A 273700-nucleotide genomic window follows, 5' to 3' on the forward strand; every position below is an offset into this window, starting at 1 on the left:
TACAAAGAACATGATGATTACTTCATAGTCCATAACCACAATATGTAATGTTCAAATATTGGAATGTAATATCTTAAATCATACCAATTTTTTACAAGGATTACATAGGTAAAGGTAATAAGTTAATAACAGATAGTAGTATTATATTAATTACTACCTATAATCAGTGGCGCCATTTGAGGGGGGGGGGCAACTTGGGCATTTACCCTAGTCTATCATTTACATCAACCTCTTAAGTCGGCACATTTTAAAATTATAAGAAGTCTTATTTTTAACTTAAGGCCATTGTCATAAATCATAATATTAAATATTGATATTATATAAATAAAAATTTATTGTTAATTTTTTTGTTGTATTCTTTAAAGAAGTATATTATATTATTAATCAAGATGTTTAATGTTTACATTATGTGACTGTACATATTGCTAACTACTTGTAAATCAATATTAAAAGGTACCTATTACCTATTTATTATTTATTTATTTATTACTCAATTATTCTATTTTACTTTTTAATTCTAATAAATATTTGAAAAAATTATTTATATTTAATACTTCTAAATCCTGTGTGTGAAGTTTATATACCTGAAAATTTACCCCCCCACCAACCTACTATGGCATTATCATATGTGAATCTGCCGTTGAAAAAATGTTGAGTTGTCAAATCAGTGAGTAGTTGCTCTAATCAAACATAAACTGAAATGACACCACTGCCTATAATAAGCCTATAATATTATCGATACCATTTTATTTTTGGATAAAATTGATTTAATCAATTGTTTGATACTAATAGAAAAATTAATGACTAATATATCTATTATATAAAATAATATATATAATGAAATATTCTTAGAAATAAAAGCTGTTTCTACTCAGAATCATTTTTTGTAATGCTTATAAATTTAATGATCTATTATTAAATTCAAATTTAACACATTTATTACCATGGTCCATGACCTATTTATTAAAATATTAATCAAAGACGTCTGACGTGGTATAATAGTATATTTTACTCATACATACTTTACAGCAGAGATTTCCTGATAATTATTATTTTCTAATATCAAAATTTAAACTATCAACGATGATTAATAATATAATCGTAAATATATTTAAGAATGAAAATTATTATATACATGCATGAACTTCTCTTAGAATAATATATATTTAATTATATATGTGTATAACATACATAGGTACCGTCGACTACCGTGTATTATTTACTCCCTATCTAAAGTAGGTAAATGCAATTTTTTCTAATGTAGGCAAAATTTCGGTTTTTCGTCTAGAAAATAAATTAAAAATTAATAGGCCGTATTAATTCATAATTGCATATATTTATTTTCATTTTAAGGTCAAATAAAACTCAGATGGTCGAATTTTAACGAATTACGGATAGGTATCTAACTCGCATAAATAACTTCTTGGATGTTGGGAACTGCAGCACCTTTCCTCCTGTTTTTTTTTCAAAACTCCAGATCTTCCAAAAAAAAAAAAAATAGTAGATAGTGGCATAATTTGAGTGGTTCAAATTTTTATTTTTGTATCACCAGAAAATCCTTATATGTATACTTTTAATTTTAATTTTCAAAAATCAACATTTGTTTATTACTGTATAATGGACAATGGTCCATAAAAATCAAATAGAGTAATTGGACATCCTAAATTAAAAAGAAAAAAAATGTAATCCTCAAAAGCTGTAAGGTGGCAAAACATCCATATATTATCCAAGTTAAGGTCAATTACCGTATTACTATCTATTTTAAAATTTTAGATGTCATCATAATACAGGAAATACTTTGCACCAGAATTGTTTATTCGAGTTTTGGGTTTTAGGTCTTAAAAGAAAATTTAAGTTATTAAATTCGGCTGTTTCAGCTTAATGAACTTTTCTGATTACGGTTAAATATAAATTTATATGGATTAATTACGGTTAATTTGGGTAATAAAAAAACCTGTTTTATATCAATTATAACATAAGATTTTTTTATATGAATTTGATATATTAATTTTTAAAGCAAACATAAAAAAACATATATTTACCATTAATCAGTCATTTTTCTACTGATATGCGCTTCATTTTTTATATTTATTAATAATTCAAGTTTCAGTTTAACCCAATTATTAATTCTAGTTTCTGGGTAATTTGGGTGTTTATTTTTTCAATTGGGTGTTGTATATTACGGGTTTGGGTTTTGCAATTCATTCGGGTTTCGGGTTACGTTTGGGTGCAACTTGCACCTCGCTGCCAATGATATTTAACAACTACATAAATATAACTTAAAAACATTATTTTTCTTCTATTTTACACAGACTTAGGACTGTCAATAGCAAATTATGACTGTCTTTGTTATGCAATTACAAGTAAGTAAAATGACAATGTATAGGTTTAAATTATACGAGTATAATATAATAATTAAAAAAAAAATTATAAAACTGATAATAATTTGAATGGAAAACGTAACCTTTTTGTATTCTTGACTCAAAACAACCGTTTAAGTTATCCTCCTACAACTTTAACTTAAAATCTAAGTGAAACCTGCATGCTTTCATAAGAACTAATGGCCATACGATTAATAATGATGAATAAATTGTTTTTTTCGAAATCGGCAAATATTATTTTAAGTGAAAAATTGATATTATTTTTTAGAAATTAGGATTAGAGGTATGTTAATGCTGTAGTATCAAGCCAAGGATTGTAAAAAATTGTGTTAAAAAATTTGTTGGGCAACTTTTAAAAGTTCCATCCACAAATATTGAATCAACTTCACTAAAACCTTTTAAAGCAGGACAAAATTCATGTACCGACTATCCACTTATCAATTTTTTTATTTAGGGATGCAATTCACATGTAACCAAAGTCCTGTGTAAGATAAAAAATTGATTTAAAGAAAATCAAATAGATATTATAAATGCATTAAGTGAAATAATTATATCTGAAGAACCATCTATAGATCTAATACAAATAGTTAGTAACACGTAAAACTCTAACTTAAATTATTTAACGACAGAGTTAGGAATTTTTAGTACAATGTTCAAACAAAAATATTGCAGCATTACTATACAGTATTTTCAAATTCAGTGGATCAACCAGAGGAGGCAATCCGAGGCCTAGTACAATAACCTATGTACTTATCTTATGTATATATATTGTAATAACGTAACCCCTCTCGAAATTTTATTCTAGTTGCGCCACTGATCAAATTAGAAGTAAATATTCAAAAAGGTTTTGCATGAATAACAGTCATTTCAAATTTCCAACCAGCACAACAAGTTGTGAAAAATTATTTTCCTGTTTAAAGAGATTGAAGACGTACCTAAGAATGGTGCAAGAAGCCAAGAACGGCTAAGTAGCTTAACTATTTTCCAACTTTAATATAAATTTTGATCAAGTCATTGATAAATTAAGAAGACGTTAAATTATTTTAAATAAAATTTTTGTAGGGAAGAAAATTGTTTATAAAGCAGCAATACACAGGAAGTTTGAGTATTTGTCGGTTAAATATTAAAACACTTTTCTGTACCACCAGAATTTAGGACAATTTGTCTATATACAATATATATGAATGTAAAAACTGAAATCTTTGTCACGCATGTTCTCTAAAATAAAAAAAAAAAACAATGAAAAAGTTTTATACTGTTATACTATAGGTACATCCTACATACTACATGGTACATCAACTTTCACAAAATAATTTCTAATAATAACAGTAAAACTGATAAAGAAAATATCTTATAATGTGCGTACTTGCCGATTATTTAAAAAATTAAATACTCGATTTTTCATTAACTTATAGAATCACAAATAGACTTAACACCTACTCTTTCATTAAAAGAAAAAAATCACGATAATCAACTAAATAGTTTCAGAGAACATGCTTAAGGGGTCGCTACAACAACATTTGTTTTCTCTGTTTATCTCCCACACAATGTAGGAACAAAGATACTCCGAATTTTCACGATTACGACTCTATGATTTAGTTTAGGGCAAAAGCACCTATTACATATTTTATAAAGAAGAGTATTTCCTGTACAGTAACCGGATAGATTATAAATATTAATACTATTAATAATTTATTCAAAATTGTAAATATTAAAAATCTACCCAGTCAATGCATAGGAAATACTCTTCTTAATAAAATATATAATCGGTGCTTTTTCCCTAAACTGAACCAGAGAGTTTTTATTATTTATAAAAGTATTGATTTGCAAGTGTACCTATGTCATGTGTATTATATTATTGTGTACTATAGTCTATAGTCTATAATATAGTACTATATAACTGTATACACTATAATAGATACTATAAAATATAATATTTACAAACAATATATTGTATTGTTTATTTGCGGTTTCAAACCATTGGTTGTTACTTTGTTAGTTTATACATTTAAAAATTAGATTAGACTAGTCAATTTTTTTAATATCCAAAACTATTTAAGCCAAAAATGTACTAAAGAATATAGTCATGCAATCTATCACGATAATATATTTTAAATTTAAAAGTTGAATAAAATGATGTAAAAATATTTCAATAGAAAAATATAAAAAAATAAAAATGTAAGGTTATAAGCATTTATATAGAGTGATTCACCAAGTATGATCATCAGTGATCACCGTAATTATTTTCTAAAATGTCCTTAATTTTCTACAATGAATTTATTCAAATTTTAAATTTTGGAATTGTTAAGTGTTTAAGCAGATTTGTCTTGCATGTGAATAAAAAGGTACCAAATCATTTTCTTCAAATAAATGTACAATTTAAATTGTTAAGTCTAAAAAAAATATCATAACATATTTTTTTTGAATTATTAAGATATATAAAAATTTAATGTAGTATATTTATTATACTATTTAAACTACGCAGAGATTTTTATAAATTTAAGATAATTATATAAGGTGTATTGAAATAGTTAATAAAAGAATTATCCATTAATTATATCCTCAATATTATCATTCAAATTTATTAGGTATTAATGAACAAAGTTAAATAACTCAAAAAGTAAAAATCTATTTATTTGAAATCTGGTTTGAATATCTACATTAAAATGCTTAGATATAGTATAATCTCATTGATAATTTTACAGAAAAAAAGGTGATTCACATTTGAAAAAAAATAAGTTAATATCGTACAACCACCATCATTTAACACTTCTTAAAAATTTAAATGATATAATCTGTGTAATTGTAAATATTGTTCTTAATTTAACTTATAAATTCCAAAATTCATAATTTGAATGAATTCAATTTTACAAAATAATAGGGTGAGCATTGTAGCATGTTTGGTGAATTATCCTGTATGTGTGTGTATGCTGTATAATTATTGAATTGGACGAAATACCCTTAAAAAAAAAAATAATTATTTAATTTAACATTAACTGAATGTATAGTTTGAATGATTGAGCAAACTTTTAAAATTTTCATAATTTTTATTTTTAATTTTTTTCTAGTTGACGTTTTATTAAAACTATTAAAATAAAATATATTTTATTTTGCCATATCCGTTGTAGATTTTCTTTTAACAATTGTCAAGCCTTACTAAGACTAAGTCTTAGTATATGAATAATGAGTATATGATAATATACAGAGTGTAACAGTACTACTTAACAAATAGAGTAACATTTGCAATGGAAGTTTGTCAAATAGTTTTTTACACCTTATATAGGTACCTTGGTACCTAACTAATTGTATTGCATACTTAAATTTATATATATTATATGTATTATGAAATATTTAATGTAAAATATAAATGAGTATCTCAACATCTTGCTGGCATATGTGTAATTTCGCAAAATTTCTAGAGATGCAAAACTAATCAGTTAAGTTATATACTCTACATAATTACAGCTTGTTTTGCTTTCAAATTTATTTACCACTTTAAATTCAATTCCAGTTCCACGGTCAACATTTCAAACATAATTCAGTATCATCATTAATATGAACTATGTAAATTTTATATTTTTATAAATAAAAAATCAACACTATAATTTATTACATTGATATATAATAATATATTTATTTGGGCCATTTAAGGAGTGCAAAATGATAGTATTGCACCTTTACAAAAATTCCAGGAGATGCAAGTGCACCCTTTTTCATTCCCGTTATTACGCTCATGCTTGCTGGGATTCTTTTAAAATTAAGGTTGTGGTTGTCGAGATATTCAGTAATGATGACAATTTCTCACTGAGAAAAAGAATACTTAAAAGTCTCAAATAAGACTGACTCCTTATTCAGTTCACCTAACCATCTACGTCCCAACACTATCAAATGACACAAACTATAATATAAAATTACTAATATTTATCTGACTGCTCTGCGCTCCAGGACGAGGATGACCTTAACAACATGATTGCGTGGTTTAACAATATTGGTTTGCAGTTTAATGTAAGTAAATGTCATTCAATGTCATTTTTAAATCACCGCTCCTCTATTAGTTATACGTATTCATATAACATATTATAATATTGAAAATAATTGTTACTACTTGTATTATATTTTATCTATCTTACATATAACATATTATTATTGAATTATTAACATGTTTAAACTTCTATACATGTTATCTACATTTTAAATTGTTCTGTGTTTAAATTGTTGTATAAGGCTTCGCCCGTTAATATATATAAATAAATAAATATAATCAAAAGTCAAAACTATCGAGAACCGAAGTATAATATAGTTTATGCGAATTGCGGACGAAAAGTCCGGAGACAAAAAGTCCGTTTTAAAAAAAGTTGGACAAAAAGTCCAGATTCAGTTTTTATAGTCGAACAAAAGGTCCGACCACATTTTTGGGGTCGGACAAAAAGTCCAAAAATTAATATTCATTTTAAATATTTAAAAATTTAAAAATATTTATACACATATTATATTATTATATTTTTGTATAACCAACAAAAATATAACGGAAATTCACTATAGTTAGGTATCTATAGTATTGACGAATTTATATTTAATTTTTATAATTAAAATTAAAATTGATAATAAATTATATAATTATACATGAAAATAAGAAAATTGAAAAAAAAATATATATAATATGTCTACAAACATTTTAAAATTTTTAAACAAATATAACATTATGTAAAATATTTTGTATTTTCGGACTTTTTGTCCGACTATAAAAACTGAATCCGGACTTTAGTCAAACTTAAACGGACTTTTTGTCCATGGTCTTTTTATCTCCGGACTTTTTGACCTATTACCAGTTTATGCACCTATTAATTATTACCTATAACACTAAAATAGGCTAAAGACAAATAATTGTCCGTTATTATCACAGGTATAATGTAAATCGCGTGTCATTAGTGCGTTTAGTGTTTACACGACGTTCGTGGAGAAGGAGGAAGAGGTGCTTCCCGCAACATTACGAGTTGCGAAAGTTTATTTAAAAAAAAAAAAAAATAATAATAATAATAGTATTAGTATACCGTCCTTGGAGTCCCCACGACGTTTCGTGCACCGCATAGAGTAATATTACTCTATGGACCTATGTTGCACCGCGGCTGGTGACGAGCACGCGCGAGTCGTCGGCGATAATCAAATAATCAATATCCGCAATAGTCCCGCATTCGGATTCGCGGTGGAACGGCGTTAGCGACGTGTACACGTCACCGGACGCATGCCGCCGTCACCGCCCAAGGGAAGTACACCGCCCGACAGCCCTCCCGCATCGCCGACAGCAGGCCGTAGAGCAAGTCGGTGCGCGTGCGCGTGTATGCCGTCCTTGAAGCGCGCAGCCCGATCGAACAGCTGACGTGACTCAGCCGCCCGCCCGTCCGCTGGACAAGTTGTATTTATTATTACGGCGCAGTTGTTGGTTTTTTTTTTATATCGTTTTCTTTCTCCCGTAGTCCGTACCACTTTGACTCGTCGCGCACCAACCGAACGTAATATCAGTATATTAATTTTTTTTCTCTTACTGCCGAGCCCCGTCAAATTTGTTTTTCTCGTTTTTGGGTTTTCTTTTGCTGTTGTGCGCGAGTATCGCATAGTACAATACTAGTGGTGCTCGTAAATAGTCATACAGAGTAGACGATATTATTCTGGCACATAACCTTTGGGTCTGCTCAAACGCAATTTCTTTGCATCCGCGCCGTTTTCCGGAAAATAGTCGGGCCATGTCCGACGGTGAAGGTTCGACGCAGACGGCCGCGGTGGAGACTGGTGGTCAACCGGACAACATAACGGCGGCCATGGATGAACAGCAGCAGAACGTGTCCATCACTAAAGACGACGGAGAACCTAACCCGAAAAAGGCCAAGCTTTCAGGTAGCGGCGGTGATGTGTTTGGCCGGAGTGGCGGTGGCGGTGACAAGCAGCACGCCGCTTCGGAAAAGCTGGAGCATAGGCTGGGAGGCATACTATGCTGCGCCGTGTGCTTGGACTTGCCCAGGTCGTCCATCTATCAGGTGAGAATCAACGATTTCGAACGCTTTGTGCGCAGTTCTGACTCCAAACCACTCATCTGTTCTGTGTTCTATTTTTAAAAATCGTATCTTCTACTCATCTCGTTGTTGTTATTATTATTATTATTATTATTATAACTATTATTATTATTATTATTATTATTATTATTGTTGTTGTTGTTGCTGTCGTCGTTCGTACCAGCTGACCGACATGCCGCCGCCGCGGCTGTAGTCCCTGGGTCAACGACATTAAATTATGCGCGCGCGAATTTCGTTTATCACCTTTCCCCGATCGTTGTTGTAATAAAATAAATTATAATATAATATTTTTCGACATTTCGATTACGTCCGTGCGTTTCCGTATTGTTGCGCGTCACGATGACATTAGGCTTAGTACTGTAGATACTAGTTACCAACCTTTTTGGCATTTCCCAATCTAAACGACCTTAGCCTCTTCTCGCTACGGTGTGTTCATCAATAATTTTGCATACATTCCCGAGATAAATCACGGTCCATCGTCCGTGGTGCAAAGTCCAACAGCATAGAATCGGTACTAATCGTATGAAATAATAATAAAAATACATTTCTGGTGCGGCTGGGTCTTTCCGTTATCTTTTTCATGCCATGTGCTCAGTTAGACAGCAGACACTATTATGTGTGTTCGAAATTGACAATACATATTTATTCGAACAAAATACAATTGTATGTTATGGTATTCGGTAAAAAAAAACAATTTTTAAAACTTTGAATATTTTAAAAAAGAATAAATATGTTAATTGATTATGAAGATTAAAAATGATTATTTAAGCACATTTACTCGAAAAATGTATATCAAATTATTTAACTATAATTAATGATAATATATTATAGTAAAAATGTATGAGTATAGAACAGTCATAAAACGTCAACGCCCACTAAAAACAATTTTGAGACGTGTTCACCCTCACATATTATGATGTGAGCTGTAATGGTAATCGGTAAAAAATCTCGATGAAAAAAATCCCAAATAAAGTCTCTTAAAAACGTACTGTTAATAATTAATTTTATATATTGAAATATAATATTTAGGAACTAGTATTATAGTGTATAATTATATATTCAACTCGAAATATTATTTATTAGTAAAATGATTTATTATGATTTATTTTTTTATTTTTTATTTAGCATAGGTATAATATTAAAGTGGTCGCATTAAATTAATTATTAATAACGAAATTAATGGTCATTTATTCGGTATAATGATGTGACAGATGTCGCACACTAATTTGTTTTTAATGACAGAATTGTCATTTGTTAATATTTATCATCTATTATATTATTTATATTATACGATCTTATAACATTTTTGTTTTTCAAACGTTATTTTTAATGTGTATATTTTTCAATAATACCACAGAATAAATGAAATCTAATTTCATTATTATGTGATAATACTAAGCCCTAATAATTATTGTGCCCTTGAACTAGGATTTCGAGTAATGCGTTCAACTGCTAATTCTGCATTTTATTTAAGAAGGTATTTAAACCTACTATATGTTTGTAGAACTAAACATGCGTCGTAAAATATGTGAAACTTAAATAATATTTATCTTTTAACATATTATTAGAATAGATTAAACAATATTTTTTACTAATTATACATTTTGATTTATTAATATCGATTACTAAAATGTTCAACTCGACATAAACCCATATCTTTCAAATTAATTATTATGGACCTATTATCCTTTGATACTAAATCCATATAATACACCAGTGTCATAATTGAAAATGTTTCATGGGGGGGGGAATATAAAAATAAATTTTTCAATATAACTTGTGGGGGCTTTGCGCCCCACCCCCAAATATATAATATTAAATATATACATAATTTTATAATGTATATTTATCTCTTGACAAAATATCTCCAATGAGAGATCTCTTTATTGTAAAAAAAAAAATTGCATATTATAAAAATGAACAAAAAGTGTATTAAATTAGTTATCAATATTTTTATTTTTATAATATTATATCTAGATTCCTTAGCTTCTTGGCACGCTCATCACCTCTTCGCTTAAAAATTTAACATCATCATTGATCGCCAGCATTAAATAGACAATTAAATCTTTTCTACAAACAAAATTAAAATATTTGATTTATTAGTTATTATGAAAATGTATTTTATTAAGCACAGCTTATACAATATCAACATATTATGATATGTTTCGAAAATACGTTTTGATTCTTTTAAAGGCTGAAAACATCCTTTCTGGCGTACTTGTATTTTTGGAATTGTGGTTTTACCCATTATTAGAGTATTTTATTATCTTATATCTTTGTGTATGTAACATGAAGTCATGTAGATACTGTAATATTACTAATTAGGTACAATGTGTCGTAGGGCACTCCGTGTTCATATAAATCAATAAGTATTATCAATGAAAGTGAAATAACCATTTATTTTAAAAATTATGCTGATTGCTTACCGAGTAATAAACTTACGAATTTAGGAATCGAAATTTGACCTAAAACATTAAAAAATGCAAATATGTCATAAAAATGTCTTTAAAAAATACCTAAAAAATTTTTTAAATAGTATTATAGTAAAAACTCTCATGAATTTGGAAATATGATCTAAGAATATTTAAAAATTTAAAATAATAGATTTTGAATAACTATATTATTGAAGAAAAAATTGGTGAGCATTTTTGGTGAATCATATTGTTTACTAATCTATGGCGTATGTATATGTAATAACTTTATATACTGTATATTTGTTTACAGTGTACAAATGGGCATTTAATGTGCGCTGGATGCTTTGCTCATTTATTGGCTGATGCACGTTTACGAGATGAAATGGCCACATGTCCTAATTGTCGTGTGGACATTGCGAAAAATACAGCTACACGTAACTTGGCTGTTGAGAAAGCAGTTAGTGAACTTCCATCAGAGTGTCAGTTTTGCGCTAAAGAATTTCCACGTAACACATTACAACATCATGAACAACAGCTTTGTGCGGAACGGTAAGCTTAATTTAACTTTTTTTATATTTAGGTATTCATGGAAAGTAGTTTATGTATATGAAAACATTTATATTTTGTTTACATTCATTTTTAGACCAGTAAAATGTGGATACAGTAAAATAGGCTGTCCTTGGCGTGGACCCAGTCATGAAGCGTCTGAACACGAAAAAGTGTGCCCTCACCCATCAACTACGGGAAAAGATGTTATGTCCGCACTTGATGCTATGGACCAAAAGTTTCAGGAAGAGAAGCTTTTGTATGACACTATATTTGACTTGATGAGTTTTGAAAAGATAACATTTAATGGTAAGTCATCAATATAGTATAATATTTTGAAGTATGGCAACATTGGCAACTAATGTTTAAATTAAATCGATATTTAATTTGATGTTTAGATTTGCAATTAAAACCATACAGAACAGAAGAGTTTGTACACAAATTGTACTATGAGACTGCCCGATTTTCGGCGTTCAATTTTCAGTGGGTTGTCAAAACCCGCATCAATAACATGCAAAGAGACCCAGCATTGAGTGTTGATCGTCACATGTCATACCAGGTAATTTATGTGCAACATTTGTAGGAAAAAAATGTATTAATTTTTAAATTTTTGTATTGTATTCACTATAATATTTTTAAAATAATATAATTTGAAAAACATTGTTTCATAGAAAAAAAACAGGTAAGTTCTATTTAATATAAGAAAAAACAATAATTAACCCATAATATACACAAATGCGTAAAACACAACCACGAGTATCCATGTACGTGTTATCAGTCCTTTCAGTGTTAGGTTACACCACAAATTTGGATGTCATTCATCACTGTAACGTTTAAGGTCGACGTGTATTCAACTAAAATCAATGTGACATGGATAATCTATTTACAATTGTGAAACAGGAGACAAGATATTTTTTGTTATATTAATAAACGTTCACAGTTTTCAAGAACATCGCACAACTACTACTACTTCTAGTACTAGTACTACTACTACTACGACTGCATCATCCTCATGGTATGGAATCTCAAATCAATCTATCGCTGAATCGGCACATGCACGACAAAATTCATATTGCCATCTATAAAATGTGTTTCTTTTTTTGTTTTTGCCCGTTTCTCTACGTCCGCCACGTCTAGACACATTATACCTAAACACCATCGAAGAGATAACAACGGCTGAAACATCAATTAAAGACGCCCATATGGATCAGATCGCAGGATTTTTTTGTATAAACAGTTTTTGTTTTTTACGACGTTTTCAAAGTAAACTTTACGGATTCTTGTTAATTATTCTTGCTAGGTTATTATAAACATATTTATTAAAAACTTGTAATTGTATTTTTTTCTTAAATTCATTTTTATTTGTATAAAGGGTAAGCTTTGGTAAGTCATTAGTCAGAAATATACTAAAATGCTTTTATTTTTTTTTCTTGTCCTGGTAAGTTATGCTAACATTTGGAAGCACTGTGTATAATAATTTGGGTTGAGTTTTGTTTTTCAGGTGCATTCGGAACTAATATACTTTTAAAAGAATTTACTTAATTAATCATATTTTACCACTAATATTTCAGGATTATTTTTTGCAGGTTATTCGTTGTAGTATCTGAAAATACTAATTGATTTTTTTTTTTTTTTTTATTCATTCCTCTGTTTCCTTTACGCTCTCAATTATGTCGTCGTCATGCTGATCATCTGTAAATAGCTGATTCTGAAAACCAAAATCCCCACACCCATGTCTGTCCATTATCTAGTAGTTAAAGGACCATTTGGTGATATGAAGGTGAATCCGAAAATTTATAAGTTTGAATTCAACGAGAATGAAACAGAAACACAATTTGTAACATTGCCATTACCAGACTCAGCCGAATGTAATCGGCTGTTAGCTGCCAAAACTATCAACTTGAGGTAAAAAACAAATAAAATTAAACTTTTAATAGATTTGATTGAGTCTTAATATTATATTATTTTGTTATTTATAATTTTAAAGTTAATTTAACCTTGAATATTACTTATACATTTAAATATATTAAATATGTGAATTGAAGCATAATTAATAATTATAATGAATTTGATATTAAATTTATAAATCACAGTAAATTGTGTTATAGTCTATATAAATAATAAATGTCTAAAAATTATGTTTATGTTTGATGTTACTTATCATATAATATTGGTATGTATTTATAGGATAATAATTTTAAAATTTGTTTATTGTTCTCAGGTTGATCATGTTTTTGGTTTCAAAATAATCACAAAATCAATACTTATATATATTTAAATATATATAAATATAAATAAAATAAAATTTAATCATCAAAAAGCTGTTTCCACTTATATTATTAAAATGTTTATTTTTTTCTTTATTATTTACCTAAGCGTATATAGATATAATTGTTTTTTTTTCTAATTAACAAAGCGTATTAAGATAATTTTTAAAAGTTTTATAGTTTATTTTTATCTTATTATTTTATTTTATGTTATTGTTGACGTCATTTCCCCATGGTTTCACCTTGCCCTACAGCACACGTTTATCTTTCCTCATTTTATTGTATTTTAATATTTTATTGGACATAAATAAAGTAACATTTCAGTTATTATATAAATTGACTTTTTATTTGTATAATATGTTCTTCATTTAATAGAATATTACAAATAAAAAATATTTCATATTTAATTTGAAATGGTTGTATTTTAAAACATACAAATTTAAAGAAATGTGTAAAGGATGTATAATTTGATCAGTTTAATAGCTAAATATTAAATAAATAACAAATACAATCATGTTTATTTATTAAAAATATTGCTCGGTAAAAAAAAAAAAAGAAATAAAAACAATAATAAATAACTAATTACACATAAAAGATCATTTAAACATAAATCAATAAAATAAATAAAAAATGTTCAACACTACATATATTTAAATTATGATCCAAGGCAAATTCCCCACCCTTTAACACCATAAACCTTACCTTAAATTTTATTTCTTGAATTCCAAAAACATATAAATTACTTTTATAACTTGGATTCAGTATTTAATGCTTTTAATTTTTGAGCTAACATGATGTTCCCTTTGATTTTCAATTTACCTTTCATAAATGCCATTTGAGGATTTAGCTTTCCAAGAGCCTGAATAAAGGTTTTTCATATATATTATGGATGCATAATAACAGTATAATATTTGTGATACTTACCAAATCAATCATATCTGAATCATCAATAGTCAATGTTGTATCTGCTTTAATGCCTTTTTCAGGTTCTCCTCGATAAATTTTACCAGTCTTCAAGTCTGCAGCTAATTATTAATTTTAGATAATTTAATATTAATACAACTCTACAAGTTTCTTCATTATAGATATATTTTCAATAAAATAACACTTACTCCATGTACTAGTAACTTTACCACTTTTTGTGATATGGTACACAAAGACTCCATTAATAGATTTTAATAAACTTGGATTAGATTCTATACGTTCTTTCATACCATGGAATACTGCATCACTTGGCAGTTCTTCAACTTTTCCAGAGCACAATACCACATGTGGCTTGGCAGGCATTCTAATTTCGTGTAATTCCATGTAAGCGCCTAAAAAATAACACTTATGATTTAAAATTAAAAATAAACATTTTCAAATTATCATTTATTTATTTTATTGTTTTTTAAAAATTGACCTTGGAAAATAATGCTTTTATACAAAATTGCAGATTTAATCTAAAACAGGAAACTCACCTAGTGAAAACAAAATCTACAAATAATATAATAGCAAATACAGTGAAAAATAATAAAAATATAACAACAGAGAATATAAGATAAGCTTGTTGAAACATAATTTTTGTTTAATTATTTTATTCCGAAGAATTTGCTGATAAGTCTTAAAAACTAAACTGTCATTTTGTTTATAGCTGTATGAGAATATTAATTGTACAGGTCAATATGTTAAATAATTGTATAGGTCAATAAGTATGTTAAGTAATTGAATTGGTGGCATAATTAAAGGTTTTAAATTATTAAATGAAACAATCAAGGTCACATGAATATCATCTATATGACTAGATATAGAGTATATGTTTATATAAAAATAAATAATAATAAATATTAAAAATATGAAGACCGATAATTATATTACCTTAAAGAAAAAATTTACCTGATAGAACTGTGTCGTTTGTTTCTGATACAGTAGTTTTGAAGTGAATGCGGCTCCCTTCTCTCCACATTGATGTGCACAATGTTTGGCCTGGTATAACTGGTTTACTGAATCTCACCTAGAGGTCAATGTAGCTTGTAAATTAATGAGCTGTTTGTTCATACTCCCTATACATGCATTTCATTTTTCTGTACATTTATTTTATACTAATCATACTACATAATACAGTTTAACAATATTTGGTTTTTACTTTTTTTCTTCAAATAACTTATAATTTAATAAAAAAAAATACTGATTTTTAATTACGCATTTATTAACATACAGTAATAATGCAATATTTCAAATATCTAATATTTAACCTTAATTAATCAAAATTTAGATTAAAATGAATGTCCTACATTCTGTTAAATTAATAAATGAATGTTTTATCAAGTACACACGTAACAAAAGATAAAGTTAAAACTATATTAAGATTAATTTCAGTGATTTAACGTATAACAATTGTAGTTCAAGTAAATGTTATTATTAACATCGACAAATTAAAAAAAAAATTATTATGCAAATACCTTAAGTGATTTGAATAATTTTGAATCATTATCAGCAAATTGTTTGAGAACATGTCTTACTGACATACCCAGAGTTGCTAAACCATGAAGTATTGGTTGTTGATAACCTGCAGCAAGTGCAAATGATGGATCTATGTGTAAAGGATTCAGATCACCAGATAATCTATAAACAGCTGCCTAATAACAATGTATGATATGTGTGAATGTAATATAATTCAAAATAATTGTATTATATATTTGTATTCAAAATAAAAAGAAATGAATATGACTAAGCATTCCTAATACATAAATAAAAATCATTACTTGATTCACAGAAGTTTTCTCTTTAACAGTTGAATCTGGAGACCGATTAGGTTCATCAAGTAATGGAATCATAACACTGGACACTCGTTTCCCTCCAAATCCTCCAGCCGACAAAACAAAAGTACATATTTGTGATGTGGCGATCAAATCACCAGATTCATCATACGTTTTAGCTAAAATAATTAATAAAGAAATTATTTAGCGCTTAAATTAAACATAAAAAGTAATGAATATGTAGAAAAATATATTTTTTATGGTTAAGAAACAATTTATGTAAAATCATCAAAATTAAAAAAATAAAACTCATACCATCAACAACAATAACAGCATTTTTTCCTTTATCCAACACATCAGAAATACAAATTTTAGTTGTAAGTTTAGCTTCAGTTTGTAATGGCTTATGTAGTTCTAAATATTGTTCACCATGTAAAACCTATAAAATATAATCTTTAATTTTTAAAATAAATAACAGCGTTAGAATAGAAATCATACTAAAAAAATACTGAGAAAATATTTTATAAATACTAATTAACATGTAAAAGAAAACATGTCGTTTAATATCTCTGTTTGATAAGTGGTAATAGTTACATAAATTACTTAAAGTGGTATACAAGTGATATGGTTCCACATCAGTACCATATTTAGTTATTGTATGATTGAAAATTAAATGATGTTTAGTCTTCAAAACCATTTAAGCAAAAATCTAACCTAATCTTAACAGTAAGAAAAAACCGATTTCATTTTTATTTGTCTGATGATACCAAGTATACAAACAAAAATGTATTTTTTTTTTTTTTATTTTATGTTATATAGTTATAAACTTAAATATTTTTAACATTTATATTCTACGAAAAAAAATGAAAACGACATTGTTGAATGAGTTTTCTTTTTTATGTGAACATTTGAATTAACTAGGATTATTGATTGAAACACAAACAATTTATGTACTTTTAATATGGATTAATTAAAATATATTATGTAGTAATATAGTTATTTAGGTAAGATAGTTTTTTTTTTATATATATAAAACATTATTGACTACCTAAGATTAATTTTCTCTTGCCTACATTCAAACTTGACAACAATTAAAGCATCAGTAGTGTACTAAATATTCCACAAACAAGTTTTATAATAAACCACAAAGATAAGCATACATATGACTTATACCTGAGATAAATCAAACTCTTTGCCGGGTATTGCTTCAGTTATCAAATTACTACTCATAGTAGCCATCAGACTGGGTAAAATTGCATAAGTAGGAATTGTAGAGAAATTTTCATGAGATTCATATAAGTATTGTAAATCACTTTCTTCTTTTACATTTGCTCCAACTATGAATAAAAAAAATATATATTTTTAATTAAATAGTAAGAATTAATTAATATTTTAAATTTACCTCCAATAGCATAAATTATGGAATCTCGGTAATTGTAACTAAACACACCACTAGCTTCATTTAAGGTTTCCTCAGGACCGGATTTGATTTCATCTAAAATTCCTAATAAAGTTGAAGATGCTTCCTACAATCAACAGTTTTACTTGTTAATTGTATAAATAAATAAAGTAATATTAGTATTTATATATTATCTTTACTACTGCCCAATGCTGTAACTACCACCAGTCACTTATTCATTATTCAAAGTTACACAAAATCGAACAAAACACTACTTAAAAAAAAAAAATGATTTACTTCAAAGACACCGTGAATGCAAAAACAGCTATGATAAAAAAAACTGTGAATACCAAAGAAGAGAAGGTTCCTAAAACTGAAATATTTTGGAAATAAAACATAAATACATGTTCACAGAAAAGTAATATGCATACTGACAATTGGTTAGTCGAGATAATTGAATTGGTAGTTAGACTGATAGTTGTAACATCAGGCAGTAGTCAAAATAATGGAATGGGAATGGTTTATAGTACATTAAATGGATAAGTACTAAGATATCAATTTAATTACCTCAATAGAATTCAGTCTAGTTGCTTGTGACATATCAGTCAACTGATTCCAAACATCTCGGACATTTTCTGGATTAACTGTGTCTGTAATCTTGTGTCTAAGTATAGCACCAGTTCCTCTCACCAAATGACCTATAATTTTATTTTATTTAAATAGTAAAGCATACTTTTTATAAAATTTAGTTTTTTAAAATTCTTACATTTTGTAGCCCATCCAGCAGCTGATTCAATGATAGAACCATTTTCATCACAGTTCTCATGACAAAGCCATACAACTACAGGAGCAATTAGTTCAGGTTTTAATTCGGCAAAGAAATCTAAGGAACATTATATTATTATTACACAATCATTAGAATATATTTATGTTACCAGAACTTAAAACTGAGATTTTTTTTAATTAAAAAAAATGTTTTAAATACCTGGTGGTAGAATGTCTTCAGTGAGCCGAGATGCTGCTGTTGGTACAATCACATTACAGTTAATATTGTTTTTCCTACCTTCAATTGCCATTGTGTTACAAAGACCCACTAAACCCAATTTGGCAGCCCTTGAAAAAAAAAAATATTTTATCACTTTGGTAAAACTAAAATCTATTTTATTTAATTACGAGTAGTTAGCTTGTCCAAAGTTTCCATATAAACCAGAATTAGAACTTGTGACAATAACTCTACCATAATTTTGTTTACGAAAATGTGGCCATGCCGCTTGTGTAACCTTAAAAGCACCTTTCAAATGAACATCGTGTACCAAATCTATACGGGAAAACAATAATCAGTAAAATTGAAATAAAATTAATTGGACTATTTACTTACTCCAATCTGATTCACTGATTCGTGCAAACGATTTATCTCTTAGTATTCCAGCGTTATTCACTACTATGTCAATACGGCCAAAGTTTTCAAGTGCAGTCTGTACTAATTTATCACCATCAACGACAGAGTCATAATTAGGAACAGCTTTTCCACCTAATAATAAATTAAATTAATAAATATAATCATAGAAGATAAATTATTATAGAAATTAACTTACCTTTAGAGCGGATTTCTGATACAACAGTATCTGCAGCTTTGCTACTACTACCATCTCCAGATCGACTACCACCAAGATCATTGACAACGACAGAAGCTCCACGCTCGGCAAATAATAACGCATAAGCTCTACCCAAACCTTAAAATCAAAACACAACTTTTTTAAATTTTAGTTAGTAACAACAAAATTTTAAATAGTATGTTAATAATTTAACTGTAAAAATGTTACAACTGAAAAATTTGGTTTCTAGAATAAAAAATAACACAAATATAATTTATTAATTCATAAATTAGAAACTAAAAATCCTCGGATCCAAACCAAAATAGGTGTAGACTGTAAAGAATCAGGAAATGTTGATTATAAAAACTTGAAGAAATGAAAATTATAGATTAACAACCCATTGATATTTAAAAAAAAAATTAGACTAAATTTTATTTAACTAATGTATGGTTATTATATAAATAATTTTCAATAAACCTGCACCAGCTCCGGTAACAATTGCTACTCGTCCATCAAAACGTAAATTGTCCATGTTTTGTTTTGATATTTCTAGAATAAAAATAATACATTCATTATATCTAAAACTATTATATTATTAACATTTTATTATGCGTGTACAAGTAAATCAAGGGTTTGTATGATTTTTACAAACATAAAAATTTTAATTAAATATTCAAAAACCAAACTTCATACTATATATTTTATAATAGTAAGAACTGTAGTACAAATATATTCATTCTACAAATTTATGAAGGTGATATTTACAACATTAATAATTGCTCTTGATATTCAATTTTCAACCTCGAAAATTGCGGGCTTTAAATGTTTGGTCAGCTATAGAATTGGTAATGTACACAATCAACGACTATCGACGTTTAATACAAAAAATTTGCATGAGTTGCATAATAAAACAAATTATTCAAAAAATCGTCTCCGTAAGTACGAGAGAAATTGTCAGTGAACTATTTTCAAGGACACATCTACAAATAACAACTAAAGAAGAGAGATTAACGAATAATTACCGACAATGGATCTTTTTTTTAAGTGATTACTTACTGACTAGTGAATATAGATTATTATAGTGAACTATAAATATTTTAATTTATATTATTGAAGGTTGTAATTTTATAACCAGTAACTTAAAAATAGTATCCACTGTCCACTGATCACTATTCAAGTTATCATTAATCGACTACTGAGTACTGACTGACTAGTGTCATCGTAATTCGTAATGTTCGTAACACATTCATGAACAGTTGAACAGACCGTCTTGCTGGCCAATCGGCAAGACGTGTACCCGTTCTACCGGTGCATGCACAGGCACAGAATAAATTTATTCTGTCGTACAGGTGTCAGCAATTTGATAGCAGTTATCACAATGGAGAAATGATAAGAAATGATGAACCATATCACAGTCTTAAAAGATCTAAAGTGATATTTTCTAAGACCGTGATCCATATCATGACAAATTAGATTTAAAAAAATTATAATTTGTCATGATCCATATAAGCCATATTTTCAGTTAAGCGCAAGAAGCACAAATAATATTTATTTATAACCGTGCTATAAATACTAAAATAGTTAATATCTTTAAACATTGTACGGTTCACAATATTAATTTTATAATACTCTGGAGCGCATAAATAAAATTATAAAATATAGATAGAATTATATGTCTATGGTTTGGAGCGTTTATAAATTATTTTTCTTAAGTGTTTCATAAATCACTTAAATCATGATCTTATATTAGTTATATTCATAAACGTCATGATATAATGTATTATAGTCAATAATTATATTATATTATTTTTTAATGACTAGCACAAGCCAAAATATGTATTTATTTTGATTCTATGTAGCATTTAACTAGTACAATTTATCACAGGTTATTATTAAAGTTATATAGTTAAACATAAGACGTTAAAAACAATAAAATGATTAAAGATGTTTGAAAATAGTAGCTGAAAAACAAAAATAATATATTATATTGATTACCGGTAGATGATTCTGGCGAGTGGTGATAATTAACATATGAGATGGGGTAAGATGGAACATAAAAAGGTGAGTAATTTCTTATTGGATAGGAAAGGACTACACAAAGAGTGAGATTGATGAGAGTTTATCCAGAGCATCAACTGCACCACTGCATTAGAAAAGATAAAATGAAAGAAATATCTGGATCAATATAACAAGAGGCAAGAGTTGCAATGCTTAGAAAGAACCGAATAATAGAGTAATATCATAAGAGGGGTGTAGTATAATAATAAAAACAAAAGCAGCGTAAAATAAAAAACGAGTTTAAACCCATTTGATATATAGTTAGTAAAAAGTTTATTACATTATAAATTTAGTCAAATTTTAAAATGAAATCAAGCTTTCTATTCGTATTTGTTAAATCATAAATCCCTGGAGGGGAAAACCCCCAAGGCCCCAGAATCTAGATCCCCCTTCCCCGTGAATACACCATTGCTTAGATAGTTAAGAATAGGTAAGTCCAATACACAAAGCTCAAACGCCTCAAACATAAAAGAAGTTAAAACTAGTCTGTTAATGAATACAGTTGTTCATGGGTATCACTAGAGTCCAAATTCTGGGGTAAAAAAAAAAATTTACATCGCATTTATTTCTAAAAAGTGAAAAATTATTTTTTTTTTCGATGTAAACTAATAACAAGTATGACATATACACTAATCGTACGAATCGGACTTATCATAAAATATAAATATTTTGGACACTGGACACAACCACAATTGTCTATGCTTGTACACACTTGAATAATAAATGTTGAAAATATTTTTAAAATCTAAGTCTTTTTTTGGGGTAGCAAAACGATACCCTTACCACCCCTTAGTAACGCCTATGCTGCAGTTGTTAATAGTTAGTGGCGATTCAACATTTTTCATTCATGGGACAAAAACAATTTTAGGGACCACCCACCTCCTACATTTTTAAGTATTAAAAATAAAAAGATTGGCAAGTGGGTATTGCTCTGCTGTATAGTAAAGATAGAGAGTAGGTAATAGAATAGAGATGTGTTAAATTTTAATGCAATGACAGGTATCATTGTATATGAAAAACGATTCTGAACGGAGATGATTTGTCAGTCTAGGATAATATTATTAGGATATATTATATTATTACTTGTATTTAAATTGTAATATATCGTTATTCTACTCGATTTAGTAAAAAAATAAATTTCATAAAATTGTTTCTATATTGACGCGGAAGTTTTTTTTTACGTTTATTTTAAGAAAAAGTTATGCAGAACCTTGTGTTAAGTTTTTTAACCTTAGATATAAATCATAATTTTTTAACAAAAAACACCTTGCAAATTTTCGCGATTTTGACATATTTTGTAAACATTTTAAGTTTTAATGCTTATAAACAAAAATTGTGATGAATGATTTTTGATTTTTTTTTTACTATAATAAGAAAAACTTATAATAAACCTTGTATTAAATTTTAAAGATTTTTTGGAAAACCAAATTTTTTTTATCGGAATTTAAAAAAAAAAAAAAATTAGAAAAATCGAAAATATTTTGAAAATTTAATTGTAAATAGTTAATACTAATATAAACATTTGGTGAAAATTTTAAGTATTCACAATGATTCGTTTTTGAGTTACAGCAAAATCAAAATATCTATTTTGTCGAAAAGTAGTTATGCGTAAAATTCCCATTTTTCCGTTACTTTTTCAGGGTTTTTCCTGACGCTTTTGAAAACTATTGGAAATTTTTTACTTTTGACCCTCCAAAGTACCAACTAGATTCAATTTCCTTTTCAAAGAGGAGCTGAAGTCAAAATCAAAAGTCAAAGCATTGTTTCAAATAATTCTATTCTAAATCGTGATGAGGCACGAAAAAAAAAACATATATCATTGTAAAATCAATACATTCCTCACTTTGTTCAGAATCAATAAAACTATTTTATAAATCTGTGCCCTAAATAATAACTATGTACCTATCAACCTATCTTAATTTGTGAGAAAACCATAGGAGACTTATGAGTTATGAGTATAATACCATTATTGTTATAAAACATAAATACAAATAAATACTTATGAACTTATACATATAATTACGATTTACGAATATCTAGACTCTAGATTCCAGAATATTCGTGCTTATAAGTTATAATACACAAGTATAATATCACGACGAATTAAATCTATTACGTCATGGAGTATATTAAGGTCTAATGGTTTATACAGATAATAACCTAACCATATACCTATAGCCAATATACCTTAGATCATGTAATATACAATATTATTGTCAATTATTTGTTGTGATTTAAATTTTATAATACAGTATAGTATAACATAAGGTTTATGGTTTAAGGATAATATATAGCTAAGTCCGTGTCAAAATAAAAAAAGACTAACCCATATTTTAAAATCATTCTTATCAAAATATCAAAGAATACGAAATGAAAATTTGAGTAATATAAAGTTTTGGAAAATTGGCAGATACGTGTCAAGACAGTCGACCAATCAGAAGCCGCCAAATCGGCGATTTTGTTGATTTTTTTTTTTACTTACTTTATATATAATCATTATGTGTTTGGTTACGATTATGTTACATCTTAACGTTTTGATATATTTAATTTAACTTAACATACGTATTCAAGAAACCGTATGCTTGACTTAAACGTTGGACTTTAGGAACTTCAATCAAATTGTCCGTAATAAACGTAATTGATTTTTTCTGTACTTATTAGTTGGATTTAAAAAAAATATTACAAAAACTACATTGATAATATTATCAATATCAGATATGATACTTACCACAGTACCCGGTGGATTTTTCCTATTTTCGTTGTAAATCAAATACTATAATTCCTAAATAGGTATAGTTAAAGGGTAACTAGTATACTTTTTAGTTAGGTAAGTAAACTTTATATTCTTATATTCTTTGAACATACTTTGTTGAGATAAGTTATATGACTAATTTCAATTTTATTCAGGTAAGATTTTACATTCTTCAAAATGGGTATCCCATTCTGGAAATGTGTCACAGCACTGACCATGTTCTTGGTTTCGAGTTTTCATATTGCCAATGTACACGGTTTAGCTGTAATGAGTGTTGATATTGGCTCAGAATGGATGAAAGTAGCAATAGTTTCAGTAAGTATTTTATGATAAATATATGATGTGCAAATATATTTAAACATGTTTTAATTTTGTATAGCCCGGTGTGCCAATGGAAATTGCTCTTAATAAAGAATCTAAAAGGAAAACACCGACTGCTATAGCATTCCGCAATGGTGAACGTACATTTGGTGAAGATGCATTAACTGTTGGCGTACGATTCCCATCCAACTGTTACATTTATTTTCTTGACTTATTAGGAAAGAAAATAGACAATCCAATTGTAGATCTCTATAAAAAACGTTTTCCTTACTATAATATTATTCCTGATCCAAAAAGAAATACTGTACTTTTCAAGCATAATGAATCGTATGTTTAAATTATATAATTACCTAATTGTCTTAGTTACATTATTATAATAATTTATATACTTGTAGAAATGATCAATTTTCACCCGAAGAACTGGTGGCAATGATGTTGGAAAAAGCACGAGAATTTGCACAGGATAGTGCTGGACAAGCTATAAATGAGGCAGTAATTTCTGTTCCTGGTTATTTCGGTCAAGCTGAACGAACTGCAATGCTAAAGGCTGCAGAAATTGCCGGAATTAAAGTATTACAACTTATTAACAGTTATACAGCAGGTAAAGAATTATAGACATAATACCAAATTATCTTATATTTTTCATGAATCGATAATATACTTATATTTCTAAGATATTTAATAAAATTAATATAAAATATAGAGCTATTTGAATATTTAATTATATGTTTTATTAATTGGAATTATTTCTATATAAAATTAAAATTGATGATCAGAATATTTAAATTATTTTCTTTCAGAAATGTTTTAACAAAAAAAAACAAAATTAATTTCTCTATTACATATAAAATTTAATTCTGTACTTAATCTGAGTTTCATTTTTATTATAAATAATAATAAATTTACCCCTCTTCCACCTGTATACGGGCCTGTTTTCTAATCATTTTTTTTATTAGTAATGTATTAATGTATTATATTATTTATTATAATAAAATAATATACAATAAGTAAATATGATAACACTATACATAATAACTGAAATAATATGAAGAAAGAGGCCAACCAATGATGTAACCCAATGTGATATATAACTTTAGTTTAATTAATCTCTGCATTATTTTCTTTTTAGTGGATCAGTAGGATTTAAGGGGTTGTGTATTGAATAAAATTTATAATATTAATGGGTTAGTATGGGAATGTAGTTTGGAGTAAAACGAGCTGTAATGTTTGTTGGCTAGTTGGTCAATTGATTCTATTTTGAGGTCAGAATGTAATGTGGAGTTACATGCAAACCAAGATGCAGAAGTTATCATATAGAGAGTAATCGATTAGAGCACTAAAGAGATTTGTAAATAATTAATTTGGTGCGAATTGGGAATTTTGATTTTAGCCTGCAAGTTAGTATTTTGTCAAGAGTAATTCTAAGATATTTGACATCAAAAGATGATACCTTGAATGTAAACAGGTGGATGGTGAGCTCTTTATCGTAAATGGTACATTCACAGATTTGTCAGGATTTATTTTCAGTGGCAGCTATCATGAATCTAAAAAGGTGTTCAACCACCCTTTTTATAACTGGGGTGGGTGGGTTGTAGCCATTTGGGTCTCGGCATATTTTAAATATTTATAATTATTAAAATGATTAAGTTAATATAAAAAAATTTATACATATTTATATTTTATATTTTTTTGATATAATTATTATTTTTTAGCTGCTTTGAATTATGGTATATTTCGTACCAAAAGTTTTAATGAAACATCTCCAATGTATATGATGTTTTACGATATGGGCGCATATGGTACTCAAGTATCAGTTGTATCATATCAGTTAATAAAATCTAAGGATAGAATAGCTCCTGAACTTCAACCTCATCTTGCTGTACTAGGAGTAGGGTTCGTATTTTCATTTCAATCTTTGGTCTATTGTATGAATAAAAAATTATTTTAATAATAATATTTAATACATTTTTATATTTTATCAGCTATGAACGTAATTTGGGTGGCTTGGAAATACAACTACGACTAAGAGATTACTTAGCAGCCAAATTTAATGATCTAAAATTAACACCTAATGATGTTACTAAAAATTCTCGATCAATGGCAAAACTATTCAAAGAAGCTGGACGATTGAAGAATGTATTAAGTGCTAATACTGAACATTTTGCCCAAGTAATATAATATTATTTTAATTATTAAATTATGAATTTATTAATAAACACTTGGGGTCTTGTTTCTGCTCTATTTTAGTTTTTGTGTGTACCTCTTCATTGAGTAGTTGATATATGCAAAATATAAATTCATTAATAAATTGAAATATATATGTATATACAGGGTGTAAAAAATTATGATACTTAAATGTATGAAAAAAATTGTTAATTTTATATTATGAATAAATAATTTAAGTAATATACTCATGTCAGAAAATTCTAAAAAATAAACTACTTGACTTAGATAAATCTTTTTACATTAAAATTGTTCTTATAATCAGATTATAAAATAGCTATTTTAAATTTTATTTTTTTTATTTTCAGTATAAAAAATAAACATAAAAAAAAATTAAATTTTACATGTAGAGCGTTGGATCTCTTAATGATATATTGAATAAATTGTATTGTTTTTATTGTTTTTCCCCAATGATTAACAAAAATACCAATACATTTTCTATAAAAAAAAAAGCACTTCCAATGATGGTGGATACTGAATCAAATTTGATGATCCTTAAAAACATGATGATCAATAAACATTGTAAAACTAATACATTTTCATTATGTACTAAAATAAATATTTAATTTCAGATAGAAGGTTTAATTGATGAAAAAGATATGCGCATCAAAGTTACCAGGGAAGAATTAGAAGAATTGTGTAAAGATTTATTTGATAAAGTTGTGCATCCAGCTCAAAGAGCTTTAGAAGCATCTGGACTGACTATTGAACTGATTGAACAAGTATATTTATTATTTTCAAAGAGATAATTATTCTATTAAATAATTTAATAATATTTTAGGTTATGTTATCTGGTGCTGGTACTAGAGTTCCTAAAGTTCAAGACCGTTTAGTTAAAGATTTAAAAACTAATCAACCTCTTGGCAGGTCCTTGAATACTGATGAAGCTGCTGCTTTAGGGGCTGCATATAAAGCAGCAGATCTTAGTAATGGATTTAAAGTAAAAGCATTTATTACTAAGGATGCTACATTATTCCCTATACAAGTTTGTTATATTATTTACAATTTATATTGTTTTGTAACTAAGTACTTATTGAACTAAATCATTTTTAGGTTACATTTGATAAAGAGGTAATAGATGAGAATAAACCAGCAAAACAAGTAAAGCGCATTTTATTTGGCCACATGAATCCATATCCACAACGCAAAATAATAACATTTAATAAACATCAACAAGATTTTGATTTTACTGTGGGTTATGCAGAACTTAGTCATTTACATGAAAATGAAGTTAAATGTTTAGGTTCTTTGCAACTAAGTAATATTAAATTAAATGGTGTTCGAGATGCCTATACTAAATATCAAGGTCAAGAAGGAATAGATACCAAAGGAATTAAAGCACACTTTGCAATGGACGATAATGGATTATTAATTTTACAAAATGTAGAGTTACTAATTGAAAAAACTGTTACTGCTGATACAGAAGAAGAATCTACTTTATCAAAGATAGGAAATACTATTAGCAATTTATTTAAAGGTATTAAGTAGTAATAACTAACAAAATACTGGAAATAGTAAATAATCATTAAATTAATAAATATTTTTATTTGAAAGGTCCTGAAGAAGTACTGAAAGACGAAAAACCAGTACACGAAGCTCAAGAAGAAGGTCCTATTCCCCAAGCGTCTAATAATACATCAAATAATACAGATACCAATGACCAAACAAACAGTACTGAACAATTGAAATTAAATGATACAGTTCCAATTTCTGATTCCAAAAAGAATTTAAAAGTTGTAACAGTTAAAGAAACTATTGATGTTAACCATGAATACTTGTTTGTTCTTCCTGCTCAAGATGATGACTTGCAAAATTCAATTAATAAGTATGTTACTTATAGATATATGAATTATATTTTCTTCATTTGAGATGTTTTTATTATTTTTTAGAATAACGGAACTTAAAGAAATAGATTTAGCAAAATCACGTAAAGAAACCTCTTTAAATAATTTAGAAACTGCTATTATTGAAACACGTGAAAAATTAGAACAACCTGATTATGCTAGTTCTGCTACTGATATTGAAACTCAATCAATTTTGGATAAATGTTCTGAAGTAATTTTTATTAGATTTGTTTAAAGTTTTAAATAGTAAAATTATGTTATGTTTATAAAACTAGTTAACAATTTTTTATAATATAAATCAATTTTAAAATGTATTTTTTTAAGATTTCAAATTGGTTGGAAGATGATGGTTTTGGCGCTGAAGCTGATATTTTAGACTCTAAATTTGACGATTTAAAAAAAATTGTATTACCTGTTTGGGAAAGAACTTTTGAACATGCAGAAAGACCAGCAAGATTAGATGCATTAAATAGTGCATTAAACAGTAGTAATTCATTTTTGGAAAAAATAAAAAATACCACATTGGAGGATACTCCTTTTACACAAGTAGAGATAGATACTCTGGAGAAATTGATTTCTGAAATTACAGTAAGAATATTGATGTTTACAAATTAGAATAATTAAAAAAACCAAATAATTTTTTCCCTATTTGTAGATATGGAAAGATAAGCAAGTAGAAGAACAGGGAAAACTTCCAAAATCTGTAGATCCTGTGTTAACAGTTCAAACAATTGCCATAAAACATTCATCAATAGAACGCGAGGTATGTAATAATAATACATAATACAGTGAAACCCTGTATATAACGGACAGTCACGGGACCAAAATAATTGTCCGTTATATACAGTTTTCACTGTATTACAATTATACATTTTTGGATTAATAATTCATATACATAATTTTCTTAGATGAGATATTTAATGACTAAATTTACTTCATGGAAACCAAAAAAGAAAGAGGACGTTAAAGTTAAAGGTAAGTGTTGTACCTCTCAGCCAATTTATTTTTTATTTAACAGCTTTTATTAAATTAGAGTGAGTTTTTTTTTGTGTTTTACTTATCCAACTAATATATCTTAAATCAATAATTTTTGTTCGTGAAGTACCAACATCACAGACTGAAAATGAAAAAGATAAAATACAAGAAGAACAAGATAATGATACTACTAAGAATAATTCACAAGATGATGAAGTAGAAAAGCCTACTGTGGATGAACCAAGTAGCACTGTGAATGATAATGCTGAATCTGAAAGTCCATTAAAAACAGATAAACCCAAACCAATAGTTGAACCTACAAAAACTGGTGAGAATTTCAAGATGTTTATCAACGGTGATGGAGCACGGCAGTTATTAGCTTATTTATTATAGTTGCTTATTGCACAATGCTTGCTCAGCTCTGCAATGTATATTTTTACAGAAAAAAAATTCCAAATCATCACATGACTTAAAAGAGGATATTTCATCATGGATTTCATCAGCATTGGTTATTTGTATTATACAAATTGCATTTCGTTTATTTTAGTTAGTGAAAAAAGTGTTTCAAAGAGAACCTTATTAAGCATGTATGTTTTGTGACTTGCTGGGCTGGGTGATGTTCTATAATTTTTCTTTACCTAATGAAAAATAGTATAATTATTAAAAGATTATTATCATAAGAATTTCAAAATAATTGCTATAGTTTTATTATGTTGGCTTTCAAAATAGATTATAGTTATACATTTTTAATTGTCAATTGTGATGATGAGGAAGTATTGTAGCCAGCGCCGGATAGGCAAGGTATCAACTCACCGAGTTTTAGGATTTTAACCGGCCCATTTTTCAATAAGACAGATATTAATTCAGACTCAACTTTTAAGCGGCCCACCGAGTTCAACTTGGTAACTCTTCTGGCCTGATTGTAGTGGACAATTTGTGAGAAAATATGACTAAAGTACTTAAATATAACAAAATTGGTTATTAACTGTTATAATATAGTGTACACTTGAAAAATTTAAAATTAATTTTTACCAAGCTTTTACTTAAAAAACATATTAGATATTTGTGTTGAAACTTCAATTTCCTGGCTTATATTCTACCACTAACTCCCCGCTTATTCTTTTTTTTTTATAGATTTCAATTAAATAAATTATTATTAATAATTATATTTCTATTTCTTAATTGGTTAAATATCACTCAGAAAATTAATTTTGACTGAAATATAAGTCATATTAAATATAAATTACAGTTACAACTATGTATAACGTATACCTAGATTTTAGTAAACGTTCAGTCTGAATTTTAACTGATTATTCTTGGTAAATTATAGAATATATAAAATATTTAAGTATTAGTATATTGCTTCAATATTCCTTATTTTATTAGTTTTGATCATTTTGATAAGTCTAATGCATTGTTTTAATTATGATTTCCTTAAACTTCAAAGTACTATTTATGTTGAAGAGTAAATAATTTTTATTAATTTAAAAGTGATTTTGGACCAAAACAACATCATTGTTGTATACAATTACATTCATTGCTTTTATCTCATAATCAAAAATAATTATTGTTTAAAATATTAAAAATTCATTAATAATAAAATATACTTGAATTAAGAATTAAATATAAATTAGATATGTCTTATGGTATGAATTTTGATAATTAATATTTTTATTATTAGTATTTATACTCATATAAGACTTATCTTACTTAGTAGTTCTTAAAAAAAATTTGTGCTTGGCTAGTTTTAACAAATTATTTCAAATCTATCAACACTTGTTTACTAAGACTTTTCATGTTATTTATCAAAGTTATGTTTGTTGCAGAGGAGAAGGATGATACACACTCAGAGTTATAATCAAAGAAACTTTGTGTCAAAATTGTGCATGCGAACACAGACTATTGTGCATTCCAGGATCCAGTTATAAAGACTAATGTTTATTCTGTACATTTTTTTATTTATTTATTCTGGATAATTGCATTTTGTTGTATTAAAATTACATCGTTGGAAATAAAATAGGATACATTAATATGTAAAATTATTTTTTGAAAATACTTTTCAAATGGTTTCTGAGCGCACATTTATCTTACCAAAGTATAAGTCAATGATAAACAAGAAACTATATACATTTTTGAATACTTGAAGTAATAATAACCATTATTATTTAAAGTAGAAAATAAACTGTACATACATTTTGAGAATTGTTTTGTTTAAAATTAAGATGACATTAAGATCTTAATTATATACTAATACTTTGTCACATTTTGGATAGCTGTATTTCTCTTTTAAAGTATTAAAAAATCATTTTATAAGAAACTATTGCTTCAATGATATCTACTAGCTAATCCAAAATTGTATTGCGATTAATATTTATCTTAATACATAATAAGACATTTTGGATCAATAGTATATACAATTGTCATAATTAATATACTACTATTATTATATTTCATTGTAACAGAGTATAATAATACACATGACACGGTATAGTCCTTTCTATAATTTAATTAATCAGTGAAATAGTGTTCTGTATATACATCAAAATTTAAAATATAAGTTTCAATATATTATCTTAAATTTAATTGTAATATATTTTTATGTCACCGAATGATCACAATCATTAACTATAACTCACCTACATAATCCACTGTTAATGTCTTATATGCAAAATATAAATAAAAATAAAAATGTATTACTAGTAAAAAATAATTATATATTACTGTTTCAAATATTATTAAATGGATAAATTATGTATCAAATATTAAAAATGTCTTTACAACTGTATCATAAGAACATTATAAAAGTCTTTACAAAGAAAACAAATTAAACATATAATTATCTTTTATTTTAACTAGAAAATAATCATAATTTGATGTCATGTTAAGAAACTTTAAAGTTATATTATAAACCCTATTTTTAACTTTAAAAACAAATAACAATTTAAACATTGAACAGTGAGAATATAAAAATATATATTAAATTTCTTTCATCAAATTAATCAACTTTTATCAATAACATTAATTATAAAAAGAAAAATTATTTCCAAGAAAGAGGCACTAATGCGTTAATTGAAGTAAAAGCACAACCGCGAATTCATGAACAATATTAAAAAAAAAAAAATACATACTAATTATTAATAAAAATAAATAAATAGTTGATTTACCTATTAGAATGTTTAAAAGTCTTATAGAAGATGGTAACACCCAAAAAAAAATCGTTAGTTTTTTTTTATTAAAAAAAGAAAAAATTAACAATAATAATTACCTATTCATAAACCCTGACTATTAAAAATTAAACATTTTTTTCATTGGCATATTAAAGTCAAACCTTAGCCACAACACTTGTGTAATGCTGGATAACAATACTATAATTAAATTAAGTTATTTTATTAATACAAAAAAATATGTGTATTTAAATTAATAACATAAAGGACCAAATTAGAAAAGTGCAAAATATGACATGGTGTATAGTAATGAAATTAAATACTTGAAAAATGTTAGACATTAGTTTTAGGATCTAATTAGAATAATAAATAAAGCAAAAGGCACTTATTTAATAACATAAAAATTGTTAATCCTAAAACAATTTGATTGGGCAGTCAGTTGGTAGTAAATAACAATATTGCAACCAACAATATTAGTGAATTTTACTTTTAAGTCACATTAAAACAATATAGAAATTTCCTTAATAAGTGCCTAAACGCCATAAGGAATTTCTCATTTATGTATGACTATAAAAATTAACAGGTACATAATTTATCTTTTTCAATCTAGTTTAGTCATAATGTGTTTTTGTTTTTAACCAATTTCACTTGGCTGCCAGTACCAACTGATGATGCATCTTCTAATGAATCTAGGTCTAAAGCTGACTCGATCATTGTCGTGTCCTGAAGTAGTTGTAGCCGACTAGCACTCAATGGAGGAGCACCAGATATAGTTTTTGACCCATCATCTAAATCTAGTTCTGGATCTAATCGACCTGGTTCAATGGTCTCGTATATGCCAGTATCATTGAATGTGTTAGACAATGAAGTTACACTTTTGTTGAATTTCACACCTACATAGTTATATAAACACTATTAATTAAAAATGAATTGACAAATATATTTATTTAAATTAAACCTCATGCTTAAGTTCACTTACCAGTAAATGTTAATCCTAATCAACTTACATGGTAGTGAAAGGCATTTAAAAAGAAACAAAATATTTATTAACAATTAAATTATTTTCTTTATAGTTCCCAAAAAGATGAGCATTAATTTAACTAGTTATTTATATTTGATAAGTGCATCCTAGTTGATGTGGTACCCCCACCATGCTCATTGCAGTGACTATAGTAAAGTTTTTGATTGTTCCTACAACGATAACTAGGTACACGAGAAACAGCTGAATAATACATTGCTGCACGGTCCCTGCGCAAAGGTAAACTAGCATAAAAATAATTTGGGTTCGTAGGAACTAAAAAATAGTCAGTTGGGTAATGATGATGTGATGCTATAAGGATTGAAGAATGAGAGGTTGGTGGCTTTTGATACAAACCATTTATAATATGACTTTGATGCATATGATTATTTTGCGAATGATGAATACTTGGCATTGATGTTGTAAATGTATGTTGATTGCGGTCTAAACTATCTGGTTGTAACATACTAGATGAACCATATTGATGCAATTGTATTTCATCAGTATTTGTTTTGCCATTCTATAAAGTATAATTAAGTTAAGTACATAAAATATTGATACAATATTATTAAACATTACTTGGTTAACAGGTGCATCAGAAACTTCAAACCCTTTATTAGATATAACTGTATCTCTACTCTGACTTTTGTTCAATGATTTAGATTCGGTTAATGATAGAACTACACCACGTCTATCTGAAATATTTAGAGTAAATTTAAATTATTTAGAACAATAAACTAATATTTATGAATACCTAAAAGACTTGGAGGACGAGGAGAACACAATACATAACAATAATTGGCACAGATGTTACCTCGACTATATGGATTGGAATTTGGCCGTCCTGTCCGACTGGCAAAAGATCCTTTAATCTATTACATATATTATAGATTTATTTATCAGAAAATATTTTAATTTACAGGGATGGAAGAAGTAAACAATGATAACTATATACTAATAACTCAATCAATAGTTAATAATAAATAACCATTTAAAATTAATATAATTAAACATAAACAAAGCATTTCAAAAATTAACATTATTTTACTTTAATAAATATTAATTTCAATTTTTTCCATTATGGAATAAAGAAAAGAAAAAGAAAAATTATTCTAAATGCATATAAATAACCACATATAAAGAATTATTGTATAATCTAATTAAATAAAAGCGATTATCTTCCATTCCTGCAAATTTTTAGTATTTATATTTATTATAAAAGTAATGTATCTTTACAATGCATTTTACAATACACACAACAGTAAATACTAACATCTTCATTAGTCGTTTGGTTGGATGCAGCAAGAAATGTATGAAATCCAGCCAGTCCAATTACACTCCAACAACTAAAGAATGTAATAATTACTACTATTACACTCGTAGGTGATTCAGAAATAGCATCTACCATTAATCTATTTTCAGATACTATAAATATAAAAAAAACAAAAGTATAAAATAAATATATGTTTAAAAAATGAATTTGATTAGAATTTGAAATCCACTTACAATAAAATAAATGTAGTACTGCTCCAATGAACACGATGATGATAAGTAAAGATAAACAAACAATAAACATATAGAAAAACCTGTAGTTCCGACGACCAACACAATTTCCTACCCATGGACAGTGATGATCGAAATTTTCTAAATTTTAACAATATATCATGAGATGTGAGTAAAAGAATATTTATAAATACATCAGAGATCAGTATCATAAAAATATTATTTAAGGGTGTTGAAGATGGTTATTTTTTAAGGAGCATTTTTTTTTTTCTAGATATGAAGTGTAATAAGAAAAAAATAAAATTAAACCATTTGATTGTTAAAATCTCAATTTCAGAATAATTAGATTTTGATCATTTTTATTTTATTTATAATCAGAAATTTTTTTTCCGGTCACATAGGACTCAACTTTAAATAACACCAGGAAAATAAATTTTAAAATATTTAAGTTGTTATTATTTAAATTTTTATTACAACCTCAGAAATTAGTTTTTTAAATTAGAGTTCAATACAACCAATATAAAGTTTTTATCTTTAAAATAAAATAAAAAATATAAAAATATGACTATTAAACAAAATGTTTGTTTTTCCTGTGAGGCAAGTTTATATACTTAATTACTTAAATAAAAGACTAAGACACCCTTAACTAACAACTAATATAATGTTATATAATTAAATATTAAAAATCCAAATAAAACTTACCAACACAATTGTTGCATAAACTACAATGGGAAGCTCTTGGCGGTCTAAATATCTTGCACGTTACACAATATTTTAACTTGATTGAATTGCCTTTGATGACCACCTCTTTGGTCCTAGGAGGTGGTCGTATAGTGGGGGTTCCTCCATTGTTTGGTATACTTATGTCTGAATTGTAATGCATTAATAAATTATATTGCATTTTAATATTTTATTCAATAAATATACTTATAATACATGAAATAATATAAAAATAAATTATATTAAACTTACAAACTTGTTTCTCAATGTAAGCAGCTTCGTCATCAGTCGCCCTGGGAATAATACCTGGGTCCGTGAAACTAGTCTTGAACAACGAGCCAATGACAAAGAGAAATAACACTCCTGAAATAACTGGAATCACAGGAGTCACACGACGGCTAAGGTATGGACAGCTAGAATAAAAATACATAATTAATTTATCATATCATAGACTACTAGTAAAGCAGAATATAATATAATGTAAACTTGACTCACTCGAATACAAAGAAGAGGACGCTCGTACCAATGATGAGGATCACATTGATGTAGAACACTGCCGCATGCGGTGCCATCATGAGCCGGCCGTCACAGCAGAATCGGTTTCGACCAGGGAACATTTCCCATTTCCTGGTGACTTTGGCCATACCCGATGGGTCATTTGAATCTGAATGATATTCCGCATAAATGTCATAAATTGTTCAGAGTGCAGCAATACATTACTACCTTTGGATAAAACAGTAAATAGTTGTTATGGAACGAATAAAAATAAAAAGCAATATAATTTCACCCAAATTTTAATTTTTATTATACCTATCACATAATATGTATTTTGTGTTGTGTCGTCGAATAAGAATTTTATCAAAAATTTATAGGTAAACAAAAAATATCAAAATTACTCATAACCTGCAATCTATATTGATTATAGATTACATAATATGATTTTGAGAACCATTGTGGTTCGTGGAAGAGCGGGAACATTCAAGTATTATCATTTATCGATAACTAAAAATTTTTTTTTCATACACTAGTGCAAGATGAGTTTAACTATAATTTTACGTGTAGTATGACGTACTGGTTAGGATGTATTTAACTACTGTATCTCAAATACTCAATGACTATGACAAAATAGTAAAACACAAAAACTGTCAACTAAGTCTGTTAATGTCGTGATGGTGGTTTCGTGTATACAGTACATTGTGTATTTTTGAACATTGTTTGAAAAAAAGTTCAAATTATTTCACATAGATAGTGCCATTAAAGCTAGGAAATGAAAAAAACATCACGATTGCAGAACACTGTATTGGCATTTTTAAGTTAAAAACTTTTAAGTACACATTAACCCAACTACCCAAAATTAGTTACCAATATTTTATTTTAGATAACTAATTTATATATATTTGTATTGATTATGAACTGGTGTTATACGGACTGAAATTTTATTAAATATATTAAAGAGATATTCAATTTTATTGATTAATCCAATTGGATACAGATTTAGGTATTATACATAGTTTTTATAAAATCCATCTTTACTCAATCAATAAAAATCACCTTTGAGTTTTAACCTTCTGATGATCGATTATTAAATTTTCGGTGATTCTCGTATCGAAATTGATTACCGACGTTTCTCGCACTTAACTGAATATCTATTATCTAGAATTACAATTGAATCTGACTTCAAGTTTTTGAATTCATGCATTAAAAAAAAAATGACATTCAAATACAATTGAATTGTAAATACCAATTCATAGTTTACAATCTACTGGAGTAGGATAAGGGCCTGATTTAATAAAATTAGGGGCAAGTGCACAATTTTTTTGGGGGCCCTCAAGTCAAAAAAAATGTTCTAGAAAAAATCTACATACAGAGGGGAAATGTTGATAATAAAAAAAAATATTTATATTTTAAAAGTTAGAGTATACTCTATGGTTAAAAGTGTTAAATGCCAAAATACCTATCTCAAAACTCATAAAATATTTGTACGTTATTTCATGTATTATAAATACAATTTAGTTACTTGGTCTGGTAAATTAAGGAAAACGAAAAGACAATACTAATTAAATAACATAACAAAATTAAACTATATTAAAATATTAAAAATACTTAAGGATTTTATTATATAAATTTAAATTAAAATTAATTTTCAGTCATCCATAAAATTATAAAAAAACTTATTAATTTAATAATATATTTTATATAATTAAAATGAAATAAAAAATGACCAATTTCTATAATTTCATTTATCATAAAAACTTTAAATTAGTTATTAGGTATCAAATATTTCCGATGTTCAAACAATTTTCTTTTATTATTATTTTAATATTTTGTGATGGTAACTGGTTAGCACTGGGGTGTGGAATGACAAAAATAACCAAAATTTAACTGATAATTTAATAAGAATATACTAAACTTTGAACATTGACAGTTGGTATTACATTTTGGTGGAATTAATAAAAATAAAAACAATTTTCTACTACTTACATAGCCTAGGGGTCCTCTGAAATTAGGGGCCAAGTGCAAGTACTCCATCTGCACTTTCATAAATCAGGGCCTGAGTAGGATAGGTAGTAGTGTGATATAACACAAAATCACGTAAGTCCCATAGAAATTATCTCGAGAATGCATAATAATACACAATGCAATATATACCATGATTTTGTTTGCACCGCCCCATAAGAATCTCGCTATACAATAGGTGGATAATTACTAATTAGGTAAAATATTCAAACATAGAACACGCATTACTAACTAACGTGTAATTTTTTTTATTAAGGTTCCTTAAAGAATACCTAAATATTTATTAAATTTTAACTTAATTTATGTACTTTTAACAAAAATTGAAACACCGACAATGGTGCTTATCTTAGTAGGACAAACAGAAAGCTCTAATGAAGAAATAATTTCTAGTTTAGGTATTTATAGGTACAATTTTAATACTGCAACAGTTAAGAAGTGTAAGTGAAATAAAGCTACTTTCTCAATCAGTATATGCAAATTTATACACTTAACTACTTACAAAATATACTTTCATGTAGCACATACATTTTATTATGAATAATACAGGACCTGATTATTTTTTAAATTATCTAAAGAGGAATTTGGTAGACTATTATAATTTATGAAATGCATTATATTGTTACTTCCATCTTGGCGATCATTTATATAGGAATTTTAAATTTATAGTACATAAACTAAAAAAAAGAAAGTAATGGGAATATATTCCAAGGACCACTAACTTTTAGCTTACTTAGATAATTAAATGGATACATGAATTTATAACTTTTGGGTACTGAAACAGAATATATGTACTAACAAAGTTAAAAGATTTAAATTTAATTCAGTCATCATGTTTACCTTAATAAAATAATTAGTAAATTAGAAATGAGGCTAATTCACAACAAAATAACAGTTTAATATAATTTATCAGGTTAGTTGTAAGACATGAGACCAAACCTGGGAGTAGTATCTAGTACATAGACTAATTACTCTATGATCTAGTATGGTTTCTACATCAGTGATTCTCAAACTGGGGGCCAAGCTTTATGACTAGCGGGCTGTGAAATATATATGTATATATGTCTGTGTATATACTCAACCTAATCCTAGTGGCCGTCAAATAATTTATGATTTAGATTAAGGGAGCCTTGAATAGTTTCACATTAAAGGCCTATGACAAATAGTTTGAGAAGATGTATAAAGATGGTATAAATTTTTAGAAAGAAAATCAATAACAATTAATTTATGGTACCACTTATATTTTTTAAAAAAAATATAATTTTTAACATACATTAAATTTTTTAAATGAGGTAATTAATAATAATTAAAATTATTATATCTTAATTCAAAAATGAATACATAACTTTTAATTACAGTCACTTAAAAATTACTTATATACAAACCTTACTTTAAAACTTAAAATACACGCGAATATAGTTTATTTATTAATATAAGGTGAAATTAAGAAAATGCAATTACAAACTTTTGTTTATATTTAGTTAAAAATAAAATTTTAATAATGATAGGAATTGTTTCAAAAACAATAATAATTGTTGAAATAATAAAAATATGTAAACGATTATGTAATTAATCGTCAAATTTAATGGAATTTACACCTACATCAATTTGTCCACCACGATAAGAGCCACGTTTTTTTTTTGTTTTTTCATGTCTAAATGATTTTCCTTTTGTGTATTGTAAGTCTAGAGCAGCTTTCTTACCCCAATTTTCATATTGACCTTTCTGAAAATACAATAAAAAAAGGTTATCATGCAAACAACACTTAACACAATTTACATAACTAAGTTTACATTTAAATTTAAAGATACAAATTATACACTCAAGTATAAAAATGTAAATACTTACTCAATCATCAAATTTAATTTTTTTGTTTTGTGGTGTTGAACTATTAGAGTCAAAACTTTTATTGAAATATCTGTCTTTACCAAAACCACCCCTGCCACGATCTCCACCACCACGTCCACCAAAGCCTCTTCCACCACCACCACGACTACCAAATCCTCCTCGACCTCTATCACCACCACCACGTCCTCCAAAACCTCCTCGTTCACCACCACCAAACCTATTACCGCCAAATCCTCTTTTGTCTCCAAAACTGCGGCGTTCTCCACCATTTTCATCTCCACTCCCAAAACTCTTTCTGAAACCACCGCCTTCACCTTCTCCATCACCAGAGTCATCAAATTTACGTTTGAAACCACCTCCACGACCACCACCACCTCTACCAAAACTGTTTCTTCCACCTCCATTTTGATCATCATCATCACGATTGAAACCCCCACGGCCTCCACGACCACCTCGGAATCCAAATCCTCCTCTTGTTCCTCTATTGCCTCTACCACCTCTGAAACCTCCCTGTCGGTCTTCACCCCATTTGTTGCTGGTTCCATTTTCATTTTCATCCTATGAGAGTAATATTAATTAGTGAACTAATCCAAACCGAGCATGAAAAATAATAATTACAAAAAACAGCATATATGTCACTATTTTGGAAGAATTTAAATAAAATAATCACTATTCATTCTAAGAATTATTAATATAAATTTATTTTCATGCGCCAGTTTGGTTAGCCACAAAAATCAAGGCTAACCTTACCTTTGCTTTTAGTGAATTATCCAAAAGACGCCCATCAACACTGACGTTATCATCACGGACACGTCTATAAGGATCTGATCGCCTATTTTGTTGTTTTTTCTTTTTATCAGAGTCAAAAGAGTTGTTACCACCAATATCATATTGATCCATGTTTCCCATTAATATTTTATTCTAAAATAATTATTTGATGTCTTATTTTATGATAAAATATATTATAACTACTAATGCATTAAATTTGTATGATATATACAGTATTATAAGAATGTACCAAGCCCAACCCTATTCCTCAGACAAAAAGTTCTTCCAAAATAGTTTGTATAAAGGTAAAATTAAGATTTACTTACATCTCCATTTGTTGCTTTGACAAATGGCTGATTTTTGATCTAAATAAAACAAATTATTTTAAATTGCAATTATAAATACTTTTAATTAAAATAGATATATCAAAGTTTATAAATACAGTAAAGTAAGTTGTTAAATATGTTTTTAGATAATTATAAACTTTGATATTAAGTTTCTTAAAACTAACATATAGTTTACACAGTAGTCCAATTTAGTAAAAACTGATTTCATGCCTTACAACCAAGCAAAACTTTACCTGACTATTTGGAGTCTTTTTGACTTCTTCCTCCTCGTCATCATCGTCAGATTCTTCTTCACTTTCTTCTTTAGCAACAACTGGTTTAGTTACAGCTGAAGTACATATATGAGCAATTAATTAGATTCATTGTGAAATAAAATTGAGTAATTACTTTTTTTTGATGGTTTAGTAGTAGCTGGGGTTTCATCTTCTGAACTTTCCTCTTCAGAGCTAGATTCTTCTTTTTGAACTTTCTTTGCAGAAACAGGAGCTACCAAAATAACACAAATATGAAGTTAATTTTATACTATGATATATTTTTTATACAAACCTTTAGCTGGAGTTTTAACTACAGTTTCCTCATCAGAACTTTCTTCTTCAGAACTGGATTCTTCAGTTTTTTTAGCAGTTAGGTGGACAGCTGTTTTCTTTGCTGGAGGGGTATCTTCTTCATCAGAACTTTCTTCTTCGGAACTAGATTCTTTCTTTCCATTTTTAGCTGCAACTACTGAAAAATATAAATAATCATATTTATATTTTAATGAAGCATGGTATGTTGAAAATTTAACTTATAATAAAAACATTATGATTATTAAAATCAATCATTTTTTTAAAAAAAAAACTGGATAAAATGTTGGAAGTTTATGGTAACAGATTAAATTTAAAAATTAGAGTACACATACTAAATAAAATTTAATATTTTAAAATGATACCTTTAGCTGGAACTTTCACTACAGTTTCCTCTTCAGAACTTTCCTCTTCTGAACTTTCTTCTGGCTCTGCTTTTTTAACAGGTACTACCTTTTTTACAGGTACCTGAGGGGCTTTCTTTACTGCAGGCTTTTCTTCTTCAGAACTTTCTTCTTCAGAGCTATCTTCTTCAGATGATTCTTCTGCAGTAGCTTTCTTATTTACAGGAGGCATAACAACTGGTTTAGTAACAGGTTTTTTTGGAGCAGGAGTTTCTTCTTCTGAGCTCTCTTCTTCTGAACTAGATTCTTTTTTTGTAACAGGCTTCTTAACAGGAGCAATGCATGCTATAAATCATTAATTTATATACTACTGTTATTATTTAGGGTTAATCAACATCATCGAATTATTGCATTTACATTTAATACTTAAGGACTGTAAATTAATTATCTACAATAAAGATATAGATACCTTTTTTTACAGGTGGTTCATCATCATCTGAACTTTCTTCTTCAGAACTTTCTTCTTCTTTTTCTACCTTCTTTGTTTTTGTAGCATTAACTTTTGATTTAGGTGCTACTTCATCAGCAGAACTGTCTTCTTCAGATTCTTCGTCGGCAACTGCAGCTGCTTTACCGTTACTTAATTTAATTATTTGATCTACAGCTAGATAAATAAATTAAAAATTAAGTCAATGTAATGATCGTCAGATTTAATATAATTTATTCACTTAGAAGTGCAAAACTTAATTTGAACTTTAGTAATAAAATAGTTTTTATTAATATCGGTATTAAAATCTACTGTCATTTGAGTTATAATTGTAATAAGGACTGATGAACTAGGGTTAATTTAATAGTATTGGTTGTTATATTTTATTATATTCTACAGCAGATTTAAAAGAATCAAATTCATTAAAAGTAGCTCATATCAAAAGTTTTACATAAAGGTGGTTGAATAATACTATAGTCGGGAGAATGAAAAGTGGCCGCTGATGCGAACACTTCCGGTGGCAAATTTCTGTAATTGGTTTCCAAACTAATGTGAAAAAAAGGCGCGTATTTTGAATTATTAAATGCAATGTATTTACATATTTTTATAAAAATATAATGATTATGTCATTTAATAAAAATTCATTACAATGTATGTACATCATTTAAACAATTTAAACTAACATTCTTCATCAATTATGTCGTCGTCAATTTCTTCATCGCCCCAATCGCTGTCGTCCTCTTCTAATGTGATGATAATTGGCTCCAATGTGATATCCCTCAATATTTCCTTTTTGTTGTCTTCATTCTGAATTTTTTCTGCGTGTTCAACACACTTTTTCCAGTCATTTTGTGTCACTGCATCAAAAGCCGCGTGCGCCAATTTTTTGACATCTGCCAATTTGAATGTGTTATTTTTGGCTACCTCCGCTTTAACCTGTGCCGCCCAAATCAACTCAATAGGGTTGTACTGACAATGGTAGGGAGGTAACCTTATGACTTCGTGACCCATTTGAAGTGCTATCTCGTCCAGCTCGTACTGTTTATACTTTGGAATTAGTTTTTTTATGCTCACATAATTCGGACAGCCGTTCTTGTGGTGAAAAATCAACATTTTTATTTTTCAGCCACTCTTCAACAACGGCTTTCCAGCTATTGCTTTTGGGAAAATTGTCCATCAGCATTGAGTGGTACGACGCATTGTCCATGACGATGACTGACGGCTCTTCGAGGTGGTTCAACATTGAAATAAACCAATTTTTAAATAAATTAGCATTCATAGAAGTATGGTAGTCGCTTTCAAAGTTGCTAATATTAGCTCGAAAAATTAATTTTGAATCGTTAACAAAACCATACTTCGCAGATCCAGCGTGGCAAATAATGAGACGCCCTCCTTTGCCCGTAGGAATTTTTAGTCCAGCGGTCTCTTCAGCATTTTGCCATATGCGTGATCTGCTGTGGTTTTGGTTAATTCATGTTTCATCTAAATACACGATAGGACGGGTGTCTTTTTGTTCACGTAGTGTGCATATTTTTCTTAAAAAAGTACAACGTAGTGCAACTATGTCGTTTCTTTCCATAAGGAATTTCCGACCATCGTTGCACTTTTTAAAAGAAAATTTCAAATTTTTTAATAGCGAACGCATCGACCACACAGATCCTTCTCAAGCGCACTTTTTCCTCACTTCTGTTAAAATTGTGAAAGCTGTCGGGTAAGGTACTCACCCCTGTCATAAAATTCATGAACTGTTCTTCGTACAATGTCAGCATTAAAATCGTCCAACTCGGTTAATGGTTTTGAACGTCTATATGTTTTCCGCGGAGACTTGAACGTTGGGCCTTGTACTTGTACTACATCTTCGAATGTTAAACTATCTTTGTCTTCCTTGCATATGCGTCTCACAGTTCTCTCAGATAAACCACAAGCTTCAGCAGTGAGTTTAAGAGACTGTGCAAACATCGACGGAAGAATTATATCTTGTTTAGATAGGTCTTTTATAAATTTATAAACATTAAAAACCATTTTTTTTGTTTGACTCCGGATATCACTACCACTTTTACTAGCCAATATATTTAAAAAATATTTAACTGAAAACAGAAATAACTAATAAACAAAATTATGTAATTTAGTTTCTGAAGGCCAATATAACACGACACAACACTTAACACGTGGAATAATCGTTGCCGAATGACAAATATCAGAACAGAGAAGCAAATGTTGTGTATACAATACACATTCTTTTTTTTTTATATAATAATATATATAATACATAATATTATATGGTATGTGGTGTGTAGGGAGGAGACCCAACCATATAATAAAACTACAATAACCGTGGGTAAATAGGGAAAATAAGGTCTATAAAACCAAAACCGCCCGTACAGCTGGTTCACGGCAAACAGGTCTGACGATATATACCGATCGCGCTCCTCGATTTTCATTATGAGAACCCCTGTTTTTAGCAAAAAAAATCGTTGCTATCATATTAGCCAGCGGCCACTTTTCATTCTCCCGACTATAGTAGATTATTTTATTATAAATTATATATTAAATAAACAATTAACATTATTTAATAAAGCCTTAAGAATAAAAATCTGAAGTGAGTATAGCATTGTAACAAATATAAATTAAGCAGCTCAAATATTTACATTTTATAACTAAATAAAAATTTCAAGAGCCAACAAATTCTTTTAACTCACTCAACCATAATTTTCATATCAATCAACAGAAGAATTAAATATTCAAAAATAAATATTTGTTAAATTTAAAAAATATATATATCAATTGATTGGTTGAGATGAATAAGAATAACCTGTACATTTACCTACTGAAAATGAATTTGAATTTAAGAGGACGTAGTACCTCCATTTGTCTCCATTTTACACACAAGACATAACAAGTTTTTGTTCACCAGTTTCAATATTGTGCTGTTAGTTTTGATATTAGAGTTTTTAAAGTTATGATCATTTTAAAATGTAGTTTCAGAAAGATAATAACTTACTTAAAAATAATATCAATAAAAATCTAAATGGGGCTCTGGAAAATAATCCTTAAATATAAATAATATAATACACTCTTACATCAAAACTAACAGCACAGAAACTCGTGAACAAAAACAAAAATTTGCTATGTCCCACGTGTGTAAGTTGGAGACAACAATATGGGGGGGGGGATACACGTCATCTAAAGACATTAATTCAATTGCACTACCAATAATGATTATTAAAGATTAATATCAATATTTAAAATTAATATGATTATATCAAATATAAATGTAATAATAGAATTTTTTTTTTTATCATAACAATAAATTAAAATGAAAGTAAATTAAATAACATTTGTTTATATACTTATATATATATACAAATTAAGGTTTATTAAAAAATATATGATTTTACTACGTGCTGAATATTAGGAATCTCTGTTTGGTTTGTATATTAATAGACACATTTACATGTAAGTCACCTTAAATAATAAAATACATGAATAATTGTGTATTAAGCATGTATTAAAAATTGATATACCTGTGTAATTAATATTGGTGTCTTATTTTGATATGTGCATGTCACTAATATGGTGTCTACTAATATGTATTGCATTGTTGTCTCTTATGTCATTCATTAATGACTAGTAAACCCAGTACAGAGAGCCCCTTGTATAGGAAACAGGACAAAATCTTTGCGATTATTTTGTAATTAACAATTAAAGAAAATCAAACTAAAACATTAGTAATTTGTATTATATATGAATCTAATTAAAATAATTGATTTAGTTTTGTAGTATTGATCAATAGTTTTATGTAAATTACTCATAAAATACATAAAATCTATAAATCAGATATTTAAAATAGAGATGTTCCGGGTAGATAATTTGTAATAAACCGGGTACCAAATATTGGCTGAGTAAAATTTTTAATACTAACCTAGTACCAAGTAAAAAATGTAAGTACAAAATGTGTAACTGAGATTATTGGTTGAAAAATAATATTAATTATAAGTTAAGCAATTATAATATACTACTTAGACAATCACAGAAACACTATTGAGTATTAACATAAAAAATAAAATTATAATAGGTATTAAAACATTAGGAACCTTGTCAGTAATTAATATTATTACTATACAATAAAAAATATTTAAAATAGTTGTACTGTCGTGTGAGCAAATCCCTCTAACGAATAAGAGCCGGGTAAAAAATGTAGATATTACGACGGGTACCTATCCTAAGGGTCCAGTTTTAAATATGATATAGAGTAATTGCTGGGTACTCGGAACATCTCTTATCTAAATACACATTAGTTTTTTCTATATAAAAATGTTTCAGGTATAAAAATGTAACTATAGGATAAAGTATTCGTTTTTATAAACAATAATGGGTAGAGACCCAATTCTTTTATCAGCCACTTATCATGGTGTATGAACTTATGATTAAAACTATGCTGTGGGGGGCATAAAGGGGGCACCAAAAAAATTGAAATGCTTAATGATAAATAAAATAGGGGACGAATATTTAAAATTTTACCCTAGACGACAAATCTGAACGTCAATGGCTTTGCTTTTGATACATCTGTATTTTAATTACATTCTTTTTAGGATAGTTTTCATTAAAACACATAACAACATGTTCATTTGCATATGGAATAGAGACCTCCTACGAAAAACATTGTTCCTGTTTGTTTTTGTTATATTTATAAGCCAATTTTACTTTATATACAGTTATTTTGAATTATTATTAATGCATATAACAAAAGTTTATAACTTACAAGGTCCTTTTTTCTGCAACTTAATTGTTTTTTTAGAAGTCCTGAAAATATGTTAAAAATTACAAATAACATAATTAATAAATTATTGTCAACAAATTTGCATTATATTTACTATACATACTTTAAATGGTCATCAATTAACTGAGTTAATTTAGTTTGTCCTCTCTGCAATTTTGACTAAAATTAAAAAAAAAAAAACACAATTGTAGTATAAGGAATTAAAAATCAAAGAAAACACTACGATAAAGGAAAAAAATACATAATTAAAAATAAGGTTTTAGTAAATAGCCGTAGTAACAACTAGTCAAGACCAGACCAATTAGATAAAATACATCTAAAAACCACGAATTCAGTGAAGTTCAAGGTCAAAATTAATTCATAATATAAATCATATTTACGAAATATATATGAAGGATCTTAAATACTGGAATGAAATCAAACGCTTGAAAATGTTATCGATGAACCACGTGTAAAAAAGTTAAAATTTGAAAAAATTCTTCAATAAAAACACCTCATTTTTATTCTATATAGCCAGATACAAAAAAAAAGTAAACCAGTACGTCAACTCGGCTGTTGGGTGTACATTCAAGATAAATAAAAATATCAGTACACAAATGATTATCGACGTACAAAGATAGTTGTAAGCACAAGCACCAGCACGCACGTGGTTTCCATAATATCGTAATATACTCACGGCTTTAGTCTTGGTCTGGAACATGTTAGCAAGGTTCTGATCCAACGAGTTCAAGTAGTCGAACACCAACGCATTTACGGTTTCAGTACTCATTTTGATATCGTGTGTAATATTAAATCGAATTTTAAAAAAAAATTATCAGCGGTCAACGCGAGTCGGAACAACAGTACTGAATGGCCGGTGCGCAAATAAAACTCGTGGTTCAATGTGTTGTTGCACTCCGTAGTGGTGGTGTGTAAAAGAATTTGGATTTGTTTATTTCATGAGAGGCGGCCTAACATCCACGAGGGAGACGATTCGTAGTGGGTGGGAACGTTTACAGTGTAGCCAATGGCTAAATAAAAGGAAAATTGTAGCGAGCGTTTATATCTCGATAGACCGGACATATCCATGTAATAAACAAAATATGCCCATTATGCTCTACTCATGATACGAATATAATCTATAAAAAAAATATTGCATATTTTACACATATTTTTTTATCTAAGTTTTTAAATTCAGAATGACAATGACATTAATTTCCATCCTTTACTAAATGCTTACCGATTCTGTCCAGTTTGGTACCGCTGACATTTATTATTTAATAAAAAAAAAAAAATAGTTGTTCTATGATATGTTTATGAATCGACAATCGATCATTGAATTATCTAGTCAGAATAATATCAGAAGATATAATTTCATCTATTCTGTGATAATATTAACTAATAAGTAATAACTATAGTTCTAGAAAACATTTGTTCCAAATCAGTTGTAGTACAAATGACCATTAAAGCAAAAATTTTGTTGATCAAATGAATAATTGAAAGAAATATTTTTTTTGAACAAATCACGATGAAATAATTCATTTTGGTAATTTTAATAGATTTTGTTTACATTTGAATTTTAAACACTTATAATTATTTATACAAACTCAAGGATTTAAATGATATGTATACGAAAAATATATGATGATTTGTATTGTAAATTCTAATTTCAAATATTCATAAATAATTACCTAATAAAATTGACGTATAATTTCAGAATTTAACAAAAAAAAATTTTTTAACAACATTCATAGAAAAAAATACCAAGTTTTTATCAAATATAGTCCCAAAAAGAACCAAATGTTTTGAAAAATTTACAATGTACCAATAGAAAAAAAGAAGAACCTAAAAATATTACATTGGTGCTAATAACTTTAGTTGGTACGTGGGTGAGTGGGTTGTTTTGAAACTTGTTTCTTGAGTTTTGAAGCCATTGTAATAAATATATAAGTTAGCGAGTTTGAAATCTTACAAATTTCATGAATCAAATTTGTATCTTCGTTGGTAATCATAACCTCTAATAAAAATATATTATTTTAAATAAATGATGTTAAATTTAGAAATTTATAATTAAATGATTTATTCATAACTATGCAAATCAGTCATTATGCATATTTTTCTTTTCAAACAGTCGTGTAAGGTGTAATTATTGTTTTCTTTTATGTCATATCTTTACATTTTGTCGGATATCATATTCGTTTCACTGCATCATAATATATGTATAATGACTATAATGTATATATAATATGATATACAAGTCATGTATTATATCAAAATGTTTATATATTTTCAAGCTTTTCGACCGTGTGAAAACTTATTTATCCATATTTATTTACTAAATAAATACAAGAATATCAAATGTCTATAATTAACTTTAAAAGAATTATAATTTTCATGATTTGTTGTGCAAGATACTTTATAAACGTATAGGTTTTAGTATCAAAGGTACCAACAAATTTATTTTATTTTATTTAAAAAATCACTAGGAATTGATGGTAAGTTCAAAGTTGTCATAATGGAAAAAGAAAGAAATATTTATGCCCCACCTTCAATGAACCCCACGAACCGCCACTGCTCCCGAGATTACCTGGACTAATAATTTCGATAAATAGTAAAAACAGCTTTTGAAAATAAGTTCATAGACAATTGATATGACAAAATAATTTATTTTGTCATGTTCATTGGTACAAATGCAGTTTGGAATAATGAGTTTTATTGGAACAAAAATATCTTAGCTACAGTGGTATATGTAAATAGGTTATGGAACAATTGGTGGTTCGAATAAATGTACATTTTTGATAATAATTCAATTTAAAAAAAAATGACTAAAACAAAACACCACATCCGTATTACGTGTTATTAGTCTATTGTTTATACTCTATACTTCTATATTCTATAAAATAATAATATTTCAAAAGATCTATTGTAGACACGATTAAAGATATATCTTTAATCGTGATTGTAGAGTAGGTAAAAATAAATGATATCAAGTTGCTTTTTTTAAAATCTTTATCACATTTCGAGACACATATATAGCACGAATTAAGATATAATATCTTAATTTGTGGTATATAGTTAAATATAAAATTAATATAATAAACACTAAACTAAACATTTAAATACTAAATTTATGTTGGAGAAACAGACAATGTCACAATGGTGTATTAATTTTGCCTTATTTATTAATAACTCAGTGTAAATTATACCTACCACTATTGTTGTGGAGTTTAAAATATTCTATTTCCAATATTTCAGTTGCTAAACAACATTGAGTCGCCGTTTAAATTTTCTTTTAAAAATGGAGATTTCAATGGCTTCAACCGACAGCGTTAAAGTGTTGGTTGTTGGAGATTCGGGTAAATGTTTAATGACTATAAAAATAAATTAATAGTATAACCAATGTTGATGTTTCCGTATGTTGTAATCAGTCTGTTGAAAAATACATTTTGAAATTAATTATTATTAATATTTTTTACTGTGTTGTAACATAAATGAAGAAACTTGAAATCAAGTAGTAGATGTTAGTTCACTTAAAAAATAATATATACATACTTATTTATTTATAAGTATGTGATTAATGAAAACTAAATTTTACTTAACTTTTGATATATTAAACAGTTAATCATTTTTTATACTATGTTAATATGTATTATATATATGTCTTATAAATAAAAAAATTATTTAGGTGTTGGCAAAACTTGTTTAGTGAATCTTATGTGTAAAAATAAAGTTGTAAAAAATCCTAAATGGACTGTTGGAGTAACAGTTGAAATAAAATTGTATAAATATATGGAAGGAACACCTAGACAACGCAATTGTTTTATAGAAATGTGGGATATTGGAGGAAGTTCAAATCATAAAAATACAAGATATATATTTTATAATGGTATTCATGGTAAGATACTAATATACTATGAGAGTTTTCAAACATTATTTATGTTTTTTTTTTTTAACAGGTATTATTTTAGTGTATGATTTAACTAACCTTAAATCTAGTGAAAATTTACATAAATGGTTGGCAGAAATTTTGAATAAAGATAATAACTCAAAATATAAATGTACAGATGGATTTGACATGGAACAACTAGTTGGCTCAAACAGAGTAATATATATACTTAATTAATAACAAAAAGTTGGTTTTCAGTTCATAATATCAAATATTAATATTAAGTTATAGAAATTAATTAATTAATTTTAGGTATGACTGTACAAGACATAATTGCAAACTGAATGTTTACAGTCAATGTAAAAAGATTATTAAATTAGATTAAAATTATTTTGAATACATAAATAATAAGTCAGTAAAAGTAATTAATTGTTGAGCTGTAATAATTTAGATATTGGAAGCTTTTAAAAAAAAGTGAATACTTTAAAAGGATGTCAATGCATTGTATGAACCTCTCTCTGGCCCACATTCTTAGATTTAGACAAAATTAATTCATATAAAATCATTTATTTTTTATATTTTAGTCTTACAAAAATTATAGAATAATATAATTTATAAATATTTTTTTTAAATATTGTCTCAAAACAACTTGATATTCATTTAAATGTACAGCAATTTTTTTTTTTTTTTTTTAAGTTGAATAATATATTACTGATATTTTAAACCATCTATAATAATAGTTATAACAGGTGATTTTCTTTTAAGATTAATCTTAAATCATAGAAACAATGATTTATAATGGTTTTATTTATATCGCACCTGGGTGAGAGAAAAAATAAATAATAATGCACTTATATACCTAACCTTCTAAATTCAAGTATGCTTTATTTAAATTGATATGAATATTAATATTTTATAAAAATATATTAATTAGGTACTCTTCCAATATGCTATCTACCACATGTTTGATGGTTTAGTATGCTATCTGCCTATCTACCATAAATATTATATTATATATATATTTTATATTGTTTTTGTGTATGGAGTGAAATGTTTGGCACACTTTTTTTGTACAACGATTATACATTGTTTTCAAAATATTACCTTCTTAATCACATTTTCGACTATTTTTTAGAACTTCTTTCAACTCACCACCACAAATTGTTTGATTTTTAATTTTAGTATATGTCTGGTCAGTTAGTAATAAACCACGTATTTTTAATAAATTTGTGCACATCTCTTAATTTTGAATTATGTGTCAATATAAATAACTCATAGTTGACGGACTCATAATAATAATTAATAAATAAAAAAATTACAGTAAAACCATATATTTTAATCATCACGGCTCACAAACACACACTAATTTTTTTTTTTTTGTATGAAGCCTCTGATAAATTATAAAGAGGCATAAATATAATACAATTTTGGACTTTATTAAACTATCATAAGATTACGGTAAATAGCATATTGGATGGGTACCATTAATTAAAATATATCTTAATATTCTTAATAATTAAAATTATGTGTATTAGGTACCTATTTTAGTCTGTGGTACCAAATTGGATATGGCTCCAGAACGTGGTAAGAAGTCGCCTTCTACTGTCGCTGCAGAATGCGGTGCTGATGAAATATTAATTGTAAATATTGCATTGTTGTATATATTCTCTTATCAAATATTTAATATGTATTACTGTATGTTGCTTAGAATTGTCATGATTCAAAATCATTGGAACCAAGTACAGTTGCAACATCAAAGTTTAATAATTTTCTAGATAGAGTGATACAAACAAAATATCCAATCAGTAACTCTAGTCCATTTAGTCAAGGCCTCTACTCAAGACAGCATCAATACCAATCATCCAAAACTCCACAGTACCCAGTTACTAGACAAATAATTTATGATGGTTCGCCTACAATTAGTAAAAATACATTTTTCAATAATAAAACAATACATAAAGACTGAATCTTTTATATAATATACATTTAATACAATTATATGCAACACTTATTTATAATTTGAATTACAAGAAAAAAATTTAATATTCTATTACATAATATATGTTAAATTTAAATGGTCAAATTTGGTAAAATTAATTTCTAGTACATAGATCACTCAATTCAATTAAAATTGAAAACAATTAATTTATTATAAAACACTAACAAATTATTAAATAATTAAATTTATATGTGAGTTAAAATGGTAATATAATGATTTTTTTATTAATTTATATAGAAACCCCTTTTTAAATCATTCAAAAATGTATTTTGTAAGGTCCAGAAAAATAAAAATGTTTTTTACAATTAAAAATTTGCCATAAATAGAGATACCAATAACATATTGAATGATTTTAATTTAAGGTTTCAAGTGTAATATAAGGGATCAACATATAAAGGGTTTACTCAATATATTTGAATAATAGTTAAATTTTGATGAAGTCCCAACTTAAAATACAAACAAAGAAACTTACTGAAATACTTTATTGCAGTATTCATATGGTTTATATCGTTGCACTGCATTTTCTTTTCGTTTTGATGATGATAACAATTTTTTGATTGTGGTCCAATCTTCAAGTATTTCATGTTCTCTAAGGTTGTACACTATACATGGTCCAGATACAATAACAGGTTTCCGCTTGGGTTGTACATGCCCATATGGACGTCTTCCACGTCCTCGTCCACTACGAGTTAAACTACGACCTAACCAAAGAGAGGCATCTATATCTACTTCATTACGTGCTTCTTCTAATCGCTGAATTTTTTCTTCTAAATCAGCTTTTATAGTATCATATAAAATTTCTTTATTATTCTGAAATAATAATAAGTAGCTCAAATCTAATAGATATATGTAATTAAATATAAATTATTTTTTTTCTACGCATGATTAGATAATTTTGGATTTTATAAAAAGGGAATAATAAAAACTTGTAATTTCATCAAATTTTCATAAAAAAATAAAAATAATATTATATATTACCTCAAAATTTTGTCTTATTGCTTGTTCTTCTGCTTCATATTTATGTTTTAAATTTGTTAATTTAAATTGTCTTAGTACAGATGCTACTTCAAGTCGAGATTTCATTTGATCTTGTAATTCTTGTAAAGGTATACGGTATTCTTTAGCTGTACCTAATCTCACTTCAACTAACTTCTCTTCAACTTCTCTTATTCTTTCACTATACAACCTACATAATAAATAAAGTATAGAGAATTAGAACATATAATTTATCAAATGTATAAAAAAAGTTAAAAGAAAATAGACAAAAACTGATTTTAAATTATAGTGGTTAAAAAAGTTCAATTGTATGATTGAAAGATTAGAAATAATTTACTTCTAATGTTGGTGCTTATTTTTTTTTTAAAAAATGCCAATTTTATTTGAAAATTGTACTAATTTTGATAAATTTACATATGTGTATATAAATTATTAATTTAACCTAACACATATTATGAGTAATGATTTTAGTTTAATTAAGTGACTAAAATACAATCTAAATACAATAGATAATGCATAAAGGATTTTTATTTTTTTTTTTGAGGTGATTAAATAATAGTTTTCCTAAAATTATGTACAATTCACTTTATAGTAGAGGGTCATTTTTTGGAAATACATTTATTTATTAGAAAGCCATTTCTAGACAGGTGATCGTTCTCCTTAACTCCCACCTCCCCATATGTGCATCACTAAATGTAATTCAACTATAACAAAAGAAAAACTAAATACAAATTCCAAAATTATAAAAAATAATTAATTTATATAAAAATGTACATTTAACAAAACATCTTAAATGTTATTACAGGAATATAAATTTTTTAAATTTTTATTAGAAAATTTAAATATTTGTACATTATTTATTACATTAAGCCGTATTTATCTGTACATTTATTACAATATTTATATGAAAATTAATGTTTAAGAATTCACAATGTTATTAACATGTGTGTCTTGTTGAATTTACTAGGAAGTGTACATAGAGATAAATTGGCAATAAGAGTTTGAGTGGTTAGGAAAATATTTATGGAATCATGTGTAATTTATTTTGGAAACTGGTTTCATTGGTATTCTTAAAAGTAAAGTTGGAAAGGTTTAGAGGAATAATTGTAATTAGTTGGTATAATAAGATTTTAGAGTATTAGACCTTCCCCAAGGGTTGCAAATTAACTAGATATACTGATACAGTATATTTTGTTTTTCACAGTAAACAAGAGACTGCAAGTATGAATTTAGTGAATTGTTATAGAATAGTTTACTTAAAATCTGTTTTAATTATTAGGAATAAGATTATTATCATAAAGGGTATACATGTTTAATATTAATGTTTCAGTTTGGTGAAAAAAAGGGATAAATGTGTCTAAAGGATATGGACTTATTTAAGAAGTTTATTTTAAGTAAGAAATAGGATTGTTGACAACTTATACAAGGAATTTTTTTTAGTGGAATACTGTAAAGTTTTAACTTAATTTATGTTATTGAGCTTAGCTACCACTTTATTTTTGTAAAGGAGAAGCGGCTGATTCATGTATTATGGTAGTACGAGTAGTTTTCCAAAGAAAACTATCTTTTTTAGAAAAGGATAAAATGATGTGTTACACAAGTTGTTTTGTTAAGTAATGTGCACAAATTATTAAAAGTTCTTTTGTTAAAGAGATATATGATTATTTGCAAGATTCTTATGATCTACCTAACCTTTAAATATATTTTTTATACAATGTGTATTTGGGTATTGAGTAATTTTTTTTAGATTTTGTGCGAGTTTAGTTGAGCAAGAATTCATGATAGTTTTTTTGATTTATTTATCACTGTTTCACCACTATTGATAAAATATTCTGTATTTAAGTAAGATTTTAAAATTATTGAGCAATGAGTTTGTGGGATTTTGAGATGGTTCTGCATTCAGAATTAAGAGTATAGCCTGAAAAAGGATTTGAGAAGTTATCTTTTATCATACTAAATCTGTTTAATCCTATATTTGTCAATATTTTTAATCATATTTAAATTAAATATTTTTTAATACTTAGTATATTATGTTATGGAGTATAAACTAAAAACTGAAATAACAACATTTTCAATTATTATCAGTATCTAATTATAATTAAGTTATATTTAATTGGTTTTGTCTTTTTTTCCATACTTCATTATTAGTGTCTTTTTTTCTGGTTACCAAGAGAAATATATGCATAAGTTACTAACATTTCTTTTAAGAAATAAAAATGTGTTTCAATATTTTGTACTTGTTCGTCACACTTGTCCTGTAATTTTTCGTTCACGTCGCTGTTCAAATCTATGGTAAATTGGAAAAAAAATTGTTTTATTAAATTCAAATTCAAATGGTTTGTTTTTAAACACAATTACCTGAACTATTGTCAGTATCAGAATCTGAAATATTTGACTCTGAAGAACTACTTAACGATGATATGGATATTTCAGAATATTTTTTCTTATTGTAAGGAATGTCTATAATTTTTTCAGTACACACAATTTTACGCACTAAAACGTTGTTTCCACTTTCTTCAGCTATTTTTTGAATTTTACTAATGATGTCTGAATTATCACTGCTGAAATAAAGATAACAATATGTATTTATTAATAATTAATAGTTTGATACTCAAATTTGTTTATTTTACATAAAAGTTAAATATATTTTGATAAAATTATATCAAATTAGAGAAACTAGTATATATTTATAATTAATGGTAAAGTATTTTAATTTAATTTATTGTTGAAAATACTAAAAACTATTAAAATTGTTAGAAGAAATACAAACAATTAAATTTGTATTATTCAAATATCCAAGCACTAAAAAAAATTTTACAGCGGTAAACCAAATATAATAATTAATAGCTAATTAATGTTAGTATTTCAAGTAAATATACTAATAATAATACAATTGTACCTTGTAGCTGTAGACATCGTTAGAAATCCAGAATTATTACTTAATTGATGCGTAATACATTGGTCTAGAATGTCCAATCAACGCGCATTTTTAAACTTTATTTCATTAAAATTGTACATATGAAAAGTAGAAAGTTACGTTTGTTAATTTAGTCAATTAAATTCACAGCACTTAAAGTTTATTTAAGTAAATTAAACATTTAAAAAAAAAATACCAATTAAAACTCACTATTATTTCAAAAAAGTAATAACGATATTACGAAAAGTAAAACGTAAGCGAAGTGAGCAGTCCAAACGAAAAATCTAATGAGAGCAATAATTTTGTTTACTAACTACCTACTAAACTAAGCAGTGTTACAACTGAAATATCTGAAATAAAATATTTCTGATAACGGATAACAGTGATCGTGAGTTTTGTGTAATATGAAATATAGGTATAGTATGGGCCAACGACACTGTGCCATTCGATTGAATCTGGTAGTTGTAGCCTTGAATACCGCGTTCAGTAAGCGTTTCCGAAACTCACTTCGGTACGCGGGTTCGTTTCCATGTTTCTCAGAGGTTTTACTTGGTAAACAAAATCCGAGCAGCTGTTTGAGTGCCATGATTTTAATATTGTGATATCACCATCTGTCACCAGCGTACATGGTGGTTTAATTTTAAACTATTGAATAGATAACAATATGATCATTGGTGCCATGCACAAATTAAGATATAATGTTTATTTTATATTTTGTCTTGATTGATGCCATATTTAAAAAAAGCCACTTCAAATTAAAGTTAAAAAGTATTCTATTAAAGGATGTGAAAGTACAAAATGGAAATAAAAAATTTCGTTTTTTGTCGCGACAAAAGCATTTATATTCTGAATGGAAATAAGCTATATGCAATGTAAATTGTAATAGAACATTAGTAAAATTTGTATAAGATGAAAATTTTTTATCTGAAGGTGTAATCATTAATTATTTAGGTTTATGCATCTAATTATTCTAATATAAATGCTTTTAATTTACAGGTCCTGTAATACCAGACATTTGCGAGGTCTACTCTGAGGATTATCTACTCAGTATTGCACCTGTAATGTTTAATTTTTCCCACTACCATTATGTTAAGCTGTTATTTTCTTATTAATAATATATCAAATCACGAAAATATCATAATTATGGTAAATAATAAATAAGTATGAATACTTGCAATTTGTATACCAATGTATTAAGCGTTAAAAACAACTCATTAAAAAAAAAAAATCGATTGGTTGCTAAACTAGAATTATGCCAAATACTGAAATACGACACCTAAGTAAAAAAAAACTATTGATTTAATTAAAATTGAAATATTTTTATAGTATTTCAACAAATATTCTACTATAGTAACTAATAAGTTATAAGTTATATTTTTTTTGATACCAGTAATATTTTTTCGAGTAGGATTTAGGACGGGTTAAATATGGCAATAAGGTAAAAAAATCGAATATTTCAAATGCCTATAACTAGCATAAAAATTAGTGAAATATTTTGAAAAGAAAATATCAATTTCAAGTTTCAACTACTGGTGAAAGTTTCAAGTATTTACGACTTATACTTTTTGAATAACAACAATTATCTTATAAATCGTTTTTTTTATATCGTTATTTTACGCGATTTCGTATTTAAATTTCATAGGCTCATAACACTTTTTTTTTTTTATTGAGAATGGAGTTTTCTTTTTTTTACAGTTATTTGAACTTGAAGGAAAACTATTAGAGAACGTTGTATTGGTTTTTTTAATCTTAGGTATAAGTCAATTTTTTGAATTTTCAACTTCGAAATTTATAAGAAATGTTCGCGACATGTTTTGTAAACATTTGAGCAAAACAAAAAGTGTTTGAACACTTATAAACAAAAATTGCGACTAACGATTTTTTATTTTTTTTTTTACTACGATAAGTCAATAAGTACAGCTTATAATAAACTTTGTATTAAATTTTATAGATTTTTTGGGAAGTCAAAAAGATAACGCTAATATAAACATTTGGTGAAAATTTCAAGTATTTACTATGATTCGTTTTTGGATTACAGCGAAATAAAAAAATCGATTTCGTTGAAAACTTGTTATGCGTAAGAATGCCAGTTTTTCCGTTAATTTTTTAGGAAATTTCCTGACGGTTTTGAAAACTATACTAGAAATTTTTTGTTTTGACCCCTAAATTATCAACTAGATTCACTTTATGTATTATTATATATTTCCTATTTAGGTAAAGAAAGACGTGAAGACTGCATATTGAAGCATAAAATATATCGAGTACAAAATCGTGCGATCTGCGCATATCAACAAATAATATACCTAAATCGAAAAAGATGCGTATAATAAATAAATTTTGTCAAAAAATGGTTTATGCATAAAAATTTCCGTTTTTTGTTCAATTTTTTGAAGAATACTAAAAATTTTAATTTTTGGCTTCTCGAAAATGTACACTAAATTTAAATTTCTATCCATAAACATTCTCACTTAAAGAGAAAAAAGTTAAAATCGAAGCATTTTATCTGGATACTATTTATTGCGTATATATAAAAAACATATACAAAAAATTATAAATTCAATTCTTTTACAAGTCGGGGAATGATCATTTTAAAGGTTACAATAATTATTGGATCCAGAATAAATTTACGGGGGAAGTGCAATACCATATGCGCATCATATTTTATCAGATGCCAAAAACAGATATCCTAAAATTTACCTGTGTGACAGAGTCTACGAAGGGTGGCATGCCCCCCCTATTGGATCCGCGCTTGAAGGGGTTACGGTCATCGTGTAACGAGTCTACTATAAGGAAGAGCGGCCGAGATCCCAAGACAAGCGCCCTTGGGGGAAAATAACGTAGAATTTGGGACCCTGAAAAGGGCAATTTTATCACTTCCCTATGAGAAAACACTGGGTCAGGAATAACCGCCTGGCAGAGAAGAGAGTTGTCGTTGATCAACGCGCATTCAGTCGTGTGGCGTGATGCCCCGAACGTCTGCAGCGTATACTTAATCCCTACGCGACGGCACTTCGAGAACGTTCGTCGGGCGTCAAAGGTATGACGATCCCGATAATCGATTAGCTCTGAGCGGTGCACATCGATATAATCGTCGTCGGTCGTACAGTATAGAACACCACCGACAACACGTCTAAAATATTAAAGTTCGATGGCTGCCGTCTTATTAGTTCGCCTGCAGTTCGCAACGTTTGGTTGACAGTTATATCGTTAGTATCTTCTGGTCTGTTGATCGTCTGAGCGTACTGCTAAGGTTCGGCGTAGTCGATGGTACCTGATAACCGCAAGCTTCATCTAGTCGCCGTTCTCTTCTCTCACTAGGTATACGCGACGGCACTTCGAGAACAATCGTCGGGCGTCATAAGTGAGACGATCCCGATAATCGTCTGCCGGTGATGGCCGGATAGAAGCCGAGACGACACCACATTACTCCACCCCCAGCCACAACGTGCTGTAGACGGACATTACCAAACCGGCAGTGGCTGGTTTACTCGGATCGTCGTCGCGCGTCTGGACGGGCGAAGATTGGAGGGAGGAGCTTCGCGTATATTCCCCGTCGATGCCATAACGTATTGGCACAAGCGGTGTGTCTTGAGCTATTCGAAAGTGCTAGAACCAAAGGGCAGCGACGGAATGCGTCGTGGTCACCGACTTGGCGGGGCGCACAAAAAGATTTGACCGGCCGACGTCCGTGAGGACATAGGTCTGTATAGACCATGTATGCCAGTGGTCGCAGCTGGATAGAACCCGTCGGAGCTGTGCGCCGCTGAGTTGACACTACCCGTCTACCACAGTATCTTCCGATCTGAGCGTATTGCTACGATTCGGCATAGTCGATGGTGTTTGTCCAGTGATCGGTATTTGCTAATCGCGAGTTTCGTCCAGTCGCTTTTCCCTTCTCTTACTGGGTTCGCCGCCGATCGTCTGGGTCTTGTTTCTTCTTTTTCTTTTCTTAGTTCTTGCTAGTATGAAGGTTGAGAGTAGACTGAAAGTATTCCGTAAACGTATTCGTATTTATACCCGTTGGCGTCAGTTATTTGAACGTTAATATTAATCTAGCGTTGTTGCTATGACGATGAATTTTTGCATTATATAATTACATAATACATAGTTGAAATGATGCTTTTTTTCCTTATCATATTCTCATTCTCTTTGGTGTAAAATTGTATGTTTTTTTATTAGCTCTTCTACAACTATATATGTATACAATAATTATTACAATTAATAATATAATAATATGTACACATAAATTTTTTTCAAAATCTGAAAAACTCAAAATTACTTAAATTTTCCAGACATGAAGATTCCAGGTAAATTTGTTAATTAAATATCAATTTAGAACAAAAATTAATAATACGCAAGTTAATAAGTAAGTTATATATTTTTCTTAAAACTTATATAGTTGTGACACAGATATATAAAGTTTTATATATCCGTGACCCGTGAGTTGTGACTTGTGTCTTATCTCTCATAGTTATATTAAATGTTAGAATTAAAATATAAATTAAATCGCTAGCGCAGAGAACGACTTTGTATTATATAGTTCGCCTAACCTGGGTTCGCTACTGTATTCCATACATATGTATCTGTTGTAATTAACTGCTCAGTGCTCTTATTTTTAGGTTAATATAATACTTTTTGAAATCTCCAAAATATCTATTCACATGGATTATAGGATGAAGTGATCCAGGAAGCCAGGCAATAGCGCAACCAGGTTTTTTTCAAGGGGGTGTCCGCCAGTAGCGTTACAGATAGACTACTACAGTAGTTCCCCAATAAATTTCAAAATTTTTTAGTAAATACTATATTATGGAGTATGGACAATAAAGTTACAGTTCAAGGGGGGTGTTCAGACACCCAAAACACCCTCTTGATTGCACCACTGAAGCCAGGTGCAAAACATCGAACGATACCTTATGAATACCTCTGTATCATAGCCCATAAATGTGTTCAGAATTTGATGACCGAGGGGCACAACACATTTTTAAACCGTAAGACCTATTTTTTTTTAGACATGAAGAAAAATTAATATTATATGTTACAAAATATAAAAATATTTAAGTCCTCAAGGTACGCTCAGCACGACTTTTTTTTTTATCCGAGCATGATTTTGTTGTAAACACAGTCCGCTGGGGGGTGGGCCAGTGCCCACCCCACCACTCCCATAAACACGCCTATGCTCTATCTATAATTATATAGAGAGTATTGTCATTTGTCATATAAATATACTAAATATATATTATTGTTTTATAAATTTATAACAACCTAACAGTCCTCACTATGAATTAAGAAGATTCATTTACTTAGTTTATGATCTTCACATAATGACTGAAAAAAATTACGCACGTAGCAGTATGCAGAAGGTGCATTTTTGAGACGCTCCTTTACACATTAGTAGTTATATAGTACATTACCCCCTCTCCCACCATAATGAATAGTATATATTAAAGTTGATGATGTGATAAAATATTGAAATAATAATAGGTGATAACGTTCACGTGTTTTACTCTTTTACTGTAGTTGCCTGTAGCCACTAGCCTGTTGGTAGTTACTAGTTTAGTACTCGGAATTTGGAATTCTAATTTCTAAATATTATCATTACAGGATCAGATAAAATACATTTTTACATTTTTTTGAATTTAAGTGAGTATTAATAATATAACTTAATTTATATTAAATATTTTTTTATTTAATGCTGTTCATTTTTTCAGTTAACACACATCAATCAAATTATGACGAATGTCTCTAGCGATTTATCAGAGGCAACCACAAACGAAAGTCTCAAGATGTCTAATCCTGCATGGGCTGATGCTATGAGCAAAATCTTAAAGACAAAAAAAAGGAAAGGAAAACCATTGGTATTGTCAAAGGCAAAGATAATTTCAGAAACTGACCTTAATAAAATAAAACAGGAAAAAGAGGATGTAGATGACACATTTGAAGTTGTAGATAAAGGTGGTCAGAAAGTTAAAGCGACAGTTATTATTGAAGAAATTAAAGATGAAAAACCAGACTTGGAACATTTAGAACCGAAAATACCGAATCGAATTCGAGTAAGAGTTATTTTTTAAAATATTATTTGTGTTTAAGTTCAACTATAAGCAAACTGCAAATATGTTCATTAAATTTATCTAATAATATGATACAAATTAGATAATTCAACATCTGCATAATTTATTTATTACATTTTTCTAGTAATTTATATTAGTAGCAATATTTTAGCTTATGACCATATATTCCTCAATTCGTGTAGCTAAATTTGAAGATATTGGTTTTGAAAAAAATAACATTTAGAAGTAACAAAAATGGAATTTAGAAAATATTTAACAATTTTGATATTTATTTATTTTTAAAACTTAAATGTAGTTATGATATTATTATCATATTCTATTAATTGAGAGAATAGTACCTACTATTTTGTGCAATATACTTATGTCATGTCTCTCAGAAATACATTAAATTTTTCAATATTAAAGATATAAATTGAGCAGTAGAGCGCATATGATAAGCGTCCCGTAATTGCAAGTAGACTGTAATCTGTGGTAGAGCGCATACGACTAGATAGCCAATTATACTATAAGTGATTTTGAAATCAATAATATCAAACATAGCGAATAATCATTGTTAAACTAATATATTCATCGCTCAGCTTAAAATATAAAAGGCTCTGTATCAAATGTATCACATTAGTCAACTATTGAATATTGAATATGCTACTGTATGTAATCAATAATTCATATTATAAATGTGTACTCATTATAAATTATAAAGAATTTAATGACTTATTTTAATTTTTATAGATAAGAGAACAAGTATTAATGGGAAGACAAAAACCTTCAGTTAGTGATAGAGTTAAAGAAAAAAATTTATCAAAAATTGCTACAAAGTAAGTAATTTTAAATTTAATTGAACATATTTTTTACTATACATTATGAGCAGTGAATGTATTTATTTTTATTGTTATGTCTGTTGTCATTTTTTGGTACTGTAAAATTACTTTGATTTTTAACTTAAGAGTGGTCTCTGGTAGCAAATTTGATCTAATTGATACTTTAGGGGTCAAAAGTAAAATATTCCCAAAACTTTTCAAAGTAACCGGAAAAAAAATCAAAGACAATAAGAATTTATATGCAAAATTAATATTCGATAAAATCAATTTGGTTTTTTTAGTATAACGCAAATAATCATATATATTTGAATTATTATAATATTCTACTAAATTGTTATGTATTTACATACAAAATGTTCTAAACAATACTTTAAGCTAATTATAGACATTTTGAATTTCTTTTTTTCAATAATTATATAATTATTGATAAAATAAATTTTTCCACTGGGTTAGCTTAAAACATGTCTATATAATTTTCTACCTTTGATAAAATACAAATTTACCGGGAAAAGTTATTATCATTTTTAAATTTTTACAAATTGGTATGTATTGATTTATCATTGTATTCAAATTTGACACAATTAACATTACATTAACTTCTCCATTGCTGTAATACACTCTACAGTTATATGGTATGATCAACACCTACTGTGCAGTAAAAAGGTTACCTACTTTTTACATTTTAAAAATAAGTATAATATTATATTACATTGTCATTTTTTAGGGGTGTTGTACAATTATTTAATTTAGTTAAGCAACAACAAAGAACTGTTGAGAAGAAATTGAAAAATGTAGGACCATCAATTTTAAAACAAGATAAAGTATTGGAATCTCTAGATAAAAAATCATTTATTGATTCTATCGATCATAGAAAAGTAAGTAAATTCATATTTTCATTAAATAATTTTTAATTACTAAAACATGTTGTTCTAAACTTTTCTTGATTTTTTACATCACTTAATTCAGAAAATTTATTTTAGGTAAATGATGAAAGTGGTTGGGATGTTCTTCGAGATGATTTTATGGGCGGAACTAAAATTAAAGATTGGGATAAACAGATTGAAAATGATAGTGAAGATGATGGAATTAATGTTTAAATTAAAGTTATAATTAATTGTTGTTTTAAGTACTATATACAATTAATATTAATATTACCTATTTGATGAATGTTTGTAAATATATTTTTAATCATTTAATTGTTTAAATAAAACAAAACAGATCAGATAAAGACTAATATTAACAGAAATTATTTGGTAGTTACAAGGAATGAATTTTTATGATAATTTTCATTATAAATAAATTTATTTTTGTATTTTGGTAACTTTAAGTTACTTTTAAAAAATAATTGTTTTTGTGATAATTATTACATAAGATGAATATACATTTCAAAGAACTCAAAATGATTTAGAAGCACTTAAAATTGCTTATATAAACAGTTAATATGACAAAAATAATATAATTTTGTTTCTATGGAAAAAATTTCATATTATTTTTATGTGTCATGAGTTGGAATAAATCCATTTCTTTTACAATTTAAGTAATTAAAAAACATTTAATTTTTAGTTATAAATATTAATGAAAAATGATTTCATTGAATATCTTAACTAATGAATCAATTGTTTTTCAATTTCCAACAATTTTTGAATACAGCTATACTCAAATGCATTCTAAACGCCTGAAGCAACGTGGACAATCATTTTCAAAGAATAAGGTATTTATCAATAATGGTGATACATTTAATGGAAAATATATTATAGAATATTTAAAAAAAACTACCAACATTAATGAAACAATTGATATAAATAATAATTCTGTTAATATTCCCAATACTACACTAATAAGTAAGGAAAAAAATAACTTTTATAATACTGAATTACACAAAATAATAAATGGAACACAAGATTTATTATTATTAACTGAAAATATCAATATTATGAGTAGTATTGGACTTCTCACAAAAAAACAGTATCAAGAATTTATAGATCAACCTTCAAATACTATGAAAATAAGTTATTTAAAGAGTGAATTCCATAAACTTGGTATGTTTTTCAAACCTCATTTAATGCCTTTACAAAAACCAACAACAAAAATTAAAAAAATAATACAAGATGATGCAAATTTAAAAATAATTACAAGTTTATTAAATGATCAAAGTAGTACAAGTCTTAAACATTTAAAAAATTGTGAAGTAATAAAAACAAATACAGTTTTAACCAAGTTAATGCAGTGCAGTGTTACTTTATTTGATATTACAAATGATTCAGCGATAGAATTAGATCAAGCTAGAATATCTTTTAATTATATATACAATGAATTAATTAATTATAGTGACGAGGAGATAATTAGATCCAAAGAAAAGGGAATTATAAGAAAATTCATATTAATATCAACTTCAATGACTTGGGTTAAAGAAACTTGTAATAATCAAATGTATAGTGAGAATGAAGAGGTAAATATTAGTTTTACACAAAAAGGTATTTTGGAACGATTACCAATAGCTAAATATCAAAACATTTTTGAATTTGAGAAATTACTTTTAAAATCTAATTCATCAAAAATCAAAGATATTTTCAAGACATATATAATTGGTACTGGCATTATTTATGGTCATGAAGAAAATGCTTTTCGTTATGTATTCACTAATGCTTGGTATGATCCTAAAGAAATGTATATTGCCATGTTGAATCGAATAGTGCCTATGTTTCATATAGATGAATTAGCCAAATTAGTTTTTATTATTTCAAAATATGATTGTGTTAAGAATAACTATATACTAGCAGTAGAACAAGAATCATATGGTTTTAATAATATTATAAAATCCATACGTGATGAACTTTGTAGTGCAAATTTGGTTTTAAAGGAAGACCATTTAATCATAAACCAATATAAATTTAACAGCTTTACATGGGATTTAATATGTAGTGACTTAAATATAGATACTATGTTGGATATTATTGTACCTGATTATCAAATATTACAAACATCCATAATATCAAATATAAAAGAATTAACACTTGAATTTATTGAAGCAAACAATTTATACTCATTAAAAATTATAATAAGTGGGCAATCATCACACGTATCATCCAACATTGCGAAGCGTCTAGCTAAGTATTATAAAGTACAACTGATTGAAATTCCTAATTTAATAAATAATTATTTCACCTTAATGAAAAATGATCTATTAGAATTAGAGTTAAAAATGAATGATTTATACATTAAACGAACTAATATAAAACATGTATTAGCAAAATTAACTGCTCAATTTGATGAATGGTTAGAACAGATTGATGAACAATTGAATATAGATAATTATTCTTTAAACGAACAAAATAACAATGAAATATTAGATGATACTAATAAAAACCATGAAATTGAAAACAATAAAACATACATATCAAAAAATGAAATTTTCACAGACCAATCTGAAAATAGTTTAGATAGCAATGATTTAAGGTATCATATTTATTTTAAAGAGCATGATAATTATAAATTATTTACAAAAAATAAAATAGACCTACTTGAAAATGAAACAAAAATTAACAATATTAAATTTATGGTAGAAAATTTGAATGCAAAATATGAGGAATATAAAAATAATTTTAATGAAAATAAGGACCAGTTAGACAATTATTACTTGTTACCAATAATTAAAGAGTCACTATCTTCATTCTCTTGTCGTAATCAAGGATATGTACTCAACATTTTTCCTTTATATGTGGAGCAAATTGAATTTATATTTAATAAAGATATTAGCAATATTACTTACCCAAATACTATAATTTTATTATCATATAATGATGTAATAACAAATATTCAAAAATACCATGAGGACATTTGTTCAACTATGATAAATGAGAGCAGTAAAATGTGTTTAAATTGTAATAATTTATATCAAAACATTGAACTTATTTCTAATAGTTTTAATTCTCAAAATTCAGATATTTATCATGAACAAGAAGTCAATCTTAATAATTCCATAACTAAGAAATACATATACGATACAAATGTAACAAAAGTTAATAATGAGAATAACAAGCAAAACTATGAATTAACATTAATAAATTATCTAGAAGATTATTGTGCAAATAAAGGTATTATTGTACATAGATTAAATGTACCAATAGAATTGGCTGATGAAACAATATCTTCTAATTTACATTACAAGTTTTATACTGACACTATAATATCGCTGATTGGTCATAATTCATTTAAAGATATTCAATACAAGAGTATAACAAATGAGACTGATGAAAGTCAAATAACACTAACAAAAATATCAAGTACAACAAGAAAGATAAATAAAAAGTTACAGTTACAAATATCATCAAACAAGTTAAATATAATGAAAGAACAGTGGAAAAAAGATATTAACAAAAGTCTAAAATGGGAGAAGAAACAAGAATATAGAAATTCAGTTAAGATTCACAATTTTTTAAGCACTAATATTTTACCAAAACTTTTGAAAGAAGTTTCACCAAATGATAATAAAGGCTTACAGTTCCCAGAAAAAATATTAAATAAAACCAAATTATGCAATACACAAATGGATGAAACTTTAATATGTATAAATAACTCATAAAATTTTGATCACTTAATCAACTTAAATAATATAATGGATATGATTAATCATGTAAAAATTAATTCATGGAAGTCACAATGATACAATTTATGATCAAGTTAAAAATATAGAAATGTGCATTCGGCTAATTAGTAATATATGCACTATGAACTTATAATATACCATATATTAGTTGTATACTATCATTGATAAAATAGATTGAATTAATTAACTATTAAAATATATTCTAATTTTTACATTTATGAGATCAAAGGACACTATATAAATCTCACTTAAACATCAATGTAAAAATGTTATATACACTATTAAAATATTAGATAGATTGAGTCGGACCACATTCCTAAATAAATTGATTTTTGTCATTGGCAGATAAGCTTTTGTTTCAAATGTCTGATTGCAGCTAAAATGTTGCTTTCAAAAACATGACACTCAATCTGGCTATACTCCACATAACTTAGAAGCTAGCCACTCGGTGTTACTCTTAAATGAAATACAGTATAATTGTTAGTTACTTAATATTTTAATTTTTTTAAATTGTAGATAAAAAAACGTACCTTTTATTTAAAATATAGTCTCAAAATCAAATTAAGATATATAAAATTAAATAAATAAAAAAATCTTTGAAACATATTATTAGTTAAAAATTATATTTTTCAGAAATATTCACAGGAAAATTGGAAATAATTTTCATTATTTAGAATTTGATATATCTCACATTGTACCGTTAGTGAGACTAATCAAAGTTGTATTACTTCTTTACTTTATAACTCATAATATAAGCAAATGCAATATTTAAATAATTATATAAAAAAAAAATAAATAATGATAATAAATATATTAAAATAACTAACACATTTTTTTTTTTGATATTTACATTAACACACAAATTATTTTAGATTATTTAAATAGTAATTTAAAACAAACAACATAATATTCATAATAGTGACTAGAAAAACAATTTGTGTTGAATGTACTATAAATTATAAGCTAAATTTTAAAATGAGATAATATTCAAATTTTTAATTATACTTGGGAATAATTAGTGTTTAAAAGATTAATGTCTTACTTTAAAACTGGTTTAAAAGCGAGCTAATAATATACTACAATAAAAGATATATTAAATGTGTCACAATATAATGCTTTTATACAATTATATATTATATAAGATTATCATTATGTCTATACTTCATCCGGTTTAGATATTTTTTTCACCATTTCATTGATCATATCATTGTCAATAAGCCCAATAAATTTGTCAATGACGTGACCATCGCGAATGGCTAAGACAGCTGGAACTGCTTTTACCTCAAATGTATGAACCAAATCAGCATTCTTTTCCACATCCACTATTGCTAAATGTACAGATGGTGAGTCTCCAACCATCTTTTTTAACAAAGGTGTTAATGTTAAACAAGGTTCACACCACTCTGCATGGAAGTTGACAATTACAGGAATATCACTTTTTAATACATTCTGTATAAAGTCTTCACTGCCACATACTGTAAATGATTTACGATATACACGACCAACAGACATTGATCGTTTAGTCGTTTGATGGACTTTTTCCAAACAACGAAAGCGGTTGAAAGACATTGTTATAACAATGTACTATGTAATAATTTAAAGTACCCAAGATTTAAGTTGTGGGACAGTTTTGCGACTCATAACATGTGAAGAAAACAATGCTGCTAATCCTATTGCTGTACTTATAGATAGTACACTCAAAATTGATAAACGCCAAACAAACAGTGGATCTACAATCTAAAGGTAGAAAATTTATAAAAATAATTAAAATTTCAATTAAACAAAAAAGATAAAAGTACAAAAAATAAACTAATTATAAACTGTATAATTAATACCTTAATATCTGGTTTAGGTGTTTCTAATGAACTTCGAGGTATGGACAGTATTATAACTGTTAAAAGGATCGTAGATACCAAAACAATTGGTCCAATAATATGACGTGTTCGGAGAGACAGAAGACACAATATAAAAGAAGATGACCAGAGTCCAATTAAAATAATAGCACCTATACCAATTGTTGCAGAAGACATCTTACCTTTAACATATATATATATTCATGATAATGCAATAAACCTATAATAATCAATTATTATGTTAATTATTTCAAATAATTTTAAAAAAGGTAGTAATAGTTCAATTAGTTATTTGACCTAAAATAGACATACACATATTAAGCATTTTTTAAAAAAATTTTCTAATTAGTATACATTTATTTTAATAGATCATATATTTTTAGAGTAATTTTAATGAAATCTAATATACGGGGTTAGACATTAACTGGAATAAGAATAAACTTAGACTTATAATCATTTAAAGCTAACTATATAATTTATTATTAGCTCTAGTTCGATTAAGGTATTATTAGAAGTTTGTAAATCTGTGGCTGCAACTGTAAGTATTCTTGGCTGGTAGGAATGATAGGATAGATTAGTAAAGCACTTATTTTTGTGGATTGTATGAACACGAACCTGGCCAAGCCATGTAAATACCAAAGGGTCAGCTGCTATAAATCTCTTCAGTTTTTTTTTCAAGGAGTTATGTGCTTGAGTATTTTAGCTTTTAAATAGCATATAAATATATAATAATAATAAACCTCTTTGTAATACAATAGATTTATTTATTTATTATAAATAATGTTAATTGTAGATAACAATGACTAGGCATGAGTAATACCTATTACCTAATCATTATCACACAAATTCATACATAAACTCAAATGTATTTTTTATATATAGTTTTATAAAAATTATTTAAACAATACAACATATAAACATAATATGTTAGATCTTAAATACACGGTCTGGCAGTGAAAAAGGATAATTTAAATCTTTAATTAATTTTTTAAAAAATGAATTTATTTTAATATTAATAAGTTTAAATATAAAGCACAAGAGTTACTATTTGGTGATAAATCAAAATAAAAAAATTATTTTGTATAAGCCATGTCCAGCGATTTACAGAAAAAGCTTTTTTAAAAAAAAAAAAACAAAAAACAATAAATGAGAACTTTATAACACTTCATATTTATATTTGATAATAAAATAAAACTGAAATCATTATTATAAGTTAAATTTCATATTAAATAAAGTTACAACACCCCAAAGAGGTAGTGAGTACAGTTATTATGTTTACAAAAGAGTTGATATACATAGATATAAATAATACATGTTTAAAAAACGTAAAATGTATAAATAAACATATAAACACAAAAAAAAAGTATGTAAATTAATTAATATTCATTATTATATTTTTTAATTTAAGATCTGAATTAAAAAAAAATTAAAATTTGGTATATTATTACAATATTACAAGCTTTTAAAAGGAGGTACACCGAACTATTTTTGATTAAATTTGTCGAGCATTGTTGGTACTAGGAAAGGATGATAATTTCTTGAATTCAAGGGTGGAATTTTAAAATTTATTTTGTTTAGCAATTCTGGCCAGGATAATTCACTGTTTGTTAATTTATAGGCAAATTATATTAATTTAATTAAATATTAAAATTTTTGGATTTTACTGCCGAACCCTGTAATAATATATATTGCTGTTTTATGATTTTTTTTGTTTAACTTTTCTTACCTGATATTTTGTAATCATTTTAATTATATTTAATAATTATAAACCATATATGTTCCTGTAAAAATAAATAATACATTGATGTTAACCAATTTGGACTATAGAAAAAAATTATGTACGTTTGATTGTATATTCAGTATTCACAAAGACAAGAAATTAAAGAAATTAAACAATTAAGACAATATTAAATTGTTTGATTAGTTGATTGTAAAATGATCAGTTATAACATTTCCAATTTCTTCAATAATGAATTAAATACCTTAATTTTTAAAATCTTACCTAGCAAATGGAAAATAGTAAATTCCAATAAACAATATTAAGTAACAACACCAAAATAGTGAACAAATTGGCGAATCAACTACTAACAACAAACAAGTAATATTTAGTGATTAAATATAATCATTAATAGTCACAGGTTATCAAGTTTTTTATCAGCTGTTTTTTACTAAATTTATAGTTAAGACGACCGTAGATTCAAAAACTGTGACCGTGATCATAACATAGACATATAATAAACCAATGTCAAATAACAATATAACAGTAGCACTCATTCATTTTACTAAGATTTATTAAAATACATAATAAATAATAGTTTAATAATAATAAACATTATAAATAATTTGTTTCCGTTTTTATAATATCATAACAAATGGGGATACACATTACCAACTTCTAGTCAGATTACGGATACGGTTTTAACTTTTAGAGTCCAATACTTCATACCGTAGGGATACAGTAAACCGATCAGCTGGTTGAGTGTCTTCAAATATCGTTCTGTGATAATATACCTTTTACTCTGTTATATGATAAGCGAGCACATGTTAGTTATATATCTATGATGAATGGTGATGACTAGTGTAGACTGATGAAGTTTATAGTGATAAATGAATTTTGCTTCGAGTCTGAAATGTTGACGGAGTATATTTAAAGACAGTTGGTAAGTCGATACTTAATAACTTTAATGATTACTGACAAACATTACTGCCATATATTTTTATTCTATGATGACTGTATGAACGAAGACCATACATTGTGCAACATGAATACGCAATAGCGTAGTTAAATAGTAAACTTTTAAAAATTAAATATTACATTGAAATTTATGCTTGGTTTATAAACTTCACATAACGAAGTGAGAACAAATTTATATTGAATAAAAATGTGTTAGGTTAATTTATGCACAAATTTCAATCAGTTGAACCCAAAAATATTGAGAAAACCAGATATGGTTAATTGTAAAAAAAATCATCAAACTTATACAATATTTGTTTTCAATATATCGTTATAAATACCATATATCATTAAAGTAAACAATAGCAATAGCCAACTAATGAGTAGCATTGGTTATTGAGATCACAAGTCAAAGGCCCAGGATTTACGTAGACGTTTGTATAGTTATATGCCTACAGGCTATAGCATCTGTTAATTACTATTAAAAAAAAAAAAAGAAATGTATATATCAAATATTTTTATTATTATGCATTTTTACTCTGTACTTACTATTTCTCTAAAATATAAAATATAATTTTTTTATTTTTAGATGTTATGAAAACTAATTAAAATGGATAACCAATGTACTCCATTCCAACACAGGTAATTATCTTAAATAAATTAATTTTTTATATTTTGTCTAGAATTTTTACAGTATTTTGATTTTTATAAAAAAAATATATATTTTTATAATAGCTATTTTTTATGTGACTTCAGTGACGTGCCCAGCAGGTGGGCCGGCTTACCCTGATTTTGAATCCTTTAATAATTTGATTTAATATTGTTTTTTTTTTCTATAAAAGTCTAATTCTTATAAAAAAAAGTCTTGGTGAATTATTAATATTGTAAAGCAATGTGAGTTAACAAAATTAAATTTCAAAAAAATTATGAAATTTACTGTAGAACAACAAATGTTTATAAACTGTATTAACGTATAAATGAGTTACATCATATTTTGTATAATTTTATTTAGAATAAATAATTTTAATCATTGATGACATATTGACACACTGTCAACTAAGTAATATGACAGTATACTGAATTAAATAAACTAAACGTTTGACAGCAATTCTGAATTTTCAACTGCAATATCAGTATTTAATCTAACATCAAACAATATTTTTAATGATAATTTTTTTTTAAAATTTACAAATTATTATGAATATTTATATAATAAAGTATCTAATTAAAGCCAATTAGCTAAAAATATGGGTTTTTACAAATAAATAAATTTTTTAGGAAAATAATTTGTGGAAAATATATTAGTTATTGAATATGTGTTGGTTATATCAAAACATTTTTTGTTGCTGATAAAAATCAATACATACTTACAGGCAGTGGTGGCTATCCTATAGTAGAGATGTAGCTCCTGCTACACCTTTAATTAAAGGTGGTTGAGGTGGATTGTCGTATGCGAATAATACAGAATAATACTTTGGAATATTTAATAGTATAAAAGTAACTCATATTTTTAAACATGTTGAATAAACTATTCAATAGATGGGATGTTTTATAGATGAATATTATTGAAGGTAGGTGGTTACTTCTTATGTTTCGCTACACCTATATTTTTAAGGATAGCTGCCACTGCATACAGGCATCTAAGACTACTATAAGTTTTCATTATTTAATGTCAATATCAATCAAAAAGAAGTTCTGTTCAAAGTTATTGAAAAATGCTACAAAATGTATTGACGAGTTTGATAAAGTTATAAATTAAATAGTTTAATATTATAAATAGTTTTTAGTTATTATTTATAGTGTATACAGTATACACTATGTATTATGGTTGAGTACAAAGTACCTATATTAAAAAAAAACTTTTTAAAATGTATTGTATAAATTTCTGTGTGATTTGCTACTTGTTAACTATATTTCGTTTAAGTATAGTTTAATATGTTTTAACTTTTTTTTAGTGCAAAGAATAAACTTTTCAATACTAAAAAGAGGCCTCTACAATATGAAGAATGTTACAAGCACAGTAAAATCAAAACTAATTTAATACTTGAACGTTTTATTTTGTGTTTTAAGTAATTTAATGTATATTTTAATGCATTTCAGAAAAATTTAAATCACAAGAAATTAACTATAAACCAGACGTTGATATTGTTACATTATTCAAATTAGAGTTGGAAAGAATTTTAATAAATTCTAATGTATTAAACACAACTATAACAGACATCCTACCTTATGGATCAAGAATTTCAGGTCTTAATATTACTGACAGCGATGTTGACTTTAATGTAAGCTATGGTTAGTATTACAATTTATTTTAATTTATGAATGTATATAGTAATAGTTATTTTATAAAGTATTAACCACAATAGATTCTACCATGGTGTTAACTAACATAATGATAACATCTGTAATTTTTATTTTTTAACAGTTACTATAAAAATAAGTTTAACTACAAATAATTAGGATATTCATATTAATAGCTAGGGATCGGAAATTGATGACCTTAAAACAATTAAACATACAAAAATAACAAAAAAATAAAAACAACAGTTGAAAATTAAGAAAAAGAAATTTAATTTATAAAAGATTAAAAATTACTTAAAGGTATGCATTATACTATTAGAGCATACTTGATATTGTCAAAATTAAATAAATGACAATTATCGGATAGTAATTATTTATATTTAGAAAAACTTCTCTCCACGTTTACTGAAAACTAAATTGATTGGAGAAAATTTGAAATGAACCAAATCTTCAACACTGGAGTCGTCTGGAAACCACTCAAAGCTTTTTCACCATTTAGAATTTTTGAAATTTTAACTGCTGCTGATTCAATTTTAATATCAATATCTTTTATACTTTGTATTAAATCATTAAGACTGAGTTCTGCAGTTGCTAACTTAGTGCTTGTTTATTTATTTTGTATAACCTAGATAAATATTACATTCAATTCACAGTTTAACATAAGTAACATAGTATAAAATAGGTATAAATATAAAGTAAAGAAAGATAAAAGTATAAATAAATATATAAAAGTTGACTAAATGATAACAAATTAGATATGTAATATGTTGACTAGTAATGGATGTGTGATATGCATAGGTCTTTTATTAGATTTGTATGTCCAGAGAGTTTAGCCATTGCACTGTGTCTGTTGTGGCTCTGTGTAGCTCTTGCATTCCTCCTTGTAGTCATTGAGTATTACAGTCATCACTGATGACTCATCAGTAATGTGTATAGCAGTTTGCTTTTCATAGCCGCAGTCACATCCTGATGTTGGCCTGAGTCCCCATTTATGGAGCATGTGTCCTGTTTTTCCATGGCCCGTTCGGAATCTATTTAATGCTATCCATTCCCTTCTCGGGAGGTCAGTACCTGGAACTCCTACCGTTGGGTTATTAATTAGGTTGATTTTGTCAGGATTGCTGTTTTTCCACTCATTATTCCATTCTGTGTTTATATTGAATTTTTCTGATATGAATTTTTGGGCAAGCCTCCATATAGGTTTCCTAGATTTTAGTCTTATGTTAGGACCAGTGTTTATATCATTATGTATAGGGAGTAAAGTATTTGAGAAGCATTTAGTCCACTCTTCATATTAGTAAGTTGTATCGATGTAGATGAGGTGGGCTTAAGTTACTCAGTACAGGCAGCCAAGCTATAGGGGTAGATTTAACCGTCCCAGTGATAATTCTCATAGCAGAGTTCAGTTGGGTGTCTACTTTATTTGTGTGGGCACTTTGTAGCCAAATTGGTGAGCAATAGTCAGCAACCGAAAGTATAAGTGCTATTGTTGATATTCTGAGGGTATTAGTGTCCATTCCCCATTCGGAGTTTGCAAGTTTTTGAATGATATTGTTCCTTGTTTTTAGTTTTGCTGCAGCATTTGTCAGGTGTTCCTTGTAAGAATACCGAGATATTTGAGGTGTCGGATATTTTCAATCACCTATCCATTAAAATTTATATTGATTTCGCAATTTGCCATTTTATTATTAAGGTGAAATAAGGTTACCTGTGTTTTTACTGGATTTGGCTTTAATCTCCAGCGTTTAAAGTAGTGGTTTAGGGATTCTAGGTCTTTGTTGAGAGTTGTCTCATATAGGTCAAATGTTTTTACTTGAGCTACCAAGGCTATATCATCAGCGTGTATATATTAACCGCAGTCTGTAGGTGGTATGTCATAAGTGTATAAGTTAAATAATAGAGGAGCCAGGACTAAGCCTTATGGAAGTCCATTGTTCAATGTTTTTTGTTTGCTTTTGGTATTGCCAATGATCACCTTGAATAATCTGTTGTGCTTAGCATATTGTTTAATAAATTACCTAGAGTTTGGCATGGTATAATTCGTAAAAATTTAGTAATCAATCCTTCTTGCCATACAGTGTCATAAGCAGCCATCAGGTCGATGAATGCTGTCGCGGTTTTAAGCTATTTTTCGAATACATTTTCAATTCGGGTAGTTAATGCAAGGACCTGATCACAGCAGTTCCTTGCTATTCTGAAACCCGCCTGTTCTTAAGAATGATTGAGTTTATTGGGTCTGAGATGCAATTTTAGACAAGACGTTCAAGGAGTTTATATCCGATGCTGAGTAAAGCAATTGGCCGGTAGCTTTGTACTTCATTGCTAGGTTTGCCTGGCTTAAAAATAGCTAGAATTTTAGTTTTCTTGAAATACCTTGGGAATTTGTTGTTGTCTATGATGTCTGAGTAGGATTTCGACAGCCATAGTCTGACTTTAGATCCACTATGTTTTATGAATTCTGGATAGATTTCGTCAAAGACAGCTGCTTTTCCAAATTTCTAACATTTGATTGCATTTGTTTTTTCGTAGTTCAGCTGTTCTATATTTACTATCAATTTTTGCTCTGGAGAATTCGATTATTCGGTTAGCAAATGTTTTTGACTTAATTTTGATATAATATCTTTTCCGTTTGCAACTGGTATCGATTTTCCTGAGCAAGTTCCACGCTTTTCTGCTAGAATTTTTAAAATCAATTTCTTCTACTGTTTTAATCCATCGGCTTTATCGTACTGTCCTAGACCTCACGATGACACATAACTTAGTATTAGAAACCATAGTTCAAAAGTTAGCGTTTATGTAAATTAAATTATATTTTGCATTATCATTCATCACTCATAAGATCTTGTGCTTTTTCTATTGATGTAGAATTTTCTTTGTAATATTTTTAAAATAGTAAATTAAAGAGGTGCAATAACAAGGTAGGTACATATCATTCGACAAATTATATGATTTAATAGTGGGTTTGCAATAAACTCATTTTTTTTCTTTAAGCTAGTTGAAAAATGAGTTAAAATGACTAAAAATGTAGGGAAATAACCCCTTACCTTTAAAAGTCAAAAAAAAAAATAATAATAAACAGTTTATTGGATATGCATGAGTCACACATTTTTAGGTAAGGAAGTATCGTCTAAGAAGTTCAATAAAAAAAAAAAAAACAACTTCCAAACCCTATTCATAACTTTTATTATTTATTAGATTTCAGCCTTAAATATGTATTATACAAAAAGTTGTTTTTTTTTTTAACTATAACTATTGTGTGCTCTTTTTTCTTTCATATTATTTATTATTATTTTTTAAATTGTATGTTTATTTTTTAATCTCCCCTGTTATTTAAATATTTTTCAGTTTCAAAAACACCAGCTAAAAAAGTGATAAAATCATTTGCTAATAAACTTCGTCAAAGTCAAGTATTTATTAAGGTTTTTCCTCTAATCTATGCTAAAATACCTATTATAAAATGCACTCATAAAAAAACAAGTATTGATTGTGATATATCGTTTAATAATATCAGTGCAGTTCATAACTCTCATCTTCTCAATCACGTTTTAAGTATAGACTATCGTATTAAACCAGTTTTAATGAAGTTAAAGATATGGGCTAAAAATATTGGACTTATTAATACAAATGGATTTTCTAGTTACTCATTCTATTGGCTTGGATTATTCATCATGCAAGTCTTAGGATTATTGCCAGCTATTTGTGATCTACAAAAATCTGTTCCAGAAATTATTTTTGATCAATGGAATTGTGCATTTTCCAAAAAAATACAAGAATATATTATTAACAAACAAGAAACTCTAAGTGAAAGTGACATATTAAATTTTTTCTATAAATATTATTCGAATTTTGATTTTAATAAATTTGTGATAAGTCCATACACTGGTTATCCATTACTTAAAAAGGATTTTGAAAATGTAGAACAACTTCCAGATGAACTATGGAGGTATAAACAATTTCATAAAGAAAATAAGGAATACCAGAAATTATTATTTTTGGGTTCTTGTCAATTTAAAATGTACACCCAAGATCCATTTCAACATAATGTAAATATTACAGCAAGAGTGACTCCTAAAATATTTGAAAAATTTATCAATGCTTGTGTAGAATTAAAAACTTTACAGAAAACAAAAAACCACACAAGTTAAAATTCAACTTTAACTTAATTCACAGAGATAAAATAACTATACTACATTTAGATTATTGTATTATAAGCATTTGTTAATGCTTAAAATAATTTGTGTTATTTTAAACAAATATTTTTTAATAAATTGATGACTTTTATTATATAATTTTTCAATGTAAATATCTATAAAACCATAAGTTGAAAATTTTTTTTTTATTTTAGTATATTACACATTTTAATTTTATAAATATTAAATAAATTAAAATTGAATCGCTATTATTTGTATTCAATTATAACTGTAATTCAACTAAGATCTATTTTAATCCTATGTATTTAATTTGTAGTTCTGAGATTCCTCACCTAAGTTAATTGTTTTTAAATACAAAAATTTTTTCAAGTATTTAAATTTCCACAATTATTTGTAATGAGTACAATGATTATAAGTATTAATTTAAAAGTTAATGTTTTATTATACAAAAGAAAATTATGTAGTCAAATTATAAATGTAATTCAAATTTGTAAGCATACCATGGATAATTAAATTGTGAAGCTTGGTATGTAAGTTTTTTTTTCGTGTACCATTCAAAATAATTTGTTATTTGTTAAGCCTATAGTAGTTTAGTGTGTAGTAATCTTTACTATTGTTTATTTGTTTATACATTTATTCTAACGCATAATTTTGATTATCATCAAGTAATTATCTATTAGATATTGTATGGTTCACCTGTATAACATAAAGATGAATAAATAACAATTCTTCATTAAATAAACAATGATTAAATATTTAAATTCTTATAAATAAAAAGTATAACTCAAAAAGAATTAAGAAAAAATATACATATTAAAAGTTGTATTTCTTATAAAAATGTATTAACCAGCTAGTAGGTATTATTAGTTATAGAATTTTTGAATATTATTTTGCACAAAATTGAAAATATTCAACATTAAAATATGCTTTATTATGTGCTAAAAAATTGTGTCAATTCAATAATTCATAGATGAAAAGGAGTTTTTAAACTGACACATATAATAAACATATATAGAAGTATACTTCAACAAAAGAAAATTGAATTTTCTAATGATGTTATTATCAGAAAAGATATTTTTGAACCTATTGACTTTGATACTTTGATTAAAAAATTAACATCCCTAAAAGCAAGAAAAAAATGTTTTTTTGATATTTAAATATACAATTTAATGTAATAGGTAATATATAAAATAAATGAAAACTGATTAATTAAAGGAACATAGTTTTATTTTTATTAAGTTTTTATTTTGGTTGTAATAAAAAAAAATTGTTTCAGAAAAAATAATATATTGGTTTTAATGGTTTTATAAAAAAACTTTTCTAGAGAGCCACAAATAGGTATAATCCGGGGCTACTAATAAGTATTATTTTATGTTCTTCAGAAATGCATTTAACACAGATTTACTACACTACTATTTTTTGTTTAAATAAGCTAATTCAAATACATAAAATCTTATGTTATCTATATATCATTATTTTTCAAACATTCCTGATCAATTATTTTAATGTGTTCCAACAACTTTTTTTCTGTATATTTTTTCAAAAAATACTCTACTGCATAGCCAATTTCATGAGGTTGTGTTCCAAAAAAATCTGTTATGCCGTCAATTTCATACTTAGTCCTAAATAATAAATATATATATTGCATGAATAAGTAATTAGTATATAGTAAAATTAATAAATAATATTAAGTAAAAATCAATTAATATTAATAATTATATTAACCAACTATAAAATAGATTACTGGTGAAGGAATTATTTCATGTTTGTCTGTTTAGAAATAACAACTATGATTATAGGCCTTATTAACCTGTGGTATGCAGAAAGCTCATACGCGAAGAAAATTTCCCTTTATAAAAAAAAAATTGGAATGAATCATTATTAACATTAATTATTATTTGGTATTTGGTGTGGAGGTTGTTTCTAATCGAAATAATAATTATTATTGTACATATTTAATTTAATTTCTTTTTGTGCATTAAATACTTAATTCCCATCATTTTGTAATTCCTAATAAAATAAAATTCTATACATATATCATAGGTAAACATAAATACATTATTAATAAGCAAAAAAAATGATCAGGTGGTACATAAAAATTTTCAAACTATGTAGGTGGTATGCGAATATAAAAAGGTTGAGAATCGTTGCGCGCAAGGTAGAGAGTGGTCGGGTGCTTGCCGTACTTGGGCATCTCAAGTTACTCCAAACCTGGTATAAAGATTGGGGGATTAAGATTAGCGAGTCTAAACCCACTCATTACATGTTCACTCTTAGACCAAGGAATTGTACTACAATAACCCTCAATAACCTACCTATACAACCCACACAAAACGTCTAGTACTACCTAAGCCTTTACATGTATCGTCGGCTGTCCTAGACCCACCACATCCTTATTAAGCGAATGGCGCTGAATAACCGATCCCGTCAACTACATCACTTTCTAACCTCCAAACACGTCAATCTAAACAACAAAACACTCATACATAAACTTTTAATAAAACCTATATGGTTATATGGTATACAACTTTAGCCACTTAGAATTTCGGCAAAACTATCAAACATAAAGCCATTCCAAACATTCCAATCTAAATGCCCCTGATAAATAACCAATAAGGCTCCCTTATAAGTTTCAAACGATATACCTTCCAAATGACCTCTCCATTCCAATAGTACAAGACGTACCCAAACTCTATGAAGAATTGAAGTTCCATCGCTGGATGAGTTCTTCAATCAATATTTCAAAAAAATATTTTTAATTTTCATAATCAATATTAATATAATTAAAAATTGTTCTTTTTTTCCATATATTTGTTTTCTGTTACTCTTTTTTTCGGGATTCTAATAATGTATAATATAAATCAATATCACATAATTATTTGGAATCATTATCAGATGGCCAGGCGTCTGGCGTTAAACAGGGAAAAGGGCGAACCTAAATAAAGGAAACTCAAAAATACTTTAGTCACCACCAGTCTGAAATCCAGGTTAGCTAGGTAAATATGCCTTGCCTTGCATTAAAGTTAGTATACCTACAGGAGTACCTACAGACTAAACAAATAAAGACTAAGTATTCTTGTCGTATGCGGTCTACCGCACACTTGTCTACCACACATGTTATACGTCATATTAGTGGCATAACTAAAAAAAATGTAGGCTCTCCCGCAAAAATAAAAAATAGGCTCCAAAAATATTGTTATACCAAATATAACTCTATAACCAAAGGCCCCAAATTACTATGGGGTCATATGCGGTCTATAACATACTTTTTATACGTAATTAAATTATGGTAGAATTATATTATATTTAATTTAATACACAATATGTATTAAAAAAATTTCAATAAAACAATACATGTCACGATCTTATCCTAAATTAGGTTAAGTTAGGTACAAAAAAAATAGGTATAGAATCATAATTATAAAAACAAATAAAATAATATAATATGTCAATGTATCAAAAAATACTATACTATGTCTATATAATTTTTATTTCTATTATTTAAATTAGGCACAATATAACTTTAGGTCTCTTCAAAAACATTCAAATATATGATCATTGCTGTTTCTTAGACGCCACCATTGTTCCACTAAATACGAGGGTAGCAATGATGGTGATGTAACATGCATTTTTTTACGATTCGAAGTTTTAAACCTTCCCATAAACTTTCTATACGCTATGTGAGTGCACATAGGATCGATAAAAAATTGGGAATAGTTTACGGTTTTTTGTATGAACACTTTAGTTTCTAATGTCTTATATGTAAGGCATTCATGAGTGTATTTCTGTACCAATTTCAATTTCATTTTGAATTATTTCAAGAAGTGTCTGTCTGTTTCTTTTTTCTACAACAAAATATCTTGCCTCGATACACCATTTTCGTCTTTTTGGCACATTCTAAACACCCATGGACCAGTAAGTTTTTTGCCATAATTTCTGGTAGACTTTGGTGTGGTAGACCGCATATGACATATAGAAACATGTGTGGGTAGATGACAAGTGTGCGGTAGACCGCATACGACAAGAATACCTAAAGACTATTACAATTCCTATTAAATATATTCAATATTTCAGTCTAATAATAATATAGCAGAGATAGCATTGGTAGCAGTGGTAGCATTGGTGGATGAAAAATTAATTTTGTCCCCACACAAGGAAAAATTTCTTTACGCTACTCACTAGTAAGATCAGTAGATTACTACCCCTTCTCCGACGCCACTGTAGATTGTAATATGTAAAATATAATTTATAGAACTTGTATAAATTTACCATGTTGGATTTGGTGTAATCGATAATGTTATAATATTAGATAACGTAGCTATTTCTGACCAACTCAAATTTCTCGTTCTTGCCCAAAATTTTTGACCTTTTTCGTCATACCAACATTCTTCTTCAATAATTATTTCTGGAATATGTAGTATTTGATCGCGCCTTAATACTTGAGGAATAATATTATGACATACCAGCCTATGTTTAGTATATTCAAATCCATGTTCATCTAAAAAAAATTCAATGTAAACTTTATATGCTGTAGGTTATATTATAATATTATACAGCATACAAATTAAATGGAATATCAATAGCTGTAATTCATCAAATAATGCAGATATTTTAATTTCTAGTGCAGTTTTTTTTCAATTTAATTATTATGACTAATAGCCAACTTTTTACAATAGTCTAAAATAAAAAGAAGCCAACGATTTTTTTTGAAAAATCAAAAACAGCCATTTTGTAGAGTTATTTATTTTTAATATAAAGAAAAACAAATTTTGAAATTGTTTTAACTTTGAAATAACAAAATTTATTTATATTTCAAAAATACAACATAATATTATAGTAAAATTGTATGGTTTTCAGATTTCACACTTTGATTACTAATTTGCAAATTCAATAGATTATAAAGAACACACAACTCATAGATATTTTATTATGTAATTATTTTTTAAAAGACATTATATTTAAACGTCTTTTTAGATAAGACCATATTTGATTTAGACCACAGTGGAGTTAAAATTAACTTGGATTAGTGGTGTATAGTGATAGTGAACATATTGAACAATATATAAAAACAGATGACCTAGTATTATAATTACTACAACTATACAATTTTAGTAATTTTACCATCGTCCATAATATTATGCTGTATTTTTTGAAATAGAAGTTTCTTTCGTTCATTCAAAATTTAACTGATTTCCAAATTGTTTTTTTCCATTAAAATGGTTAGGTATTTTAGTATTTTCAAAAAATTATAAAAAATTTAAGTTATTTTGACTTTTTTTTTATTTTAGACCATTGTAAAAGGTATTAGGCAATTAGTCATATATTACATTAAAAAAACTGTACTACAATATCTGAATTAAATTTAGAATTACATTTGAATGTCCAATTAATTTATATACTTACTGTATGTCTGTATAAAAGTGTTTAAAAAAAAAAATTATATTGAATTGATCATGAATAAATATTATTATTCTTGTAATTAGTTTAATATAGGTACCTATTATTAATGTTATTATACTAGGACAGAGAAGTTGTAAGAATCAAAAAAATAAATATTTACAAGTTACAAGAAAAAAATATGCATAACTCAGCTAGGAGGGGTGCAAAGACGTAGGTAAAATATTTTAACAAACATAATAGTACCTATAATGTAGGTCAGGGGTCACCAATTAATATTTTTAAAGGGCCACATTAGGAATCTGAAAATGTTTAGTGGGCCATAAAAATTCTAAGTACATATTTACATTATTTAAAAACCCATAATATTTAAAAATAATAATAATTTACATTCATAACACATAATTTTGTTGTAATATGTGTTATTTATTCTTTGTCTGCGGGCCTGATAAAATGTGTTTACGGGCCGCCATTTGGTGACCCATGATGTAGATAGTATGTTTAACAGTAAAATAAATAAGGAAACATGAAAATGTTTTGAACAGATGACTATAATTTTAAATTTTGATTTTTTCACTTAATATGATTCATAATGCCTTGGGTACAATGAAAAATTTAAATTTAAATTTAAATAAAAATAAACCTAATTAAAAAAAAAAAACTCAAAATCAAATAATAAAATAACGGAAACAAAAATTATTTCATACATTATAGTCACACGGTCAATTTCGTTTAATTACTAAGTTATGAAACATTTGTAGTTTTTAATAAAATTATGAAATATTTCGCCAAATTAGGCAACATTACTGCTATTTATTGCTTTTAAAATACATCGTCTTTTTAAAAAAAATTGAGTCTATCTTTGATTAAATTGTATGAAAAAAGATGATACCTTTTAATAGTTTAATACCTAATTCTATTTAATTCTATTAATATATTTATGACCTAGAATAATGTTTTTGATTTATATAGGTAATTAAAATTAAGTTCCGAAAAAATCTTTGATACATAAAGATTATAACACAATTATTCATTGTATAATTAATAACAGAATTTAAAAAAAATGTACATAATTAATTTTTATTGATAAATGAGTTGTTTGTAAATGAGAGCGTTTGATGTTTTTTTCTTAGATTCCACCTAGCATGCTTAAAAGTTCTAAAAATCAGAATTTTAATAAATTATAAAAGAAAAAACTGGAGTGAGTGTTGATTAATCGTCCTGTATACATATTATATCCCGATAACCGTGTTGAATAAAAACAAAAATAAAACTACAATGGCCAATTGTGCAATGCAGTCACTGATTAGGTCATGATGAATACTATTTATTAGATATTTATTTTGTCATACTATAACTATAGTTACCTATGTTAATCAACATTAAAACTTTTATATAAAAATACTTATGAATTAATTATGAATTTAAAAACAATTATACTTTTTAGTTTTTAATGTTTGACCACCTTCAAGTATCAGACGATGCATTTAAAAAAAAATACTCAACAATGTAAAAAAATATTCTCAAAATAACAAAATATAGTCGTTTGTTGGAATATTATTAAAATGGTGTGTAAAAGTAAACAAAAAAAAAATTTTCAAAGCTAAATACTTATATTAATTATATATATTAATTCCTGTAGTAATTTTGTGTTTCAATTTGCTATAAAAAACATACTAATACTATAATTTTTCTACCTTACTATTATTATTTATTACCAATGTGCGCATCAATTAATTCTGAAATTTTAACAACATCATCTTTTTGTCTGATTTGACTGTAGAATGTTTTAATTGTTTGAAATGGTTGCTGGAATATGTGCACTAACGAAACTGTTAAAACCATTATTATATTTTGCATACATAAAAAAAGAAATATAATATTATATTATTTTATACAACTCACAGTGAAACGTTCAACAACTATAATAAAAATATTATTTGAATCATTTAAAAGTTAAAACTGTTCTATTGTTAATAAGTAATAAACATTAATCAATATTAATGAACATAAATATTGAAAAACTTCCGACTATTACACATTTAAATTGGACTTGGAACTTTAATAGTAATGAAGGTCAATATATCATTGTACAAATATGAACTGTTTTTAAATCGTTTTTAATACGGTATGGGAAATTAATTCCAAAGACTATTATCGTAAACGTTTCTTGCATATATCTATTATATATTATGCATTAGATTTTTAAAATTCAGGAAAAATATATTGTTATAAAAACATCATCTTAAAACTTTTATGTGTATTATGAATTTTATTCTATAGTCTATATGCAATATGACATTTTCAAAATATGTGGGTATATAGCTTAATTTTAAGCTATTACTTATTTAAAAAAATGTATTTATGTAATGTTTAGCCATGTAGGTAGGTACAATACGTATACAAATACCATGAACTTATTCATAGATTTTACAGTAAGGTGGTATTGACTCAAAATTTTATAATAATAATATATTATATAATACTGTATCAGGGGCGGCTCCTGGGAGAGGGCCCTAGAGGCCGCACCCCAGGCCTATATTTCTAAAAAAATTGTATATTGTTGAAAAAAATTATAAGCTAAAACATATTATCCCATCGACTATCATAGACACGTACAAGTATGCAGGTATGACAGTATGTACGTGCTATCTATATAATGTATATATTATGAAAAACCTATAATCATAAGAAAAATTAAAACTAAGGCTCCCCTAACCAAGTCTCTGGAGCCGCCCCTGTACTATATAAATATATACTATTATAATAATTTATTTTATTTCATTATTATTAAAAAGTCAATAGTACCTATACAACTATAATAGCAAGCTAAACTTATAAAAAATAATTAAATATTAATATTCATAATATAAATATAAATAATGTAATAAATGCAATGTTTTTGACAAAATTAAATCAAACTAATATAATACTAAACTAATGGTAAAATAGATAACTTTATTAGTAATATCAAAATATAATAAGTGAATGAAATATATCTAGGTATTTACTATTACAACTACTATAGATATACTTATATGTTATACCATTGATTTAAAATCAATGATTATACCAATAGTGAAATAATCTAACTACGGACCGTTACCGCTCAAAATCGTTTTTCGTATATCTTATTATAAAATATAGGTATCTATAATAATGCATTAATACCTAAATAGTCATATCATCGAATTCAAACATAGCACAACCATTAAAATTCTACATCTAATAAACAGCAGTGGTTTCCAATGACCCATCTTTTTTAAAAAAAAAATAATTATTATAAAAACCATAATTTAAATAGGTATAATTTTAAAATTGAACCATGTTTGTATCAAACTAGAGTTTGACTATACTAATTTCTTATAAATGTGTACTCTAAACTCTAAAGTCTGTACCTACTCCATAGACTTTGAACCTTGTACCTATACTAGCTACTTATTTATTTAAGTGAAGTAAAAATTATAGATAAAAATTGTAAATCTTCACTCTTCAATTAGTCATAGAAGTATCTATAATTATTAATTGTATACTGTATATACGAATATCGGAAATAAAATTTACATATACTTTCAAAGTCTGTGTATGAACAACGATTAAAGATACTATCTTTAGTTAATCTTTATTAAAGGTAGTATCTTTAATCGTGGTATGAACTATGAAGTGATAATTTATTAAGAACATTGAGAAATATTTTCTACAATGATTAATATTCATGATCCTAGAGGCTAAAGAATGGATCACTGACTTTTGTTCCACATTATCTTTGTTCCTAATTTTTAAATGTTGTCTTTTTTCCAAGTGACGTTTGTTCTAACAATAATGAAGTATGATAACGGACGACGGTTTTTTTTAAATGATTTTGTTTTTATCTATACTCTACAGGTATAATACTATAATCATTAATCAGTTTACAGAGTACACATAAAAGAGTACATAACATAAATTATAATTATAAATTAATTCAATAATAACTTTCAGACAAGTAAGCAAAAATTAAAATTAGTTTCCCAAAATTCTTTTTATTTTTACTATATTTAAATAATAATTTACTCATTGTTACTAAAAGTATATTATATCAAATTCTTATTTCTCAATCATTCAATTTATAGTATCTATAAGTAAGTATACTATTTTATGTTTTTTTAAATAAGTTTAATAAAATTATAAGACATATTATTTGTGCTTATTTTATGAATTATCAAAAAGAATAAAAATCTGATATTTATACACTATACACATAAATTACACACTTTTTATCTATTAAATTTATTAAACAAAATTAAAAATTATGTGTGTATATAATATTATATTAAAATTTAATAATGCTTATAGTTTGTATAAAATTTAAATACTATAAAAATGAGAAAACATAAATAATGAATGTTATTACCTTTAAGTTTGATAAAACGACTAACTAACCTAACCTAACCGACCTAACTAATAGATAAATTCACTCTAATACTTAAGCTAACAACACAAAACTGGAACTGCAGAAGCTAAATATGTGTTAGTAAGCCATGTATATCAGTGGCTTAGTTAAAATAACAAAACTTACTAAGCTAGCATATAATATAATATTAATGAATTCCTTAAAAATAACCATACATTTCACCCTTACATTACTAGAATTGTATATTTGTATCTGTTTTTATAGAAAATAAACAATGAAACATAGTTAAGTTACTACTATTGATTAATACAAGGGCGGCTCCAGACTTGATTAGGGGGGGGGGGGGTTTCTTAGTTTTAATTTTTCTTATGATTATAGGTTTTTCATAGTATACATAATATAGATAGCATATACATACCGTCATATCTACATACTTGTACGTGTCTATGATAATCGATGGTATAATATGTTTTTAGCTTATAATTTTTTTTTCAACAAAATACAATTTTTTTAGAAATATAAGCCTGAGAGAGCCGTGGCCTCTATAACCCCCTCTCTGGAGCTGCCCCTGAATTAATTACATATTTTTTCAGGATCAACAAATATTTATTATGGAATCAAAGTCATGTCGACAGAAAAATGCTATGATATCTTTATCAAAACCAAAATATAAAAAGTCTTTACCAGAAAAACAGAATACCTGGGGTAATCTATTAAATAAAAAATCAGTCGGAACCAATACAGCAATAAGTACCAAAAATAAAACTAAAAAATATTCCTCTATTCCTGAGATGAATACTAAATGTATGAACGTTAATACATTAATATTTTTATTAAAATAATATTTAATTAGTTTTTATTTCTAGCAATGACCAAGAGTGTACAATGTAATGATTCACCTATTGATAAAGAATGTAAAAGTTTTACTTCACTTTCTGTATTCAATCCTATCAGAACATTACAATTTTTACTAAAGGAAATTAAGGAATTCCCAAGTATTCAAAGTTAGTAAACATTTCTTTTTTCTTTTTAATATATTTGTATTAGTTTGATGATTATTAAATAGTTAACTAATTGAATGTTTGTTAGATGGAGACATTGCAAAAATTGTTAATGAAATGCAAGTAGTTGTGGGTAGAATTGTTGATGAATGTGCTGAAAATTCTCCTAGTTCTAAATTAAATAATAACCTAGCTATTAACTATAATTCTATGATTCCGACCAGAGATAATGATTATTGTAAAAATTTAAAATATGATAATAGTTCTCAGGAAAATGTAAGTTAATATTTATTTATTATTTTTTAATAACAAATCATTAATAAATAATATTTATACCTTAATTTATATTTTAGAAATATTTGTCTGTACTGTTAGCAAAAATATCAGAACTTGAAAATCATTATAGTCAACAGATAAAAGATAACACTAAGTCTAAAGAAAAATTACAGAGTGTGACATCTGAAAGGGATAGATTACTTGAGTAAATAAATTAAACACCTTTTTTTAACTATTTTATTTTATTTAATTATAATATTTAAATAGGAAATTTAAAGAATCGTGCGATTCGTTAGAAAAGTTAAATAATCGTGAACGTGAATATTTAGATACAATCACAGCACTTAAGTCCAAACTTGTAATTTCAGAAAAATTAATTAGAGATCAAGATATCATCATTACGGATTTAAATAAAAGATTGAATAATTTACCAAATAAAAATAAAGTTTGTGTGAATTGAATTTTTTTCTTTTAAGTTAAATTTGTTAATACTTTATATTGTTATATAGACACAGGAGTATGAGAATGAAAATATTCCAACTGAACAACATAATACTTACAAAACAGTATTAAAAGAAAATAACGAATTCAACAAAATCACAAAATCACATTTGGATAAATTAGCTATTACCAGTACTTTTAAAGATAATGAAGTCTCCAAACTCAGATCAGATATAAAGTAATGATTATTGGTTAAATAGTTTTAGATTATATTATGTTATTGCATTCATTATAAATATTTTTAATTAAAAATTTGGTTGTTTTTTGATAACTTTATATACTTAAATATAAAGAACAGAACAACCATACCATACTACCACAGTGTTCTGTTTCCAACTTGTAAATAAATTATAGACAGCATGTTATTAAATTTCTTGATTTATCCATTGTTTCATTGTGTTTTCTTTGATATTGTTTGTGATTGCATGTTTTATTTTATTTCTAGAACTTGCTAATTGTTTTTTGCATTTTTATCTATTTAATAATAAATTATACAGTATCTATTTATTTCACTAAATCATTTTTAGCATACACATAAAATGATTAATGAATTGCAAACACATATATTGATAAATTAAAATAAATTGTGTTTTATCTTTCCTTTTATATATAATTTTTAGTATTTGGATTTATTTGAATTATTATTAACTTATGCTTATTTATAAAATAATATTAATACAAAATAATTGGTTTAATCTTAAATTTTTTTTTAATATACTTATTACATAAATATCCTGATTTTGTAAATATTAATATCTCATACTTTTTTTTCAGGCAAATGAAGCAAATTGTTTTAACTGGATTAGAAAATAATAATATTAAATCTGTGTCAATGACATCATTGAAATCAGAAGACAACCTAATCAAGGATTTTCTTAAGCATAATGAAGATAATAAAAAATATGAAGACAATGATATTGATACACAATATACTGAATACAACAGAGAAGCATCGGCTATAAAACTAGCTAAAACAGAACTTCATCAGTTATTTGAAACAATTAAAACACAAGCTTATCATTCAAAAAAACTTTTCAATTCCACTTTTGTAGATAATGAAAGAGTTTTAAGTGACATTTCTGATGAAGAAGAAAGCTCAAATGTATCAAACTTTATGAGTGTGGTGACACATTCAAGTTGTTAATGATTTTATACACTTGAAAAAGATTTTTTAGATGTAAATATATATATATATATATATATATGGAATATAATTTTTATTTCATTATATATTTATTTCATTATTATTATTAATCTTAAAAACTTTAAGCAATATTAACATTTTTTAATGTTTTGCTTAGAATTTTTCCAGCATTTGTCATCAAGTTGTTAGATTGCCATTGAGCCTCACATGAATTTGAAACTTTTAAGTCAACCTTAAATAAATATATATTAAATTTTATAAATTAAAAAAATAAATAAATTTATGTGTAACATTTTACCTGAAGCTGTTCCCAAATTTTCTTTTTAGGATTCAATATTTTGTCTGGTTCACCTTGTTCATAACTCTCAACAAAAACTTTATCACCTGGCTTACTTCCTTCAGCTGGTTCTAAAGGCTCAACAGACTTAATGCCATTGTTTTCACTATTAAATAGTATAAACAATAATATCAATAAAATAGAAACTAAAAATAAATATTTTGTCATACATTGAAGCACAAAGAACCATTCCACTCGATTCAATACCTCTCATTTTGGCAGGTTTTAAATTACATAACACAACCACTAATCTATCTTGCATTTCGTTAATTGGTACATAATTTACAAGACCACTAACTATTGTTCTAGGCTGCGCTTCGCCTGTAAAAAACATTAATAAATATATAGAATGTTTTTTTTTTAAGTTTTTTAATATTAATTAATAAGTAATGAAAAATAATTCTATTAAATTAAAAATGTCACAAGTTTTTTATGATATTAATTTATATCCTTTTCTTCTCAAGGTTAATATACAGTAATTTCCATATTGACATATAAATTAATGAAACTAATTAGTAATAGATATGTTGATCTCTTTTTTGCTTTAAATTAATACTAATATAGCAATATACATACCAAGATCGATCTTTTCAACATACAATGCATCCGCTTCAGGGTGTTTTGATACTTCTACTATTTTCCCAACACGAATATCCAAACGATTCGGAGAAATTTCTTCAGGTTGATTGGTGTTATTTTTTTCTATTGTATAATAATTAAAAAAAATATATCAAGAATATTGACTTAGTAAATACTAAAATAATGTATTAATGTATTTAAACAATTAATATTTATACATAAAAAAAATATATATATAAATAATTACCAACTATCTAAAATCAGTAAATATATATATTTTGAAGAAAATTTGAAATTTCTCCTAATAAAAAAAAATATGGGGAAATTACTAAGCTATATAGTCGGGTTTGAGTGTACCTCTTTTGATTAATTCACTAAAATGGATAATGGATGTATTAAAATTGAATTCAATGATTAATAGTATGCCAATCTCTATTTCTAAGGATATTTTATAATTTATTTGTAAATACTCCATGACAAATATGAATCATTTAGAAAAAGTCAATATGTTATTAATTTATTAAGACTGTTAAGAAAATTCAAGTTACCCAGCACAAATTTAAGCTCAACGTTACCTAGGTATGCTTAACAATTTAATTTATACTTAAATAATTTTTGAAGTTAGTTTTGTTATTTTTAATTATTACTTCAGATAGAAAACATCTTGCCCACAGTTGTATTCATAATTTAGAAAGGAATCTTAAAACATATTAGTCATTTTCTAAAAGGGTAAATAATCCACAATAAAGATGAGGTAATGCTTTAGGTGATGAGGTTGAGGAACTATCAGTCTATGCTAAACAACATACTTATTTCAATTTTTTCTGCAATAAGTTATAATCTGTTTTTAATTACATATCAAAATTATTTACAACTTGATGCAGTCTTACCAGTTTTTTTTGGTTTAACGGGGGCTGGATATGCATTAGCAACTAATTTCTGTAGTTCAGGTTTATCAAATATTTGTCTTATTGGATCTAATAATCTATTGATATAAAATTCAATAGATGCTTTTAAATCAGCTGGATGCAACTTTTGTTCAGAAAAACAAATTTCAAGATCTTCATAGGAGCTGAAATTTAAATCTCCTCCATTGGCTTCATTTCTAGATATTTTAAATTCTTGAAGTAAAAGTAATTACATTTTTGTCTATATGTATTATTAAAAACATACAAAAAAATCATACTTTCATTAGGTTCAAATAAACCAAAGATGACATGTTTAGCAAATGCTAGTAATCCATTTTCAACAATATTTCCAGGTTCACAGAATGCTTTTTTTAATTTCTTCTTTACTGTAGCAGGGGAATCTAAAAGATCAATCTTGCTATCTACTTCAGAAGAAGACATTTTACCTCCAGCTAGCCCAGGAACTAAACATAGGACAATATATAAGCAATTAAATTATATTTAGACATCAAACTAATGTTTACACATAAATTAACAAAACTAACCCATCGGATTCATTAAATGTATTCTTTTGGCATAACCCAACTGAGGAAGATATTTTTCAGACATTGTAAATATCTTACGCTGGTCTACTCCACCAAACTGAGCATCAACTTTGAGATACTCTTCATCCAATGCTTGTAATCCTAAAAAGAAAATTATTTAAAAACAAAGTATTATTAAAGGTTGTAAATCAATCCAATATACACATTATCAAAGAAAAAGTAGCAAAAATACAAAATAATATTCTACCAACATGATGCTATACCTCGTGTTTTTAAAAAAAAAAAATAGATATAATTAATAGCTTAGATTAATTCAAAACTACTTTAAATCATTCTTTTGATTTTACACATAATTAAACAAATGAAAACCTTTAACAGAATATTGTGATAACACAATAAGACTTAATTACCACTAAATCATATTGCTTTTTAACTTCTAACTTGTAATTCCATTACAAATAATTTAAATTATATAAAAATTAGAGATAAACCCAAGAAATTTATTTTTTATTTATTTGTGAATACCTAACTTAGCTACAGATCTTTATAACAAACCAGGATATAGCAACCCAGATAATAATGGATTATCAACTTGTTTTACAACTTCAGCTCCAGCTTTCTTAGCATCATGTTCAGTAATTGAAGAACTTAATCGGTACACATCCATTGTATATTCTCTAAAAAAAACAACAAGTTTTCAGTAAAATATTAATTATATAAAAAGTTCTAATTACCTTGAAAGTTGATATTCTGTTCCTCTAACAAATTTTAATTTATCAAGAGGTACACCAATTGAAGTTAGCATAGCTTTAATTGAGTGCTCATAATACTGTACTCTGAGTTCTAGTAGCTCCCAAGGCGCTTTCATATTATCCAAATATGCATGTAAATCAGCAAATAATATTGTAACCTATATTAATACATTAAAATTAGAACCATCGTCCAACACTGCATAATTCAGAGGTGGCATTCCTAAAAATAATATGTGTTACTAAAAATATTTCTAAGAATCCACCTATCATCAAAGATTGTATATATTTAGTTGAAAATATCAAGAATTGTATAATCATCCTCATGTAATCTACAATACCACATAATACATCAATATAATTTATTTACAGAGAAAAAACTCTATTTTAAAAATATTATGTATAAATATAACAGTTGCAGCTGTTATAGGTAAAAAATGAATTATACATATGTGTCTATAGTATAATTATAATGAACATAATAATACATAGTTAATATCACTAATATCAATCAGAGGGTCACACATATATTAGTAATATATTAGGTGATGTCAAATCGTAATTTAAAAAAATGTTTGAATAACTATTTCAAGTTAGTTACTTGCAGCAAATTAAATCTATAATTTTTTGGTATCTAAACGTCAAAAGTAAATTTTTTCGGTACTTTTCTAAAAAAATGGAATTTTTATGTAAATTCAATTTTCAGTAAGATCAAATTTTATAGGATGAATTTCTTTGTGAATATCAATATCAATAATATCATTACTATTTAATATTGTAATTAAAAACAAAATGTAATTTAATTCAATTAGCTCAAAAATTCATCTGAAAGTTAAATACTTTACTAATTATTAGTTTTACTATCCATTTGCAGTTGTTATCATAAAATTTGGAACCTTCATTAAATAAAAGAAGTCAAATGTCCAATTCAATACCTATAGTAAAATTATTACTTGTTTAAAAGTTACCAACCAATAATTGAGATAATTAAAGATAGAATCAAGTTAATTTGCGAGATAATTATACTTGTAATTATACATAATATCTACTATCAATTTGTTAACTTTTTGGAAAGATGCACAACATCGCAACATTTAAATTAAATGAATACCTACATTTATAAATCCATAATTCAATTCAATTAAATCTTTATATTTATTGTTTATTCACTAATCATTTTAACTGATAGTTCATTAAAATGTAATAGGGTGTAGAAATATAATTATAAAAATCTATTACAATAACATAGTTGCTCCTTATTTAATTTATTGCAAACTTCTAATGAATTCCAGTGAATTATAATAAATATTCATGAACTACTTTGTAGCTATCTTATAAGGTTAATTTTTATTTGTATTAAACTGTTATTCTCTATTGGCTGTGGGCCTGTGGCCTTTACCATAATAAACAAAAATAAAACATCTATTAAACATTACTATAATTGTTGTATTTTTCTTATACATGCCTCACAGCCAGCTTTTAAGTAGTCTGCTATTTTGGATATTGGAACAAAATATGCAATGTGTGGTCGTCCAGTAGTGGCTGTACCCCAATAAATTTTTAAATCTCTTTCTTTTAGTATGACATCAAGTTTATCTTCACCAAGAACCTCTTGAAGATTTCGTAGAATTAAATTTTTCTTTTCGGTAAATGACGACATGATGATTTTAACATATAAAGCCACGTGTACAAGTGAAAAAGTGAACGCGAAATAGAAAACGAATCAAACGTCTGACCTCCTCGGCTCTGCGACCACAATTTGTTTTTTTAATCTTAAATCTTTTATCTACGGTATCAGGTTTGGGTAATGAGCGATCGATGATAACAAAATAACAAATACAAATGCTTAATTACACCGTAGTCAAATAGGATAACTTTCACTAGAAAACAGATAGGTAATTATTATTATTATCTTAAATCGTGGTGCGCACTCGGTTATCAACATATATAAGATATTATTATCAACATCGTTGCTTATATATGTTTTTGTTTGGAACCATCAAATACAGTATTGTTATCTATCTCGATGTTTGAAACATTAAAGATATATCTAGAGTTCTAGATATACTATCTTAAATGGTGTATATATTTAATTTTATAATTTTTTCTTATTTTTTAATTTTAATTTTTTTTTTTGATTTGGAACTACGGTTTTACGTTCCAAAATCAATTTGTTCAAATATTTGTTAAATATTTTAAATATTTATTCTAATGCTTATTTGTCCCAATGACTAATTTTTCGATAACCAATTTATGCGATCAGCTAATAGTTCCAATTTTATTTTGTTCATAGGCTCATTGTTAGAAATTACATTTACTCCAATGTTTGTTAACTACAAATTTAATTTATATCACGCAATATTTTTTCAAAGTTTTTATTTATACTGGAACAATTGTTATTTGAAATAAACATTGGTTAGAATGATTATTTATAGGAATAACAAGTTACTAAGATCATTATTTTAAAGCCTAGTGTTTATTTTTAAATTTCAAAAATATTTGTGTACAATTTGTTTTTTATTCCGTTAAAAACTCAAACAATATTTTTAAATCAAATTAGTTAAAATGTTAAAATAAATTTCAATGCCTAATACATAAGCATAATTTATATTATAATATAATAATTAAACAGTGCATTATATTATATGAAAAATAAACTTCAGATCTACGTAGAGCTCTCGTGCATGGCTAGCGCTAAAAATTATTGATGGGTGATAGGGTGAGGGGGTATAAATATATGAATTTTCCGACTTCATTTTAAAATCCAAAACAAGATCTGCATGTGCTGTCTCTGTAATTGTCTCACAGACAATAAGTAACTTGAACTTGACATTTTGCCTTCAGAATAATTTCTTAATCAGAATAATCCATTTAATTATGTTATTTTAAAACTAGATTACATTAAATTTATATATTGTAGAAATTAAAGAGAAATTTATTATCTAGGCATATTGTAAAGTTTTATTAATAGTTTAATTTAGAAGAAAGTTAGAATCTTAAAATTATAATCTTTTTGTAGATTTTAAAATTAACATATAGGTACATAGACGTGCGCAGACTTGAATTTCGGGGAGTGGCTACAATTTTTTCGGGCCCTCTCTTAACAAGACATGTACATATTTTAATAAATTATAATGCATGAATAAACATTACTTACATTATATCACATCAGTAGTATTACTACTATTACTAGTTCCAAGTTATATAATATTTTATTAGACAGTTGGATCTAAAATTTATTTCAAGATAATTGCAATATATTTTATTTATTATTTTTACTTTTGTAGTCAATAAAATCTAGCTGTTATAATCATAATAAGTTTTACCATACAAATTCAAAATATTTTAAGTTGTATTGTTTTTTTTTTATCCCAAAACATACCTAACTTTTTACAACATATTTTAGAAAAAATATAATTTTTATTCTAGTAACATTAGTTAAAATACGGACCCATATATATGATATAGGAACTAAATTTTAGGGCCCCAATTACATGTCGGGGGTGCCTGGGCACACCCGGAACCCCCCGTGCGCACGCCTATGTATAGGTACCTAGTTATAGGTACCTATAACTTGTTTCATAGGTACTTAAAATATCAATAAAACATTCCGAAATGCCCTAGAGGCCTAGACAATAATTTTAACTTTAAGTTGTACACTAATGACTAATTATATGTAGATTATTATCTACCTATTGATCAATTTACTCTAATTTGAAAAAATAATAGAGTAAAATATATTCTGAACGCAAAATTTGATGTTACGACTTACACATGTGTAAAACAAAGTCAACATGCCGTTGTAACGAGTGTAACGCCTTCTTAAGAAGATATCAGCACAATATTTGTTTTCTCACTCAGTCACTCAGACCCACCCGTAACAGAGATAAACACTTTCAGCTAAAATTATTATGATTTGAGTAGTCTTAGGCAGGGGCGTCATTTGAGGTATGCAGGGTATGCATACCTAAAATTTACCAAGATCCAATTTGACCGTACTGTATTTTTCTGTGCCGTGCAAAAATTACTTTTTTCTTTTTATTTATATAATTGGTTTCAACTCTCAAGTATCGACATATTTGGTCATAAGTTGTAGTAAGTTTTTGACATATTTAATGTATTTGACCAGGCACCGGCAACCCGCGCCCCTCGGAACTTTTTGTTGCGGTCCACCAAATATATTTCATGGTGTTTAAAATTTCAATTTTATATCTTAAATTGATATAAATAAAATTTAATCATGACTGTTATATAACTAATCTCATGAGATAAGCTATGAGCGAGAACGTAATATAATGGTATATAATATATATATTATATAAAACACATTATATTTTTTAATATTTTAGTTTTGTATACGGCCCACAGTAAAAACTGAAAAAAATTATAGCCCGTGTAGATAAAAAGGTTGCCAACCCTTGTATTTGACTATATGAATGCTGACTTTCTTCATGTAGAATATGTTACTGTTAATAAGTTCTTTGACCACTACGGAAGTTTTCAAATTAATTCTTTAAGTTTGCCATTAGAATTGTCTTCAATTAAGGCAAAATTAGAACTAGAAAACAAGCCCCAATTTAAATTTAAATTAATATTAAATATTGTTTTAAATTTACCATTAGCATTTCTTGAAATAATAAAAATATTATCTATAATGTTAACATTACCAGTAACAACTGCATCAAATGAGCGCCTTTTTTCACTGAAAAGAGTAAAAATGTTTGTTTTATTTTCTATACTGTCTATAAAATATAAATAAGTAAATTTAAAATAAAATAATGTAGAAAGGTATTAACCTAGGATTATTAGATGCATATAAAATAATATTATATTAAATCATTATATTTATGAAGAACTACATTAATTATGAGCTTAACGAGAAAATTTTTTTTTGTAATAACTAGTATAATATAACATATTGACCTGCTGGAAATATTTTTGGCCTGTTTTGTTGTTAACATACCTTTCAAAAAGTTAAAATGACGCTCATGGTCTTAGGGTTAAATCACTTATTAAAAAAATTATAGAGGATAATATTTTTAAGGGAATGAAATATCGGTTTTATACTTTTATATTTTATTGTTATTTGATATTGATTTTATATACCATGACTCAAAAAAAAAATGTAAATTTTCAATAATGTTTAAATTGTTTGAGACAATATTTAGACAAATCGATATGTCATACCCTTAAAAATATTATTTTATATAATTTTCGTAGAGTGAAGATTAGGTAGGTACTAAAAAAAAAAAAAATAATTTTGCAATTCTGTCCACATGCGTTTTGTTACCTATAGACATATATATGTTGCGCATGGGCCAGAGAGAGAAAACAAACATTGCACTATGCCACTATATTCTTTACTCTAAACAGTGCACTGACATCCACTTGACAATTCATTTGATATTAACAAAGTAAAACAATAAAATTAAAATGAGAGATTAGGTATACTCTATATTTCTATTAATTTAATTATATTTACTTTCCTTTAATAGGTTTCGACGAATTGAAACTTTCTGTAGTTCGCGGTTGTACCTATTTGTAGATCATCAGCAGTATGGAAAAAATATTATATAATATACGTGGTACCATTGATTATAGTTATAATAGTATTTATAATCAATGGTAGTACCTACACACAAAAGGAGTTGATGATGGTGTTATAAAGGTTTAGTTGTAAGTAGGTACCTATGTTGCTGACCAGCAGATAGTTATTTATTAAACAAGTATTAACCATCAAGTATCAAATCAAATATTTATTATTTTTGATAAAAATACTTTAGATTATCTATTTTGCTATATTCTAAGTTATTATTATCTATTATATAAAATATTACAAAAAATAATATTTATAAATATTTATATATGTATAATCATGAAACATGATAACATCATTATTGCCGACTTGCCGACTAAAATGAACTAGGTATCTTAAGCGAGGGTGTAACACCCCTTCCCCACGACCCCCACTAAATCCTCCCCCGGGTACAGGAAATCTAAAAAGAATTACAAATTGAAAATAAATCATATTAAATCTAATTTTCTTGAATTTTTGCAAACTTATCAATTATATGTTCATTTTTACCTATTTGTTCTCTTTCTATGTATAAAGACGAACGATTAATAAATCGAAAATGACCTTTCACTTGTCGCTGATGAGATTATGAGTGTATTTTATGCTTATTTATTATAATTTTGTAATATTTACTGAACCTATTTAGTATTTACTATTGTGAAATTGATAATTGGAAAATGTGTTATGGGCCATACGTTTTGTGGAATAAAGTTTTAAATTTTTTTCATAGTAGGTAATTTATTGTTATTACCTACTTATTTACTGTTATCTACATACAGTTACTTTTTTTAGCAAAACACAAGACTAAATAGTGAATAGATATGTTTGTTCAATATTTTGTTTCAACGCTATACTTTCGATGAAACATCTTCCAATTATTGCTTGTTCTAAAAAATATTTCTTCCAGTAAACATTTGTTCCAAAATAATTCGGACAAACGTTTATTGAAATAAATATCCTATGGAATTACAACTAATGTCCCGTTTGGAACCTTAGAACCATATAGAGTATTACCATAGTTCATAATATAATCAATGATATTATGTATTCGTAAATTGTATTAGTATTTATAGTGTACCTCCCTATTTAAACTGGCTATGTACTATAACTACATATTTACGTATATATAATATATTAATATTATATAATTATTAATTATAATATATGTGTTAATTTAGTTATCTGGAACATGACACAATACATTTTACCATGCTTTTAATTTTGAAACCTAAAAATCCCTTGTCCCATAATCTGGTGTGGAAGTAACACAAATAAATAGACTACAGATTCTTATGCACTAAAAAGAATCAGTGTTATATCCACTACCTATCGTTTATTGAAAATAAAAATCATCAGTATTCCTAGGCAAAAGGCATTAAAATTGGTGTTTGTCACAATAAGGATAGAAAGAATGAGCTCCGAGTGCTCACCCCTAAATAAATATTATATAATTATGATGGTTTTTCATTCTTTTTTTTTTTAGTTTTTCGAGCTTTGCGCGCTGACTTAAGTCTACCGTCCTCGTTTCTTAACAGTCGACATATTATTATTAATGATATTATATTATTATGTCTGTTAGTATCTTTATTATTTATGTCTACTTATAACTTAAATTATAAACGATATAACCATATAAGTACCTAATATGATATAGGCATATATAGCATAAGTACCTAATTTGCTTAAATTCTAAGCATAGATGGGTCCAAGATCAACATTTAAGACAGCCCCAGCTCCCGGTTATAACGTTATAAGTAGGTATAATTTAGTTAACTAACCGTTACACATTAATTAATGGGTAGTTCGTAGTTGGTATGTTCTAACCTGTCTTAAATATTAAATTCTATTATTTTCTGGTGATTATTTTTAATACCTATGTTGAAAGTAAACGCAAACGCCTAAATAGTAAATACATAAATATATTTTGATATAGGTAAATTAGTGAATAGTGGTTATAAGTTATAATATATAAACATTTTTCTAAAATGTAATTATAAAAAATAACTACATAAGTAATAATAATAATAATATTCAAGCCATTATATTTATTATTATAAAAATAATAGAATTAGGTGTATTCTAGGGCACGTTACTAAGCCCTAAGCCCTAAAGTAATAGCCTAATAACTTACAACTCTAAAATAAGTAGTAATAGAAGATATAAGTAGCGACTAGCGATGATCTTTGTATTATCTACAATTTCAAATTTAGGTTTCAGCGATAACGATTAATTTTTTAAAAACAAAGTACCTATTATAATATTTATAATAAAAATGATTAATCGATTTATTTTTGATTCGAAATATGCAGTTACTAATAAATAAATTATTAATTATCCAATAGTTTTAATTTGTGAGATCAATTATTCATATTCCAGTATTTTAATTTTTATTATTTGTTTTGTTTGTCTTTCTTAACACTTGTCATTTGGGGTCAAGGATGTTGCCAAATTTGGTAAAAATTGTTGTTGTCAATGTTTGGTTGATATGGAACGAATTTACACCAATCAGATAAGGCTCTTGGTATTTGTCCTTGCTTGAAACCATGATAAGCGAGATTGTAAGAATACGTCATAAAATAAGTAAAACTTTAAGTTGTTAGTTTTGTTTCTTAGAGTATCAATTTATTATTTGTTTCTTGTGAATTGTTGTTATTTAATTTATTTATGGTCATAATTACTCAATGATCATCAGATATCAATTATATACTGTCAATTACTTTAGTAAGTAATATGCATTAATTGCTCATCTATTTCATTTTAAAGAAGAACATTTTACATGTCATGTTTCTTTACATTTAAGATTTCAACCAAAATTATTGTAATTAATATTGGTTTTATTGCATTTAGAAATATAGACTATAATCAATGAACTAATTTAAAATTGTAAATAATGGCTTATGTGAATGTTGCTGATTGGAAATCTGACCAAGTAGCTGATTGGCTTAAAGGTAAATTAAAACTTTAACTAATTACTTAAATAAATAATCAAAACAAATTTACAAATGTTAAATATGTTACTTAATAGGTTTAGATAGTGTTATTATACCATATATCAAGTACTTCATTGATACAGATGTAAATGGACAAAAGTTATTAGATATGCAACCTAATGATTTGGATAAAATTGGTGTGCAAAAAATTGGACATCAAGAGTTAATACTAGAAGCAGTAGATCTTCTAAGAAATTTTGTAAGTTTTAGCAGATATACTAAAGCTAATTGCAACATTCAATCTAAATTGCTAATCACATTATTTGTACTGTTTTTATAATCCCTACCCATTTTTATTGTCACTTATTTAAGTTGATACCAACAATTAATAACTTAAAATCTTTAAGTGTATCATTTTAGTTTAACTTAAAATGATGATTTTGATCTAATATATTATATCAAAATAAAATTAGGTAAAGAAATTATATATGAATATATATATTTATTTTTATTATACTTCAATAACACAATTCTTTACAGGGGGACATCCAGACATCCTTAGTTTTATTTAAGGTGATGAGAGGTTAGTAATAATAATAAATATGTGTAAAATATTGAAAATATTTGAGAAATAAAATAAGAGAACAAACAAAGTTATACATATACAGGTGTTTCCAAAATTAAATAGTAGGTATAATAAAAATATATAGGGCACCATTAAAATATATTTGCTTATGATTGTGATTTGTATTGATCTAAAATTTTGATAGTTAACTACCAATTAGAAGTAATGGTAGTAACCTGACTATATATTACTTAAAATGATCTATAGTTTGTGGGAAAATGTTGATAAATTTTTCTAGGTCAGAAAATTGGTAATGGATATAATATAATATTTATGTATTATATTCATGGTAAACTAAAATTAAAGTGACAATAACATAATAGTTTTATAAATACAATATTATTAAAATTCAGAAAAGCATTATTGTATAGAAACATATTGCAAACATTACATTGTAGTACTACCTTCAGATTTCTTAGCCATTCCTATTCTTTGTAAATATACCCAGATTCTTTACAACTTGGATCTTTAATTTATCTTTTGTTTTAATGATTTTTAGCATTATGAACTGGATAAAGAAAATGTACAATTACTAGCATTAAGATTGTCTTGCAGCGCTCATAGCTTATACAAAGACATAAAACAAAATTATTTAAATTCTACTCAAGTTCCAACTAAAATTCTTACAGATGTTGCTAACACAGTAGCTGCTCTAAAACCATTAGTTAATTGGTTAAACAGGTTTGATTTAATATATTATTATTACTGTGATGAAAATAGTTAACACATTATTTTAATTTTTAGACCTCCATTTTGTGGCCAACCACATTATATAAGTATGAAAAATAACTTACTTAAGTTGGCTCTTGAAATAGTAACTAGTGGTCAGCGTGATCGTTTTGCTGAGAATCCTGTTGAAAATATTTTTGAGATTGCCAAACAATTAGCTCAACATGCTGATCATGTTATTCAAGAAAGTCAAGATTCTCTAATTTTACAACCGGCTTCTTTGGATGTTGCTACACTTAAAAAAAGATCTGGAGAATCTCTGGTAATATATATAAAAACTTTATTATTATTAATTTTTAGGGTTTTAGCCAGTCTTTTTCTCTCTAAATGAAAATAATAAATTATAACTTAAAATAATAATAGCACTTATGTCAAAATAAGGTAACATTACTGCTTATTTAATTTTTAATTATTTTATTTGATCAATAATTGTACATATCAACCGGTAAATGGAAAAATGAACTTGGTGAAATAGTGTAAAATAGTATATACATAGGTATATATCAAGAGAAAACAACAGCCAAACTATATGATCATTTATTAATGAGATATTTCATTTTTAGTTTATGTTTATATGTATTAACAAAAATGTTATAAAGTAGTGGCCAAGTAGCTTTTTTTTAATGTATTAAATGAAAATATTTAATAATCTTTTCTTAAAGTTTAAATAAAAACAAAAGACCTAAAGCTAAGAATATAAAGAATATATGGAAATTTTAAAAGTAGTAAATCTGTTTCTTAGACCCTTTTACCTTGACCAGTTGATATTATCTTTCAAAATATCAAATATACCTTATGTATAAATTGAAGTTTTATGCTACTAATGTTTATTGTCCTTATTTATTTATTATTTCTTGTAAAATTTCTATATTACTTAATATTTAATAATTTTTATTCATATTTTATCATATTGTGCTAAATATTATTAAAGTAAAATATTTTCAGGGATTTTATATTGTACCATCATTTCACGGAGTTCATCAAGTTGGAGAAGTGAAATGTAATAGTGTGGCACATCAATGTGGTAAAATTGAGGCTGGTGATGAAATAGTACAAGTAAATTATCAAACTGTGGTAAGAAATGATTAAAAATACAATAATATTAAAAATTTGTTGAATTTTTGTTTAAAAATTTTGCTAATACCTCTTAAGGAAAACGTGAGCACCCCCATGTGTTGTCTTCATCTTACATGCATACAACAGCAAATTTTCATTCAGTAGAATATAATATTATGTGTTGTTACATTTAATATTAGAAAGAACTTATCTATCATCAACATTTAAGATTAGAACATTTATTAGTGTATAGCATTAATATTTTTTGATATTTTAATTTTCAAACAAGACATGAGTATTCAAAATATTACAAATTGAAAATGCTTATATCTAGCTAAAAAATTAAAATATTGAAAAATTCAACACTACAACACTGATAATTTTCAAACCTTTAATTTTATTGTGACACCTTTTATATTAATTCTTAAAAAGCTATTAATACATAATGTTTTATACTGAATGCAAATTTGCTGTGGTGTATGTATGTAAGACGTGACAAAATATGTGGGTGTAGCATCCTCTTAATAATAAATTATTATGATGTAGGTAAAAAAATATTAATATCTTAATAGGTAATTTTTTTATTAAATTTAAAATTCAGCAATTCTTTTTCAATCATATTTATAATATTGATTTAATTCTATTTAAAATCAATAACTTGTTCTAATTGACTATTATATGATATAAGGTTATGTAATTTATGTATTATTAAGTATAAGATAATGATTTTTATCAGATTAAATTAAAAATCAATATTATTTACTATGTTAAAATAATACATAAATTATATTATCATAACAGGGCATAATCTATCATTTCTCAATATTTAAATACTAATTAATAACAAATTTGGTAGAAAAATAGTATAAAAAAGATGTCAAAATCTTTTTATTTTAAACATTTTTTTCTTATTATGTGATGCATTTGATAATAGATACAATTCCATCACATAATATGTTTGTTATACAATTTTTAACTCATTTTATGTTATTATTTATTTTACTATTTACTATATTACTACTTCTTATATAAACTATTTAAAATTAAATGTTTTAAGCATTTAACATTTCAATGTATACAACTGTTTCTAAATTTCAGGTTGGTTGGCAAGCTAGACAAGTAATGGCTCTGTTAGAAGAAGCTTCAACTGATATCTTTTTGACACTTAAAAAACGGCCACGTCATAGTAAAGTATTTGGACAAATTTATATGAAACCATATCGTCTACCCAGTAAAAAACTATTTAATTATCCACAAAGATACTTTGATCAACTTACTCCACCAAGGCCAAGTGACCTATTGACAATTCCTAATTTCAGTTTTCCTGTAAACAAGTAAGTTCATCATATTTATCAACTCAGTTAAATTTTAAAATAGTTATCAGTACGAATTAAATCTTAAATTATAATTTTTAAAATACCATTGTGTTCAACAAATTCTTTAAATATATTAGAAAAATATTATTTTTATATTACATTTATTGAATGATATGTCTCATTTATTTACTATATTAATGGCTGTTAATATTTTTAATTAATATGTATTAGTGTATTTCCTAACTGGACCCATTCAATATTTCTGTATAATACCATTCAATTGCGATACCATTATTTTGTACTGTTCTTATTCTAATTTATGTTTTCCTATAATTTTTATTATAAAACAATATTCGTGATGTCTAGTACAAATTTTATTTTGTTAGCAAACTGTTTCTTGTTTTTGTTTCATATTTGTAATACAATAAAATAAAATAATACAAAGTATTTAGGTAACATCAGTTATTAAATCAAAAGTTGAAAAAAATTGTTCTAATGAAAATTTAAATTTAACACATACAATTAATTATTTGTAATTAATTGAAAATTTTTAAATGTGTATATTTTAAAATATATTTCTTTTTGGTAGATTTTGTTTAATAATTAAAATATTTTTAGACAAGACAAGAAGAAGGTACCAAAGATTCAAGAAAGTCAACTCTTAAGTGATCATTTGTTGAGTCCTCCACCAGTTATACATTTAGGTGGGCGTTCAATTTCTCCTGAAATTTTTTCACACAGTAATAGCAGTAGTGGTGATGAAAGTGAACTTGAAAGTGCCAACTGCTCCTCACCTACTTCTGTTAGATTATATCTTCCAAAGCCACATATCCCTGTTCAAAGAAGGGCAACAATAAGTGGAGCCAGTCCTATTGGAAAACATGCACCATTCAATTTTGATCAGGTATTTGTTGAAGAATATAATTTTCAGTATTAAAAAAAAACAAAACAAAAAATAATTATATAATAGCTACAACAATAATAAAAAATACCTAATAAATAATCATATTTGACTATTATAAAATTTCAAACAATTTTAAAAATGACTTTTCCTCAACGCGACTGATGTGCGTATTAAATGCACTTTATAGTTTGTTATTTTTTTGAACAGGTAACACTAGACGTGCCTAAATAAACCTCTATGAAAGGTTAGTCAATTTGTCATGCCAGCTCAATTCATTCTAACATTCTTATTCTAATATTTATATAAAAATAACAATTTTATTTGTTAAAATTTCAAAATACATTTTTTAATAGAAACAAAAAAATATTATATATACTTATTAAGTTATTTATTTCTTACATTAATGTCAAAGTTTTTCTCCAAAGTTCAATGTGAGTTAATTATTCTGGTGAACATTCAAAAAGGCCTAATACATTAATCTAAAGTATTGGATTATTAATGTACATTTAAGAACGAGTAACAAGTGATATATGAATAAGTAAATACTTACAGGTAACAACAGCCTTCTACATCTTTCTATATTGGTTATTACTTGTATGTTTTTATTTTATAAAAGTTTCTTATTGATTTATTATATTGAAAAATATGTTTAATTTTTTTTTTTTTGTGTAAGTTGCATCAATATGACTAAGAATCAGTTTATTAAATTATTTATAATATTTAAAATATTTTAAGTTTTTGGCAGAGTGTGATGAAATGTATTTTAATGGTTCCTATATATTCTTATGAAACTTTATCTAATATGCAATGTCGGTTAAATATATTTTAGTTGATCCAAAAGAAATACTAGGTCTATTAAAATATTACATTATAATTTATTATTTATCAGTAGTAAATAATTGTGAATGGTTAAAATTAACCTTTTTTAAAAATTAATTTAATAAACTAGGTTTATTATAAAATATAATTATTAATTATTTTGTGTTTATAGAATATATATATAATTATGTAGATTATCTTACATTTTTGTTTGAAACCTAAATTCTTTATTATTTTCTTCTCATTAAACACTTGCTCTGCCAAAATAAAAAGTAATTTATATGAAGCCTTAATAACATAATACATTAATGTACTTAAATATATAAAATATATTTAAACTTAAATCTTCAAGGATTTGTATGGTAAAATAATTAAATAAATTATATTATTAATTTAATAAATTGAGCTTAGTTAATATTATTTTAAACACTTTGGGTTAACATTTGTTTTTCTATTTTATAATTTAATATTCTGTCTTTTAATTTTCTATAATTTATGTATTATTGTTATTAAATCTAAATTATAAACACTATTTGACTATTTGTAGGATAATATTCTTCTTAGTGTGAGTTGTGTCTGTGTGTGTATATGTGTGAGAGAGTTCAGTAGAATGTTTTTAAGGGTCTTCCATAAACTATTAAATCAACTAAAATTATGTATTTATTTTGTGCATTTAAATTTTATTATAAATTTAAGAAATAGGTTAATGTTAAATTGTTTATAGTTAATTTTTTAAAAAGTCATTACTAACTAATTTTTAAATTATCTCTTATAAAATTAATAATTACCCTGCTAAATAATTTTGTATCCAGGTTTAATATTAAAGACATGGTTCAAGTGTTTGTGAACAATTTCATTTATTTATAAATGTTTATACAGATACTATGTTTGTAAGTTGTTATTTGTCGAAAATTATTTTTATTGAATGTTCAAATCTTATAAATTTATACATATTTATGTTAATTAATTAATATTTTATTCACTAATATAGTATTGGTTAATTATATAAAAGTTATGTGTAACTAATATCTATGCAATCAATGGTTACAATTTTAAAGCTAGGAAGACCCTTAACAAAATACTTTCAACTTTTAATCAAATGGAAATACTATAAATATTATTGTTATGGTGTATACATACGATTGAGTGAATTTCATGATTTTATTTAATTTAGATCAAAACAAAAAGTAAACAATTTTAATCATTTTCTACTATTTTGATAAATGTTATTGATGTAATTGATGTCCAGTGATTGATGGACTGATGAATATTATTTTGTGTTTCTAATTACAATTGATAGTTGTAAATGACTACAAAATTTATAATTAAGCAGTTTAATTGTTAAATTGTATTTATTAAATTTAATTTAAATTTTAGATTTATATGGAACATATAATTATTAATGAATAAATTGTATTAACAAGTCTCAATCGTATTCCACCTTTTTATTTGCATGGATTGAATTTTTCCCTATTTAAAATAATTTTTTATACTTATATAAAAGTACTTACTTTAAATATTAATATCTTTGAAATATTATTTTCAGTTTTGGAACGAATTGAAACAAGTTAATGAAGCACATAATAATAATAAAAATAATAGTGAAAAATCTAATAGTGAGATGCAACTTAGCAAACGTTCTAAACCAACAAAAGTTCATTGGACATCATTACCACCAAATGAAGAGAAAATTGAAAGTCAAAAGTTTTCTGATAAGAAACTCCTTGATACATCTATTAAAGATGATGGTTTAACTAGCTGTAATTTAATTTCTGTCAAAGAGCGAATTAATCAATTGAAAATTAATAATAGCCCAGAACATATTATTAACAAAAAACCTAAAATAATGCCAAAACCCTTTGTTTCTAAAGTTGCTAAACCAATTGATAATCCAGTATTTACTAAAGTTCGTGGTAAACTAGACAAAAGTTATAGTACTCCATCTTATGACTTTTCTACAGAATGTAATCTGCCTAACGATTTTGAATATTTTGATTCTGATTTGAGAATGTCAATTGAAGATGTAAAAAATTATGAGACTCATGAAGTCACTAATAATAGTATTTATAATGAAGAAAAATTCAAAAGACCTGATAAACCTATTTTAGTTTTCCCTAAACCACCCCCTCCTCGAACTGATGACAATGTTTCTCTAGCAACTATGACAGAATCAGTTGAAAATAGTTGTATAAACAAATCAGTAAAACCAATTTTATATTTTCCAAAACCACCACCACCTAGAATTGAAGATGCAAATTTTTCAAAATTAAAAGAAACTGATATAACTGATAATAAAGGATTTGAACTTGAAAATAGTAAAAGTATAGAACAATTTAGTAATAGAGTATCAGAATCTGGCTGTGGATTTTTATTTGATTCAAAACAAGAAGAACACTTAGAAAGTATAACAAACAGTTATTTAGAAAATCAAAATGAAAATTTCTTAGATTATGATAACATAACAACACATTCATCTCAAGATAGAGTTCCAGAATCAATGGATTGTTCCAAATATTCTATGAATCATTGTAAAAATAAATCTTTCTTAAACAGTAAACATCAAGATCAATCAGATTATGAAAAAAACTCATTTTCTGATTTATCTGATGCTTGCCCACCACTGTCATTAACTGATCTTAGCGGTAGTGATGATAATATATTTCGGGTGGATACCAAAGATAATATATCTTTACCATCTGAACGAACAGCCATCATACTTCATCAAGCTGTATTAAATACTCCAGCTACATTTCCCAGACAAAAAACTGAAATAAAAAAATCTCAGCCACCAGTACCACCTCCTAGACCATCCAAGCCTGCTGAACTGCCTAAAAGAACCAGCTATAGAGCTATGCTTGGTGCTAAAACTATTGGCAAAAAAGAAAATAAAGGACAAAAACAATTATTTCAACGAAATCCGTTAATAGCTAGTAATTTTAATTTTCTATACATTCAAATTATAGAAATAATTTATTACATTATAAATACATTGTTTGCTTTTCTTTTTTTAGAACGTCGAAATATAAGTGCTAAAGAATTAGGTACGTGTGAATATCAAGGATGGCTCTATCAAAGATCTAAAAAAATATCTCCTAGAATGCAATGGATTAAAGGATGGTTCATTATTAAAGGAACTACTTTTTATGGGTTTAATAATAAAGAAGTATAACAAATTTATTATTATACTATTTATTTAAATTAATTATGATATACTTTTTAGTCATCTAAATCCCGACTCATGATCATATTATCTGGTTTTACGGTATCTGTTGCTGATGAAGTTAAGTCAAGAACTAATGCCTTTAAAGTATACCATATGGGAACCATGTTCTATTTTGCAGCTGAAACACCAGATGATTTATCCATGTGGTTGGATTGGTTTTCAACTGCTACTATCGCTGATGGACATAATTCAAGTAAATCCAATTAAATTCTTTTAAATGGTATTATTAATCTTAAACAATTAGCTAAAAGTATAGGTTCTTACTTAAAATGAAACATTTTCTTTTTTAGTAATACACTAATGACACCTTTTACTTCCCATAAATCTATTTAAAACTGCGCAGGCTGATTAATGGATATGTGGATGCTCCCTCTCTTTTTCTCTGATACACTTTAAAGTTTTTTCTCACTCAAATAGGTCTAATCCTTCCTTTGTTGTTTCATTTGACAACACCAATTATGGTGGAAATAAATTGTTTATTTGATCCAATTTATTATTTGCTTACTTTAATGTTGTATTGTTCTATTGGGCTCTAAGGTTGTTAATAAAGAAATAAAGAAATAAAATATAGTTGGAAAATTTATAATTATATAGATTATTATATCTGGGTATCAACAAGTTTTGTTTTAATAATTTGATTTTTATAAAATATTGCTGTGTTAACAGCTGTTTATTTAAATAATTTATGTACTTAAAATAAAAATAAATAAGTATAGTTATTTTTATATTGTTCTGTTTAAATTTAAAAATTTGATATAGTTAGTTATTAATATTGAAGTAGTACAATTCCTAAAAGGAGTTAGTCATATTAGTGTTTTCCACCAATTATTAAGACAAAAATTATTATTAGGCAATGTTTTATAATACCTTCAATTATATAATATTATTTATGATAATATTTTTAAACTTTTTTAAGACATTTTTTAATTTGTTTCATATATGTTTGTTATATGTAATTTCTAAAGTATTTTTAAATATAATTAGTATTTATCAATTAAATTTAATTAACAAATTTAAAATAATTATTACTTGATTACTGAAAAAAAATTAAAAGATAGAAATAACAATTCTATATTCTGATAAATTTAAGAACTGTATTCGGCAGCTGACAACAGCCGTACAGATGGGGGTGACAAACTAGTATTGCCTGACTACTGCTTGAAAAAGATTCATTGTTACCAAGTATAGTTCTTAACTTGAATATAGTAAAGAAAAAAATATTCTATTTCAATTTTTGCCACTATATATAATTTTATAGCAAGAGTTACTAATTAATTACTGTACTATTTAAATACAGGCTCAGTTTGTTATATTATAGGAGAGAATCGCTTTAATATTTCTAATACAATTTTCATAAAAATGTAATTTTTAGTAAATGTTTAGCAAAATGTATGTCTTTTATGCTTTTTTTTTGGAAGAATATGTGGAAAATATGGCTGAAATTGTAATTTAACATTGCTCATAATCCTAAAAAATAATAACATATTTAACATTTAATTGTCCATAATTTTTAGATATTGTGGCTGTTAGCGAGACTGATGGTGAAGAAGATGATAACTTAAATGAAAACCATGAATTGGTAGATACATTTTCATCAAAACCAGGAACATCACATGATTCTTCTTTTACAAGTTCAGCTTTTAAGAATATTTCTACATTTCTTTCAAGTCACATGGGGTCACATTCGAATCATAATACAAGTTCTAATAAAAACAAAACGTAAGAATTACTATTACATATTTTATTATTTCTTTAATCTTAAATGTTGCTTATATGTATTCAAATTAACAGTTTATTTCAACATTATGTATAATTATAATTTATTTAATTTCTAATTATTTATTTTTTGTCTTAATTTAACATTATATTCCAGATTGTAATGTTTAAGCTGTTTAAACTTAATTATTATTAATTAGAAACTTCATTAATTATATTTATTATTACGCTTTCTATTATTTTAAGCTAACATTTTAGTTTTTTTAACTCTTTTGTAAAACTGAAACATTGGGTTAAAAATATAGAAATATTTACTGCTAGCTGTAACTAAAAAATAAAATTTAAAACTCATCTAATATAAATATTTAATTTTAAGCATAGTATAATTTTTTTTTTTTTAGCATTATAGACCATTTAGGCCCTTTGCTACCAATACAAAATTCTTCCACTCTTCTCTATTATATGCATGCACATTAGATTTCTATGCCACTCTGGTCTTAACTCCTGAATATCTCTTTTGACTACATCCAACCAACGCTGCTTCGGTCTGCCGCGAGGTCTTTCTCTGTTCAAGTTGTTTACAAGTACTGTCTTTTTAATACTGTTGTCCGCTCTCCAAACGTGACCAGCCCATTCCAGTCTTGTGCCTTTTACAAATTGTACTATATTTCCTTTTCCATATAATTGTTGTACCTGTTTGTTTGACCTTCTCTCCCACACTTAGGTATCATGGTTATATACGGGACCATAGATTTTCCTTAACACCTTTCTTTCAAAAATATTAAGTTTAGTATAAGCATAGTATACTAAAATATTAATAATTAATATATTTTTCTTTAGCGATAAAAGCTTTCATTCATTAAAAAAACAACAAAAAAAGAATTTGACAAAAGAAGATCAAGCTAAAGGTAGCAGTTTGGACAGAAAGCATTGGAAATTTTTAGGAATGGGTATGATTGGGCGAGACTCAAATGAACCAGTTCCAACATCTCAATATCGTAGTTATCGAAGAGTACCTCCGACAGTTCCTAAGTGTACAACAGATACATCTGTACTCCCTAGTTCTTATCACCAAAAGTAAATTTATTATTAAAAATAAAACAATATTTATCTTTTTCTTCAAAATAATATAATAATATGTTCTAATGTTTTCTTTAGCTGATATAATACCTATTATTTATCAATAGCCAATAAGTAAAATAATTTAAGGTATAATTACTAAACACGATAGCATATATTTTAACTCCATAAATAATAATTTTAATTTCTCAAGTATAAAACAACATAAAAAGTTTAAAATAATTATAATGGTTTATCAAATTATAAGAATTCTATGATCAAAGAGAAAGTATTTTTTTTTATTATTATTATTTTACAATTAATTATCGTTTTCTAAATAATTTTATTTATTGAAAAATTGTTTTTATTGTTTTGAAAAAATAAAACAAACGGATGTATAATTGTTTTTTTGTATAAATACATTAAAAAAAATATTTTATTTTAGCTCTGATATATATCCTATATCTCAAATTAACCATAATCGTCCAGCAGATATGGTTGATTATCGATTAGCTTCGATAACAAAACCTGATACTAACCAAAGGTACCATAGTTAAATTATTTTTAAAAAAAAATTGTAACTTAATAAATCCAAATTTCAAAATCTTTAGAAGAGCAGATCCTACAAACAGTTCTGAAATAACATTAGAATCATTTATACAGTCTCGGCAAGATGAAAGGCGTATACAACACTTACATATGGGAATGCGTGTACCTCAGTACATAGCTCCACCACCACCACCGCCACCAGGTTACAATAATAATATTATTATTATAAATATTGAACAAATTTTAACTAATTATTTGACAGGAACCAGAGATGATCAAAGTCAACAACTTTTGGATCAAGCCAGTTTCCGGTATGTCTCTTATAAATTAGATATACATTTAGATAAAGATTATTTTTATATTCTCTTTTTCTTTATTATACGGTAATCATTATTAACTTATTTTTCTTCTTTTTTTTTCTAGCAATTAATAAAAAAATATAATTTATTAGTATTTACCTATAGATTATAGTACTGCATTTATACTTGCTTTTTAGAATTGCTGCTGAAAGTGAACCTCGATCAAGGCAACCAATCACTGCATTGACTAATGTTGAACACAATTACAATTTAAGTGTATTACCACCTTGTAAGTTAATTGTTTACCATGATAATATTTTGTTTATTTAAAATTTACCTTTAACCACTGTTAATATATTTGAATTTATGACAAAATAATATTATTACTAAATTATTTTAGATTCTTAGTAGAGCAATTAATGTATTGATTTTACTATGTGATTCTTTATTTTTGTGTGTGTAGATGATAATTACTCAATTAAATGCATCAATTTTCAATGTTAATGGTAATTTTGAGTAGCAAATTGGATTTAAATGAACATTTTGGGAAATAAAAAGTGAAAAATTCCCAGTACTTTTATATTAATTAGAAAAAAAAATACTCATATCCAATTTTTGGCAAAATTAATTTTGTCATTTGATGTATCTTGAAAATAAATAACCGTAGATACTTGAAATTATTTTCATTAAATAATTTCATTATAATTTTCTATTCAGTAAAAAAAATTTGAGCTATTTGAAGGTGTGATAAAATTTTCATTTTTTTTCAATAAATATCTATAATATTATTCAACTATTTTAAATAGATAATTTAAGTTAAATTTTGATGAAATTACTTACTTATTTAATCAATAAATAACAATATTAATTATTATTTTTTTTAAATTTAAAAACAAAATTATTTTTAAAAACTTTTAAGTATATTATGCATTTTGCTATATGCAATGATATTTTTCTATTTGTTTTAAGATATTATTATCTATTTATAATATGAACTATTTTTACTGTTTTACCATATTTATTGAGCATACGCGCAATTTCTATGAAAAAAAATTCAGGTTGCTTCATTTTATAGACATTTATTGCTGAATATGAAATTATAAAAAAATATTTGAGGGTACTAGTTTTTAAAATTGAGCGTGCTTATACACCCTAAGCGCCTCCTATGCGCCTACGAGTTATTTAAATATTGATATTATATAGTAAAAATATATATTTATATAATAATTATAAACTAATAATATAATATATGTAATATTTATGTAAAGAATATTACGTATTTAATAAAATTATAATTTTTATTTAAAGTTTTAATACAAGTGTGTCATTGTGTTACGTCTTATGTCTATATTGTAGTATTAAATTGCAAATTGTTGTATTAATAGCTGTGTAGATCTACTAAATATGTAACTATAGTTATTTTAATTCACCATTTGATCAATTCTTAAAGTCTGTAATTATTCCCTGTGCTGAGGGTAATTAGATCAAAAATGAAAAAAAGTAAATACCAACTTAATTAAATTTATGATCTATAATTAATACCACTTTAAAACAATAGAGTGATTCTTTTATCCACAGGCTTTCGTAAAAACGATATAAAATAAATTAAAGACCATTGTGAAACTAAAACTTTTTTGTTTTCCTCATTATCTAGAGTAAAAACATACACTTTAAATGTATATAATAATTATAATATACTATAATAACACATATTTATTGTATATAATATAGTTATTAGGATAGAAGTTTTTAAAATAAGTTATCAATATTTAAGTGTAGACGTATTAATAAATTAATAAATAATATTGTATTATATTTCCAGGGTTAACTGAGAGTTCAACTCAATCTAGTGATTTTAATGGAAATAGAAATTCTAAAACATTTCCACATCCTCGTGATGGTCCATATATGCCTCAATTATCTGAATCACATGAACATCAATTATATTCCAATCGATATGTTAGTATTTTATTTAAATTTTATAATTTTTATTAAAAATAATAATATTCTTGTTTTTATTTAATTATAAATGTATAATAAACTTTAATTATTGATAATAAATTAATGCAGTGTCATTGTTATATATTTCAAATATCTACTTACAACTTACAAGTTATAACACCTTGATGAAATAAAAATTTTAAAAAAATTCAATGAACAATCATAATCTTGAAGTAGTAAATTAATTGGCTTAGCAAAAACTAAGCCTGAATTATTTAAAAAAATTCTAATTTTTAGACAACAAATAAATATCAGTTAAATAATATATATATTTATATTTATAAGTAATTCATTTTTGAAATATTTATTTCTGAATTGGCTTAATACAGAGTGATTCTTTTATCATAAAACACTCATTATTAATGTTTTTGAAAACATTTTTTTCCATAGTTTCAAGTTGATAAAAAAACAAAATTTTTATATATTTTTTTTAAGTTTTTTACTGTTTTGAATGACAACATAGTTTTAATATCATATTCCAAAGCAGAACAATTTTTTCAGTATTTTGGTACATAAAAATAGAATTTAGGGCGAGTAGTTTATGAGTTATACGTATTCAAAATTTAGATGTGCGGAGTGGAGTGGTACGGAGTTACCCTGCAAAATGTTTGTCCACTGCCCTGCTTGTCTAAACTTTAAATACGTATAATTCCTAAACTACTCGCCCTAAATTCGATTTTTATGTACCAAAATACTGAGAAAATTATTCTGCTTTGGAATATGATATTAAAACTATATGTTGTCATTCGAAAAAGTAAAAAACTTAAAAAAAAATATTTAAAAATATAATTGTTTAATAAAAATGTATTTTTAACAACTTGAAACTATGTAAAAAATATTTTCAAAAACATGAATACTTTTTGAAATAAGGAGTGGTTCATAATAAGAATCACCCTGTATATATTTGAAAAATACACCTAATATATAGCATTGTCACTGTACGTACATTTAATTAAACTAAATAGTAATATCTTCTGTAAAAAATGTATAGCCTTTGGATCAAATCAGTGACACCGAATCATTAGAATATCCGCCTGTTTTTGAACCAGAAACTTATTCATTAACTGATGTTCATTCAAGAAGACGAGATCGTTCGAATAATAATATTGAAAATGAACCTGGAAACAGCAATAGTTACAGGTGATAAATGTATAGATTAATAAATACTATTATTTTGTATTTTATTCATTAGGTTAATTTATTAATTTGTGTCCTTAAATTTATACCTAGAAAAATTGTTTAAAGTCAAATGTGTATATCATACATAATATGTGTAACAGAATTTGTTTAATTTATATAACGAAAATTACTCTTAATATGATATTTTTTCATACATCACACAAAAATCCTAACTAAATATAATAACTTGAAAAATGTGTGTTTTTATTAAAGTATTATATTAGTTTAATAATTGTTGTGATCTATTTATTTTTGTGAACTTTTATTTACTGTTGAAATATAATATTTTATAGTGGTTCTGACTGTTGATTTTCATTAAATATTTTATTGTTTATGATATGTTTTTATTCATTAGATAATATATATATTATAATTATTATATATTTTTATATTAATGGTATACTTGAAAATTAAAATAGGACTAATAATATGAATAATCTTACTAACTTTATAATGTTAATTATTTAAATGTAATTGAATGTATTTATTTTTAGTCATAATCATAGGTGTGTGCAGACTTAAATTACTGGTTGAGAGGAACAATTTATGCCCTAATGCTTAGAGAGTGCCCCTAAATTGTTTTTAATACTTTTCCTTATTGTACATAAAAAACTGAATATTTATAAATACATAGTACATAGAATCAAGTTTAATGTACATACAATAATAATGTGTTGTTTATGTTGGTATGAACATGTTTTATTGAATTTATAAACTAGAATTTAAAATATTTTTAAATCATATAAAATAAGTATAAATCATGTATAAAAATAAGAATACATTACATAACATTTAAAAAAAGAAGTTTGGTTTAATATTAAAAATTAAATATGCATATTGTAATACATAATATGTGTACATATTATACCTATTATTGTCATATTATATAATATTTATAATAAAAGAAAGATTATAAATTAATTCTATTTTTCATCGCTTTGAATTCATCAACTCAAATTGTTTTTTACATACATTGGTTTGTCATTTCTTATTAGTTTACTGGTTCATTACATTCAATTAAAAATAATATAAAGTTGACTGGGTGAGAATTGTATTTGTGAATTTCAATAAGCTTTTCTCTCTCTTTATCTTAAGCATACTTAATATGATCTGTGCTCCAGGGGCCAGAATTAAAAACCCCTTTTATAACTAAAAAGTATAATCTGTTTTGTGAATAGTTTTTTATAGAATGTATTATGTTAATTTTATAGTACATTTAATTTTGTATTAAATGCATCAATTATTTTCTTAACTTTATTGTTATTTGAACAATTTGATTTATTATTTTTAGATTGGATATCACATTATCATAAGATAACTATTGACTATTAAATAATGTGAAAATATATTTTTTCCTAATTTCTCAATCATAAAACTATTATTAATTTGATATTTTTTTCCAAAATTTGTATAAAGCATATTGTATTAGTTTAAAACTATTTGAATATATAATTATTAATTATACAATAGGTACCTTAGAATACATTTATATATTCTACGACAATATACTATTAAATTTGATGATAAAAATTTTCAAAGTTCAATATTAAATGATACAGTGATTGAAAAAAAAAATCCAATATTTGACTTAATCGTAAATTTGAAGTTAATCACGGAAAGAAAATAGTCTGTTGTTAACCATTAAATGTAGAAACTGGAAAGTCACCCCAGTTTAGAATCTTATCTTCGTAACTGCTCGCACTGTTTACCTTTTTTTTTTTTTATTAATTTGAAATGAAGGGCTGCTTGAATTACAACAAACATTCATTAGTGATTAATAATTATAATATTTCATTTTAATAATATCTATAATAACATATTAGCGGTTATACCTATCAACGTAATACCTATGTTTGAAGGAGAAAAAAACGAATTAAGCAACTTGTTTTCTTCAAAAATTATATTTTTCATATCAATTCTCAATAGTACAAACTACAAAGTGACAAAGTGTTATCGTACGTTTAACCTTAATCGTAATTCATATGATATAGACGTAGTGTGTATAATATTATTAATATAATATATTAATATATTATTATAATTTTATATAATACACAAGGTGATTTATTCTATCGACAATCGTAAATCAGTTTATCAGTTCTATCAATATTGTAAATTTAACCTAAATCTCGCTGGAAACATTCTTACCTGATTTTCATTTTTTTTTTTTTTTTTTCAATTGATTAAGCTGTACACTATTTCATAATCCTCTGGACTAAACTATTTTAATTATTTTTGATTTTTATTAACTGTACTTTCAAGTTTCGATAAATGTCTTCATATAATTATATTTTCTTGCTTTACTGCCTAGTGCCTATATTTAATAACTACTGAAATTTGTGAACAGTTTTTGAATACCTATTGCATTTTCGCAGTAAGCAGTCTTTATGTACTTAAATCTTGACCGTTTTTTTCTTAGTTAGAACGTATCTACTATCTATGATAAAAAAATTTATAGATCTAATGCATTCGATGGCTTTTACAAGGAGAGTTTAGAGACCAACATGTCATATTCTCTGATAAATATCGTACTTCATGAAAATAAATTTTAACAAAATATCCATTTTAATGGTACTTTATAGTCTATACTCTATACTTTTATAATATAATTAATAGCATGTAAATTCTGGAAAATTATTATTCAAGCAATAACCTCCGAAAAAATTCTATGTGCATTGAATTACTAAAATAACCACCTATATCCACCTATGTAAAAGATAGAATCACTAGTATCAGTATCCTTATTGTAACAAAGGGTATATGTATATTCAAATCGGTTATTAGATTTTTCTTCATATTGCATACAGACCATTAGTCATAATCTAGGTTTAACTCCTAAGCTTCCTGAAACCCCTCTCCAATATTTCTTAACATAATATATTATGTTACTGCAATATTATTCACGACTTTACATGTTAATTGATATTTCTAGCCTCCTCTCCTAGAATATGATACAGATAAAGTAATGTCTACATTTATTATTATATTAAGTATGGTTAAAAAAAATTTTTTTTTTTTAGTTATATATTTTCAAAGATTCGTGCCGTTTACATTTTATATTTTTTTTATTAAAATAAAATATGTTATATAATTTAAGAAATCGTAAGCTATAGTTTCTTTGCAACACACATTTTGGTGCACTGAAAATAACTGCTTTAAATTCACAATTTTAGCACATTACCCATTATGAATAAGTCAATCTTTCGTATTATATTTATATTTTTTTAAATAATTATACTATTACATTTGGTAATACTTATATTATTAGGTACCTAGCTTAAACATTTATAAATAAATGAGAACTAATTGATCATCTTTATTTTCACTTTAGTTGTCTTAATTAAACTCCGCCATTTAGGCTTCTCGTCATTCGTGTGGCATTATGTGTTTTCACTTTAAAATAAGTACTTAATTTTTGTTTGTTTTATCGCAATTGTCGTAAAATAACATTTTGCGGTGATGTGATTATAATGTTTTTATTGATTACCTAACTATAATTATTATTTTTGTTTTTTGGTTTTTGAAGAGGTTTTTCAAAATAAATAATAACCAAGAGGCTGGTGTATAAATAAATAAGTACCTATATCTACCTACTTTTAAATGGAAGTTGGAATCATTATAACTCATGTTAAACAATGTGTCAATATATCTAAATGACACATAATAATATAATTCCTTGTAACTTACAATTAAGTTATACTAATACTCGTACATTTAAATCAATTTTATTCACAAATAATGTATAATCAATAAACACTCTATGTTTATAACTGAATATAGGTAATATTAATAAAGAAAAAACATTAGGTACCTACTGTTGTTCAGTTATTTATTAAATTTTAATTTATATTGGCATTTACTTTGCTTTATAATTATGATCGTAAATAATAACAATAAAAATAATTACTAAACACTAGTATAGTATACTAATAATATGTCCATTGAAGCCTATAGATTACATTGATTTAGGATAAGTACCTTATGTAGTTATGTAATCGTTTCATAGCTCATAATAGAGTATAAGCAGCGTAATGAATATCTAGTTCTAGTGTATATAGTTTGTATGATACTGGAGACTAATGGAATAAAACCTGACCTATGTAATACAAAAAAAATTGTCTCAAAATATTTATAAATGCTTTAAAAAGGGTCAGTACTTAAAGACTATGAAAAAATAATTTTAAATATAATTTTTAACAATATACATGTGTATATTAAAATTAAGTAGGTTATAACTAAAATTTTTTATGAACAACATTATAATTTTAAAGTTTTTCTAAATAGGATTATTTGAATACGTTTCATAAAAAAATGTGTTATTTATATCTGACCACAACATCTCTCCTTTGTATATTTTATATACTATGGGTGTTAAATGGGGTATAAACATAGATAATATATACATATTTGCAGCGACGGTACGCATTAAAAACACGTAAAAATTTTATATTACTATTTTATAATTATACCAAAAAATACATAATAAATTGCATTGTAAAAATGCCAAAGTCGTATAAAAAAAAATTGAAACTCTTAACTATAGTTAAATTAATTTAAAAAAAATAATTGATGAATGTATTACTTTTTTGAATTAAAATTGATAGTTAAATATATTTCCAAATTATGTTCATTAAATCTAAATCTTTTATCACTTAAAATATATTTGTACAAAAAAAAAAATTCGTTCTACTTCTACTTCTAGTTATTGGTGCATGTTTAAAAAATGTAATAAATTAGGCGTTATAACTAAATTAACATCTACTTTACCTTACATAACTTCATAGTAAGATTTAATAGTTTTATATCCTTTATTTTTTTCAATTATATACTCATATATAAATTTATTTTTAGTTCTTTTTCCATTTGGAACAGGAATATTTGTTAAAATATCTTCAATTCTTCTAAACATATTCATACTTTTAAGTAACTCACTATTCGATTCTTCCAAGTTTGTAAGATTAATGTATAACTCAGATAAGTCTAATTTTATGAATGTTATAAACCACATTTTACTGTATTATTTTATACAAGCCCTTTCAGCATTTTCACACTGACAACATCGTTTTTTAAACTTTTAATCACAATTACATTTTTTTTAAAATTATTTGCATAGAAAAGTGCAGCATTTAACTATGCTCCTCACCTTTGATTAGAGAGGTAAAGGTATGTCCAGCTTTCTTTCACTGTATTTATTTAGTTTCAATGGTACTTATAGTTATTTATGTAATAATAAATTTAATTTAGTTAAGTATTTTGTTCATTAAAACACACAGAATTTAAAAAAAATCCAAATCGCCGAAATTGCAAAAAATTGCACTATGAAATTAAATAGGCATATAATGAGAGAACATAAAATATATATACATCCATAGACTATATTATATTTGATCAGATTTGATTTATCTTAACTGCAAAAATAGTTGCAATATCAATTAAATCCTGCAGTCTTTAATTATAAGTAATATTAGTAATAATACATTTAAATGAACTTATTGGCGGTGATCTAAAGACACAAATAAGGGGCTTTATGGCTTATGGGCAACAGTTTATAATCAATAACTTATTAGTTATTAGTTATTACTGATAATCAAAAGTTATGACTTTATACATTTGGGCCCTCTCTTAGCAATACATGTACATATTAATCAGTGGTAAATAAGTAAGTACTAAAACCAAGTGGTATAAAATATATTCCCTTGAATTGAATCGTTGGATTTAATATTTATTTCTAAGATAATTGAATTTTTTATTTATTATTTAAACTTTTGTAGTTAATAACATTTATACCTGTTATAATCATAATAAGTTATTCCATGCAAATTCAAAATAATTTACGTTTTATTATTTTTATATATACATTTTAGCAAAAAAAAAATATTATATTTTAGTAAAATCAGTTGAAATGCAAGCCTTCTATGCACTGGAACTTATACATTTTAGGACCCCAATTACAAAATATCGGTGGGGTGCCCAGACACACCCGGCAGTCCCTGTGCGCACGTTTATGGAACAAATTGAATGACTAGCCGGGACACCCGAACATGCCTTTAAAGCAGCGTTCTCAAACTTTTTTTTGCGTACCACTTAAGTATATTATCAAACAGTCGCGCACCACTAATGATAAAAATAGAACGATCCACATTTTATTTAGTTATATACATTTATTTTAAATTACAATGTTGTAAAATACTATAATATAAATTTTATTTATTTTTTAATTTAGACTTATTAGTTTTTTAAACTAAGATTTTTGTGAGTATAATGTATGTAGTAAACAATTGTAAATACTGTTAGGTGATTCGTTTAATTTTTAAAACACATTATTTTATAAATTTTAATTATTTGAAAACAATTCTTATTATAATTCGATATCATTGCAAAAAAAAGTTATTTTTGTAAATTTTTAAAGTTTTTAGTTTTTAGTTTTTTGAACGACAATTTTTTATTAATATTATTTCGTTATTATAAATGGAAAAGCTCAATTTGAAAAAAACAATAAAATAAAAAATGTGAAGTATATATTATATTTCACATTCCGCAGCAAAATACTCTTTGAAGTACTTCGATACATTAAAATTGAATTTCGACCAGTATACAATACTTATCTATAAGTATTTGAAGAGTCTATGAGCTGAGTGAAGTGGGTTATAAACTATAACTAGTTAATTACTCGTTCTTAAATTCGATTTGTATGTAAACTACTTACTACTAAAAGTATTCTGCTTTGAAATGTGAAATATATGCTATTTTTAAAGTAATACTTATATAATTCACATTTTGAATTTTCTTGTTTTATAAATGTATTGATGACATCATTGACATCAATATAAATTATGTAACTATAAAATAGGTGGTCAAGCTACTCTACTGTGTGATAGAAAGTGTCGAGTGTGTTACTGTTTGGGTCGATTTAATTTTTACCAAAAACATTAGAATTGAAAATTACACTGTGTATACATTATAATACATTATTTTTATATATTAATTATAAAATATAATTATACGCGTAAGAGTTCTTTATTCCTACAAATTATATTTTTGAGTTATTAAAATATTTTAAAATTCCGTTATTCATAGTTTAAATATTAAATGTCGTCTAAATTTACCTTAAAATGTCTATTAATTAAAAAATGTATGTATATATTATACCAATATACCTAAATGTTTTTACCATCTAAATTTTTTTAAATTAAATTTACAAATTAGCTACTTTAGCCTGAAAATTTTTAAGTTTTTTATTTTCGGCATTAAAAATAAAAAATGTATACTAAAAATGTAGCACAAGTGCCTATGAATTATATTTAAAAGACATTTTATAAAAATATTGATTAGAACAAAAGTGATTTCATTATTATTTCATTCGATAAATCTCCGTGGGACACCTGTATAGGCGTCCCGAAGTTTATTTTCGGGACACCGGTACACTGAGTCAAAAATCAAAAACCAGTGACAGTCTAGGAAAACTGGGACGTATGACAACCCTAAACGTAGGACATGACAACATGAGTATTGAGTGTTGTATAGAACGTACGAATATTCCGAACGTGGAAAGATATACAATTCAAAATAGGATAAGATATGTCAGATATTTTACAATGGGTTGAAAGAGAATAGACCTTTAAATTACTTTGTAGGGGCTTCATTAAAAATTCATCTAGTGAATTGGTTAATCTTTATATCTTATAAACCGTATTTTTTCTTAATACTCTTTCAAGTTTTTCTTTATGCGATATCGTAATAGAGGTTCCATATAATTGATCCATATCCCACTATAATAGGTCGTGCTAAGGCACAAAAAATAACTCCGAGACAATTAATGTCGTCGAAAGATTTGGTAACTAATTAAAAAACCAAGAGTTTTGATAACTTTTATCAAGACACATTTTATCGAATGGGTAGAAAATTGGAGATTGGATTGAAGTTTTACACCAAGGTCCCGTATATGATCATACTCAGGTAGATTGTTTTCACTGATCAGATAATGAAATACGATGAAACATAATAGTAAAATCAGTTGAGAAAAATAGTCCGATACCGATGGTTGGGAGATACATGCCCCTACTAGTCCCCCCTCTGCATTATAAGATACCATTGCTCACATAACACCCAAAGTATCTTCGTAGTAAATTATTATGTTATTATCTATTTAAATTAGCTACATTTTCCAACAGAACACTATAGATAAATTGTAATTTAAAAGTACATACCTAAACTTTTAAAAAAGTGTTATTTTTTAATGAATAAAGCGATTATGTATTTATATTTACCATATACATTTAGAGTGATACGATAGTTTTGGGACATATCTTATAAGTTACAATATAGTATTGTTGAATATCATAGTTGTGCTCTAGACGTATCCGTACTGACTACTGAGGAAGATGAAAGTTCAAAAAAGTTTTTTGAGAAAACAATCTGTTAGATAGCAGCACAGTTCAAAAGTCTGCCGATTTTAATGGTTAATATTGTACAACCACAGAATAACATAACACCTTGGGTACTGTTTATATTGTTCAATGTACGGTGGGGGTTTGTGATGTCATTGTCATAATGGACTATATAATATTTAACATCGGTTATCAGCGACTATATAGTAAACATGTAGTGGAATAGAATATTACAATTATTAAACGAACGTTATCGTTTTATATTAGCACATATACATATAAGTTTTGTAGAAGGTTCACTAGGCATTAGTTTCGGTCAGTGGACGGACGTCTTTCATACTGGTTCACACCTAATAGGAAGAGCTCTATCGATATTTTATGTAAGTACCTACACATTTAGCTTCGATATGATCAAGATAGTAGATACTAAAAAATATCAATAACTTTCGTTAGGAATATCATACGAGTCGTATTAAATAAAATAATAATAATAATAATAATAATAATAATGTAATCGTATTATTGACGTGATATTATCACGAGCGTACACTGCGCAGGATCACCATTGGGCACATTCGCACAGCTGCAAGGTTGTGCAAGGTGAACGAGTTTTGAGGTTATATAGGTCACAGACGACCGACAAGCGCGGCAATTTAATTTTTCTTATTAGTTTGTTATCCGGTACGTTATCCTTCGAACGGTCAACAGGTGTCAGGTGTGCATTTTGTTTTTATTTATTTTTTGAATTATTGAATAATTTTAATATTATTTATAATTTTTAATTTTTAATACTTTAAAATGTATTAAAAATTGTTGAACGTTCATTTACGTATTTAAATTGAAATATATTTATCACCTACGAGTATGTTATGTTATATAAATTACATTTTTCATAGTTTGTTTTTTTGCTATGATTTGTAAAATCTTTTTATTTTATATTTATTTTCGGTTAATAACAGGGTATTGACCTATAAACAGTATAAACAAGTAGTCATAATATTTGGTTGTATATTTTAACTTATTTGAATATAATATTATGTAGCTATATGGTTTAGTTTAGTTTAGTTTACATTACCTAACTTATTATTATAATTTTTACTATTGATATATATATTATAGTCTATAGAAAGCAATAAAGCATATATGATTGTTACGGAAAAATTATTTATTTACCCAGTTTAAATCATTTATAAATTAATACGTACAATATTCTTAAAAAACATTACATTTCTAATTGTTATAGGTAATTTTATTATAAATATAAATTGGTTACTTAATTATTTTTTTAAAATAATAATTGTAATAGGTTAATATTTTGATATTTTTCAATAGTTTGAATTAAACGTATACCTATTAAAGAAGTATTTAAATATAAAAATTAATTAAAGTAAAAGGCACGGACAATTTTTGAGTAACCTATGTGCATTTTTGTTTTATTCAACTTGTTATTCGTTACTAAAGATTATATAAAGATTTTTTTTTAATTAAAATGTTTTATTAAGTAATATTTATGTTGAAACTAATTAAAAACAGCTTTTCAAGGTCCTTTTTATACATTTTCCGTTGAAAGGACAATTTATTTTAATAAAGTAGTTTTCTTTGATTTAAATTTTACATACATACCTAGTTATATAAATATATATATATATATATGTATTAACGTTAATTTATTTATGAAATTATATAAGGTCATATTAACAAAATAATGTTGAACGAGAACGAAAACTGCTCTTGCTTGCCCTTTTCTAGAAATGCCCTTGAAAATCTACTACGATTATTACTACGGTTATTAATAAATTATATAAATATATAGATAACAATATCTTTAAAATTATATTTGTTACTATCAATACAGAGGCCTTATTAAAACTTAATTATGCTTAGGTAAATAGAATAATTTAAAAACCATTTATAATTTTACATTTTTATTCAGCAATTTGTTAATAATTCTTTAATGAACTTCCTCTGTACCTTGTGTGGTTCGTATAACTTTAATTGCCGTGAAGTTGTTGAGGTATAATACATTAAAATCTGTTTGTTCATCACCATAGACACTAACTATTAGCTATTTACCTACCATTCATCTTTTGAACATAACTAACTTTTAAACATCAATGGATATAGATAATATTGATCATCACGAGTCGCCAGTTAGTAGAATAATATGATGTATTAAAAATAAACTTTTGATTTTTAGCTTTAATAAATATATTTTTAATTATATATTATTTAATAATATTATATCATATAATAATACAAATAGTAATATAGTATTTAGTTATTACTAATTTATAGTAAAATACAATTTTTTGCAATTTTCTTCAATAATTTAAATTGAAAAAATTGAGTCATTATTATAACAAAGTAATAAAAGTAAAAAGTAACTATAGATATGTTCTGCTTCTAAAAAATTGAAATTATTTTGAGAAAAATAAAATGAATTCATAATTTACATACGTACCTATGAATTTTTTTTACACAAATATACTAATAATACCAAAAGTTTGTCCATTTTTAATTCGTGGTATTTTGTGCATGTATTGTTAAGTGCAATGTGTAATGAGTGCTTACTCCCTAGTCCCTAATCGATTTCTGATAGCTGGTCTAAAATCTTAAAAATACCAAATGCCTAAAATCTGAATCATTTTATATTCTTGTAATTTCATTCGTATTTGAAATTTATTTACCTACTTAATACATTTTTTGATTTATGTAATATATGTAATGTATTAATAATTATTGGTCGTGATTGTTTTAGTGTATAGTATATAATTGTATATAGTGTATATATATTTTATATTTTTAAGGATCCAAAATGATCCTGCGCTATCATCTCCAGTTTTCTACTTATTCTAAAACCTCCAATCGAATTTATGTTAAAATTATTTTTTTATTAGTGTATACATACAATCATTTTTTAGTTTTACCTAAAAAGAAAGGTATCATAATATTGTTTGGTAAAAATAAGGAAAGGTGTGATGTGTTTTGTTAAATTTGTCTTTCAAATTTTTATGCAGGTATTAGCTTGTACACAGATAAACTTCTGCGCAATAGCGACATGCTGTATTGATGTTTCCCAATTGTGATTTAGTGACTTAATATGCCCAGACGGCCAGACCTTGTCTTTACCGCCCACGTGATTCATAATTAGCGAGAGTAATTTTATAGGGATAATCGATAATCCAAATAATATAGGTTTTATATGTTCTTGATTAGCATATATTTATAAACCCCATAAAATTCTAAATTAAAATGAATATACCTATTATAAGTCCATATTCTATATAATATTTGTTTGGAAAATTGCACTTACAAATTGAGTATTTCACATAAATAAATACCATAAATATTAAATATTATAAACAGTTTATTCTTTATAGATATTTACAAAATGGGTAATTAATAAGTAATATTATACATGATTCAGGCTCAAAAATGTACTGGAACATACATGCTAAATGACCGTTATTATTATACAATAATTATACCTATTATAATTCGTATTGGTTTACATCATAGATTATCTAAACAACCCCTGACCTATCTCTAATAAATACGAAGTTAAAAAGTACAAATTTACTGATAAGAGACTTAAAGATTTGAGTGGTCGTGTATTTAAAAATAAATTGTATATGTGTATTTATATATAATGTAGTACTTGCTTTAGATATGTATAATATATGTATATTATACATTATTATATACACTTAAATACTTTATGGGTATACCTGATACGAAATTTATGTTATAGAAACGATGGGGATTTTAGGAGAATATTGAGATTTGCTTCATTTTTTGAACATGAATATCTTATTGATACAGTATACACTGATATATATATAATTATTAGTTATTACCTACTCAATAAAGTTTGAATAAAGTAGGCATATATTTGTTGTATTTTATTCTTAACCATAGGTTAATGTATTGAAATTATATATATTTACGTAAAATATTTTAGAATTACTATTCAGTTATACAAAACATATAAGTACTATTCAGCGTCAATAATTATATACCTAGAGAAAAAAAGTTAGAAGTGTTAAAACAAATAATATTTTAGCAATTAATATAATATTGTTAAGATGGGCAACCCAATATTATTTAATTGTTAGTTGTATAGCAATTCACTTATACTATTTTTCCTATATTTTAAGTTTTGAGATAACTAATATTAATGGTTATAATTTATAACCTTATACGTACTCAACTTATATCATTACTAAAGCCAGGAATTTAATGAATTAAAAAACATTAATAAATACACGAAATAAATGCATAAAATGTTAAAAATAGCTTAAAAAAATTACTTTAAAAATGTATATAAAATGTTAAAAATACAAAAAATTAAATTACAATTTACAGGCAAATAAATATTATATTATGGAAAAGTTTTTTGATAATTAAATATGTTATATTGGACAATTAAAATATGCATAATAATTTTACTTATAGAGATAGTATAAGTTATTATCTAATTATATAAATTTACAATACCCGGATGGCCATCATCAGAATCATGATAATAAATTTTTAAATTATGCTTAATATTTCAATTCTTTTAAAGATTTTTATATTTTATTATTAGTAAAAAGTTACCCAATATCAATTTTTCAATACTAGAAATTAAAAAACTTTATATACAAATTAATATTATGTAAAATTTATATTTATTTATTTACTAAATTTAATTTATCACGTGATAGTGTGATTTGAGTCAACGATGTTTTACAATGTGACCTTGAACATATTTTTGAGTAGGCACAATACTAAGGCCGCAAACTATTCATGTATAATAATTTAACAAGCATACAATTTTTCGTATAATTTTTTTTTTTAAATCAACATAATTATATTAAATAATGTGATATTAATTATCGTATTTTTACCATTATAATATAATACAGGTACTTAAATTCTTTGCTAATGAATTTTAGCAAAAATTTCAAATTAAAACGATTATTTAATTATTATTAACATACCTAATTAAATTATTTTTTAATATCAAGATGTAATATTTTTAAGTGGTAGTTTTACGAATACCTAATAAATAAATCAATATATATTATGTATATTATCCAATTTATATCTGTCGTTGTATCGCGTCATAACTTATACTTTGTTTTTTATACTTGAAATTTAAAATTAATAAAGCATAGAAAATTTATACTTTCAAACCGCTATTTTTTTTCAAAAATAAATTATCATAACTTCCAAATTTTCCCGTATAAATACCTATTTCTTTTTAGTTTCAGCCGTTTTAGAGCTACTGTTCATACCTAAAATCTTCTCCACAATGTGCTTTAGAAGATTAAAAAAAAATCAAAATCGGTGCAACCGTTTAAGCGTAAATGCATATTGCATAACCCATATTGTCACATACATACATACATACATACATACAATATTATATAATAATAGAACGTCATGTAAAAATTATCAAGTGCATAGATACCGTTAGTTTTTATTATATTTAGTCGCATTGGATACAGATTTGTATATTATGGTATATATTACTCATATTTAGTTATATGCTAATGAGTTCCGATGTACTTAACATATTATATTATATTTATTGAATTATAAATTTATAACTGCTATTATTGATTCTATACTGACGTTTCAAATTCAATGCAAGTTTCATCATCAAAGTATTTATGTTGGTTGTTTCGATGTCATAAACTATTTTTTTTATAACTTACAAGTACTGACTACTGAGTAACGGTACTCACTATAATAACTATTTATTTATGATATATATATATATATATACATATATTTATGTACTCTTACTTAGGTATTTGTAAAGCATGAATACCTTTTATATTATTTTGTGTACAATTTTCCAAATAATATAACTATTATCGAACTTATTATTTTTTGATTATATTATAAATAATACTTTTTCAAACCATTATTTTGGTTAATTTTTTTACAAAAGAACATAATATTAGGGTTTTTTTTTATTTGACTATTAAAAAAATAATACAATAAAATTAAGAATATTTACTATCAAAACTAAAACATAATCGTTAATATGTTGATAAACTTTTTTGTAAATAATATTTATTGTTATTGGTTTGTTTAGGTTTTTAAATATTTTTATTTAAATTTAAATTCTTGAATTTGCTTTTATTTTGAAAATATCTAGTAAAGAAATTAATACTTAATTATTTTTTAATATCTACTGTTTTGAAAATGTTTTTAATTGAACTGTACTTTAAAATGGCATCAATACAAATATTATTGTGGTATATTTGTTATGGCTTCGTTTTCAAATAAAAATAACTTTTTACAACCAATTGAATTTCATTATATTTTTCGCATATATAAAAACTACAGTATAATTTATAAAATATATATTACAGAAGTTACTTAGTAGGTTTCAGGAAATAAAGAGTTATTACTAAATTACATAATTTTAATTATTCTAGGAGTAATTAAAATATTTAAATGTAGGTTATATTTAAAATTATAAGTTTATAAGAATCAACATTTTTAAATTGAAATATCTGTAAATTCTATTTATTCTATTTATTTTAATAATATATCTCGGCAATTAAAATATACAAATTATTATATAGCTCAACAATTACAAATTATTGTTAAACATTATACAAAAAATAGAAAGATAAGCTAATTACAATGTTACATAAAGTGATTATTATTGTCTATTGAATAATTTGAGTATTATATAAAGCACTTTAGAGAATAGAGTTAATAATAGATGTTTGGTGGAAAAAGAACTTTAATAATGCTTATTCAATGTGTGAAGTTTATTTACCAACGCTATTAGAATTAAAACTTAAGTATAAGTAACAGAATCATATAACAGATTGGCCCATTTGGCCCAATAAGGTGTATTATAGGGAGGCTACACACGAGTTGCGTCCCGAAATAAAAAAATTGATAAATGGGTACTTGAATTGCGTCCAGCTTTATTTAAAGTTTAGATTCTAAACGATTACATGAATTGTGTCCGGCTTTATCTAAACGACTGCATGAATTTCGTCCGGCTTTTAAGTGAAGTCTATTCAATATTTGTGGATGGAACTTTTAAAAGTTGCCCAATATTTTTTACACAATTTTGTACAATCCAGGGCTTGAAAAATAATAATTATTTACCACTGGAATTTTTTTTACTTCCTAGTAAAAATATAGATACTTATACTAAAACGTATAAACATCTCAAATCTGAATCTAAAAAATATTATCAATTGTTTAATTAAAATAATATTTGCCGAATTTGAAAAAGCAATATACTCATGATTATTAATCGTGTGTCTATCAGTTCAAATGAAAGGATTTAATGCAGGTTTTATTTAGGTCAAATTTGGTGGAGGAAATTCAAACGGTTGGTTTGAGTCAAGAACACAAAAAAAAAGGTTAAGTTTTCCATTCAAGTTTTTACTAGTTTTTTAATTTTATACTTATAACTTTTTTATTATTTTTTATTTGAATTATTATAATACACTCCTATAATTTAAACCTACACATTTTAATTTTGCTTACTTCTAATTGCATAAAAACGACAAAAATCATTATTTCTTAACCTACCGGTAGTCATAATTTTCTATTGACAGTCCTAAGTCTGTGTAAAATGGAAGGAAAATAATGATTTTACATTGAGACGCAATTCGTGTAGTCATTAAACATCACCGGCACGTAATTCACGTGGAAAAGGGATTTCGGGACACGATTAGTGTGCAGCAATTATAGGGAAGTGGTTCGGAAATGTTTTCTTCAAATACGGGTATTGACGTATTGTTGAAATATTTGTAATAATTGCCTGGTGCTACAGGCTATTCTATATTGAAGAATGGAAATCCCTTAAAATTGGCAGATCTGTTGCTGTTTCATTCCCATCCCTAACTATAGTTGCGATAATTGGTATAAATGCCCTTGGTGATCGTAATCTTCACTGTATTTTACGCATAGATGAGTAGATTGCTATGATTGTGTGTGTCCATACAATTGATAGATATGTAAGAATAGGATTACAATGAGTTGTGGCTGTTTAAAGATTAATTTTTAAATAAGTTTTTTCTAATTGAGTATACATTTTGTTGGAATTGTAGGCTACCACTGGTTATATATTCGAATTTCTGATTCTTTTAAGACCAATCTATTTTGATCCAAGTTTACTATCTTCAACCTATGTTCATAATCGTACGAATGTCATATATTATTATTATTTTACTAGGAAAACGGTTATTTACAATATGTATAATATATTGTATACCAAAATTAAATATAATAAGTAATATATATTAATAGATACACGGACATGATTAAAGGAGTGGACAGTGGTCAATAGACATTGATACTATTTCAAATAATAATACCTTCATTATTCACGCACAAAACAAAATTTTAAATTCATGTCTATAGTCATAACACTTATAACAAAAAATAGGATACAGATTGCGGGGTATTCCAACAAATATAATATATAAATTGAAGTTTAAATATCCATGAGTAGAAATGAGAAACATATACTGCAGGTAAAATATGTCACTAGTCTAGGAGGAACGATATAATTCATTAAAAAACCACAAAAATGTACACATTATTATCTTGTTGTTAAAATTAAAAAGATACATGAGATATTAAAATCTAATATTATGCTCCTTATAAGTTTCTCATAAGGTACATATAAACATAAAAAATCTCTTACAATACATATGCTCAATTTTGTTTTTTTTTTAGATATTTTAGTTCAAATTTAACAGTCGAATATTAATTAGGCAAAAAATAACAATTTTAATTTGAAAAACAGCAAATTTTTGTTATTTTTGGGTATTTCATTAAATTTATAGGTGGAAAGTATTTTAATTTTAATACAAGGTTTTGAAATAAGTTATTACTATATAACATTTATAAGATATACAATAAACGTTGACAATCTTAACTAATTAATTCGTTTTATAATCAACATTTTTAATACTTCTAAATTCTAATAAACAATATTTTATTGATTATAAATCAATTTTGTAGTACATTATACATGATTATAATTATATACAGAGTGATTCTTTTATCATGAACCACTCATTATTTCAAAAAGTATTTAAAGTTTAGATGTGCAGAGTGTAGTGATACGGAGTTACCCCGCAAAATGTTTGTCCGCTACCCCATTTGTCTAAACTTAAAATACATATAACTCATAAACTACTCGCCCTAAATTCGATTTTTAATGTACCGAAATACTGAGAAAATTATTCTGCTTTGGAATATGATATTAGAACTATATATTGTCAAAAAAGTAAAAAACTTAAAAAAATATTTAAAAATATAATTGTTTAATAAAAATGTATTTTTAACAACTTGAAATTATGTAAAAAATATTTTCAAAAACATGAATATTTTTTAAAATAATGAGTGGTTCATGATAAGAATTACACTATATATATATATATATATATTTATATATAGTGTTTTATTTAAATAGTAAATTAAGTACCGTATTATTTCATTAAAAGAAAGTTGGATCATAAAGTTCTAGTTTTGATATGTTCTATACGTAGATACTTGGATTGAGATTATTTGTTTAAATTATAATAAGGCAATCAAACAATCTTAACCTAAAGTTTAGGGTTGTACAATAAAATGATTAGGTATTAACCTGGTTACGTGATTACTTAATATTTATTATTCATAATATTGGAGCTTTGATTGCTTTGATGAGCTGTATAGATATCTATAAAGTTTATTGAACTTTGAAAAATTGAACTCTGTCGGGATTATTTTTATACAATGTTTGGTTTTTCATATATCTGTATTGTGTTGGAGTGGGAAGTAGCATTATTTTTAATTGATTAATTCATATTTGTATATTATCACTTAATATAAGGCATTCAAATCTGGCCCCTACAATAATAACCAATTAATTTTAATAAATCAATATATTTAAATAATTTAAACATGAACATTTCTCAATTTTGATTCTATGCTATAGACTATACAGTTAAGTGTTTACAGTATAAGCTCATAAACTAATTTAAATCAATGATTTAAATTTTATGCGCACAAATGTTTTTTAAATTAGTTTTACAACGACATCGTCCTTGCGTCGTATATGAATATTATCGTTGTAACATAAATAGGTATATGTATTAGTATTAAGTTTTTAAAATTCTTAAACTAAGTTTTACCAACTATAGTTATCAAAATACACATTATGCCTATCTTAGTGGCTTATATTTTTTTTTTATTTTAATTAAGTACGCAGTTCTGTAGTTCTGTTTTGAAAATAAATTTACGATATCAAAGTTTAGAAATATATTTCTCTCGATATATGCAGCTAGCTAATCTGATGAAGATAAATAAATCTGGTGCTCTATTCTAGGTCGACCTCAATTTAATTTTTAACCATCTATTGGTACCAAACGAATGATTGCATGTTGTTTATAGTTGAATTGATGTGTATACTGTATAGTCATTGCACGCTGTAAATATCTGAAAAGATTAAACTATATCTGTTATTAGAATTATAACTTCAATCAAACCTGCAGATATTATCCAAATTTTTAATGTTTTTGAGTAAACACGATTAAAAGTTTAACCTAGGTCACTTAAGGAATATCATCTTTGAATTTTTAAAAACAACAATTCTGTTATATCATGACATTATGACAATATACTTATCGTCCGTGTTTATTATATCACCTATAAGAAATATTGTAGAAACCACAAAAATAGCATCTTAAATAATTTTTTATACCTATATTGAATTTTATTTAAAAAATTGTAGAAAATAAATTATATTTACTTTACACTTACTTGAAGATAGCTTAATTTGGCAGAATTGTGAGAGACTAAGTTCCTCTAGGCTCCAATATAAATAATTGTACGTTTAGAACACGGGTTTTAAATCGTTAATTCAATACTCAACTAATTTACCAAACTTAATTTATTTATAATTAGAGCATCGAATGTTAACAAATATACTAAAAAATATAAAATTATTAATTAATTTAATTAACTTGATTTTTATTTAAATGTTTATATTCTTTATTGTAGATTATAGCAAAATTCTAATTGTACGGTCATAATGATAATTTCAAATGTAAGTGGTTCTGTTCGGAATCATGTTCGAAACCAGTTCATCGCTCTTTCCATATCACGAGCGAGATATTCATCAAAAGTTGAATACAAACCAATAAGAAGTGTTCTTGTAGCTAATCGAGGTGAGTATTAAAAAAAAAATTAGTCATTATTAAATTAGTATAAATATATGTTATATATGGACTTGGTTATCTTATAAACATAGGTGAAATTGCAATACGTGTATTCAGAGCATGTAATGAATTGGGTATCAAGTCTGTTGCTATATATTCAGAACAAGATAAAATGCATATGCATAGATTAAAGGCTGATGAATCATATCTAGTTGGAAAAGGAAAAGCTCCAGTAGAAGCATATCTTGACATACCTGAAATTATTAGAATAGCAAAAGTAATTAAACATACAAGTAACAAGCTAACAATATACATATTTTTAAAAATCCATAAACAAATTATTATTTAAAATTTGTGTATATGAGTTTCAAAATTAAGAAATTACTATTTTAACTGTTTATTATAATAATATATTTAAAAGGAAAACGATGTTGATGCTATTCATCCTGGTTATGGTTTTCTGTCTGAGCGATCTGATTTTGCGCAAGCAGTCATTGATGCTGGAATCCGATTCATTGGACCATCACCTCATGTTGTACAACAAATGGGTGATAAAGTTGCTGCCAGACAGGCAGCTATTGATGCTGGTGTTCCAATTGTGGCTGGTACTCCTGGTCCAATTAGAACATCTGATGAAGCTATTGAATTTTGTCTGAAACATGATTTACCAGTTATTTTCAAAGCTGCTTTTGGAGGTGGTGGCCGAGGTATGAGGGTGGTTCGGAAAATGGAAGTAAGTTATTAGATAAATATATATTTGATTCAATTAATAAAGTTCACAATTTTAGGAAGTAAAAGAAAGTTTTGAACGTGCTAGCTCAGAAGCTAAAGCAGCTTTTGGAGATGGTGCCATGTTCATCGAGAAATTTGTTGAAAGACCACGACATATTGAAGTTCAACTTTTGGGTGATCAAGCTGGAAATATTGTTCATTTATATGAAAGAGATTGTTCTGTACAACGTCGTCATCAAAAAGTTGTTGAGTTAGCACCAGCTCCTCATTTGGATCCAAAGGTAAAACTATTTTACTTAATTGTATTAATAAATAAATATATATATCTAATAACATTTAATTTAACAGGTTAGAGATTTAATGACTGAACGTGCAGTAAAATTAGCTAAGCATGTAGGTTATTCAAATGCTGGTACTGTAGAATTTTTAACAGATGGTAAAGGCAATTTCTATTTTATTGAAGTTAATGCTAGACTTCAAGTGGAACATACTGTTACTGAAGAAATCACTGGGTAAAATGGAAATAAACTAGATGTCTTAATATTTTTAAATTTTTTTTAGATAATATTTTATACTTTGTTATTATAGTATTGATTTAGTACAATCTCAAATTCGGATTGCGGAAGGTGTTACATTGCCTGAACTTGGATTAACACAAGACTCGATTAAGCCTCAAGGTTTTGCTATTCAATGTCGTGTTACCACTGAAGATCCAGCTAAAAATTTCCAACCTGATACTGGCCGTATTGAAGTAAATATTAACGTTTTAATAAAATACTACAGTTTTTTTAAATACTTCTAGTAATACTTATCAAATTAATTAAGGTATTTAGGAGTGGTGAAGGCATGGGTATCCGATTAGATGGCGCTTCTGCATTTGCTGGAGCAATAATCAGTCCATACTATGATTCATTACTTGTTAAAGTTATTGCTCATGCTGCTGATTTACAAGCATGTTGTGCTAAAATGGATCGTGCCTTACGTGAATTCAGAGTTCGAGGAGTAAAAGTAAATTGAACTTCTCATAATTGTTTCTTCTTAGACTAAATTTAACAAATATATAAGTTAAATGTGTTTTATTTATAATTTAGACCAATATTCCTTTCCTGTTAAATGTGTTAACCAATGAAAAGTTTGTAAATGGATCAGTTGATACATATTTTATCGATGAAAACCCACAACTTTTCACACTGGAACCATCTCAAAATAGAGCTCAAAAACTACTTAACTATTTGGGAGAAGTTTTAGTAAATGGTCCTCAGACTCCATTAGCAACCAGCTTAAAGCCCGCAAATGTACACCCTAATGTACCTGAATTCCCTGCAGGTATATTATATGTTTTTAAATATTTTATTTTAATAAATTGATTAGCTATAAGTATCTTTACTACCCCTAGTACCTACTTCACTGTTATTATGCTCTAATTAATATAATATAAACTATATTTATGGTGTTGCATGTATATATTGTGTGTTTATAGTTTGCGAGTGGATATTTTTTTAAATTTTAAGTGTCTGATAGATGATATAATTAATATCAAATATAATACCAATCATGTTTGCTTAGATTTCTTTAAAAATAATTTATAATTATAAATTGTTACACTAATTTTTTCTTATACTTAATGAAAAATCAAAAAAAGTTCAAATTACTAACTAAGTACATATAACGCAACAAAGAACTGATAAAGAGTAAGAACGCTGCTGAGGATAATATTAATAAAAGTGCTTTGGCTGGTGCAACTATTTTCTTAATTTAAAATTATTCATTCTTTCTATTATTATATTTGTGTATGGTTTTATGTTCTCATATTTATTATTATCATCATATGTTATGATACATATATTTTTCAACTATTATAAAATTATTCTATTTTAGTACAGTCTTATAAATGAGCTTTCTCAGTGCTATATAGATTAAATTGAATTAATTTTCTAGACTGTATTTTTGATTTATTATTCTTCATTCTTATTTATTGATATTTGATATGTTTATATGTCTTTTAATTCAATGTTTTTCTACCACAAAAAACCCTAAAGGCTACTGAATTATACTATATTTACACTTAAATTAAGATTAAACTTTTGTGAATGGCCAATAATTATCCAAAAAATTTTATACTCTATTTACAATTAATATATAATGCTAATATATTGATATTTTTTAAAAAATATAAAGAAAGTATATGATTAATTTTGCAGCTTTTTGTGAATGTATATATTTTTTGTAAAATAATAACTGTTATTATTGTGATAACATTTGAAAATTTTTACAATTGTCTTCTAAGAATAACCTAACCTTGTTTACCGTTTAAACATCATCCAAAAGTTTTTCATTAAGCTGTTATTATTCAATAATACATCGTTTAATTTTTTGCTTATTTTATCTTGAATTCTTAATATTATACTTATATTAGTAAAATCATTGGTTTTTTTTTCAAATAAAATTAATTATAGAAATAATATGTTTTATAAAGTAATACATAAATGTCTGAACTAATTATACATTTTATAAAAAATCCAATTGTTGTAAAGGTAGAATAAGACGTTTCCTATACTCAAGGGGGCTAAATAAATTTCCTCATTGTTACAATATAATAGGTTTCGTTTATTTAAGTATATAATTTAAACTAATTTATAAATATATAAATAGGTTTTTCATTTATTACTTATATAACTTAAAATAATTAACCATTTTATGTGTGAACTATTTTTTTAACAAGTGTATTTGTATTATAATTGTATGCACCTGTTTTACTCATTGTTTTCATATCATTTTGCATATTATGCTTGTCTAGATTACATTGCACATATATTAGGCAAAAATGATCCAGAAAATAATTCAGGTAATTCATGATTTTATATAATTAACTACTTAACTAATACCTAGTTAATATTTTAATTTAACATTATTGTGTAGCCATAATTCTTAGCATATTTAACATTTACTCATAGCCCATATATATTAACAAGAACTTTCAATTAATAGGTATTACATTTTTATTTTATTTTAGTTTATATTTTTATGCGACATATTTATCAAATGTTTGTAGTTAATATAAATTTTAAAATTTTAGAAATATGGTATAAAAACCAAATTATAATTGCTTTAAAATATATTTTAGGTTTAAGTCCACCTCAAGGATTCAAACAAGTTCTCACAAAAGATGGACCACAAGCTTTTGCGAAGGCAGTTCGAGATCATAAGGGACTTTTGTTAATGGACACTACAATGAGAGATGCACATCAATCTCTTTTGGCCACTAGAGTTAGGTTAGCCAGATTTTACTTTTATCTCATTAATATTTTTAATATTAATAAATGTACATTTTAGATCTCATGATATTCTACGTATTGCTCCATGGGTGTCACAAAGTTTCCCTGGATTATATTCATTGGAAAATTGGGGTGGAGCTACATTTGATGTTGCGCTTAGATTTTTACATGAATGTCCATGGGAAAGATTAGCAGATATGAGATCAGCTATACCTAATATACCATTCCAGATGTTATTGCGTGGAGCAAATGCTGTTGGTTACACAAACTACCCTGATAATGTTGTTTTTAAGTATGATTTTTTTTATTATTATATATAGTGCTTGATTTAACTAAAATATTTTTATTTTTAGGTTCTGTGATTTAGCTGTTCAAGCTGGTATGGATGTGTTCCGTGTATTTGACTCTCTTAATTACTTACCAAATATCATTCTTGGTATGGAAGCAGCCGCTAAAGCTGGAGGAGTTGTTGAAGCAGCTATTGCATATTCTGGAGATGTATCTGACCCTACTAAAACAAAATACACTTTGGATTATTATATAAATTTTGCTGATGAGTTAGTTAAAGCTGGTACTCATGTATTGTGTATTAAGGTAAGTTAATAATTATTAGAGATTAGTCAAACTTAAGTTAAAAAAAAAATTATAAAATAAATCAATTTTAATTATAATACTTATATTATTCATATTCAAACTTAACTTTTTTTAAATTTCATAAAGTTCAATAGGTTGAAGAGTTGAAAAACTCTCAACCCTCTGTTAGGTATTAAATAAATTGTAATTATAAATAATATTTTTATATTGTATTAACCAGGATATGGCGGGACTTTTGAAACCTCGTGCTGCTACTATGCTCATTGGTGCTATTCGTTCTAAATATCCCAATTTACCTATCCATGTCCATACTCACGATACCAGTGGTGCTGGAGTTGCTTCTATGTTAGCTGCAGCAGAAGCTGGTGCTGATGTAGTTGATGTTGCTGTGGACTCAATGTCTGGTATGACTTCACAACCAAGTATGGGTGCTATTATTGCTTCATTGCAGGATACCGAATTAGATACAGGTAATAATAAATAAAGAATATATGTTAATTTAATAAATTAATACTTCAAAAATATTTCTTGATTCAGGTTTGAACCTAAAAGAGGTTTCTGAATATAGTGCTTACTGGGAGCAAGCAAGAACTCTGTATGCGCCATTTGAATGTACAACAACAATGAAATCAGGAAATGCTGATGTATATTTAAATGAAATTCCTGGAGGTCAATATACCAATCTCCAATTCCAGGCTTATTCACTAGGATTAGGAGACTTTTTTGAAGATGTGAAAAAAGCTTACAGAGAAGCTAATATTTTACTAGGTGATATTATTAAGGTAAAGTATAAGTTATAACACTTTATTATCTTTTGAAAAATATTCAAGTTTTAATTTTTAAAATAATAAATGTTTAGGTAACACCATCTTCCAAAGTTGTTGGAGATTTTGCTCAATTCATGGTACAAAACAAATTAACTGCTAAAGATGTATTAGAAAAGGCAGAAGAACTGAGTTTCCCCAAATCTGTCATTGAATTCTTACAAGGTGGTATTGGAGAACCATACCAAGGTTTCCCTGAACCACTGAGATCAAAAGTAAATTATAAAATTATTATAATAGATATTATTATATTTTTACTATAGAAGTGAAAAAAGCCATCCCTAGCATTTATAATAGTAAAATAACCTTCTTGAGAAAAAAATATTTCACCATAATGTTTTAATTTTAATTATTGTAGGTAATCTAAAACCTAAGACCAGTACTACTGCCCATAATATGACCTAATTAAATATTATCGAAACACTCTTGTTTAATAAATTAACAATTTAAATAATCCTCATCACTCATTACTGAATATTATAAATACAGTTATTATGCCTGTTTATATCTTTAAAAACATTGAATTTCATTTCTTCTAGTATTACTATAAATTCAAAATGTCTCATCTAAAATTGTATTGATTTTTGATCATTACATATACCCTTATCAATTTCACTTGTTTCATGCTTTCTTTACCTAGAAAAAGTTACTTTTCCATTTCTTTAATAGAATAAATTTATCTGTTCTTAAAAATCTGTTATTGGTTATTTCTCACTTCTCAATTTCTGTTCTATTCTTTATAATTCCCATCATTATAGCTGCTGGATTTTTCATGAAAATTAAGTAATAACTTACTTTTTTATCTTTGAAATCTAATTTAAACCTTTTACTTTTATTTCCCTAAATAAAATATTTTTATAAATTAAAAACTTGAAAAATTATTGTATTATTATAGGTTTTGAAAGATATGCCACGGGTTGTAGGACGGCCTGGATGCACCTTACCTCCTCTAGATTTTAACAAAGTTAAATCTGATTTACAAGAAAGATATCAAAAAGTTAGTGATTATGATGTTATGAGTTCAGCCCTTTATCCTACAGTCACTGATGAATTCCTGACATTCAAGGAAAAATATGGACCAGTAGATAAGCTTGATACTAGAATATTTTTGACCGGACCTAAAGTTGGAGAAAACTTTGAAGTTAGTATTTTCAATAGTTACTTAATTAATTAAATGTATGAGTAAGTATTATTTTGATAATTTTAATGTTACGAGTTACAATTTTTCTAGGTAACAATTGAAAAAGGTAAAACTTTAGCCTTCAAAACACTTGCAATTTCTGAAGAGCTAACTGCCAATGGTGAGATTGAAGTATTCTTTGAAATGAATGGTCAATTACGGTCTGTGTTCATACGAGACAATGAAGCTTCTAAAGTATTTAATTTAATGAAATTAATTATCTGAAATATTATTATCACAATGTTTATTTGTTTTTTTTTTTTTGTAGGAGATGCATATACATCCAAAAGCATCAAAATCGAATAAGGGACAGGTTGGAGCACCAATGCCTGGATCAGTAATGGATGTACGTGTGAAAGTAGGTGATAAAGTTGAAAAAGGTGCACCATTAGTTGTTCTATCTGCAATGAAAATGGAAATGGTGGTGCAATCGCCTATTGCCGGAACAGTTAAACAAATTGATATAAGTGTTGGAATGAAATTAGAAGGAGATGATTTATTGTTATCCATTGAACCATAATTTTGTTAAAAAAATGAATTTATTAGGATTCTGTACCTTTGTTTTTGACCCCCCCACTCAAAAAAAAAAAAAACAGATATAGTTTTAAGATTAATAAACTAGTCAGCGATTGTTAAAAATATATATTAAAACAAATTGGTGGTGATAATCCATTTGAACAAAAAATGTATATTAATGTAGACATTTGTTTCATGATTTTTTTTGTTTTTAAATGTTTTAATGTTGTGATTGTCAAAATATTGTTGTTAATATTAATTTTTAGATATTATTTTACAAACTATTTATGAAAAAAAAAAACTATTTTTAAGTGTTATAATTTTTAAAATCTTATTTTTTTACGATCAAAATTTTTTCATAGTATAAATTCAACTTATTAAAATTTAAAAAGAATCTTTTTAAAAATCACCATTAAAAAAAGTTTAAAAATTTGAATTATTTGAAATATTGATTTCATTATTTTATTATTATAAACTAAAAAACAATTTATGACTAAAATCTAAATTAAAATAACTATTATAAATATTAAATAAGTTTATTTATACATATATTAAATAAAAAATAGTTTTATAAAAAAGTTAGTAAATTTTGGTGTATATTAGTTTAAAAAATGTCCATTGATGTAATAATTATTAATTTCAGAGATGCCAAAGTAAATAATAGCATAAGTATTATATGATATTATGATACAATTAATACTGAAGATTATTGTTTAAGTTAAGTAAAACCAACAAATTACTAGAAGTAGCTTAACTGAGTAAAAAACTGTATGGAGGGGTGGAATAATAATTGACTAACCTAATCAAAACTATAAAGGGGAGTGGCAATATATTTTTCTTCTATGTAGGCACATCTAATTTTCCTATTATTAAGTACCACTTTAACTTAAAAAACAAATTGTAGGCAACTGGTACCAATATTGTTAAATAATATGCAAAGATGCGTAAGGTAATAAAAAAAATTATATTTGAGTTAATTAAATTTATGTTTAGACTGCTTAGCTGCAAGTTAACAAAGTTAACAAACAATATTTTTAACTATATAATTGTAATGTTAATAAAAAAAAATCAATCAAGTAAATTATTTGTTTTTTAAATTACCATTTAAGCCACATACTCGAACATAAAATAGTTATGGACAACTTTCAATTTTTTAAATTACCAAATTATTAAGTATTTTGTTAAAAATTCATTTCATACTATTACTTCTTTGTTTTCTAGCATACTAATTAAATTACAATGTTAAAGGAGAAATTATAAAAAATAATAATGAATTTGTTTTAATTACAGTAAGTTGTAAATACTAATATATAAACATTGTTTATTGAATCTTAATGTATAATATTTTAAATGAAATGAAAAACCCAAGTTATTACTATCATTTATTTAACTAGTTAAGTTAATTAAATAATTAACTAACTTACTGAGTTAAAAAGTTAAAAATATTCAATTTTTTTACTTAGCTTTAACTTTTTAGCTAGTTAAATCCCACCATTAATATTAAGTATTCAGTAAAAATAAAAAAGTGCTCTAACTTTTTTGAAAAACATAACTAGTACCTATAATATATCTTCAACATATAATAAAATATGTGAATGTATTTTTTTTGTGAAATAATTTAAGCAAAAAACTATTTTCATTTTAAACAAATTATGTGTTTTTATGAATTGCATTTATTCTTTATTTTAAAGATTTGTGTTGTAGAAATATCTAGGGAGGCAAAATACCTTTACCCTCCCATAAAAAAAAAAAAATTACGCAACTGCCTCATAGATTGTATAGTACTAATTACTGTATGCATAGGCACCAAGTTTTAAAAAACTTAATGGGTGCCTTGGTAGTTGATATCATAAGCATAAATGTACTATTTGAGGGATGGGGCTTAGCCCCTGGTCAATATTATGTCCTCGTAAAATCCAATATTCTAATGGGTACCCAATACCCTATAATAATTTCAATGGGTGTCTGAGCCCTCGGGCACCCATGTACATGGCCCCTATGACTGTATGTATTGTATACTTGTATTTTAAATTGTATACTAGTGTACTTCATGGATTAAACACCATAAAAATAAATATGAAAAAAGGTAAATTTTTTTGTAGAAATCTATTGTACATAAAAAATTAATTACAATTTAAAAGAAGAATAAAAATAATATTTATTATATTTTATAATATAAAAATTTAGTAAGTGAAAATTAATCAAAATTTTGGGGACAAATATAGATGGATAATATTTATTTTTTCTTAATTTAACTGTTTTAAAATATAAAATGTTTTAAAGCACCAACCAATTATTTGAATAAGGTCAGAAAATTCAAATATTTCTTGATATATATTTTAACTATGAATTTAGAACTGAACACATTACTTCTTGAAGCAATGAATATAAACACTGGATAGTCAGTTTGCTGAAAAATTGTGTATCTTGTACCTTTTTCTTTGAGTATATCACTGTATTCAACATATAAATATGTTAAATTTGAATTTAATAATAAGTTATTGCATGTAATTATAAGAATAATTTTTCAGAACAAAGACGTGTAATCCTCTATTTCTAAAGGTTTCTTAAAATGTATTTATATATTTGTAACTTAACTTTCTAGTAGTGTGTTAGATTCTTAGATTTAAACCATTAAACTTGTTTTTGTCAAATAAACACCCTATATTATAGTTATTAACTTAAAAATCAATACAATAACTAAAACAAAAAGAAACTTTTAAATATTTATAAATAATACAAATATGAAAAATTGTTCATTTATAAAATACTATTAAAAGTATTTGTTAAACCAAGTTTCTATAGTTATTCATTATCAAAAGAGAACAAAAAAAAAAAATTAATTTCATCAAAAATATATTTATACACAGTTATTTAATAAATACATGTAACTAGGATTTTTTATCAACACAGTAAAAATTGATCAAGACATTTAATTTAAATTAAACACATTAATTTATAACAATACATTTCACTCTTTTATTGTTTATTCAATAAGTATTAAACTACATTATTCTTAAATCATTTAATAACACTTTAACCAATTTATGCTACAGGATTTTCTTGAGTGTTTTTATCTAGTATTTTATCTAATTCACCTGACCTATGCAATTCCAACATAATATCACAACCACCAATGAATTCTCCATCTATAAAAACTTGAGGAATTGTAGGCCAGTTGGAGTATTCTTTTATTCCTATAAAATATACATACAAATTAATGATAATTACATAAGTACAAACACACAAAGAAAGAATTGTATGAAGAATGATCAAATTATGAGGACAGAATAATTGAATCTACCAAGTTAATAAGTATATGTTAATAAAAAACAAATATTATAAATATTTACCATTTCTAAGATTTTCATCAATCAGTACATCATGAGCTTCAAATTTAGCTTTGTGAATATTTAAAATATCGACAACTGCATTACTAAAGCCACATCTAGGAGCTTGTGGAACACCTTTCATGAAGACAACAATTTTGTTACCCTTCACTAACTTTCCTATATGCGATTGGATTGGATCATCAGATTTAGTAGTTAGAAATTGTTTATAAGTAATAAGTGAGTTAATTCTTGTCGTTTTATTGATGTTTATAATTTGACGCAATATCGACGTCATGATTTAAGAGTAAAAAAAGTGAAATATTTGATGTTCCGGTTGACTTAGAGTGCTAAAAGAAAATAGTTAATAACTATTAAGTAACGGTAATTTATGTTTTTAGTTTTAAAAATTTAATATTTACCAAATTAAAAGGCTGGAGTCTGAAAACACTCGTATAGTTGGTCACTTAAATTAATGAATAAGATATAATATATATCCAGAATTCTGAATGGCAGATGCTGGATCTTTTCGAAGTCTCGGATCTCGATTCCCAAAAAGTAATAAGATAAGCGTAATAAGTTATATGTTTGATATCATGTTTTCGTTCATACCTTAGAATATATTTACATACCATGAACTTATCGAGTGGTACATGGTTATATTGATTGTTTATCACTGCTTATCAAACAAATTCAAAGACATAGATTACAATTACAAACATAACCTAGAAAAATGTCTAAGAAAAACTTTAACCTCGAATTACACATACCAGGGTTAATATAATTAAATGAAAAAAATACAAAAAATATTATTTTATGGGATGTGCAATTTTTTTATGAGTATAAATTATAAATTATACCTATAAATTATAACACAATTTAAATTTAATTTTAAAATTAACAAAAAAGAAAAAAATTATTTGTGTTTATGGTGGGGAGAGAAAGTGTTCGCCATTTTTCCCTTCCATCCGACCCGTCGACCCCACACCGACACATTATTTAAGATTAATTTACATGTTAGCGGGACGTGTAGAGGCGGCATACGACCCCCTGAATCTCAATTGATAGACCAAAACCAAACCATTATCCATTCAGACGCTAAACAAATTGGGATATTTTGTCAACAAATCGTGTTAAATTCGAAATCCATACAAGGTTTTTCCGTCCACAATGGCAGACGGTGAACCATTAAGTATAGACAGCATAATCGCACGACTCTTAGAAGGTAAGATTAGCAAACAATTCACTATAATTGATATTATTGTTACAATACAACCTGGTAGGTTAATAACTTTCATCAAATGTATCAGCACATATTAGTTAGCATCGGTTCAGTCAATATTTATTATTTGTCCCCTTCCGTGAAAGTTTAGGAATAGATATAATTTGAACATCAAAAATATATGAGTTAACACTTGATTATAATTTAATCTGGTACCCACATTAAAACTATGCAAATTAACTATTATATTAGTGTAGGTACTCTTATCTCACTGTATTTGATTCATGTTTTTGAAATTGATCGACGTTACTTACAAAATCAAAATTGTCTACAATAATAACTCACAATTTTTGCTACTACAAAATCTAGAAATCCTAGGGCCTCATATTTTAGATAATATTTTAGTATCCTTTATGAGGTGTGTGTTTTTTTCAAAACTGTTTTTATCTTGGTAATTTAACTACATACACATTATACCTAACCTAATATTAAATAGCACTGTGGAAGATCATTTAGCATAAAGGCAATTGATATAAAGCCACCTAAAAAAATATTCCACTAATTATTTACAATCCTCAATTGTTGTTAAACATTGTGTCAATATGATTATGTGGGTTTTGCTGTGTGTCTTTTTTATGCTTTGGTATTTTTAGCTTCCTATCAATTAATCCATTAAGTATTGTGGCATATCTTGATAACAATTTCACTTAAATTTTTTTACGTGATTTAAACTACACTTTAACTGGCGTTGATGACTAAATCCCAATACGAATACCTTCTTTTTAGTTCTTTCTTTTTAATTAATAATTAATTTAGTAAAAATGTGTACAGATAAAAAGTTCTTAAATAAGTTATGCTCCAAATTTTCATTTCTAAAAATGAATAATAAATTCAACTTATATACCTGATACTCTAACAATTATTAAATAAATATTGTATTAAATTAAAATGTATACATACCAGACATAAATTCCATTTGTTGTATTTATGACAAGAAATGTAGGTGTTAATCAGAAAACTAGTAACTACCTAAAAAATATTAAATCCTAAAGATATTTATTAATATAATAATCAAATTAATTAACTTCATAATAATTCATGAATATATACTTATGAATAATAATACTCATACTATTCACATTAAAACTTTTGGTAAGAAATCTCAAACCAGTTGAGCAAGCTTTTGATAACTGCATGTATTTTCTAGAAAAGAGCTACACAATTATCCACTAAAATAAGAATATTTAAATTCAGTTTCTAATTGATATGTGACTATGCTTGCCGATCAAATTAAATTGATTGCATTCCATAGATTTGCGGTAGTTAAAAACGTTTTATTTTATTATCTAAAATCAAGCTTTGTATCTACATTTTTTATACGTTCTAAATAAGTAGTTATAGTCCTTAAATTTCAACCTAATTTGAATTTCCGCTTAAAATCACATTTGAATGTATTCCGCCTTTATAATTTGTCTAAAATATTATAAGACAAAATATCAGATATGCCAATTAGTAAATTAATAAACATTTATTGTATTATACTTAAAATTTTGTATTACATAAAAGTACTTTATTTATAGTAAGAGGATGTCGACCTGGTAAAACAGTACAAATGTCTGAAGCAGAAGTCCGAGGATTATGTTTGAAATCTAGAGAAATATTTTTACAACAACCAATTTTATTAGATTTAGAAGCACCTTTAAAAATATGTGGTAAATAATAATTTTATGTATATTTTGCAAGCACTTTATTTTTTATTTATATTTTTATATTTTTATATTTTGTTAATTAGGAGATATACATGGTCAGTATACTGACTTGTTACGTTTATTTGAATATGGAGGCTTTCCTCCTGAAGCAAACTATTTATTTTTGGGAGATTATGTGGATCGTGGAAAACAGTCCTTGGAAACTATATGTCTTTTATTAGCATACAAAATAAAATATCCAGAAAACTTTTTTCTTTTACGAGGCAATCATGAATGTGCAAGCATAAACAGGATCTATGGATTTTATGATGAATGTAAAGTTATTTAAATCGTAGTTAATTATTTTTATTGTAAAATAAATAATTTATTATATATAGGTAAAAGACGTTACAATATAAAATTGTGGAAAACATTTACTGATTGTTTTAATTGTTTACCTATCGCGGCTATCATTGATGAGAAAATATTTTGTTGTCATGGTGGACTTAGTCCTGATTTACAAGGAATGGAACAAATTAGACGTATTATGCGCCCAACTGATGTCCCAGATACTGGTAAATTTTCTATTATTTAGTTTAGAGACGGTGTGGAGTACTAAATAAGGCACCTTACCAAAATACACTCAGTTTAATATGATACATACTATGTATATAATTATTTCATTAATATAAAGTATAGAACTAAATTCTGTTCAACTAAAGAACAACCTTGTCTATCAATTCTGTGTTACATTTTGGTTTTGTGTCAAAGTTCCTAATTGAAACATATAGGATCAGATAGAGAAACTATAGTTCGGCCAACTACTAGAATGCAATTTTCAGTTTTATAAAAAAATTATTTTACAATTAGTTTGTCTATAGGTAATACGGCATCAAATAATACATTTGAAAATTGTGAGAACTAATTTGTATAGGTAATGTATATTTATTTATCATATTAAACTTAGTGTATTTCCTCGTAAGTATATTAGGCAAGAAATGTTAAAAATTTAATAATTCATAGTAGAGATTAACTAGAAACTAGAGTCCTGAATAATTTTGTAATAACAAAGACAAAAAAAATACTTGTAAATAATATGGAATGTTAAAATGTAAATAAATTAAATTTTTATGTTAATAAAAATTATACTATTATTCTTTTGTTTTAGGTTTATTATGTGATTTATTATGGTCTGATCCTGACAAAGATGTAACTGGTTGGGGAGAAAATGATAGAGGTGTTTCTTTCACGTTTGGTACAGATGTGGTAGCAAAATTTTTAAATAGACATGACTTAGATCTCATATGTAGAGCACATCAGGTAAATACAATTATATATTTTTAATGATGAATGTTAATTGAAATGTTTTAATTTTTTCAAAATCAAATATTAATTTCATTATAGGTTGTAGAAGATGGTTATGAATTTTTTGCCAAAAGGCAATTGGTGACATTGTTTTCTGCACCAAATTATTGTGGGGAATTTGATAATGCCGGTGGAATGATGTCTGTTGATGCAACTCTAATGTGTTCATTCCAAGTAAATTTTTAACTATATAAATATATTAATATTTATTTGTAATCCACACCAAAATAGTTACCTTATAAAAGTAATATAATTTATCAATATTTTTATAAATAGTAAAAACAGAATACTATTTTATCATTCTTAAGATGATGTAATACCCTCATTTGTTGTCTCCGTCCTACAAATGTAAAACATAGCAAATTTGCATTAAACAGAATCAATTTTATGTTTTTAGCGTTAATATAAGTTAATTTATCTACTATCAAAATTAAAGGTAATAATATCTAGGGCAGGGGTGGCCAAACTCTTTTTGGTCACGATCATCTAAAAATATACTTCACCTTTGAGAATCAACTTCTATAGAAAATTTATATAATATTTAAAAATTATACAGGTTAAACTTATTGACAATTTGTTCACTACAATCTCAATTAATTTTTGTGTGCATGGACTTTGAAATTGTCCGCGATCAACTGTTTGGTTGCCCCTGATCTAGGGCATCTCATAGGCTTTTATTTTAATGTGTTTTATAGTTGTATAAAATATTAAAACTTTAAAATGCTTGTAACAATGTAAAAGTTTGTGACTAACTTTAATGATATACTATTTATTATTAACTAATATTATCAGACCAACAGTTCTCAAACATTTTTTTTGCTTGCCACAATACTGCTGGATCAGATTACATTAAGTTAAATATAAGATTCTAGATTTTATACTGGTGGACTGGTTTATTATGAATTAAATTTATTAAGAGGACATCATACCCACCCACATGTGTTGTCTACGTCTTACAAGTATGTAGTCTAGCAAATTTACGTTCAGCAGATCATATTTAGCTGCGTTAGTTTAAAAATAAAAGTGAATCGACCTAATATGAAACTTGACGGTAAAAACATTATTTGTGTTTGTATGTTGATTTTTAACGATTGTTCAATTTTTTAGCAAGTTATGGGTATATAAAATGCTCATAACTAACTTAAAAACTGAATAATCGTAAAAAAGCTATGTAACAGAGATAATGTTCTTACCCTCAAGTTTCATAATAGGTCCTTTCACTCAAATTTTTAACCTAATGGAGCTAAACGTGATCTGCTGAGCGTAAATTTGTTGTTACATACTTGTGAGATAGAGACAACACAAATGGAGGTGGGTATTCCTTAATGTTTTTTTATGAAGTTTTAAAAATATCTAGTTTATTTGTGACATTTAGTATAACATTTATATTAGCAATTTTGAAGAATATTTATAAACTTAAATGAAAGTGTTTAAGTATGACAATATTCTAGCATAATTTTCAAAACTGATGGTAAAATACTTAATTATATTTTTGCATATTTTACCATTTTATATAACATTTAAATCCTAGTATTGGTTATAATTATATCTTCTTTTTATAGAATGTGGTTTTTCTAATAAAATAAAAGATCAAAATATTCATATGATTATTAAGTTAATCCCACTTAATATATTTTTATAAATATCAATGATTTTCATTAAAATTGATATTGTTTTTTTAGCCATATGCATTATGCTTTATAATTTCTTTGCAATTTAGCAACAATAAACAAAAAAAAAAAAAATCTTTAAATATTCCATAGATAATCTCATTCATTCAATGTAATCTTTCCTTAAAAATTAATCAAATATGATGTGTATCTAGTGCATGCAAAAGCTGAACATTTTAATGTATATTTGAAATAATATGTCATGTTTTTATTATTTTAATTTATTTATTGATATTGATATTTTTATTAATGTGTTAAGTATTTTAGATGTGTGCACAAATTCTCCAACTACTAATATGTTTTTATTGATTCCTTTTGAGAGGATTTATCACCAGCAGGTGTTATTTCTATAAGCAAATTTACATTTAAGAATTCTCAATTAGTTTTAGAACAATAATAACATTTTGTCTATTATTAGACTTAAAGGTAAACTCATTTTCTATGTTATTAAGTTTTTTTTTTTTTCAATTTTGAAGCAAATTATTAGCATTTTTATAAACATTAAATTTCACTAAAAATATATAAAACGCCCTACAAAACACAGAGTATGTTAACTTTTAAAAATAGTTAAATTCACTCTATATTATACCTAAAAATACCAAGTGAGAATTTCTGACTATATACAATTGTTTATGTTATATATTTGTATAACAGAGACAACATAAACAGATGAGATATTTTCTTATACCATAATTATTTTAATGTTACAACTGTAGTTTTACTAACTGATATTGGAATATTCAAAACTCTGTAAGATTTTATTATAATGTTTTTTATATAACTAATGAATTATAATTCTATACTTTAAGATTTTGAAACCATCTGAAAAGAAAGCGAAGTATCAATATTCAGGATTAAACTCTGGAAGACCGGCTAGTAATACAACTGCTGTGAAAAAGAAATAGTGTATTTAAATTAATATTAATTATAAACAACAATGTTGTTCATAATCTAATAACTCTGTGCTTGAATAATTTTATTTTAAAAATATGGACTTTCTATATAATAACAAATAATGTTATACATATATCTATGTGTGTGCGAGTGTATGTGTGTGTGTATAAAAAAATTATCTTTAACAATCATTAAATAATGGTTACTTGTGACCTAAGTTATATAAAGTCCTAAGTATTGATTAATATTTTGATTTAAATTTTATGTACTTTGTATAATGTATATAGATAATAACCATTTTATTTAGTTAACAAATTTAATATATGTGTAGACATAGATTATAATTAAGGTTTGTAGCCTCGTTTGTGTTATTAAATATATATACATATATATATATTAACATTATTGTTATTAATTATTCTTATTAAATATTGTCAATACTAATTTAAATGTAGAAAAAATTACCAATACTATAGTATTTAAATAAATAAACTATCTGTTTTTTTTTTTTATAAATTTGTGGTAAAATATTAACAATTGATTCATTTTTTTTCTTTTTATTATTATTTCAAATTTTATTTTCAAATATTACAGATCTCTTATTTTAACCATTCTTCAAATTGTACGTATTAGTACATCTCAGAAAATAATAGCCTATAGTAAATTACTCAATTTGATACTATATAAAATATTGAAGAAAATGAGTTAATTTTTTACAATACTATTGACTAAATCACCTCAAAATGGTCATGTTTGTATATTGATTTAATACTCACTTTTTATATTAACATAATAGCTTTATAACTTAAGAATTCAGATTTGGGGATATTAAATTAAAAATTATACAATACCATAACAGTATATTCAGTATAATAATTCTAGAACTTAATTTGTAATAATTAAATTAAAATAATTTTAAAAAACTAAGGTTTCTGAGTCACATTTTCTTATAGATCTGTTATGTTTAAAAATGATAAGAATAGAATGTTATGGTTAATATATATTTTTTCAGTGAATAGAATAACTATCATATTATAAGAGTAACTTTGCTATATTTTTTAAAATTTATGTTATGTATAAATAAATAAATTTATTGCTCTACAATATTTGAATGAATATTTTATAAAACATTTACTACTAAAAAAATTGTATTTTTTACTTGTTTAATTTGCATTCATTATATACTTAAAAATAATAAATGTGAAAGATTTCATTTTGATATATATAATAAAATAATTTATCTCTTATACAGAATTAGTCATAATAGTTATCTAAGGACTACCATATTAATTTTAAATTAAAAGTATATACTAAATATTGTATAATATTAGTTTGTGCATTAGTCGTGACTAATATTAATCATTATTAAAATACTAAATATTAAAATATGATTCATATAAATTGTATAACTGTATAATTATTATATTTTATTATGAAGAAACATGGTGATTTTGTGAATCAGTCAATATCTCTTAACATCTAATTATTTATATGTTCATATTAAACATTTCATTTTAATTAATTATTCGTACAATTTTGTGTTTCATAATATGCATGAATAATCTTTTTAAAATTTAAAGTTCATGCGATCCAAGCATATTAATGAAAATTGGACATTTTTAAAATTTTTAAAAAAATTGGCTTATAATTTTATTAAATATATATATTATTTAATTAAATTATCTCAGTTTTAAGTAATGATATTGGCTGATTCAAATTTTAAGAATCATTTTATAATTAGAATAGAAGTACATTAAAAATTGTCATTCAATAATTAATTGTATTCTAGACTATAAATGTTTTGTTTATTTTGCACTTAAGCATTGTGTTTTACTCGCACAGAATCCCAATTTTTAAAACAAATTCTCACATCAAAATGGTCTTACATTTTGATATATTTATTTTTTTTTTTTGTAAATATTTTCACAATATTAATATAAATCACTTTTATTTTTATTTAAATAGTTGTAATCATGTTTAACTTTGTTAGTGGTTTTAAAAAGTATGACCAATAATAGTTTATATTTATATAAAATGTATGTTTCATTGAACTACAAGACTTATAAGCTATTGGTATTATAAAATAATATAATATATTAGTTATGAATACTTAAACCTATGTAAACTCGAAACGCAATCTGGAAAATGTATTCGAAAAGTATTTTTACAAATGACTACATACCTATTTCATGTATTATCTACCTATTTTCGACAGTTTTAAGATATCAGGAAAATTTTTATTTCTTTTTTTAGACCTACGTACAACATAGATAAAATGTAGGTATTCGCTTAAAATCACTTTTCAATGATTTCCAAGTAAAATAATTACCAGTATAATAGAAGATGAAGTTTTTGAAAGCTTGAAATATCTGTTTTATATTTTATTATTTGATTTCGAAAAAAAATTGTTAATTTGAATACATATTAAATTATTTTTGACAAAAGACAATTATATTTATATAAATCGATATGTATCGAACAGTTAAAAATAGGTATACTGTTCTCTGTAATTTTTGTAATGGGTGATTTTACTCTAAGATTAATCAAAAACAAAAAAATGATTTGGCGTGAATATATTTTTTGTCAATGTTGTGAAGTAGGCCAGTGAAAAAACAAACATTGCGCTGATATTGACTTATCATCTTATAATAATCACGTATGTACAGAAAATTATATATGAACAGTAAAAAGAAATAGCCAATAGACTACTTTGCACAAATATATTTTTATTTTCCATTTAGGACCGTACAATTGATAAATTGCTTTTTTATTTATATTAATCTCAATTCTCAAGTGATATGGTTTAATTAAAAATTAAGGTAAAGTAAAATAAAACATCATAAATTAAATTATCTTGATGTGAAGATTTTGTGATATTGACAGGTCAGTGGGAAGGAAGTGTATAAATATAATTATATAAGGAAATTTAAAATGGATAATAAACTGTAATAATACTATCTCCTTTAATTTTTGAGTCCTAGTTATAATAATATAATAATTTGATGTTATTGGTAATGACATATTTAGAAAGCTTTACGCTTTACCTTTACCTTTATATTCCTATAATATAGTTACCTATACATAGTAAGGTTATCATAGATAATAGATACCTACTCACTTAACCTATTTATTAATATATTTATCTCAATAAGCTGTAAGATTGTAGCATTGTACAAATATCAAATAAGTTGACATATTTAATTAATTAAATAAAACATACCTCCCTTCAATATGTGTATGAGGTTCAATGTTAATATAAGTTGTCGGTTTTTAAAAACGCTCTATATATATATAATATGAGGTACTAGGTAGATTCCCAGGCAATTCATTAATGATTAACTCATTTTTATAAAAACAGTTAACGTTTTTAACAATATTTCTTTGACATAATTTGTAAGTACTAACTACTAAGTAATAAAAAATATTTTCTATAAAATTAAATTTTTAGTTTCTTACACGATAAAATACATTTTTTATTTCATATTCTTAAGCAAAAAATTATTCAGAGTATTTCAAAATGTATAATGTATAAATAAAATTTTAATAATTAGCGTATGACTAGTTTATGATAAATTTATGATTTATATAGTTACCTATTTAAACTTTAGATGAGTGTTCAAGTGGAGGGGTAAAAATGTACACCACTAAATTTTAGTCCACTCCTCTGTCTATTTTAACTTTAAAATGTAAGTGCCTTTAACTCATTGACTATTCGTCCCAAAATTTGAATTATATACATATCGAAATACTCTGAATAATTTGCTACTTAGGAATATAGAATAAAGATAAATGTTATCCTATAAAAAGTAAAAAACTTACAAAAACATGACGATAAAAATAGTGAATTTTTTTAATGACTTAAAACATTTTCAAAAATATAAATTAAGAACGGATTCATGATAAAAAAAAATCACACTGTATATTATATATGTATATTCATATGTCTCGACTTTTTTGAGTCTAAAATTGATGAACTACAATTTTTTTTTTTTTAAAAACTAATTTTATTATTTTTTTTTTATTGGGTTTCCAACTTGGTATCTTGTTCTGACATAAATCTAAAGCAAATACTACGTATCCTCTTCTATCTTAAGATTTCAACGCAATATTTGTTTCTTAGACTCACGCACAACTTAGAAAAAATGTTTTAACCTAAAATCATTTTTTTTATGATTTTTGAGTAATCTTAAAGTAAAATTACTTAGGTATTACAAAAACTATAGAGGATAATATTTTTGAGGGATTAATATGTCGGTTTTATATTTTATTATTATTTGATTTTGTATTCGACTTAAAAAAAAAAATGAAAATGTAAATGATGTTTAAATTGTTTTGAGACAATATTTAAACAAATCAATATGTCATACCCTCAGGCCTCAAAAATATTATTCTCCATCTTTTTATAATGGGTAATTTTTACTCGAAAAAAAATGATTCTGCGTAAATGCGTATTGTCTATATTGCATATGAGTCAGTATTCATAACTTATAAAAATGTTTGCAGGTATAATAAATACTAAATCTTATTTACATTTCAAATATTTTTAAAAATCATTTTTAAGGACTATATTACCCTTGGTAAAAAATACTTTAATAAATGAAAAACTACTCGTTTGAATTTTTTAGTTAGTTACTCATAATTCTTTAAAAAATATCTCTTAAATAATTTATAGTAAAAAGGGATTCTCATTATCTCATTTTAAAAACAGAAATTTGTATTGTAACACTCTTTTAAATAAAACAAAAAATCTCAAGAATTTAAAAATATGGTATTTAAGTATATTAACAATTCAAAAAATTGAATTTGAATAAATTATTATTAAATTTAAAAATAGGGGTAATTATGATTGATGAATCACTCTGTATACTCTCTATATACTATTATTTTTGTACACGGTAGCGACCAGTATTCGTCCGGCGGCAGTCGGACAATATCTGTCTGTCAGCCCCACTTACGTTTATATTTTGAAGGCTGCTTGCTGATAGTAATTGCCCGAATTGGCGCCCATGCGCACAACTCGGCTGTCGAGTATGGTTCTTGACTTGTAAGTCATAACTATCATGATAAGAGAAATATTTAACCCCTACAATTTTCTAACCTAAAGTTATAGTTGGATAATTATAGTTACACACATATTTTAATATTATAAATTATAAAATATGTATATAATTAAACAATAATATGTTGATAATTCATGACGTTAACAAAGTCGATAATATTAAATAGGTGCGCATGTACGCATGTCCATTTTCTCACTAATACCGCCTACCGGGTGTTTTCTTTTTTCTTGTTCTGTTCTTCGTTAATTTAAAGTATTCACTATTCAGTATTTACTAGTCAGTAGCGACTGGAACTATATAACTGTCTATATTGTTGACAGATAATTATATCGTGTACTGATTTTTGCTATTTCGATTCGTGTAATTTATTTATTTTAATATAGGTGTTTTTTTTGTTCTAAACCATTTTTGCCGTACTAATTGATTATTGATGTAAATTATTATTTATTTATTAGGCATCCGTTACGCAATTATCGCTTAAACATTGACATTTGAAGTAAAGCAGCTCATATAATCACAAGAAAATAATCATCCGCTTTCTACGTACTGTGTATATGTTTTAAAGGTTGTAATTTATCATCTTCTCTAGATTTTACCACGTAAGTAAAATAAAATAAAATTTAATGTTGTTGATAAGTTTCTCTCTCTCTCTCTCTCTATATATATATATATATATAATATATGACTTGTACCTAATACAGTTCTAGTATGATGAACGATAATTATAAACTTATAAATACTATTATAAAAACTGTAGTATGTATATTGTATATTTGTAGGAACAAAAAACCAGGGATAAAAAACAAACAACTTTTTTATCTTTAAAAAATAATTATATTAAGTCATTATAAGCACGAACTAAGTATACACTACTAAGTATAAACGTATATCTACACTGATTACACTACACCAACGCAAAATATTGAAATTTTAATTTTAAGTTTCCAACTTTTTTATTAATTAATAATTATTATGATAGGTATTGTATTATTGTGATATGTGATTTACTTTCATGTATGTACTATTTAGCACAAAATAATAAATTACAATGATAATGATAAATAATAATTTTTATGATATCACAGTATCGCCAGACTATAATCTAAAATATTGTAAACTGTAACTAAAATTTAAATTTAAAAAAAATTTTCTCTTTTTTTACAATCTGCTAAAACAATTATGTTTCTACGATAATAAATTAAGTAAATATATTTAATATTAAAATGATTAATACAATTAAAACTAACTTCATATGAACAAGCGAAAACAAAATGCATAGATAATGATTAATAAAGTATGTCTGTCCATTCTGTGTTAATTCAGTAGAATCCAATTAAAGATCGCATATTATTTATTTTGAAATAATTATAGGCTAGTGTGAAGTTAATATATTGATAATAGACAATTTATTGAAATCATATTGGAAACTGAAAGATATAAGTACCTTTACTAATTCTTCAAAATTTTAATCTGAAGAGATGAGTTGTTTCTAAAAGACAACTATATTTAATAAAGTTGCGTAGGACTATTTAGTAAAACAGTAAGATGTATTAATAACTTTTTGTTAAATTTTGTATAGATTTTCAAATTTAGGAAAATAACTTTTGGTATGAGAAGCATTAAACTTAATTTGATTTTATATTTTTATCTATACCTAGTACCTACTATTACAAAAAATACTTAACTAAAACTATTTTCAATACAGTTTAATTTCAATAAAAATATGGTTGTAAATTGTAATTTTAATTAATAAACTAATAACTTTTTAATTAAACAGTTTCATAAGTGTTTTCAAGTACGTATATTGTACAATTTATTAAATTAAAATAAATCTATTTTTCGTTCCAATCGCTGGTTGTTAGTTGTTTTTTTTCTGTTTTTCCCGTATATAAAATTTACTTTTAAGAATTTTTATTATTGACTCCTCTAATAAGAGTGACACTCGAATTGCCTCCCAAATTTAGGTAGGTAATTTTTTTCATTCGAATTGTCTCCAAGTGTTTTTAAAAATATTTAGGTTTAATTTTTTTTAAAGACATCTTAAGTTCAGATTTGGATGGAATTGCATGTTTGTATTATGCGACTACCTAACGATGTTCATTATTTTGTAACCTACTATATTACGAAAAGGTATTTACAAAAATAAGTTATACTTCCATAGCAATATCAAAATATGCAATGTCAAATATTACATGAAAGTATATAAGTACCTTTATAACTTATTTAGGTATAATCTTAGTTCATAGTCTATAAACACTGCAGTATTATGGATAGGAACTGCTCTGCTGTAGGTACATTAGGTAACGAATAGATAATTGTTATCAAGTAATGAGTTTATGACGTAGTTATGAATGTATTAAATTGTATTTCTATGATATATCATTGTATATATAACAGACGATTTTGAGCGAAAACGATCTGTCAGCTTATTTTGATCACTATAACTATAAGCAGTATATTTCATAATATGCTTTTTTAATATAGTGATTAAAGTAATTTATTTTGCTCTATAGGTATATAACGGTACATTGATATATTTTTTTTCGAAAATATTGCATTTATTTATATCATTAGTAAACAGTTGGTATTCAATTATTATTATAATAATATATATTTATATCATAATATCATAATATTATATTATTATATCAACTCTTGTAGTCTTGTCTCTTATAACTCAAAATATAATAACTAAATACCGTAAAACAGTAAAAATAGGTCCATGTATATATATAAAAAAATAAATAAATAATATTTTAAAATGAATTAAAAATGTCATTGCGTATAATAAAATGTTATATTTGATATACATAACATTTTATAATAAAATAATCAAAGTCATATAGATATGACGTATGGGGTTGAAAAAATCAAAAGAATACGAGTTATATTTAGTTTGAGGAAAGAAGCTACCCAGTAATGACACTCAATTTGATTTAGGTCTTGATGGTCTTGTATTTTTTTATTTTACCTTAATTTTTTTCTGGTTTTATGTAATAAATCTTTGTACCATTTACGTTTAAGTTCAATTGAAGAGATACATGGAATTGTGAAGGATGATAGATTCTTGATGAGTGAGTTTGTGTGGGATATAAAGACGAAATTGTCTGGTAATCGGTCAAAAAGTCTGTTTTAAAAAAAAGTTGGACAAAAAGTCCAAAAATACAAAATATTTTATATAATTAAAATTTATTTTAAAAATTTAAAAATATTTGTAGACATTATATATAATATTATTATATTTATTTCTATTTTCTTATTTCCTTATTTGATATAGTTTATATTATAACATATTAGAACAACAATATCAACATTTATTTGTAACTAAATACATTTTAACAAACAATGAATTTTATTTTATTTATAAAGACATATATCAATCTAAACTAATAGTAGGTATATCATAATTATAATAAAATAATATAAATTTGTGAATTTGTCATTATTATAGGTACCTACCTAGTACCTAACTATACTACTATAGTGGACTTCCGTTATATTTTTGTTAGTTATACGAAAATATAATAATATGTGTGTACAGCATTTTTAAATTCTTAAATAAATATTAATTAGGCATATAAAATATTTAGTATTTTCGGACTTTTTGTCCGATTATATAAAAACTGAAACCGGACTTTTTGTGCAATTTTTTTAAAACAGACTTTTTGTTCCCGGACTTTTCGTCCGCGATTCGAAATTGTCTATAGAAACATTTAGCTTCGTCGTGATTTGTTTTTAAGTTACAATCCATATGTAGAGGAGAATTTACCTATGAATTTCTATCTACAAAATAATTTATACATTTTTGAGATTATGACGAATTTTATTAACATTTTAGTTTTAAATGTTTATAAAAACATATTGTGAATATTTAATATTAATTAATTTTTGATAATTTTTAATCAAGAAATTAACGACTTATTACGAAGAACTTTGTAATACATTTTTAAGCATTACTACCCAGCGAACATTTCTAGGAAAAAAGAATGCTCATGCTTATTATCAGCTCATAAAGACTCGAAATATTTTGAATATTTAATCTAATTTAAATATTTGGTGAAATATCAAGTATTTACGGTTATTAGTTTTCAAACTACCTACACTTTTTGTTTTTCCTTAATTTTTTTTTGTTTTTCCTGATTATTTAAAAAAACTCAAAATTTTTAATTTTTACCTGGTTCATATTATACCAACTAGATCCAATTTTTTATCCAAAATCATCCTTAAAAGTTGAAAATCAAAGCAATACATTATACATTTATCATTTAAAAAAAAGTTAAGTAGTTAAGTTTTAATGACCATCAGAAAGTATTCTCCACCGCCTCTTAGATTTATAGTGAACGCAAACCACTTTTTTCTCTTAGTAATGAGTGAGTGCAATTTGGTGATATCCGATAGGTATATGTACATGAGACTAACTATAACGATTAATGTTTTGTCGTATGTGTAGAACCACAGAGACAGAGTTATCTCATCGATCGGGAAATTAGTTATTATAGTTATTTGATATTTCTTATTTATAATTTGTGAGTGTATCTATTGCAGTTTGGTCCTAATACGGCTAGTACAAGTTAGATTATATCAGATTACTATAATTCTATAATAGTATAATACTACAATAGTATTTAACAAATTAGCTATTGTAATAAATCGACAGTAAATCACAAATTTAATTAAATTACTTTATACCTAAAGGGTTATAAGGATATAACTAGTATAAGCGGTACTCTTAGACAAATTGAAGAGAATATGTGATGAAGTTCTAAATAGGGCAACAACATAACCTATTACCTAACCAAACCTAACGAAACGGGACTAAGAAAAACTTCCTTAAATAATATTTAGGCATTTAGCATAGTTTATTCTATGGCGAAAATATTGATTTTAAACTTGATGATGTGGTATTGTAAAAAGTCTACATATTATTATAAGCTAATACAATTGATGCCCGGGATTTGTTAAATCCCATGTCGTTACATTTCTTGTCATTATTTTAAATATTACTTTATTTAGGTATAACTAAAAGTTTTTGTGAAAATTAGAACCATTGTTTCTCTATTCTCTATCCATCATGTAGTACCTATTAAGACTTAATATGTTTAATGAAAATTGGAATACCGTATTGTCCGTATTCATAACAGATATGTTTAATATCTGCAATGGCTGAGTTTAATTATAAAAACGGACAGAATACGTTTAATGCTATAGACATTACTAAAAAGTAAAAGACATAGATATAGTTATTAGAATTTTAGTCATTTGGCTATTTTTTTTATAATCCATTGTTATTATTAATTTACAAATTTATAATTTTTAATAATATTATATATTATATATCAGATTATTAGCTAAGAATTTATTAGTGATCTCGTAAAAAAAATAAAAATAAAAGAAGGAAATACAAGGCATTGACAACTACGTTATAACTAAATTTAAGTGGCAGGGTAATAAACTTTCTAGCCTTCTAGGTGGTCGTCAATTTATTAAACAAGTACCAAATATAATTATATTAGTAGATAATTCATTAAACCCATTTAAAATAATCAGTTTAGCTGATATTTTGAGTAATATTTACTTAGTGTGATTATTTTTTTCCTTGACTAAAATTACTGTACGAAGTCTGCATACATTTAATTGTTATATAATATATATTAAATTACTTACATACTATGTTCACTAGACACTTAATAAAATGTTTATTTCTTGAATTAAATGTACCTATGTTATTTAGACGATTATTTTTGAAGTATTATGGAATCTAATAAAAGAGTGCTTTCCATTCAGAGTCATGTTGTTAGTGGATACGTGGGTAATAAATGCGCTGTGTTTCCATTACAGGTAATAACTATTTTTTTCAATTTACATTTAGAGCATTAAAAATATTCATCGTATTTTCATCACAGATAATGGGATTTGAAGTGGATGCTATAAATTCTGTACAGTTGTCAAACCATACTGGATATAAGACTTATTATGGCCAAATATTAAATGAAAGTAATTTATGTAAGTTGTTTATTTATAATAGATACTATAAATGTTTGGATTTATTTATATTCATAAATTATATTTTATCATTTTTTAGCGGAATTAATAAATGGTCTTGTTGAAAATGAATTACATAATTATTCACATCTATTAACTGGTTACATTAGATGTCCAATGTTCTTAAAGAAAGTTGCAGAAGTTTATAAAATATTGAAAGAGAAAAATCCAGATTTGATATATGGTATGTATTTTGTTTATAAATATATTATTTTTATTGAAATTGAATGTATTCGTGTAAAAATAATGATGCTATGCAGTGGTATAATTTAAAAAACATCTTTTCAATAGCATCACTTATCCAGGCATAATATTGGATTTTCTTTGCATTCATCTTATTACAATTATTTTATACATTTTTATAATCTCTGTCATAAATATTGATCTTTCATTTTCTTTTTAATTATTCTAATAATATTTCATGATATTTTTGTAAGTTGAAAATATCTTATTAAGTACCTTTTATTAATTATTATCTTTTTTCTTTAATTAAAGAAATTGTCAACTGTAAAGTGTAAATACAAATTTAAGAACAATTTATCAACTATATAGTATAATTATTAAGATATTTATATTTTAAAGTATGTGATCCTGTAATGGGTGACAATAAAAAAATGTATGTTCCAAAAGAAATATTAGATATCTATAAGAATGAAATAATACATTTAACAGATATCCTTACACCGAATGAATATGAATTAGAGTAAGTAAAATTATATTTATTAATAAATATTTTTTTATTGAACTTAATATATATTGTGTGTTTTTTATCTATTAGGTTATTAACTGGTATAAGTATAACAACTTCTAATGACATTAATAAGGCCTTAAATATATTGTATGCTCACGGTTGTAAGACAGTTGTGGTGTCATCTTCCAACATATCTTCAAATTCTATTATGAAGTGTATTGGAAGAAACTTTTCTTGTAAGTTATTAAATATACAAAAGTTATTAGTATAAGATATTTAAAAAAATCTTTTTACATTCTTATCTGAACTAAGCAAATAATATTTGCATAATGTTATTTTAAAAGTATTTTAATAAATACAGGCATATTTTGGAGGGAAAACATTTAATTTGATTCAAGTAATCCAAAAGTTGCACAATGTCCCTCTGTAAATTTGAAATTTTACAAGAATGAAAGTTGTGCTTATACATTTGTTTTAGTAAATGTATATGACTTGTATAGATTAGTAAATAAGTCTTGTAAGTTATTGGTAGGTTTTTTATAAAGTAAAATTCACAATTCACTATTATAATTTATATTATTTAGTTTAATATTAATAGGGTTGTTTTAAATTTTAACAGAATTTTAGTTTATGATATTAAGTATATAAAAATGTTAAACATAACATAACATACTTTTTATATTTTTTATAACTAATTTCAAATTTTTAATTATGAACATTATTAATTTTACAAAATACACCATTATTAATAATAATTTTTATTTTGAATAAAGATTATGTATAAATAATTTATATTTGCTATTCTATAGGTACTCCATTTGCTAAGAGACTGTAATTGCGTATAAACCAAAATACTTTATTAACCCCATTGAAATCACCCAAATCACACTCCTCGGCACTAGTTTTATGCGCAAAAAAACCTCATTCTTTTGGTGAACAGAGTATAGGAACTTTGTACAATATTCTATATCTATATATATTATATATTATGGTGCAAAATTTCTAATATTATTGTATATTTTTATTATATTAGATAAGGAATATGTAGAAATAGATATTCCTATCATTGACCAATCCTTTATTGGCACTGGAGATTTTTTTACTGCTTTGTTATTGATTTGGATGAACTTAACTAATAATGACTTGAAAAATTCCATGGAAAGAACAATTGCAACTATTCAAGCAGTATTAAAACGTACAATAAAATGTAATTATAAAATTAAAAAATAGTTTAAGGGGCGTTCTTACAAATTACAATGTCCGGTTAAGTGTCGTTTAAGACTAACCTTTTTAATTCTATCAGTTAACACATGAAATTCTACTGGTTAGCGTTATTAGACACTAATCGGACATTGCAAGAATGGCCCTAAGCTTAATAATCTTATTAAAATGTAAATAATTGTTTTATTTAATAATAGATACAAATGAAAATAGTTCAAAGAATCCAATAAGCAGTAAAGAATTAAAATTAATTCAAAGCTTGAGTGATATTCAAAACCCTGAAGTAACAATATTTGGTACTATAAAGAAAGTTGAATAATTGTATTGTATATGTTTGTTTATAAATCAAAATAATTTATAAAAATAGTTAATATTATTAATATTATAATATAATTTAAATGACAATAAACTACATAGCCCTAGTTATGTTTGAATTAATAATTTATATTCTAAAACTCCATGTAGTTGATATTATATAGTTTATGATACTATAATATATAAAATAAATTCATGAGCTTAAAATAAAATATACCTATAATTAATATTAACTGCCTATTGTGAAAATTACCAAATAGTATTTACTATTTTATTGTCATATAAATATATTGAAAATATGTCTTCCATATACTGTGAATTGTGCAAGCTTCCATTAATTATAAATTGTATTTACTATTTTTTAACAAGTTAAATAATTGTTTTTAAAATTACTTGACAAAGAATATCACTGTCTTATTAATTAAAAGAATCATATTATACATGTATTAATATTTTTTATTTTAGTAATACAAATTAAATTTTTTTTTAAATACTGATACATAAATATTATTTATTTTATATAGTTAAATTGTACTTATATTAATTATATTAACAATAAGTAATATTATTTCTACATATACAAAATATAAATTTTAAATATCACATGTAATTTTTGACTTTTGTGGGCTTGTAGCATAGCCTTATAAACTAAGTTAGATTATGTTTTGTTATTTTTACGAGACTGTAGTAATTGTAAATTAAATCTTACGAGTTTTATGCATATACATTCATGTGTAATTAATAATTATATATTCAAATAAATATACTTATAATATGTATACAATAATAATACAATTATTATACGTATTTACATGGGCCTAGAACTAGGAGTATAGAATATAAAAAATGAATGAGCCATGAAAGATTCTATATCTATGTCATCTGCCCATGAAAATATGCCATTGACTCGGACTGATTATACTATTGTTTTTTAATTAAATACTAACATGCTGTTTCAATGTATCATATACTCATACAGTAAGTTTAGATATTTTTGTATTTTCATGAGTTTTATGATGAATAGAATGTTATCTATAATGAAAAATGATACACACATATTATTTTATTACATCTGATTATATGAATTTATATGAAACACCTGTTGTTATAACAACATTTTATTATGTTGTCATAATACCTATATTATAAGAGCGTTAAGTAATACATAATAACTGATATAAGGTTAAGACAACTAATGAACTAAACAATTAATTTTTCTTACAAAATACTTAGACAAGCCTAGTCTTTGATATACAAAACATGTTGACTCTTTTTAAGCTATTTTAGACATTTGAAATTTTTTCTATAAATGCTAATAAAAAAAATGTGCTCTGTAAAAAAACTTAATATATGATTCCTCATGTTTTTCTACTTATATAAAAGTTTGTTGGGAAATGACATTACATTTTTAAGAATCTTTGAATTTCAAATTTTATGACATTATATAGATATTTATCTATTTATCTGTAAAATAACTATAGTTCTCCTCAAACCACTTGATATTTTATTGTAATTTAAAAATGAATAATGATTAATTATAAATATTGAACTTTTCACAACATTTTTGTATGATCAAATTCTATACATGTATAAATATTTTAACTCTTTTTGAGTTATTTATAGACATAAAATTATTTTTTTAGTTTTATTTAAGTAAATATTAATCAAATTTTTTCTTTAGGTTAGCGCTTAAAAATAAATAAATAAAAATTTCCTTTAAGTTTTTACTATAGCTATTAAAAAATATTAAACATATACTTGCATAATTTTTTTTTCAATACACATTTAAAGTATATAATTTTACAAACTTTGTTAACTTTTCTGTGCTAAAAAATATTTAAAATATTCAATTGTTATAGGTTAGGTTCGAACAAATATTATACAAGGTCTTCAATAAAAAAAAAAATTAAAAAATATAATTGTATTTTTTTTTTATAGATATTCTAAGTTCAATTTTGGACAAAATTAGATATTTAGATGAAAAATAACGGTTTTAATAATTTATTAGGATATTATAAACATTATTTGTAGATTTATTAACAAATATTAATATATTTTATACATTATACATAATAGTAATTACTAATTACTGACATTTTCAAATGCAATTTTCAGCAAAAATCTATTAAACTAATTGTATTACTGATAGTGATTTTTTTTTTTTTTTATTCAACATTATGTACATTCTTAGTATACTTAGCAAACAAGATAATTAGTTTAATCCACAGGTAGGTGACATGAGTGAATAGATTATGCTGCGACCACACTTCAGGTAAAGTTTCTAGTAAAAATAAATTACTTTAATAGCAGTATACTTAAAATTCAATTTTCTATCAAATCCACTTTCAAAGTCGGAAATGAAATTAGTTCTTCAACTAAATTTTATATATATTAATATATTATGTACACAAAATGTGTATTATAGTAAAACAATAAATTCATTCAGAATTTATACAAAAATATAGGCGACTGGCGAGTAGTGAGAATATATATATATATATATACAATGTAAAAAACGCAGTGGCCATTAGGTATAGTAGGTTTTTAATAGGTTACTGAAACAGATTTGAATTCAATGATACATCATTTGTATCAAAAAACGATTTTGAATGGGGACAGTCTGCGGCGTAGGATAATTATATTTTATATTGCTATTCAGTGGCGTGCCCAGGGGGGGAAGTTAGAGGTTATATCCCCCCCCCCCATTGACTTTTTTTTATGACTTTCGTAAAACAAATTATTAGATATTAGAGTTGTTACTTGTTATAAAGTCATTGCTTTTGATTATAAGAAATAAGTTATTGCTTATAAATTATAATATATACATTTTATTATAATTATATACTTTATGTTCTCTCATTCTCTGCCTATTTTATTTTATAATGCAAATTTTTGCAATTTTTCACGGTTTTGGATTTTTATTTTAAATATGGTATTTTAATGAACAAAATACTTAACTAAACTAAATTCATTATTACATAAATAGATAATTTAATAATGGTAATTAATTTAATATATAAAATCTAAATACATATGTAACTTATTTCGTTTATTTTAGGAAAAAAAGCTTTCTTAAAAGTAATACCATCGAAAATAAATAAATAAATAAATACAGAAAAGAAATGCCGGGTATACCTATATACCTTTACCTCCCGATTCCCGAACCTATTATTACAAGGTCGGAAACATGATTATTGCTGCAATTTTCTATGCAAATTAATTTTGAAATTTTTTTAATTGTGATTAAAAGTTTAAAAAACGATGTTAATCCCCATCAGTGTGAAAAAGCTGAAACAACTTATACAATATAATGCAGTCAAATGTGGTTTATAGTATTCATACAATTACGCTTATCTAAGTTATCCATTAATCTTACAAACTTGGAAGAATTGAATTGTGAGCTACTTAATAGTACGAATAGGTTTAGAAAACCTGAAGATATTTTAACAAATATTCTTGGTCCAAACAGGACGAAAAATTATAGATAAATGTATGTATATGTACATATACATAATTGAAAAAAAAATAAAGGATATAACTACTAAATAGAATATAAATCTATTAAATCTTACTATAAAGTCGTGTCGGGTAAAGCAGATGTTTATTTAGATATAACGCCTAAATTATTGAGTTTTTTTAATATGCACTAATAACTAGAGTAGTAGAAGTAGAACGTATTTTTTCTGTGTACAAACATATTTAAAGTAATAAAAGATTTAATTTTAATAAATATAATTTGAAAATATATTTAATTATTAATTTTAATTCAAAAAAGTAATACATTCATCAATTTTTTTTAAAATTAATTTAATTATAATTAAGAATTTAAAGTTTTTTATATGACTAGTATTTTTATTGTGCAATTTATTATGTAATTTCTATGTATTTGTTGGTATAATTATACAGTTTTTGTGTGTTTTTAATGGAAATAAATCCTGTCTTTTCTTATAACATATATCCCCCCCCCCATCGAAAATTCCTGGGCACGCCACTATTGCTATTAGACTATTAGAGAATAACTACTACGTAGTAGTATATATCTATGATTAATAGTAATAATTTAACAAGTACCAACTAGGTATTTACTATCTATATTCAATGACAAATTAAATAGGTAGGTATGTCCACAACTCAGATAAATATAATACCACATTTAAAGATATATCTTTAATCGTGCATAATTGCATAATACGCATACAGTAGCAGCAATGATAGTACGAGTAATGTGTGTGACTGTCGCATAGACTATAGTCACTAATCTTACTCTATGGACTGACGTAAGTATCTATTTCTCCAAATCTTTAATAAAGATCAAACCATATCAAACGTTGTATTATTCTGTGTTATAATCGTATAAAAACAAATGTAAAATTGAAGCAATGAGAAACGCCAAATGTTGACGTTACAGACTACAATACTTGGCTACGAGGGGCTGAATGTTTCAAACCAGTATTTAATAAGTCATGGCTGTATCGTCTGTATCCGAATCCTATTGGATTCAGATCACGGTTTAAGTTTAAAAGGACGTCACACAAAAACGAGAACGTAACCAATGGTCCAGAGATGGTGTTTTCAAAGCTGAATATTTCACTTTAAGAATGTTCGTGTTTTTTACATTTTGTGTTTAGACCATGGGTGCCCGGAGAGGGGACAATATGGGGCAGTTGCCCCTCCCCCCCTTGGAATTCAAATAGAATGTTGAACATTTTAACTTTTATTTTGATTTATAAACATTTTATCGATATTTTTACTTTAGTGTGTGGGGTTGATACTTGATTTCATATAATTCTAACACATTTTGTAGTTTACAAGGAATAAAAATTTTTTAATGTATTTTTTGAAGTTTAATGTTATTATGCCTCTCCCTGATAAATTTTCTGCGAACGCTCACGGTTTAGATAATCAATTAAAATATTAATATCAATATAAAATTGATTCCTATACTGCCCTAGAAAAACTTGCTCTCTATAAGTTTTAATTAAGGTTTTTTTTTCTCTAAAACGAGTCAATAAGCCATATTTTTGGAACGCATGAAAACGTTTTAGTGGCTTAGTGCCTGGTTATTTTGTCGGTGTGGCCACTGGCCTTAATCTATATTTGGTGTAAGTCCGTTTTATGGGCACGAATTAAGATACGTCGTCTTACCGTGAATTGAATCCATTGTCAATGCTGTGTTATCATAATAAATTTGATAACTTGATAACAATGACCAGTACATATGATCAACGATTAAAGATATCTTTAATCGTGATATGATCAGATCATGACCACTGATTGCTGAGCATTGAACAGAACCTAGGTTGATTGTTCCATGTTCCACTTCCAATCGTAGCTCGACTGACTGTTCAATCATAGTCACTAATGAGTAATGAGTAAACTACAAAAACAAAATACAAATATATAAAATTTGTACATTTAGTATTTACAGTAATAGTAATTCATTCGTTATAAATTAATAAAATATCGAACTTCACATTATGATTAAAATAATAATTGTTATTGAACATTCATCGAATGATGATTGATCAACACTCACTACTTTAACAATTCAATCAACATATATCGTAAGTATTATACATTTATCACAATTATGATTTTTATACTCGATAAATTAGTGCAGTACTGTAGTTACACAAATTATCGTTCGTCATGATACGGTTTACTTTTAAGTTATATGAATCGATTTTCATTGTCATAATATTTAAGTTACAAATAATTGTAGACCTGAGTGCTACTATTTTAAGAAGTTGATACATTTTAAGGCTCACAACGATTTCTATTGAAGTTAAATTTCCAATTGTTTAGGTAATATTGTACACCAATAGTTTTCATTTCAGTATTAATTAATATTGCTTGTATGCTTAATGTATATAACATATTAGTCACTATTAGGCTAAAATACATTATACTAATCAGCAACAAGTTAAATATTGTTTATATTGGCAGGTATAAACAACAATTCCTTATCTTTATGTTAAATAATGTGTATGTTTAAATATTGTGAACTATACAATGATTAGTTTGGGTAAACAAGTTTTTGTATACAGATAATATTATTATAGTTAAACCTATTTTAACAAACTTGTGGTTCTTTGAAAATAATTCATTAAAAATAAATAATATTTTTACTAAAAAAATCAATTTTTATTATACAAAATGTATGCAAATATGTTTGTATAATAAGTATTAATGAATTAACTAAAATAAAAAAAAAAAAAATGAAATAATCTAAGGTTATAAAATGTAATGAGTTATGATAGCATATGATCTATACTCTTGATGAGAGTATATTTAATAAACAATAATATTTTTTATATTTGTTGAAGAAAAGTAATACAAAATTAATACATTAAATAAAAATGTTTATTGAATGAAAATTTCAGATTTATAAAATATTTTGTCATGTAGAGAGTCGTCAAATATAGGTTTGTCTGTGTATTAAAAACAAATAATATATTGGTGATATTTTTGTTAATATTTAATTGGTATTGGATATTTTGTATATATTTACTATTAACTTAAATAACTTACTAAGTTCATAGTTACATTTTATTTTATATTGTGTCCCTATTGTATTTTGATTGGTTGTTGTAATTAAACTAACCAAGATCGGCAGTATCTATCATGAGTTGGGCTGGGTTCTATTATTGGACACGAAATGACAAACGATAAAGGTATGAACTAAACTTTAGGATTAGATGTAAAGTAAATCTCAACTTTGTATTTTCACAGGTTTCATAAGGCATAAGGTTTAAATGTCATCTGTGATAATGATTGATTTGTATATATGTAATTTATTGTTAAGACTCATGTTAGTATAAGCTAAATTAGATGGAAATGAAGGTTGAATTGTTTTTGTTTAGTGTTATTTAATCATGTTAACTTTTTATTCAAAGTGATATCAAGGTATTTTGTTAATTGGTATAGTGAAATTTGTTTGAGTGGAAACCTTTTCTTTCTTTTTGAGAAAATGTATCTGATCAGATTTTTTATCATTAATTTTAATTTTCCAGTTTTTAGCCCGAGACTCAATTTTTTGTTGGTAATTAAAAAATTTAATTTCACCATAAAAAAAATAATATTATAAATACCTATTATGAATATATTATAGCTGCGTGTATAGGTATATTTTAATTTTAACTCATTAACTCTATTCTGTTTTTAATGTATTAAATATTTAAATAATATAAATTGATTTACACCATACTGTCATTTTAACTCTTCTTGAAATACACATATTCATTAATAAAATACATTTTATCTGTTTTGATATATGTATACTTTGTACTAAGCTGTTTTGATTTTGTTATTTTCATAATGCGGTATTGATGTGTAAAAATAATTTTTTTGTTATTAATTATAACTTATAAGTTAGTATGACAAATATATATCTATAATTAACAATATACTTTTATTGGAATGTTCTATACTAAAGTTTATATTTGTAAATTATTATTTATTATTTTTTTAGTTGAAACAATTTATAACAAATGGAACAGGAGAATGAAGCCAATCATCTTAGCAATGACACAGAAAAAAAGAATATATTAGTTTCAAATAACTATAATCACAAACAGGTAACTTTAATATCAATTGATGATCAGGAAATGCAATTAAATATGACCAACAGTGATTTGAAAATTGATCCTTCTACATCTTCTTATGAACATGTTAATTCAAGATCAAACAATACATCTAACTCTGATATTGATAATATTAACCAGTTAAGAGAAGATTTTATGGTTGAATCGAGTCCATCAAATGTTATAAAATGTGGTAATTCATCAGAAATTAATTTTGGTATAGAATCTGAAAAAAAATCTATTACAAACAAGATAACCAATTTAGAGAATAATAATGAGCTCAAAAATAAAAGTCCAATTCAATTTACAAAATTTAAGCGTACTAACTTTGACATTCTAAAATCAACTGAACATACTATTAAATATAAAAAGCCAATTGAAACAAATTTTCATTGTCTTATTTGTGATACTAAAATAAAATCATTAAAAGATTGGGAGTCACATGTTATAAGTACACTTCATATAGAAGAATGTTTGAACAAAAATAATTATGTTTCATACGATTGTGGTGGTTGTAAAATATTTTTTTTTGGAAGTAAGGAATGGATTTTAAAACATTGTAAAGATATTCATAATGATATATCTGGACTACCATGTGTTTTTAGATGTATGAAAGAAGTATTTTATCATTGTATATTTGTAAGTCCAACCAATTGGAAATCTTGGTCGTTTTGTGGTCCTTGTAAAAGTTATTCATTTTTAAAACTCAAATGTTATTCTAGTAACCACATTTATAAAAAAACCATTCATTTTAAATGCAATTCATGTTTAATAGATTTTGTATGTAGTCAAGAAGTTTATAATAAACATTTAATGTCATGTGAACACATTATGTTGGAATATTTACAATCCAAAAAAGTTGGCAAAAATCTGGAAACTCAAACTATATGTTATTTAAAACTGCCTCCAATAATTTTAAATAAATTTTCTATTGATAGTATAAAATCTACTTGTAATGATTGTAAGTTTCAAATGCAGTCAAATGAAGAAGCAATAACCTTTCATCTAACTGAATGTATCGACAAATCTGATATAGGTGAAAAAAATACATTAAACATCAAAACTTATTTTTGTGAAGTCTGCAATATAACTATGTCTGATTTTATTCAATGGAAGTTTCATTTAATATTATCAAGCCATTTAATTAAGTGTTATGATATTAAAGATTTAGTTTCTTACACATGTGAACTTTGTTCACTACATTGTTATGGAGGTGTACATCATGTAACAGATCATCAAAATATTCATCCAAACAATTCTGAAAAAAATCTTTCCAGATTTCTGGCTTTTAACTTCCAGCGTATTAACAAAGATTTAAAAACAAAAGATTTTTATTATTGTGAAGAATGTGAAACATATGCTGAAGTCAATTCTTATTCAGATCATTGGAATAAAAGTCATAAAACTAAATTGAAACGTATAGTCTGTCAACCTTGCCGTATAGAATTCTTTTGTGTTGAAGATAATGTGTTATTCAATAAACATATTTTATCAAGTGAACACATTATTTTAAAATCTGTGGCCTTTAAAAAGCTATTGCCAGAACTAAAAACACAATCATTACTCAATCAAAATCAAAAACCTTATGTTTCAAAAAATACATTAGATAAAAATAAAGTTTTATTCAATGTTAAACCATATTTACAATTTTTTCAAAATGTAAAAAATGAAAATAATACTATGTGTAAATCATGTGATAATCTAATCAATTTAAATCACAATGATCTCCTTAGTCACTTGTTAGTTTGTAATCATGGATTAGTAGAAAGTATCCCTCGATCAAATTTTAATTATTTTCAGTGTTTAGAGTGTGCATTTTGTTCCAACAACAAAGATACTTGGATAAAACATGCAACTACTACACATGCAACATTAGATACTAACATTTGTTATTCTTATATTTGTAAAAGTTGTAACTCTTTAGTGTATGGCAAAATTAATGATATTGAATTACATTTAATTACTGAACATAAAACAACTTTTATAAACATGCCATTAGAATCAGTGTTAATGGCAAAACAATTGATGAAGAAAAATAATAATGCTAGTAAATCGTCTGATATAATGTGCTTTTGTGAGCCATGTAATATGATAATTAAGTTAAGTGAGAGTCCTTATCATTTTATAGCAGATAGTCATGCATCAGCAGCATCATCAGACGTAGAATTATTTTACTGTAAAGATTGTAAAGTTGAATTCTACTCTTCAATTACAGTTTATGAATGTCACAAATTAACCGTAGAACATATAATTATGAGCTCAGACTATAGAAAAACTGAAGTTAAGGTTCTTCTTAACCCTTCAAAACTTGATACTCATCTATTTACTTTTGTTACGGATCAACATTTGTACCATTCAACTTTAAACATTGGGTTTTTCTGTTTTCTTTGTGATTATTTGTGTTTAAAATTAGATGTATGGAAAATTCATATTAATAGTAAAAAGCATCTCAAAATTTCCAAAGATCTTTGCATAGACCACCGTTGTAAGATTTGTAAAACACTTATGTTTGGAACACGGCATCACATGTTTGAACATTATAGGAATCGTTTTCATTCGATGTTGAGACAATTTAAATTAATAACGTCTACTGAGGTTTTAAAACAAAAATATGAAACAAAACAGACAAGCAATATGGGAACAACTTTTGAGAAAAATCCAACTGCAGTAGTTAATGAGAAACCAGGAGAATGTAGTACCACAGTTAATTTATTAACAGAAATAATGACTAAATTATCTTATCAATCAAATATTCATGAAGAAAGTACTTTATCAGAAGAGTCCACTACAAATAATATACATCCAATGACAGTAAATGAATTACCTCTCAAATTAAATTTTCATCAAGGTAGTAGTGTACTAGATGAGCCTATTACAAAAATTAATGAAACTCAATTAATGAGAAAAACCATGGATGAATTTCCTACCGAATCAAATACTCAAAATTATAGTACTTTTTATAGATTGAAAATTAATATGTTAAATGAATATCTTAAACAAAATAAAGAGGTGACATCACAAATGTGTTATTATTGTGTCTCTTGTGATTTTATAACTACAGTACCAAAAAATTGGGATGAACATAATTTAACCGATCATTCAGATGAAGCTGAATTGCGCCATAAGGTGTATTGTGATGTTTGCAATTTATATCAATTTGGGTTGTCTCATCATTTAGATGAACATTTTAATACTATTGAACATAAAAATATGTTAGACTTTATAAAATTATACAATTCAAATAATTCGAAAAAAAATAATAATAAAATTAAAAAAAAGAATGACCAAAATAGTAATTTGACTTCTGGCAATCCTTCTGATGTTACTCAAATTTCAAAAATAGACAAGCAACCAACAAATGGTAGTAAAACTGATCAAAAAGAAGGAAATAATCGTCAAATTATGATTGAAGTTAAAGGTAGTATAGTAGATTGTATAGTTTATAAATTATATTAACACATTTAAATGTTTTAGGTATAAAACCACAGTATAGAAAAAATAGCTGTGTTGAAATTAAGAAAATATTTTCTCATTATGGGCTTTTTGGAATTATTACTAAACATAGCTCTGTTATAATCATATTTCGTAAATTGTAAGTATACATTTTATCAAATAGGTAATATAATTGTTATATATAGTTAATAATAATATTTCTATAGATTTTAAATTGTATTTTTAATTCACTGTAATTTTTAATCAACATAAGTACTAAGTAGTTTATGCCAAAACTGCTTGCCAAAATGTTCTGCATCTTTATTCACACATTACCTAATATATTTAGTATAACTTAAAAACATTTTAAAAAATTTAGTACCTATCATTTTTTAGTATACAGTTTTAATGTTCTAAATCATAAAAAAGCTTTAAAAAACAGCAGAGTTTTAGTAAAATATATTTTTCATAAATACCATAAGTTATTATCTTAGATTTTTAGTGATGGAATCAACATTTTTAGAAACATAATAAGTTTTTTTTTATTATTTATAATTATAGCACAAATTTCAATGCAGGTGCATATTTTTTTCCTTTTCATATTTTTGGATTTTTGTCAGTTATCTTTACAAATCATAATAGTTTGAAGTTACTGGCTAAATTTGTTTAGCCCCAACCACTTTGGTTGACGTCGAATGATCATTTTCATCTGTATACTATTTAAAATATATTAACAGAAAACGTAACAGTTGCACTGAAGAAAATTTAGAAATGCATATGTTTATTTATTTTAATAATAAATAAAATATAAAAATATATATATTAATTTTTAAATTTATAGTACCTTTTTTACAATATTTAAACATAAGTACCAGTATTAATATTTCTATTAATATTGTAAACATTTTTCATATAAATAATTAAAATTTTCTTGCATATTTGTTGCATATTTTTACGATTTTGATTGCATATTTTGATACATGCATAAATGTATTGATTCGCATAAAAATCTGTACTCTATTTTTAATCAATGATTACATGAAATAAATAATTATTTGATTTTATATCTGTCACATAATTAAACCAAGCTATAAGTGAGAACCATTCAAAATGAACTGAGATTAATTGTTAATAAAAGATTATTATTTTAGTATTATAAGATAAATTTGTCTAATATGTCTCAATGTTCGTCATATGAAGAAATTATACTTCATAGTACTAAAAATATAAAACCATGACAACAAGATAAACCGATTTCAATTTTTACAAAAATGTTTCTAACTAAAATTAAAATACCATCAGTAGTTTTTTACACTATTTTTAAATTAATATTTTGTGATATTTACAGAGCTGCTATGAACAAGATGTTAAATGATAAAGAAATATTAGAAAGAAAATATGAATTTACTATTAATATTTTAGTTGAAGGTAAGTCTTTATTGTAAAAAATTAATTTTCTTCTTGGAAAATACTGTATATTATATATTTATTTAAAAATTTATTATGCTTTTAAACTTGTAGTAATATCAAACATTTAAGAAAAAATGTAAATTTTCCAATATTCTAATTATTAATTTTTTTTATTAAACACAAATAAAAAGCCAAAAATTTTATTTAGAAATTGTACATGACAACAATTTTAATGGATTTTTTTAAATGTATTGTTATGATTTACTTTGAGTTTTAATTTACCATGCTTTTATTTATAAAATTTATTCAAATAGACTTATTGATTGTATATTTTATTTATTCATTATTTAAACGGGCATAAGATACTTAATACAATTACTAAAATTGTCTACTTAATATTGTTAATATTATAAATTATTTCTAATGAATATATTATGCAGTCATATATGTAAGGTATCTTATTCTATTTTTAATTAATTATAGATGACAAATTACCCGAGTTACATAAATCAACAATATCTGAGTTTGGAAATAAGACAATGCTGCTAAAAACTATTAACACACAACTTGCGGCAATTAATCAAGAAATTTCCAATCCTGATATAATTGGTAGATTATTCTTGTTAGTTAACTCAATACATAGTTGTGCTGGCCAACATTTCAAAAGAAGTAAAACATATGCTTTTGGATCACGTATGTCAGGTCTTGCACTTAAAGATAGTGATGTGGATTTATACTTTGATATCGGTAATATTTTAATGTTATTTATTTAAAACAATATATATATGAATAATTAAAATATTAAATTATTAACTAGCAATAATAATAGTATTATTCTATAATTTATTTTAGAAAAATAATAATTAAACTGTTAATTTATTATATATTAACAATAATCTATAGGTTTTACAGTGTATATTAATTTTCAATAGGCTTTTGATTAAGTAAATCATTCATTATAATACCTTAAGTTAAAACATTTTGGATCTTGTGAAAATGCTTAAATTTGTTGTTTTCATATTTTACAAATCGAAATCAAATGATTAAAATATTTTTTCAATCTTTTGATAAATATTTAGTTCTTTTTGGCTTTTAACTTCCATGTAATTCTTATTATGACTATTTCCGTTTTTATTGAATAAATTATTTACTTATTAAAAAGGTTTGAAAATTGAATACAAGGTTGAAATTATGTTTTAAAACTGAATAACAACATTCAAAATTTTGTTATACAGTGAAACTTCCATATAACAAAGTCGAATAAGCAACAAAAAAACTTCATAATATGGAAAAATTTGTTAAACAGAAAATTTCGTAAAATGGAAGTTTGTTATATGAAAGTTTCACTGTATATCAAAAATATTATTTGTGAATATTTAAAGGTTTTACGTTAATTCAGCTTACTATTTGTCTGTATATTATAAATGTATAATAAAATAAACAAATTTAATAGCAATATCATAAAACATAAAATTCAATATACTTATTTATGTAAACTGATCAGTGTCAGCCTGGCATATAAAAGGCCTCATCCTCAATTTTCCTCTGGGACCTCAATTTTTTTTATTCATTTACAAGGTTGTTCATAGGGTAGTAAAATAGTGTATACCCTCTTTCTCTCATCCCTCCAGCTAAAATGTTAAAAATAAAAAAATACGACTATTATTGTATGATTGAAGTGAATATTTTATAGGCGACAGCAAACTGCTTAAAGCAGATCATTAAACGCCAAGCTTATCTAAATCTAGTACGGAAATAGAATATTTTTAGTTAGGACTTGGACTGTGGCTCCTGTGGGTTAGGTTAGTTTAGGTCTGTGGGCCCTAGTGATTAACGCTCTCCCTCTCCAATTTTTGTACCCCTGTTCATCATACAATTAACTGTATTGTGAATTTGTCATTTTGTTGACTATGCTTTATAGGGGTGAAGTTCTTGGTCACTAATAATAAATTAAAAAAAAAAATTTAGGCCTCGCAAGGCTATGACCCTGGCCAAGCTGACGATACTGAAGCTGATAGACTAGACTAACACCATTCAGAATTCATTTACAGTGATATATCAATGAATTAAACTTATTTCATTATCACAGTGATTCATCACAAAACATACTGTATAGCAGAATGGTACTTACTTCTCTGCTTTTTGATTTTTAAATTTCATAATTTTTTTGTTTTATGTTATTGTTTAATACTATTTCTATATTATTTTCAAAATATCCTGACCAAAATTATTTTTATTTTGTAAATATAAATAAATACTGTTATCAGTTAATTTAATACTAAATTACATTTGTTATAGATTTTAAAGTTAAACAGTCTAATTTTTATTTTTTAATTCAATTTTATAGCTGACACTTTTGGTGGAGAATTAAGTAATGATCTGTATGCTCAAGAGGATTTAGTACGTTATTTTGGAAAAGTATTTCGATCTCAAAATAATGAATTTAAACATATACAACCAATAACCGGAGCACGTGTTCCTATAGTCAAATTTTTCCATGTTCCTTCTGGCCTATTTTGTGATTTATCTTTTAAAAGTGGCCTCAGTACACATAACACTAAACTCGTCAGGTAAATTATTTATAATTAACTATTAAATTAATTGATAAAATAACTCTATCAAATTGTATTCAACACTTCAGGTTGTACTTAGCGTTGGATGAACGTGTTCACTGGATTGTCTGTGCAGTTGTTAAACGTTGGGCATTACAAAATGATATGAAAAATCAAAGTATGTTTACTAGTTATGCTTTAGCATGGTTGGTTCTTTTTTACTTGATGACTATTGAAGTAGTACCTCCATTAAAGTTACTCAGAGAACATGCAGATTATTCAAAAGATACATCTAAATCAGATGTTATGTTTATAGAAGGTAATCATTTTTTTTTCTAATTAGTATAAAATGATATACATTTGTATTAAAATTGCAACTAAATATTATGTAGTTAACTTTAATTACTGGTGTTTATGTATTATGAATATATTACTAATAAGTTGACATTTTTTTTTCTTAGATTGGGACTGTACCTTCTGCTCTCTAGAAAAAGCAAAACTAATATGGAAAGTACCAGAAATTCCTTGTTGGGACTTATTATTAGGATTTTTTAAATTTTATTCAGACTCTAACAGACTTAAACAATTTGTTCTTTGTCCAGCTATTGGACAGGCTATACCTAAAGATAAATTTTATGATATTCCAATGATATTACCAGATATTTTAGGTTTTAACAAAAAAAAACATGGTAGACCTATTGACTGGTGTATAAAATTAAGAGATAACTTTCATGGTGAAGGTCTTGCAGTACAAGATCCTTTTGATCTTTTCCACAATATAACAAAAGTTATAATACCTAGAAAGTTACAAACCTTCTCTTATTTATGTAATAAAACAATGGAAGTTATGAATAATGGAGTTCAACCTTATTATGCATAAATATGTAAGACAATTTTTTTATCTGAATCTAAACAAATGTTTTAAAATGAGATTTAATTGAAGAATTAAAACAAATACATTTAATTAATTAAATAAATATACATATTTAATAAAAATGACAACAATAAAATTAAAAAAAGTAACATTAAAATGTTAAAGAAATTGTCAATTACTAATTTATATTTTTTTCTATGTACTTTGTGTTTTAGTACATTTATTATTTCAGTAATTTTAACTTCAGTTATAAAATTAAGTGATTTATTATTTAATTATACCTCTTATATTTTTTACAGACAATTTTAATAAATTATTTATAACTTCAGTCTTAAACATTATTAAGTTATAATTTTTAGTGAAAAAAATTATAAATATTTAAAAAAATAAATTAGTAATTTACTTTTATTATATAATTATCCTTATATATGCCATTTTATTTTGTTTTTATACAAGTGAATTTTTAATATTTTTATTTTTCTGTTTTGAATTATATTTATTACAAATTCATTATCTTAAGATATCTAATTATAATGACATTCAATTTGGTCGTAATAATAGTTAGTTATATTATTAAAAATATATTATATTTTATTATTGTTGGTCAATTTAAATGTACTATAAAGTTGCGTTTAACTTTTTGGGAATAATTTTCTGATTAAAAATAAATAATACAATTTGAACCCAATTTAGGGGAATGTAACATATTTGTTATACTAATCTAAAAATATCTAAGACTTTGTAAAAATAATTGTTGATGGGGGGGCGACAGCCAAGCTAAATTTGATAAGAAGAACGCAATTTTTAGTTGATGAAGAGTCTTAACATTGTAGACTTCTTTAAAAGACCTATATTATTACACATATATATTCTTATTGTATTTTAGAATAATTGTATAATATTATGTGTATTAATTAATTTAAATATTAATTATAATATAATAATTTTATTTGGTGAGAATGTGAATTAACTTTATTTCTTATTAGTTAAAATAAATCTACCTAATGTTAACTGTGGTGAATCAATATATTATGAAAAATGCTGAACAAAATATACGGAACAGAATTTTTATTACATAAATAATTTTAGAAATTATATTAGTGTTACTTTCATTTCAGTATGAAACATAAAGAACATTCAATACATATATATATATATTAAACAATGAAGTTCAAAAGTATAAAATTTATTTGAAAATGTCTACAGTTCCTATTTGAATTATTGCGAAAATAAAAATTTAATTTTTTTTTAATAAAATGGTATTGCTTGAATACTTTTACTTAGCTACTTACAGGTTTATTCATTTTTCTCAATTTTTTAGTTTTACAACCTATTTTTCTATGAGACACAAATCTCAAAGTTAAAAACTAGAAATTTTTCTGCAATGTATTGGATTTTAATTTTATATTTAATTGTACATTGTCATCAAGTAAGTTATGAGCTTTTTTTTTATCTACCTTTAAACTACTATTTTAAACATTTCATTAGCTATTCATAGAAAATGATAATTTAAGTTGTATCGCAGAATAATAATATAGATATTAAGGTTATATTGGTGTATAATATAGTAGTACAGAAATAGAGCGTATATTTTTGCACTTGACATTTTATTGAAAATATATTTAAAAAATTATTCTTAGCACTTAATATGAAATTTGAGATTATTTTAAATATATATATATAAATAATTGAACCTTGATAATCAAGACCCCTGATAATGTGATTAATTCAGTAATTTAAACAAACAGTATTTTGTAATTTTTGGTAATTTTTTTGAAATTCCCAATTATAGTTTATTTCATTCTTTTAGGGACAATCTACTTTTTTGCTATTAAATAAATATTTAAATTCTGCACATGATATATATTTTTTAATTTGTTTAATTTTTTAGTCATTCGTTGGTACCTACTCTTTGAAATCCTCCAATAATCCAGACTATACTTGGTCTGACTTCGTTAGGATTATCGAGACTACTATATTATCTACTTTTAACAATAAATATTTTACTTTATCATATTATGAGTATACATACATTTTATTCTTATTTAAAATTATATAAAATGTTTAAATCCATGCACATTATATATTTTTTTATCATTGTTTGATTATTTGAAACTCATTCAATCCCCATATATTATTGATAATTGATACTATTTTTTTATGTTTCTATAATCAACATTTAAAAATTACAGTAAAATAACAAAAATTGTTATTTAGGATTTAAATTTCATTTTTTTAAAGTTTGAACTCCAAATGTTGTTCAAACTTAAATATGGATGAAAGGTTTGGGTACATTGGAAACTATATTATATTATATATTTTTTTAATTTCATTCACGAGCAGCCTTGAAATATATTTTCAAACCTTTTTGCTATAATTTGCAATTTTTATTTCAAAAATCATATTCAATATTGAAGCATTTTTTTCTAAAAAATATAACCATACACATAAAAATAAAATATCGCTTTGGTCAATATTAAAAAGAAATTTAATAAATATGATAAGTAATAATTAATATCTATATTTATTCATTATCCTCTTCATTAAAAGTAACGTGTTGAGCTAATCTTTTTTCTGCTTTTTTAATAAGCTTTTCACGACCTCGTGGTTTTTTAGTTTCTTTTTGTTTTGCACATTTAGTTTCTCTATCACGTAAAATTTTATCCCAATAAAGTTTTTCTTCTTCACCTATCACAAAAAACATATTAGTATTTATAATTAAAATAGTAAGTAAATATTAACCTTTTAATAATCTGGTTTGCGGCCATCGATTTTCCTCTGCAATTTTTATAGCAGTTTCTTGACAGTCGCATCGTACATAAGCTTCAGAATTGTTTACAACATCAACAAACTTGACTCTAGAATCAATTTTTGCTTCAGCCTTAAAATAAATAAAAATTTTATATGATCAAGAAAATTTAATGTGTTTAGCATTGGAAACTTCAAATCCTTAAAAAATAATAGGAGTTATTGGGAAATCACTAAGCATAGAAATGATCAATTATAATAAATATCTAAGCAAACACCAATGAATTATTTGTACTCTTTCAAAAAAAATAAAAGAAAAATATAGGTATGAGAAGTATAAATTCGTACTAGTACATCTGAAAATAAATATTGCAACATAATAATATGTTTTAATATCTCAGTACTAATTTCAATATTATATTGAGTAATAGCAAAATAACTAATGTGATAAAACATCACATAGACTCAATTCACATTACAATTAAATACTTGTATCATCAAAAGACAATGTTAACTTATACATAAACATACAAGGTTAAATATATTTTCTATAATATATCATTCATTCAGCATTAAAAAATAACAACGCTTCATTAACATTTACAATAACCAGGGGCTTCATTTCAATTTTTTTTTTTGGTATGCATAAATATTGAGCAAGGCACTATTTATTTTATTTCAACATATATGAAATTATTTTTATGTGGCCGAGTGGGCCATGTGGATGTGCCTTGCGGGCCAAAATTTACAATTTAGATTTTTAGATACGCAAATGTATATCCCCTGCATACCGCAAATGACGTTCCTGACAATAACATTAAGTATAATGCATGAAACGGTCTGGACTTTACATTATATGGAAAATAAATTACAATTTTTCAAAATATAAGGGTGTTATATACTATAATTCAGTAATTGAATATGTTTTAGGTCCCTAATGAAATAAATAATTTTTAAAATTAGTAATTACCAATAGATATGCTATAATATAACTATTTCATTTTAAATTCAACATAGGATTAGGCAGATATTGTAAAATGTCCTACATGGTGATCATAGGGAAACAACTTTTTTTAAGTTTTGAACAATACATATTATTAATTTCATATTCTGAAATGGGATATTTTTTGGAGTATTATAATACATAAAAATTGAAATATGGAAAAGTAATTTATGAGATAAGTATTTTAAGTTTAGATGAGCGGAGTGAAGAATTGAGGGGATATTATGCAAAATGTTTGTCTACTATTCTGCTTACTGCTTACCTAAACTTTATAACTCAATAACTACTAGCCCAAATTTTGAATTTTATGTATCATAATATTCCAGAAAATATTTTGTTTCAGAATAAAAAAAATTAAAAATTTAAAAATTTATCATTTCAAAAATATTGAAATAATGAGTGTTGTTTGATAAAAGAATCATCTAGTATAATATAATATGAAAAATAAATAAATAAAAAATATCATACTTTAAATATTTTATCAGATTCAATTGGATTTGCAAATGCAATTTTCAATATTACACCAGGTTCGTACTTAACACGTATATCATTATTTTTTGGTAATTCTACATCTACATTTTCAACATCTGTCTTTCCATCATTACTTTTTTCAGAATTTTCATGATAATGCATATTAAAATGTTCATTATATTTAGGATTAGGACGACGTAACTGAGCTTTTAATAAAGACATTTTTTGTCGCTGCATATTTAAAAATTGATTTCTAAGTTTTCTCCACTCTGTTCTAAAAAACAACAACAATAAATATTGTTTATATAAATATAAAATATGTTTAAAAATAAAAATAATACTATACTTTGACATTATTCTAAGTACAGGTGAAGTTAAATTGGTATCTAATTTCACTTTTTTTCCTTTATTGCGTTTTCTTTTTTTTTTTATGATTGAATCAGTATTGTTTGGGTCAATACTTATTTCTCTTTTATCATCATCACTTGTGATTGTTTCTGCTGGCTTTGAAATATTGGTATCAAGATTTTCAATTAAAGCTATTTGGTTATTTTCATTGTCGCTAATTTCAAAAGAAGAATTTTTTTGTTCGTCTTCCAAATCATTCTTTTTATTTTTGTCTTTCTTCTTCTTCTTTTTATTATTTTTAATTCCAGAACAGCTTACTTGTGATGTTTCTTTCTTCATTTTCTTTTCAACACCTTCAATACTTATAGAATGTTTTCTTTTTTTCAATAAATTAACATGGTCAGTACTTTCATCTGTGTCCTTTTTATCTTCATCTTCTTTGAAAGTAATTATACTTTGCAGTTCTTCTGGAAGGATTTTGGATACTTCATGTAATTTTTTGTATTCCTAACAAAATATATTTTTATATAGTTAATAACATTTTTTAAATTCATATATTCATTTGGATAAGAGCAAGGCAATTACAATAAATATACATTTCTATAAGGTTCTTACCACTTGTTTTAAGAATGTAGAATTTCTTATTTTTATGATATGTTAGCATTTCTAATAAAATGGAACCTAACCTCCTAACCTAAGATAGTTTACTACAGTGGTTTTAATATTTTGAGGTCATTGGAGTAAGAATATGTTAAATATTTGTCTACCAGAAGAAGTCTCTTTTGGCCTTTTGTATGCATATATTATCTAGAGACCAATTTCTGTATTTTTCCTGGTATTAACCGGGAACAGGCTACAGTGATTTATTTATCATATAACACACATTATTTCAAAAAATTTGAAAATATTTTTTTTAAATAATCATACTTTTGATTGTTATAATTATTTTAAGTTTTATTACTTTTTTGAATGACATACATTTTTAATTTCATATTCTAAAGTAGAATATTTTTCAAAAGACTTCAATACATAAAAATAATCTGCTTAAGACTATGAAATTAAAAATGTATAGTCATTCAAAAAAGTTAAAAACTTAAAAATATTGTTTTATTTTTACTGGGAATCATGAAAAAAATATTTTTAATAACTAAGTCGTTAATACATTTTAAAACAAAAGTGTTATTTGATAAAATAATCATCTTGTATATATATTTCAAACAAGAATAGATCAATTTGCATATCATCCATACCCCAATTTTTTCTCAATGATAAAAGGTATGTATAATTACTTAGTATTATTTTTTAGAATGGACTATAGATCAATAATTTAGGTAATTGAACACTTGTAGATTTCTGCCTATGCCTGGTTGATGGATGGTGACTTTTTTTCCTAGACAGCTGCCAGTTTACAGAAAAATATCGTCAGTGGGTAGTTTTGAAATGATTTGTTCACTAATCAGTCACTTCATCCCCAAAAAAGGTAGTAAATTTATTCTACCATTTTAAAATATATATTTAATTTAAGACCATATTTAAAGAATATTTTGGATTAAATTTTACCTCTAAAACTTTAATAGCAGATTCTTCATTGTCAAATTCAATAAATGCAAATCTTTTAATTATTCCACTTTTAAATTTAGGCAATGAAATATAAGCTACACTTCCATATTTTTCAAACATTGATTTAATCCAATCGTGATCTGCTTTAGGCGGTAATTGTTCCTATAACATACAATAAAAAATATTTTTGTTAAAAAAATACAAAATATAATATTATTTTTTTTTTTTTATATACCTTTATAGTACAATTTGTATATCAATAATAACTAAATAAAGAATATTTTGCAACATAGTCATTACTTTGATATGATATAGCCTTACTATCAGAATAAATATCAAATATTAATGTCAAAGTATTTTTATTTTATAGAATGTATATAATTATTTAAATAATAATATGTAACATTACAAAGATATATTTATGAATAAAACTAACCACATATACTGTACAGCGTTCAATATCCTCTGGATTTTTATCTTCGATAGGCTTAATTCTATAAATTTTGGTTTTACAGTCGCTAACAGATAAAACATTAGAGCTTTCTAAAGCTTTAATTATATCTTCTGGATTTTGTGTTAAACTCTTTATTTTATTACAGTTCAAAAATGTGTTAATACTAATACCTATAAAAATAAAATTATTAATTTCAGTAATTATTTATATTAAATATAGAGGCATCAGCCTAACTATAATTTGAAAAATATTTTTTAATTATTCTATAAAACATCAACCTAATTAAATACTGAGTATCAAAATATTATGCTATATTCAGCAAAAGAGCACTAACATTCTATGCATCATCACACAAAACCTTGCCATTCTGTTTGATCATGGAAGGGATTTGTACGGAGATGCGCAAAAGAAATGTCTTCTGTAAGTTCATAGCGTGTTTTCTTGCAAAACAGAATACAAAACTTACACTATATTTAAATATTTTTAGTTTGATATATTTAAATTTATGTACAGTACAAATCCATCAACATTTTAAAGGAATCTAAAGAGGTTAACCAGAAAAAATGAATATTGAAATATTAAACACAACAATTTAAGTAATGATAAATAAAACAAAATTTAACAGAGAAAATAATTAATAAACATTACATACAATACTTAAAAATTCCATTATAAATTAAAAACACTTTTATTATAAACTAAACATATTTATTAATTTTAATGTGAGTACTTTATATTAAAATATTGATACTTAATACTACTAAATTATTAGCTTGTTCAATGGTTTCAAAAATCATAATACACATTTTAGATTCTAAACTGAGCAATGAATGTATTTATTTTACAGTGATAAGTTTTTTTGTATGAGTACACAATAAGTGGTTAGTAAAATGCTTTAATTATCTTAGAAGGTGGTTTAGGATGGAAAATTGGATCTAGTTTATACTTCAGAAAGGTCAAAATTTCTAGTATTTTTTTAACAAATGGGAAAACAAACAAAAAATTGAGGAAAAATGTGAATCTTGAGGCTAAACCAGATTTAAATTAAATTGATTTCTTTATTTTGCTATAATTCAAAAACAATTTCTTTATTCTATACACTTTTCAAAATGAGATTGTGACTCGACGGCCAATTTGTGTGCATGGACATGCTTTACTACACAGCAAGTGTACAGATAGTTAACTTAGTGGGGTTGACAAACGGGAGTTGTCTGACCCCCGCTCCACAAAAACTGGTCGCTGCTGAGTCACAATCTCATTTTGAACAGAGTATACATAGATAGATATTTCAAGTTAAAACGTGGACAAAATAAATTATTTAAAAACATTTTTATTTATATTAATATTAATTTTGCTAATGACATTTTTGATTTATTTTAAGATAATATCTTTTTATATTATGAATCTATATTTGTAGATTTATGTATTTACAGAAAAATAAAATACATTTTTTATATGATATCAATATAGCTTATATACATTTTTATAAAATGGTACAAATACCATTTATGATAATTAAATACTACATTATCAAAGAAAAAAAATATATCATGAAATATACTTAAGAGATATAAGCTGTCAGAAAATTTTTATTCAGAATTGTATTCCTCTATATGTAACAATATATCATTGAATTGAAATTTAACACACCTATAATAGTAACTCACTCGACAATTAATAGTTAATTCATAGCAAAGTGGTACCTACTTGCCTGCTTTTTTTTTGTAATTATATACATTAGGTTATTACACAACAATACAACTTACATTGACTGGTTTGCATTAGATTTCCAAAATATCTATCTTTTCTTAAATTAGCATCACTTAAATAAAATTCCATTTGCTTTTTTAAATCGGTGTAAAGTTGCTTTTTTCGTTTTCTTACACGATTTAATGAAGATTTTAGAATATTTTCTTCAACACTTTCAATACTTATATCACTAGAAGGTTCCATTCTAAAAGAATAATAATAAAAAAGTTATTTATAAATATTATAAATAAAATCAAATATTAATAACTAGCTAATTCTGCACTGAGTTGTCCATTACAAATTAAATAATGTTAGTAGATTTACCATGTTTTAAATTTCAATAAATTTAAACTATATATTTTTTAACAGCCATTTAGGTGGTGTAATGGCTTGTTTAGGTTTTTGAATGGGGAGGGGTCAAGGGGATATACATTTATCTAGTGCCACTAACTTGGGGAGGGTTCTGTCCCTCACAAACTAAGTTATAATTAAATTTTCATTGCCTTGAATACCACCTGATGCTGAAATTACAAAGCCAATAACGATCTATTGTTATTCTAATTATATTACATTTTAAGTATTTTTAAACTGCAAAAATGATGTTTATTAAATATTAATATTAAAACATAGATATGAATCATGATTGTGAGATAGAAGTAGATTGAAATTATATTTAAAGGTAAATAGTAATAACTAAGCCAAAAATTAAGAAGAAAAAAGTGACTAATACTAGATGGTTTTAATGAAATTGATGATTGTTTTTAATGAGTTAAAATAACAGAGGATAGTTGAAAGTATTTATCATGATATTGATGAGAGATTTTTTTATAAGTGAATAAAATAATAGCCATAGTATAAGATGATTTTAAAATTATATTTAAAAAATATGACATATGATAATATATTATATAAAAAATAAAATTTAAACATACATTGATAATTAAAAATGGATATAATTGACAACTAACAGAAAAGAAGGATACATAAACTATACATATATGTATATGAATGCTGATAATATCAAGCAATAAACAATATAATAAAATTATAATCTACTTCCAAGATAGTCATATACATTTATAGATCTAAAATCTAAATGTAGTATTCAGTGTATATAATTAAAAAACATTTAGTGAAAATTATAAATTAGTATTCTTTTAATTATAATTTTTTACTTACTCTTAAAAGTTTTAAGAATATTGGTTAACCTACTCGTTTGAGACAAAGAACAGTAAGCACAGCGAATTACGAAGCGATTTATAAGAACCCGTGAACCATGACTAAATATCTATTAAGTCATGCCGTGAACGATATCGTTGGTTTCGAACACTTTCACACTGCAACCGCTATCGGAAGTCGGCGATTGACGTATTAAACAATATAAACCGGCAGTCGGGTATCAGACATTCAAACTATCAACAATCATCTATTATGGCGGGTTCAGCGGGATAATGGATGATACGTCATTTTGATTTTTGTGGACTATTTATTGGTATTCGTAATTTTATCTTACATGATTATGCGAAATACCGTGGGGTTACGTTATACATACTTACATTATGATTTTGATAATGTTTAATTGTTGTAATATTTACTTACGTCTTATAACTTATAGGTAATATAGATCACTGTGCCAGGAGTTAAGACGTACCAACGTCCAAGATCCAACACTCATAGACTCACAATACACTAAACAGAGTAGACACTAGACAGTAGGCAGCACGGCATAAATAAAGAAGTAAGACATAAAGTAGTGAAGTACACTAACTGTGGACAGTGAACAGCACTACAGCAGTAATAATATTATCTGTGGCTTGTGGGCGCCGAAAAAACGGATAAGTTTAAAGGTAACCAAATAGCGGGATACAAAATTCCTTTTCCCGTCACTGGCGTCACTAGACTTGATAAAAATCAGGGTTTACAGTAATTGATAACAGCCCAGCCAAAAATTTTTTTTAGAACGAAAATGTACTTGACGAGAGTTTGTTTGCCAAATTTGTTTGATTTGGTAAGTTTAACGTAACATCTATGGTCCTCATTAAGTGTCCTAAAATTTTTCAAAAATTATCCATGAAAGACCAACCGAAATGACAACCAACGTTTTTCTTTGGATGCTGTGAACATACACCATTTGCACTGACCTATTAAAGATAATATATAAACAAATATCAAAGGTGATTGTAATAATATATAGTTAGTTAGGTGATTGCATAAGTACATTTTTACCTCGTGTATAAACAAATCCTTTCTGTTAAGGTACAAATATGAGAGTAGTAGCATTAATCAGCGGCGGTAAGGATAGCTGTTATAACATGATGCAGTGTATAGCGGCAGGCCATGACATTGTTGCATTGGCAAACTTAAAACCACAAAGTAAAGGTATGTTGTGTTATTTGAGTCTTAAATAATTTGAAATACCTGTGACACATATGTTTTTTAATAATTGAAATAATTTGCAACAATGATAGATGAATTGGATAGTTACATGTATCAAAGTGTTGGTCACCAAGCAGTAGAATTATATGCAGAAGCAATGGGACTTCCATTGTTCAGACAACGAACAAACGGAGTTGCATTGCAACAAGAAAAAATTTATACTCATACTCCTGAAGATGAAGTTGAAGATTTGTTTGATCTCCTTGCTAATATTAAAGTATTTGTCTATTTTATAAGTATTAGATAATATTAAATGTTGGTATTTCTTTTACTAAATTATTTTTAAATTTAGACACAAATTGAATTTGATGCTGTAGCTGTGGGTGCTATACTTTCTGATTATCAGCGTCTGCGTGTTGAAGATGTGTAAGTTGACTGATGAATAAAATATAACTTCAGAGAATTGATAAATTGTAAAGAATATTTTATGAATTAGGTGTTCAAGATTAGGTATTTGCTCATTGTCATATTTGTGGCGTCGTGATCAAAAAGAACTGCTACAGGAAATGATTGATTGCAATATTGAAGCAATTGTTATTAAAGTAGCAGCACTTGGATTAGATCCTACAAAACATTTGGGATTGCGAATTGATAAGCTAATGCCACATTTAGTTAAAATGGTAATGAGGAATATTTATTATTTCTATATATTTGTAATTAGATATATATATATGTGTGTGTGTATACATATATATATATATATATATATTCATTTATTCATTTTTGCACGACTAACATGCTACTCCGATAACGGAGATTCTAGAAATGCATTTCATAAGACGATATTTTTTAGGGAATGTTAGTCTCTGTATGCCTAATTAGTGGCAATTTTTTAATTTCTTTACAATAAGTTTGATACACATTATGCAATAATTTATTTCTAGATTAGGTATAGTAATAGGAATTTAGTAGTTTGATTGTTAATAATTTATTAAGGATTACCTTTTTAATTTTAATTTTTGGGAAAAAGAGGTTAATTAAATAACTTATTATATACTTTATATTTGGTGGTGACTTATTTTCTGTTACAATATTAATGTGGGATATGGGTAGGTGTTTATTATATTAATTTTTATTGAGTATAATACATATCTGACACAGTGGAGATGCAGTGGGGTTCTTCCTGTTTTCTCCTTGACTTTTGTGTTGGTTTCCAGAATGAAAAATATGGCTTAAATATATGTGGCGAAGGTGGAGAATACGAAACATTCACTCTAGACTGTCCTTTGTTCACCAAATCGGTGATCATGTAAGTATACAAATAAATCCACACACTCGATCACAAACATATTAAAATACATTTTTTTACCATGTATACCTATTCCAGTGATCAATGTTGTAATAGTGGACAACATTCTAGTTTTAGAAAACAACATAGAATTGTTTGATATTAGTTTTTACTTAAGAATTATTTTAATTTTAACATATATAATTAGAAAAAAAAATAGGTGGACTTCATATTACCTAGTTGAAAGCATTTAAATTGTTTGTTACTTTTTATTATTATTATTTTTTTTTTTTTATAAAGATACAATATCTTGATATATATCATTATATAATATTCTATTTACATATTTACATACATTACACATAAATACATAATACAATATGTTTATATATTAGTTCTTTATTCTAATATTATCATTATTTACAATACATTTTAAAATATTTAAGTAATTATAATTAAAAGATATTATATATTATAGCTGCTTATTATTATACAATTTTTAATATAATTAAATATTATTACACAAACATGTTCCACACAAAATAATTAACCTAATATATATAAATATATTATTATTTTATTAAGTTAATGAAATAATTTATATATTTTTTTAATCATAAATATTTTAAACAGATTATTTAATAAATGATACAAATGTCTCATTACAAATATTACTTTGTTATTTTTCAGTGAAGAGTTTGAAACTGTGATGCATACCAACGATACTATTGCTCCTGTGGGATATATAAATTTTAAAAAATTTTGCTTATTAAAAAAACCGGTTGGTAAAATTATAAACTTAAGTTATGAATTGGTATTTTGATTAAAACATCTATAATTTTTAGATAATATGTAAAATATTAAATTAAATTTTATTTTTCTTTAAGAATGTTGATGAAAATCAAAGTTTTCGTGAACGTATGGCGTGTTATCGTGTACGCAGTCCCTTAGCTCATTTAATGGACTTAGATGATTTAGAAATTGATCTTGGTACTGTTACTGATAGTGACAATTTTGATGATGATGCTTCAGAAAATAATAGTATCATTATTGATCAGACTGATGGTCAAGTATGTTTTGGAGAACTTATAGAGACAGATTCTGTATCTTGTATTGGTTATCCAAATGGATGGACTTGGATTAATTCATTGACTGGTTATTGGGTTGATGATAAATCCCCAGTTATAGTTGCTCTTGAGAAATTAAGAGGTAATTGTGTATATAACTTAATAATGTATGTATTATTTTGTATTTCTAATATCAATGATAACATAGGTATTTTATTTAAATTATAATGTTGAACTGACAGTATTTTAGATATAAAAAAAGTTGATTAAAATAATTAATCATTATAGATCATTAAAATATTTAATTATTTTATAATTACTTGTTTTAATAAGCGTAGGTTAGGTATTTAACTATGCAAAATAATTTAATCGATTAAATAGAATAAACAATATTTTGAATTTGTAATAAAAAATATATATTGAATACACTGTGTATATTATATATCTATACTTATATTACAGTTTGTTTTGACATTTATATTTAAAAAAAAAAAAATACCATTAGAATTATAATTTAATCTCATTCATATTTCTTTTTTTTTATATAGATTTGTTGCAAGAAAGAAATTTAGAGTTAACTGATGTTGTTGCTGTTACTTTATATGTTCGTGACATGACTGAGTTTCTTAATATGAATGCACAATATGCTTCAATAATGTGTAGAATTAGTCCTCCGGTGAGAGTTTGTGTTGAAATACCTCTTTCAGAGTACACACCTATTCTTATAGATGTTGTTGCTTATAAACCACCATCCAAGTCATCCTCAAATTCAAATCTCCCATCAATGTCCAAACATACAATGCATGTACAAAGTATATCTCATTGGGCGCCTGCTAATATTGGACCATATAGTCAAGCTATTCGAGTAAGTTAATAACTTGTTTTTTATAATTATTACAGGTGTTTGTCTTTTGTGTCATTTATTTATTTATAACTGCTGTATTTTTATTCATATTATCCATCAATTACCTAGACTTAATTGTTGAATATGTTTAAAAGTTTAATATATATTATAATATTTACATTAAACTACAAAGGATTTATAACTTGTTATTTTTTAATCTGGAGTATTGTCTTTAATTATAAGTTGAATGATTTTAATTAATTCTTTTTATGTGTACTATTTTAAAGCTTATGTGGTATACTGATAATTCATGTACACCTAATCCTTCTTAAATTTTATCATTTTATGTTTGGTTGTATGCTGTATAACTTTAATAGATTTTGTATGATTATGTATTATGATGTTATATTGCTGTTTCGTGAAAATATAGAGTACTAATCATATATTTTATTTATAATTTTAGGTTGGTGATATTATTTATGTTGCTGGACAGATTGCTCTAGTACCAGGTACTTTGAGTATTGTCGAGGGTGGAATCAGGCAACAATGTCGACTATCATTACGACATGTTAGCAGAATTATTAAAGCAGTTGACCCTAATATACAACTTAGAGATGTCGTTCAAGTAAATTTATATTTACATGCAATATATTTTTTGTTTTTGTGTATTTAATTAAAATATTTATTTTTAGGGCATATGTTATGTAACTCATACCAAATATATTCATGCTGCTAGAACTGAATGGGAGAAAAGGACAAACAATGCTATTGTAGATTATATAGTAGTATCACGGCTACCAAAAAATGCTATAGTAGAATGGCATTTATGGGCACATAGACATAATGCTAGATTTGAATGTAAATAAATTTTATATGGCATTAGTTTATTTATTATCAAATTATCTATTTTTAAAAAATTAATGTATTCTATTTTTAAATTTTTTTAGATGAAGAAACGGGCTGTTGTGTTGACAATTATAGGGTGTCAATACGCCGTCGTTGGAACTATGAAAATAATGTGGCTGCAATTGTCACATATATTTCATCTGGTATTTAATATATTGGAAAGAAGAATATAATGGAAAATAACAAAACATAACTTTATTTCAGGATCATGCACTTCTTTATCAGCTATAACTGATTCATTAGACACATCTACTGAGTCTATATCTGCAATTGGTCTAGAGGAGGCTTTTCGTTATTCTTTAAAACGACTTCTGCGTGGAGAACCAACTTCGACACCAACTGATGCTATTTGCTCGTTAAGAATATTTTACAAAGTATCGCAAGATCAAAAACCTATATGTCGACAACTTATCAATGCTACATTGAATAATTTAAGAGTTGAATATCGAATAGTTGCTACTGTTATACCTGTATTACATTTGCATCACCCCAATACGTTTGTATCAATTTGTGCGCTAAGGCATAATACCTGAGATTCATTATCATATAATAATTGATATAATCGCACACTAGAATAAGGAACAAAGACAATGCCAGCTGTTCCATTAATAGATAATAATAATCAGCTTCATATAAATATTTTGTAAACCTATGAATAGTAATGGCTGAAAATTAATTAGATTAAATTCTTAACATTTACAGTCAATAATATTCAAGGTGAAAAAATTAAAATTATATAATTTGTTTAAATATCTCAGTTAAACAGTCCGTCCGGTTAAACTAAAAACAATTTCTTAGGTGTGCTTTATCAAAAATAATTTATTTGCTCAAATACAACTTGTTTAAAACAATTATTATTTATAATTATTTATTTGGTTTGCTATTCATAAATTAGTAGTACTTAAATATTTTAATTAAAAAATTTGTGCTAAAACCGCCTAATTTTATTGATATACACATAATTTTTGATTTTTCTCTTATTAAAAAAAAAAAATTCTGTTGATCTTGCAAAATTGTTATAAAAATTATACATTTAAAACTAAATTTGCCATTAAAGTTCTTTATTACATTATTATAGCATTATTTATTATTACTACTGTAATTACTTATTTTAATCTAAGTATAGTCTTGTCCACACAAGTCTTGTGTGAAAAAAAAAACATTTTTTTGTACTAGTATCATTAATAATTGAATACTAATAATTGATAAAGATACTACTACTAAAAGATAAAAAGAGTTAAAAAACAAACTAGAGGATGTCAATGTAAACTATTTGTTTTCTCTTTCTGACTAATGCATAATATAGCAAATTTGCATTCAGCAGAATCAACTTTGTGTTATTAGGTTTAAGATTATAATGAATTAACATCTTAATATTAAACTTTTAGTTATAAAAAATAAGAAAATCATCTGTGTTTGTACTAAGTATTTTTAAAAATGGTTACATTTTACTTAAGTTTTAATAATTAAAAAAAAAAACTTAGTAGCAAAGATAATGTTCTTAACTTAAAGTTTGCTAATAAGTTAATTTATTCTAATACTAGAACTAATAACACAATGTTGATTCTGCTTAGTGCACTTCAAATTTTGATCAATCCATGTCCATTTTACCTACTCAGATTCATCTAGAAGTGAAGCAAAGCTAACAATATGTTTAATTTGGATTAAGATTACCAATACGTATTATAATATAGTTCTGTATTATTTATTTAATTATATAAATCAACAAGTAAACATCCTTTTTAGTAAATATACTTAAATAAGACATATAATAATACAATTTAAATATTACAGTAAAAATTAGAAATTTGGTTTTGGTAATGAAGAAGAGAACAATAAAAAAACTGCGTGTAACAAGTGCGCGGATAAAGTGAAACTTTTTTCAGTTATGCAACTGATAATAGGTGTGTATTGGAATAAAATTAAAATAACACACTTTAAATTTTATTTTCAATAGAACTGTATTTTATTTAATTTTATAATTTATTATAATAAGTAATTTTTTATTATTTATTTGTAACTAATAAAATAATAATAATAATAACTGTGACTGCGGTCAGTGACGGCCCAACCATCGTCTTTTTTTTTGTACCCTCTGTAAAAAAGTTTCACTTCAAAAATAACAAATATAATAAGTAAATATATTTATTCATATTAGATTAATGATAATTTATTAATATGTAGTTATGATGTACACTGAATTTTATTTTTAAATCAATTTAATGTAAGATGGAGGATATAGATTTTAAATTGGTTAACAATTTTAATTATCGATCCGGATTTTAATATTATATTAATCTAATTGAAATGTATTAAAATACATTTTATTTTTTACTAATATTAAAGACATTATTTTATTTATTACTTTACAGCTTTCTGAAGTTATAAATATCTAAATTATTACTTGCTGCTCTATAAAATTATTGAAAATAGTCAATAAGTCAAGTAGTTCTATGAATTGTATACTCTTTATGAGTACACTAATATCATATCTCACAGTGTGGACTGTGATAATTTTATAAATTATAATTGATTTTTTATTTAACATAGAAGAAAAGTTAAAATATATTGTTTAAAAATATAACAAATGGAATAATCAAATAATGTATATTACTAAAAATTGTTCAACAAATAATTAAAAATATAAAAACAATATATTTTAATTTTAGTATAGGCCGTGATTTCAATAACATTTGTTCAAAATCATGATTTTGAAACTATTAATACAGCTTGGTCAGTTAAATATATTACTCTGATTTAGATTTTAATCTGTAAAATGGGTTTGACAGACTAATATATATATATATATATATATGTTTCTAATTATTGTGGATCAAAGAGAGAAATCAGATAGTGCTCTAACATCATCTTAATTATAATATTACATTGACACATTCTGTCAACTGTCCAGGTTTCATTGGACAATATTTCAATATTTGGTATTGATAGTTAGAAAAAAGTTGTTGAAACAATATCCTAGATCAATTAATGATCACTGATGTTCTTCCTGATGATTATGGTAAACACAAATCAAAGAAACAGCCAAAATACTTAAAAAAAATATATCAGATGTAGGAACGTATTTAGTTTAAATTATTTACCCATTTGATTATTTATGTAATTAGCAAGTAGTTGAATTGGGAAACCAGCTTAATATTGCTATTTCTGTACTTATTTAGGAAAATAAGTAATTAATAAATAATTTGCCTGCTATATGATTGATGTTAAATTTCTTTAGTTACCCGATATACCCAATAACATTTTAATTTCAAACATATAATACTAAACATTATATTATGATAATATTATTATATATATATACAAATAATTCTAAGTTATGTATAATTTGTATTAATTATTAGAAAACATTTTCAGAAATTTACTGTTAACTATAATTACTAAAGTACTATTTATTACTCTAGTAACTTACCATTGGAACAAAATTGATGTTTTGATGAAAAAACATAATTATAAGTTTTCCAGTAACTAATCAAATATCAAATTGAATATATTTTTTAATTACTAGTGTATTTTAATAATCCTTAGATCTTCTATAGTTTTGAATGTTTTGATCTACAACACTCATTTGATAATTTATCACCAACCACTAACTACAAAATATACGTGACTAGGTAAACTTGCTCATAATTAAATTATAAGAAAAGTTTACCAAAAAATCACTCATCACTGCAATAATAAATTAAAAGTATACACAACTTTGATTAGTTTGATTTATCCATAAAACTATAAATCACAGTGAAAATTGTATAGACCCACAAAATAGGATCCATACTTACCATATAGAATATTGTTTATAAGATTATAACATATAATAATTAAAAATATGTTATAATATGTGAATCAATATGGTGATTCATCTTTGAACAAAATTCAGTCGAAATAAGAATGGTAGAAACTATATAGAGGTCTATGCATCCATCAAATGACTAAATATTCAAAAATGAGTGATTTATTATTATTAATTGTATGTATGTTATAACATTTTTTAATTTGACAATTTTTTTTATAAATTCATACTTAAAAGTTGATATAATTGTTACACTTTACAGCCAAAATAGAATTCCAATTTCAATATTAATTTAAAATAATGGTAGATATAAATAATACTAAAATATTATATAACATATTTTTGAAAAAAGCTTAAAACTGCCTTTTTTTTTAAAGGTATAACAAAATTTGAAATTAAAATATTGAAAAAAGAGAGTTTAATGCGGGCTGTAAAATATTTCTTTCAATTAATAAATATATATATATATATAAATCAATTTTGATTGATTCTTCAGGACAGGCTCATTATTTTTATAATGCATTTTCGGGGATAAAATGACATCTACACAGCAAGCACCTTGATAATAAAATGTTATATAATATACTGAAAATAATATATTTATTTATTATTCAAATTGCTTAAGTATAATATTAAAATAAACAATTGAATTGGAAAAGTAGCAGAAAAATAAAAAAAATATTCATTATTGATGTACGGATATAATATCATGTATATAATATTTAACAACATACATACTTATTTGTTGGTAAAATATTTGTTTACTTTTAGTATAAATATTAAATATATTGTTGATGACTGGTTTCTGATAAAAGCACTAAATTTTAATTCTGTAGTAAAATATATTTTAGGTGCCTACTAAGAAGACCAGTAAACTTTTTCATTAACATAAAATATACAATAAAATAACTACTAATTAGGAATTATTACTTATAGGAATTCAATACAAATAATAAAAAATTTAAAAAATAACAGATTTAAAAATATCTAATAGTATCATTAATATTTTTGTTTTATATAAAAAAAAAAAAATGAAGTAGTAGGAATCATGTATAGAATTAGAAAATTATTAAACACTACCGAGGAAATGGAAGTGATTAAGAAGTTGTTCATACAACAATATGATAACAATATAATGATGAATATAACTAAATGAATAATAATAAAATATTATCATATTTGGCTCATAGTCTTCCAAATATTACATTTATATCACAAAATTCAATGTTTAATAATTATTTTTAATTCAATATAAATATAAGTATTTACTCTGTGCATTGATCCAAAATATCAACTTTTTGAATTCATAACGAGGCAAAAAATATGTGCGTTCACGTTAGCATTATGGATTATTTATCTTTTTTCTTAATCAAAACAATCGGTGTTCTTGACCTGATTGCACGTGCGCCAACTAAAGAAGTTGGACCAATTTGTACTGTTTGATTGGACGGCAATGCCCGCAATAGCAAAATCTGAGTTTTGATAGCTGATTTAATGACTAAATAATTGTTGTAAGTTGAACACGCTAGATTTTCGGCAATTTCTGTCAACGATTCATATTCATTTGGTACCATGCAGCTACATGAAGATTCAAAGAAACTAAACAATGGAAACCAAATTCGCGTTCGACAGGAATCAACGTTGTTGTTCAATGCTTGATTGTTAGCTAATGTATGGTAGTATAGAAATAATCTTGAAGTAATATAAAAGGCGATGAATACATCAATGGAGTAATGTTCATGGCCCGAAAGTATAAAAAATATACCGAACATATTTAAGAGCCAGCTGAACGTATGTAACAAATATATGTCACGTGGAGTGTCTGTGAAAAAAAAAATATTTAGTATAGAAAAATACAATAATAAATTGTAAACGTTAAGTTGAAAAATTAATATTTACATTCAGTTATGAAAAAGTTTAACATGGTTAATGCCACCGTATGACCACTGAACATATAGTCGCCACAAGTACGAACTCCTTGTATCGACATGCCAGCTCCTCTCCATATCACATATGCTTGTTGCATTTTGTACACCATTTCACCCAAAAAATTTCCATCTATAATATGAAATAATATTAATAAAATATATTTAAAAAAAAAATATTTTTCAGGTTAGAGAAAGTGAGGGAGAAAGATGATTGAAATGAATGCTACAACCTACAGTATTGATTTTAAAGTCCTTTAAAGAAAAATATGGCAATTGATTATAATTATATACCATCTAGATACGCTGGTTTCTTCCGTGGTGTACATTCTAGATGTGTCCCCGGCACGGACAAGGAAGTTATAATCATTGTGATGCACCGTAACAGGAAGACTGTACCCGAAAGAGCGAAAAACCGCCTCAGCAATATGAAACGATGCTTGTGGAAGACCAATACGGCGAGCCATACGAAACACAACACGGTGCCGGTCAGTTCACACATATGAAACGCCCAAGGGATGTAAGGCACGTTGTCCAGGAAAATGTCCGGCAACGGGGGATATTTCTTCATATCAGGCACGCGATCATGGACGATGACCATGACGAACGCCGTAATCCACGTTACAGTGAACAGGTAGCCCATCGCAATAAGAGCTTTCCATATCTGTAGAAACAAACAAATTAAACAAAACTATGAGAATAATGCGTGTAAAGTAAAACGTTGAACGAGCACTACGCATAGCAATTTGTATTATTGTATATAAAGGTTGCAAGTGTGCAGTGACACCAAAACTTGCGTTTAATATTAGGATTGGTTGAGGGAGGGGCTTTGAACGACTGTGGTTTGCTGCTACATAAAAATTATAAGAATGGATGGTATTATGCTGAATAATTAGGTATGTACTATTTTGCTAAGACTAGAGAGATCAGAAATATATTATATAATATTCGAATAAGATAATTCATTTAAGAGTTTACGTATGAACTATAATTAGTAACTACTATATGACTAACGTACAATGTACACTTGTTCTATTGTTCTGTGATATATGTGGACGTATATATTATATACGTTGTATTTCGAAATAATTTCGTTAATCGTTATCGATGCGTAATTGTGATTGTGTGATGTAAAGTATAATAGGTATGTTATGGTATTATTATAGGAAGCTTTATTATATAATTAAAAATAAGTTATATTTTCTTAAGTCGTCAAATTATTATTTATTTATTTGTTAAGAAATATTATAAAATTATTCAAGTTTTAACTGGAATTTTCAATTTTGATACAGCCTAAAATCCAATATACACTGCGAATAAAAACAATAGATAGTAAATATACCTACAGTTAAAATGCTAAATTCATTGATACAAATAACATTTTAAATCTAGTACTTAAACTCTGACATGCATAAAAAGTAAAAAACGAGAGTAGATTTAAATCAATGGCCATGAAGTTATAATAACTGATAAAATAAATTAAAAATAGTGAAAATATTTAGAACATCTATTGCAAATAACTTAAAATCGCTTCTTAGAATTTACAAATCAAAATTTTAACTATGGAAATTTTTCCATTTTTTATAAAATATAACAATTATGTATCTACCAATAAAAATACAAAACAATTTTATTTTATTATTAACATGGCATGAATACAATATTATACTTTTAAGCAACTATATATATAGTATAATATATTAATATCACTACGACTATGAAAATATAGGAAATTTAAATATTTATAAATGTGTTTTTCGTAAATCAATCAAACACTAATGCACGAGTCTGTAATCACCAGTCACAGAAATTTAAATCATTAATTAATATAAATATAAAAATTTACGTTAAGATACATTTTAAAAATTATGATCAATAACATTAAAAACACAATAAATTTAACTCTTAAACTCTGTTAAGTAAAAATTGTATATGCATTAAATATTTAATATTTTTAATTACATGCCACTCGTACATCATTCGTTGATAAAAAATATGCATTCGAGAAGCTAATTTATTGAAAAAGACACTTTTCTAATCGTCTAATAGTTTTTATGATTTCTTGGTTTTTTTTATTAAAAATTAATAGTATATTATATATTACAAAATAGGAAATAGATTTATTTTATAGATTTCTCTGTAAATTTCTCTTCAAATTGCATGGCGAAGAGAGTGTGTAAGAGTTTGATTAAACAAGTAGTACATCAAATATCAATAATGTAAATACTGTATATACTTATATATGTTAACTTATAAAATCTAAGAATAAAATAATAGATAATTATTGAGTAATTAATATTCTAATAACAATTCTACAGAAGGCGGTTTACCATGGTTCATGACAATTTTTAAAATTCATAAATTTAACATAAATAAATACACTAATATATAATAACATATTATAATAGATCATAAAATGATGATATTCTGTACTTAAAAGGACGTCATACCCGCATGTGTTATCTCTGTCTTACGAACGTAAGACTAGCAGACTAGCAAATTTACGTTCAGCGAATTCAATTTTATGCTGTTAGCTTTAATATTAGAGTCAATTTACCTATTATCAAATTTAAAGGTAATAATATTGTTTAGGGCTTCTCATAGGCTTTATAGTTATGTAAAATATTAAAACTTTAAAATGCTCGTAACTCGCTTAAAAATCAAGATATCCTATGAGATGCCCTAGATAATATTATTACGTTTAAGTTTGATAATAGGTAAATTGACTAATATTAAAGCTAACAGCATAAACTTGAATCCACTGAACGCAAATTTACTATGTTAAATTTTGATAAATCAAAGTATATACGTAGGTACTACTTATTACATATATTATATATATTGTTTTATTAGGTATAAAATATATGAGTTATGCATAGTAATAATAGTAATAAACATTAGCTATAATAACACAAAATCTGACTTTTTATATTTTTTGCATTTAACACATCAAAGACTTAATTTGGCAATTTTGATATTCCGGTGACATGCCAATAAAGACAACCCATTTAGTCTATTTTTACCCATGCATGGGTTAACAATCATTCGCTTATGTGTATTATAATTTTAGTAGGTACCTTTATTTTGATGTAATTTATGCAGCGGATGTAGCTACATTTAGAATTAAAAACATGACATTTCTATTTTCTTAGAGTTGGAGATTTGAGGCTTTGAGAAGTTATCATAGTATTATATACATTATTATCTGAGCGGAGCAATAAATTAATTGGTTTTACATGATAAGTTCTTTATTTTTATTTATTTTTGCGTCGGTCAAAACGTTTTGGAGCAATATTTGAATTACTATTATCCTAATACTGCTTTAATTATTAATGTTGAGGGTGGTTTTTATTATAAAAGTGGATAAAATTACTACTTTGGTAAAGTTCTATATAAATTGTTCTTACTGTAATTAGAAAATATCAAAAATACAAAATAATATGATCACATTAAAAATACAATTATTTTTAACACCAACAATTTGATTAAGCAGTACAAATTTTCTTGGAATTTTTTTTTTATCGGAATTTAAAAAAAAAAAGAGTAGCGTAAAGTCACATAGGTTAACTATATATCAGGGTTGGCCAAACTTTTTTTTGTCACGGTCTACTAAAACTATACTTTACTTTTAAGGATCGACTTCTGTAGAACATTTTTTTATTATTGAATAACAATAATTACTGAGAAACATACTTGCATAAAGTGTATATTAAGTATAAAGATACAACAAGTATTATAAACTAAATTTTAACATGATCTATTTTGAAATTGTCCGCGATCGACCCTTTGGCCGCCCCTGCTATACATGAGTGATTGAAGTCAAATTTCGATTTCATTGAACATTTACACATACGAATAATCAGGCGATATTTGTTATTTTAATATATTAATTATTAATTGTAAAAACTCAAAACATTTATTTGTTACCTAATTAATACTTTTTTATGAATAATGATATTTTAAAAATATTTAAACACTAATTCTAAGCTTTTTTTTTAGGTATTTGACATTTACAATTTTTTTTTTTTGGCTTTATCTTTCTAAAAATGTTGATAAAAATTCCTAAGTTTGGTCAAAAATTTTGAAAATCTAAAACAAGATTCCTCGTAAGTTGTAGTTATAACAGTAAAAATAAAAAAATATTCAATACATAACAATTTTATAAAAATCTACATAATACCACTATACAATCGTTGAGCTCATATAATATTGAATCACTTGTACTTGAAAAATATACAAAACAAGTTAATTGTATTTCATAAATAACTTATACATGGCCAACTATTAAATAGTAATGTAAGAGGACTGTAACACATGCATGCAACACGATACTTATTCAGCACTGAACGTATAATATTATTGTGATAGTTAGAAAAACAGCTGTCCTTAAGTGTTTGTAAAATAAATACTACCGTCTGATTAATAATATATGTTATAAACAAGAGTCATTAATTATAAACTTAGCCATAATTTATCATAATATCATATATCAATATTTACAAGTGTTTATTTATATTAATCCTTTTGGTAGAAGTATATTGTTATATATTGTTATATATTTTATAGTTCTATCTTTTATCACAATACAATATTATATAGGTACGTTTTAAAATCTGATAATAAAATAAAAGAATCATCATTAAGTAAAAATTAAATATACTTCATTATCGTAATGTTATTATAATACGTATCCAAACAGCGAGAAAAACATGTGCTTATAACTGCATAAAACAACCGGTTAAATTCCGTAGTTTACTACAGGCGAGTTCAAAAAACTTCAACATTCTAAATAGCTAATAATAACGGTATCTTATTAGTCATACGAGCCTTAATTCTAGTTTCATCGAAAAAACTGAGTGGCTCATTTTTTTGTTGGTTTTTTCAACTATGTATTAAGAAAAATTAGTATCTACTGTAGGATATTTGACCCTCTTATGAACTATAATAGATTTTCCACCAGAAACTAACTTCGTTGTTGAAATTGAAGTAATTTTATTATTCGGAAAACGATAACACACACATCACACGAAATAATAAAAAAACACAAATCATATAGTAAAATCAATACATATTACAAATATAATTAGGGTATAGTTAAATTGCTAAACAATAATAATAATAATTTAATGTAATTATATTATATTAAATATTTAACAAATTAAAACTATTCGAAATTTTGATATTATATAAAAATTATATATAATATGAAATTTTGACAGACATAATGGTGCAGTAAATATCGATGAATAGTCAATAGCGGAGTATGATAAATGGTAATGACGTTCTTAACTTACCAAACTTATTTGACATCAGAAAAGTGAAAACTATTATAATTTCAAATAAATTATTTGTAGAAGTAGAATAAACATATTATGGGGTGGGGTGAGGGGATGTATGTATTCAAAAAATATGAAGACAATATTAATTTTAAAACAAAAAAAAATTTTTATTTTTAATAATATTTTAATATGTTCTTACTTCTTATATAACTGAGAATCAAATTGATTTAGAACAAAATACAATAAATTATGCACCTTTTATAAAAACTAAGCTAATTATTAATTACCCAACTAAAAATTTTACCTATCTAGTTATTTTTTTTTTTTAGTTAAAAACCAATCGATTTTGTCAAAACCTAGTTTTATGTAAAAATAGTAGCTTTTTCTTAATTTATTGTTTTTTTTCCTATTATTTTGAATAAGAAAATTGGGAATGTTAACTTCTACAAAATATAATCTAGACCCAATTAACTATTAAAAACCACCCTCAGAGCAAAATATCGAATATTTTTATCAATTACTTATTATGTATACGTTCACAAAAAAACCAACATCATTGTAAATAATTTTAAATTATTTGATAAGATTCACCAATGAGTAAAAATAAAAATCCGAAATACTAGCATTGTATTTTGTAAGTCTTACCTATGTTAGTACTTTTACCGTAACATATATTTATTTATACTTTACACGCTTGCACTCAAGGTTAACTGTAACACACATGTAATTTTCATTATCACTTATTACGTCATATTATATTATTAGTTGAGTAAAAATGATGAGGATTTATTAGATTAGTAATGATTACGGAATATTCAGAAGTTCCAATTTGTCATCTTAAAATATAATTAAAAAACTGAAGTAATTATATAAATTATATTATTATTTTTTGTCAAGTATAATTTAAGAAAAATATGTTGGTTATAGAGTATGTGGGATAACAAAAGGCTTGTGCACCTATGTCATGATGTACATTGTGCATTTAATAATAGAATAATAGATAAGTCAAATTATTTATCTATTCAAATTTCAAAATCAATCCAAACGATTACTTACCAAATATGTTTTGTATTTTAATCGGTGTACATAGTTGGGTAATGTATAACAATCACATATAAATCAATAACTTTTAGGTAAAGGTCGAACTATAATATTGTCATACTAATATATATATATATATACATAGAAGATAAATATTATTTTTTTTATTATACTAAATGACTTCAAAACTAAAAAAAAAAATAATTAAAAAGTTTTTTTAAACATACGAGTAATAAACCTAATACATGTTTGAAATTGTATGAATATAGTACTACTATGATGCATATAAAAACTATAAAAACAAGTTAGTATTTTTAATAGAATTACGTCATGTGTTTATCTTTATAAGGATAGGTATTAACAATTGTTATCATAATTTTGGAAATAGCTTGTAATTAATATTTATTAGAATAAATAAAAACAGCATGTGTTAAAATAAAATGTTAAATAATATTGATATGATAACTTTTCGTATATCAGCGCACATAATTTTTAATCTATTATAACGGTGGCGTGGTAAGCATATTTTAAACCGTAAGTAAAGTATGACCCGCTATCTCTTACCAGTGGCGTATTTACAACTTTTTTTTTTTTTGGGGGGGGGGGGGAGGGGAGTGAAAGTTTATAACCTTATATATTTATAAAATGAAATCAAGCTTTTTTTTATTTTATAAATCGCCAATCCCTGGGGGAGGGCAACGTTACTGCTACATAATGTATATTTTAAAACTGTATACTAATTTAGAATTTTTATTAAAGGACATTATGTCATCAAAAATTTAATATAATTATTAATTGATTATATAGATTGTATAATTAATTGTACATTCGTCTATGATATACACACATTTTAATTTTTAAAACCCAAGATACATTTCTAGGATTGGCAATTGCATTAGGAAAACGTCGTTTAAAAAACGTCACTGATCTACAATACATTCAGACAGATGGTTAGCAGAGAATTTAAGTAGGTAGTCTATCTTCGGATATACGTATATATACTTTATTTGTTATATAATTTTAAAAAATCTGCAGCATCTTAGCAGCGTAAAATGTAATTTTGAACACATTTATGAACTTAACAAATATTATACAAATTATATTGATTTATTATTATGATATAATTTATATTATTGGCATTATATTATATAATAATTTATTTATACAACTATATCTAGGTAAGTTGACACATATTATGTACAATGTACAATTCTATAGTTATACAAGGCGAACCAGGAAAACGGGAAAAATTTAAATAACTCACAAACGTCTAAAACAATTATTTTAAATATTTATTAGGGAAAACATAAAGCGCTGAAAATAATTTCTTCTTTGATTCTTGTCTTCAACTGGAAAAGTGTTTTTGGGTGAGTACTGTACACCTTGTTTTTAGGATAGTCCCAAAAGAAAAAAATCACACGAAAATCACATACAAAATTTCAACGCACGATATCAGGAATGTATACAGAGAAACGGACACCATCATTCTGACATTATTTTCCAAACATGAGATTTAGTGTTTTGAACCTTAAACTATATTATGTACTTTATGTTTTGGATAATAAATATTGAAAATAATCTTTGTAGACATATATGAAAATTATTTCAAATTATACCGTTTCTCTGGTTTGCCCCGTATAAATTGCTAATTCATTTTGTTTTTGGTTCATTAAACTTTTTTATTTATCTACAAAAAAATTTATCTTTGATGATAGATGTGGATCAATTGAAAGAAGAGGGATACGAAATAAAAAAGTTCTTGTATTTGTTTTAGTTATTATAGGAGGATTTTTTTTCGTAAAATAGATATTTTTACTTTGTTGTAGTCCATAAATGCTTAAAATGTTCATGAAATTTCTATATTACCATTGTATATGCATGATATAGTTTTCTAAATAATTTGATTATTTTTTTTTAGTTTTATTTCGATAACGTCAATAAATACGTATTGTTTACTATAAAAATATAAAAATTTGAGAAGTAGTTTGGTAATTTATTTTTTGAACGTTTGAAATTTAAAAAACGGTTTTAGTTTGAGATTTTGTACAATGAATGAACTAACTTTACAATGATATTTCTTTACTATTTTTTGTATTTTTTTTTATTTCTACATCTGATATCTACTCATTACTCTTTGGAGCAGTAAAAATATATACATTTTTAACTTGGTATTATTTCTGTTAGAAAAATGGATCTAATTGGTAGGTACTATTTGAGAGGTTAAAAGTAAAAAATTCCAAGTAATTTTAAACATGACTCTACATAACAAAAATATATTAGGTTATTTTGTTACAACTCCGAAATGAATAACTGTAGGGTTTTTGAAATGTTCAATAACTATTATTTATATTGATACGTCATGAAATATTATTTTGTTTTTGTACTATTTATGGGAGGGGTACATATTTTACATTTTCAACTTGGTTTAATTTAAAGTGAGTTATGAATATTTTAAAGTCGTAATATTTTACATAGCTATAAGTCACTTTAAAATGATAATATCAATAAAAGCATATGACATTTTTTAGATAATATTCTTACCTTTAAATTTGATATTAGGTAAATTTACTCTAATATTAAAGCTAATATCACAAAATATGTTCTGCTGAACGAAAATTTGCTATGATCTACATTAGTAAAACAGAGGCAACTCATGTGGGTATAACGTCATCTTAATACAAGATTATGAATAAGTATTTAATAAAAGAATTACAGAAAAATATTGACAGCATTTCCATAAATATTTTTTATGAGCGTTTGACAAGATTGAATGTTCAATAATTATGGCATGAATGCACCATAAAAATAACAATTTTCTTATATAGTTGTACTTCAAAAAAGAATAACCTAAAACTAATTGTTTATCATTGCATTTTCTGCACATTTTTTTAATATATTGATATTTTTTCATTTATAGCCATTTAACATTTTCGATTTATTTTTCTTTAAATATCGATTAAAAATGTATCGTTCAGTCAAAAACCTTGGAAAATTAATACAAGGTTTCTTATAAGTTAATAAAATAGTTGTAAATATTTAAGATACAAATAACAAATACATCATTTTTTTATAAGCATTTATACTGCAACTAAAATATCTAAAAAAAATATACATTAATATCTTCCTTTTTTTTTTATAGATATTTTAAGTTCAAATTTGGATGAAATAAGAAATTTAAACAAAGAATAATGTTTATAGTTATTTTTTTTTTTGTAATTCAATCTAAATTAAAAAACTAAATAGACTAATTAATTTTGCGATATTTTTTAAATTTAAATATAATAAAATTAAGTGTCTAATTACCATATACATCACTGATAACTTATTATAATAATAAGAAGAAGAAGAAGAAGAAAAAGAAGAAAACATAATAAGAAAATGTTACCTCAGGTTTTAATCGTCTATCTTCTTCAAATTCTGAACTATGAGAAGACGTGGCAGTTACATCAGATCCATGATTCATATGTATATCATCATAAAAATTGAATGGCTGTAAATGAATAAAACACATTTTATATAATAAATAACAAATTAGTGGTCTGTTGATCTAATCATCTGCTATATATTAAAAATGTATATTTTAATGCTAGTTTTATAGATAAACTATTTGTAAATTAATGTTTGAAGTAGATAGTCAAAAAACAAAATTCACAGCACCTGTTTAGATTTAAAAATCAATCGCTGATAGTTCTTTAAGTTATTTATAGTACAGTTTAAAATTAAAATTACGAGTATTAAGCCTAGCTTAGTACTGGATCATAATACACATAGAGCTTAAACATTTAAACCAAACACTATTATAATTTGAAATTGAAACCAGCTTTAACGATTGTTCATTATAATTACATACTTAAAACATAGAAGAATAAAAAAATGTAGTTATTTTATTTAACTTGTTTATTCGGTACAAAAATAAAATATTGTACGCTTGATAACTTATTATAAAGATGTCATAAAATTTTTTTTTATATTGTACATTGAACCAATATTTAATTATTTGTAGAATTACAGTATACACTGCATCAGGAAATCTGTTTTTATCAAGGGTGTTACACAACTTTTTATTTATTTATTATAATATTATGTCATATTAATTATACTATATAATAGATGTTTCTATTATACTTAATGATAGTTTGGAAAATATTGGTAATTCATTATATATTTTAATATATTTTACTATTTTATATTGCATTTAAATCCTAGCCCTAGTCATAACACTCATAGTATTCATCATCCAATTGTAAATACTACTGATAAATTCATATTTTTAGGTTCTTTGCTGATAAAAATAAATGTTTTAAGTAAAAATCAAAGTACTTTAATTTAAGTGAGATAAATGAAAAAAAGTTTTATTTTTAACAATAGTTCGTGTCTAGACACCGTAGTGGTTACACGTATTCCGCGATACGTTTAACAGCTCTCGATAGCAGTGAGTTAAATAGCAATTACGACGTGAAATCACTATTCGGTAAAGTATACCTATATCTTAGCACAAAGTCTTCCCCAATTACAGTATCGTGAACCAAACCCGCGCCTACGGGTGATAAGCCCGCTATCGTCCACACTAATAGTCCCACACACCGATCATTATGAACTCTTCATCTAGGCATGGGCCTGCTAAATTATCAACTTCCAGCACGCATACTTCTAATACGTAAACCAACAAAAATAAATCAATTTCGAATATAAATGCAAACCGCATACAGAGCGTTTCAAATCAATCCAACACTTCAAATGAAGTTTTTTCGGACAACGAAAATGACGAAAATGACAATTTTCAAATAGCCAAAAACAAGTCAAAACGAAATCTCTCTTCAACCAGTTCAACTGAAAAAGCCGAGATAAAGAAACCTAAGCCTGTCTTTGTTAGCACAAATAGATATAATTCTCTTCATAATTATGACATTGAAAATTCTGCTGAAACGTCCGATACGCCAAAAATCAACTCAAATAATTCCGATGTTCAAATCAATCACTCTCCGTTCCCCCCTCCAATATTCATACGCAATTTCATCGAACTACGTAATCATTTAATAAAACTGATTGGTTCTCAAAACTTCAGTTTCAAATCATCAGTTAATAATCTAAAAATTAGCACCACCAACTCCGACTCATACAGAGAGGTCATTAAATATTTAAAACAAGGTAAAGTTGAATACCATACATACCAAGCCCGTGAAAATAAAGCTTTTCGTATTGTTATCCGCAATTTACACCCCTCAACTCCAACTTCTGAAGTTAACGTCTCTATTGAAGAAATCGGCTACTCAGTCCGTCAAGTCACAAATATTATTCACAAAACTACCAAACGTCCTCTTCCAATATTTTTTGTTGACCTCAAACTTGCTCAAATCAACAACGAGATATTCAAACTAACATCATTACTCCACACCAAAATAACGGTCGAAGAGCCCCATAAAAAAAGAGAAATAATTCAATGCTCCAACTGTCAGGAGTACGGCCACTCCAAAAGTTATTGTGCTCATCCTCCCAGATGTGTTCGCTGCGCTAATTTCCACCCTACCCAACAGTGTACAAAATCAAAAGATACACCTGCTACCTGTGCCTTGTGCGGAGGTGAGCACATAGCAAATTACCGCGGCTGTTCAGTCCATAAAAGCTTACAACGTTTCAATCTAAAGTCAAACTCAAATTCTAAAAATTATGTGAACTATAACACCAATGTAAACAAACAGGGGATTCAATCTAGTGAAAGGACACTTTCCACTCCACCCAACATCACTGATAATAAAACTTTTCCTAACCTAACCCAAAATCCTCAAAACCAAAGTAATTCAAATAAAACCTAACCCCAACCCAGTCCCCCCGATAACATATCAAACAATCAACTATCATCCTTCTTGATAGAGTTCAAACAACTCATTAATCCCTTAATTCAATTACTTACCACAGTCATTAATAAATTATTATAAATAATGATAAATAATCAAATTAACAATAAAAATCTTAAAATCATTCTCTGGAATGCTAACGGTCTTCTTAAACAAAAACAACCTGAACTATAAAACTTCCTTTTAGAAAATCAAATTGATGTAACTCTTATCACCAAAACCCACTATACAATCAATTCCAAACATTTCTTTCCTGGCTACAATGTTTACAGTACCAATCACCCCGATGAGACGTCTCACGCCGGTTCCGCTATCCTAATATCATCTTCAATCCAACATTATCCCCTACCGTGCTTTCAATTCCCCACTATCCAAGCAACAAGCGTTTCAATCTCAATAAATCATATTCCTATAGTTATCTCAGCAATCTACTGTCCTCCTCAGCCAAGTATATCGCAGTTACTTCTAAATCAATTTTTATCCTCATTAGGTCGCACCTTCATAACTGGAGGTGACTATAATGCAAAACACCTACTATGGGGTAGTCGTGTTGAAAACCCTAGAGGTCGAATATTCTTCAATTCCATCCAAACGAACAAGCTCTCAGTCATTTCCCCCCCAGGTCCAACCTACTGGCCAACTCATTTAAACAGGCAACCCGATTTACTTGATTTTTTTATAACGTCAATCCCTAACAATATAAATCATAGCATACAAAATGTATGTGATCTGTCTTCAGACCACTCACCAGTCTTGCTAAACATTATGAAACCTCCAATTCTTATTTCTCCTCGTCCCTCCCTTTCCAAAGGTCCAGTCAACTGGAATCATTTTTCCACGTCGTTAGTAAATAATACAAACTTAAAAATTTCTCTAAAGTCCAGCAACGAAATAGAATCCGCAGCTCAACATTTAGTCAGTTCAATCCTATGAATGTTCATATCCTAACCTAATCCGAATTGTCACTCCAAACACAAACACAACGATTATCTTTTACCCCCTGATATAAAAGATTTAATTGCTGAAAAACGCAGGATACGTTCCCGATGGCAAAGATCACGACTACCTTCTGACAAGTCAATCCTTAATAATCTGTCAAACACCATCAAAAAATTAATCAAAATATATAAGAATGATATTTTTGACAAAAAATTTAAACTTTTAAATACTCATGACGGATCTTTATGGAAAGCCACGAAAAACTTGGTCAAATTAAAAAAATTCTCTAGTCCCATTAAAAAAGCTGATGGTTCGCTTGCACTTTCAGATCTAGACAAAGCAAATCTTTTTGGGGAACATCTCTTGAATATTTTCACACCTCACCAAAACATTATTTAAAATATCGCACATTTAGATAAAATAAATAAATTCATTGATGCCCCATTACCTATGTCTCGTCCCATCAAGCATGTTTCGCCGAATGAAATTTCAAATATTATAAAAAGATTAAAGCCCAACAAATCCCCTGGGCGTGACTTGATAACGAACAAAATTCTAAAACATCTCCCCAAAAAAACAGTTATCTTGCTTACATATATATTCAACTCTATGTTGAGATTGTCTTATTTTCCTGTCATCTGGAAACTATCCAGCATAATTCTCATACTCAAACCAGGCAAACCCCCTAATGTACCAACTTCATATAGACCTATAAGCCTACTTCCAACATTAGGAAAATTATTCGAGAAAGTCGTTTTGAAAAAGCTAAGACCAATCACTGAAACACAAAAAATAATACCCAATGCCTAATTTGGATTTCGCGTAAAACATTCCTCAATACAACAAGTTTATAGGCTAGTCGACACAATTTCTTCCTCTTTTGAGAAAAAAAAAATACTGCCCAGGAGTATTCCTCGATGTGGCGCAAGCGTTCGATAAGGTCTGGCACACTGGTGTGCTTTATAAAATTAAACAATTCCTTCCGGCGCCCCTATACCTATTAATTCGATCCTACCTTGAACATCGTTCCTTCAAAGTACGTCACAGTAATTCTCTTTCTTCTCTTTTTCCAATCCAAGCCGGAGTCCCTCAAGGTAGTGATCTCTCTCCTGACCTTTATAACAACTTCACATAAGATATCCCCACAACTCAAAACACGTTTTTAGCCACCTATGCCTATGATACCTCCATCTTATCCCCAAATTGTAGCTCAGAAGAAGCATTTAATGCTCTTCAACTCCACCTCGACCTTATTGATAAATGGTCTTCTAACTGGAAAATTAAAATTAATGCCGATAAATCCACTCTCGTCTCTTTTACCCTCAATAAAAAAAAAACACACCCATTATCTCCTTTCAAGGAGTTCCTATCCCCTCCTTGGCCCAAGTTATATATCTGGGAATAATTTTAGACAAAAGACTAACTTGAGGTCCTCACCTCAAATCTAAAAGAAAGTCTCCTAATTCAAGATCCCATTTACTACGTCCTATGCTGAAATCCAAACTCCCAATCCATAATAAAATAATTATTTACAAATCTATGTTAAGACCAATCTGGTCATATGGAGCCCAAATATGGGGTTGTGCAAAACCAACCCAAATTAAAACAATTGAAGCATATCAGTCCATTTCCCTCCGCACAATAACGTCAGCTCCTTGGTATGTTTCTAACCACACCCTTCACAAAGACTTAAACATCGAATCAGTTGAAAACTTAGTTAAAACCCAGTATAAAAAGTTTCACTCCAAATTACTTCATCATCCAAATCCTCTGATTGCAAACCAACACTCAGCCACAATTCCAGATAACCTCCCTCGTCGCTTCAAAAGACGCTGGTGTCGCGATCTCCTAAACTGAAACACCACTCCCTGTCCTAACTGTCACAAGTCAAAAGGGTCCTATCACTGGATAGTTTCCCTTCACAAGTCTTCAAAGTCACTAAAATAATGTTAACCTATTTGCTTATTGTATTATATTTGTACAGATTGTAAATGTTATTTTTTTATAAAAAAAAAAAAATTTTAACAATGGATTGCAAAATTAGACAATGTTGTTTAGGTCAACATGATATCATATTACAAAGTTATTTATTCATATTTTAGAATTTTTTTCCAAATTTATGTAAAAAAAATAATAATTTATTGAAGATTATTAAAATGTATTGAATATAATATATTCATAAAAAAACTAACCAGACAAATAGACAATAGGCTAAGAAACCTGTAGGCAAATCATATTTGACTCTAAAAACTAAAGTATAAAAATTATAGAACTATAAGAAGTTATGAACAAATTATAACTACCGAGTTTAATACGATAAAACAAACACAAGTCATACTAAATAAATAGAAAAACCTATGAACCTATTAACAATAGCAAAGTAAATAATTGAATATGAAACCTAAGAGGTACATAGTTTAACACAAACTGTGAAATGGCTATACAAGAGATAGACAACACAAGATTGGAAATAGGTATTGAAATACAATACAGACAAAAAAGCACAACTTAGCACAAAAACAGAAAGCAAAAATGTATAATAAGAAGAGAAAATATAATCTAATATAAAAGATAACGAAAATAATTAATTTATAATTTTTAATCAATAGAAAACCTGTCTATGATTGTAAAACCAGGCATAACTCACCTTTTTCAGAATGTTTAATCATGAATACCAATTAAATTTTATTAATATAGAGTACTGCTATTATTTAGTAGTTTAATACAAATAAATAATCCCATTAACAACCATGTTTATCTATACTAATATAAATAATAATTGATAATAAAAGTATGAACTAACACCAAAAGTTCATATTCTTTTTTTAAGATTAGCTGTTTTAACTATTATTAACTAAAATAAATTGACAGACATATTTTTATTTGATTAGTAAACAATACTATAATAATATTATAATACTATATGATAATTATAATATTTTACTATTGTTTTTAAAATATACATACTACACTGCAATACATTTTTCAAATTTCTCAAAAATGAATAATTTTAAGCCCAGTATTCCAAGATGCACTTAACAAAGGGTCAAACATACTCGGGTAATTTAAAATTGGTTATTGTTAGTTATATTATAATAGTACTTATTACCTATAATGTGTGTAATATACAATAAGTGAATCAATTTAGATTAATGTCAAACTAATTTTATAAATATTCAAGGACACAAATATTAAAATATTTATCTAATAGAGAAATTAAAAAATATTTTAACTCACTCCCGTTTATATAAAAACAAATTACATAATTTATAGGAATTATTTTAAATGTATCATATATAATTAGTTATTAATTTAAATGTACATGATTATTCCAAATCATTATTATATTAAGTATTTTAGTTTCCCAGAAAAAAAATTGATACAGAATACAGATAATAATACAACTAAAAAGTGTATTTTACTTTTAGTAGTATTTTGCATTAAATGTTTAAGAAAAACCAATCCAACATTTTTTAATTTTTACTAATAGAAACAAAAACCGAAAAAAATTTAACCATTTATAAAAAATAATAGTAGAAACATTTATTAAAAATTTCAAATATCTAAAGTAATTTGTTTTTGAGTTAATTTTGTTAAATATTGGTTTAGCATTAAACTTTCCTTATTTTATTAATTTTCATTCAATTTGTTCAGCTATTTTGAAAAGTACTGGGAATTTTTACTTGTGTAATGTGATCCACCAAAAGTACTCCAATTTGTTATACCAAAAACATTTAACAAGTTCTTTAAAAGTATTTTATACTATAAGATGAATGAATAAAATCTAAACATTATACATAAACAATTTTTTTTTTTTACAAATTCAAATTTCCACAAAATTAAATATTTGACGAAGATTAACAATTTTACAAATTTAAAAATATTATTTGAATATTTGAATCGTTTAACGTCTATTATTATGCATATAACACAGAATGATATTTATTTTTCAAATGTAATACTTTCAGAAAAAATTTATTCAACCTACTGTATAATAGTAAAATAGATTACTATAAAAGCAATATAAATAAATCATAAAATATTATATATAGGCTAATACAATATGATAGTCTTTGGTCAGAATCGTAATTATGTGTGTAATAATTTATCCATTAACATCTATTATAGTGACCTACTCAATAATGAGGTACATTCAACATGTGCAACTGTACAGCAGAGCAGTTACCTACTTCCCCCCCATTTTTTGTTTTGTTTACATTGTAAATTGTGATAAATGATAATATTATATTATATACCTAAACATAAATATATTAATATACTTAAATTATAAATAATATAATGTAAAAATGTTCATGGCATTTAAGTTGGTACCCTTAACATTATCCTTTCCCTTCTCAGAATATACCATATGAATCAATTATACATATATATATATATATATACATAAATAATAATTCTATCATAATACTGATTCAATAGTAACTAAAAAGTTAATTAAATAGACTATGGACTATAAAAACCTTAATGAAATAATCATTAAAATTAATTATGATTCCTATAAATGTTTATTGATATATAATTATATCAGGGGTGGCCAACTTATGGCTCATGTCTTATTTATAAAATCAAAATTTACTTATTATTGTTATGAACTTAAATTTTTTTGGTACACATTTATAAAAAGTTATCTAATTATTTAAAATGTATTTATAAACATTTTGGCTCTAGATTGTTCAAGTCATATATCTCTGTTATATAATATCATAAATACAATTTAGGCCAATTATTATCTTGTTTTTTTTTTAATTAGTCAAGATGAATTTAAAAAGATCATTTATCAGCAATTTAATATTTTGGTTAACACAATTGCATCCCATAACTCAAACCATGATTAACAGAAAACAACTTTAACCACCCTTATATGGAAAATTTTTCTTACATAATACATAGGTAACTCATAAATAATATTAATTGTAGATTATTTAAATATTTAGATTAATTAAAATTCAGTAATAAACAATTAATTAAGAATAAATACACCAATAAAGAAAGTAAATAGGTTGTTTATAACTTATAATAATTAGACTATTATTATTTAGGATATATACTTTATAACTATAAGTTTTGAAGATATTGTAAATAGTTTAAACAAAGTAAGACATAAGTTACATTAAAATATACATCTTATAGAAATATTATTTAAGATTATAGTGATAATTCATTACTGTTAGATTATGAGCAAAGTGATGTATTGATTGTACAGCAATGTGTTTTTAAGTGTCATCACGTCTCAGAACAATAAAAAAAAAAAAAAATGCTTCAAGTTTCAATACTGAGAATAATTTCAGGTAGCAAATTGGATCTAATTAATTTGTATTAGGATGGTAACTAAATTAAAAAACTGTTCTATGAACCTGATACTTAGTAATTACTACTTAGGTAATAATTAGTATTAACTTAATTTAAACTTAGATATATTCATAAAATTGGTTAAATTTAAATAATTTACTTTTTGTTGAATTATAATTTACAATAATTATAGGAATTTATGAACTTTACTTAAATAATATAAAATTACAATGTGAGAATAACTAAAAATAAATTGTTTTTTAAAGTTTAATAATGAATACAGAGCACTTACATCTGGTCGAAATTGAGTTCCATAAACATGTGCACTGCATACAGGTTTTGTAAGTAGCGATATAGGATCAAATCCAAGTTGTAAAAGGGTCTGTCGATTTTCTACTTTTAACTGACGAATATCCAACATTAATCTTTTTATATCCCCCAAGACCTAAATTTTGAATGAAAATACACTCATTAAGTATATATTAAGTAATTTTAAACAATGAAATGTGAGACAAAGAAATCATACATTAATACTTATAGGTGGACTTTTTAAGTCGGCTTCATTGATAAGTAAAAGAGCACGGCCATCAATGCAATGATCTTCTGTAAGTATTCGAGAATATTTACTATGACCCTTTTTCTCCAGCCAATTTGACACTTCTCGTGGATTCCAATTAACTACAGGTTCCATTATCACTTTTTTTAAAAAGTATTATTGATAGATGAACTATGTGAATATTTAATAAAAAAAATTAATTTTATACTCATGGCGCGTAATAATGTCAATTTTTAATGCACTTCAAAAGTTAGAGAAATATAAGTATAAACGATTGAGGACGATGAAGTCTTACAGTACATCTAATCAACTCCGAAGAACGACGACTACGTCAATACGTAGTTAAGACTAGACAGTAATGCTCCTACCGAGCGACTATGCGATTAGTAAGTAGTAAGTGTTGACTAATAACTAAAAGTGCAACAATGCATATTACGCTACTGCGACTACTGCCAGTTGCCAGTATACTGTTACTGTATACTATTCGCACCTCGCATACTTTATTCAATGAGAGATGTGATTTGTGATACCCAAACTGATTATAACAAAATGATTACTGATAGACGTGATAGCGCTATAATGATATAGAAAAACAATGCTCACACATCGTATACACATAAAATTGTTATAACTAATAACACTTATTTCTTTTTTTTTAATCGTGAAACAAAGTACCATAGACGTATAATACACGTATATGCAATGTGCAAGACTTTTGAAAATAGAAATAAAACAAATATTTTATTTTAGCAAATTGTAGTTTACATTAAAATTTCAAGTACTACCTAAACATTTTATAATTATTTTTCTAATGTGGTTTAACTGTTCTATGAAATTTCCTTAGATCATAATATACTATATATACACAGGAATTTTATGTTTGACCACATAATATAATCACGAACATAATAATTATTAATAATATTATTATACATATTATTAAAATAAAAACGATGTTTATATGAATTGTATTAAAGCACAATTTAGAAAAAATTACCTTAAATTATGAATTGTCAAAAAAAAAATTCAAATTTTGAATAACTGAACTTCTTCTGTTGGTCACATTGTCAGGTACCGCCATTTTCCCGCGTTTATGGGCGCTATCTTTTGTGAATTGTGACATTGTGGTCTTCGTCAACCAATTATCGAGCAACAATTTTTAGTATTAAATCAATGAAATTATTAAATAATTTAATTTTTACTATTCTTTTCTCTTAAATTCGCGTTGTTTTGACGGTGCTCTCAATTATATTTTTATAATATTATTTACTTTTCCCTAACTTAATTACCCAATAACCATGTTTGAAGCAAGACTTTTGAAAAGCGGCCAGCTTAAAAAGATTTTGGAAGCCATTAAGGAACTTTTAAAAGAAGCAACATTCGATTGTTCCGATTCTGGGATTCAACTTCAGGCCATGGATGACGCTCATGTTAGCTTAGTATCCATGTATTTGAAAAGTACTGGTTTTGATAAATTTCGCTGCGATCGGAACTTGTCAATGGGTATTAATCTAGAAAGGTATAAATAAGCACATTATTACCGACTTATAGTATGTCGTCAATTAGTTATTAATGATTATATATATTAATTTTTTATAAACATATACTATTTTAGCATGGTGAAAATTATGAAATGTTGCTCTAATGATGACATTATGACTATTAAAGCACAAGATAATGCAGATACTCTCACTATTATGTTCGAGACATCAAACCAGGAGAAAATGTCGGACTATGAAATGAAACTCATGAATTTAGATCAAGAACATCTTGGTATACCTGTATGTTGAAACTTAAAACATTTTTATTCTTACATTTAGTAGATTATATTTATATATTTTCAATTCAAATCTCCTGATATAGGAAATCCCCAAATCAAAATTATAGTTATACCATACTATATTAATATATATTTTATTTTTGTTATATATAGATATTATAAACACAACATCAAACTCCAATATCATTTTCATATTTTAATTTAATTTACTTTTTTTTTTTTTTATTAAGTATTGTCTAAGTACAGCTAACATTTACATACAAACAATATTAATCTATATAAAAATAACTATATTATATTGTGCATTTGATGGAAAAGAGTGTATGATGTGTCAGTATTTAGAAAGTTCACTGATAAAATAAAGCTTCCATTTGGCAATTATTTAATTATATATTTAAAAATGAATTGCCATTTATACAATTAAGACCAATAATTTCTATTTTTAATACTTCAGGAATAGAAACCAAACACAAAAACAATTTTCTAGCAACATTTTTCAAATAATTTAAACTTGAAATAAAAATGATTAATATCTAAATATAAAACTTAGTCCTTTACTGAATTTTTGGTTTAGTTAAAGTAATTCAGAAAAAATTTAAAAACACTTAAAGAATGATCATATTATCAATGACATAAATATATACCACAGTAAAGACATTTCTAGAATATCATCAACATAGAGAAATAACTTAGCCTCCAAAATGTTATGCATACTTTTGCCTATATTACCTATTTAATATTTCATTAATCCTTATACTACAACTATTTTGAGACAAAATTTCTAAATATTACAATAATCTAAAAAATGGTTATATACTTGCATAAAATTAATGTTTAGTTATAGGCGTAATAAACATTTTTATTTTAATATTTTGTGACATCAATTTTTATTTAATTATAACATGGTACCACATTTTTTTAGTTTCAGAAATTGAATCAAGTATCAATTTCAAGTCATTTGCAAATCACTAAAATTGTTAACTAGATTTATTGAACTTAAAAATTAAAACAGTTTTATAATTTTTAACTTTATAGTATACACTCTTTCTAATTGATAATAGTATAACAATTAATTCTTTAATTAATAATAAATATTTTTCATCCTCATTATGATCACACATATCAATTTGTTCAAATTAAAAATCACGATATATAATAAACATTTGGTTTGGAAATAATAATGGATATACAATATGAATTTACAAGGTGATTCTTTTTTATTCGTTATATTTTTAAAATTTTAAATAAAGCATACTTACTGTTGTAAGGTGGTCGATTGGTTTTAAGTCCTTAGGAATTTAGGATAATAGAGTTAAAATATATGAATGATGAATGCTCATGTTTTTATTTTAAGGAAACAAATTATTCTTGCGTGATTAAGATGCCTTCGACCGAATTTGCAAGAATTTGTAGAGATTTGAGTCAGTTTGGAGAATCTGTTATTATTGCTTGTACCAAAGATGGTGTAAAATTTTCTACATCGGGTGACATAGGATCAGGTAAGCTATTAGTATAAATAATATTAATTTTTCAATGAAGTTATTAATAGTTTTTATTTTTATTTAAATAGCTAATGTCAAACTTTCTCAAAGTGCTTCAATTGATAAAGAAGAAGAAGGAGTTTCCATTGAAATGCAACAATCTGTATGTTTAACATTTGCTTGTCGTTATCTGAATTTGTTTTGTAAAGCAGCTCCTTTATCTCCACAAGTACTATATTATATTTTGCTGAAAAGTAATTTTAGTATTTAACTAACTTTTATTTTCATTTTTAGGTTATTTTATCGATGTCTGGTGATGTTCCATTAGTAGTAGAATACCAAATTGAAGATTTGGGTTTTATTCGGTATTATTTAGCTCCTAAAATTGAAGAAGATGATTAATTTTAGTTATTTATCTTAAATAGATCATAAGGACAAACTTTTTTTTTTAGTATTTTAACAAAATTCTTATTTGTATACATGAAAACAATCAGTTTTAATATTAATATTTTCATTTATTTCTAATAAATATTTACAACATTATAAGATCGTAAAAAATAAAGTACTGAAAGTAAAATAATGTATAGTAATTAATAATAATTATTGAATTACTGAGCATATAATAAAAGTACATTTTTAATATTACAATTTCACATTATTATCGGGATTTGGGATAAATTTAATAAATATTTACTATAAGTAGAAAATCTTTGAAAAATAATGTAAAATGGAATGAGATCCTAATCATTTTTACATCACTATATACATTTTATTAGGATTTTACACAATATTATTATATAATTCAATATATGCAGGAAGACAATGATCTTTTTATCATTGTTGAAAAATAAATTTTAATTCTTAACATCTGCTTATTTTGTACTAGTATCAAAACTATGATATATTTTAGTAAGTTAAATAAATAAAAAAAAATGCTGGAAAGATAAAAAGCGTTGCACTAAAACAAAAGTAACATTATTTCATATAAAATGGTATTTTTACAACACTCGATGTGTTGAAAATTGTCTTATAAGTTATTGGAAGTAAAATTTTAAAGGAGCTCATTATCAAAAAATACATGATGTATAAGCTTGTCAGTAAAAATTTAAAGAATTTAAGGAAAGTAAATTAAGTTGGAAAGTTTCCATGTTAATTCAATTATGCATTTAGCAATTGATTATATTATTCATGAACTCTAAAAATAAGTTAGACCAAAAAAGTAAAAATGTAATTTAAATTTTTAAACAATTATGTTAAATTTAATATTTTTATGTTGTTGGGGGTACTTCATCTTGGGCATTACAATATTCGACCATGGCATTAGGACTTATAACTGTGTCGTGCAATGTTCTCATGTGTCTTAGTAGATTACTTTTTACATTAAAACCTTTATTGCAGACACCACACTGGTATGGCCTTTCACCTGTGTGTGTCCGACTATGTATCAACATGCTCGCATGTGATGGAAACGTCTTAGTACAAGTTGGACACACTTTGCGGCCATTCATTATTCTTGGCCGCGGTCGTTTGGCTGAAGGTAATATTCCTGATCCACCACTTGCTAAACTATTTGTAATGGCCAGCTGTTCTTCCGTATGTGCACTTTGAATATGTCGCACCCAATCTCCGGGTGTCTGGTACTCTTGTTGGCATAGTTCACAACGTAAGGGGGGTAATTCACCTCCGTCGTCTTCATCCTATTTTGTAATTTAAAGAAAAAAGAATCATTATTAGGACGTCATTAAAATATTTACAAAATGATTTACTAACTATATAGATTGTAAGTTCATAGAATAAATATAATACACGTACTGTGGTTTTTCTCCTTTTTCTTTTTGGTAAATCAGTAATTGAGCCTAATTCATGAGTTTGTATGTGCCTAACCCAAAGGGCTGGTGTTCGAAATGTTTCTTGACACATGTCACACGTCAATGGAGCATAATAATCAGAATCAGCTTCCTCGTCATCATCGTCGTAATTGGAATACAGTTCCTGAAAATAGTGTAGGTTAATATTTAACTTGAAGTAAAACATTAAAAGATACCTATTTTTTCTTTCCTATCCACGCGCAACATAGCAAAATTTTATGTTTTTAGTCTTAATATTAGAGTAAATTGACATAATGGCTATTATTTAACTCAAAGTTAATGTTCTTAACTTTGTTTATACTAGCTTTTTAATTATGTTTCAACTTTCCTTCGACATAGGTAATCATAATAATATAATTATTATATATTTATATAAGTATTTTTAGTTCAACAAAATTTTACGAATTAATCATAATTTGAATACAAATTAAAATATCATAAAGAAAACCAACGTACAAAATATAGATAATATATTATGTTCGTAACTTTAAAATTGATAATAGGTCAATTCACTTTACGCAAATTTTTATAAGTTTGTGGTACCTACTCAATAATGCCTTTATTTAAGGACCATGTAAAACTTAATAATTTAGACTACTCTGAGAACATATTACTTTAAATGACACTTAAGTGCTAGGTAAACATTTTTTAAATCTCTTACCGGTTGAATGGTCATTTCAGTTCGATCACTGTCGTTCCATTCCAACGGTTCTTCCTTGACGGTGATCTCTAGCTGTAGTGCGTTGTGCATGGGGTCTTCGTTTTCCGAATTTTCTTTCTTCACCTCGCCATCGTCGTTGTCCTTGTCTTTTTCGTTTTCCTTGTTTTCATTGCCATCAGACAAAACCGATAGCGGCATATCGCCTTTGGACTTCTGCTTCGACTTGTCGTCCTTGTTATTGTCGGGTGTCTGCTGTCTGGGCACCACACCCACCGTGTTCTCGTTGCTTCGGCACAGCCCTCTCACCCTCAACACTTCACCAGCTTTTAGCACCCGGTCCAGCTGACTGTTGGTGACTGTTGCTTCGCCGCTGTACATGTATTGGAGCAATATGCACAGCGTACGATAACTGATATCGGCCGGCAGTACTATAACCAAATTATTAGACAAGCAGCTCTGGAACACTTGGCTCAGGTACGCGCTGCAAGCCGACAACACGAAACGGTGCGCCGACACGTTGCGGCCATCGGTCGTACTCAGCGTCACGTCGGTAAACGCCGTGGTGCCGTGTAACGTAGCTATAGTCGAATGTAAATGAGCACCGTGACTATGCCATTTCAATTGGTAGTTTTCAGCATTTGCCATATTGGACATAATTCCGGTAGTAATCTGCAACAAAAAAAACTGAATTTATTTATAGCCTTATTGCAGGTAGGTAGTTTTTTTAATTTTATTCATTTAATATAATATTTAGTTATAATTTCGTTCATAAGGATATAGACCGAATGATAATATAACTATATGACTATACGAGTATATGACAATTAACAGCATATTATTTTAGTCGTGTTTTTAGAAGATGAAATAGAATCAATGTTATTTTCTTTAAATATTGTATAGATAAAAATTAATATCTAGTGCAAAATATATAAACAACACATTATGTATGTACTCTGTATAGTATACCTAACTGTCGTATGCTTATGTGTATATACATATCGTTGTAGGTACCTACCATTTACCAAGGTGGCAAGGTACCATTACCATACTATACTATATTTAATGCATAATTTATTAGAAGGAGGATTAGAAACTCCCAATCCACACTCTTCCTTTACTCCTTTCGTGAATTGAACAAAAACAATTTTTTAAATACCTACGTTTACATATAAGATTTAATGTTACGTGCATCATATCTACAAACATCAAAATATTGATACAAAGTGACAACATTTTTATTTATTAAGGTGAATAAAAATATCTCTACTTATATTTATATTAACCAAAATATGAATTTTGATAAATTATTATAACGGTTTCTAATAGCTCTATAATTAGAACTTGTGAGTAGACGAGTAGTAATAAGTTTATACAAATTATACAATATTACTATGTGTTACCTTTTTAGATTCAGCTTTGCCTAGGTCTTATAGTAATGATTTAGTGTTGAATTATTTCTATTTTACATTTTTTTTACATTTTTTATCTAAGTGTACTATACGTCTATACGTTGTTTTTTTTTTGTCTAAAGACTATTTTTTAGTAAGAAAAATACTTTAACTTAATAAATCTTCTTTTTTTTTATATCATCGAGATGGGTATTTAATATTTAATTGCACATTGAATTTAGCTAGTTTTTAACTTGGGGTAAAATTAATTCCTAGTACTTTTTGAAATAATTTGGAAAAAATGAAAAAAATTATAATTTAGATAAAATCGATTTTGTTTTTTGTTGTGATTTAAAACTGAATAATCGTAAATACTCTATTTTTACTAAACATTTGTATAAACATTTTCTAAACATGAAAAATTCTCAAAATATGTTGGCTTCTTTTGAGGTAATAATAGGTGTTTTTGGTTAATATTGATTAATCGAATAATATATTATATAAAATAAATTTCAGTAAGTTCCAAAAAAAAAATCAAATATAATCAAATTTATTATTCGATTTTGTTATATAAAAACTACAAATTTCTTCGTTTCATTCCCAACATATTAATGATATCCTGAATGAAACTATCTTTGTTCAAGTTTAGGTGATTAAAAAAAACAATAATTTTGCTTATGCTGTTATGCTATCTATAGATATTATAATATTAAGTTATTAGGTAATAACATAGTACCTAGTATTTAATAAATTACAAGTTCGTATTATTTTCAGGGGCAAGTGCCTGCGTCTGGCCTCAACCTTCAATATGGGGCGCCCATGAATATATTCTAGTATTATTCTAATATAATTTCATAAAATATATATGACGTGTAAATTGGAACTGGAGCATAATTTTAGATTGTGAGTGGAGCGATGATTGGTCTTACAATAATATATAATATATTAATATAAGTGTTAATTTTTTTCCTGTTTCTACATTCTATAATTACTTTTTGGAGCAATACAAATATTTAATCTTAAATTTTGAGAATGGTTTCTGATACAAAATTGACTTTAACTTACTTAAAGAGGATGTAAGGGACGGGGGTTAAAAGTAAAATAAATAGCAAAACCTCCAGTTTTTGCAGATAAAATCGATTTTGTTTTTGTTTATTGAACACAATTCAAAAATAAATAGTTAGAGAAATAACTAATATTTTCACTAAATATTTATAATAGTATTTTCTAACCTTAAATAATTTCTGCTCTTTTTATGCTATTTATAATTATAAATAATATGCAATTTTAAATTTATATAATAGTCTTGTTTTTGATTAATGTATATGCGATAAATTTTAATATTTTTGTTTGTAAGTAATAGTTCAGGAAATTTTAATACAAGGTTTTTCATAAGTTCTTACAGACATTAAAAAATATCGAAAATACAACACAAAAATTTTTTAATTGTATTTGAATTTTAAGATATTCATAAAATATATCAAAATCGTGAAAATATGAAAATTATTTTGTAATTAAAAAAAAAACATTTTTTTAGTGTGGAGTTTTTAATGAATTTCATCAAAATTGCAAAAATTACAAAATTATTTCGTAATTTATTCATAACTTTTTCAATATTTAAAATTTGAACATTTATTTCAAGATTCGACCTAAAATAAAAAATATTACCAGAGAGTTAAATTGATTTGTTTATAAGCGTTTGAAGTTCAAATTTTTACGACATTGCATATTCACCAAATCAACAATTATTTCTCCTATTTTTTTTTTTTTTGTTGTAATTTAAAAATGAATAGCTGTAAATATTTGAAATTTTAGGTAAAATAAAATATTTTCTTAATTTATAATATTTTGGATCTATAGTCAACTGAGTATGTTAAAATTAATCTAGGGAGTTTTTAACATCCCAAATCGCTTTATTATATCATTGCGGCAAAAGGCAGATAACTATAATACTTAATATATATTATAATTATTAATTATATATATATTTTTATTTATTCATTTTTTTTTTGTATTCAATGAGAGAGGCCTTATTACAAATATTAACCCACAACATCTTTACGTTGTGCTTGTTGTAAATAACAGATTACAGGTAGTACAATTCTAAGTTTAAAATAAAATAATATATATTTAAGTTAAGGAAAAATATAATAATGTAAAGCTCACGTGCTGGGGTAGTTTTTCGCATGATTATCAATTTCTGCACTACACCATATAGACAACTGAATATACGAAAATTAGTGCCATACGGATTTACGCGTGGGTGGGGTTCGATCCCACATCGAGCTATCAAGTTTATTCTTATACTATAATAATAATAATAAAATTAAACATTTGGTGATTAAATAGAAACACATTCAGGGGCGGCTCTAGGGAGGGGGCCCTAGGGGCCGCGCCTCCCCAGGCCTATATTTCTAAAAAAATTGTTTATTGTTGAAAAAGAAAATTATGAGCTAAAAACATATTATACCATCGATTATCATAGACACGTACAAGTATGTAGGTATGACAGTATGTACGTGCTATCTATATTACGTATATATTATGAAAAACCTATAGTCATAAGAAAAATTAAAACTAAGGCCCCCCTCTAACCAAGTCTTTGGAGCCGCCCCTGAACACATTGTGTACAACTATTAGGTTACTGAGCAATGTATATACCCAATATAGGTACCATAGTATTATGATAATATATACAGGATAATCCTTCAAACATTTTTTATTATAAATTATTTACAAGAATGAATATGTGCTTGAAAATATGATAAATTATAATTTGAATAAATTCATTATTTAAAGGGAAAACGCAGGAGGGGGATGATCAATGAGCATGTTTGGTGAGTCGTTTGCAGTATTATTTATTATAACGCATCATAGGCGAAGTTGGTATAATATGTAATATACTATAATATAATATACACGATGTAAGTCCACTACAGAAGCTTGAAATAAAAATAATTACTCGTTATTATTTAGATAGCCGGTATATTATAATATATCCACGGCGGCAACCGGTTTATTAACGAACTTTTTGCCGCAGCGGAACCTATCATCGGCTAGAAATATAAAATTAACGTAATATCGTTTATATCATAATAGTATTATACCTATTATTGTTAGTCACGATTCGTAAGCCGTAATTAGTACCATTTTATAGCCAGGTGGTGGCTGTTGGCGGCGGCGGTGGTGGTGGTGGTGGTGGTGGTGGTGGTTGCGGTGACGTGCGACTACTGTATATATGAATAAGTTTTATACGTGCCAATTACGCGGTACACTCGCGACTACGATAGATCTCTCGGCGTTTTACTCATATAATTTTTTTTTTTTACCTGCGATCGCTAACCTTTCGTCCGGCAACGGATCCACAACGCCAACTATTGCGCTACAGCCGATGGCGCGCGGCTACGACAAGTCCGGCAGCTGCTAGCGGCGGCGGCGATGCGTGTACGACGGCTGCTGCACGGGACGGACGGGCGACGGACTGGTCGGCGCGGCGAAAATAAGCGGTCGGCGAGACAGGAGCATGTACACGCGCTATACGCACACTGCACGGGGGCGGCTTGTATGGGAAACGCGCGCGGCTTCGGCGACGGTTGAGCGCAGAGAAAAAAATCGATAAACAATACTGATTATTGATTTTGGCACCGCCGATGACGCGGCGGCCGCCACTGTTCCGTAGTCGCAGTAGTCGTAGCACACTATATATACCGAGCACGCGCCGCCGCCGCCACCACCACGTTATACATCCGAACGCGCCTCTCTTCGCCCCATCAGCTCAAGTACTGAACAGGGCGGTGGCGGCCACCGCGACTGTAGTGGGGGGGAGCTTATTGCCGAAAAACCCAACCTCCTTGGCAAGTCGACGGAAAGCACTGTACGACAACCGCCGTGACGCTGCAGATCATATTACCCGCTATGTATTATATTATTATAATAAAATGTATATATTTATTTTTTATATTATTTATATGATATGTATTTATTCCTTTATACTAATGCAATATAATTATATGGAAAATAGTATAATTTATAAAATATAATTTGATTTACCGGCTTGAGTTGTACCTATATACGTATACATGTGATCTGTATAGGTACAGACGTTTGAGAAACTCGATTTTATACTAGTTTATGACGACATCACTTATTTTAACAGGAAATTATATTATTATTTATACAATTATAACCAATTCATAGAGATAAAAAAAAAAACCACGAAAGATGTATAAACAGTGTAAAAAATTAAGATTTTTATATTTTTTTAGGTATAGTTTAGTTTTTTAGGAATATGGTATACATTATATACTGCCGTGCTAAGCAAAATTAGGATAACTCCATTTTTGTTCCTATAGGTAAAATTAGTGGTTTTACATCGAGTTTTGATGTAAAAATAGCGTATTTTCTATTAAAACCCATCATAAAATGAACTTTAAATCAAGAAAATATGCGGTAAATCCAAATACTAAGCAAAAACTTGGTATATCACATGAAAAAGAATGGAGTTACAAGGTTTTGGGTGTTTTAGCTTATGTTCATACGTTAGAAAAAAAAAGTATGAACGTGACATAAACTTTAGTCACATTTTATAAATTAGAAACAATAATTATTTGATATATTATTTTGTAATTTAATAAACTGATATTGTTAAGAATATTATGGTCTCGGCATGGCCATCAATGTATTAATCCTTATCATTTATTAAAATGATAATACGATCAAACGCTTAGTTTAAAAATATTATACTATTAATTATATAATGCAACTACAGCTGTCTCGCTTTGAGTCGTTTATCATTATTTATTATAACTTATTAATTTATAACTTAAATTTTTTAAACCGTCATCACACGTGCTAGGTAAAAACTATAGATTATGTCGATCCGATAATGTTGTATGATCATAGACTTAAATGAGGTATGTCCAAAAAAGTCTAAGCAATAACTCAGTAAGTCCATTATTATATGGAATTACCAATTTTTTGCTTAATACTTCGATATTGAATTTATGATAAGTCCATTTTCTCCTTAAAAAACTGTTCAACCAATTCTAGATGTAAAATTAAATATATCAGCACAAGGCTTGATCAATTTTTGTATAAACACTATTTTTAGGCTTGATTTACTGTTAAAAACGTTATTTGGTGTTTCTCAATAATCATGTTGACTGGAGTTATCCTGTTTGCGATTGGCACGGCAGTATACAGGTAAGCTACTCATATCGTTTTATTCGTCTACAATATGTTATAGTATATATTGCATTATTGAAACATATTATTCAGAACTTGAGACGATCTTGCGAGATGCATATATATAAGCCTAGTACATAGTATATACACAGAATACATATTTTACAATATTTTATATTCCAGTTAAAACTAGATATGTATATTAAATTTGAAATATTGTACTGTGCGATTCAACGATTTTTATTTACAACAGATAGTTTTACAAATTATAGTTGGGTTACACAAATTAACATAAAATCGAATATACTTATACGTATAACTATTTAGTTCGCGAATTACATGCTACATACTTGACTTAAAAACTTTATTTTCATCAACATAAATAAAAAAAAAATAAAACTAAAACAATAGAAAACTACAAATGTTTATAAATAGTATAAATAGTTGGAACATTTTAAAAATTATATATGTTTACTAATTATCTAGAATATATTAACAAATATTTCGTGAACATTTTAGGTATCCACGACTAATGCCTTAATGATTATTCATTTTTGAATTGTTACAAAAAAACAAAATTTATTTCGTACCTTATTACCTCATCAGGTGTTAGCGTGTTGCGTAACTGCGGCGTAAGTACCTATTCCCGTTAGAGTACAACTCTTATAATGCATTGGGAACTTTTTGCCTTTAAATATCAATTGGATCTAATTTGCTACAAGAAACCCCCCTGAAATCTCAATATTGAAGTATTATTTCTGATATAAAAATGTTTAACCACAAAAATCACTCTTACACTCGTCACTATTATATCAGAATCTAATACAAAATAATATGTAATATATATTATAAATAAATAAGCTCCTGATTAAAATAACACTATTCAAACTGGAATTTCAACCGATAGCTTATAACTCATAACAAACACTTTTTTAGCTTGCTGATTACGTTGAAAACATTACATTTAAATAAACTATATTAATACCTAATAAGGTATATATTATATGTATATACATATATTGTTATATTAATATTAATTATATTGTCAAATAATTTGGTTTGAGTTATACTCGTTTTGATGTTAATTTCATAACAAAATGCATGCAATTAAAAGTAATTGAACAACTAAATTCACTTTAAATAATTCAGTATTTCAACAATGTATATAACTAAACTACTAAACTATTAGAGTTAAACTAACAATTCTTTTTTGGCTTTAGTTTTAAAATAGCCATGGTCATCTCATAAACTCATAACTCGTGATATTAAAATTATAATTTTTTATAAAATATTTTTATTTTAAACATGTTAATTATTGAACACTATTTAATCGATTAAACTACTTAAAAATTCAATCAAAGTCTGGGTGTTTTAATATATTTCACGCTATAACAATGTACTTTTGATTAAAAACAACTCCAATATTTCTATGTTTCTATGTAGCGTGCTTATAAACTCACCATTACTAAACGTTATATTTAGTCATGACTAAACAGCATAATATAATATATAACACTACATGATATAGGTACTACACATTTTACATTATTTGAATATTGTCGGTAAAACCGATCAATAATATTATTTCGTTCACTCAACAGCGGCCAAAATATCAGTATAGTGTGTATATACTATACTCTTCACATTATATCTACTTGCTCTGTTAAAGTTTTTATTCATGGTCGTGACTCGTGATACAGTTCAAGTTAGCTATGTACCTAGCTACATAAATATATTTTATTTCGTTGCACTATTGTCGTCGATCCGAATTTTTCACAATAATATTATAATATTATGTATATTGTATATACATATGTTTAGGCACTCGTTCGGTTGAATTATTTATAGGACAGCTGTAGACATCATCTCATAATATATAATAATTTATATGATTGCATAGAACATTATTACTAAATAACGTCCGCCGACATGCAATTACAGCTGTGCAATTATCTCGAATAATAATGTTATATAGACTGTACAATACAGACGTGCACTTTATAAATAAAACAGCGTTTGTTTGCGGCATACGTTAATATTATATTATATATAGGTACATCAAATTATTTTTTTTACAGATCTAACAGGTAATAAAGATTATTACCTATTAATATGCATTTTTTTGACAATATATTATATTGTATATGATATGAATGACCGCCATCGCTGCAGCGTTAAAGTTTTTTTTCCCTTAATTAGTGAATTAGTAGCGAATAGCGTTTTATTTTCACCTAAATAATAATAATAATATAAATAACACATAATTAATACGCGCATAGTAAAGTTAACGCATGTGAAGGTGTGTACTACGCATGTGTACTAAAATGTCTAAAATATGGACTGCAGACTGCAGAGTTCGGACATTAGATATATTGGTTCCGTTTTGCTTTCGTTGATCTGACGAATTTTACGAAAATACTGTCAGTTTTTTATTTTTTTTTATCGTTTACTGAAGCAGATCGTGGGAGATTTGGTTTGCTTTTAAGTGCGTTTTACACATTATAAAAAATATTATAATAATTTATCAAGCTGCCTAGCTATGTATAATATATAATGTGTATTATAATATACGCAGTGATTGCGCGTATTGAATAATATAATAATAAAGAACACCCGCGACGCACGCACTTTGAACGCGCTATTGATTTTTTTCCCCCGCTAACGATATATATGCTGCGTATTATTACACACACGTACATATCATATATAATAATATAATAGGTTGACAAATATTTTAAAACTTGTATGTGCGCACATATTATATTGATCATAGAATATAGAGTATATAATATATTTGTTATATATTATAAACTATTAGAGTACCTTAAAGTATAAGGTGAAGTCGAGATATGATTAACAATCAAAGTTTCAGTTTTTCATTAGTTTTTTAGAATATAATGATTCACATCATCGTGTAATTTAATGATTTACCTATATAAATTATGCGTACGATGATGTTGATTATCACTACAATAAATATATTTATTTTGTAAAATTTTAAATTGCCATGTATATATAATAATGTACCTACCACTATTATACTCATTGATTACCGTGATCTACAGTGACTATGTTAAATTATTTTAAGCCTTCACACAGCCCTGTATGTAACTATGCGAGTATTTTTTAGAAGTGTAATTTGTATAAGTGTGCTTTAAACCTTAACATTGGGACGTTTATCAAATGATTACTGTGTAGACTGTATATAGAGTCGACTGCGGCGGATCCCTCTGCGATTCAAAATAATTCAAGACCGCGCTCTGTATGTAATGGTATATTAATGTATAATCAGTAAAAATGTCCACATTAAAATAGCTAAGAAATAATGCTCAAGTATAAAAATTATCAAATACAAAAATGGTTAAATATACCAAAATATTCAGGTACATATGGTCAAAATAAAATAAAAGTAAAATTAATTTAGTATATGTTTATTTTTCAAATAGTAACCTTTATTAAAATTAATAATCTTGGTTTATCCAAGCGTTTTTAAATCTACAATAATTTAGGTATTACATATTCTATGATTTTCAGCATTATAGCGAGGCGATACAATTAATTATTATTGTGTAATATTTTTTATCGTTAATCGTTATTTATAAACGAGAATATTTTCTTTTTTTGATTATTGGACGCTTAGATTCAAAATCTAAAATAAACTAATAAGTATGATTTAGAAAACCAGCATAATATTATGAAACGCGATATAAAAAACATAATTTAAAATTTAAAATTTTCTTTCTCGTTGTATTAAACGCGTTTTATTAATTTTTTAAAGCAGTTTTAAAAAATAATATTGATCAAAAATTATTTGACATAATATTTTGATGTGAATTCATTTGATATTATTTTGCGTCTTTATTCTTGTCTATTTATATAATATATAATATAGATATGTATAATATGTATAATGCATACTACGTATACAGTAAATACTATACTATTATAGTATAGTAATTATAAAGTATGTCTTGAAATGTAAGTTTACAAATGCATATAATTTAAAAATGTATAAAGGTAATTTATTGCAACAACATTATTCTGGGATATACTATTATTAAGATTGATAAACTATATTATACTAAATTATTGTTTACATATTATTTTTCTGTGTGTCCGATTTTTTCATGACCATTAGAGTACCTCTTACTTGGACTCATGTCGTTATATGTACATGGTTTATTGTACAATATATATATATATACATATTATAGTTTATAGATTTTTAAATAATGCATAAAACCTTTTATGCTATAGGCCTATAGCCTATATATCTGTTAAGAATTATAGAAACAAATAAAAACTGCAGTGAAATATAAGTATAACGCTCAAAATTACACCATGGCACGATCGATTGCACGCAAGTAGCTACACGGTTTCATTAAAATGACTGAATTCTGATCGAGCATTGATGTAGTACACCAGTATACCTATATAGTATGTAACTACTCGCAGTTTTTATAAATATATGCCAACGTAGATATTCTAAAATTTACATTTAAAATAATGGTACTTATAGATTTAATTAAAATTATAATCTATTATAATCTGTCAATACTCAATATCAATATATAAATGAAATTATAAAACTTCATGTACCACATAAAGTATACATATTTCGCGGAGGTGCCCTATAAATCTAGTAACACACAGGCACACAATATACATTAAACACCATTCAGTGTAATAATTTTAAGTCGTTTAGGATGATAAGAATGTGACTTTCCACGTCGTCGAATCCCAATTCGCCGACTTATTAAAAAATAAAAGTAAATACAAATTGGTCATGTATAAATGGTTATTAATATATTGTCAGTAGATATATTATATAAAATAAAAGTGGCTTATGATATATTAATATATTATTATATACAGAGCACATAGCTTATAGGCACATATTCTTCGGACAGTTTTTTTTACTTCACCATTGCGTGTATAATCGTGCACTAATCCAAATTTTGCACTTGACGCCATATAGATTGCCCAAAATGAAAGAGGCATCATTTTATTTCTATGTTATATATATCCAAATAAATTTCTATTGGCAACAATCATTCATATTTCATAATCAATTTGAAATGTTTTTGGTTTAAAAGCTAAATCATTTCTCAAGGCAGCTTCTTTAATTATATTGAACATTCTCTTATAAGTGTTATCGCTTTTATTCGGTAAAAAAGCATAAACGTAAATATAAATAAATATATGAATGTAACATATTATAAATTATAATGTAAAAAAATATGAATATATAATAGGCATATATTTATGTTAAAATATATATTAAGTTTAGAAATGATAACAAACCATAACCATTGGCACCATAACACCCATTACAAAACAGTGTAATGTGTATACTTGCATAAATAATTTGGGGGCTGATTCAAATGTACCATCCACTGTCGGTGAATCGGGAAAATTGAAACTTTATTCATAATTTGTCGGCGAACTAAAACGTCGGCAAATTAGACTGTCGGCGAAAAGGGAATATTTTAAAAAAATTTTAAAATTGGTATATTTGTCGGTAAACTGAGTTATCGGCGAATTAGGATTCAGCAAAGTGGGTATGAACCGATGAGATATTATACCTAAGCATATTTTGTTTTATGACAAAAGCCAAACGTTTAATAGTTTTTAAAAATAATTTATTTTATTGCTGATTTTTTGTTGCTATATTTACTTATGATTTTTAACGGATTCTTCAACTATATAATAAATATAACTATTTAAACTATTATATACCTATTATACCATATAAATTATAATAATCTATATTAGTTAATATATAGTGAATTAGTTAATAATAGAACCACTAGAGATCACCAAATGACGACCAATGGGTCTCCAAAAATAATAATTGGTGATCCCTAGTGAGTCCTGTATACAATCGCGCCCCGCTGAAGTATAAAACAGGGTCAAAGTTAAATAAAAATACTTTGTAAAATAAGTTAAAATTTTCATAATATGATAATTTACTTAAAACTAAAAAATTATTAGTTCAAAATACTGATGTAAAATAACATATAATATCTTAGATTACACGGTCTTTGTTTTAAAAACTATTTTCAGAAATTATGTATGTCTAAATAATTGAAAATTGTTAAGAATTTTTCTGGAATAATGTAAGTTAATCGAAGTCTAATGCAATCTATAAAAAATGACCCTTTCAAATTAAAAATTGAAAATTGTTGATCAACTATCAGAAATAAATTATCACCTGTCGGCCACCACATAAAACCAATAAATAGTTTATATTTATTCGAGATAATCCATTATATATATTTATATCTATCCATTCTATCTGGTTACCTTATCAAAATTCAAAAGCTTATGTTCGTGGTTTTATAGATCAAATATAAATACCGTGGTGTTACGCGGTTTTATAATCTAGAAATTTGTTAACACCAACCGGAGTAATGAAAATAAAATACACCAGTAGACGAAAAATACTATGGGCATTATTTATACAGTTGTATCACCTGATCTATCTTGTATATAACTTTTTTTGGCGCTTATAAGCCATAAAGGCTTTTGGCCGGTTCCACCATTTCTCTCCAAAGTCCTACAAACTTCTATACATAATATTATTATTGTATTTAATGTGGAATTATCTGTTTTTGTTTACCATTATATACGACTTTAACAAGTCAATGTAAGTATATAAAACATTTATTTTATATTGAACTTATTGTTTTTAGTAACTATACTAACTAAGTATAAATAATAGTAATATACTAAATAGTATACTTAATATACCTTTATGATATGACTATATAACTATACACATCATTTTTTAAATGGTTGTTAAACATGACAATAGACGTAAACTGTTAGAGTATATATATATTAGGTAATAGGTATATTATATACCTAAAGGTAATTTGTCAATATAGGTAGGCATATTAACTGCGTAAAAAGTTATCTAGTTACATACATTATAGATATTAATGTAAATATGTTATGTGTATACAGTGTGATTCTTTTAATTCTTTAAATTATTTTAGGTACTAAAGAGGCATGGAAAATTTGAGAATCTATCTATTATACATAGATTATAATTTTACCCTACTCTCGTATTTATAGGCTTTTTATATATTTTCGATTTTTTTTAAGTATATTAATAAAAAATGTTATGTTTTGCTAAACGATTGAAACTTAAAGCTTGTAAATAAAGCTAAAGCTGAAAGCTATTATAGTACTTAAGCCTAAAGATATAATTAAATTAATAATATTTTAGTTTCTGAGTAGAACGATCTAATGATCTTACAATGATGTGTGTTTTTTTGTGTCTGTACACACAATAAGTAGTTGATAAAATGTTTTGGCTTTCAATTTTGAGGGTTGTTTTGTATAGAAAATTTGATTTTGTATGTACTTTAAAAAAGTCACAATTAAAAATATTCAATATTTTTTTTTAATTGGGAAAAACAATAACGTGTCATTAGTTAGTTCTTATTACTATTTCTATATTTTATACTATTAAAATATTACATCAAATTAATGAAATTAATACTTAATCTCATGTTGACGTAAAAACTTCATCAACAGCTTAAGAAAATGTTTTATCATATTTACTGTTTAACTATGATAGTAAAATCATAATAACAAACCAACTTAACCAGAATACCAGATGGCAAATATTAAATTATTAATTATATGTATAATTAATAATTTAATATTTTGCGTACGCAATAGTTCATTTTGTCCTATGTGCCATTATGCCCCAGGTTACTTTACGCTAACCCAGTTTCTGACTAGATTTATTTATTTTATTATAATTAAAAAATAAATAACCGTAGAAACTTTTACAAAGTGCTTATATTATTATTTTCTATGTGTAGTATAATTTTCAAAAATGTTTTGAATTATTTTTTGAGATTTATCTATGTATATATAATTTATAGCCGACTAAAATGTTTTGATTTATAAGGTTTTAATCTCTCAGGTCTCAATTTAAAAATATCAATAATTTATAATCACAATATTTTTTTATGAGTTTTTAAATTTCAAATTTTGACAAAACTCGTAAAAAATCTCGAAAATGACTTTAATAATTTTGCAGTAAGAAATTAATAAAAAATAATCAGTTTATACCAAATAAATATTTAAATAAAGTTCTTTATACGTTTTGAAACCTATATTAAAATAATATTTCTATTGGAAAGTCAAATTAATTTTAATACCGTTTGAGTTTAAAATGTTAACGAAAACGAATAATCACTTGTATTATAACTATTTCTTTTCAAGTGATAAATGTATAATTTCAAGTCTGATAACCGAAGATACCTACTTGAAAGTTTCAGAAAATATTTATAATTTTTATTATTATTTTTTATACATGATACAATTTTTGCGCTATTTATAGCGATAAATTCAAAATTTATCATCTCTATAATTCATACGTATATTATATTATATCATTTTATTATCCTTAAATTATTCATTGGATCAAAGTTCTTGAAAATGTAATACTGCAAGTTACCATTCCACATAAGTTATTTTCAGTTGTTGTTATATCTACATACGATATTAAGAATATATAGGCACAATTATTTTTATATGCATTTAAAGTTTGACGGAATTCGTCAAAATCACAAAAGTTGCAAACTATGTTGTAGTTAGAAATTCATAAAACTTTTTTTTATTTACCTAAGTTTTGAAAATTTAATTTAAGGTTCTTTATATTGAGTAAGTATACTAAGTATAGTTTATACTGAAACTATAAAATCTAAACAATTTATTTTTAATATTTTGTTATAATATTTATAAACATAATTCGAGAAACTTAAGAGTATTAAGTAGGTATATTATGAATTTTACTACACGAATTTTAGTACAGCAAAACGTTTCCTACTTTTGTAAATATGAAGATAGTAACTATATTTAAACGTATATTTCTATACCTATGTAAATAATTTATTATTTACAATTTGATCATAAACGCTGAAATTTAGATTTACTATCAAAGTCAAAGTCAAAATCATCATGATTCATAACTATTAGATACAACCTCGAAACACCTGAGACACGACTTTAGGATTCTTTAAAACTATAAAAGACTAAATATAAATTGAGATTTTATTAAATAAAAAATAATATTTTAATGATTATCATATAGTATATAAATATACAACGTATGCAACTATTTATGCAAAATTAGTTTATAATCAACCGTATTATTAATAGCATATTATTTTGAAGTTTATCAGTATAGCAGACGGTAGTATATAATATATACTGAGTGCTGACAGACTATTTTCATTCACAATCGTAGTTATCGTACTTTGTATGGTAGTAGCCAGTTATTGCCTTATTGTTACACTCGACAGTCGACACCTATTATTCATTGCAAAGTGATTATCCCAGTTTTTAAATTTCATGAAAATATGTAGTACATATACCAAAACATTAAGCTTATAAATTGTACATATCATAATGATTAATGCGTAACGACTTTATAGACATATATATCTTATCAGTTATCAGTATTATTTATAGGTTTATCTATGATTTTCTCCAAGACAAAATCATAATAAATATAGCTGTCTGCTGTCACTTATTAGTTATTACTTTATTAGTAAAGTAGGTACTTACTAAATGTAGTATGCGGTGGCTTGAGTATTTAAAACTTTAGGAACATAAGCTTTATAAGCTACCCACCCGTCCTATCCACCCACTAACTAAATTTACTAGGATCAATGTACTATTTTTAGTTCTTTTACTTTTACAATTAATCATAGATAAACTTATTTTAACTTTAATAGCTAATCTTAAAATTAAACCTGACCAACTTAAAAAAAAATGAATTTTATTGATTAATTAATATTTAATTAGTTATAATAATTTAAAACAAGTGGGAGAATGGGTATCACTATGCTGTAACGTATAAAATTTAGATTCATTTTTAATCGTCATGCCAATATGCCATCCACAGCAGATACACACTAGACACTACTTATTTTCAGGCCAGGGGCAGTCGTTACTAGTATTCTTATAACATGCCACTTTTGAGAGTATGTATAATAAGTATAGTAAAGTGTTTATCGTTTTGCATTTGTTTTCGTGTTTTTAAAATTTTTAACATAATAATAGTATAATTATTTAAATTATTTCAATGTCGAGTATACATTGTTATTAAGTATTAATTTTTTTTTTGAAAACAATGTCAGGTACAATTTACATTTTTTTTGTCTCAGTTTTCTAAATAAAAAATATTATGAATGATGTATTACTATTAATGTAGTCATTGTATAGTAAATAGGACAGAACACAAAATTCGGATGAGGGCTATTTTGTAATAGAGTAATGCATAGTACGTATGGTAATATTTAATTTTTCGGAGAATAAATAGAAAATTCCAAAATAATTTAAGCTGAATAGATGTTATAGGTTCAAGCATAATCAAAGTAAAAGAATATATTTTGTATGTGGATACAAAGTCTATACCGAATAACTTTAATATTATAAATAAATTTAAATATATCTATTGTATTAATAATACAAAAGTCGAAAATATAATAATTATTTTATAATAGGTATTATCTATTATAGAATATAGACCATATCCATGACTATATAAATAGTAAATAGATATATAATCTATTTAGTTATAGTTATAGTGTTATGATAATACTGCGAAAAATATAAAACATATGTTTTCAATTACAATTATAAAAAAGCGCATGCGCCTTATCAGTGCGCATATTATAGTCTTATCATTGTTAGTTATTGGATTTGGCTAATTAGTTATTACTTATTAGTTTATTAATATTTCGTTGTCTTGTTCTGTCGTTTCTTGTGACTAGTTGTGTACTTGAGTTTTTGTTAGAATTTCCAAGTCACGCACGTAATTACTCGATAGTCGATTGTATTATTGACTTCTGAACCTTCTATTGGTGTAGTCCATTTTTTTTCAATTTTATTAAAACTTATTCATTGCTAAATAGATAAATATACTATAAAGGTGCTCTCAATCTTACAATGAATATATTGTAAGTAAAAAAAACGAAAACACCGGTTCAGAAAATATATGGAAATGGCTGAATGTGAATTACGACAGAGGAAAAAAGAAGATGATGGAGAAATCAATATCCAAGAGGATAAAAAAGAAATCAAATCTGCTGAACAGGATCAAATTCATTCTGAAAACAAACCAGAACCAGTAAGATTCATGTTTGTCTTTCATGACAGAATTCAATAATTTAGCATAATCTTATAATATTTATGATTATTTTTTATTATTATTATTATTATTAGACTATTGCAGTAAAGATAATATACAGTCTGCGTTGTATAGCTAGTAGATTTTGTCTAGTAGCTATTAATGTTACATTTTAGTTTCTTTAATGGTGTGTACACTAAAGTCATCAATCATTATTTACTTTTTATAATATTTACATACCTAATATAGGTAGTTAATCTGTAGTCATCATCTGGGAATTAGTTGTTCAGTTTTTTAAATATATTAATTTACTATTACGACTACTACATAATTTCATTGGTTTAAAAGTAAATTGAAGTACCTAAACAAATTAATATATAGTCTTATATCCTATTTTATTTTATCTTTATTGTCATTAAATTATAATTTATATACCAATGTTTTATTATCTATTTAAAATTATTTTTACTATAATTTAGGTAAACTTTATGAAGAATGTAGGTATATTGTTGAATAGACAATTTTATAGGTAACTATTTTAGGTTATTTTATAACAATAACCTTTTATTATGTGTTAATTGAATGAATGAATTTTTAAACTTTTGGTTAAATCATTTTTTATGTTTATCTTGATATTTAACTATATAATTTTAAATAATATTTTATTTATTTGTAAATTAATTATTTCAGTTAAAATTATTAGTTGTTATATACAAATATAGGCTATAATTCAGTGAACAATTTTTCAGATTGATGATTGTATTCAATCATGTGTTGTGACAAATACTATGCCACATTTGGTTAGGCGTTACAGGCCAGTTCATAAGATATATAATGCTTATCAAAATTTACGGAAATTAAAAGGTCCCAAACATTGGTATGCGGGCTCAAATTATTTCAGTAATCAAGCCTCATTCAATTTCCGAACAAATAGTTATCGTAGGTCCAAAGTAAGTTTTCTGCTCAAATATTTTTGGGTAAACATTGGATGTGGCATGATCCTGGAAACATGTTCATGGTGATGGTACTACAAGTATTAATGCTTGTTATGGATTTAGAAGATAAATATTCTTCATATTACAATTGCTTAATTTTATGTTTCTATTTATTAATCAAGGGCAGATTCAGGGGGGGCACTGGAGGTAAGTGCCATCCCCGTTGGATAAAAATAATATTAAAAAACATACATTTTTATCATATTGTTTTTTTTTTTTTGGTGGGGACTATATCTATATATTATATAATTTTTCCTATAAAGTGCCCAGACCATTAATACATGCTGGATCCGCCCTTGTTATTTATTCAACTAGGTCTAAAACTAAAATTATAATTAAGCTTTGTATATTAAAATATTGTATTTATGTATTAAGCACCATAAATAATTAATTTCAACAAAAATTATCTGCAAACCAATAAAATTTACTGTAAAAAATCTTGAAATTATGTTAATTCCCAAACAAATGCAATTTTATATTGCCATAACAGTAAATAACATATTGATTTTAATTATTAAATTTGCATGAATACGCTTTAATTAATTAATATTATTTAAATATGTTACAAAAGAAAATTTCATAAAAAATTAAGTTTATGTTTTCTTAGTAAAATTTTAACACAATAATATATAATATTAGTATAAGTTATCAATATAAGTTGTTTAAAATAATTTATTATTATTTATTAGTTATGCATATATTGTAACAATACATTTTTTATATATGACTTACGCTTTAACAAACTTAGACAATAATATATAATAATTGATATATATCAATTAAATTAAATTTTTTAGTAATTTAAAATGATTTATGATTATTACTGCTACAATTATTAACATATTTATACTGCTAACATTTGTAAACTTAAACTAAGTAATGCATCGAAGATATCATTTTAAATGTTGAGTTATTAAGAATTTATTATATTAATTTTCATGGACATTAATTTATTATATTGTTAATATACAAATTACAATTAATATTAACAGTCTAATGTCTAAATATTTTTAGAAAGTATTAAATAATTATATTATAGAGGGAGTATGAGTAGAGAAATAAATAGGGAATAAATATTTATGTGCATTTTAGTTTAATGGCTGTGGTGGTATGATATATATATATATATACATATATATTTATATATACTTGTTTGTATTTCTATGTTGTATTATGGTAATTTGTTTATAAATTATATTATTTGATCTATATTTATACTTATCAACTTAAATAGTTATTGATCTTTAAATAATTAATTTATAAAAGTACTTTAGATTTATTGTTATTCATTCATTTTTATACTTAGAGTAAACCATGTTTTAATGCTTATTCAAATAGTTAACATTAAGAATTACAGTGGGCCAATGTTGATTATAATATATTATCATAAGTTATTATAAATATATATTTTTTTTAATAGAAAGAAGATTTTGATTCTGAAGATGATAAAAATATAGATCTCTCAGCAAAAATACCATCTGGTACCAATAAAATGCCACAAATATTAGAAACATTATTAAGTGGAATATCAGAAAGGCAAGTAACCTTTGATTATTTTAATTTAGCTTAGCTATATATTAATTAATCATTTTTTCCATAGGTGGAGAAATTGGATAATTAGAGGTATATTTGGCTGGCTTATGATTGGTCTTTTTTGTCTCTTATGTTATGGAGGACCTCTTGCCTTAATGATAGCTGTATGTATTTTAAAGCATTTTATTTTTATGTTATATAATTGTGAAGACAATATAAATCAATATTACCTTTACAGGGCTTCATGATTGGCCTATTAATTTATTTTATTTTTAAAGAGTGGTCAAGGTTGAACGATTTTTAAATTATTAAATATGTACTCATAATAACAATAATAATCATAATAAATAATAATAAATAAAAACATGTTGAAATTGATTAAATTAAATTTAAAGTGATAAAATAGTGGATATTTATTTAATTGCATTTTGTACATTGATTAATTTTAATAATAATAACAAATTATATTTATATAATATAAGTAGTTACTTTATAAACCACAGGCATATTAATGTAATCTGAGACATTTTTTAGATAGTAATATTGTTTTTTCTTTTTATATTAGGGACATTAACACATGTCTTGGCATACTTTCAACAAAAACAATAATAATTAAGTAAAAATAAGCCAATTTTATTAAAATCAGCACCTTATTTATATTAAATTCTAATAAAAAAAATATTTATTTATCTATCTATTTATATATATATATATATATATATATTGATTTCAGATTTGTACAAATAACATATATATTGATATTGCTTTCAACAGTTAAAATTTTATTGTTTTCTGGAAATAAAATTAATATGAAGGATTATTTTGTATTTGTATATTAATAAATAATTTGTCTTCTATTTAAATTATGAATTTCATTAAATAAACTTTTTTTATTAACAAATTTTATAATGCTATTTAAATAATTAAAAAATAATTACAAATAATTTATATTTTTAAAAATATAGTTAAACATGTATTTTAAAATAGCTATTAATTTTGACTTATACTTTAACATTACAAAATATTAAATAACATTTATATTTCAATGAATTCCTTAAAATTATCAATATCTAATAACATATACATATTATATTATATTCAATAATTATTAAAATTGGATAGGACATAACTAATTATTTATAAATTTAAATTAAATAATTTTAACTTAAACATAAAATAACTCATTTTAATGCATTTAAATTATTTACAGGTTTTAGTTGTTCAGGTTAAATGTTTTGAAGAGATAATTAACATTGGTTACTCAGTTTATCGAATCCATGGACTTCCTTGGTTTCGTTCTCTATCATGGTATTTTTTGATGGCATCTAACTATTTTTTTTATGGTGAAAGTCTTGTAGACATATTTGCAGTAGTAGTTAACAGAACAGTAAGTTTTTATTAATATTTTTACTACTTTTTACCATGAACTCTTATTTTATTATTAATTTTCTAATTTAGGAATATTTGAAAATGCTAATAACTTATCACCGTTTCGTTTCATTCAGTCTATACATTGCTGGTCTAGTATGGTTTGTGTTGTCATTGGTGCGCAAATATTACATGAAACAGTTCTCATTATTTGCTTGGACTCACGTGTGTCTCTTGATTGTTGTATCTCAAAGTTATTTTATTATTCGAAATATATTTGAAGGACTAATTTGGTATATAATTTATTTAATATTAATAAATGTTTTAATTTTTTTTATTATTATTATTTTTTTTCTATGCTTATAAAAATTAAAATTATTTTGTTAATTGATCATTAATGATTTTTTATACATTTTAGGTTCATCGTACCAGTGTCAATGATCATACTTAATGATATTTGGGCTTACGTCTTTGGGTTTTTTTTCGGACGAACACCACTTATACAAGTATCACCAAAAAAGACATGGGAGGGGTTTATTGGTGGTGGTGTTGCTACTGTGATTTGTGGTATAATAGTAAGTTAATTTTATTCTAAAAAAAAAAAAAGTAGGCAAGTAAATACCATTCTGCTGTACATTAGGTGTAGAGTGGGTTACTATTATGGGTGTGTTAAATTCGACTTCAATAATATATTATAATATCATTGTATACAAAAAATGATTTTCAGCAGAGATGTTCTGTCAGCCTAAATCACAAACTATATTTCATGATTTGTTTTTTTGATATACATACACAGAATATTCTGTAATACATAGTCATTAAAGTAATTTATTTTACTTTTAATACTACTTTTGCTTTCTTTTCAAACATTGAAATCACAAATTGACAATATAAGTGACAACAGTCGATCAACTTTAATCTGAACTAGATTTCAGAAGAAAAAATGTTTCTTTTTAGTTTAGTTAATTAAATTAAGTACTATACAATTAAATATATTGCCTAAGACATGGAATACTGAACTGTAATATTTTTACAATAATTAAATAATACAGAATGGAAGTGGCATTTTATCAATTTACTGTACTAGCTGAAATTATATTATATAAAAACCTAGGTTCTGTGTGCATAAAGCATATTTATACCCAGTTTCAAAAGAGTATAATCAGTCAGTCGACCGATTGTTGACCATTTAAGCGCATCTCTCATCAACGACCTGTATTATTGGGCCATTGGACGGTTCCCAAATTAAACATAATAATATTACAAATTAGGAATATTAGTTATAAATATTCGTACATTGTCTTCGGAAAACATCGACTTGGATAGTGAGGGGTATTTAGGCATGCCACTGTTGGAACAGTCAGTCGGTATACGCGAAAAGTGATTATTTTCTTTTGAAACAGGGTTTATTATATTGTTATGCATATAACAATCTTTTAAGTAAAAGATATTCATGGTATGTCAAAACGTATTAAATTTGGTAGTTATTATTTTTTTTTATTATTAAATATTTTAATTTTTAGTATATTTTAAAATTATTGGACAAACCAATATTTATGTTTAATTAAAAATTATCTGAATAATATTATGATAGTAATAGTATGCAAATACTATATTGCAATATAAAAAAATTATAAAAAATTATTATTTCAATTTATTTTTATTATAGATATCATATTTTCTATGTCAATATCCATATTTTGTATGTCCAGTTGAATACAGTGAAAAGTTTGGTAAAATGATTATTGATTGTGAACCATCACCTTTGTATACTCTTCATGAATATGTTCTGCCTGAATTTATTGCACGTGCTATAAGTGTGGTATGTATTAAAAAAAAATTATGTTTAATATATACAATATATATGTTAATTTAATTAAGTTGTAAAATATTATTAATTTAAATAATATATATAATAATTAATACACTTATTTAAACTTTTATGATTTAGTTTGGAGGTTCCAACAAAATCACTATTTATCCTTTTGTTATTCATGCTTTTTGGATGTCATTGTTCAGCTCTATTATTGGACCATTTGGTGGATTCTTCGCTAGTGGATTTAAACGAGCATTTAAAATTAAAGTAAATCACTTAACAAAATATTAACTTACCCTCAATATATATTAAATTAATTTTTTTTCATTTTAGGATTTTGGAGATGTGATTCCAGGACATGGTGGTATTATGGATCGTTTTGACTGTCAATATCTTATGGCCACATTTGTTAATGTTTACATTTACAGTTTTGTAAGCACTCCTACCTTACAAAAGACTGTTCAACAGGTATTTTTTAAATATATATTTTATTAAGAGGACATTATATCTAAATGTATTATCTCTATCTTACAAATTCACAACACAGACAATTTTTTACATCCACAATAATCTACTTAATTCAATTTTTTTTTTAATATTAAAGTATATTGATCTCTTTAAAATTAAAATATAAAAATAAAATATTGGACCTTGGATAATATTCTTACTCTTGAATTATTTCAATACAAACAAAATTAATTATTAAATGGATTTTTTAAAAGTAAAATGTATTGTTGTGCATTAGAAAGTTGGATATAATACATATGAGTAAAACATCCTCTTGAACATAATAATATTATATTTATTTTCTACAACATACATTAAATGTTTAGGTAATTAATTTACGACCCGAAGAACAGTTACAATTATTTTACGTTCTCAAAGGATCATTGGAAAACCGGGGAATTCTCAATGTGCAATAAATAAAATATTCATAGTCAACCAGCAACCTTTACATTCCTTCTTTCAAATACAATATTAACTTAAAACACAATTGTTTTTGGAGAGTTATGTTTAATTTGCTTTGTGTTCTTGATGTGTACTTATTAAAACATTTTTTGGCCTATTTGATATATTTTATCAAACAGACTTCTCTGCTCTAAATTGCAGATACTTTTGTATAAAAATCAGTTTGTTATTTATTTATTTATTTAGTTTAAAGTTTGTTTAGTTGTTTTCAATGTTTTGATTTTTAATTAAAGGTTTTGATTTTTGTAAAACTTTGAACATCACAATCTAATATGAAATTAAAATTAACACTTTCACATTCCTATTTTGATGTGATCGATTCCATTAATAACTATATAGAATTTATTTCAAAATAGCTATTAAAACAGATAAACAGATAATGGTAGAATGTAGAATTCGTCATTAAACTGTGTAGATTGATAATAGTTTTATTTTACATTTTTGTTGTTGTTTTGTTGAATTTTGTTATTTGTATTATGAGGATTTAATAAATACATTGTAATATGATATAATATAATATGCTATAAACAGGGAGGGCGTGTGTGGTGGATAAAATTGTTTACGAATTGTGTTAAATATAAGTACATTTAAAAAACAACACATTGGTTGAAACTAGAGTTTGACATTTGACTAAAGGTTTTTAATATATTATTATAATCAATTATTTAAATTAATTAAATTACCTACGTATTACTGTTTTCTGTATAACATACTACCTACTTTATACTTACCTATATTATTTTTTTCATAGTCAGAAAATCATCTATTTTATAACAAAACTATTAGTATTGATAAATTTAGTATAATACAACGATGTGTGAAAATAATTTATTGTTCTTTAATCAATAAAGACATTTATTTATTACAATACAAAATTATTGTTTGCTCAAGTATTTTACAATATTAAGCATCCAATGCTTATTTCAGATTTTGAACGGTGAGTAAGAACTTTCGGTATGCCTTTTTGGCTTACTCTCTTACCAAGCTATTAAAATAAAAACATTGCTGAAACGTCAGCCAACAAAATGTAAGCCAGTCAGATAGCAAAGGGTTTCCACTAAAATGGTTAAATATCTCTGTTTGGAGTCTGAGAATCGTTTTTTGAATACGACTTAATCAAACACGATGATATTTATGTACACCATTGCTTACACATTCGACAAAACTGGGGACAGTGGTTACAACATCCTTAACCCCATGCACCTCGCACTTTTGTTGCTATGGAGTTAAAACGCAAACACGCTTCAAAGTTATCAGTTAAACTATCGGCTTACCTCTACGCGTATCATACCATTCGCGTTTCATCGTCACATAGTAGGTAGGCACCTACCTAAATATACACTAAACTATTTTATTACTATAATAGACAATATACAGGTTTAATCATATCATCGAGGTTCGAGGTAATTACTAATGTGGTTCCGTACGGTGTTAAACGAGATTGAGGATGATATTTCTTAATACGTAAAAAGTCTACACAGCTGCAAGAAACATGGACAGTGAAATCGTTGTGCAGGACCTCGAACTACAGTCGCTGATCGGATTCGACGGCAATCCGGTGAACGGTCTTATACTGCACCCGGACGGCGTTCATCTGGTGTACCCGCTCGGCACTAACATCGCGGCGTACCATTGGCGCACAAAGGCTCAGCGGTTTTTCGAGGGGCACACGAACGTGATATCCGCTGTCACGGTGTCGACTTCCGGCCGGTACGTGGGTTCTGGTCAAGTGAACTACATGGGGTTTCGGTCGCCGATAATCGTGTGGTGTTTCCACACCGGTCAGGTGGTGGCGAAATACGAGTCGCACAAGGTGCGCGTCGAATCCGTCGCGTTCTCGTGCTGCGAAAACTTTCTGATATCGCTGGGCGGCGTCGACGACGGTTCGGTGATCGTTTACGACATCGACAAGCGGGAGGTGCTGTGCGGGTCGTCGTCCGTCAAGTCGACCGCGGGCTCGGCAACGGTGCTCCGGCCGGTGCACATGCGCGGCGAGTGTTTCGTCGTGGCTGGCGATAACATACTCAGGCTGTGGACGCTCAACAGGGAACAGCGGAACATCCAGGGGCTGGACGGTTCGTTCGCCAAGATCAAGCGCAAGATCTTGTGCACCGTCATCGACCGGCTGGACGAGTACGCGTACTGCGGCACCAGTACTGGCGACGTGATGAAAATCAAACTGAACTTCTCGGCCGACACAGCCGTGGTGGCGCCTACCAACGCTCCGACTCTGGTCGGGTGTTTCGCCAAGTACCCGCCGGCCGGCAAGAACAGGCGCGGCGTTTCTGCCGCCGCCACCGTGGAACTGTATAGCAAAGGAATCACGGCGCTGTACCTGGTCGCGGACGGCACCATGCTGGTGGGTTCCGGGGACGGCGTCATCGAGTTGGTCAAGCAGAAGGTCCGCGACGGCGGTAACTCTTCCCGCGGTCGCAGCTCGTACAGTAAGCCGGGCAGCACCCGGCTGGCAACGCCCACCCGCCCGCTACTGGTGGCCATCAAATCAGCCAACGTCGATTCGTCCGTGACCAGCATACAGCTGATGGACGACGGCGTCGTACTGGTGGGCACCGTCAACTGCGAGCTGTTCGCGATCCGGGCGCGCGACTTCGACGTCACCTGTCTGTTCACATGTCACACGTCTGTGGTGTACGATCTGGCGTTCCCTCACGGCTACAGCAAGGTGTTCGCCACCGCCAGCAAGCATGACGTGCGCGTCTGGTCGGTGGACACGCTCCAGGAGCTGCTCCGTATCACTGTGCGCAACTTCACGTGCTCCGGCGTGCTGTTCTCGTACGATGGCGCGCAGATCGTCACGTCGTGGAACGACGGCAACATCCGGATATTCGCACCGGAAACCGGACGGCTGCTGTACGCCATAAACAACTGTCACAATAAGGGCGTTTCGGCCATCGCTATGTCCAAGGACGGTCGGAAACTGCTGAGCGGTGGAGGTGAGGGCCAGGTCCGGGTATGGCAGGTGGACAATCTCAACGGGGCGCTGCAGGCCGTGCTCAAGGAGCACAAAGGTCCGGTGAGCTCGATCGACGTTCACCAGTTGGGCCACGAGGCGATCACGGCTAGTGCGGACGGCACGTGTGTGGTCTGGGACATTGTCCGGTTCACGCGGCTGTCCATCATGTTCTCGTCGACGATATTCACCAGTGCCAAGTACCATCCTAATGGCGCCCAACTGCTCACATGCGGCACCAATAGGTACATTGGATTTTGGGAGGCGCTCGACGGGTCGTTGATACGCGAGATCGAAGGATCGTCGGCATCCGCGCTCAACTCACTAGATGTTACGCCTAACGGTGGGTAAACTTGACCTTTAAAAAAAAAAAATTGAAATCTTGAAAACTTGAAAACTGCCGGGAAAATGCTTTTGCACTACAAGCAAACTAAACTCTCTCTGAAACACGCGCATGGTCGTTTTCGACAAAAGTCGTACTCTTCCTAAGGTTTATAAGGTTTTAGCTAAAAAATTCAATATTTATTATATATTATACTATATTATCTAATAGATAAATATTAAAAATACGAGTTATATAAAAATAAATAATGTGATTTTTATATGTATAACATACAGTAAATATTGAACTTTTCAATTTTGCCGAAAAAGAAGGGTACAATTTTGGTGGAGAAGTGTCTTGTCCGGAAACATCACGCCTCGCATCGATGAAAATCAGTTCATCTGCGTTGCCAGAGTGGTTTCACTGTAGAAGAGTGTCACGTGAGGATGCGTAAAAATGGCTTTCCTTGCCGTGGACAGAGTTGACATGTTTATAATTATAACCAAGCCATAAGATATATTCTATATTTTATATTTTCACATGTTTTAATAAAACTATAATATGTTTTTGTACAATCGTGATATTTTGTTGATCTTGAGATAATAATATCAATGTGTATTGACTTACTGTCCGTTTTAATAGAATTATGTGTTTGGATGATTAATAATCACGTTTTTATAGGCAAGTACATCGTCACCGGCAGTTCAGATCAGATGGTGAAGGTGTGGCTGTACAACGAGGGGGTGCCCACGCACGTTGGGGTGGGTCACGCGGGTGTGGTGACAAACGTGAAGGTGAGTCCGGACGGTAAGTTCGTAGTGAGCACAAGCGCGGACGGCGGCATATTCTTGTGGCGCTTTCCGCACGCCGCGGACACTGCACCGCCTGGTAGCCGGTGCAGCGCAAACAGCGGCGGCGGTGGTGCAGGCAGTCTGCGGGAACAGCAGACCGACCGTTCGAGGCAGCTGTCGCTGAAGAAGACGTTGCCGGCCCGGAAGGAGAACATCAACGTCATATCGAAGGCGCAAAAGGTACGGACGTCCACGGATTATAGTAGATCGACTACGGCAGCCGCGTCGGTAGTAACGGGTAACGCGAACGACAACGAAAAGGCCGTCGACGAAGGATCGGTAAAATGTCTGTGCCGGCGCGGGTCGACGGCCACTTGTGTTTGTTGCGACCTCGGTACCGGTGGTCGGAAGATCAAACCGTTTGTTCGATGACGAGTGCGCGAGTGCCTAAATTATTATTCGTACTTGACAGTATAATAATTGTAATTTAAGTATAATTTGGTGTTGTAAGTATTCTTATAAAAGTATTGAAATACTTTTTAAGTTTATAGAACACGATTTTTTAAATGCTTATGCAACGTCGGGTTTTTTTAAGGTGTTTTATAAGTTTTTTTTTTAAAAAATGTTTTATTTCGCATTGAATATTATACATGCTTTTTACATTTATTTTGAATTTTCTTTTTAGTAATTTTTTGAAATTTAAGCACTAGCAAACTGATATAGTTGTTGCTGTTGATACATTTTTAACTCAATTATTCAATGACGACGCTTGTGCAGTGTTATTTGTTTTAGACATATAATTATTGAAAACTACAATATAGTAAAGTGTAAAACAGTGGCGTTATTTCAATTTTTTTTTTAATACGCACGGCGTATAGGGAGGCCACTTAAGCGCAAGCCACTATCAATTATTCAGACCAATCAATTTATAAAGTTGGCCAAATTACTACAATATTAGATTTTAAATACGCAAATGTGGTCCAGATTACGACACTGATGTAAAATGTTAAATCTGCAATATTCAATATGATAGTGGCGGCCGTCCGTGGCAGTATACTATATGACGAGAAACTGATCATATAAGCACGATGCTAATTCTATAAGTGTATGTTTAAAAAGACCAATTTAAGGATCGGCGTCTGTAGTATATTGGTTGGTATAAACCAAAATGTGAAATATTATGACTTAACATTTATGGTGTATTTTATACTTTTAATTTTTATAATAAGAATTCAAGCCATTATGGCTCATTAACTTTTTAGGCTGTCTGGCCAATTTACAATATTATTTCATATTTTCATCAGACTTTCTCACTCAAACATGACTTGACAATGGACGGAATAATTGTCTAAAATCGCGTTTACAGTTATGTATTTATATATTTTTTCTAACTAATAAGATAAAATGTGAACTGATTTTAAGACAGTGGCTCACGATACTATTTTTTATTTAATAAAGCTTAAGTGGCAAAATGCCAATTGTATTTAAAACATTTATTATTGCTTCTTTTCTTAGAACTTTTTTTGGTTGGGTAATGACATTTTATCTGAAATTTTTTAACCGTTGTTTTAATCTATACAATTCTGTAATACTATAAGGTGTTTTACCTTATAAATTATTTTATTTATAACACATTGCGATAATAATTTATAGCTGACTATAACTATTTGTATTATATTATATGAATTATTCAATTAAAAATTGTTATAACTATTAAGTGTTTAGTAGGTAACTATACATATAAATATTAAAATATGGACAATTCAGAGATTTGGATGACATTTAGAGGATTAATATATATATACTTTGGCTTCCCTTTTTTCACGTCTTGTTGGTCTGCTATAAAATTGGCAAACGCGCCAACGGCCGATGTATTCAAGTTAAAATATATTATTATGAAAACCAAACCATAATACTATGTAACATTGTAACTTCGTGTACCTATTTTAATGTCAGTAGCATTATTTTATGTTTTTACATTAGCATTTTATAAACATGAAGATGAACACATGATGTCATGATATTATTCTATTATTCTAATCTATTCTAGAATAAACTATTCTATAATCAATGGTTTATAGTAATAACCTAACCTAACCTAGTAATATAATTTACAATTAATAATACGGTAGGTTGAATTAATTTTTTCTACCTATGTATATTAAATATACATAGGTATACTTAACCTAACTTATATCTAACCTAACGTATACTTTTAGGTAATACTTTGAATTTATGCCAAATAACTTTAGATTTTAGAACGATGTGAATCTAAATATTTATAAGTATAAATAGGTTCATGGTATAAATAAAAAACAAGTTAGCTTATAATTAATCCAAATATTTTCAAAAATGTAATTTTATAAATAGCGAATTATAATACAGGCATTAACGAAACATATCTGCTATAAGTCTTTTACAAATATTATTTTATGAATTACAATGTATAACAAATATATTTCATTATTTTTAATAGGTAATGTAAAAATCCAATTTTTGTCGACTATAAATTTGTAAAAATATCATAAAAAAATGTCATTTATATATTTTTAAGATTTTCGCAGTTCCTACAATTCTAAAATCCCAACTTATTAGCTTATATTAATTTTCAAGTTTATCGACTAAGAATTACATTTTTTTATTGACATTTATACAAAAAAAAACTCAAATAGGTAATTCATATACCTATAAATAACACAAAAATTGGTTTTAACAATTTAACTATTGGTCGAAAATGCTAATATGCATACGAGTATATTGTGAAAAATGTTAAGTATTTACAGTTATCAGGGGTGGATCCAGACCAAGATAACAGAGGGGGGGGGCGATTTTTAAAAGGAACGCATTAGTTTTGATAAAGTATTTATTTAGGTACATAAACATATGTTACTTTCCACAGTCTCGTACAGAACTAAAAAAGTATTTTTTTAGTAATAATAATAAAAAAATATATCACTATAATTTTGTTACCCTTGAAGTATAATTATGTCAAAAACTAAAATCAGGGACTTCAAACTAATTTTTTTGAGTGAACGGGGGGAGGGGGCGATCGTAAAATTATGCAATATGTGAACATCTAGGGACAATGAATTATATGGGAAAATCTGAGTAGAAATGTTTGTATTTAATATTTAATAATGAATGTATCGGGTTATGAAAACCTATACGATGTAGTATATATATTTTAAATAAACACACTTATATATTGGTATTAATAAAATATTGGAATAATATAGTTACACACAGTGGTATTTACGTCATCATCCATGTTGAGGTCCATTATGGTGCCAATGTCATCATCTAAGGCGTCAATTTTTTCATTATTCCAATAATAATCATATTGAATCGCTGGATCACAATTCCAAGCGATCACATTTTCCAAATATCCAGCATACTATAGATTAAATAAAAATAATATTTGAAATATTTTGTCATTCATTTTTTAAAACAATAAAATTTGAAGTCTTGTGCTTAAAATAAAATATATTTACGTGTGGTATGACTTAAGCAGAGTATCAGTAGGAAAACTCGTTAGCGTCTCTGGCTATCTTAGAAAAAAGCACCTTTTTACCAATTAAAAAAATTGATAAATGTACGCGTTAATAACAATAATTAATATGGAATATTTATGAATCAATTTGGGATTTTCTTTATGCTTTTTTCATAATTTCATTATTAAATTTGCACGTTATAGTGTGTATAAATAAACAAATTCATATTAATTTCAAAATTTATACTGAAAAAAATGTCATTTTTAAGATTTAAGGTAGAATATAAATACTACTTACGTAATCATACTTCGTCATAACCCTTGTAACGTTAGTGGCTATACCTGTTATTAGTACTATTTAATAATTATATAGTATTTTATAGTATAGTTAGTATTATTTTTTATTATCGTTTGTTGGCTATAGACATTATAATATTAAACATAACATATTTATTAAAATTTTATATTATAGTTAAATAATAAATGCTAATAAAAATATAAAATAATACACTGGCTAAATAATGTTTGTTATTAATTTTTTTTAAATAAATATAATATTAATAAACTAATAAACCTATTTAACTGTTTATTTCTTATTATTGTTTTTATTTTTTGATTTGGTTCAAAAAACATTTACATAATATACATCAGTTTTATTTTCATAAATAATATTTATGTTTTTTCGATTACTGTTCTTATTTATAATTTTTAAAAGTTTCCGCAACTCTTTTTAACTATCCTTGATTTTTATTGAAGTAGAATTATTTTTTTTTATTCTAATTATAAATTATTAGGTACATCGTTTTAGTTTCATAGATGCACAGATAAACAATGAATGCATTTTTAAATTAACAACGGTTCCTATTCTTCAAAACAAAGTATCGGAATAGTTTGATGTACTTACTTCAATGTTACGTAACAGTTAAACATACACTGTAGAAAAATTATTGCGAGTCCGTGTGATGATAAGAAAGTTTATTTTACTTTTATATGTCTTGGCAGGGTCGGATTGACTCGACCAGTCATCGAGTAAACTCGATGGGCCGTTCAAGTCACGAAGATCCGCTGACCAAATTATATATTACCTAAGTGTTAAAAGTTGAAGAAATGGAGACTAAAAATGTTGGACTTGCGCAGACCATAGTACACGGTTGTAAGTAGTTGATATTATAAAACTAGGAAATTCGGTGAGATTAAATAAAGGTATACCTTTCATTATATAATAATATTTATATATTAAGTATAGTTCTGGAATTAGAAAAATGTTGAATTTAAATTATAGTAACCGGAGGAAAGGAATCCTTTTATGTAAAGTAAACCCACTTACACAGCGATAGCACCCTACTCACACTACTCTTAAATCTTATCCGGTTTCAGGATAGAAACTCATAAACAATTTTCCCCGGATTTAAATAATATAAAATCCAATAAATAGGTACCCAACATTTTTTAACCCGTTTTCCCTTCCCGAATACGATATGATAAATAATTCCTCAGTACATGCAGCCTCACTTATTCCTTTAAATGTTAAGACACGCATTTAAATTTAACACTAGTAATCTGGGAATGGGCGAATGCCGTGCTACGACAAAATTAAAGTTATAAATTTAAACCAATTAGAATAACTCATTATTAAATGTATAGTGTGATATTTATTTGTTTATATTACCTATATATGTATTACGTATATTGGTGTATAAGACACTTTATATACGCGCAAAATTTCAGTTACTAATCTGGCTATCTATTTATTAATTATTATTGTAGTCGATCTGCGTTCGCGCGTTCTCGCTTACGATGGCCTAAATAGGTCACAATATGCGTTATCGACGTTTGGACGTTATTAATGTTATGGCATAAGGCAATCCAAATGATATTATGAATAATCATAATCGCATCGTCTCGTTAAAAGTAAGTGAATCTAAAATTATTCATTATCTAAAGAACAAAAGAACGAAGAACTGCTCGAAGCTCATATAAAATCTGTTCATAAAGATTTAACCAGAATGATGAACGAATTGCAGAACCATTTCAAAAATAAATTGAAAAAAAAAATAACTGTATAAGAATTATTGTTGAGCAACGATGTATAATATTGTGTATCGATATCGTTCCGATTTTCCCGACATTGTATTATATATTATAATCGCTATATCATGATTTGTTCGATATCGATATCGTATAGAATTATATTTTTATAAATTTATTGATAAAATTCAGGGGCAGATTCAGATCAAAATAACAGTGGGGGACGATATGTAAAAAGGGCACACATTAATTTTGATAAAGTATTTATTTAGGTACATACATACTACATATGTTACTTTCCACAGTCTCGTACAGAACAAAAAAAATATTTTTTATAATAACAGTAATAAAAAAATATATCACTAAAATCCAGTACTTTTTTAACTATTTTTTTTAAGAGAACGGGAGGGGGAATCGCCCCGATCGTCCCACCCCCCTGGATCCTCCACTGACGGTTATATACATTTTGCCATTTTGGAGTAACACCCAAAAACTAGTTTTATATTATGATGGTTATGCTTAAAAATGTATTTCTGCTGGTCACTTAATATTATAATTTTGATTTAATTGGGCTGAGAATTCATTGTAAATTTCAAAACTATGTCGGTATAATCACAGATAAGGGATAATTTCTTTATAAAAAAAATGCTATCACCTGTTGATAACAATTTCCATTTTACGGAGTAAGGACTAAGGAATATTGTGTGTTTATCAAAACTTAACCTTTATTTTCGCAGTATAACGGGAAATATACATTGCATACATTATATGTGTAAATGTGTTTATATAATTTTTTCAGTTTGGTGGTTTGGTCGCCTAAATTTTTGGACCTAAATATTAACAGTTTAATAAATTATGTAATAATTAATAATATTTATACATCATGACAATATTGATAATTATTGACAATCTATACTAATTACTAATATATAAAATGATAGCATTTGTTTGTATGTTCGGGATAAACTCTGAAACTACTTATTCAATCGTCGTGCAGTTTTTTTTAAATTAAAAAGGACATCGCAGAGAATGATATAGGCATAAATTTAGTCCGATAAAATTAATAAATAATTAGTTATTATTAATTAAAATAAACGTATAAATTGTATACATATATTATATATTAATAATTATTATTAATATATTATTATATATTATTACGGTGGCCCGCGGGTTTCCTGCAGTTACCTATAACCTGACCTTTTTTCTTTTTTGTGTGTTTTATCGGCGAGTAGATATGAATAATTGTTCCGATAAGTAAAATGCTTTCCGTATCATATGTTATTTGAACAATTTTATTATCATAGGTTTATGTATTAGGTCAGTGGTTTTCAACCGGTGTTCCCCAGCACACTGGTGTGCCGTGAGCGCTCTTGAAGTGTGTCGTGAAAAATCTATTAATAGTTTTATTAGTATGTATTTATATGTATATATAGGTGTATAATGCATAAAATATGCTTCATATGTTATGTAGATTGGTGTGCCACGAAAATTTTGTAGTAGATGAAGTGTGCCGCGTGGTTAAAAAGGTTGAAAACTACTGTATTAGGTATTAATATTGTTAGCGTGTCTGTTTAGTTAGCAAAAACCACTCGAAGAGACGAGTTCCTTGGTATATAATGTGTCAGTGGTGGCCCAAGGCACGGGTGAACTGGGCGGTCGCCCGGGGTGCCTCCAGAATAGTGGTGCCGGAAGCGCATTTGTAGGTGCTCAAAAAATTGTAAAAACTTATGATGTTTTAGTAAAAAAAAATTTAAATAATAACGGTGTGTAGTAATTACATTTCTTTATAATAATAAATTGTTATATATTTAAGCTATATTTTTAATGGCCCCATAATATCTTGGACTGGCACTGTATCTATACTAATATAAAAAAAATGTTAGCGTTTGTTTGTATGTTTGGGATAAACTCCGAAACTACTAATTCAATCGTCGTGCAGTTTTTTAAATTAAAGAGGACATCACAGAGAAGGTTTTAGGCATAAATTTAGTCCGATAAAGTTAATAAATAATTAGTTATTATTAATTAAAATCTTGGGCGGAGCCGAGACGTATGTAGTATGCTAGTAAATAATATAAATGATACTAGTTTATTATTACGTTGATTGTTACACGGCGTCTCGGGTATGCAATATTAGTACATACTGTTTATGCACTCGATTTATACCAAGTTTTATAGATTATAATAGTTTTATAGATCCATAAACCTAGGATTTATACTACCGTTATTGATTATAGAAGTCTATCAACATTAAAATATAAGTATAAAGTATAAAAATAATGCTACCCCTACTTACCAGTTACAGCCAGTGGCGTATATAAGAATTAATTTTGAAAATGGAATGGGGGGTCGAACCCCTAACCCTCCTATATATGCCACTTGTTACAACTACTTTTTAGATAAACTAGTGACTATGTCTACCAATTAATTTTTACTTACCAACAAATATTACTTGTTACATCTTATTAATATTTTAATTAATATTTTTTTTAATTTTATTATAAGAAAATATCTGTGGGCTGTGAGTCTGTGACTCAAGTCTTTTAAATAAACAACATACTATAATGGCCATAATGATACTGGTAAGTATCCACCAAGACAACTATAACTTACTTTTAACTTTAGTTTTACTAATATAGGTACATTATTTTAGTTTGTATTTTGTCCTTTCACTTTGTTGTGTGCGTGTCCAGGCGTAAATAGCGTTTGAAATTTGAGGGGTTGAAGCCTTAGCTACTGAATGCTTCATTGAAGAATTTATACAAGTAATGAACACCTAAACAATTTTTTAGTACAACATATAGGTATATCGTATACTGCTTATTTAATTACAATATTGACAGAAAATAAAACTTACTAAACATTTTTTTCAAATGTACTATTTCATCTAGTTATAATAGTTGTCAAAATTATATTTATAATATATAATATACACCACATAACTTTTAGGAAAACAATAGAAATTATTATTGTAAGTATGGTTTTAGAGTAACAAGTAACAACAGAATAATATAATTATAGAACACGTTTTTACATTTTTAGAGCTGTATTCTTCGGTTGGATTGAATCTATTAGTTATTATAGTATAGCCCGTATAATAGACGTATAATAGCCAAATGGTATATCAAATATGAGCTGCAGCCTGCAACAATAGACTCCATAATAAAAAAGCTTATTATTCTTAGTTCTTGGTAGTAGGTATTATGGTTTATGGCTACAAGTCTACAATGTACAATAATAATAAAAATAATACCACGATAAATAAAATTTGTTCATTTATGAATTACATAATCTTAAAAATACAAACACGAATTTTACATCATAAACTATAATAATACTGATGAAGCTTAAAAAAAAATTAGGAAATGTTTGGGGGGCTATTGAAGTGTTTGCGGGGCTTAGCCCCTAAAGCCCCCCTATTTGTGCCTATGCCAGTCACTGTCCACGCATGATTTTTATGTTTTGAGTTTTATTTTTTATTTACAATTTGTTTAATTTTTTACATAAAATTAATGTGCTAATTTTATGGAGATATAAATCTAATGAAGAAACATGTGATAATAACTATCTCCAAGAGATAAACTTACAGTCATAATAACTTGATAGCTGTAAATTTAAAAATGCTGTTGTATCAGTATGGCATGTTGAAAAAATAAAAATAATAAATAATCACAAAAGGGGCTCAAGTGGTAATTTCTTAACTATTTATTTTTGATAATAAAAAAAAAGGCTAACTAAACATTTAAAAAATGTTTATATATGTAGAATACACCGTTTATGGTAGTTGACGTATACACGAGTACTACAATTATTTATATTTTATTACTTATATATATACGTAAAATTAAATATTACACATGTTTATAAAATGCCAAAATGGTATTATACATAAAATGGCACTTTTCGGTTATCGTTCACCAGTGGGCGGCGGGAAATACTGATTCCTTTATTGTACACTCCGTGCGGTTTTTAAATAATATACATTTACCTAGTGTAAGGTAAAAAATGATACCTTTATTCTTTTTTAAAACAACGATTTAAAATATAAATGAACTATCTTTTATCATATAAGTATTATAATAATGCTTTTTATAAAATATGAGTATACAATTATTACAAGTATATTATGTACTTAGATATTATATAAATAATTTGTAATAATAAATAGTTTTATTAATTAGTTTGACAATTTTTTTTACAACTCGATTAAATAAACAGTTATTACTTGAAAGTATTATTGTCATCAAAGAAATGTACACTTAAAAACTATTACATAAAAATCTAAAATTGATCAATAAGTTATCCATTTGTTTTACATAAATGTAACAACGCTAATAATGGGAGTAGGAAGGCCGAAAATTATCACATTTTAATTCATGATATTGAATAGATACGAAATAGCGTATTAACGGTAGTGGCCGGGTGCTCCCCCCCTCCCGGTGGACTGTGACTTCAACAAAATCATTTTCGGATAAGAAAAAGTTTTGCGGTGTGTACCCTGCACTCGGCCTGCAGTACCTTTTACCTACCTATGCGTTTTGATTATTTGTTTTATATTTTTTAATTTTTTAATCTCGTAACATGAAAAATGAATGTTTCTTAACGTTTAAAAAAAATAAGTTTATGCCCCCTCGGCCACCAAATTCTGAAGACGTCTATACGAAATAGACAAATAGTATTGCGATTTCCTATAATTATTTGTATAGACAATATTGTCATCACGAGTCATAACGGTCTACCGTTAACAATCACTCCTCGAAAAATATCTATACATAGTTCTAAATTTTTAATAATCTATTATCTAATATATGTAGCTTATTAAGCAGGTACACGACGCGTCATTAATGATGCCCTTTATTGGCTTTATTATTAGTTTTAAGTGATAAACATAATCGTTTTTATATTTTATATTTATAAATTCGTAACTCAAAATAGGCGGAGTCCACTTATAAAAAACGTATTTAAATTAGGTATTTATAAAACATCATGTCCCAATGTGTATCTTATTGATTATTTATAAACTTACTTTGTAGTTTATAGGTATCTAATATATTCAAATGTCATGTTCCTATTTACGTTTATAATTACACAAGCAATTTAAGTAGGTAAATACATTAACATTCGTTTAATAATGTAGGATATTCTAAATGATATCACAATGAATGTCTTAAATAAACTGAATTAAGTAGGTACTACATTGATTTTATTATAGAAAATATAAGCAATATGATTATTAGACATTGATCACTATTGAACTATATGACAGTACCTTAACTGTAAACATAATAAGGGTGCACAAAGTATGGGGAAAGTAAACAGTCGGTTATACTGTTATATTGATATTGAATAAAATATATTCCATTATAATAATTTAATATTATAGTAATACTTAATAAAATATGCAGTATTTTCGGCAGTAGTTTCGAAAGTATACATCATAAAATATACTAAGTAGATAGGTTACTATAGGTTATAATTATATGGCCATATGGGTTATCGTTCAGAATCATATTTTGTACTTATGCAATAATTTATCATCGAATTCAAACTTTTAACACATACTTATTAATTTATTATGTTACAGTGACTTTGTCAATGACGATGAACACGTTCGGCGCGTGTATTTATATTGTAAACATGGTTTTCTGTTTCCAGTCTTCAAGATTACGAGTGATTTAAGTTATTATCACTGTTATCAACTCTGTTTTGAGTTTTGAAGTTTTGTTTTTTGAAAATTCGAAATTGAGTATTGAATTATTATTAATCTTGAATCTTGATCATATTTAATTTTTTTTTATATAGTTTCATCTTATATTTTAGTGGAACGATTGAATTATGTTGAAAGTTTTAACATCGGTTGCGAAAGTAAGCCGTCCAGCCGTTAGAGGTTTTCAATGTAATTTTAACTTACGCAGATTTGTATCGAATCTGCAACATAGTCAAACACAAAAATTCACCCATTGGACTAAGCCATCAGTACAGTATCCTTCACGTTTTTTCTTTATTCGCTTATGTCATGCAAAACCACCAGAGTTGACTCCTCGTGAAAAACTGAAAATAGCTGCTAAAGAATACGGTTCAGTATTGATTGTGTTTCATGTTGGAATATCATTAATTTCATTAGGTTCGGTATATTTTTTTATTTCTAATGGTGTCGACGTCCAACAATGGATTGGGTGGATGGGTTTGTCAAACGCAAATGAAAATACTAAAATTGTAGCTGGAGCAAGTCAGTTTATCATTGCATATGCCATACATAAATCTTTTGCTCCAGTACGCATTTCAATAACACTTATATCTGTGCCGTTAATTGTACGATACCTTAGGACAAAAGGAATAATGAAAATAAAAAAATAAATATTAATTAAGAGAACCTATGTAATTGTATAAATAATTATTGTATTACTATGGGGTTAAAAGTGTATTATTTAGAAAAATTATTTTTATATTTGTATAAATCGTTTGAACTGTGAAATATTGTTAAACATTTTTGAACAATATTATATTGTATAAAAAATTAAGATAATTATATTTTGTAACATACATATTTTAGCAATTTACTCAATAAAAAAAAAAAAAAAAAAAATAAAGGTCAAGGTTATGTAAAGTAAAATTATTTGGAAGTGATATTTTATACATTTTTTTTCAATGTGTCACTAAAACTAAATGTAAATTATACTTATTACTTGGTCTTGTGTCTTAATATTTATATCCAAATCATGTTTATATCAATTAAATTCATGTTTAATTTAATATTGAAAAATTAACATAATGTTAATTGATAAAATGTATAGGCACACACTCATACATTTATTTAATACCTAGCTCATGTATAGGCATACATTTGTTAAGATTGGCCACAGTATCTAAAAATCAATGGCCCAATGTAATCAACATGTAGTTTGGTAGGATAGAGTAATACTTTATGGTCGATATAAATAATGTCTGTATATTGTATGTGTGTACATGGTTTGAATTTAGAGTACCCACAACAGACATGATTTGCATTATAGAAATTTCAAAAAAAAAAAAAAAAGTGATGGTTGGTTTGTTAATAGTAGAATTTTCTGGGAAATGATTGATAATACTAATGTAATACTTTTTCCGCAAATAACATTGATGTTTATTTTATTAAACTTGCACTAAAGTTAATTTTCTATGTTTTAATGCATTACAATGTTATTCATATTGTTTAATGAATAAGTAAGTATAATGATTCTATTCTGGTTCAAGGATGCTGATTTTTTATAGCTTTTAGTGAAATATAGCAACAAGTTATTATTATACATTTATATTTATGAATTTAAACATAAATGTTTATTTTTAGTATAACTCAACTATTTTTATTATATTGTATTATTCATAATCATCTTAAATTTGAATTATTTTTCATTTTTTAGATTAATTACTATAATATACTGAAAAAAAAGTTTTGTTAAACATATAAGATAGATAATATTAGTAAGAATTTTCACAGGGAAGCAAATGGAGCTGTTTAAGGAAAATAAGCTCATATATGAGCGTCATGAGCTAGTTAAGGAAGGGATAATGACTTTAATTTATTCACAATAAATTATAATCAATTCAAATGTAAGGTTGGTTTATAAATAGATTAAAAAAGATTACTCACGAATCTACAAATGTAGTTTATTCTTATGAAAACTTAGATATTAACATAAATTATTATCGAACAAAGTACAAATTCATCAGTACTAAATAATTGAAACAGATGTAAATGTCTCTCAAACATTGAGTTATAAGTATAACAATTCATTAAAAAAAAGTATAAATGTCCCGTGTCGCAATAGATAAAAAATAATAAAAAATATAAATGTATTACATTAGAAAATCAAAATAGAAACACAAAAGACAAGACTTATATATATTTTTTTCTATAAAGAATACAATATTTTGTGAAATTTAAAATTTGTTTCATATAGATTATAAAGACTAAAGAATGATTTTTAAGTATGCTTACCCAATTTTAATGCTTCAACTATATATTTTCAAATTCTGATTTTTTCTTTCAATTTCTGTTTAATATGTAACAATTAGGTTCTAAAATTATACTTATTTACAGTATAATGTTTAAATATACATATCTAATTAGAGTACCTAAGGTAAAATAATTCAGTAACTACTCTCTTCATTAAATACAATACAAAACAGTCCTCAAATGAAATACACAATTTATGTATATGAAATTATGGTTTTTAATTATACTATAAGAAATATCAGAATTTGAACCATTTATAGGCAAAAATACTTAAAAATTAACATTTTGAATATACTTATACATATAAAATAAAATATAATATATAAAATAATAAAATAATATTAATGTATAAAATATATCAGAGAAATATTTTAAATTACAATAAATGATCAAAATAATAGTAAGTTATAATAATAATGAAAATTATAAAAAGTTAAGACATTTACATTGAAAAAAAACCATGTGAAAATAGCTACAATACTGCATGAAGTTTAGTACAATTTATTGTCTAAAACTAGAAACAAATTATCTTGCTCTAATTTAGGGCTGTTTAACACAAAAAAACACAATGAATAATGGTAGCTACTTTAAGTCTCAATTCCTGATAAGTTAATATTTGAAAGATGAGCCAACATCAGGC

At 26.1% G+C, this 273700-nt stretch overlaps 27 protein-coding genes and 2 long non-coding RNA genes across 55 annotated transcripts; 16 read left to right on the top strand and 13 right to left on the bottom strand.

Moving 5' to 3' along the window:
- Positions 1-7767: 7767 nt before the first annotated feature.
- On the top strand, positions 7768-13773 carry LOC113555198 (cysteine and histidine-rich protein 1 homolog). The gene is made up of 6 exons (XM_026959579.1): positions 7768-8413; positions 11174-11412; positions 11507-11718; positions 11808-11968; positions 13112-13314; positions 13631-13773. Exons 1-6 carry the CDS (start codon positions 8123-8125, stop codon positions 13656-13658), a joined length of 1134 nt encoding a protein of 377 aa, XP_026815380.1. The 5' UTR covers positions 7768-8122; the 3' UTR covers positions 13659-13773.
- A 409-nt stretch (positions 13774-14182) lies between these two features.
- LOC113555196 (peroxisomal multifunctional enzyme type 2) lies at positions 14183-20643 on the bottom strand. 4 transcript variants are annotated; one of them, XM_026959575.1, is made up of 17 exons: positions 20616-20643; positions 19886-19957; positions 19409-19546; positions 19192-19344; positions 18987-19131; positions 18799-18926; positions 18580-18696; positions 18381-18511; positions 17817-17940; positions 17588-17751; positions 16730-16853; positions 16421-16593; positions 16118-16294; positions 15552-15669; positions 14789-14992; positions 14601-14701; positions 14183-14535 (listed from the first exon to the last, which is right to left on the bottom strand). In XM_026959575.1, exons 1-17 carry the CDS (start codon positions 20626-20628, stop codon positions 14422-14424), a joined length of 2196 nt encoding a protein of 731 aa, XP_026815376.1. In that variant the 5' UTR covers positions 20629-20643; the 3' UTR covers positions 14183-14421. The 4 variants fall into 4 exon arrangements, with proteins under 4 accessions (XP_026815376.1, XP_026815377.1, XP_026815378.1 ...); XM_026959576.1 differs by lacking the exon at positions 20616-20643 and adding an exon at positions 20465-20609; XM_026959577.1 differs by lacking the exon at positions 20616-20643 and adding an exon at positions 20174-20359.
- Positions 20644-23956: 3313 nt separating this feature from the next.
- LOC113555238 (hypoxia up-regulated protein 1) lies at positions 23957-31780 on the top strand. The gene is made up of 16 exons (XM_026959632.1): positions 23957-24293; positions 24374-24533; positions 24598-24866; positions 24935-25140; positions 26252-26432; positions 26522-26708; positions 27335-27484; positions 27544-27747; positions 27816-28239; positions 28317-28587; positions 28652-28817; positions 28931-29194; positions 29262-29369; positions 29515-29581; positions 29709-29909; positions 31408-31780. The coding sequence occupies exons 2-16, from the start codon at positions 24396-24398 to the stop codon at positions 31437-31439; spliced, it is 2868 nt and encodes a 955-aa protein (XP_026815433.1). The 5' UTR covers positions 23957-24293; positions 24374-24395; the 3' UTR covers positions 31440-31780.
- A 1011-nt stretch (positions 31781-32791) lies between these two features.
- Positions 32792-36917, bottom strand: LOC113555239 (palmitoyltransferase ZDHHC18). 3 transcript variants are annotated; one of them, XM_026959633.1, is made up of 10 exons: positions 36797-36917; positions 36482-36709; positions 36239-36399; positions 35969-36133; positions 35270-35407; positions 35037-35188; positions 34518-34635; positions 34343-34458; positions 34121-34283; positions 33361-33638 (listed from the first exon to the last, which is right to left on the bottom strand). In XM_026959633.1, exons 2-10 carry the CDS (start codon positions 36628-36630, stop codon positions 33361-33363), a joined length of 1440 nt encoding a protein of 479 aa, XP_026815434.1. In that variant the 5' UTR covers positions 36631-36709; positions 36797-36917. The 3 variants fall into 3 exon arrangements, 2 of the variants coding, with proteins under 2 accessions (XP_026815435.1, XP_026815434.1); XM_026959634.1 differs by lacking the exon at positions 36797-36917 and having other exon boundaries at positions 32792-33638; positions 36482-36630; XR_003405335.1 differs by lacking the exon at positions 36797-36917 and having other exon boundaries at positions 33497-33638; positions 33725-34283; positions 36482-36630.
- Positions 36918-39957: 3040 nt separating this feature from the next.
- LOC113554646 (nucleolar protein dao-5) lies at positions 39958-48546 on the bottom strand. Of its 2 annotated transcripts, none has more exons than XM_026958584.1 (11): positions 48314-48546; positions 47741-47796; positions 47620-47660; positions 42840-43034; positions 42392-42715; positions 42010-42186; positions 41851-41949; positions 41697-41791; positions 41443-41481; positions 41099-41269; positions 39958-40225 (listed from the first exon to the last, which is right to left on the bottom strand). In XM_026958584.1, exons 1-11 carry the CDS (start codon positions 48404-48406, stop codon positions 40070-40072), a joined length of 1446 nt encoding a protein of 481 aa, XP_026814385.1. In that variant the 5' UTR covers positions 48407-48546; the 3' UTR covers positions 39958-40069. The 2 variants fall into 2 exon arrangements, with proteins under 2 accessions (XP_026814385.1, XP_026814384.1); XM_026958583.1 differs by lacking the exon at positions 41099-41269 and adding an exon at positions 40349-40906 and having other exon boundaries at positions 40144-40225.
- A 62-nt stretch (positions 48547-48608) lies between these two features.
- LOC113554647 (breast cancer metastasis-suppressor 1-like protein) lies at positions 48609-57846 on the bottom strand. Of its 3 annotated transcripts, none has more exons than XR_003405287.1 (7): positions 57397-57846; positions 56856-57055; positions 56694-56784; positions 54480-54687; positions 53974-54311; positions 50827-51045; positions 48609-48755 (listed from the first exon to the last, which is right to left on the bottom strand). XR_003405287.1 is itself a non-coding variant. In XM_026958585.1 (6 exons), the coding sequence occupies exons 1-6, from the start codon at positions 57411-57413 to the stop codon at positions 50988-50990; spliced, it is 915 nt and encodes a 304-aa protein (XP_026814386.1). In that variant the 5' UTR covers positions 57414-57835; the 3' UTR covers positions 50973-50987. The 3 variants fall into 3 exon arrangements, 1 of the variants encoding a protein (XP_026814386.1); XR_003405288.1 differs by having other exon boundaries at positions 56856-57058; positions 57397-57440; XM_026958585.1 differs by lacking the exon at positions 48609-48755 and having other exon boundaries at positions 50973-51045; positions 56856-57058; positions 57397-57835.
- LOC113554648 (rab-like protein 3) lies at positions 50345-53469 on the top strand. Of its 3 annotated transcripts, none has more exons than XM_026958588.1 (6): positions 50345-50582; positions 50872-50972; positions 51302-51511; positions 51573-51718; positions 53038-53142; positions 53211-53469. In XM_026958588.1, exons 2-6 carry the CDS (start codon positions 50915-50917, stop codon positions 53466-53468), a joined length of 777 nt encoding a protein of 258 aa, XP_026814389.1. In that variant the 5' UTR covers positions 50345-50582; positions 50872-50914; the 3' UTR covers position 53469. The 3 variants fall into 3 exon arrangements, with proteins under 3 accessions (XP_026814389.1, XP_026814387.1, XP_026814388.1); XM_026958586.1 differs by having other exon boundaries at positions 50473-50586; XM_026958587.1 differs by lacking the exon at positions 50345-50582 and adding an exon at positions 50600-50811.
- Positions 57847-62721: 4875 nt separating the features above from the next.
- Positions 62722-65483, top strand: LOC113554050 (RRP15-like protein). The gene is made up of 5 exons (XM_026957722.1): positions 62722-63054; positions 63123-63464; positions 64212-64297; positions 65025-65175; positions 65281-65483. The coding sequence occupies exons 2-5, from the start codon at positions 63144-63146 to the stop codon at positions 65395-65397; spliced, it is 675 nt and encodes a 224-aa protein (XP_026813523.1). The 5' UTR covers positions 62722-63054; positions 63123-63143; the 3' UTR covers positions 65398-65483.
- A 4346-nt stretch (positions 65484-69829) lies between these two features.
- On the bottom strand, positions 69830-72857 carry LOC113552389 (thioredoxin, mitochondrial). Of its 3 annotated transcripts, XM_026955271.1 has the most exons (5): positions 72762-72857; positions 72486-72540; positions 70742-70941; positions 70332-70643; positions 69830-70265 (listed from the first exon to the last, which is right to left on the bottom strand). In XM_026955271.1, the coding sequence occupies exons 4-5, from the start codon at positions 70473-70475 to the stop codon at positions 70062-70064; spliced, it is 348 nt and encodes a 115-aa protein (XP_026811072.1). In that variant the 5' UTR covers positions 70476-70643; positions 70742-70941; positions 72486-72540; positions 72762-72857; the 3' UTR covers positions 69830-70061. The 3 variants fall into 3 exon arrangements, with proteins under 3 accessions (XP_026811072.1, XP_026811070.1, XP_026811071.1); XM_026955269.1 differs by having other exon boundaries at positions 69830-70643; XM_026955270.1 differs by lacking the exon at positions 72762-72857 and having other exon boundaries at positions 69830-70643; positions 70742-70979.
- Positions 72858-73256: 399 nt separating this feature from the next.
- On the top strand, positions 73257-92655 carry LOC113553966 (uveal autoantigen with coiled-coil domains and ankyrin repeats protein-like). 5 transcript variants are annotated; one of them, XM_026957575.1, is made up of 11 exons: positions 73257-73419; positions 74023-74075; positions 75389-75453; positions 75534-75715; positions 90269-90479; positions 90542-90679; positions 90765-90952; positions 91030-91157; positions 91220-91397; positions 91462-91631; positions 92228-92655. In XM_026957575.1, the coding sequence occupies exons 2-11, from the start codon at positions 74044-74046 to the stop codon at positions 92595-92597; spliced, it is 1662 nt and encodes a 553-aa protein (XP_026813376.1). In that variant the 5' UTR covers positions 73257-73419; positions 74023-74043; the 3' UTR covers positions 92598-92655. The 5 variants fall into 5 exon arrangements, with proteins under 5 accessions (XP_026813376.1, XP_026813377.1, XP_026813378.1 ...); XM_026957576.1 differs by lacking the exon at positions 73257-73419 and adding an exon at positions 73464-73614; XM_026957577.1 differs by lacking the exons at positions 73257-73419; positions 74023-74075; positions 75389-75453 and having other exon boundaries at positions 75590-75725.
- LOC113553969 lies at positions 75981-78988 on the bottom strand. Its single transcript, XR_003405223.1, has 2 exons — positions 77443-78988; positions 75981-77376 (listed from the first exon to the last, which is right to left on the bottom strand). It is a non-coding gene; the product is annotated as an uncharacterized LOC113553969 (long non-coding RNA).
- On the bottom strand, positions 81095-87228 carry LOC113553968 (PRELI domain-containing protein 2-like). Its single transcript, XM_026957581.1, has 3 exons — positions 87001-87228; positions 84155-84383; positions 81095-81507 (listed from the first exon to the last, which is right to left on the bottom strand). Exons 1-3 carry the CDS (start codon positions 87140-87142, stop codon positions 81348-81350), a joined length of 531 nt encoding a protein of 176 aa, XP_026813382.1. The 5' UTR covers positions 87143-87228; the 3' UTR covers positions 81095-81347.
- A 23-nt stretch (positions 92656-92678) lies between the features above and the next one.
- On the bottom strand, positions 92679-97621 carry LOC113553967 (tyrosine--tRNA ligase, cytoplasmic). The gene is made up of 10 exons (XM_026957580.1): positions 97181-97621; positions 95701-95876; positions 95522-95643; positions 94967-95107; positions 94700-94885; positions 94404-94634; positions 93511-93636; positions 93105-93255; positions 92896-93040; positions 92679-92829 (listed from the first exon to the last, which is right to left on the bottom strand). The coding sequence occupies exons 1-10, from the start codon at positions 97373-97375 to the stop codon at positions 92719-92721; spliced, it is 1584 nt and encodes a 527-aa protein (XP_026813381.1). The 5' UTR covers positions 97376-97621; the 3' UTR covers positions 92679-92718.
- A 6249-nt stretch (positions 97622-103870) lies between these two features.
- LOC113553991 lies at positions 103871-119784 on the top strand. Of its 2 annotated transcripts, XM_026957609.1 has the most exons (19): positions 103871-104011; positions 104138-104238; positions 104316-104479; positions 105345-105526; positions 105590-105836; positions 106520-106648; positions 107729-107964; positions 108565-108850; positions 111216-112599; positions 112681-112832; positions 112890-113085; positions 114407-114611; positions 115449-115685; positions 116113-116211; positions 116279-116418; positions 116479-116527; positions 116713-116804; positions 118338-118474; positions 119508-119660. In XM_026957609.1, the coding sequence occupies exons 2-19, from the start codon at positions 104181-104183 to the stop codon at positions 119658-119660; spliced, it is 4146 nt and encodes a 1381-aa protein (XP_026813410.1). In that variant the 5' UTR covers positions 103871-104011; positions 104138-104180. The 2 variants fall into 2 exon arrangements, with proteins under 2 accessions (XP_026813410.1, XP_026813411.1); XM_026957610.1 differs by lacking the exon at positions 103871-104011 and having other exon boundaries at positions 104181-104238; positions 119508-119784.
- An 8515-nt stretch (positions 119785-128299) lies between these two features.
- LOC113551195 (pyruvate carboxylase, mitochondrial) lies at positions 128300-146506 on the top strand. 3 transcript variants are annotated; one of them, XM_026953298.1, is made up of 19 exons: positions 128300-128462; positions 139105-139271; positions 139355-139539; positions 139684-139995; positions 140051-140275; positions 140343-140506; positions 140583-140745; positions 140820-141002; positions 141086-141320; positions 142792-142839; positions 143119-143266; positions 143328-143561; positions 143623-143863; positions 144084-144333; positions 144401-144645; positions 144723-144902; positions 145583-145828; positions 145919-146062; positions 146136-146506. In XM_026953298.1, exons 2-19 carry the CDS (start codon positions 139136-139138, stop codon positions 146385-146387), a joined length of 3591 nt encoding a protein of 1196 aa, XP_026809099.1. In that variant the 5' UTR covers positions 128300-128462; positions 139105-139135; the 3' UTR covers positions 146388-146506. The 3 variants fall into 3 exon arrangements, with proteins under 3 accessions (XP_026809099.1, XP_026809101.1, XP_026809100.1); XM_026953299.1 differs by lacking the exon at positions 128300-128462 and adding an exon at positions 128657-128797; XM_026953300.1 differs by lacking the exon at positions 142792-142839.
- Positions 146507-149299: 2793 nt separating this feature from the next.
- On the bottom strand, positions 149300-150296 carry LOC113551196 (uncharacterized monothiol glutaredoxin ycf64-like). Its single transcript, XM_026953301.1, has 3 exons — positions 150135-150296; positions 149737-150062; positions 149300-149580 (listed from the first exon to the last, which is right to left on the bottom strand). Exons 2-3 carry the CDS (start codon positions 150008-150010, stop codon positions 149429-149431), a joined length of 426 nt encoding a protein of 141 aa, XP_026809102.1. The 5' UTR covers positions 150011-150062; positions 150135-150296; the 3' UTR covers positions 149300-149428.
- Positions 150297-150879: 583 nt separating this feature from the next.
- Positions 150880-156883, top strand: LOC113551197 (serine/threonine-protein phosphatase PP1-beta catalytic subunit). The gene is made up of 7 exons (XM_026953302.1): positions 150880-150937; positions 152515-152646; positions 152727-152957; positions 153021-153197; positions 153791-153942; positions 154027-154161; positions 156467-156883. Exons 1-7 carry the CDS (start codon positions 150883-150885, stop codon positions 156560-156562), a joined length of 978 nt encoding a protein of 325 aa, XP_026809103.1. The 5' UTR covers positions 150880-150882; the 3' UTR covers positions 156563-156883.
- Positions 156884-161755: 4872 nt separating this feature from the next.
- Positions 161756-169897, top strand: LOC113554334 (pyridoxal kinase). 3 transcript variants are annotated; one of them, XM_026958132.1, is made up of 9 exons: positions 161756-161994; positions 162067-162210; positions 167343-167449; positions 167515-167614; positions 167694-167837; positions 168236-168356; positions 168432-168580; positions 169378-169551; positions 169763-169897. In XM_026958132.1, the coding sequence occupies exons 3-9, from the start codon at positions 167363-167365 to the stop codon at positions 169882-169884; spliced, it is 897 nt and encodes a 298-aa protein (XP_026813933.1). In that variant the 5' UTR covers positions 161756-161994; positions 162067-162210; positions 167343-167362; the 3' UTR covers positions 169885-169897. The 3 variants fall into 3 exon arrangements, with proteins under 3 accessions (XP_026813933.1, XP_026813932.1, XP_026813934.1); XM_026958131.1 differs by having other exon boundaries at positions 161756-161971; XM_026958133.1 differs by having other exon boundaries at positions 161756-161944.
- Positions 169898-172045: 2148 nt separating this feature from the next.
- Positions 172046-176420, bottom strand: LOC113552617. Its single transcript, XM_026955466.1, has 3 exons — positions 176412-176420; positions 175026-175257; positions 172046-172161 (listed from the first exon to the last, which is right to left on the bottom strand). The coding sequence occupies exons 1-3, from the start codon at positions 176418-176420 to the stop codon at positions 172046-172048; spliced, it is 357 nt and encodes a 118-aa protein (XP_026811267.1).
- Positions 174023-174713, top strand: LOC113552043. Its single transcript, XR_003405153.1, has 2 exons — positions 174023-174157; positions 174289-174713. It is a non-coding gene; the product is annotated as an uncharacterized LOC113552043 (long non-coding RNA).
- Positions 175289-185848, top strand: LOC113552042. Its single transcript, XM_026954708.1, has 8 exons — positions 175289-175444; positions 177352-180881; positions 180938-181055; positions 182244-182323; positions 182789-183052; positions 184653-184875; positions 184947-185176; positions 185319-185848. The coding sequence occupies exons 2-8, from the start codon at positions 177371-177373 to the stop codon at positions 185735-185737; spliced, it is 4845 nt and encodes a 1614-aa protein (XP_026810509.1). The 5' UTR covers positions 175289-175444; positions 177352-177370; the 3' UTR covers positions 185738-185848.
- A 2353-nt stretch (positions 185849-188201) lies between these two features.
- Positions 188202-195808, bottom strand: LOC113551726 (la-related protein 7). 3 transcript variants are annotated; one of them, XM_026954145.1, is made up of 8 exons: positions 195664-195808; positions 194082-194269; positions 192298-192485; positions 191862-192023; positions 190300-190808; positions 189951-190227; positions 188474-188612; positions 188202-188419 (listed from the first exon to the last, which is right to left on the bottom strand). In XM_026954145.1, the coding sequence occupies exons 2-8, from the start codon at positions 194266-194268 to the stop codon at positions 188256-188258; spliced, it is 1626 nt and encodes a 541-aa protein (XP_026809946.1). In that variant the 5' UTR covers position 194269; positions 195664-195808; the 3' UTR covers positions 188202-188255. The 3 variants fall into 3 exon arrangements, with proteins under 3 accessions (XP_026809946.1, XP_026809948.1, XP_026809947.1); XM_026954147.1 differs by lacking the exon at positions 195664-195808 and adding an exon at positions 195277-195415; XM_026954146.1 differs by lacking the exon at positions 195664-195808 and adding an exon at positions 195244-195379.
- LOC113551725 (diphthine--ammonia ligase) lies at positions 195771-201397 on the top strand. Its single transcript, XM_026954144.1, has 14 exons — positions 195771-195911; positions 196024-196238; positions 196321-196443; positions 196533-196717; positions 196793-196866; positions 196937-197120; positions 197658-197749; positions 198419-198509; positions 198616-198937; positions 199344-199660; positions 200103-200264; positions 200332-200497; positions 200587-200688; positions 200750-201397. The coding sequence occupies exons 3-14, from the start codon at positions 196329-196331 to the stop codon at positions 201076-201078; spliced, it is 2139 nt and encodes a 712-aa protein (XP_026809945.1). The 5' UTR covers positions 195771-195911; positions 196024-196238; positions 196321-196328; the 3' UTR covers positions 201079-201397.
- A 4176-nt stretch (positions 201398-205573) lies between these two features.
- LOC113551472 (sphingomyelin synthase-related protein 1-like) lies at positions 205574-225737 on the bottom strand. The gene is made up of 7 exons (XM_026953728.1): positions 225467-225737; positions 225229-225398; positions 224995-225147; positions 215984-216088; positions 206573-206942; positions 206253-206411; positions 205574-206175 (listed from the first exon to the last, which is right to left on the bottom strand). The coding sequence occupies exons 1-7, from the start codon at positions 225468-225470 to the stop codon at positions 205703-205705; spliced, it is 1434 nt and encodes a 477-aa protein (XP_026809529.1). The 5' UTR covers positions 225471-225737; the 3' UTR covers positions 205574-205702.
- Positions 225738-226387: 650 nt separating this feature from the next.
- LOC113552068 (proliferating cell nuclear antigen) lies at positions 226388-229104 on the top strand. Its single transcript, XM_026954737.1, has 5 exons — positions 226388-226777; positions 226874-227039; positions 228393-228537; positions 228609-228748; positions 228814-229104. Exons 1-5 carry the CDS (start codon positions 226557-226559, stop codon positions 228919-228921), a joined length of 780 nt encoding a protein of 259 aa, XP_026810538.1. The 5' UTR covers positions 226388-226556; the 3' UTR covers positions 228922-229104.
- A 157-nt stretch (positions 229105-229261) lies between these two features.
- LOC113552066 (zinc finger protein 774) lies at positions 229262-236124 on the bottom strand. 3 transcript variants are annotated; one of them, XM_026954735.1, is made up of 4 exons: positions 235780-236124; positions 231049-231717; positions 230332-230511; positions 229262-230216 (listed from the first exon to the last, which is right to left on the bottom strand). In XM_026954735.1, the coding sequence occupies exons 2-4, from the start codon at positions 231700-231702 to the stop codon at positions 229788-229790; spliced, it is 1263 nt and encodes a 420-aa protein (XP_026810536.1). In that variant the 5' UTR covers positions 231703-231717; positions 235780-236124; the 3' UTR covers positions 229262-229787. The 3 variants fall into 3 exon arrangements, with proteins under 3 accessions (XP_026810536.1, XP_026810535.1, XP_026810537.1); XM_026954734.1 differs by having other exon boundaries at positions 235766-236124; XM_026954736.1 differs by lacking the exon at positions 235780-236124 and adding an exon at positions 235544-235724.
- Positions 236125-248348: 12224 nt separating this feature from the next.
- On the top strand, positions 248349-256057 carry LOC113551354 (phosphatidate cytidylyltransferase, photoreceptor-specific). 2 transcript variants are annotated; one of them, XM_026953555.1, is made up of 11 exons: positions 248349-248778; positions 249528-249728; positions 251194-251309; positions 251374-251470; positions 252517-252693; positions 252765-252967; positions 253093-253249; positions 254344-254496; positions 254626-254757; positions 254824-254958; positions 255324-256057. In XM_026953555.1, exons 1-11 carry the CDS (start codon positions 248647-248649, stop codon positions 255411-255413), a joined length of 1593 nt encoding a protein of 530 aa, XP_026809356.1. In that variant the 5' UTR covers positions 248349-248646; the 3' UTR covers positions 255414-256057. The 2 variants fall into 2 exon arrangements, with proteins under 2 accessions (XP_026809356.1, XP_026809357.1); XM_026953556.1 differs by lacking the exon at positions 249528-249728 and having other exon boundaries at positions 248350-248778.
- Positions 256058-256771: 714 nt separating this feature from the next.
- LOC113553932 (cilia- and flagella-associated protein 52-like) lies at positions 256772-260035 on the top strand. Its single transcript, XM_026957527.1, has 2 exons — positions 256772-258773; positions 259434-260035. The coding sequence occupies exons 1-2, from the start codon at positions 256952-256954 to the stop codon at positions 259973-259975; spliced, it is 2364 nt and encodes a 787-aa protein (XP_026813328.1). The 5' UTR covers positions 256772-256951; the 3' UTR covers positions 259976-260035.
- Positions 260036-270771: 10736 nt separating this feature from the next.
- LOC113554267 (protein FAM210B, mitochondrial-like) lies at positions 270772-271522 on the top strand. Its single transcript, XM_026958032.1, has one exon. It carries the CDS (start codon positions 270900-270902, stop codon positions 271419-271421), a length of 522 nt encoding a protein of 173 aa, XP_026813833.1. The 5' UTR covers positions 270772-270899; the 3' UTR covers positions 271422-271522.
- The last annotated feature ends 2178 nt before the right edge of the window (positions 271523-273700 follow it).

The sequence above is a fragment of the Rhopalosiphum maidis genome, chromosome 2, assembly GCF_003676215.2.
Source record: "Rhopalosiphum maidis isolate BTI-1 chromosome 2, ASM367621v3, whole genome shotgun sequence".
Lineage (NCBI taxonomy): Eukaryota > Metazoa > Arthropoda > Insecta > Hemiptera > Aphididae > Rhopalosiphum > Rhopalosiphum maidis.

Coding starts and splice junctions, on each gene's coding strand:
- LOC113554267 (XM_026958032.1), top strand. CDS start 270,900: ATGTTGAAAGTTTTAACATCGGTTGCGAAAGTAAGCCGTCCAGCCGTT.
- LOC113554334 (XM_026958132.1), top strand. CDS start 167,363: ATGGAATCTAATAAAAGAGTGCTTTCCATTCAGAGTCATGTTGTTAGT. Junction 168,357..168,431: donor CCGAATGAATATGAATTAGA/GTAAGTAAAATT, acceptor TTTATCTATTAG/GTTATTAACTGGTATAAGTA. Junction 169,552..169,762: donor ATTAAAACGTACAATAAAAT/GTAATTATAAAA, acceptor ATTTAATAATAG/ATACAAATGAAAATAGTTCA.
- LOC113554050 (XM_026957722.1), top strand. CDS start 63,144: ATGACGAATGTCTCTAGCGATTTATCAGAGGCAACCACAAACGAAAGT. Junction 63,465..64,211: donor AAATACCGAATCGAATTCGA/GTAAGAGTTATT, acceptor TAATTTTTATAG/ATAAGAGAACAAGTATTAAT. Junction 65,176..65,280: donor ATTCTATCGATCATAGAAAA/GTAAGTAAATTC, acceptor AATTTATTTTAG/GTAAATGATGAAAGTGGTTG.
- LOC113551725 (XM_026954144.1), top strand. CDS start 196,329: ATGAGAGTAGTAGCATTAATCAGCGGCGGTAAGGATAGCTGTTATAAC. Junction 197,750..198,418: donor TTCACCAAATCGGTGATCAT/GTAAGTATACAA, acceptor GTTATTTTTCAG/TGAAGAGTTTGAAACTGTGA. Junction 200,689..200,749: donor TGTCACATATATTTCATCTG/GTATTTAATATA, acceptor ACTTTATTTCAG/GATCATGCACTTCTTTATCA.
- LOC113553967 (XM_026957580.1), bottom strand. CDS start 97,375: ATGTCGTCATTTACCGAAAAGAAAAATTTAATTCTACGAAATCTTCAA. Junction 95,877..97,180: donor ACTTAAAAGCTGGCTGTGAG/GCATGTATAAGA, acceptor GTATTAATATAG/GTTACAATATTATTTGCTGA. Junction 92,830..92,895: donor AAATTTGGGAACAGCTTCAG/GTAAAATGTTAC, acceptor TATTTATTTAAG/GTTGACTTAAAAGTTTCAAA.
- LOC113551197 (XM_026953302.1), top strand. CDS start 150,883: ATGGCAGACGGTGAACCATTAAGTATAGACAGCATAATCGCACGACTC. Junction 152,958..153,020: donor CTATGGATTTTATGATGAAT/GTAAAGTTATTT, acceptor TATTATATATAG/GTAAAAGACGTTACAATATA. Junction 153,198..153,790: donor AACTGATGTCCCAGATACTG/GTAAATTTTCTA, acceptor CTTTTGTTTTAG/GTTTATTATGTGATTTATTA.
- LOC113554648 (XM_026958588.1), top strand. CDS start 50,915: ATGGAGATTTCAATGGCTTCAACCGACAGCGTTAAAGTGTTGGTTGTT. Junction 50,973..51,301: donor GTTGGTTGTTGGAGATTCGG/GTAAATGTTTAA, acceptor AAAATTATTTAG/GTGTTGGCAAAACTTGTTTA. Junction 51,719..53,037: donor AACTAGTTGGCTCAAACAGA/GTAATATATATA, acceptor TATGTGTATTAG/GTACCTATTTTAGTCTGTGG.
- LOC113553966 (XM_026957575.1), top strand. CDS start 74,044: ATGGATAACCAATGTACTCCATTCCAACACAG. Junction 90,680..90,764: donor GGAATTCCCAAGTATTCAAA/GTTAGTAAACAT, acceptor AATGTTTGTTAG/ATGGAGACATTGCAAAAATT. Junction 91,398..91,461: donor ATTTACCAAATAAAAATAAA/GTTTGTGTGAAT, acceptor ATTGTTATATAG/ACACAGGAGTATGAGAATGA.
- LOC113552617 (XM_026955466.1), bottom strand. Junction 172,162..175,025: donor GACAATGGATTCAATTCACG/GTAAGACGACGT, acceptor TATTTTTACTAG/AAACTTTACCTGAAGTGTGG.
- LOC113552389 (XM_026955269.1), bottom strand. CDS start 70,475: ATGTCTTTCAACCGCTTTCGTTGTTTGGAAAAAGTCCATCAAACGACT.
- LOC113553991 (XM_026957609.1), top strand. CDS start 104,181: ATGGCTTATGTGAATGTTGCTGATTGGAAATCTGACCAAGTAGCTGAT. Junction 112,600..112,680: donor ACGAAATCCGTTAATAGCTA/GTAATTTTAATT, acceptor TTCTTTTTTTAG/AACGTCGAAATATAAGTGCT. Junction 112,833..112,889: donor ATGGGTTTAATAATAAAGAA/GTATAACAAATT, acceptor TATACTTTTTAG/TCATCTAAATCCCGACTCAT.
- LOC113553968 (XM_026957581.1), bottom strand. CDS start 87,142: ATGCAAAATATAATAATGGTTTTAACAGTTTCGTTAGTGCACATATTC. Junction 84,384..87,000: donor ATTAATTGATGCGCACATTG/GTAATAAATAAT, acceptor AATTTTTTTTAG/ATGAACATGGATTTGAATAT. Junction 81,508..84,154: donor ATTACACCAAATCCAACATG/GTAAATTTATAC, acceptor TTTATTATTTAG/GACTAAGTATGAAATTGACG.
- LOC113551354 (XM_026953555.1), top strand. CDS start 248,647: ATGGAAATGGCTGAATGTGAATTACGACAGAGGAAAAAAGAAGATGAT. Junction 249,729..251,193: donor ATAGTTATCGTAGGTCCAAA/GTAAGTTTTCTG, acceptor TTTTTTTAATAG/AAAGAAGATTTTGATTCTGA. Junction 253,250..254,343: donor CTGTGATTTGTGGTATAATA/GTAAGTTAATTT, acceptor TTTTTATTATAG/ATATCATATTTTCTATGTCA.
- LOC113553932 (XM_026957527.1), top strand. CDS start 256,952: ATGGACAGTGAAATCGTTGTGCAGGACCTCGAACTACAGTCGCTGATC. Junction 258,774..259,433: donor ACTAGATGTTACGCCTAACG/GTGGGTAAACTT, acceptor ACGTTTTTATAG/GCAAGTACATCGTCACCGGC.
- LOC113551195 (XM_026953298.1), top strand. CDS start 139,136: ATGATAATTTCAAATGTAAGTGGTTCTGTTCGGAATCATGTTCGAAAC. Junction 141,321..142,791: donor TGTACCTGAATTCCCTGCAG/GTATATTATATG, acceptor ATGCTTGTCTAG/ATTACATTGCACATATATTA. Junction 143,562..143,622: donor CCTGATAATGTTGTTTTTAA/GTATGATTTTTT, acceptor TTTTATTTTTAG/GTTCTGTGATTTAGCTGTTC.
- LOC113554646 (XM_026958583.1), bottom strand. CDS start 48,406: ATGAGTACTGAAACCGTAAATGCGTTGGTGTTCGACTACTTGAACTCG. Junction 41,950..42,009: donor AGTTAAAACTCCAGCTAAAG/GTTTGTATAAAA, acceptor TTATTTTGGTAG/CTCCTGTTTCTGCAAAGAAA. Junction 41,482..41,696: donor AAAAGACTCCAAATAGTCAG/GTAAAGTTTTGC, acceptor TGTTTTATTTAG/ATCAAAAATCAGCCATTTGT.
- LOC113555239 (XM_026959634.1), bottom strand. CDS start 36,630: ATGGCCAAAGTCACCAGGAAATGGGAAATGTTCCCTGGTCGAAACCGA. Junction 34,459..34,517: donor TCGTCCTCCAAGTCTTTTAG/GTATTCATAAAT, acceptor TAAATATTTCAG/ATAGACGTGGTGTAGTTCTA. Junction 33,639..34,120: donor TCAAAGTCATATTATAAATG/GTTTGTATCAAA, acceptor ATAACTATGTAG/GTGTGAAATTCAACAAAAGT.
- LOC113551196 (XM_026953301.1), bottom strand. CDS start 150,010: ATGACGTCGATATTGCGTCAAATTATAAACATCAATAAAACGACAAGA. Junction 149,581..149,736: donor TGATGAAAATCTTAGAAATG/GTAAATATTTAT, acceptor TATATTTTATAG/GAATAAAAGAATACTCCAAC.
- LOC113555198 (XM_026959579.1), top strand. CDS start 8,123: ATGTCCGACGGTGAAGGTTCGACGCAGACGGCCGCGGTGGAGACTGGT. Junction 11,413..11,506: donor CAACAGCTTTGTGCGGAACG/GTAAGCTTAATT, acceptor ATTCATTTTTAG/ACCAGTAAAATGTGGATACA. Junction 13,315..13,630: donor GCCAAAACTATCAACTTGAG/GTAAAAAACAAA, acceptor TATTGTTCTCAG/GTTGATCATGTTTTTGGTTT.
- LOC113551472 (XM_026953728.1), bottom strand. Junction 225,148..225,228: donor GTCCACCTATAAGTATTAAT/GTATGATTTCTT, acceptor TTCAAAATTTAG/GTCTTGGGGGATATAAAAAG. Junction 216,089..224,994: donor GAACTCAATTTCGACCAGAT/GTAAGTGCTCTG, acceptor ATTCATTTACAG/CCATTCAATTTTTATGATGA.
- LOC113554647 (XM_026958585.1), bottom strand. Junction 56,785..56,855: donor TGATACTGACAATAGTTCAG/GTAATTGTGTTT, acceptor AATTTACCATAG/ATTTGAACAGCGACGTGAAC. Junction 54,688..56,693: donor TTTTATTTCTTAAAAGAAAT/GTTAGTAACTTA, acceptor TTTATTATGTAG/GTTGTATAGTGAAAGAATAA.
- LOC113551726 (XM_026954145.1), bottom strand. CDS start 194,268: ATGGAACCTTCTAGTGATATAAGTATTGAAAGTGTTGAAGAAAATATT. Junction 188,613..189,950: donor AATCTGATAAAATATTTAAA/GTATGATATTTT, acceptor ATTTATTTTAAG/GCTGAAGCAAAAATTGATTC. Junction 188,420..188,473: donor GCAAACCAGATTATTAAAAG/GTTAATATTTAC, acceptor TTTTTGTGATAG/GTGAAGAAGAAAAACTTTAT.
- LOC113555238 (XM_026959632.1), top strand. CDS start 24,396: ATGGGTATCCCATTCTGGAAATGTGTCACAGCACTGACCATGTTCTTG. Junction 24,867..24,934: donor CTTTTCAAGCATAATGAATC/GTATGTTTAAAT, acceptor ATATACTTGTAG/AAATGATCAATTTTCACCCG. Junction 29,195..29,261: donor AATTGATTTCTGAAATTACA/GTAAGAATATTG, acceptor CCCTATTTGTAG/ATATGGAAAGATAAGCAAGT.
- LOC113555196 (XM_026959575.1), bottom strand. Junction 19,547..19,885: donor TGTTACCGGAGCTGGTGCAG/GTTTATTGAAAA, acceptor TTTGATTTTAAG/GTTTGGGTAGAGCTTATGCG. Junction 14,702..14,788: donor TAAAGTTACTAGTACATGGA/GTAAGTGTTATT, acceptor ATTAATAATTAG/CTGCAGACTTGAAGACTGGT.
- LOC113552066 (XM_026954735.1), bottom strand. CDS start 231,702: ATGTCCAATATGGCAAATGCTGAAAACTACCAATTGAAATGGCATAGT. Junction 230,512..231,048: donor CTGAAATGACCATTCAACCG/GTAAGAGATTTA, acceptor CACTATTTTCAG/GAACTGTATTCCAATTACGA. Junction 230,217..230,331: donor GAAAAAGGAGAAAAACCACA/GTACGTGTATTA, acceptor ATTACAAAATAG/GATGAAGACGACGGAGGTGA.
- LOC113552068 (XM_026954737.1), top strand. CDS start 226,557: ATGTTTGAAGCAAGACTTTTGAAAAGCGGCCAGCTTAAAAAGATTTTG. Junction 226,778..226,873: donor ATGGGTATTAATCTAGAAAG/GTATAAATAAGC, acceptor ATACTATTTTAG/CATGGTGAAAATTATGAAAT. Junction 228,538..228,608: donor ATCGGGTGACATAGGATCAG/GTAAGCTATTAG, acceptor TTATTTAAATAG/CTAATGTCAAACTTTCTCAA.
- LOC113552042 (XM_026954708.1), top strand. CDS start 177,371: ATGGAACAGGAGAATGAAGCCAATCATCTTAGCAATGACACAGAAAAA. Junction 181,056..182,243: donor ATAATCATATTTCGTAAATT/GTAAGTATACAT, acceptor TGATATTTACAG/AGCTGCTATGAACAAGATGT. Junction 185,177..185,318: donor AGATGTTATGTTTATAGAAG/GTAATCATTTTT, acceptor TTTTTTTCTTAG/ATTGGGACTGTACCTTCTGC.